Source organism: Nyctibius grandis, chromosome 22 (genome assembly GCF_013368605.1).
Source record: "Nyctibius grandis isolate bNycGra1 chromosome 22, bNycGra1.pri, whole genome shotgun sequence".
NCBI lineage: Eukaryota > Metazoa > Chordata > Aves > Nyctibiiformes > Nyctibiidae > Nyctibius > Nyctibius grandis.
Window position 1 is genome coordinate 6,942,191 of NC_090679.1, and position 242,357 is coordinate 7,184,547.

General features: G+C 58.0%; 6 protein-coding genes and 2 long non-coding RNA genes across 20 annotated transcripts; 6 read left to right on the forward strand and 2 right to left on the reverse strand.

Annotated features, from left to right (window-relative positions):
• The first annotated feature begins 112,905 nt into the window (after window positions 1-112,905).
• STARD10 (StAR related lipid transfer domain containing 10) lies at window positions 112,906-118,189 on the forward strand. Its single transcript, XM_068417265.1, has 6 exons — window positions 112,906-113,070; window positions 116,790-116,937; window positions 117,057-117,160; window positions 117,279-117,396; window positions 117,679-117,731; window positions 117,977-118,189. Exons 1-6 carry the CDS (start codon window positions 112,906-112,908, stop codon window positions 118,187-118,189), a joined length of 801 nt encoding a protein of 266 aa, XP_068273366.1.
• Window positions 118,190-123,825: 5,636 nt separating this feature from the next.
• Window positions 123,826-146,515, forward strand: ARAP3 (ArfGAP with RhoGAP domain, ankyrin repeat and PH domain 3). 5 transcript variants are annotated; one of them, XM_068417174.1, is made up of 34 exons: window positions 123,826-124,038; window positions 125,887-127,011; window positions 127,649-127,707; window positions 128,021-128,094; window positions 128,324-128,394; window positions 132,918-133,187; window positions 133,443-133,512; window positions 134,361-134,481; window positions 134,702-134,889; window positions 136,293-136,399; window positions 136,505-136,704; window positions 136,858-136,943; window positions 137,116-137,298; window positions 137,540-137,702; window positions 137,969-138,157; window positions 138,226-138,379; window positions 138,526-138,628; window positions 138,865-139,063; window positions 139,152-139,215; window positions 139,504-139,667; window positions 139,817-140,029; window positions 140,192-140,297; window positions 140,850-140,997; window positions 141,191-141,259; window positions 141,553-141,627; window positions 141,749-141,863; window positions 142,024-142,152; window positions 142,329-142,462; window positions 142,619-142,701; window positions 142,935-142,970; window positions 143,763-143,826; window positions 143,928-144,065; window positions 144,396-144,434; window positions 145,138-146,515. In XM_068417174.1, exons 2-34 carry the CDS (start codon window positions 125,927-125,929, stop codon window positions 145,702-145,704), a joined length of 5,466 nt encoding a protein of 1,821 aa, XP_068273275.1. In that variant the 5' UTR covers window positions 123,826-124,038; window positions 125,887-125,926; the 3' UTR covers window positions 145,705-146,515. The 5 variants fall into 5 exon arrangements, with proteins under 5 accessions (XP_068273275.1, XP_068273278.1, XP_068273277.1 ...); XM_068417177.1 differs by having other exon boundaries at window positions 138,026-138,157; XM_068417176.1 differs by having other exon boundaries at window positions 127,652-127,707.
• Window positions 146,516-146,861: 346 nt separating this feature from the next.
• Window positions 146,862-149,021, reverse strand: LOC137672710 (proteinase-activated receptor 3-like). Its single transcript, XM_068417109.1, has 2 exons — window positions 148,925-149,021; window positions 146,862-147,886 (listed from the first exon to the last, which is right to left on the reverse strand). Exons 1-2 carry the CDS (start codon window positions 149,019-149,021, stop codon window positions 146,862-146,864), a joined length of 1,122 nt encoding a protein of 373 aa, XP_068273210.1.
• Window positions 149,022-152,257: 3,236 nt separating this feature from the next.
• FCHSD1 (FCH and double SH3 domains 1) lies at window positions 152,258-157,851 on the forward strand. 3 transcript variants are annotated; one of them, XM_068417180.1, is made up of 19 exons: window positions 152,258-152,335; window positions 152,589-152,686; window positions 152,955-153,000; window positions 153,867-153,940; window positions 154,177-154,321; window positions 154,402-154,538; window positions 154,624-154,687; window positions 154,762-154,890; window positions 155,057-155,179; window positions 155,263-155,358; window positions 155,443-155,550; window positions 155,651-155,755; window positions 155,988-156,218; window positions 156,324-156,407; window positions 156,526-156,682; window positions 156,768-156,973; window positions 157,058-157,154; window positions 157,229-157,296; window positions 157,441-157,851. In XM_068417180.1, the coding sequence occupies exons 1-19, from the start codon at window positions 152,315-152,317 to the stop codon at window positions 157,504-157,506; spliced, it is 2,055 nt and encodes a 684-aa protein (XP_068273281.1). In that variant the 5' UTR covers window positions 152,258-152,314; the 3' UTR covers window positions 157,507-157,851. The 3 variants fall into 3 exon arrangements, with proteins under 3 accessions (XP_068273281.1, XP_068273282.1, XP_068273280.1); XM_068417181.1 differs by having other exon boundaries at window positions 155,278-155,358; XM_068417179.1 differs by having other exon boundaries at window positions 155,263-155,550.
• Window positions 157,852-157,862: 11 nt separating this feature from the next.
• On the reverse strand, window positions 157,863-171,499 carry RELL2 (RELT like 2). Of its 3 annotated transcripts, XM_068417184.1 has the most exons (8): window positions 171,000-171,499; window positions 167,716-167,929; window positions 165,967-166,032; window positions 165,823-165,889; window positions 165,311-165,499; window positions 160,641-161,211; window positions 158,818-158,863; window positions 158,431-158,514 (listed from the first exon to the last, which is right to left on the reverse strand). In XM_068417184.1, exons 1-7 carry the CDS (start codon window positions 171,234-171,236, stop codon window positions 158,819-158,821), a joined length of 1,389 nt encoding a protein of 462 aa, XP_068273285.1. In that variant the 5' UTR covers window positions 171,237-171,499; the 3' UTR covers window positions 158,431-158,514; window position 158,818. The 3 variants fall into 3 exon arrangements, with proteins under 3 accessions (XP_068273283.1, XP_068273285.1, XP_068273284.1); XM_068417182.1 differs by lacking the exon at window positions 158,818-158,863 and having other exon boundaries at window positions 157,863-158,514; XM_068417183.1 differs by lacking the exons at window positions 158,431-158,514; window positions 158,818-158,863 and having other exon boundaries at window positions 160,557-161,211.
• Window positions 171,500-173,763: 2,264 nt separating this feature from the next.
• Window positions 173,764-191,469, forward strand: HDAC3 (histone deacetylase 3). Of its 5 annotated transcripts, XR_011049640.1 has the most exons (17): window positions 173,764-173,858; window positions 174,073-174,155; window positions 179,340-179,482; window positions 182,058-182,139; window positions 182,910-182,966; window positions 183,059-183,114; window positions 185,536-185,669; window positions 185,942-186,022; window positions 186,112-186,185; window positions 186,398-186,462; window positions 187,504-187,593; window positions 187,710-187,768; window positions 188,185-188,264; window positions 188,634-188,791; window positions 189,082-189,903; window positions 190,945-191,045; window positions 191,382-191,429. XR_011049640.1 is itself a non-coding variant. In XM_068417188.1 (15 exons), the coding sequence occupies exons 1-15, from the start codon at window positions 173,804-173,806 to the stop codon at window positions 189,149-189,151; spliced, it is 1,287 nt and encodes a 428-aa protein (XP_068273289.1). In that variant the 5' UTR covers window positions 173,764-173,803; the 3' UTR covers window positions 189,152-190,290. The 5 variants fall into 5 exon arrangements, 2 of the variants coding, with proteins under 2 accessions (XP_068273289.1, XP_068273290.1); XR_011049639.1 differs by having other exon boundaries at window positions 190,945-191,469; XR_011049641.1 differs by lacking the exons at window positions 190,945-191,045; window positions 191,382-191,429 and adding an exon at window positions 190,344-190,373.
• A 352-nt stretch (window positions 191,470-191,821) lies between these two features.
• Window positions 191,822-197,102, forward strand: LOC137672786 (uncharacterized). The gene is made up of 5 exons (XR_011049642.1): window positions 191,822-192,173; window positions 192,822-192,966; window positions 193,065-193,181; window positions 195,324-195,422; window positions 197,009-197,102. It is a non-coding gene; the product is annotated as an uncharacterized lncRNA (long non-coding RNA).
• A 1,267-nt stretch (window positions 197,103-198,369) lies between these two features.
• On the forward strand, window positions 198,370-219,059 carry LOC137672787 (uncharacterized). The gene is made up of 4 exons (XR_011049643.1): window positions 198,370-198,506; window positions 199,098-199,266; window positions 201,113-201,436; window positions 218,590-219,059. It is a non-coding gene; the product is annotated as an uncharacterized lncRNA (long non-coding RNA).
• Window positions 219,060-242,357: the final 23,298 nt, after the last annotated feature.

Below are 242,357 nucleotides of genomic sequence, written 5' to 3' on the forward strand. Positions count from 1 at the left end.
GGCACCTGAGCCCTCTCCCCTCCGTGCCGGACAGCTCTTGGCAAGGGCCACACTGGGCTCCTGCCCACCCCATCGATTGTCTTCAGCAATATTTAAAGCTCCCGTTTAATTTCCAAATGGAGAGGAGTGGTTTCCACTTGTCTGGCTGGCTGTGAGCATTTCCAGGTCTGCTGGGCTCCAGCACACACGCCTGCATCAGCACTGATGGGGAGGTGGGCAGGAAGGGGGGACAGTGTGTGTGGTGGGGGTGACAGGGGTGTCAAGGTGCCCAAAACAAGGTCCCTGCTTTCGCAGTGCAGCCGGCTGTGCCTTTCTGGGACGAGGCTGCTCGGAGCAGCGCAGGGCGTCAGCGCTGCCGGAGCTGCAGAGCCCGAGCTGGCCAAGCCACGCATGCCTGGCAGCTGGCCCACGGGGCCATTTCAGTGCACAGGCAGCCAGGGAGGGCTCTGCAAGCAGTAATTGCCTCCCTCTCCCCACCACGCAGGAGGAAGATGATTCCCCTGGGGCTTCACGCCCTCCCCTGCTGCTGCTTAGCTCATTTCTGCAGCACCAGGGAGCACCATGGCAGCAGTGGGTCCTGGCCCTCCCAGTGCCTCAGCCCCCCATAGCAGCACCCAGGTCTCCCCATTGCTTGGCAGCAGGTCCCAAAGCAGCCTGCAGAGACATCAGTCACATCAGATATCCCAGAGCAAGGCAGCACGGGGGCTTGCACCCCATGTTGCTAATCCCCAGCTCAGCATCCTCCCCAGCGAGTGGTGTTCGCTGGCGTTTCAGGTCCCCTCCCTACCAGTTTGCAGGAGAAGTTACTTTATCCAAACTGGGCAGCAGCAAGAACAGCTCCCCTGGGAGCAGTCTTCATACCTCGGTCCATAATGTGCTCTGGCCAGTGTGATTCAGTGCCTGTTTGTATAAATCTGCTCCCCTAATAGCCTTTGAAGCCCGCGCATGCAGTTAAAATACCAGCTGAAATATTTATTGAGTCAATTTTCAACTAACATCAACTCTGTGCTTCCTAAGTGAAAAAAAAAAATTCACTCCCGTTTTCTGCAAACCCCAGAAATGCAAATACAGCAGTTGGTGCCAGGCGGGCTGGGTGGCCACCCGCCCCGGGACTGCTGCTGACCCCCAGCCAGCCCCCCACCCACCCCATCCCTCGGGCTGGGGGGGACCAAGGGGAGATGCTCTGAACTTCTGCGCTGCCTCTGCCAGCTCCTGGTGCCCGCCACTGCCCGTACTCTGCCCTGTCCCTGCTTTCTGCCCGGTTACATCTGCTCCTGGCACAAGGGAGCTTTGTTCACTCCCCCAGTGATGGTTTAGCAGCTGCTTTGGACCTTGTCTTTGCGAACATCCAGGCCATGTGGCTGCAGCCTGCTCCGCTGGGCTGGGGGTCAGGGGGAGCTGGGCTTCCTCAGCCAGCGCAGCTCTGCGGCGAGGAGCCTTTGTCCTCCTCATTGGGGGAGCAGGGAGGAGGGGGGGGGAAAGATTTGCAATGAAAATGGAGTGGTTGCTGTTTGAATATCCCCAGCAAAAGAGCCATTAGCGCTAATAACAGCTTTCAGCACAGTGCAGAGGGCACTTCCCATCCACAGCCTCAGAGCACTTTGCGCTGAGCCGGTTTCCCATCACATGAGATACGAGGAGCGCAGAAGCGCCTTTACCCGGGAGATGGTGTGGGGATGCCAAGGCTGCCCCTTCCACTGCTGAAATGGGAGGGCACAGGGGGCTGGGACCCAGCTCCCTGCCCCCCAGCCATGGCTCTGGGGCAGACAGTGCCCTGGCATAGGTGGCATTTCACTTGTTCTCTCCACCGGGGACTTTCTGTCACCCCTTGAAGGTTTTTCAGGGACTGTGGGGTTGGAGATGGGTTGCAGAGTTCATCCTGCAAGGGCTTCCCCCAGCTCCCAGAGGTGACCTGGCCTGTGGACAGAGAGGGTGTGATAGGCTGAGCAGAGGGACACCTGCCAGCCCAGAGGTGCCAACAGAACCTGGCAAGGGCCAGGACCTCATCCCACCCAGTGCCAAGGGATGGAAGGAGTGGGAGAGGGACAGGCAGGGAGCTGACGTGGTGTGAGCTTCCTTTGCCACAGTGCAAGCCGGGGGCAGGGGCTTGTGGGGAGATTTTCCAGCCAAAAACCGCAGGTCTGAAGCTGAGATCTTCCTGTAACGGAGCTGAGCTGAGAGCACGGCACTGAGAGGGGCCGGGGAGACAAGCTCCGACAGGCTCCAGCGATAAGCAGGAATTAGAAATGCATTAGAAGCCGCTTCAAAGCCCTCCAGATCGGAGCAGCACATCTGATGCTGCAAATGCTCTCCGCTGAAAGGCAGGCGGAGCAGGCAGTCACATGGGCACTCCCGGCTCTGTGTCCCCAGGGTGACTCGGGCTCGCTGGCCACCATGCTGCCAGCTGGCTGGTACCAGGACTGTGCATCCAGCCTGGCCCTGGGTACCCCAGCACAAGTGCCATGCCCTGGGAAAGAGCCACGCTGAGGGTGCCAGGGGATCGGACCTGCCTCTGCACCCAGCTCTTCACAGGTCCCAGCCCCTGGCGCGTTTGCTTGGATGCAGGTCTGGTGTGGATGCTCCTGGTAGGTCACCCCTGGGTGCTGGGGGCAGAGCCCATCTGGGGGCTGCACACAGGGTGTTTGACTTGAGGCTGCAGATAAGAGCAGGTCCATTCGCCTGGGGATGCTGCTGTCAGGGCAGTGGGACCTCAATGGGGAGGTGACAGATGATGCTATTGTCCTGCCCTGAGCAGCTTGTCCTGCCCTGAGCAGCTGGTGCTGGCCCCTCACGATGCACAGCCAGGCTTGCTCATGGTGTTGGGTTTCTCTCTGGCTTTCCAACTTGCAGAGTGCACAGAGCCCAGCTTTGCTGGGCTGGACTCTCCAGCCCCATTCTTCCAGCCAGAGGTTGAGTAGATGTTAGGCAACACTCCTTGTTGCATTGGCCCTGGGAGAGGGTGGATTCAGCTGGGATGTGGCTCCTCTCCAGAGCAGACATCCCCGTAGGAATCATGCTCCCCCTCACTCCTCAGAGCAGGACGCTTTCCCTGGCTCTATTTTCTATCTATAAACCTTGCCAGGGAAGCAAATACGCCAGCTTTGAGTCCCACGGGGCAATGCAGAGGCCCAGGCACCATGGTGGGATCCCAATCAAGGACGTTTCCACTGGAGAATCTCACAGAGGGGACATGTCAGCCTTCGGGCCCCATCCTGCACAGGGCTGAGCCCTCCTCTGTGTAAGGGGACTGAGGGTGCTCAGCCCTGTGAAGCACTGAGCCCCTGCCCGAGGGCAAAGGGAGGGTGCTGTGTCGGGGAGGGGGGTCAACGCCGAGTCCTGCTCCTCCCGCGAGCCCCAGGGCCCCTTTGCATGCTGGTTATTTTTATCCTGCGCTTGATGGATCGGTGCATGGCTTCGATGTTGCCAGTTGATTTTTCCACCAGTTCCATCACATAGCAATTTAAGGTTAGTCCTGACTGCCAGAATGAGTCAAAAGCTTTTAAAAAGCCTATAAAACAGGCATCTATCTTGCCCTGGTTTTATTCCACTTCTTTGTTTATAGCTGAGGTCACCAGCTCGTGTCTCAGGGAGGAATCCAGGTCTCCGGTGGTGGTGACGTGGGGCGAGGGAGGTGCTCACTGCCTGGCTCTTGGTGGAGCTGGGACCCCTTTGCCTTTGGCTACGAGCCCACGTGAAGGCTGCTCGCCTCTTGATGCCCGCAGTGCAGGGCTGCACACCTAGGAACGGACAGCGCGGGACACACGGACTGGAAGGGGGCCGTGTTTTCGGAGAGCAGCGATGCTGAAAGGCTGTGAGCAGCAGGAAACTGCAGGAGCCAGGCCTAAAAATATCTCCCGGAGAGGAGCTTTCTCCTTGCAGGGTTCAGCAGGCGGTGGCGAGACCCAAGCAGTGGCTGAGAAGGATTCAAGGCAGCAGGAGGCTTATCCCCACCAGGGCGGGGGGTAACCCAGGGGGTACAAGCTAGAAGATGCTGGAGATGCTCTGCTGTTGGATTTTGGGAGGCAGTGGGTGTCTTTTCTCCAAAACCACCCCTATCTCTGCTGTCAGGTCAGATGGTGGTGTGGCCCCCTGCTAAGCAGCAGCTGGATGCCCCTCTAGACCGCTGACGGGAGCACTCCAGAGGGCACACGGAGGCACAGGGTCACCCACCGCACTTCACAGACGTTCAGGCAATAGCTTAGGATCAGCATGGCCAAAACATATCCCTTAATCCCCCTCCCAGCCCTCCCTCCTCCAGCTCCAGCAGTTGCCATGGAGAGTGCCACAGAGCACTTCTTCTCACCCCCTGCCCTGGGTGAGACCCTCCTCCCAGCCCTCTCTCTCTCAATTTTCCCATTCCAGGTGTAAATCCTGCTGGTTTTCCCAATGCCCTCAGACTTTCCCAGCCTGGCTTTCATCATCCCCCTCCCTTCCTCCCTCCTGGGACAGCCCTCATCTCTCCATGCCCCCACCCAAACCTACTACAGCCATCCCCAAACAGCCAGCACCCTCAGCCAGCCCTCCCTGCACAGACACCCACCTCACTGCCCCCAAATCCCAACTCCTGCCCCGCTGGCACGTGTCCTTGCTGCGTCCCCCCTGCCTTTCCCCTAGGATGGGGAATGTGGTCCCTTGGGAGGTGTCACCCTGGCACCGATGTGGCTACGTGACATCAGTGCCAGCATTGTGGGGAGGAAACGGCAGCTCCAAAACTGTGGTGGTGAAGAAAGCCCAGGCTAGAGATAAGTGCATGGTTATCCAGGCGAGCGCACACACCCATCCGGGCAGCCGAGAGGGCACAAGGGCTCAGAGGCTGCCGCTCGCCGAGCCACGTCCCAGCTCCGGCTGTTCACTCCCAGCCCCGGGCTGTGCGTGTGCCAAGCCAGGCTGGGGTTTCGGGAGAGCTATTTTTAAGACAGTTGATTTTAGGATGTGGCCGGCAGTGAGGATCAGCAGGGTCAGTGCAATTTAAGGGATAGCAGACTGCAGTTTGGTGAGGAGAAGGAGCAGGCAGGTGAACAGGATCCTTTTATCTCGCATCTCCGATGTTGCCAGGGGATCCCAGCTCACTTCGCAGGCAGGGGAGGGCAGTAGGGAATAAGGGGGCACCCGGGCTATGTCAGGATGAGAGGACACATGCCCACACATCACCTCCCTTCTTGCCTCCAGTGACCCCCAGGCTGCAGGGTAGCTCTGCCTGTGCTTCGCTTGGTGGTCCCTGGGGAGGGTGCAGCGAAGTGGTGCCAGCAGCACGCTCAGTCCTGACAAGGAGGAGGAGGAGATGCCCCCTGAGGTCTGGGCTAGCTGCATGATGAATATGGCTGGTACCCTCAGCGGCTGGGGTGATGTGGGTGTTTAGGGGCGTGATGTGGGTGTTCAAGGGTGTGCCGTGGGGAAGCTGCTGTAACTCCCTCCTGGCCTTGCAGCTCATAGAGCTGGTGATCCGTGCCCTCATATAGAGCGTGGGCTCCTGAAATCCAGCCCAGCCCCAAGATTTTGGTCCCTCTGTGGCCTCCTGTTTGGCCCCTCCAAGGGAACAAGGGGAAGACGCAGCTGCCCCCATGCCATGTGACATGGAGATGCCCAAACTACGTGTGAATGAGCTGCTTCTTCCTTGCAATGCTGCACTGATCCCAGTCTGCACCCTGCACCCCACACCCCACACCCCACATCCCAGCCTGCATTAGCTGTCCAGGATGTCCTGGGATGGGAAGGCTTCCTGGAAGGCTGCTGGTTGCTTCCTGCTGCCCACCTCAGGAGGGGCATTTCGTGGCTGGGATGGTATTGCAGATAACTCCGGTAGCCAACAAATGGCTTTTGCTAAAAGCTTTACAGGAAGAATTACAACCTGCTGTTGCCCAGCTGCCTCCCTGGGGAGGCACCCGCCTGGGAGCAGCAGCCTGTGCGGGGAAGGGCCCTGGCACAGCTGCGGTCGCCGGTGCCAGCTGTCTGATGCACCCTGTGTCAGTGCACCTTACCCCTCAGCCTGAGCACCGCTTACCTCCCAAACACCCAAAGGTTGTGTGCAAAAACGCCTGCACGCCCCTCTCCGCCCTCCCTCAAGCACACAAGTGGCCCCAAGGGAAAGCAAGTGAAAAATCATCAGCCATTAGTTGCTTCAAAAGGAAACCTGTGTGAGATTGCTTTCCAAAAGTGTTGCTTGTGAGATTGCTTTCCAAAAGAGTTGCTCCAGAGCAGGCAGACCCTGCCTGAGCAGGGGCTGGGGAGCTGGCTGATGTCCCAGAGCTCAGAGGTGAACCTGGGAGGACAATAGCTGCTTTCTAAACCAGCCCAGCATCAGAAACCAGGCCTGGAGCTCTGACGGTTTCCTTCTGTGATGGAAAGAGCAATCAACACATCTGCCTGTGCCCCAGGCCAAACTGCTGCCATGGGAAGGCACTTGACACCAGGATCAGAGAAGGGAGGTCTGCGTGGGCTCCAGAAGCACCAGAGCAAAGCTGGGCTGTGCAGGAGGGGTCCCCGTCCGGCTGCCCCTCTGCTTTCCTCCCTGTCTAGCTGCAGAGCAGGCTGCAGGCTGGGGGTCAGCCTAGGGCTGCTGTCCCCACCATCCCTGGCACCTGCCTGCACACTGCTCCCTCCAAGGATGCAGATTTTACACCCCGCCGCCCTCTCCCTCCTGCTCCTCTGTGTGCAGCCAGCCGGCGGGACCTGGCTACCCATCTCACCGCAGATGGGCAGCTCTGGTCTCTGGAAATGCACAGGCACGGGGATGCTGGAGTGTCCAGTTTGGACCAACTCCTCTGATTTTAGATGAGCAGTGGCCATCTGTCTGCACAATGACCTTCAAGCCCATGTAGCTGCCTCCCCCTTGGCACACTGGGAAGAACAGGGTCCGTCCTGGGATCCTTTGGTTTGAGCCCAGCAAAGGGCTATTTTCTTGTCATGGAACAATAGAATCACAGACTGGTTTGGGTTGGAAGGGACCTTAAAGACCATCTAGTTCCAACCCCCCTGCCACGGGCAGGGACACCTTCCACTAGACCAGGTTGCTCCAAGCCCCATCCAACCTGGCCTTGAACACTGCCAGGGAGGGGGCAGCCACAGCTGCTCTGGGCACCCTGGGCCAGGGTCTCACCACCCTCACAGCAAAGAATTTCTTCCTAAGATCTAATCTAAATCTCCCCTCTTTCAGTTTAAAACTGTTCCCCCTTGTCCTGTCACTATGTGCCCTTGTAAAAAGTCCCTCTCCAGCTTTTCCTTGTCATCATGAGCCACAGGACCCCAAGGAGTCAAGGATGGTTGAGGTCCATGGCTGTGGTCCAGCAAGGATTTACAGAGGATAGGGATGCTTAAGTGCCTTGAAGCAGGATCTATGAGGCTCCAGGGGAAGGAGAGGGGTGTCCACCTATGTCTCCCCATGGGCTCACAAGTATATGGCCCACCCTGCCTTAAAAGTGGGCATGGGTCGCCCACACCCAGCTCCACACCGCGGCAAGCCAACGGTGCCAGGGCTGCACCTCTGCTGCTGGAAGGTCCCTGTTTACCCGCCAGGTGCCCACCACACCCAGCATCCAGCCCATGTCTGATGCCCTGGGACCCCCCTCAGCTCAGGCAGCTCCAGCCTGGCCACAGGTTCCTCTGGAGGTGAGGCAGAGCCGGACTGGCAGGAAGCACCGGGAGCTGGTAATGACAATGTGTCCACCCATTTGTCTGTAATTAAAAGTTGTGTGTAGAGATTTCCTGTGACATGTCCCGTGAGTCCAGCTGCAGACACAGCGCCGCTGAAACCAGGAGATGCTAATGAGTGCTTCTGCATATTAAATACCTTGTTTACACTAAGACAACAGCCGGTGTAGGGGAGGGAGGGAGAGGAGGTGGCTGTAATCTTCACTTATGCTTTCTGCCCCGGCAGTTTGCTGCCTGCCAGCCCCTTCAGAAGCTGCTGAACCTGGGTTTGGCCAGGGTCTGGCTGCTGGGATGGTCCAGGGCTCTCAGCAGTGATGCTGCCACCCTGTCTTAAGCCCTGTGTGTTGGCTTCATCCCGTCTCTGCTGTGGTCTTCCTCTCCGCTGTGGGCCAGTGAAGGCAGGATGCTCTGCAGCACTCAAGTCTACCCAGGGGTCTCCTGCATGGTGCTGAGGCTAGCGACCTCTGAGGGACAAGGGGCTCCACTGCCCACCCTGCCCGAAGCCTGCTGGTGTCCACGCTGCAAAAGAGCTGGTCTCAACTGCTCCCTGGGCATGGGATCCTAGAGGGAAGCAGCAAAGGAGAATCTCTACCCAGGAGAAGGATGCAGGATCAGGGCCACACAGGACTCACCATGCCTAAGACCTGGCCACAGCACTGTTCCGCTCTGCCCAGCAACTCCTCTTTACAAGAGGTTCAGGGAAGGTGCACAGCCCTTCGCTGCCCCACATCCCAGGGCTGGAGACCACTGCACCCTCGGCGCAAGACAAGCAGGATCTCACCGTGCCAAGAACGAGAGTGCTGGCACTGGGATCCAGTGGGGGATTTGCTAGCACAACTGACCCTTCCCCAACAGCATGGGTCCGGGAGGTGAGGAGCTGCAGGGTCTGTCCTGGCCGATGGTGGCCTCGGGCTGCTGTGGAGACACAGCCCCTGTCCCCTTCCCACCCGGGTGTCCCTCATTGCATTGCTGTGACAACAGGCACCCCAAGCCCACGGGCCCCTTCATGGCCCCAGGAGAGCCCCTCGTGTCCCTGCACAACAGCTGGCAGGGCAGGCACAAGGGAAACAGCTCCAGCCCTGGTGACCCCCAGGCTTGCCAGGTTGGGGGAAAGCTCTCGGCAGGGCAGGACACAGGCAGCTCCCTCCACCAGCATGCAAAGAGCTGGAGAATCCTGGAGGGAAACAGTTCCAAGGACATCAAACAGCCTCAGGACCACAGTCCTGTCCCTGGTCTGACCCCAAGGTCCCTGCCCAGGCTGTGGGTCACCCTTCCCCAAGCGGCTGCCACATCCCCTACCAGCAGCCACAGTCTCCATCCTGCACCCTGCAAGCTCCCGCACCCCATGACACCCCACCTACCAGGACATCTTGGGCTGGAGGAGCCCTGCCTCCTCCCCCATCACTGGGGCACCCTCGGGGGACTGCTGAGTCCCCATCACCCTGAAACCGCAGCTTCAGCTCTGCTGCTCATTTCTGCTGCCTTCGGAAGAGCGCCTCGGTGCCCTGCCACCGGGGCGGCACGCACGCGGGCCTCACATGTGCCGCTCCACATCCTTGCCCAGCGTTATTCCAGATCCTCCTGCTAAACACGTCCCGTGAGGCCAAGCTTGGCTGCATGATTGATGTGATCGCTGACGGGTTGCCTGAGCTGGGCACTGTGGAAGTGTTTCTTCCTCCAGCTTCCTCCAGGGACAGGCGAGCATCAGCACCAGGAGCTGCAGGAGCAGCCTGAGAAGGGCTCTGCTTTGCAAAGGCAGACCTAGTGTCGAAGGAAAGCTGAGCCCAGGATCCTAGGGGACACGCACCCCACGTCCCAACCGGACCAAAGCCTCATTATCTCTTCCCCTTGTTCCCTGTAGTGCCTGGAGCAACTTCTTGGAGTGTGGTCCCCCGCCACACATGCCTGAGCAAGCCAAGCAAGGGTAAAGCCTGCAAATGGGGCCACAGATGCCTCCAGTGGAGGAAAGACTGCAGGCAGATGCAAGAGCAGTGGGAATGCTGGGCTGCGTTATCTCATGTCAGGCTGCTGAGGAGTCAGGGCAAGCAGGCAGAGGAAAAGGCGAGGGGCCATGGGACCCCAGCATGTACAGGGTGACAGCAGCAGGTCTCCCCTGCAGCTGTATTTAACCCTGCTCCCAGCACCTCAGGAGCCCCAGACCTGTGCTGCCCACACTCCAGACACTGCACACACAGCCCCCCACCCCTCCCCCCGTTGGCTGCGGCTGTACCCTGGGTGAGAAGGACCCTTGGGGATGAGATGCACCATGGGGTGAGCTTGGAGGGGCTAGGTCAGAAAGGCTTGCTGGTCCGGGGAGCATTCCTCATGTGTGCCCACAGAAGATGGACGATCTGCACATAGACTGCACCAAGAGCCTGCCCAACTCTGCTCTGCACTCCAGGGCACTGTCTCTTTCCACCCCCATGAAAAAGCCCCTTCATCTACCTTCAGGACACCACCATTTCTTCCCCAGTCATTCTTACACATTACGTAAGAGAGGAGCACGTTTGCATCCATGCCTGGTCTCCTCCAAGGTCTTCCCCATCTTCTTCAGGGCTGCTGGGGCAGAGCTGTGCTGAGGCTGGACAGGTTTGCCTGGAGGGAGAGGCACCGGGGGCTGTTGTGGGGCAGGTGTAGGATGGAGACAGGCTTGACCCCAGTGCTCATGGTCTTCAGACACTGTGGCGCAGTGGGAAGACTGTATCAAAGCTTTTTGGGGGAGCAGAGGCTTTCTGGAGTTCAGAAGAGTCTTGGGGAAGTGGGGTGAGCCTCTGGCACATGTCCCCTTCTCCTGGTGCCCTGCATGTGCCCCATGGGGCACAGGGACCTGCTGTGCTAGGCACATAGGTGCCCCTGCCTGGGTGTGCGTCACTGTCTGGGTGATGGGTGGCCCTCATCATGAGTCTGCCTCCCCACGCAGGTCTCCAAAGGCTGCAGCTCACATGCCACTGCAAGCAGCCAAGGTGCCACCAAGTGCCAGGTCTCTGCCTGCACTCACCAAAGTGCCTGGATGATGCATTTCCCTGCCACCCACCCCCGCGATGGGCTGGGGGCTAGCTGGAGTGGAGCAGGACAGCTCAGGGCCACGGGGTGTGGGTGTCTCTCTGGCCTGGCCCCCTGTTAGTGGGTTCCCCATCCCCATCCCACCTGCACCCCTGAGCCTTGCCCGCCCCTCCCACAGCTCCCCCAGTCCACCCAGGCCTTCCTTTATAAAGAGTTGCCAGTCGCAAGTGTTTTAAATGTTAATGATGACGTTTCAGATTTGTAGTGGAAACTAATTAAAATTGTTATTGTTAGCGGGTTTGAATTGCCCAGGTGTGAATCATTATCCTCATTAAAATAATCAGGGAGACGGGGATGTGACAGGAGAGCAGATGGATGAGAAGCAGCCTGAGCCAGCGACCAGGGCGGCTGGGGAGCTCTGATGCCCGTGGGGAGCGGAGGCAACCCTGCCCAGGGTGGCATGGGCCCCTGGCTCTGGTCAAGCCCAGCATCCCCTGAACGGGGGATGCCCCATGGAAGGTGCCCCACTCCCACCCCCACGTGCCAGGGGCTGCAGGGTGCCACTAGTGGGGTGTTAGGATTTGTCAGAGCAGGAGTGCTGGCAGGGAGATGCTGCAGGACAGGGTGGGGTCATCACTACACCAGCCCCCCTCATCCCTCCTGCTTCCACCTGAGCCAGCCTGCAGCACGTCCTCACCCTGCCCGCCCAGCGCGGCTCGTGCGAGGGGAAGGGGACGGTCCCCTGGCTGCCTGGATCCAACAGGGCAGTGGGGTCTGATCCCTGCCATGTGCATCAGGAATGGGACTGGATGTCCCAGCACAGCCTGCCCCAGCCTGGGAAGATGAGTGGGTGCTGGAGGCTGTGCAGCCCTGCCTGCACCCCTGCCTGCGGCTGCCAGAAGTGGGAAACATCGCATGGCTCATCGGCCAGCCCTGATGGAGCCAGCCGGGCTGCGAAGCGCCCGGGGCTGCTCCTGCCCTGGGTGGACCCGTGCTGCCGCAGCTGGTCCGGCCCCTGCAGCCTGTCTGCAGGGAACAAGGGCCCCTTTCTGGTGGATGAATGGGTTCAGTGTGTGCGGCCCCCTGCGAGACCCCACAGTCCCAGACCGGCCGCTGCTGGGCGGCAGAGCTGGGGTCAGGGGTACCCCGCGGGCATGGTGCAGCAGGGCAGCTATTCAGGGAAAGAGCACGGCCCTCCCAGTGCTCAAGGTCGCCTTTGTGCCATGCATCCCAGAGCAAGGGCTCCCCTGGGGACGGCGGTGACACCAAACGGAGGAATGATGGCACATGGCCAGCACCGGGGCTCTTCACTCTCAGCCTCTCCCCCCTGCAGCTGGTTGTGTCCCATCCCTTGTCCCTTGTGGGGCCAGCTGTGTGGAGCAGCCCTGGAGATGCTCTTGCTTGTCCCCTGCCACTGGGTACCAGGACTCCAGCCCAGAAAGGTGGCACTGGGAGCTGTGGGGCAGCTGTTTTGCCGGGGCGAGTTGGAGCACATCTCTTGGGCGCTGGCCATGGATGACTGCGGGGATGTGCTGGCCAGGTGGCACTCAAGGCTAGCTTATCTGATGATATTTTCATCTATTGACAAATCTATTATTGATGATGCTCTTTCCTGGACTTGGCAGAGCTCTGTCCATGCTCCAATCAAATTCATCAAATAAATCTCAGCCGGGCTTTGCCATCGCTGCTGAATTAATTATCCCCAGATTGTTTTTTCATAAATATTTGACAAGCACTAACAATGGAAGGCGTGAAGCCCCCTGGTAATTCTGTGGCTCCAAATTACCCTTAAAAGGTAGCTGTCACCTCCAGCACTGCAGTGCTAGGGCTGCTTTCAGGGGTGATGTAAAGGCTGGGGCAGGACTTCTGAGGACCGGCTGCTCCCCCCGGGGGTTTTGAGATTTCACACAATTAGGTGTAAATGGGGCACTGCACTGAGACCCATCTAATTCATGTATCAAAGGCAACCTGAAGCAACAAGGACAGCAAACTGGTCCCAAATGGATGGATGTGCATCATACGGGACAAGGATCCTTCCTGCAAGGGTGCAGTGCACAGAGGTGATGCTCGACCCCCTCTGCACAGCCAGGCTGCTGAGCAGTGGGGCATGTGCTTGGGATGGTGGGAGGTTATTCAGCAGAAAGTCTTGGCATGACACTTGCTTGGTGCCTTTGAGCTGTGATTAGGCATGGAGTGGAGCCCCCAAAATAGGTAACTTGGTATGGGGTGATCCATGGGGCACGTGTGCCTCTGCTCCCCAAGTCTCTCTTCTCACTGATGCCTTCAAACTGTCCCTGCCCTTCCTGGAGGCCCCACAAGCTCTCTTCAGGGCACAGACACACAACCTCCATGCCAGGCCACTGTAAAAGCTGTGGGGCTCAGCCTTGGAGATGGGAGCTTCAGGCATCCAGCCTGCACAGCGCCTGGATGGAGGGCCTGCTGCAGGGTTTGGGGACGGGCACCTGAGAGCAGGACGCAACCCTGTCAGGAGGTGGGCACCCTGCCGAAGGAGGTCCAGGGCTGCACGGCTCAGGGGCTGTGCACCCCTCCACGTGCCCACCACGCACACCCACCCCAGCCATGGTTCGGCAGTGGTGCTGAGGTGCTGGAGGCAGTGGGCACCCGAAAGCAGTCACACGAGTTGACAGTGGCCAGAAGGCTGGCAGAACCGAAACAAAACCGAAGCAATAACTGGAGGCACTACAAGTCTGGCTAAAAATGGATCTAGGAGAAAAACTGGAAGCTTCCCAGAAAAGCTTGCAAAGCAGCCTGCAGTCAGGAGGGAAATCTTTGCTGGAGCAGAACCCACCACGAAGCAGCCTGAGCAGTCGGTCTGCAGAAGTCCCTGCTGCGCCAGACCCAGGACACAACCAGCAGCCAGGATGCTGTTGGCGCAGCAGTGTAGGACAGCAGATACCAAAAGAGTCATCAGAGACTTCTGAATAGCTCACAGAAATGAGCAAGCATGAGGACTTCAGGAGATAAAGTGAAAAATGATCTCATTGTGTTGCATTCAGGTTGGACATCAGGAAGCATTTTCTCTCAGAAAGGGTCATTAGCCATTGGAAGGGGCTGCCCAGGGAGGTGGTGGAGTCACCATCTCTGGAGGGGTTTAAGAAAAGACTGGACATGGCACTTAGTGCCATGGTCTAGTTGCCATGGTGGTGTCAGGGCAATGGTTGGACTCGATGATCCCAGAGGGCTCTTCCAACCTGAGTGATTCTGTGATTCTGTGTGTGATTCTGGTCCAAGACCAGTTGTCAGCCTTATAGCACAGGCTGGACCACTCTTCTGGAAGGACCAGGCTGTCTCAACACAACAGTATCCTTCCTCCTCTCTCTTGCTCACCTCACAGCCCAAATACAGGCAGGTAGCAGGTCCCATGGACCTACCCCTGCCAGAGGCTGTTCACACCTGGAGAAGTCCTGGTGTCTGCTTTGGGACAGGCATGAGCTGAGAAGGACAGAGTTCAGAGCAAACGTCTGTGGGATCACACTGCCTTCGCTGGCAGGAGGAAGACCTCCGGGCAGACTCACGCACACCGCAAGGACTCCCAGGATAAACTGGCAATGGACCAAAGTACGGATGCTGAGCTAGGACTGGACTGGCAAATTAAAATGAGAGAAAGGAGGCCAAAAACACCCGAGAGATGCTGAGACTGGCTCTCAGGCTGGAACCTTTGCAGATATGTTCTGGGAGGGGACAAAGACACATGCTGGGGACGGGAGCATGAAGCCTGCACATAGGGAACGGGGCCGGCACAGGGAAGGATGTCTCTAAGCTGGTTCCAGGAGTTATCAAACAATTAAAGACGCGATAAATTTAGTCTGTGGAACAGGAAATTGGCAATAACGCCGAAATGAAAGGAAGCAGTTGAGCTAACTGCTGGGCACTCTACAAAATTGGCTATAAAAAAGAAGGACTGCCATAAATATAAGGGCAGCCAGGAGAGGACATTGCTGGTAATGAAACCCCTGCTCCCCATGCGGGAACTGAGGGGACACAGAGTTGAAGCTCTGAAGATATCAACCATGGCTGTACTTGTTCAGGATGCAAAAAGCGTGTGTAGGGTTAGCTCACCCCTGCTCTGAATTGATGGTAGGAGACCAAGATACTTCAAAAACTAGAAAATAAACCCCCACCCCACCGTGCTAAGGGTGCTAAGCAGAGTGTTGGCCTGAGCTCCCAGGGAAAAAGTCCCCAAGGAAAGGTACCAGTGCACAAGCTGGGAGAGTGCCGCTCTGGTATGTGGACAGGCATCAGGATAGCGGGTGAGCTAATTGCCTTGGATTGCATCGCACCAAACGAGCACATAATAAACGCCAGGACTGGGGTCAGGCAAGTGCAGCCCGTGGAAATTGCCTTTGAAGCTAGAGCCCCAGCGAACAGCAGTCTGCAGGGAAGCTCTCGGCAGCAAACGCCATCACTGGAGCCATTCTCCTCCTGTGCAAGCAACAGCAACAACAGTTTCACGACAAAACCGAGCTAATGAATTGTTAAGATTGACTGGAGCTATTTTGAGCTGATCCAGGACAAAACATTCAGCAAAATTCCAGCTACAGGAGGAAAAAAACCCCAGCTGCTTTGTGTTTGAGGCAGGAAACAGACTCTGATGGGACACAGGCACACAAGGGCCCCTTGGGCTGGTGCCCACGACCCCTGCTTTCCTTCTGCCTTTGTATGGAGATGGCTGGGGGGGTTTGCTCTGCTCCGCTGCCACGCGCTGAGCCTGGGGGGGTTTGGGCCTCCTGGGCTGCCAACAGACAGCTCCTCCGGGCTGGAGCCATCCCTAGCAGGGCACAGCTAAGCATCTTCCGCAGCTTGGCGTTTGCTGATGGCTGGGAGCTTGAGACTGACCAAGATCTGCGCGGTGGAGGAACTTCACAGCAGAGGTCATGGCCTTGGTCACCATGGATGTCCTTGTGCATGACAAGTGTTTCATTAAGGCGTGGTGACTTCTTCAGAGGATGTGACCCAAGCAAAAAGCTGGTCTGGGGGAGTGCTTTGCAATGTCCACCACAGAGGGGTGGTCTCTCTCACCACAGCCACCTGGAGCTGCTGGGCTGTCCTACAGCCCCCTCCCCAATCCCTAAACAGAGGTGGTGGGGACACAAACGGGGCATGCGCATGGCAGATGAGGACTTTGGGGGGGTCTCTGGGAAACCATTGGGAGCTTAGGGGTCCCCAGACACAGTGGCTCTGGGTAGCTGGTGTAGCAGACCTGCTCAGGACCCTGCATGGTGGCCTCCACCCAGGGCACTCTCCAAGCCTGCTTTCAGCCCACTCCCAGCTCATCCCCTGGATGGTGGCATGTATGCCAGCCCGCACCCACAGCCTGGCCCTCCTGCTGCTCTGCAGCCATCCTTCAGCCCTTCCCTGCCCTGCAGCACCCAGGTGGGTCTGCCCACCTCCATGACCAAAAGAGCTTCTCATCTTCCATGCCAGGCTTCATTTCAAGAGAAATGAGGTTAGCTTCAGGCACAGAGACCTCACGGAGAGGCAAAACAGAGGACATACTGTTTTATAAATCTTCCCCCTGCTCCATCTGCTGTGGCCCTGTACCTCCATTTCAACAAAAATCACCTACCCTGCATCAAGGCAGCCCCCCCTCAGCTCCCTGCTGGCTCCCTGCCCCTCCAAGCAGCCCCCAGCCCCACCGTGCTGCAGGTTGCTCCAGGCTGAGCAATCCTGCCCCATCCCTTCCCTACACCCAGTCCACCACCACGATCTTGATGCTTAACAGAGACCATGGGCTGCTGCAGGCTGGATGGTTGCAGAGGTGTTGACACAACCCCAGCAATGCCCAAACCTCCCACAGCATCTCCGCAGCCACCTGCACCATGCCTTGCCCTGGGTGCCTGCAGGAAAGACCAGAGTGAGCATGGTGGGGGGTACAGACCTTGGGGCAAAGCCCTGGGCACCTGGGGAGCAGCAGCATGCAGGCTCCTGGTGGTTGCAGGGCTCCTGGCTCAGAAGGGGTGTTGCTTTGGGGACCTCTGCAGTCCTCAACACCCCGACACAGCCCCAACCGTGGGAGAGTGACCTGGTCCTACATGAGACACAGAGCATAGGCTGGTGCCTTTGCAGAAAATTGGTCCAAGGCTAAAAACACTCTCACCTTTCAGCGCAGACTCAGGCAGCAAAGCAACAGGCTCATCGTGTAGTATCAGCCAGAGCTGGGAAGGGAATTTGCATCAGGCACTCACCAGAGCGCGGTCCGCAGGGGAGCGGGCGGCTCTGCAGAGGTTCCCCAGGTGCAGGGGGGCGGCTGAGGCGAACGGAGCTACAGCAGAAAGTCTGCGGCGAAGAAGAGGGGAGGGATGAGTCAGCTCGTCTGCGGAGAGCTGGAGCTCACACTCACCCCATCTCCCACCACTAATTAATGCCAACACTAAATACAAACACATCCCCGTTACTCACTAATGGGACGTGGACAGGCTGAAATGCAGAGCCTTCACCAGCACTTGCTTTAAAAATGAAGCGAACTCCCACGTGGAAACCTCCAGCTCCACTTGAAGCTGTTAATTTATTCCCCTTCCTGCTGCTCAGCCTGCAGACATGCCCCAGCACGTGTGATGAGCCGCAGCCGCAGGCTCCAGATCTGCCCATGCCCACCCTTAACTCTACCATGTGCCGTGAAAAGAGCAGCCCTGATGCCAGGAGAGCATGGCAAGAAGGGGCAGGGAAAAAGAGGAGAGCATGGAAAGAGCTGAAGGCCTGTGAAGTGATAGGACAAGAGGACACAGCCTCAAGCTTCGCCAGGGGAGGTTCAGGTTGGACATTAGGAAGAATTTCTTCTCAGCAAGGGTCATTAGCCATTGGAAGGGGCTGCCCAGGGAGGTGGTGGAGTCACCATGTCTGGAGGGGTTTAAGAAAAGACTGGACATGGCACTTATTGCCATGGTCTAGTTGACATGGTGGTGTCAGGGCAATGGTTGGACTCGATGATCCCAGAGGGCTCTTCCAACCTCATTAATTCTGTGATTCTGTGATTCTGTGAAGAGACGCAGGGCAGGATGCAGCTCTAAGACACAGGGTCATCCGATGGAGAGGTAGCTGGAGAAGGTCCATGGAGGAAAGCTCCCTGGCTAAATCACACAGGGTTTGGGCGGGCACGTGGGACATGCTGCTCTACTGTGGCCCTTTCCTGGATCATGGACTTGGCCGTGGCACCCATGGGGGTTTTTATGGAGCGCAGCGCTCTGCTCTCACAGCAGGCAGCCAACTGGCCTCGTTTCGTTAGTGCACAGCACTTAATGCAGCTGGTGGCCGTGACCCCTGCAGTCTGCAGGAGATGGAAATCGATATCTTCTCACAAGGCACTGTATAATCTGTGTGATAGCATGTGCGCTGCTGACTTACTGGAAAGACCATCCTGCTCTGCTAGGGTCAGCCTGGGACAGGGCAGCACAAACCACTTGCCCCCGCTGTCCTCAAGGGGCTGGGTGTCAGCATCGGCTGGTGGCATGTGGTCATTTTGGGGGGAGCAATCAGTGTAGTTTAATTTAAATAATGAGGCTGAATCCCCACTTCGAACTCGAATGGGCTCTGTGAAGCCCCCAGACCTGCATCCTGGGATGAGTGGAGGTGTCTGGCCACTTGCCACTGAATACCACCCTGCTGCACCCAGGTGTGCAAGGGATGCCCGTGGACTGCTGCTCCTGGTCCCAGATGGGGCTCTTCCTGCCATCTCCAGGCTAAGCTCTGCCTTGTGCAGAAGCAAAGAAGGAAAAACTGCACTTTGGCATGGAGCCAGCTGGCCCAAGTGGAGTCACACTCATGGCACGGGGCAATGAAGCACAGCAAACCCCCACACCGTGACTCCCAGCAATGGGGAAGTCCATCTTCTACATTGAGCTGCCTGCTCATTCAACCACTAAGGGCTCAGGGGAGATACTGGTACCAGCATCACTGCACAGGCTGCCGCACTGGGTGCACCGGCAAGGACAGGGTGCCCCAGCAGCCCCTCTATCCCCGGGGTCCAGCAAAGCCCCTGCAGTACTGTGGGGCCTTGGGACACCAGGGAGCAGCGTGTGATGTGCCTGCCTTGCTGGCAGCCCCCACGCACCCCTCTGTGAGCTGGGCCCAGCTGCCTGGGCACCTATGGGTAATCCATCTGCTGAACATGCTACAGGCCATTAGCTTTAACTAGAGGGAGTTGCGGGGAGAATCATTAAATGAAAAGTTCACAATGCAATTAATAAAGCACCTCATTAGGTCTCCTTCCTATACGAGCATGCAGCTCCCGCTACCGGCTCTTGCAGGTCTGGTGCTCTTGCTCCCCGTAAGGAGACATTCGTTTTCTTCTCAGGAGGCAGCTGATGGCTGGAGATGGCCCTGATGGGGTGCTGCTCTGGGACTGTGACTTGTGGCTGGATTTATCCCACCACTGTCCTGCCCAAGTGCTCTACACCCCTGGCTCCTGCAGGACAGCTCTCCATGCCCAGGGCACAGAGAAGGGGCAAGCACGATGCAAACCCACCATTGTGCGGTGGGGATGCAGAAGGCATCTGCCCTGATGCAGGCACCAGGGCTAGCGCTAGTCCCTGCCCATCACCTCTCCTGCTTTGTGCACGCAGTCCCACTTGCTGCATGGGAACCAGTGACACATTCATGGCTGCTGGCACTTTGATCTTGCACTCCTGGGGCTTCATTGCAACTAAAACTGGTCTCTTTACCCCCTCTGTCTCTCTTTGTGCTCCTCCACACACTCATGAGAGCCCTACTGCCAGGCAGTGCCAGTGCACCAGGACAAGGGTGTTCACCACCCTCCAGAGGCCATGGAGAGTCCAAAAGGAAGCCAAGAGCTGCGCTCAGGGATTTGCCACCCAGAGCCTCCTATAGTGGCACATTGGGGTCTCCTGTGTCAGTTCCTGCCTCTCCAGAGAGTTTGCAAGGGTGAGTCCAGGAGCCAGGCTCTCTTCTGGCTGTGCTTGACTTTGGATGGTGGCCATGTGCAGGGCTGTGTTGCCACCCTTAGCCATTGCTGGGCATGGGGACTGCTTTCAGAGACCGATTCTGCATCTCCTTTCCAGGCTGCCTCTCACAGCTACAGAAGGTCCCTTTTGCTTTCCTCTCCCAGCACCCATGGGAAGCTGCTGTGTGCTCCTGGTGCCTGTGACCCACTCCCAGAAGTGACTGCACAGCAGCCTGGAGGGACACTCCTTGGATGTGCCATGGAAAGGAAAGTGCCAGGAGGTGTTGTCGTTACCAACTAATCTTTTTGCTTCCAGCAGCTGTTTCACATTACGGGTTCTTTTTAGGTTTCCTTCATCCTATCCTCATCCTTGAAAATCTCCAAGATATTGACACCCATTGGCATGGAGGGCACCCATCAGACCCATCTCTGCTCTGAAGCTGGCAGGGTGCCACACTGTGTCCCAGCAGCCAAATGCCAAGGCACAGAGGGGTGTGCAGCAGCACCCAGGTTCCAGCAGAGATCCCATGCCAGGGCAAGGTTAGTGCTGTGGGGCTGAGGGCTTCAGAAACAACTGCTGGCTTCCACCAGGGGAGGTTCAGGTTGGACATTAGGAAGCATTTCTTCTCAGCAAGGGTCATTAGCCATTGGAAGGGGCTGCCCAGGGAGGTGGTGGAGTCACCATCTCTGGAGGTGTTTAAGAAAAGACTGGACATGGCACTTAGTGCCCTGGTCTAGTTGACATGGTGGTTTCAGGGCAATGGTTGGACTCGATGATCCCAGAGGTCTCTTCCAACCTGACTGATTCTGTGATTCTGTGATTCTATGCAACCAGGCAAGAGGAGACCAGAGGTCCTGGAAAACAGTGACAACCCTGGACAGCAGAGCATCTCTATGGGACCCAAGGCTCACAGAAGGATTTGGTGGTGCCCATTCTTGCAGGCAGGCAGTACTTCAAGGCAAGAAGTGCATTGGACCCCATAAGAGCAGGGAAACATCTGGGGCAAGAGGGGAACAGGCATGGAGGTGACCTTTTCTTGGACAGGGATGGAGATGTAAAAAAGAAAGATGTGATGCTACTGGTGATGGGTCCCTGTGGGAAGGAGAAGCAGTAAATGCCAGTTATTTGTATCTTTCTCCATCTGCAGGCTTAGCAAGGGCCTTGTCCGGAAGGGAGAGAGGCAGGGCAGGGGGCAGGCAGGACCTGGTGGGTGGACATCAAGACTGATGCTGTATCAGAGAAGGGATCACTGAGGATGGCAGTACAGGCAGGGAACACTTCTAACCACTCATGGGAGCCCTGGAGAGGGCAAGAGTGAGTCTTGAGGTCCCACTCCTGCCTTTTGAGCTATGCTGTTTTCGGACAAGCTGTCACCCTCCTGCACCATGAGATACTGGAGTGCGTGGGTAGGGCTCAGAGGATGTGGGAGCAGATTTCATATCTAAATCAGACTCCTTCTCTGCCTAATCTCAGCCAGTACAAGTGGCTTAACCCATCGGACCAGCTCCAAATCCTCCTCTCTTCCTCCTGATCCCACCTAAGCCCTGAGTTTCCCCCCCTTGATAATCTCTGATTCACTGGGATCATGGGATTGCTCTGCCAACTGCACAAATCTGGATGCTTTGCTGCTGCGCAAGGACCCAAATGGGAATGGATGCAGGTGGTGAATCTTAATGACGTCTTCCTGCTCTCCACCACTGCCCCAGTCCTGCCACCCCCTTCCCATGGACCCTAGACCCCACCAAAGGGCCCAGCAAAGCAAAGCTGTGGCACTACACAGGCGGACATGCCCACATCCCATGAAGCCCCAGGCTCCCATGGCAGAGCATAGTGCCCAGACATCCCACTGGGCACCAGGATGGGATGCAGAGCCTCCTGGGCAGAGCTGGTCCTCGCTGATGTGTGCTTAGGGGATGGGGTACAGATGAACACAGGCTGTGTGTGGGCTCCAGGACATCCCCAGCTGTGGGGTGCTCTGTCTGTAGGATGGGAAACAGGGCCAGGCAGTTCCACCGAGCCCCAGCCCCAACATCAAGGGCAGGGGATGCTCTGCTCTGCCAGCCACATCCTTCATGGTCTGGGCAACACCCTGTCTTCACAGCATCTTGCTTCTCAGATGGCTTCAGCCATGCAGCTGTGGGCACCAGAGGGGCAGATAAGGCTGCAAGAAGCTGTACCCTATGGCACATGCCTTCTGCAGTGGGATGCCCTGACCCCAACCAACACACTAATCCCACTCCATCTTCTCTGCTCCTGCCCCAGGGCTTACGGGACGGGACACATCTTTGCACAAAAGCAGGTGAAAGGCTAGAAAGCCCCTGCCTAGCTCATAGCATGTCTGAATCACGTCTTCCCTCTCTGGACACTTTGTTCAAGGGGAAAATCCTGACATCGGGGGTCAGGCTGCTTGCCTCAGTCTCACGGGCCACATGGCACATGGGGAGCCAGCAGTGACCCACCACCCAGCACAGGTGGGTAGTTCCAGGACATGGCAGCAGCACACGTCCCCACACCACCCCTTCTTGTAGGAAAACATAGTTGTTGTTCCCACTCTCCCACACTTTTCTCTATAAAATCTCCTGTAAGCTGTGAAATCCCCGCCTGCCAGGAATTAGCCTTAGCGTTGCTATCTTGCAGCCATTTTGAAGGCATTTCCTTCATATCCTTCTATTTGCCTTTTTTTTTCTTTTTTTTAGCCTGGATTCCCTATTGATGAACATTCTTCATCCCCAGGAGTGGGCTCCGTGTGCTTTTTATCTTTGGAAATACGGGCAAAGTGCCCCATAGCATCGCATTTAAGGAGAGATGGAGGAATAAGCGCTTGCTGTTGGAGCACAGTGGGCTTGGCTCTGATTTCGCATAGGGGTTTCCTTCATCTCTCCTACGATAGCCTTATGTCTAATGATATTTGTCTAATTAGAAATAAGCCCAATTGTTTCACACAGTAGGAAAATGGGCTGTTTGGCAATGCTGATGTATATCACAGTGATGAGGGGTATGCAGAGCCCTGCAATAGATGGGATTTAGATGAGAGAGCAAGATTATATTCAGGTGCTCTGTTCTGTCAGCGAGCCTTTGATTTGGTGGATTGTGTAGCATGAAAGGCCAGGCTTGTTACAGCCTTTGTGTGACTAAGAGTAAGATATTAAAGTTTGATGCACTGCTCTGGGAGACGCTACGTGATGGATCGAGAAGACTTGCTAGGCGTTGTAGGAGCTGTGTAGGGCCTTTAGGATCTTTGGGGGCTGTTTGTTATATATTTCCTTGCCTAATGGTTTGCGCGTGAGCAGAGTGCTAAGGTCGGAGTCTGGGCTGCTTGTGTGACCTTGGCATATGATTTTCATACGCAGGAACATTTGGTTCTGCGCAGTGAGCAGCTTCTCATGAATTGCATGCAGTGACCCTGGGTGTCAGCGAGCAACTTCAGTTATTTCATTTCTTACACTTTAAAAAGAGTTATGGCTCGTATTACCGGGATGTTTTCTCTGCACAGAATCCTACAGCGGTTAGTGGGAAGGCTCCTTGGAGGTCCCTGGTCCTCTCTTGGGACTACATTCAATACTAGCTCAGGACATGGTTACATCTAGCTGAGCCTTGAAAGTCTCCAAGGACAGAGACACCTTCATATCTCCCAGTGAACCGCTATGTCTGGGAGGGAAGATGCAGAAGAGTTTGGGCTTGGGCTGGGTTTGCAGCAGCTCGTCTCACCCAGGAGCCCCCTGCCTATTTGGCACGTCTCCCCTTCCTTTCCCCAGACAGGACAGATAGAGCAGGACTGTGGCCAGCTGTGACAGGACCATGCTGTCACACACCCCAAGCCCTTGGTCCTGCAGAGCCATGCACAGCTGTGAGAAGGTCACTGGTCCCCATGGGGAAGCCAGTGAGCCCATGATGTCAAAGCCACCTGAAGCTTCCTGAATGATGGATCCTGGACACCTGCAAGTCAAACATGGCCAGAGAGGCTTCTTCAGGCAAACCTTGGGGTCTCAGAGCCTACTGGGTAGTGTGTCATTCCCAGGGCTGTCTGGGTCACATCTCTGGAGCATCCCAAGGGTGTAGTTGCAGGTACATGCTTGCATTTGGCTGCCAACGCAGGGGGCCAAGCCTTTTCCCCAGCCCCTCACCAGTACAAGGCAGAGGGAATAGGTGCAGCACAGCTGCTTTTGCTGGTGTGCCCACTGTGAGCATCACATCTGCATGGGGGAGTCTTTCCAACACCAAGCACTGCGTCAGGTCCATCCCAAGGATGCTCCAACGACTGCAGGCTCCAGGCTTGAAGCCAGCTGGGGTGCAGGGAGGAAGCAATCAGTCCGAGGACAGCTCAGCTGTGACACATTTCCCAGGACTAAGTCTTCCATTCTTACTTTAACCTTTTCTGGTGACTTGTGGTGGCTGTGTTAAACAATGATATGCCTGCAACATGACAGTGATTTGTTTAAAGAGCCCACACTTGTCCTTGTTAGCGCTCACTCGGTGCTCTGACAGTCCTGTCAAAAGCTTCTACACATTTTTCAGTTCTCTCCCTCATTTGCTCCTGTCACCATGGGGAAACATCCAGATAACAATGGCCCTGGTGGCATTTGAGCAGTTCAGGGGCCTTGGCTCGGCTGCATCATCCCTGCCTGGCATGCCGAGCGATCACTGGTGAGCCCAGGGATGCACGGCTGCCCCACTGCCCTAGCCTGGCTCCATGCAGCAGCAGCACCGATGAGTATGTGGGTATCAAAGGGCTGCCCAGCGCTCGAGACCAGAGCATGATGCTGGCCCTGTGCCCTGGTGCCACTTCACAGACTGGACTTTGCACGGCCGGATCCCAGGGATGTCCTGGGCAAGGAATGAGTTGCTGGTTCCTGTCCAGGTGTGGGCATTCGGTGGAGCTGGTAGGTTGGGCATTTGGCAGCTGTCCCAAAAAGAGGGTTTTCCAGCTAAAAAAGAAGGGCAAGGAGCTCAGGTCCCAGCTGCTCTCTCACCATCAGATGACAGTGCAGAAAGGGGATGCTGCTGTCACCATCTCTGGCTGCCAGGCTTCAGACAGAACGTAACCAGTGTAGGCAGAGCATTAGGCATGCAGAAACTGGTCCTCTCTGGGGACGTGGCTGGGAGCGAGGTGCCTTTCAGAGCGTTTAAGAGCTAATGCTTCAGTGTCCAGGGAACTCCCATACGGATGAACTTTGGGGCTGAGCCTGGCATCAGAGAGAGTAGGTAGATTTATGCTGAGGTTTGGGTGAATTGTAGTGAGCTTGAATGCTGTTTGACAGGGCTGGGAGCACCGAGCAGCAGACTCAGTATGCAAATGGAACAGCCTGCTCTGAGAGCTGAGCCCTGCCTGAGAGTTTCTAGCCTGGACCATGCAGTTAACTTTGGGCAATTCAAGCGGTTCCTCTGCTGTAACATCTGCAGATACCCTGGAGGAGGAAGCAGGCAGGGGGACAGTGGAAATCAGACTCAAAGACAGGTACCCATAACTATCTATCTGCAACCCTGCACTGGGCTGAGCAGCCCTTCCCAGCCCATGAAATCTCCTCCCTTGTGTATGAGCAACATGGCTTCTCCATCTCAGCCTCCTCACACACAGACAGCCCCTGCACCCTTCCCTGGGGCATCCTGTCCTGTCTGCTCTCCCTGTGCACCGATAAGGGTACATGGGTGCCATCTCCAACACCACTGCCTCACCTGGGACCCAGCCATCCCACCCTGCCCCTTTTGTGATGCCCGCCCACCCCGACACATCGGAGACTGGCTTGGTTCCACTGAGCCACAGGGAGATGACGAGCTCAGAGAAACCCATTTCCCAGAGATAATGTTATATTTTCAGAGTGCATGTAGACAAATACGGCCAAATGTTCCCCTCCCTGAAGCCATGAAAGCACCAATGACTCCGTAATATTTAATGGCTTGTTTTGCTCCCTAAATGATACAATGAAAAGGATTATTAATGTTAATAGTGTTCTTATCATATTTTAATAGCATCATGTATAACCGAAATGTCATCTCAGCACATATTTCTCTTGCTCTCACCCAGGGAGCGGAGTAATCATACTCCAGAGATGCGGTGAAGGAAGAGACGTTGGGCAACGGGGTGGAAAGGGGGGCTGGGGCCCGAGGCTGAGCTGGACTCAGCTAGCTGGACAGAAGAGATGCAAAGCCACTTGAAGAACCGCTCCCTTGCAGGCAGGGGAAGGAGGGGAAACCAAAGGGCCATGAGGGGTGATGGGCAGGGGAAGGGTGCATGAGATGGGCATGGGAAGGGTGTATGAGATGGGCAGGGGAAGGATGCATGAGATGGGCAGGGGAAGGGTGTATGAGATGGGCAGGGGAAGGATGCATGAGATGGGCAGCGGAAGGATGCACAAGGCAGCTCCAGCCAGGCCCCAGAAATCCTGGGCGTTGAAGTGGCCACTTGTATGGAGGGTGTGAAAATGTCACTCCCTGCAGTCACCAGGTCCAGGCCAGGAAAGGGCTGGATACCCCAGATGAGGGAGGTCAGGCCATCATTCCCCCAGGAACAGGGCAGGATCCCTGAGGATCCCCCAGGACCTGTCAAACACACTACTACTGCCACTTTTCTTGACACATTGGACTCCATCAAGAGCAACTGTCAGTGATATACTCTAATTTTCAGTGTATCATTTCACAGTCCAGTAAGCATTTTCCTTTTTTTTTTCCCCATCCAATCCATCTTATAGATTAGTCTAACTAGGCTGAAAACCTGCATTTTTCATGTGGGGTTTGGTTTCCCTTGCATTCAGCCCTCACCTCCTCACCATGTAGGGACTGCGGTGGCCAGAGGCTGGGTGCACAGGGGCCTTTCAGGTAGAGACGAGCTCAAGGACAGTGTCATTTCATTTTCCCAATCCCCAACACAAGTCATTGCATTTCCACAAAGGAATTGCAAGAAGACCCAGAAACTTGCAAGAAGCAGCCATGAGATGCTAAAGCTTCCAAAAAAGCTCTGCACCTCTGAAAGTTTGCGCTATGCTATGTATGAGTATGGGTCTTCCTCCTTGTCCTGTGGCCAAGTGTCATGCACAACCCAACCTCTGCACATGTCCATGTGCAGCATCCTGCCTTCACTGACACCTGCGCACCCACACTTACAGAATCACAGAATCAATCAGGTTGGAAGAGACCTCTGGGATCATCGCGTCCAACCATTGCCCTGACACCACCACGTCAACTAGACCATGGCAATAAGTGCCATGTCCAGTCTTTTCTTAAACCCCTCCAGAGATGGTGACTCCACCACCTCCCTGGGCAGCCCCTTCCAATGTCTGATGACCCTTTCTGAGAAGAAATTCTTCCTAATGTCCAACCTGAACCTCCCCAAACTTACTCCTCACCCTCTCCCACAGACACACGAGCACTGTTTCTGCACAATCACATATGCATCTGCCCTCAGGATCTGTGAACCTCCTCCACAGATGTGCGAGCACCCATGCACATGCGCAGACACCCCTCCCCAAGCCAGCCCGCTTTTGTGCTGTGAGATGAAAGGGGGCAGCTCGACTCTGACCTGCTCATATTTCACTAAAATGTTATTTTAACACTTAAAAGGGTAGAAAATACCATCGGCAGCTCTTCATTTATCAGATCGATGCATGAGGAGCAGGGCACGCATGCTCTCCACCATAATGAGCCCAGGAGCCGGCTTTCAGCTTCCCAGCACTGCCCTGACACTCAGGCTGCAGGGGTGAGGGGAAGCGGGGATGTGGGGCTGGCACCCCAGGGGATAGACCCCCCCTTTTCCCCTCTAGAGAAGGCCCTGGATGCTCAGCAACTGTGGTGGTGGCTGGAGGACCTGAGCAGGGAAGGGAGGGCAAACCTACCAGAAGGACCGCAATGGTGGAGACCTGATGGAGGTCCCCAGCCTCCAGCCCACAGCAAACGCTCCAGGAATGTGGAACAACAAGCACATCCTGGGTTTCCACTCCTGCTCCCAAGGTCACAGCTGATTGCTGGAGCCAGGGACTTGTGCAGAGAGCTGCTGCATGGGCTGGGAAGGTGCTGGCCCTCCTTCCCAGCTGGGAAGAGTCCTACCAGCCAGCCTAGCCAGGGACGGCGCCAGGGGACTGCAGTTGCGTTTATCTCCCAGGCTTCTGGTGCATCCTCGCAGCTGCTCAACTTCTCTCAGTGCCAGAGGACCCCAAGGTTGCTCCCTCTCTGCCCCAGAACTGCTGTAGAGATGTGCTTTCAGGATGGGACACCCTTTGCTCCTCCTCGCCTGCTTCCCTGCTCCATGTGGCACCACCTCCCCATGTCCTGCATGGATGCATGTGGAGCAAGAGCAGATGTAGGACTTGTCTTCCCACGGGACACAGCAATGTGATGACTCCACTCAGCAGAGAGATCCAGAAAGGTGCCACATGGACACTGTCCTACAGACAATGACAGTGCAGGGCGGTGCTCTCCTCCAGACAGCCCCAGGGATGGAGACACTGGTACGGGGATGGTCATCCTACCCAGCAAAGCCACAGTCACTGCAGGATCTTTGTCCACATTGTAGCAATAAAATCTGCATCTCCACTGGGAGGTCTTTGCTTGTGAACTTGTCAGTAGCTCTGTGTCGGCAAAGCACCTGAACCATCCTCAAAGCTGAGGACAAAGGACAACAATAAAGATCAGGCAGTGTCGGGGGAACTACAGGGACCAGCGCTATGTTTGTTTGTTTAACACCTTCGTTAATAATCTTGGCAGAGCAAGTAAACAGAAGAACCAGCTGTGAGGGATTCGCAGGTACTTTCCAGTGTGAAAGCAATATTTTGCTGGGGTTGAAATTTTCACAGCCCTCAGGGTACTTGCAGAAATCACTTTGAGTCCTAAAGGTCTCACAATTTTAGGACAACAATTTTACTCGTTACTTTTTCTTCTCTGACTTAGAAGATATCACCAGAAGGCTTCCTGAAGGGTCCTGGAGGCCCTGGACGCAGGCGAAGGTCAGGCCTCCCGTTCACGCAGGGAACAGCTCCCATTGCCAACAGAGTCCTTGCACAAAGAGCTGCTCTGCAGACACCCCGATGGGCACATCTGCACTGAGACCAACCTGCCTTAAACTGGACCTGCGCTGGGGATGGGATTATCTGCGTGTCTGCAGCGTCCTGCACCACCGAGCCCACCGCTGATATTTGCTGTGAAACTGTAAGAGGTGCCATGTCCTATCTGCTTTCATACAGGACATGGAGCGAGTCATATAATAAAGAAAAACCTTTTTACATGAGGAGTCCTGCAATGCTTTCAGAGTCTATTGGGTCTCGGGGTCATCCCATGTTGGGTCTTGAAGCATCCCATGTTGGAGCAAAGCAAAATCACCCCATGAGCTCCCTGTTCACATAGCATGCGCTATGACTAGTGTCATACGAAATGTTTTCTCCTAATTTAGCTGAAAAAATAATCAGAAAAAAATCAGGAGCTTTGCAGAAAGCTGAAGAGAATTATTTAAAAACAGAAACAAGATCAGTGTTACCAAGCGGTGTTCATCGAAATGAGTAAGACACGCAGCTCTCCTAAATAACACATTCCTGATGTTTGCAGATGAAACTAGATTGGAGAAGAGATCAAAATACCAAGAAGGACGCACGGAGTGGGTCCTGTTGGGCCCGCAGGCAGTCGGAGGCAGAATGCAATCCTCTTGGGAAAACACAGCCAGGCCATTGAGGAGAAAATGATCCGAATCACGGTCTGAGGCACTGGGAGGGGGAGCCCCGTGGTACAGTGAGGCTGAGCAGGACTTATCACTGCTATTGAGGGGGGTCTCGCAACACCACTGTTTTTTCACACCATCCATCTGATGTTTTCAGAGGATCAGAGGCCGGCTAGAAAATCCTTCTGCTGTTCGCAGAGTATTTTAAGCCAGTCTGGCCCCAGGTGGATGCTGCCACCCCAGGGGAGGGTGGCAACTGCTTGCAGGAAGATAAGCTAGGGTGAATGCCTAACCAGGAGCTTTATTAAGCACGCACAGCCCAAAATATAGCCCCTGTCCCATTGCCATGGGCTCTGAGCACCGTACCAGAGCTCTGGGTGCACATCAGCAGCCCCAGCTGCCCGGTCATTGCATGCCCAGGCTGGCAGCAGCCGGGATGCACACACCGCATGCATCCTCACCGTGCTGAGCCCACTCTCAGAACCGTGTACCCCGCTGCTGGACCATCCACCCACAGGTTGCTGCTCAGTCTTGGTCTCCCTGGAGAGTCTCTGGATGGCTCTTCTGCCTGCTCGGGCAGGGATTTCCTGCAGCAAACCACCATACCAGCCAGCAACAGGGGCTGAACAAGCTGGAGACCTGGCCAGGCGATGGGAGCTCTTCTTGATCAGCGGCTCTGACATGATCCTTGTTATAGCTGTATCACTCACTCAGTGGGCATATGGCAAGTCATTCACTAAATAAAAAAATTAAATTACCCACGACTGTAAAACAGTCCATTTAGAGCGATATCCTGGCTGTAATAAGGCAATAACATTTCATTTACTGCTCCAACAGCAATCTAGCAAAGGCACGGAGGTTTCCGGGGAATGGCATGGGGCACCCCAAACACGTGCATGTTTAGGAGGGGGGTGAGGCTGCCACAACCAAGGGGTGTCCTTGGGCTGCCAGCTGGCAGCCCATCAGCTCCTATCCATGCGCAAGGGCTGCAGTGGCAGTCGCTCCTCTCGGCCCCGCTGCTCTCAGGTTGCAGGCTCACCGCGGGCACTCCCGTCTCCGCGACGTGGAGCATTAGTGTCACATTAGCCTAATGGGCAGTTTTCTCATTTCCAGGTTCCTCATCCTCATTTTCCAGGCGCAGATAAGATGTTTACACCACAGACAGCGTTGCCTATCAGCATGAAATGCTGTTGCTCTTCCCTCTCCTTGTCAGAGTGTGGAAAATGGAAGAATACTTTGTAATCCGGTTGTATGTACCCTGCACATCTTACACCTCCCACTTTTTTTTGTAGCTGCTGTTGTTCATGGAAATGGGTTGAAGCCTGGCCTGGATGTCAGGGATGGGAGGACCAGCGTCTTTCACAACCCCTTTCTCCAGAAACATCGTTCCTTCATGGCCCTACCGCAGCATCCCTGCAGTAGCCACCTTTCTGGTGATGTGGAGGCAGCAAACACCAGGCTTGAGCATTTAGTGATGAACTCCCTGGAGTGAGTTGGATGGATTAAAAAGCTGTTTAAAAAGAGTTATGAAGGAGGGGGGCTGTGATCATCCCTGAGGCACCAAAACAAGCTGGGCAGGACAGAGACGGAGCAGAGAGGAGCTTAGGCCACCCTTTGGTGCTGCAAAGTCCTCAGCAGCCTGAACCGTCTCCAGACCAGATCAGCTCAGCTCAGCAGTTCAGCTGGCATCCCCATGGCAGGGCTGCAGGAACCACGCACCGGCGCTGGGGGTTGTCTGGGGAAGCTCTGTTAACAGCAGGCAGGAGAGCAGCCCCCCTCGGGCACAGCCCCGGAGCAGCCTTGCTGCCTGCATGCCGCCCTGCTGCTGTCCCTCCCCGTGCCGGTTGGACCTGCTTGCCCTGTCTCGCTTCACAATCCCGGCAGAGCAGGGCTGACTGCTCATCCGCGTCCCTTTCTTCACCCTTTGGGCTGCTTGTCTGCCCCGCTGCGTGGACGTGAGCCTCGCCAGGCGCTGGCAGAGCCGCAGGGACACCCCTGGGCTCCTCTCCTCAGCTGCTTGTATTGCAGGGTGCAGGCAGGAGTCAAGGGCAGCCTCTCTAGCAACTGGTTTATATGGCAGAGGACAAATGGAGGTTTTCTGCAGCACCCATGAATGCAGGTGTAACCTAGGACCTGTGAACCTAGTGTCCTACAATTCTGGTTGTTTCTGCCCTACATGTGCTGGCTTTCGAGTGCACTCTGCTGAGCAGGTGGCTTGGGGAGGGGACAGGAGAGAAGTGCTGGTTCTGCAGTGCTCCTGGGAGTAGGTTACCATGTGTTAAGTGATTTGGAAGCCGGCTGGCCTGGTCACACCGAATTTCTCCAAAGGAAGGAGGATTTTAAAACACACTAACTGAAGAGCCGCTTGCCACCCCACCCCTCTGACTGATTTCCCAGAGGGACGGCAGGCTTGGACAAAGCCAGTGAAATGGTCGCCTCTGACATCCTCCCTCCCTCCATGCTACTGCCTTGCTGCCCAAAGCTGATGGGTACAAGCTCCAGAGCTTTCCAGGAACCATGTGAGAGATGCTCCTGTTGGCTGCGGGGGATCTGCTTGACAGACTCAAGCAACACCATGTCCAGGTCTTCGTCCCACCAAGCTGATCGCATTTCGCCTCCACTGTCCCTTCACTGTGATTTTTACATATTTTGAATTTTCCAGCTGATGCTGGTTTTGTGACTCGCTTTACCCACCCTGCGGTCTCTACGCAAACACAACCAATATTTCATTACTGGCACAAGAGTGCTCACACTGTCCCTTCCCATGCACCCCCTCGCTTACGTCGGGCTGTGAAAATCCTCATGGAACACATTTAGCAATTGCTGTAGCTCTCTTTCAAGCTGCCAGCATCTTCCTGTGGAATAGGCTATGGGGTAGACTTCGCACACAAGTATTTTCTTGTCAACTAACTGACAGCAATAGCTGCTAACCGAGATGTCTTGCTGTCTCCTTCTGTACGCGAGGACTGGAAGACAGCGCTAATATTCCCTCTGCAGTGTATCCTTATGATTTTTCCGTATCGAAGAGCACTCTAGACGGAGCTCCTGTCCCCACATTAGATTTCCCTGAATGCTACTTAACTGGGACATTAAGGCCAGCTAAACCTGTAGACCATCAGCACACCGTGCTGCGGCGCTCAGCCTCGCAGGGGTGAAGGCGTAGGTCAGTGGGTTGTTATTGCTGTAAACCATGAAGGATGGCGTGCGGCAGAGGAAGTCGCTAACATTTATCAGTTACAGTCTGCTTCAGAGTGAGAAACCCCAGCTTCTCCAACGCTGGGTGTCATTCTCCTCAGCCACTGCTTGTGCTGCTGACCCATGGCCAATAACTTTTAGATTAGCTTCCTATCGTCCGTGCAAGACTCTCTTTTATCCTACAGTCCGTATCCGAGCTGAGCTCCCATCAACACCTGCACCTGGAGAGGAGCTGGTTTAACACTTCAGAGCCAGGGATATCCCCTATTTCTGCCTTGTCCCAGGACACACTTCACTGCCCCATCACTCTCTGCCAGCACCACCGCATGTGGGCTGTCCTGGCAGACATCCACCATGCACTCCCCTGGATGCTCCCTCCCTAAACCTGCTCCCTCATTTGGTCAAACACAACCAGAGCTCATTTTTGGCAGTGCTGTAGTGTGGCAAAGACCACGAGGGGGCTGGTCCACCTTCACCCTGCCTCCTACCCTTCCTAGAGAAGAGGATGGAGGGGGGCAAAGGTGTGGGTGTCTTTGGACATGCTCCACACACAGCCTTCGTCCTCTGGTTCTGGTCTGTGGGCTGGTGCTCTGGGGACCCTGCCCTTGCTGGTGGGACACAGGGACATGCCTCATCTCAGGAATGCACCCAGACAGCTTTCGCTGCATTGCTTTGTATGGACGCGCGTGTTAGCCTGGGGATGTCTGCAGGAGCGTTTCCTCTGCAAACTCTTCCAGGTGGCAGTTTGGGGCACTTCTGACGGCGGTCAAGCCCCAAGATGAAAGCCTTCAGATCCTGACTCATTGCGCCGGTTATGTAAACTTTGGGTTCCGAATTCACCCATCCTCTGGAGAAAGCTTTGTGTTGATTTGGGAGCACCTCCAGGGCTCTGCACGCTCCTTTGCATGGCAGATGAATGGCTGGGGCTCCCTGCAGGGCCAGGCAGATCCTTATCCTCCTGGGGACAAGTTGTCTCAGGACTTGATGTGCAGTCACTCAATGCTCCTGCAATGCTGATGCCACCTGCGGCAGTTTTATCTGCCAAATATCCCCTGGAATTTCAGGTTTAATCTGCTGTAAACTCCTTGGCATTATTTGTCCCTTCAAAATAGTGCTGTGTTTTGATGGGTTAGTGACAAGGACATTTAATCCTGCAAGATGATCCTTCTGTTCATTTGACTGGTGTCCCTTTCATGTCAAAATCTTTGAGCCACTGAGTAAGACCTCAAACACTGCTGTTAAACTGTCAGTCCGCCGCCCTCCGAAACAGGCCCAACGTGTTGCACTGGTGTTTTTCCCCAGGGGCTAATCCCATCCCTTTTCCCTTGCTTGCGCATGCACAGGGGGTTGGGATTGTTATTTCTGATGAACTTCAAGGAGCCTCTCACGAGAGAAATAACATTTCTGCTGGTTTATTTATTTATTGATCTGCTCCCTTCCAAAGTAAAGGGAGAAAAGAGAAAAGAAGAAAAGCCAGAAGAGAGGGAGATGAAGAAGTAAGAGGGGGTGGGAGGGCAGGGAGATGAGCACCAGCTCAATCCCACCTGCCACAGTTTAATCAAAGGTTTCTACAAAGGGAGACCAAATCTTTTAAAATTTGTCCTTAGCCCTTCCCTCTGAAGCTCTACTCCCCGTTTGCCAGGGGACCAGCCAAGCCGCAGTGCCGAAGCGTCTGTCCCCAGAGGCCAAGTACCATCCTGTCTAGTGACATAAGCTTTTTAGCTACAAGCACTGCGATGGAGAAACAAGCTTCCTGCGAGTGGAAGAGGATGCCTCATGGCTCGTGAGGTGAGGAGTGGGTGCTGCCCCAGGTGAACTGCAGCTGCCAGGTACGACAGCACAGCCGGCGATTGCACTCCGTGGCTTGCAAAGGCCAGCTGACCTGGGAGGAAATGCAGCAGCCCTGCCTTTGCTTAATTGCAAATGGATTTCAATTCACCCTCTGCAAAGGATCTGATTTCTCCTGGCAGCCTTAGGACCAAGCCATCTTCCAGTAATGCCTCGCGCTTTCCAAAGTGCAGGTCCCTCAGAGATCCCAGAACCTACTGGGGTGATGGGCTACCCCACCAGAACCCCCTCCAAGCTCCTGGATTTGCTCCAGCTTTTTCATTTGCTACCAAAGACCTTGAAGGCAAAGAGGGTCACCCCTTTCAGCATAGATTCAGAGCTCACAACTTTCTGCCTGCCCCCTCTCACTGCCCTGCATGATGCTGCGATGGACTTCAGGATGCGGAAGCTCTGCCAGTCGTGCTCATCTGTGCCAGCGGCACCTCCAATAGATCCCACAAGCCAATGGGATCCTCCGACACCTGCCATGCTCATGGCCCCATCATCCCCTGCCACACGGAACACAGTGGCCATACAATTCTGCCACATCAAGGGCTGGAACCATCTCCAAGGTGTGTGCCTTCAGTCCCGTGTCCCACGTTCCCCCAAGACTCGTGACCTCGCCACAGAGCAAAGCCCTCCCTACGGGATGACAAGGGCAATGAGCCCCACTTTTGGCCATGAATCGTGCACAGAAAGGCTGGCAGTGATCTCAGCCCGGGCTGCAGCCGCTCTGCATCCCGTTCCCTGCCAGCTGCCAGGCTGCCCGCCCTTTATCTCCAGCGAGCATCTATTGCTGCACTCCACAGACCGAGTGCCTTTGAGTGGAAGAGCTCTGATGTTTATTCATCCAGGGCAGACCCAAGATACCAATGGGCTGATAACAAACACAACGGGCTGCTTGAAAGAGCAGATAGGATCTCAAAGATTGCAGCACGCTCAAGGCATTAGCCACTACTTAAGGCGCTGCCTTCATGAATATGCAGCTCCATTGTGCAGCGCTGGCTAGGACAACAGGACATATTTTAATGCTGATCTCAACCCAGCCCCTGTCTGGAAAAACCCAGCCTGGGGGATAACTGCAGAGAAATGCACATACATACCACAGAAGAACTAGCCCTGAGACCCACTTGCTGCAGAACATGGGCCATGTCCCCTGCTGCTGGTCCAGGAGTGATGCTGGGGGGTTACCACAGGCATCAGGGGTCCTGAAGTGGCAGCCGGGGGGGACAGTGGTGGTGGCCACTGTACCAGGATCCAGCAGGAAGGGAATGGAGCAAGCTCTCACAAAGCTGGTCCTTTGCAGCCAGACTTCACTAGATTTTGCTGTGCATGGGCTGAATATCTCCGTGCCTGGGGGTTGACTCAGGAGGGGCTTGCAGGGCAGAAGAAAATGCCCCAGGCAAATATTAGGATACGGCAGATGCTAGAAGGTGGGGAGGACCTGAATTAAGCACTGGAGGGGGAGCAGCCCCACAGGCAGCAGTGGGAGATGGTGCACCCACGCACACGCCCGATGAGCCACCTCCTGCCTCGCCACATTGGATGAACCCACACCAGCATCAGTGCCCGGGGGATCCCACCCCACAGCTGAGCTCGGTGGCTTGGTGGCACGGGGGGCACAGCCGGGTGGATGTCTCTGCTGTGAAACCACACTGCCCGCAAGGTCAGCCCTGCCCCGAGCCCCACCGGAGGCACCCGCCTCGCCACTCGGCTGGTGATTTGCACCACCAAGCTTGTTGGCTGGGAGCTGGGAATGAAGTATTTGTGAAATTAATTAAGACAACAGAGGCCCGAAGAAAGGGAAAGTTAATTAGTCACGGCAATCAGTTAGATTTGATCCAAAAGAACAAACAAAGAGTTAGAAGCGTGTCACTGGCGGGCTGCTTCTCTGGAAAAGGGATTACGCGGAGATTTCCACCAAAGGGAATGGCTTTGTGCTGCTGCTCCTTATGTAATTGGGGATTTAGAAGCGGCACAAAGAGTCATTACCACAAAATTTCTTTGTCAGAGAAAAAAGTTGACATTTATGAAGCACAGGAGGGAGCAGCAAAACAAGACGCATCAATAGGCAGGCACATGGGAAGGGGGCTTCCCTGTGCGATGGGGCCAGGAGAGGGGAGGGCAGTGGGGGGCTGACAGCGGACACCCCGGTGAGGAGGAGGAGAAAGAGGAGGAAGGGCAGTGGTGGGCAGAAGGAGCAAGCTATGCCAGCACCAGAAGGCAACTACAGTGTGAAAGCCAGCAGCTGAGATGCAAAAACAAGTGGGAGATGGCAAAGCCACAGCGGGGGGACAAGGGGGATACAGCAGGGATGGCACCTGGGGACACTGGACACCGGGGGAGCAGGGCAATGGGGCGACTGTGCCCAGGAGAGCTGGCTGCAGTGAATCCCAGGTTTCTGCTTGAGCTCCCTCCGTTATCTTTGCTTTCTCCTCCACAGTTAACAACTTTAATTATTTACTCTGACTCTGGCAGCTCCATTTCCCTCTGTATGGGCACAAAGTTGCCTGCTTGTTGCTAAGGCCCCCCCCAGACCTACTGTGCCAGCGCTGAGCGCAGCCCCTGGGTCCCCGAGGAGGCTCCAGCAGGCTCCGAGCACAGCATCTCACCACTGCGGTGGCACCTCTTCACCGCGGGGCATGGCAAGGCACTGGCCTGGAAAGGGGCAGGAGAAGACTTCAGGCTCCTGGGACTCCTATCAGGATGGCCTCTGCAGCTGGAATGGGTGCCCACGGGGGTGTCACAGAGGCAGGGTGTCCCCAGTTTGTGCAAGACACACCCATGCACACACTGAGCTGCGTCCCAGCCCTGCGATGGCACCCAGCTGTGCTCCAGCATCCCCTGCCATGCCAGGCACATGGCCAGGGCACCTGCAACACTCCGTGCTCTGGCTGCTGTGCTCCACCCACCCATGGCCATGGGCACTCATCCACAGCTGCTGGTGCCCAAAACCATCCCCCAAAACCTCCTGCTGGTGCCCAAAAACATTGCAAACCTCCCCAGCCCAGCAGAGCCCTGAAAGTCTTTCTGCACGAAGAGCACAGTGCTGCTGCACGGGGGACAGCAGACTCAGAGGGATTGTCCCCTGGTAAGGAGGTGACAGCAGAGCAGCCCCAAATTTAGCAGCATCACAGCCTTTTGGGGAGGACTGGCTCATTGGGTATGCTTTGTTGGAAAGCCTTCCCACCCACCCACTCCTCAAGGGCTGCCAGCACAGCCCCTCGGATGAAGACAAGGCACCCAAGGATGGAGGTGCCCACGGGGGCTGTGACCTACCCCAGGGGTGCACCCTGGAGGTGCTGTCGGCTGGGGAAGTGCTGATTGTAACCTCTGGGGGCCTGGATCCAGCACCAGGGCTTGAGCCATTGCTGTTGCAGGTTTGGAGCAGTCACCCACCTGCCAGCATTGATTTTACATCTGAAAGGCTCTGCCTGGAAATAAATAAATAAATCAACCCCCACACCCAAGTTTAGCCAGGCTCTTTTCACTCCTTTAAATGGGTTGGGCGCTGGCAGGAGACCCGGCGACCGCACAGCAGCACCCAAGCCATGGTGGAGATGAGCCTGGTCTCCCCACAGTGATGCTGGTGATGCTGGGCACAGGACAGGTTGAGGTACCCCCGAACCTCCACAGTCTGGGTGGGAGAAAATCCGGCATGCTGGCTCCCAGGGCACCCTCCTGCCCTGGTTTTATGGACAGGCTCTTCTCCCGGGATGTACGACGGGCATATATAGGGGCTGGCACCATGCAGACGACGGACGGGGGCCCATCACTCACTGCTGGCTCTGCAGCCCTGTACCTATTTATCATTAAAATACTGATTCAGACATCACTTTCAATGAAGCAGGGGAGCGAGGCAGGGTGAAGTCACCCCACACTTTCTGCTGACCCCTCTGGACAGGCTGTAAAGTCAGACCACAGCCCAGTCCCTGTTTAATGACTACCAGCCATGCAGCGCATCCCACCCACCCCGTGTCCTACATCCCTGGGACACGTCATCCCATCCACCCAAGAGAACATCTCCATCATGTCCATGTTCCTGTGCTTAAAACCCCTCTTCTGCAGGGAAAAAATAACCCACCAGGTCCCTTCCCAGGCTCCCAGCACTCCACTTTGGGCTCTGGCAAAATTTCCAGAAGTCGTTAGGGAACCTGCTCATTAGTTTCTGAGTCAAAAGGCTTTTGACACCGGCTCTGGAAGAGCAGGGGGTGTGCTGCACGCTCTCTTCAGGTCCCTCTCGCAAATGCACTTGGCTTCTGTGCTTTGATATGTGCTCCTGTCTAGACGGCACCAAAATCAAAGACCTAGAGGCTTGTGGACGTGGTGGAGGCTTGGTTACTCACAGCCACTGGCCTTGCTGCACCGTGCTCAGCCGCTCCTGTGTCCCCCCACTTGCCGTCAGCTCCGGAGGGGTGGTCCTGGATGCTCAGTGCTGCTAGGAAAAGGCACAACTGGAGATTTCTGCAAAGCTCAGCTCATCTGGAGAGAGCCAGCCTGGGCTGGGGGTCAGCTCTGGGACACAGCAGGGATGGTCCCCGGCTGCGTTCTGCACCTGCTCTGGGAGGGTCTGTCTGTGCCGTGGCTAGCGATGCCCAAACCAGAGATGCGCACTGCAGCCCGTCTTCCCATGTCCCCTGGTGTAGTGAAACACAGAGGGGCATCCCTGAGCTGCCTGGCAGCCCAGCCACTCCTGGGTTTGTGCTTTTCCACTATGCCTTTTGGGAGACGATTGCTGGTTTTTAATTAATTGTGTTAAAAACAGAAAAAAAAAAAAAAAGGAAAAAAAACCCAGCAACAAGTAATGCAGCTCTTCCCCCGGGGCAGCCCAGCCTGGAGCTGGAGCTGGTTTGGGGGGCCTGGGCAGCGAGGCGAGGAGGGTGTCAAGCGGAGGGACACGTTGCTGGCTGTTGGTGTGCATGCCGGTGTCGGTGTCCCCGCTGCGCCCCGGGGAGCCCAGCGTGCCCGCCAATGGTGTGAAAAGCTGGCTGGAGGCTGGGGAGCGAGGGAGGACCCTGTCAGCAGACCGCAGGAACACGATGGCCTGTCAAATCTGCTCCTCGCTCATTTGCTTAGTGACCGTGACCGGCAGCGGCAGCCCAACACAGGCAGGACTATCCCCCCCCCCCGTTTGGAAACGACTTGTTTTGTTCGCAGGCATCTGGCTCATGAAAAATGCAGCCGCCCGTTGCCTTGTACATGGAATTTGTTTTAGCTCTGAATTCTCAGGTTTGGTGCCAGGAGAGGGACAGATCTGTCCCCAGCCGACTCCGTGTGAAGGCACGGGAGAGTTAAGCCCCCCCCTAGCCAATCCCTCTGCCCCATCTCCCATCCTCATGCCCTCCACCCTGCCCCAGCCCTGCCAGGGCTGCTGGGGGACACACAGAGCACGAGCCTTGTGCCTCATCCCATTTCCAGCCTCCTCCTGGGCAGAGGTGCAGCGCTGCCCGAGGAGACCTCATAAATAACAGAAAAGGCACGGGAAAGCACTTTCCAGAGCCACGCCAGCCCCGTCACACAGGGACATGCGTGCGCACACGGTGCCACCCCGTGCTGCCTGCCAGCCTGCCCTCCTCAGGGCAGTGAACAGCTTTTCTGGGGCCGCTGGAGTGAGGGCTGGGGAAACAGGAGCCCCAGCATGGTCCCAAGTGAGTGGCTGTGAGTGCGTGGATGGGTGACTGCCCTGTCCTCCCATGATGGCACGGTGTGTCCCTGGTCCTTCTCCTGGGGACGTGTTCCTGGGGCTGGTGCTGCTGCCAGACCCCCCAGACTGGGTCCAAAACCAGGTAACTCTCCTAGATCAGCACATTCTAGGGCTGGGAGTTCTGTGCATTGGCAGGACAGGCTGAGCCTCACACTGATGGAGCCACGTGGCACCCTGCATCCTCCAGGCCATTTCCAGACCTGGGTGGGGGCTCAGCGCTGGGGTCTTCCAAGGCACAAGTGCCTTGGGATGGGATGGGATGGGAGAAAGCAATGACCTGCTCTGTGCTTGGAGCAGAGAGGACAGCGGTGCAGTGTGAGATGCTCCCTATTCCCAGGTGCCCTGGGACTGTGCAGCCTTCGGTGCTGACCCATGGGGCAGACGAGCCAGTGCCACAGTCCCCAGGGCAAGGAGAGGTGGTGTCTGCTCCTGCTCAGCTCACCTGGCGCAGGGGCTGCAGCTCCCATCTGGATGCACGGACACATGTGCCCATTGCCAGCACCTCTGGGCATCAATAAAACATCAGTCTCAGGAGAAGCAGCCACTGCCAGCTGCAACATCACCTAGACACAGAATCACAGAATCCCAGACTGGTTAGGGTTAGAAGGGACCTCTGGAGATCATCCAGCCCAACTCCCTGACAAAGCAGGGTCACCCAGAGCATGTTGCACAGGGTCGTGTCCAGGCGGGTTTGAATATCTCCAGAGAAGGAGACTCCCCACCCTCCCTGGGCAGCTTGTGCCAGGGCTCTGACACCCTCACAGTGAAGAAGTTTTCCCTCATTTTCAGATGGAACTTTCCATGTTTCAGTTTGTGCCCGTTGCCCCTTGTCCTGTCACTGGGCACCACTGAGAAGAGTCTGACCCCATCCCCTTGACACCCCCCCCTAAGGTATTTGTGAGCATTGATAAGTTCTCCCCTCAGTCTGCTCTTCTCCAGCTGAACAGCCCCAGCTCCCTCAGCCTCTCCTCGCAGCAGAGATGCTCCAGCCCTCTGACCATCTCCGTACCCCTCCGCTGGACTCTCTCCAGTAGTTCCTTGTCTGTCTTGAACTGGGGGGCCCAGAACTGGACCCAGTTACTCCAGGTGTGGCCTCACCAGGGCAGTGTAGAGGGGGAGGAGAATCTCCCTTGACCTGCCGGCCAACACTTCCAAAGACACTTCCAAATGCCCAGCAGGGAAGGGCTGTGCGGGCACAACCCTCAGACACAGGGTTCAGGAGGTGGCACCGGCTGCCAGGTCCATCTCCCTGGGTTTTGGGGTGATCCTAACCTGCCAGACACCATCAGAGCTGTAGAACAGTCCCCCACCATCCCACAGCTGAACGCCCCCAGGGGCAGCACAGCAGGCAGGGCTGGTCAAGCCTCCCAGCAGCAACCTTCACAGGACTCGAGGGTGCAGGATGAAGCACTGTTCCCCAAGGTGTGGGCCACACCATGGGACCTCAGCCAGCCTATGCTCAGTCCCAGCTACGTGATGCCTCTTTCTTTCCCCCCTGTTTGTGTGGAGGGCAGAGCACTCGGGTGCACCAGGCTGCACCGGGCAGCAAAGCCTGGTGTGCTGGAAGCTGAACGACCCACTACTTCTTGCACAGTAGGGGAAGGACAGTGCGAGAGTATTTAAAATCTAGTGTCCTGCAACCATTTCACAGTTGCTGGTATCCAAAGGGGCTGTGGATTCATAAATCAATATCCTCAATAAAAAAAAAAAGTTCCATGCAGCACAGAGAGGTCTGTATGAGACCGATCTTGGCAGATAAAGAGGAATTGATCTCCGAGCTAAAAAGCAGTGGTTGCTTAGGTGCGAGAAACCACGGTGTGGCTCGAATCGAGCTCCCCCCGACGCTGAACGTGCCTGTGGCATCGAGTGGACGAGTTCCACAAAGCTGAGAACAATTATGAGCTGAATCAGCTGGAAGAGCACATTTAATCTGAAAAATTTGAATCATAATTCTGAGCTCTGAAGAATACTTTATCAGCTACCCGAAGAGACAATCCCTCAATCAGGAGAGCAGAGGCCTGTTAAGAAAAGCGGGCCGGCATTAGACAAAAGTGAAACCAGCTGTAGAGAATGAAAGCAGCAATACACAGTGACCGGGAGGACGGGAAGCCGATCATTTCCAACCTTGCAAAGTGACAAAACAACTGTGGGAGACAATGAGAAGTGGTGTTTGGACACCTGCAGCATCCCGCACAGCCAGCGTCAGCAGCGGGGCCCGGGGGGTTCGGCCGGCGTGGCTCAGGACCTGCCGTGCCCTCCCGTGGGGGTCCAGCTGGGTGAAGATTTGTTTTCTTCTCAGCAAGGGTCATTAGCCATTGGAAGGGGCTGCCCAGGGAGGTGGTGGAGTCACCATCTCTGGAGGGGTTTAAGAAAAGACTGGCCATGGCACTTAGTGCCACGGTCTAGTTGCCATGGTGGTGTCAGGGCAATGGTTGGACTCGATGATCCCAGAGGGCTCTTCCAACCCGATTGATTCTGTGATTCTGTGAAATGAGGAGGTGCTTTTGGCTGGTGGGGTTGACAGAGGTGGAGGAAACGGAGTGGGGAGGTTGGAAAGAGCTGGATACGGAGCTCTGCGTCCTGCCATGCCGCCGCTCCGTGAGTGGATGAGTAGCAGGGAGGTTTCAGGTGAGTGGAAGCAGGCTGGTATCACGCTGGTGTTTGAAAAGGTCAGCCTGACATCCATGCCGGGCAGTGTCACAGAGAGGCTTGTACAGGGCACGGTTACGGAGGAGCCAGAGGAAGGTGGCGTAACCAGCGCCAGTCAACACGGGTTTGTAGTGTCAGCTCGACAGGGTTGTTTTGGGGGTGTGGGACAGTTTTGACGGCCAAAGGGAATGGTGCAGACCTCTGGGCTTACTTCCCCTTGGTTATGAGCCAGAGAGCTTCCTCCACCCCACCATGCCCTCCAGCAACTGAGGCACAAACCTGGATCCTCGCTCCGTGGGGGGGACGTAGGGGCTTTGGGGAGAGCCCTCAGGCCATTGCAGCCACCCCAGGAGGTGCTGGAATCCCTGAGCCAAAGGGCTGATCCTGCCAGGGTCCACAGCCTGCTCTCACACAGGGATGGCTACTGCAACCCCAGCCAGCTCGGCATGGAGACACGTGGATCAAACCCCTGTGCTGGGGGCTGGGAGGGTGAGAACAGCGATGGATTTGGGGGCAGGATGCCCAGGAAGAGAGGTTGGATGATCGTGTGGAGAGAAAGGCTGACATCCTGGTCTGGATGACCCCGCTGGGCTGCAGCACGCCAGGCTCAGCCACATATTCTGTGGGGTCTGTGGGCAGAGAGCACCCTGCCCCAGCCAGGCTGTTCCCAAGTTCAAAGCAGCTCATAAGCTGCTCAGCTAATGCTGATTTATCGCCGCCCGGAGCTGTGGCACGTCCCACCTGCACAGCATCACTGGACCAGCTCCAGCTCGTCCCCAGCTCTGCCTGCGAGGAGGGTTGGTCCCCTGCCCTCTGCGGGGATGGGTTTCCCCGCCGGTGTCCTGCCTGCCTCCTCCTCTCGAGGCAGCTGGCTTTCGTCCTTGCAAATGGTATTAATAAATGCGCGGAGGGGCCGCTGGAATTGGCTGCAGCCGGATTGCGTCTCAAGGTCTGCTCTCCCCTCGCAGGCGAGGGGCTGCACGCACACCTTCCTGAGGAGCCGCTCCGGCCTCGTTAGCCAGACGGATGGAGCGGGGAGGGGAGGAGGAGGCGAGAGCAACCCGTGAATCGGAGCACCGAGACCTCGAAGAAACCTGCTTTGATTCTGAGAGAGGCTGGGGCGGTGGGGCCGTGGCCTTGGCAGGGCATTAAGGATGCAGGCGCGGAGCCGGCGAGGGGAGCGGGGTTGCAAACCAAGCAGGTGTTGACAAGCAAATCGCAGCTCCTCCGGGAGCGCGTTTTGGGACGACCTGCCCCATGGCCCACGGTGGCCCTGCCGCTGGTCACCCCTCGCACATGACAGGAAGGGCGATGGCACCGGAGCACCGCGGGCTTGTGCAGGGACTGAAAAACTGATGAGAGCCTCTAATCTGTGAACTCCTCTGGCAGAGGAGGGACGGCGGAGTGTTCGGCATGGGGAACGCTGGCGCTCCTGCTGCTGACACCCACCCTGCCCGCCGCGGGAGCCAAGGGGCACGTGCCAACAGCACCATGACTGCACGTGCATGGGAAGAGGCACCAGAAAACACCCCGGGGAGCAGAGCCGGGGAGGCAGGAGGCACCATGGGCAAACCCAGCCCGGCACTCGTTGGGCAACCCCGCGGCTCGCTGGCCTGTGGGCACGCAGCGAGCAGCGTGGCAGCACCAGGATGGGAGTGCATATCCCAGAGCTGCAGTCCCTGGCGTGTTTTTCTCTCTTCCCCTCATTTCTGTTCATAAAGGTCTGAGCTTAAGTAATGAGGTTTCTTTTTTCTTTTTTTTCTTCTGCAGGAAGATACACAAGTGTGCCAATGTAAATTGCTCCATTTGGAGGGCTAATTGCACTAAAAGGCAGCCTGATCTGTGGTTTTTCTCTATTTTACATTAGCAGCTGAGCTGTCAGATCTGAAATGGAAACTCATTTTTAAGGCTTTGCATTTACAGTGGCTTCAACAATGAAAAATGTTCCCTGACAGTAATAGAAGGCAAACCTCATTAGAGAAACTTAAACCAAAGCGGCGCAGTGCTAAAGCCCTCGGGCTGCTTCCGAGCATCTTAAGAGGGAACAAGAGCATTTTTCACATGACTCTCTCTGCCCGTGGAGTGCTCTGGCTCTTCTTGACTGCCGCTGTGCCCGCAGGAGCCGTACATCTGACACGCACAGCGTTTCAACAGAGATGGCAAATGGCTTTTTCTCAGGGGTGCAGGCTGCCGAGGCGTTTCAGGGCTGGAGAACCCGGCTGGCTGCTTTGCCCACTCCTGGGCTGGCATTTTTGGGGTGGTCGGATCGCCCCGGGGGCTGTGACAGTGGCAGCTGCAATGTGCAGCGCAGCGCGTGTGGCACCCAGAAGCACAACTCAGGGCTCTGTTATTTGCCCATCCCTGTGCTGGTTTCAGGCGTGCTGCCCGCCAGCACCACCAGGAATGGATGCTGAGAAGGGTGGTCAGCCCTCCCCAGCCCCAGCTCCTTCCCTTTGCCCCACGGGAGCTGCCCCAGCTGCCAGCCAAGCCCAGGGCAGTGGTGATCCATAGGGGATCTGCAGCCCCTCACTGCTCTCGCCCATCCCCTGGGGCTGTCCAAGCCTCTGCCACCCAGCCTAACAAATTACCCCCAGCAGCAGACGTTAAAAGCCTGCACGTTGCAAATTCAAGGTAAGAATGGCTGGGCAGGGCGTCTCTGCCAGCTTTACCAGGGCCTATTTGCATCCACATTAATATCCACGCAGTGATTTGCATGGCCATGAGCTATTTTTAACCTGGGAGCTCAGCTCATTCAGCACAGAGCTCAGCCTGCTCTGGGGTCAGGGATCAGCCCGTACTGTGGCATGCTGGGGATGCGCAGGGTTTACGGAGGAGGAGGCTCCTCGTGGCCACAGAGCTGCTGGGACAGCAATGGGAAGCGCAGCATGGGTGCAGAGGTCCCAAACCAGAGCCCACACCGGGCTCCGCGAGGCTGCAAACTGCCCCCAGCGCTTTCGTGCTGCCTCCTGGTCTGTGTTCGTCTCCCACAGGCTCCAGCCTGACTCTGACGAATGCTTTAACCCTGTTCAGCTGCCCTGTATTTCCTGGACATCCAAGATGAGGTCCAGCTGGAATGCCACAGCCCCGTGGCAGGGCAGCACAGGGTCCCAGGGCATGGCACAGCCCCATGGCAGGGTGACACAGGGTCTCCATGGCATGGCACAGCCCCATGGCAGGGTGGCACAGGGTCCCCAGGGCATGGCACAGCCCCATGGCAGGATGGCACAGGGTCCCAGGGCATGGCACAGCCCCATGGCAGGGCACCATAGGGTCCCCAGCGCATGGCACATCCCCATGGCAGGGTGCCACAGGGTCCCAGGGCATGGCACAGCCCCATGGCAGGATGGCACAGGGTCCCCAGGAAGGCACAGCCCCATGGCAGGGTGGCACAGGGTTTCCATGGCATGGCACAGCCCCATGGCAGGGCAGCACAGAGTCCCAGGGCATGGCACAGCCACCCAGCGTGACTGTGACAGGTTTCCCTGAGCACCAGCCCCAGCCGAAGCCCCAGTGACCACTCCAGGATCCAGGAGCAGGGAGTTGTCTGGCTTTTATTGTAAAAGGCTCCGGGTTTGGACGAGCCCTGTTTGCAGCCCCAGGGACAGCCCCAGCAGAGCTCCTGCCTGGAGAAGGTGCTGTCCTCTCCCTTTTCAGGGCACAAATCCGTCGGTGGAGCCTGGCAGCTAGAGAAAGGGCTCCAGTGTCTAAGCCAAAGGGTCAAGAGAAGGTGTGAACATAGAATCATAGAATCACAGGATGGTTTGGGTTGGAAGGGACCTTAAAGATCATCTAGTTCCAACCCCCTGCCACGGGCAGGGACACCTTCCACCAGACCAGGTTGCTCCAAGCCCCATCCAACCTGCCCTTGAACACTGCCAGGGAGGGGGCAGCCACAGCTTCTCTGGGCAACCTGGGCCAGGGTCTCACCACCCTCACAGCAAAGAATTTCTTCCTAATATCTCATCTCAATCTCCCCTCTTTCAGTTTAAAGCCATTCCCCCTCGTCCTGTCATTCCATACCCTTGTCAAAAGCCCCTCTCCAGCTTTCCTGTAGCCCCTTCAGGTACTGGAAGGTGCTAGAAGGTCTCCCTGGAGCCTTCTCTTCTCCAGGCTGAACAGCCCCAACTCTCTCAGCCTGTCTCCATAGCAGAGGGGCTCCAGCCCTCGGAGCATCTCCGTGGCTTCCTCTGGACTCGCCCCAACAGCTCCATGCCCTTCTTATGTTGGGGACAACATGTCTTCCCTGCCAGCAGCCTTCCCTGCCCATCCCTCCCCTTGGACTTCCTTAGGACTTTCATGGAGGGATCCCTTCAGCATCCTGGCTTCTGTAAATCCCCTTCCTAAGGCATCTCCTGAGCTTTCCTACAACATGAGCAGTGGGTCAGCCCAAGGGTGTCCTCACCACGTCCCCTCTGCCCGCTCCCCTGCCAGCCCCCGTGCATGGGAGACCACTTCTGCCAGACGCAACACACTCAGCCTGGAATCCTCCTCCCTTCACTGTGGCCTGAAGGTGACATTTTGGGGAAAATGTGAGTAAAATCTGTGCAGCCATTTTCCAATTAAGTGAGGGCAAAAGCAGGACCCACTGTACCTGGGCTGGCACCGTGCTCCCAGGACCCAGCACCCATGGGGTGGCCAGGACCTCTTCCCTGGGCTGCTCTCATGGGGTGATGCCTTCACATCCTTCCAGCAACGGTGTTAAGAAATTTATTTTCCCCGTAGCTGTTTTCTCTTGGAAAAAAACACGTTTTAATTTGCACTGCAAATTTTCTACAATAGTTTCTCTCCGCATTTTCTGGGGATTTTTACTGGAAACAATTTTGACCAGCCAAAATATTTCACTTATTTGGTTTCCAAAAATCTCCGGCTCTTTCAATTGCTTGATAAAAACCCTGACAAATGTAATCAGTCACAGTTATTCCCTGCAGAAATGTTTTCATTTGACCAAAAAAAAAAAAAAGAAGAGAAAAGAACAAATATTCATAGCAAAAAGACACTTGGCTTCTGCATCCTGCTGCCTCTCCATCCCAGACTGAAGGAGCCAGGGCTTGGATATGGGTATCCCACTCGGGGCATCGCAGCGAGGACCTGGCTGAGTTGAACACACCACATAGCAGCTCCAGGGACCTGGTGGGGTCCCTACCCCAGAGGCTGGGGACACATGGTTGGAGGGCAGTGCCCTGGAGCAAGTGATGCTGATGGAGGGCTGAGGTGTCCCAACATCCCCAAGGGGAAGCATCCTGCTTCTGCTGCAAGGTCCCCGCACTGCTGGGACCTGGCACGGCTCCTACGTGATCACTGCACCCAGGGGAAGCTTGGCTTTCTGTCAGACCTTAAAATAAACTCACTTGGCACCTTGGGGAAAAAGGAGGTGATTTCAGTGACAGCGCTGCCTAAACATCTCTCCCTGTGCTGGCTGCTTGTGGCCTGGGTGAGGTTGCTTCTGCCTGAGATTTCACACCAAAGGAGGTGTTTGCTGAGGGCATCAGTGATGCTTTTTACCTCGCTTGTCCCCAGACGCGGCTTGAGCTAAAGAGCAACTGCAGAGCCACAGCCTGCGGGCTGCAGGCATGGGAGGTCACCCAGACTGGAGGACCCTGCACTGTGGCCGTCACCGTGGCCTCTGCTGGGGTGCCCAGGTGGGAGATCTTCTCCCTGCCCTCACAGAAAAGTGCTGGGAGATGAAGGCTGAGGTCTGGCCATCACAGCCACCTCTCCCCTGCTCGTCCCGGCCACGGCAGGGTTAAATGCACCCTGAGCATCTGCATCTGCGCTCCCAGGATAGTCTGTTCTCTCCTCCACACTGCCGGGGAGAGCAGGGAGACGTCTGCCTTCCCTCCCACTCCCTTATTACTCACCAGAGCGGATCTGGACTCCAGATGGGCCGGAACCGTTTTTTCTCACAGGAGGTTTGGGGGAAGGTGGTGGGGGGCCAGGAGCCCAATCCAGCCCTCCACGCGACCGACACATCCCGGGAACTCCCAGACCGGCTCCCTCAGCTCCATCCTCATCTGCCAGGAGCTGGGGTGCTCCCCAGTGCCCAGGGTTTCTGGAGGGCAGCAGCTGAGGGTGGAGGAGGAGCAGTCCTGGTTAGGGAGAGTGGGGTGCAGGGCTGTGCACCCCATATGGCACCCACGCACCTGGGGTTTGGCTCAGAGGGGGCTCCAGGAGCAAGGTGGGTTGCAGCCGCCTCTCAGCTTTCTGGCTTTATTCAAATGGAGAATTTATCCAGGCAGGCATCTCCTATGGCTGTCCAGCTTTCTCTGCCTTTAGGAAAACCACTCAGACTCCGCTTTTGATGGCAGGTGCTGTATCTCGGAGACGTCTCCAATCTCTCAGCATCTCGGGTCTCCCTCCATTACGTCTTTCTTGCTCAGGCACCTGCTGCCATGACCATCTTCTGCTTCCCTGTGTCCATCCCATCAGCATCCCCTCCTGACACATCGGTGGCTGTCCAGGCTGCGCAGGAGCCCTCACCCTCTGTCTGAGCAGCCTCATGCCAGGATGGACAGCAGGAGCTGAGAGGTGCAGAAGTCCTGCCCAGGTCTGCCAGCACTGCCTGTGGCAGGTGATGCTGAGCCAGGCCTGGATGCGGCCACACCAGAGTAGGCCAATGGTTCCCCAAAACCTGGGAGCCTGCAAGCTCTGCTGTGCACGATGGGTACGTGCAGTCATAGCCTGGTTCCCCGGCTCGGCTTGGACAGGAGCTGGGGCTGTTTCCATTGCGGATTCCTGCTCTGGCTCAACACCTGACATGGCCTCTTCTTTTCATAGAACCATAGAATCACAGACTGGTTTGGGTTGGAAGGGACCTTAAAGCCCATCTAGTTCCAACCCCCCTGCCACGGGCAGGGACACCTTCCACCAGACCAGGTTGCTCCAAGCCCCATCCAGCCTGGCCTTGAACACTGCCAGGGAGGGGGCAGCCACAGCTTCTCTGGGCAACCTGGGCCAGGGTCTCACCACCCTCACAGCAAAGAATTTCTTCCTAATATCTCATCTCAATCTCCCCTCTTTCAGTTTAAAACCATTCCCCCTCGTCCTGTCACTCCATGCCCTTGTCAAAAGCCCCTCTCCTGCTTTCCTGTAGTCCCTTCAGGCGCTGGAAGGTGCTAGAAGGTCTCCCTGGAGCCTTCTCTTCTCCAGGCTGAACAGCCCCAACTCTCTCAGCCTGTCTCCAGAGCAGAGGGGCTCCAGCCCTCGGATCATCTCTGTGGCCTCCTCTGGACTCACTCCAACAGCTCCGTGTCCTTCTTCTGTTGGGGATTGTGGGCATTTCCACCCTGTGTGGCAGAGGTACTAGACAATTAAGGAGAGGCACTGGGCTCATCCCACCCCCTCCTGTAGTCCCCTCCATCCCTGTGGCAGACAGCTCCGAGTCACCGGAGCATCCCAGAAGGGACTTCCCAAGGCGCTCAGCAGAGACAAAGCAATATACATCCCAGCTGCCTTTGTGCCTTCATCACACTTCTGTGTGCACACACAGGCGACTGCTGGTGCATTGCAGAGGGCCTCGGTGGTGCAGGCTTGGGGCTGACACCCCAACAGAGAGCTGCTGCACTCCAGGACCCAGGCAGGAAGGAGGTGAAGCTTCAGCTGTATCTCAGATAAAGCCAAATGCAGGCACCAGGAGCTGTAAGGGATTTAGAGCTGCACCAGCCCCAGCATGTGCAAGTCCCAGGCTCTGTCCCAGGCTGGGAGAAGATTCCCTCAGCCCAGAGCAATTACTAAGACACCGGAGCACAGGACATCACTCCCAATGCCCTACCTCCCCGGTCTCTGGCCTCTCCCTTGCCATCTCCCCAGACTGGTTGCCATCTCTCCATGTAGGGGACAACATGCCGGGCGGTGCCGGGTTGCTCAGAGCTCCTGGGGAGCCGAATTCCTGGGCAGGTAGAGGGGCTGCTCGACCACCGCAGCCCATGGGGCACTGCCCGAGGTGGGTCCAGGGGGCAAGGAGCAGCCCCAGCAGTGTGCGTGCGGGCACTGCAGCTTGCGTGCGGGTCCGGGGGCCGGCAGCGCCTCGGCTCCCTCCGCAGCAACCCAGATGGTCTGTGGGTGGGAATCTCGGCAGGTTGGTGGTGGCAACTTGATGAATGGGCTGTAGAATTTGGTGAGATAATTAAAGAACCTGACTCTCACAGTGTACCTGATAACAAATGAGGTGTCTCTTTTCCTTTTCTGTTTCGCATGGTGAATTGTATTTCTAAAGATTAATGGATTTACCATTTCTAGTTCAACAATGGTCCCATTCCCCACCCCGTTACCGTGAGGTGCATCCCCCTGCCTCCATCCCCAAGGTGTCTCAGCCAACGGCACAGCCCTACTTTGCAGAGACATGGGGAGGCTTTGGGGTCTGACAAGCCTTGGCCTTGGGCCTAGGGCTAGAGCGGGGAGCAGTCATGGAGAAACCAGAAGTCCTGCTGTCCATGCACATGGCATCTGGCCCTCTGGGAGACAGGGCTGAGGGCTGCAAGGTGCTGCATAGACGTGTTCCCAGTCCGGTGGCATCAGGCCACTTGGGATGCCAAGGAATCTGTGTACAGACCTGTCCGCCTAGCAGACAATGCCTGGAGGTAGCACAGTCAGGGGGTGGGAAGGATGGATGATTTGGGGGAGATCAGGGATGCTCTGAGCCACACAAACCAGGAGGAAAGAGCCTGGCTGGCTCTGCTGTGCACACCGGTTAGTGACAACCAAAATATGTGTCCAGCTGAGGTGTGAGCACTGGTCCGAGCTGCAAAAGCCTCTGCCCAGCATCCTGGGGGCTGAGAGGCCAGTCTGGCAGCAGCTCCAGCCTGTGCTCTGCGGCTGCTCCTCCCTGGCTCAGGCACAGGGCACTTTGCCCAGGGGACAGCACCCTCCTCTGTCCTGACAGCTCCTTTCCATCTGGGTCACACCTTCCATGGTGAGAAGCGCTGGCAAGGAAGACACTTGGCGAGCACAGCTCTGGCCAGGGAGCAAGCATGGTGGGATCCTTGAGGCAAACAGCCCCCCCATGCTCCTAGAGCCAGCGGGAGGCACGAGATGCTCCTGCACGATGGTGGCATTGGCTCACCAAGGAGTGATCCCCCCAACGCTGTCTGCACGCATGTCCGAGCAGCAAGGGACTGAGCGAGCCATCGAAGCGTCTCCAAAATGTGCTTATATATTATATAGACATTTAAATTAGGTACCTGTGCAAATTAGCAGGTCATTAATCACCCATTCGTTTAATTGGTTTTCCTGCCAAATTGGTTACAGATAAATAATTAAAGCTAAAAAGTGGGTTTGGATGCATTCCTCTGGAAAGTCGGGTCAGTAGCTGGAAAGAAAACCTTTTAACTCCTCCGCTGGCACAGTCTGTCACCAGTGGGCAGGGACTGGGGAGGGCGGCAGGGCCAGGGGTGCCCATCTGAGGGGCAGGGAGGAGGTGCGGGGGGTCCCTGCCCGTGCTGGCACTGGGCTCATCTTTGCATGCTGTCCCCTGGGGAGGCTTTTCCAGGGAGAAGGTGCCTGCCTGAGGGTGCATCTCTGGAGCAAGGAACTGCAGGCAGACCAGGAGAGTGTCCCACTCCCGCGCGCTGCGAGTGTGGGTTTTTCAGTGCGCTTGGCTGCTAATCATGCATAATAATCGCATTTGCAGAACACAAATGTCACTTGGCTAAGTGCTTTAATTTACTGCCCTGTAAACACACCCTGGGGATGTCTGGGCCCATAAAACATTGACAAGGGCCCTCGTTTCCTGGACATTGTCCCCCATAGACCCCTTTATCAGATGGTATGTCCATGGGCCGCGTCCTCCCAGCTGGCCGAGGATGGGCCACGGTGCAGCCTGGGCTCTCGATGTGATGGGGAAAGAGACGGGTCACCATTCGCCCCTGAGCTTGCCCACCCTGTGCAGCCCTGGGGTGCTTGTACCAGCCCAGCATCTTGTCCCAGGCAGGGGCAGGAGGTGCTGAGTAGGGTTGTGCTGAGCACCTAGGTCTCAGGAGCGTGGGTCCTGCCCCACATCTCTGCCCAAGCCTGCTGAGGGACATGCCCCCATCCCATCCCATCCCATCCCATCCCATCCCATCCCTTCCCACAGGACCCAGCCTAGCCTCCCCAAGTGGACACTATACACCTTTCCCTGTCTGTGGGACATGAACCACATATATGGGGACACGTCCAGCCATCACTCAGGCTGCTGCTCCCCATCAGCAGGCGCAACCCAGGGCACTGAGTCGGGCTGGTTCCCGCAGAGCCCGGGGAATGCATGAGCAGGGGTTGATGCTGCCTTGATTCGATCCCGGGAGCCCAAGCAGCCCTTTCCAGCCAGCAGCAGCTGAGGGGTCTTTGGGGATTTCTCAGGCTTCCCAGAGGGACGGAATCTCCTTCCCAGAGCCTTTCCTCTCAGTGGAGGAGAGCTGGGCACAGGAGCGCCCTTGGGCTGAACAGGCACTGGTTGATTCACTGCAAATTAAATGGGAGGATAAACAGAGGCAGGTCAGTGGCAGAGGCTCTTATTTTACAAGGACAAACTTTAATGAACTAAGAGGGCTAAGGCCCGGGTAGCTGGACCTCTTCCCCTTCCTTTTTAAATACAGGCTCTGTACTTGCTGTTCCCTGGTGGCCCCCGAGCCTCCCAAGAGTTGCTGGATCCATGCAGCATGGGCTACACTCCCGAGCCTGGGCAGCACTGGGACTCTCAGGAGTCTCCCTTCCAGCTCCACCGTGGTCCCGTCCTGCTCCAAGACGAGGAGCCATGGTGCCCCCGGACCTCTTATTTGCTCTGGGCCTCTTGCCAAGCATCAGTCTGCTCCAGAAACTGCAGCTCTTTTGGATGGGGTGGGCTCCACTAAGCACTGCTTGACCCTGGGCACTTGCCATCCAGGGCTCGTAGCCCAGCAGTCCCTCTTGGTCCATCTAGGACAATTTCAGCATCCTTCGTTGCTTTCTGATTGTCTCAGCCCCTTTCCCTTGTTGTTCTCGTTAAAGGCAGATCTCAATAAGTAGTTCACTAACTCAGCCATTTGAGAATCATCATTAATTTAATATCCTTCCTCATTTATTAATGGGACCACTTTGTCTTGACTCTCCGGTATTTCCCTTTCCCCTTGATATATTTGTAAAAGCCCTTCCTATTCCCCTTAGCCGCATGGCTACCACTAATGTTTGCTTTTCCTGCTGTCTTTAACATTGCTCTTCAACCTTAAACGACTTGGGCTTCTCCGGCTTCTTTTGGCTTCGTGCAGGGCTTTTCTCCTCCACGCCAGAGCTGTCCTGCTGTGGGCAGCCCCTCGGAAAACAGCAGAACCCTGCCTGCAGCACACTCCTCTGGCAGCTCCTGGCTGGATCCTGAGGGAGCTCCAGGACTTGTTCTTGCCCTGGCAGAGGGTCCTGATGGAGTCGGCACAACAGGATATCTGGTCATTGCATTGTGAGAGCTTCCCAGAGAGACCATCCGAACTGGAACAGGGCAGGCATCTCCGAACCCCTCACCGGTCGCCCATCACCTCTCCCTGCCCTGGCCCACACTGCACCCCCACATGCGGCTCAGCCGGACCCCAGGATGGGTGTTACCCACCCCCCATTTGACCCACAGCACTGTGTGAACCCAGCTTTGGCTTTTGCAGCATGGCAGTAGGTCTGGCTGGCCCTTGCCATGATGCCTGTAGCCAGCGCTCATCCTCGCAGGCTGCATTCACCAGGTCTTGGACACACACTGGTCGGGGAGGATGGCAGCCAAGCCCAGTCCCCATCCCACTGCTGCTTCCACACTCCTTGCCTCAGCAGCTGCTGGAGATGGGGAGGTCCAGGATCCAACGCTGGGCAAGAAGATCCCAAAGACTTGATCATTCAAGCCCTGTGGGAGGAAAAGGTGTGGGAGCAAAGGGAGCAGGCAAGAAGTTACAGGCAGGGCTGCGGAGCGAGTGGGAGCCCAGAGCACAGCCTAAGAGGAGGGTCGGCTCGGCTGTGCTGTTGCCAGGGTGATGGGAAGCAGAGGGTTGGGGATGTGCCTGTTTACATAAGAATCATTGATTAATGAACATACAGGCGAGATAATGAACCAAGGGCCTGGAGATGCCAGAGTTATCTCTCCATTGCAAGGCGGGTAGTTTAGTGATTTGGCTGCAGAGCCTTCCTGGTGCACCCCACTCTGCACCCCAGCCTGTGTGTCCTGACCAAGCCAGGTCCGCAGCAGCATGCAGCAGTGTGGGGACCCAAATCTGTGGGAGAAGAGAGCCCCCACAAGATGGACTTCACCTCCCCGTGCCCCTCCAGAGCCACACGAAGGTGTCCAGGCAGCGACAGCACTGGGATGGTCCTGCTGGCAGCTGCTGGGAGAACAAATGCCTCCCAAGCTCCCTCCCCGCAAACTTGGGAGAGAATAGGCCTCCCCCCTTGCCACCAGTGCTGATAGAGCTGCCCAGTTTTTGGGTGCATAGTGGAGCCTGGGCATCTCCCAGGTGCCATGCAGAGATATTGAGTAGCCAGGTGGGAAGCCCAAGCAAGTCCTGCTGCCCACCACCCCTCCAGGTCATCATCTCCCCTGGGTTTGCCATGAGATGGCCTATATCCTACCCACCACCCTTCCAGGTCACTCTCTTCCTCCAGGACTGCCCAGGGACGGTTTGATCCCATAGCCTGCCATGAGCAAGATGTGTCAACCTCTGTTCACTCGGACGGCTGAATCAGTTGGTCACACCGCTGGTGTCTCCCAGGTCACAGCCACCAGAAACAACCCATGTGGAAAGGCTTCCCACAGACGTCTGGTGTTTGTTAGCACCTAGAAGGTGATTCTTGCACTCCCACCTTGATGACCATGTGTGGGGATACCCTGCAAGCGCCCAAGTCCCCTCTGTGGAGGGAAGGCAGGTGAGCTGCCTATAAGGATCCTCACACCCACAACAACTTCCTCCGAAGTTGCCAGACTCCACGCGGGGAAGACCATGGATCCAGCAGCTTCCAAGGCCATGGAAAAGCTGAGAAATGTCCCTAAAAGCTGCATGCTGGTAAGATAGTGCCTCGCTTTGCACAGAGCCCTGGCCCAGTGCAGCAGCATATGCTGGTTTGATCTCCCTCCCCAGCATCCCTTCACTGGACAAGGCAGGCAGTGAGGAGTTAGAAGGTGGCGGTCCCCAGGGTCCTCTGCCTGCCCTGCCCTCCCTGCCAGCACCCTCACCCCTGCCTGCAGCTCCAGGCAGGCACCTGGCTCCCATGTTCTCCACCTCAGCCCCGTGGGCTTCCTGTGGCATGGGGGAGAGTTGGGGCACCCAGCGGGGTATGCCATGTCTCACAGCACAGAGGTGAGCCTGCAGGAGTCAGCGATCACCCAGCACCCAGGTTGGCATCATGGGTGCCTGGTGCCCCCTGGGCGGTTTCCATGGCACTTTCTGGCTGCTGCTCTGCCTGCTCTGAAGGCTGTGATTAAGTGCAGGCAGACCCCCAATTACCGCGGGGCTGCTGCTGGTGGGCTCACCAGCTCTGCGGGAGAGCTCAGGGACGTGCCGCTCTGCACCTGCGTGCAGCGTGCCAAGGGCAATGTGAGCTGCTGCCTGTGCTGCCTGCACTGCCCCAGGCAGGGCACAGAGCAGAGTCCCCATGTTCCCAGGCAGGGCAGGGATCATGTCCCACATGCCCCAGGCAGGGCAGGGATCAGTGCCCCTGTATCTCCAGGCAGAGCAGGGATCACTGTCCCCATGTCCCCAGGAAGGACAGGGATCAGTGCCCCCATGTGCCCAGGCAGAGCAGGAATCGGTGTACTTGTGTCCCCAGGAAGGACAGGGATCAGTGCCCCCATGTCCCCAGGCAGGGCAGGGATCTGTGTCCCCATGTTCCCAGGAAGGACAAAGATCAGTGTCCCCATGTTCCCAGGAAGGACAAAGATCACTGTCCCCATGTCCCCAGGCAGGGCAGGGATCTGTGTTCCCATGGTCCCAGGCAGGGCAGGGATCAGCATTTCTCCATGTCCTCAGGCACGGCAGGGATCAGGGTCCCCATGGCCCCAGGAAGGACAGGGATTAGTGCCCCCATGTCCCCAGTCAGGACAGAGATCAGTGTCCCTGTGTCCCCAATCAAGTCAGGGATCAGTATACTCATGTCCCCAGGAAGAAGAGGGATCAATATCCCCATTGCCACTAGACAGGACAGGGATGTGTGTCCCCATACCCTTTGGCAGGGCAGAGATCAGTGTCCCCATGTCCCCAGACAGGGCAGGGATCAGTGTCCCCAGGGACCCTGTGACAGGGCAGGGAGGAGACAGGAGTGTCCATCCCCTCAGGAACCCCTCCTTGCTCAATCCCCACAGCCCCCCATGTCCCCCATCTTACCCTCCATGTGCCCCATCCCTGGTGGGGTGACCCCGCTCCGTGACACCCAGGCAGGTCCCCAAGGAGGGAGCACACTGGGGCGGCCGCCTGCACAACTGGAGCAGAGTAAATGCTGTAACTTTGAACACGGCCGGAAATAATGACTTTAAAAATGTATCGTTCTGCCAACTAATTAAGGCGGGCGCCTGCGTCCCCGGCAGGAGGGGAAGTAAGTTGTGAGTAACTCAGGGAGCCCGGGAAGCCCGCTTGATCTTTACAAAATGTGCCCAGCGAGCGCTCCTGAATATTTAACCTCGGTGGCTCCCCGGGTGCTGGGGAGGCTGCGGGAGGCACGGAGGGGATCCTGGAAAAGGGAATGCAAGGACCTTGGCAGAGGGGGGGAGGCCTCTTCTCCTCGCCCTCTTCCCCAGGTGGGCACCTGAACATGGGCAGTTGTGCTGGGCTGGCAGGATTGGTGCTGAGCTCCCTGACCCGGAGCCATGCCTGCATGGGGCAGGCTGGCTCCCACGCCTGGGTGACACTTTGGGTTGGGCTGGGATATCCCTTCCAAGCCTGTTTGGGTCCTGCTTTGGCAGCGCTGGGATGGGAGCAGGCACAGGAATGCCACTCCACCCCTGGTCATGCTGTGCCGGGAGCCAGGGCTCTGCCAAGTCCGTCTCTGGGCACAGGGAGGGGGTTTCTGGGTCCCTGGGGGAAATGGGGGCACCAGTGGCACTGCCACCCATCCAGTCAATGCTGTATTGGCTCATCTTTAATTCCCAGCTGCAGGCAAGCCCAGAGGGCAGGGCTGGGGTTTGGTACTGCCTGTGGCTGTACTTGTCCCACAGTACCCCATGGCACCACACCCCGTGGTACCCCACGACGCCACATCCCGTGGTACCCCATTGTGCCACATCCCATGGTACCCCATGGCACCACACCCCGTGGTACCCAATGGTGCCACATCCCATGATACCCCATGATGCCACATCCCATGGTACCCAATGGTGCTCCATCCCATGGTAACCCACAGTGCCCCATGGTCCCGCATGATGGCCCATGTGGTGCCCCACACCCCGGGGTGCCCTCAGCGCTGCACCCCACTGCCATGCCATGTCACAGCAGGTGCCCAGCGTGTGCCGGTGCCCTGTTTGCCTGCCCAGCCGCAACGTCTGCCTGCAGCAAGGCTCAGCCACTCGCACCCACCCCAGAGGGCTCGTCCCCAGCAACGCACCGGCCCATCATGAGATTAATTCTCGAGAAGGGGCTGTAATTACCTTCCATCTCCCCCTTCATAAATATGTAGAAATAAAAGCGGCGCACTCTGCTGAGCCCACCACCACTCAGCGCTGACCTTTCCGAAACAATATGTGCTGCGAGGCACATTCGCGCGCCAGGCAAGCGTTGCCATGGCAAAGCGGGAGCGCAGCAAACACACCGCAATTACGGGGGGAAAAGCTCCCCGGCAGCACCGCGACGTTCGCCACGGAGCCGCACCCCCGGCGTTATTGATACGGCCTTTTGCACGGTGCAAAGGTCGCCGGGGTCTCACCTGCCTCGTGCCGCCTGCTGGGTACCGTCACCTGCGGGGCCGGAGGAGGTGGGAGGGGGATGCTGAGCTGGGTGGTGGCCCTGGATGAGGGAGGACAGCATCCTTGTCCTGCCTGGCCGGGTCACCTGCAGCCCCTCTCCTGCATCGCTCAGCTCCATCCCCATCCTGCCCAGCCCACGGCTCCCAGACAGCTCCAGGAGCTGATCCCCATCCCCAGCTTCAGCTCATTCCCTGTCCCTTCTCCCTCCTCTCTGCTGGGGACACTTGCTTGTTCCACATATATGGGAAGCATCCATACCCCCATTCCCACTTATAAACCCTCCACCCCTCCTTCCCACCCCCTCTCCTCCATTCATCCCGGGGCACAACGGCTTTGCAGGGCACGCCAGCCTGCTCAGGTGCCAGCGCAGCGATGCCACCAGTCCCCATCCCCTGCCTGCCACCTCCCCAGGTGCCGGAGGGTTTTGCAGGCACAGCGGCGGGTGCGGGGTCCCTGCTCACGGAGCGCGGGGGCAGGTGGCTGCTGGCACAGTGCAGCACAAAATCAATCGACCGCGCTCGCTCCCGGAGACAGATTTATACAGAGAACAAAAGGTCTAAAAATGTGCCGGCGCTCCCAGCTTGATGGGAAAGCTCTTCTTGCACAGCCAGAGGAGATGCTTGCTGGCTCGGAGGTGCACCCCCTCCTCCTGCCCCCTCCAGCGCCCCACTGATGTGCCGCTGCACCAGCCTGGCTCTCTGCCCTGCACGCCCCCCCCGCTCAGGCTGGCACCTCCCCAGGGCACCTTCGCTCGCTTTGGGGCTGCCCCCATGGGTGCTTCAAGTCCCACCGACAAGCAGGTACGTGCTGGTGTCCCCCTGCCAGGGCTGGGGGCTGGCCAGAGCTGGCCAAGCTGAGTTGGGGAGGGGGGAATTCAAGCCCCCGGCGATGCTGCTGCAGGGCTGGGATGTAAACCCCTCACCGGGCAGGAAATTTCCCTTTCTCATAAAATCCTGCTGCTGCAGACCCGGGCATGGAGCATAACACCGGGCAGGGCTCTGAGCAGCCGATGACTTGTAGAGGCACAGGAACCCCGCATCCTTCCCTGCGCCCACCCACCCCGTCCCCACACGGACGGGCCAGCACCAGGGCCACCACCATGCCATCTGTGTCTGGAGCCGGGGGTAACCAGAGCCAGAGCTGGGAGCCGCTGCTGCCACGCACTGTGCCTCACCGCTGCTCCGCTCCCAGCCCCGGGGACACCAGCCGCTGTCTTGCCTCGGGCAGAACAGCTCCAGCGCGGCTCCACGTCCCCGACATTAGGCTCGACGCAGGATCTTTTCAGCTGCTTTTCAGCCACCCCAGAACATCTCCATCCTCTGCTGATCCAGGCGCTTACGGGGCTCTCACCAAAGCATCGCTGCTTGGCTTTTAAAAGAACCCAACGGCGAGCGCGCTGGGCTGGCGCTGCCTGCGTGCAGGTACGGGGCACCCTTGGCATCCTTTTCACCCGTGTGACCGCGGGTGTCACAGCACGTGTGGGCATCACCATGGCACTGGGTGCAGCCCTGCGCGTGCACATCACCGCGGGGGCGTGTGACACCGGCTGTGGCTGCGTGTGCCCCCATGTCACCGTGTGCGTGGCACGAGGCGTGTGCCGCCCTGTGCCCCCGTGTCACTGCGTGCGTGGCACGAGGCGTGTGCCGCCCTGTGCCCCCGTGTCACTGCGTGCATGGCACGAGGCGTGTGCCGCCCCGTGTGTGCGTGCTGCAGGATTCCCGAGTGCTCCTATCAGCTATTTATTTAACCTTGTTTTCGAGGCGGGTGAATTCCCTTCGCGGAGATGCGAAGCTTTATTGCTGCCAACCCATAAATCAGAGAGTTTCGCTTCCCTCAGATGCCAAACGACTGCAATTAGCAGCTCTCCCGCTCCGTGCCTGACCCTGCACAGGACACCCTCCCTGGGGGGGGCATCAGGGATGGCAGGAGCCTCCTGCACCCCAGGGGAGGCTGGAAGGAAGTACTGGGAGAGCCCGCCCGAAATCTAGAGCCTTGGGCTGGAGGGGTGAGGCTGGGAAGAGCCCCTTGTTGCAGCACACAGGAGGGTTAGTGAAGACACAGCCACCCATGGGGCACAGGGTGGGCATGGGGCAGCCCCGAGTGTTCCCACTGCCCTGCACCAGCACTGCTCCCCAGTACAGCCAATGCACCCCAAATAAATAGGGGGGGGTCTCCATTTCTGTTTTCTGACCTGAACTGACAGCAGGGGAGATTCCTCCGCATGAAGAACATCCCTGAGGCTCCCTCCCAGGGCAGAGGAGGCTGGTTTTCATGTTTGTAGGCAGCACCAGCCCCCCAGAGAAGGTGAGGGTCTTCATGGCAAGCTGGTGGGGAGGCAGCCCCCCTGTTGGGCACCTGCGTCTGCCAAATCCAGCTTCCCAACGAACTCAATTTTCCTTCTCGCTAATGAGGGACGCGGTGTTTCAGCAGAAAGACCCCTGTCAGGGAGATGGAGCTAAAGGGGAGCTTGGGGACGTGGCTGGCCAGCCAAAAAGGTGCCTTCAACAAAGCAGAGCCAAAGCCACAACAAGCTGGAGGACCTTGTCCCTACCGTGTCGGTGTGTGCTGGTGGCTCTGCAAAGACCATCAGGCTTTGCAAAGAGGGAGAGGAGGCTCATGGAGAGCATTCAGGCTCAGCAAAACCCTCCCTGCACCTCCACGAGAGGGAAGGTGGAGGATTTCCACTTCCACCATGCAAGGTCATGGCTTCCAGTCAGCCCTGCAGCAGGGAGGTTGCCCAACACATAGAATCACAGAATCATTTTGGTTGGAAAGGACCTTTAAGGTCATCGAGTCCAACCGTTAACCCAGCACTGCCAAGGCCACCACTAACCCATGTCCCTCAGCACCACATCTACACGGCTTTTAAGTCCCTCCAGGGATGGGGGCTCCACCACTGCCCTGGGCAGCCTGTGCCAGTGCTTGACAACCCTTTTGGTGAAGACATTTTCCCTGATCTCCAATCTAAACCTCCCCTGGCACAACTTGAGGCCGGTTCCTCTCATCCTGTCACTTGTTACCTGGGAGAAGTTACATGGTGGGGTGTGCGAGGCACAACCAGGGTCTGCTGCAGGGCTCCTGCACTGCCCCACAGCCAGTGCACCCAGCACTCGTCAGACCCCATCCCCGTGCTCAGAGGTGGGTGGCAGTGACAGGGGCACCCAAGGCAGCAAACCTGCTCTTTGTGGCATCCCAGGGACAAGGGTGGCCGCTGCCACACGGCACAGCCAGCAGCAAAGGGGCCACGGCCAGGACAGGGAGCTGCACACAGCAGGCAGGCAGCGGTGCCTCACTCGCTGCCCGGGGCTGCCCCCGCGCTGCCTTCGGAGCGAGCGGGAGGTGGCTCCGTTTCCAGCTCAGCAACCTCCAGCATTTCCCATTTTCCACTTTGTTAGCCTTGCTCTGGAGCGGCAGCCGGGCTGACAGCGTGGGGCACGGCTTCCCCAGCCAGCCAGGACGCGGCTGCGCGTTTCCCAGCTTCCACAGGATGAGGGCAGGAGGGGACCACGGCGTGGCCAGCCCTGGGATGTGGCAGGGATGCCCATCTGCGGATACGGGCACATCCAGCCAGGCATCACTCCAAAGATGGAAGACACCTCTGGGCTGCACCTCGGCACCCTCTTCGCCCCATGCCGGGAGGCTGAGTAGTGCGGGGGGGAAGGAGGAAGGCCAGTGGGCTCGGTGGGAGGTAGCGTGGCTCATCCTGGCCATGAGCCCTTCCCCACCGCAGGGATGGGTGTAGCAGGGATGGATGTAACAGGGCTGAGCTCGGTACCCGCAAAGCCTGGAGCGGAGAGGGGAGCAAGGTGCGGTTATCCGGGGCTGGCGATCACGTTGGACTTCAAAGGGCAGCGCAGTGTAAATATTTCACCAGGCCCTGAGAGCAAAGAGGCCGCAGCAATTAGAGCCGGGCACGTCTGCACGGAGCAGGCAGGGGAGGGAGATCAAAGCTGCCCAGCCAGGAGCTCACCTGGGCAGCGTACCCAGCTGCCCTCCCCAGGGAAGGCTGCGCTGAGCTGGGCACAGCCTGCGCCCTCCTTCAGCCCCTCTGTCCAGGGGCTGGCATCGTCTGCCCGCAGCTGGGGACACCCGGGAGCTGCAGCCCGTGTCCCCAGCCCTGCAGGGAGCTGCTGCCCAGCCGAGCACCCATGGGTGGGCACAGGGCTGCCTGCTTGAAGCCGCTCCCTTGCAGCACCCTGCTCCTCCCTGGAAAAGCTGGGCAAAAGGCTCCCCTCCACCTCCCAGCCTGCCCTGCTTTGCACCAATGCAGCCATCGTCACAGCCCGGAGGGGTGCCAGCACCCACGGACACGGACAGAGTCCTTGCAGCATGCACTGGCCCCGAGCCCTGCAAACGGGGAGCTGTGGGACACAGGATGGCACAGGGTGCTGTGGGGCACAGGGTAGCATGGGGCACTGCAGAGCACAGGGTGACACGGGGCTCTACGGGGCATAGGGTGGCACAGGGTGCTGCAGGGCACAAGGTGCTATGGTACCAGGAGCTGCTGTGCCAGGAGAGGCAGCACTGCAGCTTGTGCTGCTCTTCATGTCCCCAAATGAAATGGAATAATTCATTCACCTTGGCTTCAAAAAGGCGTCTGCAGCAAGTCCCGTGAAGCATGCCCGGGTCCTGCTGCCATGCTGCTTCCTGGCACGGCTGGCACGGACAAGAGGGGTGTCACCGGGAGATGGCATCTTGGCCTCGGGACCCTAAGAGACTGTCACCAGGAGGGCAGTGGGGCTCAGTAGGGCTGTGGGACTGCACCCCAACGCCCCGTCCCCAGGCCAGCTCAGGGTGGAGGGACAGGGGGGAGGCACCCTGTGTGCCAGCAGCTTGCTCTGCCCATCCCCATGATCACTCGGGGCTGGGAGGTGGCACCAGCCACCCGACGCTTCCATTTCAGTATTTCCAATGACACTGCAAAGCTCTTGGCTCCCTCACCTTCTTGGCCAGGAGGTCCCAGCAGTGCTCTGAGCCGTGCTGAGTCGCACTGGCACCTGGCACTGCTGCACGGTCCCACCAGCACTTCCACAAAGGTCTGTGGCTGGGATGTGCGGTCACATCCCCGGTGGCACCTTTGCCCAGTGGCCCTGATGTGCACGAGCTCCCCCTTGCACCAGGGACCCACTGCCACAGGGCAGTTGAGTGCCCTCAGCCCTTGGTGACACCACAGTCACCCCGTCCCGCTGCCCCTGTGCTTCTCATGTGGCCTGTGGGGTCTCACATGATGAAGTCGGGAGGTGGGTGGTACGGGGGGGACCAGGTGGGCATGGTGTGCTGGGGGCAGTGACGGGGTGACACGGGCTGTACAGGGGGGGGTGTGCAGTGGGGCTGTGTGTGCAGTGGGGGGGTGTGTGCAGTGGGGGGGTGTGTGCAGTGGGGGGGTGTGTAGTGGGGGGTGTGCAGTGGAGGGGTGTGCAGTGGAGGGGTGTGTGCAGTGGGGGCTGTGTGCAGTGGGGGCTGTGTGCAGTGGGGCTACATGTGCAGTGGGGAGGGTGCATGCAGTGGGGTGTGTGTCAGCACCAGGCAGGCAACAGCGCAGGGGACCGCAGCCCCCCATGGGCAGGGAGGGCTCTGCTGGGGACCCCGCTTGCTGGGGCCTTCCTCGCTCCAAGGGGCGGGTTACAGCAGCCCCCAGTAGCCAACTGCAACCCCCCAGCTCCAGCCCCCTCGGGTTTCGGCTCACTTGAAAGCTCTCCTTTAAAACATGCTCCAGAGATGGTCAGAGCAGAGCTGGGCTCCCCCCTGAGGCACTCAACCCCTCCTGGGGCACCCATCCTCCCCATCACCCATGCTCTGGGGGGGTCCTGTGCCACAGGGACCAGAAGCAAGCAGAGGAGGGTAGCGCTCTGCAATGTGCCATGGTCCCGGGGCAAAGGCTCCCCCCGCACCCACAGAACCAGCATGAGCACCCTCCCAGGGTGGTGGGTGCCTGAGGGGGAGCCACCAGCCCCCTGCCCCACGGCGCAGGGGAAGGGATGCTGCCTCCGGAGAACCAGCCAGCAAGCAGAGACCTGAAGCTGGAGGCAGGTTTCTCCTCACCAGCCCGGCAGCACACGCGGTGCCGCGCGATGGGGTCCCGCACCCTTCCCCCTCACCCCAAGCAGGTTTCGCTCACCGGCACAGCTGCCGCATCCAGATGTTGCGGGTGCTGAGGGAGGCAGGCTGCTCAGCCCACAGCTGCTCCCTGCTTCGCTTGCAATTGCTTCGGAAATATTGTGTGTGCTCAGCTCTTCCGAGCTAATCTCCCTCCTGCATCCCGCAGCCGGGGCTGGGGGAGCTGCCCACGCCAGCGGGGAGGCTGGGGGAGAGGAGGGGGGACCCGCCGGCAGCCCCCGTGCTGCTGCGGCGGGGAGTGGGCTGGGTACCACCCCAGCGATTCCCTCCTGCTTGATTGGGGCCATTAATCCTGCGCTCGCCGCCAACCTGACAGAGCCTGTGAGTGTCAGCGTGTGAGCGATCCGCTCGCTCGGCACCATCCATCAGGCCCCTGGCAAACGCCGGGTGACACCCCCCCTCCCTGATTTATCTGAGGCCGGTGGAGTCATGAAAAACAGCTGGTAAATCCTTCCCCATCAGCCGGCTGATTGATAATGCAGCCAAGTGTGGAGGCAGCGAACGGTTTGGAGAGACGGGCCCAGGCAGTGCTGGTGAAAGGCAGCATATGGCCCAGCCCGGCTGCCCCCGTGGCAAGCTCCTGCCTGCAGGATGCTGCCTGCGCCCTGCCGGGGTGGGACAGAGCCCTGCCTGCACCTCGTGCGATGCTGCGGCTGCAGAAGTGCCCCATGTTCCCGCAGGACACCTTCTGTCCCAGCATGCCCGGGCTGGGGTCTCAGCAGAATCAATCACAGAATCAGTCAGGTTGGAAGAGCCCTCTGGGATCATCGAGTCCAACCATTGCCCTGACACCACCATGGCAACTAGACCAGGGCACTAAGTGCCATGTCCAGTCTTGTCTTAAGCACCTCCAGAGATGGTGACTCCACCACCTCCCTGGGCAGCCCCTTTCAATGGCTAATGACCCTTGCTGAGAAGAAATGCTTCCTAAAACCCAGGACAAGGAAGTTGTGCTGCTCCTGCTGCGTAAAATAGTCCATGGATGGGGGCAACCAGCACAGGGGTACTTAGCAAAGGTACAGAGCCCTGGGTGGTGGCATGGGGACATGCCCCGGTCCCTGCCAACCCATGCAGCCCATTGCATGGTAGTCACCACCTCTGGAGGTGTTTAAGAAAGACTGGACATGGCACTTAGTGCCATGGTCTAGTTGCCATGGTGGTATCAGGGCAATGGTTGGACTCGATGATCCCAGAGGTCTCTTGCAACCTGATTGATTCTGTGATCCCCCTGCACTGCCCTACGGAGGCAACACGGTCTGGGGGCACCCAAGCCCGGTGGGTACCAGCACCACGGCCACCCCGAGGTGCAGCACCCGCATGCACATCCTACCCCACCCTCCCAGCCCTGCAAAAAAGCATTGGCCAGGGCCAGGCAAGCCTCCCGACAGCTTCTCCAGCCCTGGTCCCCATGTCACACCCCACACGCCGGGGTCTGGCATGCTTCTCGTGCCCTGCAAGGCTGCTGTGCCCTCTGCATTGACGTAACGACTCGAGGAAAATAAAATATAAATTACGTGAGTGGGCTGGAAGGAAGCTAGAAGCAGCATTTTTGTGGTTGTGCGCCGAGCAGGTGCAGCTGACAATTAGCTGTCTCTTCCCAGCCTCTTCATTTAGTTCTTCAAGGTTATTTTGAAAATTGAATATTCAATTAATGAAAGAGTGGCTTTGCAGGGCTCTCCATGCTCCCTTCCCCGGGGCAGAGGCACCCTCGGGGACAGCTGGGGAGGGGAACGAAGGAGGAAGGAGCTCATCCTCCTCCCCATCACGGCCTCCTCCCCTTAGCCCCCTCCCCAGACATGTTTTGAGCACTCCAAGCCCCAGATTTGTGCCGAGAAGATGAAGCAGCAGAAGTCCTCGTGGTGGAAATTAGGTGACGTTGAGTCACTTTCAAGCCTGTCGTAGAAGACGTCATGCTCCCACTGCTGGTGAGCCCCCCCTTCGAAACCCAGCCTGCAAGAAGTCCCACACCCCAGCCCCCCACTGGTACCACCCCAGCCCCGCACTGGTACCACCCCAGCTCCCCCACTGGTATCACCCCAGCCCCACACTGGTATCACCCCAGCCTCCCACTGGTATCACCCTGGCCCTGCACTGGTACCACCCCAGCCCCCTGAAGCCATGGGGCTGCACGGGAGGGAAGGGGGGGCAGCTCCTCCCCTCCCTCCAGCACATCCTCTCTCCCACCCTCTGTTGTCTGTTCTATTTTCTTTTCTGCCACTTAAAATATTCCGCAACGATGAGCCTGGATAGCTTGGAAACGCTGGTGCTGCTCCGCTGGTGCCTGTTCCCCAGCTCCTCGCTGGTGCCCGGAGCGATGCTCTCCTCCACCCACACCCAGCCACCAAACACCCTCCTGGCCAAAGTGCTCATGTGGGGTCACCTGGCGGCACCCTCACAACCTGCTGATGGAGCAGAAGGTCCCTTTTCTGCAGCTCCCCTTCCTGGGACAGCTCCTCCTGCTCCCACTGCAGGACCGGGGGCAGATTGCTCCCCAAAAAAAGCCTCAGATGAGACCCTGTGCCCCTCTGCAACTCAGAACCAAGCACCAACCGAACCTGAACCTGTCCTCCATGCCACGAATGTGTCACCACCAGGACGTGCTCACCATGCTGGGACAAAACCCCTTGGCTGTCACCTCAAGCACGGCTGGCTGGGGACAGATGTCCCCTGGCTGGGGGCAGCTCGGGGGTTGTCCTCTCACTGTAGGATCTGAAAGCCTTGACCCACTCCCACACCATCCCTGGCTTCCTTTATTTTAAATGAAGAGCCCGGCACTGCTAGCAAGTCATCAGCACTGGGCTCGGACGGGCGGTCCCCACTTTTGGTCCTCCTCATTGCTGGACTGGGAAAATCAGCCTCGAAGACCAACTGGGGAGGGGAGAAGCGAGCTCTCCCCCAGCCCAGGGTGGGCCAGAGGGGAAATTGAGTCATGGAGAGGAGCTGCGGCCCAGAGGCAGCGAACAGGCAATGTTTCCCCCAGGGAAGTGGCCGCAGCATATTGCCAAGGTGGCCAGAGCAGGTGGCAGCAGCATGGGGACACCTCTCCACGGTGATGGACGAGCGCTGGCTCAGACCTCTGCTTCCTCAGCTCTTCGCAGGGAACCGATGATGGGAGCGGGCTGAGAGATTTATAACGAAATATCACTTGGTGTGTGCCAGTTGGGTCCCAGAACTGCTGCGTGGACCCTTTGCAAGGAGGAAAGGTGTTCAGCAAGGGCAGGAGCCCCGATCCCCCATTCACTGGCCTGCAGGTGCTCTCCTGCAAGGTGCCCTCCAGCAAAGACCCCATAGCTGTGTGACACGTGGCCCTGGGGACAGCAGACGGCCCTGTGCTGAGAGCTGTAACCCTTCTGCGAGCAGAGCAGAGCTTGCTACGGCAGCATGGCAGCGCACAGCCCCTCCAGCGTGGCTTTCTCCGAGCCTCTCGGCTTATCCCAGCTCAGGAGACACTGCCGCAGGTCCCGACCTCTACCTACCCATTTTTCCACCCCTAACCATCCAGGGCCATAAATCCAGGATGGGACATTTTAGGTTAGCAAGGGGCATCTTGCCCGGATTAGGGATGACGTGTGCCATAGGGATGCTCTGGGCTGGGCCGGGTCAACCTCCCAGCTCAGGATTCACCCTGGAGCTCCTCTCCCTCCCGTCCCCCTCATTTCCCGTTCCCAAAGCCTCACTTACGTCTTCCTTATTATCCTCCTCCCCGCGCTATCTGGGTCACCCTCCCCTGCCATTACCCCAGATAATTGCGAGCTGAGTGGAGGCCACGGGCAGCAATCTGGCAGGCAGCACCTGCACCGCCGCCCCGGCACCAGGGAAAGCCCTGCCTCCACGGTCACCTCCCTGCCTTTCTCACCTCCTCCTCCTCGGGTCCCTCAAGCCGACCTGGTTCCTTGGCTCTTGTGGAACGCAGGCAAGCTGGTAGGGCTGCGGGAAGGCAGTGGGGAAGAACGAATCACCGGGCAAAATCACCCCAAAAGGGGCTGGGGTCACCACGCTCTCACTGCCTCATGCAGCGAGGGAGGAAAAGCCTTGGAAGATGCTTTGAGGAACGGTCCTGGCTGCTAAGCTCCTCTTTCTAGATGGGAAATAGCTGAGCCCAAAGGCAGGAGGGCTCTCCGCCCGGCGCTGCCTGCATCGGTCTCTCGGGGTCCTGCTCAAGAGCATGAACAGATTCAAGCCTCACCCAGAAAAAAAATAAATGGCACCATCTGGCACTCGGTGAGCTCTTTCCCCTCCCGTCACGGGGAGAGGGTAATCCAAGACGGGAACCAGGCCACACCGCAGGAGTGGGCCACCAGCCTTGTGCACGGCGGTCCCGGGCATCCCCCTGCCCACAGCCTGGAAAGATCCTCTGCCACGGCCAAGCCAGGGTCTGGGGTCCCCAAAGGCCGGTGTGGTCCTGGCAAGTCCCGAGCAGCAGAGCTGGACACAGCTCCTTCCCACAGGGACAAGGCCAAGCTTTTTTTATACATAATTATATCTCTGAAACTGGCCCAGCCTCCTCCCAGAGCTGGTTTTAGCTCAGCTAAACCCACATGGACATTCTGGGACCAGGGACCCCATCCCGCTCCCCTCTCCTGCCTGTCTGGGATGCCCCAAACCCTGGGCAAGGCAGGAGATGGAACAACCTGCGTCCCAACCCCTCCGAGCAGGGGACTGGCAGCACACTGGGATTTTTGTCACTCCTCTAAAGGTTTAGAAGAAATGAAGTTAAACAGAGGATGAGAGGAAAAGCATCGAGCCTTGACTGGACCCTGAGGCTTTTCCCCATCAGGGGCTGGTGGGTCCTGTGGAAGGTGGCTGCTGCTGCCCCTCTGCCTGGCTGTGCTGCACCCCAGCTCCCCACTCTGCCCCGAGCTGCCTACATTTCCCCTGCCTGCATTTCCCCTGCCTGCCTTTCCCCTGCCTGCATTTCCCCTGCCTGCTTTCCCCAGGGAAGCCGTGGGGCGGAGGTGGCTGCTCCCCGCCATGGCATCAGGGTGGCTGCGGTTCCAGCCTCCGCAGGAACGCAAAACCATCAATTAGGAAATAACTGCCTCCCTGTCCTTGTTAATCCCCTCCTCCCCGGGCTGTTATTTATTATTTACGGTGAAGGCGCCCCAGGATGCGCTGTCGGAGGGACGCCTGACAGGCTCAGTCTGTACCGTACAATTACATCCTCCTCGCCAGCTGGGGAAGCCCCTTCTCCGCTCCCACCACCCTGCATCCCCCACAAGGCCAGAGACAGGGCTACCAGACCCACCCCCCACCCTGCTGCTGACAACCAACCCCACCATCCCCACGGGCACACCCCGGGGATACCCCCTTGGCCCCATACTGTTGGTGTCCCCCCGTGTACATCAGACCTGGGGGCACACCAGCCCCTTGGGTGCCAGGCATGGGCGGCTCACCAACCTTCCTCCTTTTGCCCTCCATCCCGGGCACGGTGCTTTGCCATCGGCACAGCAACATCTTGGGGTGAGCCATGGGGTGAGGCTGCCCCACTCGTGCCCCCTCGCTTGCCTACCGACAAGCGCGGGCGGCAGCCAAGGGGGGAGCCCAGGCGAGCCGCTGCAGAGGCATTAGCTGAGCCGGGATTAACATTCACCAGTGAAAAAATAACTCCATCCAAGCTGCGTCTGTTCTGGAGGCCTCGTGTGCGGCACGAATCGAAGCGCGGGCTCCCCTGGGAGCCCCAGGGATGTGTGTGCTGCAGCCGCGTCAGCTCTTTGCAAGGGCTGCTAATGTCTTGGCTAACAAGCTCCCAGCTGAACGTGTCCTACGCACACCTGAGGATGGAGCTGGCCGCCTTCGCCTCCTCCCTGCCCTTCTCCCAGCTGCTGTCCTCTGCCCATCTCCTGGTGGTGCCACCACCTCCTCCAGCCACCCCACGTGGGGACCACTGCTGGGGCATGGGGTCTGTGTGGGCATCACTTGGGGACGTCTGGGCACGATGGGGATGTGCGCTGAGGCTTGGAGTGGGCATCCTGGGGCAATGCACTGGCACTCAGGGATGTGAGGTGACCTGTGTTGTTGTTAGGAGATTGGTAGGTTGGTATCTTATAGGGCCATGTGGGGCTTGGGGGCTGCAGGGGCCATGTTGGTGCTCAGAGTAGCCTGGAGAGCTGCGATAGGGCTTGGGGGCTCATTGCTGAGCTGTGTGATATACCCCCCCCCACAATCCCCTGTGGATGTGGGTGACTTGTGCCCTCCACATAGGGATGCCAGGACAGCTCTGGTGCAGGTGGCACGCACAGTGGGTGCTCAGGGGGACCCGCCTGTACCTGCGAGCCCTTCCCCTCCTCTGCAGCAGGTGGGTGTCCCCAGTGCGTGCAGGGTCCAGCCTGTCCCTGTGCCACGCACCGCTGTCGCATGGCGAGGTGGTGTGTAGGATCAGCTGGATGCTCTGCGCACACACGTGTGCAGGTGTGTCTTCCTGACCCATGTGCGCCGTCGCTGCCTTTCTCTTGGGAGACACGCTGGGGAGCTGCTGGCATCCCACGGCTGGGCAAATCCATGGGGTACCAGCTGCCTGCAGTAGCTCTGGTCCCCAGAGGGGCTGTGGGGTGTCTGTTGGGTACGTGTAGGGGTGTCTGGCACCCTCCCAGAGCCGCTAAGCTCCTACCCACCAGCCTCTTTGTACTCCCAGCGTTGGCCATCGGTGGGTTGTGCCTCCAGGAAAAGTGACCGTGGAGCGCAGGCCGTGTGCGTGGGCAGAGGCTGCAGCTCCAGCTGCAGTGGGCACTGCAGGCCAGCACTTTAATGACAGGCTGAGGACAAGAGGGATAAAAATAGCCCCCAGTATTGCCTCCCACTCTCCAGTCTTGCAGGGAAGTGGCACCTCGCCACCCCAGCCCAGGTGGTTATTTTTAGGCTGTCACCTCCTTGCTTCTCTCGTGGGTGGCTTTTATAAATAGCCGGTGCCTCTGAGAGGCTCCAGTGCCAGGCAGGAGCTCCATGTGCCTGGCAGAGCTGGGAAAGACGCTGCCTCACCTGCCCAGGGGCTGCCCAGCCCTGCCTCTGCCTCCTTCAGGCAGGGACAGCAGCCCGATCCCACCACCCACCCCTCCCTGCCAGCCCCCCAGGGCTCGGGCACAGCTTCCCCCATTGCCTGTGCTGGTCTGGGTGCTCCAGATGTTGTCCCCCCACCCTGGGCACCCCATCCTCTGGCTGCTGGCCCTGCACCCTTCTGGTTCCTGCCCCAACACCTTCCCCAGCCCTGATCCCCATCCTCTGCTCCTGGGCTCCCTGAACCCCATCACTGTGCTCCAGCTCCTCACAGGGTCCAGCCCTTGCTTACCTGCAGCTCTGCCCCTGAAGCATCCTCAGGACCCCCTGATCTTTCTCCTCTTGGTCTCCAAATTATTTTAGTAGCCATACCCCTCCAAGCGCCCCTTGCCTGGCAGCATCTCCCCAGCACCATTTTGCCCACTGTCAGCTCTCCGTGGCCATAAGTGCTGCAGAGTGGCGGCCACGGTGCCATAATTAGCCAGGTACCGCAGGAACACACTTGCAGCCTGACAGTTCTTCTCGAGTCGAATGGGAACCAATTAATCTAATTAAAGTGTCCTCTGGCTCATTATCCCTGCACAGTTCACAAGGCTACAAAGGCGCCCCGTCCTCGCCGCGCTCCTGCCCACGAGTTACGGGTGGGTGCCCACGAGTGGGTGCCGAAAGCCACGGTTCCATGGCTCCGATGTGCCCAGGGCACAGGTGAATAAGGGGGGACAAAAGCCAGGTGCCCATGGGGGAGTGACTCTGCACTGTGCACCGGGCACCCGGAGGTGCTGGCATGTGGCTGGGGTGCCGGTGGTACCCATGGGAGCGGGATGCAGGGGGTTGCCCCCTGAGGATGCCGTGGCCACAGGGTTTGCATGCCATGGGGTGCGGTGCCAGCAGCCCCGGCAGCGGTTAGTGGGGCCTGGCACTGTGCCACATCCCGGTGAGGAAGAGCTTTGTTTCCCAGTGCCAGAGCAGGTTCTGCCGGGCGGCGAGGCAGCATCCTGCACACTAATTACGAGGCAGGCCGAGGAGGAGGAGGTCTGTCTGCACAGGTGTCTGTCAGCAGGGCGCTGGCACTCACGCTGCCTAATTAGACACCCTGCCAGCCTTTAATGAGAACAAATGAGAGGCCAGCCAGTGCGGGGCTGGGCCGTGACATCCGGACCCTGTCCCACATGCTGGCCCTGGCCCAGTGCCCTCAGAGACCCAGTGACCTCTCTCACTGGGGCATGAGGAAGGGGATGCAGCAGCTCAGGCTCCCATGCCAGGGAGCCCTGGCATCAGGGCAGAGCTTGCCTGGCCCCGCCATGCCCCCCTGCAGCAGTCTGTGCCCCGTAGGGCACTGCATACTACCCCACATGCACCCTCCTGGCAGCCCCTGACCCATCCCCATCCCTTTGCCCCCTCGACAACTCCTTGTGGGAGCTGGGTCTTGGTGCTCCATCACCACAGGGTGCCTCTAAAGCAAGGTCCTGCCCTGCCATCTCCCCCATAGCCCGTCTCATTGCAAAGAGAGGAGCTAGATGCCAGGTTGATCTCCCTGTGTAGGCTGAGCCTCCAGTTATCCTCCCATCAGCTTGATAGCTGCCCCATGGGGCACCCCATGGCATGCGGATTGCCACCCCCATGCCCTCACCCTGGCAGCACCCACCCAGCTGCACCATGGGACTCAAAAGCACTCGCTTGGGTGCTTTAAAGTCTGCGTGCGGGCAGGGAGGGTGTTAGCAACCTCCTCAGGATCCCCATGTGGCACTTCCATGTGTCCCTGTCACCTAAAGACCAACAGAGCAGTGTCCTGGGTCAAGCACACAGCCATCTGCAGCAGCATGTCCCTGTGCCCTGAGCCCCTGGGCACCGAAAACCTCAGTGAGGCTTGAGGAAGGGGTGCAGGAGAAGGCTTCAGGGGTGCAGGAGAAGGCTTCAGGGGTGCAGGAGAAGGCTTTGGGACACGTGTGCCTCCAGAGAGGGAGGTTTAACCCAGCAGCAGGACCTCAGGCTTGACTGGAGGCTGCAGCGGGGCCGAGCAAGCTGGAAACAAGGCGCAGAAGAGCAGGCAGGAGGATGAGGTTGGTGCTGTTGGGACAGAGTGCTGGAGCCAGCCCAGCCCTGGTTATCAACTCCCTCCGCAAGGAGATTTGCACACCAGCAGGCACCGGGGCATCGCGGCAGGTGTGTGCCCAGCCTGGGAAGTGGGGAAGGGAGCCCAGCTGGTGTGGGGGTGCTGCGGACCCCCCCACGGCACGCCGGCTCTGCAGCAGCCCTATAAATACCCACACCCACACACCCATGCCGGGATGCTGCGGGGAGGCGATTGCGTGTGGCTCTCAGCGGGTAGCGAGGAGTAACGGGGCGAGACTGAGCACGGGGAAATGCCGTGCGGGTGTTAGGAACCGTCAGCTGCCGAAGGAGGGCTGGGGAGGGAGGCAGGTCTGTGGGGAGCAGGGCACAGGCAGGGCTGGGGTGGCCCCGGGGCCCCCAGGCAGGAGGGGGTCTGAACTGTCTGCACAGTCTGGAGAGGAGACGTTCCCTTAGGGGGCACGCACGCCTCCGTACGCCCACCCCATGGCACGCACCCCCCTGTACACACACACACGTGTGCACATACGTGCACACACGCATCTCCATCCCCGTGTGCAACCCTGCGTGATGCAAACTCCCCTTGCCCCTGCGTTCGCCCTGGGGCACGCACACCCCTTTGTCCCGGCGTGTCCCCCCCATGCACACACACCTTCGCTTCTCACGTGTCCCATGCACACACGCCTCCATCCCTCCTTCTGCGCACGTCTTACCCCTCATGCACCTCTGCACGCACGCATCTCCCTTCTCCCCTTGTTCATCCCCACCGAAAACCACCCCCACAGCGCCCAGGGCTCACAGCCCGCGTCCCCGGCGCCCTGCCTCCCCATCCATGCCACCGCAGCTCTGCCAGCCCAGCTTCTCCTCGCCATCATGCCACAGCTTAGAGAGGTTTAAGGGAAAGGCAGGGACGTGCTGGGCCGGAGGCCGAGGCCAACCCCACCACACCAGGCAGGGGGTGGTGGGATTTGCTGGAGTGCCAGGCAATTTCCCCAGTGCTCTGCTCTGGCCTCTTATTATTTTCACGGCGGGGTCTGAGCGGTTGATGGGCAGGTTGGTATCGCCGGTGCAGGCCCCCTCTGCTCCACCAGTGATGCTTGCCTTCATCCCAGCCCACCCAGCGCGTACCTGCTTGTTCGCAGGAGGAGGTGGACATGGAGCAAAGGGCTTCGCTGTGAATTTGCAAGCTTTCGGGGGGATGGGGGGCCACACAGCATCGCTGGCGGTCCTGGCTCCATCTGGACACAGCCCCGCTGCTCCCACAGCCCTGGCAGGCTGTGCCGGGGCTGTGCTGGGCATCCGGCAGCACTGGCCATTTTGGGAAGGGGCAGAGGCAGTTGGCAGAGGACGATGGAGGCAGCTGGGAACGGGGATGCTGCAGCCAGGCGGGTGCCCTCCAGCTGGCCACGGACCAGATGCCAGGGAGCCCCATGGGCTGGCAGTGCCAGGGAGGCAGAGGCGTGGGGCAGTCCCACAGCCTCAGGGCCCTTTCAGCCCCTTTCCAGGGAAGCGGGGCGCTGGCCTGCAGGGATGATGGAGCAAATGATGCTCTTGGTCTGAGGCGAAAGGCAGAGAAGGGTTGCCATGGAGACCAGCTATGTCATTTTAAGGAGGCATGGAGGCATTCACACCCATCCCTCTCGGATGAACCCAGCGGCGGGAGATAAGGGGAGTGGGGTGGGGGGGACTGGGATCCCCTTAAATCCCAGGTGGGTCAGCTGGTCCCCAGCAGTGCCACCCCATGTGGGAGCCAGCAGCCAGGCTGCAGGCAGGGCTACCTGTCTGGGGACCAGCCTGCCTCTGGGACAGCTGGGAGCAACTGGTGGCACTGGGACAGCGGTACTGTGCTGCCAGCCCATCCTGAGCAGGCAATAGGGAACAGGACCAGAGGTCAATATATGCCCCCCCCTCAGATTTTCCTGAGATGGCCCGGTGTGCTGGGGAGGGGCTGTGAGTGCCGACCAAGGGGCAGGGTGAAGGCAGTGATATCCTGGCTTTCTGGATAATTTAAGCTTTAATTAAAATGAGGCTTTATATATTAGCAGCCCCCCACTTTCCCCACAACCGGCGGGAGGGGATTACATGTAGCAGCACCTCCAACGGCAAAAAACAACCCCAAATATGGAGGCAAATAAAGGGATTCAAAGATCCCCCCCCTGCTCAGGAGGGCATTCAGGTGTGCTCTGGTCCCCCGGGGCAGCCCTAGGGCCAGGGCTCGCTGCTTGCTGGGTGTTTGCTGGAGCCCCCCTTGGCCAGCCAGCCCCTGGCCCTTCGCGGGGTGCCGGCACCCCGAGGCTGAGCAGCTCCATGATGCTGCCAGCTCTCCTCGGGGCTGTCGCGCTGCTCAGCGCTGTCACCGTTCAGATGGGACTGGAAGGAAACCGGTGTAGCTGCAGCGGTAAGTGGCTACCTGGATAGGATGGTGGGTGCCGAGGGGACTGCAGGCCAGGGTGCCCGGGGCAGGGGTCTGCAGCAACGGGGGGCACGGCAGCGCAGGCTGCCTGTGCGGGAGGCGGCCGAGCCTGCAAGCTGCGAGCAGAAGTGGTGCCTTGCTGGGGTGTGAGGAGGAGGGAGGGCGACCGGCTAAGGCACGGCTCGGAGGGAGGTGCTGGCACTGTCCTGGGCATCGAGGGCACACAGGCAGTGCTCAGGGGCACGCTCCCCTGGCAGATGCTTGCCCAGAGCAAGGGGACATGGCCCAGGGGCACGGGGCTGTGCGTTGTACGTGGTGTGAGGTGTGTACACGGCATGTGCAGGGTGAGATGTGTGTTTGTGCAGAGCAGGTGTGCAGTGAAGGTGTGGGGACGTGCAGAGTGTGTGGGAGATGTGAGCGCGCCAAGCGTGAGACGGGCACGCATTCGGGTACCAAGCGGGTGGCACACGGCCGCGCTGTGTGTGCAGTGTGAGATGTGTGTGCAGTCTGGGTGTGCGACGTGACATGTGTGTACACCGGCAGTGCGGTACACGGGCAGTGAGCTGCGAGTGTGCACTGCAGTGTGCGAAGTGGGTGTGCACAGTGCACGCTCGTTGTGAGTGTGAGCTGAGCAGGGAGGTGTGTGCACAGTGCACGCTCGTTGTGAGCTGTGCAGGGAGGTGCGCAGGGAGGGCACAGAGCAGGATTCACGCGCTGGCACCCCAGCATCCCTGGCTGGATCCAAACAGGCTCCAGCTGCTCTGCCCATCTCCCAAACCTTTGGGAGCTCTTCCTCCCGGAGCTCTTCCTCCTGGAGCTCTTCCTCCCGGTGCCCCTCAGCAGTGGCAGTGCCCAGGTGCCAGAGCCTGGCACGCTCCCTCAGCCGCCCGGCCGGGCGGGAGCATCTCCTCCTGCCATGCCTGCCAAGAGACTCTACGACAGGAGAAAAGGGAACAAAACCTCACGTTTTCACATTTAGCTTCCTTTGTACTCAGTTAATTAGCGCCTGAGTCTGGTGATGTCATTAAAGCAGCACTCAGTCTTTATTGGGGTAATTTAATTTTCCCTTTCATATCAGGATGATTTCCTTTGTTGGGGTAGGTGCTGGGGAGGGGGAAGGGCCCGTGCACACAATTGCTATTGTCAAGATAAATAATTCCCCAGTGGATTGACAAGGGGGGGAGGTGGGCTGGGGGGCTGGGAGCTGTCACTCACCCAGGTGGCAGCAGGAGCCAGCCAGCCCCCTGGGGAGCTGGGTGCTTTGGGGTGCCTCTCCCCGCACCGGCTGGGCTCCCCAGCCAGCGAGGCACCTGCATTGGCCCCTTTCCAACCACTGAAACGTGGCAGCCTCGACATTCAGGAGGCAGGTGGGTAAAGCTGGGGGTCTCCCGTATAGCTCCCATGCTTCCCCCACCCCATCACCCTCCCTGGTACCAGCGAGAGGAGGGGAGCAGATTGCACCAGGGTAAAAGGAGCATTTCTGAGCCACTGGAGACCCCATGTGTAGTAACTCGCTGGAGAAACACGGGGTTCTGCATACAGCTGGGACATGCAGGGAGCTGCCGGGGCTGGCAGAGACCAGGAGGAGCCCTCGCAGGGGTCTCCCACCTCAGAGGGGGTCCCAAGTGACATCCTTGCACTAGGAATGATTGGGACTGGGCTCAGAAATATCCCCCCTCCCCAGTCCCCCACTGGGCTCTGCGAGCCATGTGGTGATGCTTGAGCACTCGCTGCCACGGCAAACTGGGTACAAGGAGGGAGCGGCTGGCATGGGGACCCAGCGCCTGGGGCAACAAGAGGGGCTGTTCAGAGGGACCAGTGTTGCACCTCCCTGGGCCACTCACCCAAACAAACCTCCAGCCCCTCTCTCAACCCTGTATGCCCCCCTCCAGCGCCTCCCCCCAGCCCCTTGACTTACGTTGCCCCAGAAGGGATCCCAAACACAGGGTGGGAGGCAAAGGAGATACCCATGGGGTTGGAGCCCCTGAGGACTGGCTCACTCGGTCCCTGCAGAGCATTGCTGGCAGCAGGTCCCTGTCCCATCCCTGCCCCGCCATGCACACCATCCCCCAGCCCTCACAAGCATGGCAGAAAAAGATGGCCCATCCCTGGGAAGCAGCTGGGCAATGCGAGCTGCTCCAGCCTGCCAGAAGCTCGGCTAGAAAAGCCTTGCAAAGCCACCCAATGCTGCTGGGGCGTGGGCCACTGCTCAGATCCCTGTGTCCCTGGGAGCCTGGACACGACCCACGGTAAGACCCCAAAGGGGCGATGCGTGGGGCAAGCTGACACTGGCGCACGGGTGCACGTCCTGCCCTGGCAGAGGTGGTGGGAGTGGCATCCTGGTCTAGCAGAGCATCACCAGGGTGGGAGGAGGTAGCTGGTGTGGTCCCAAAGCCCTAACTCATCAAGTTCAACTCTCCAGACACTTCCAGAGGAATTGTCCTTCCCCAAAAATGGGAAGGGATGTGCTCTGGAGCAGAGAGCAACTGGAGGGAGCCGTTTTCCACCCACTCATGCGTTCAGCTCCAGAAGGAACCAGGTCCTTACAACCCTTCTGGAGCCCACCCTGCAAGTCCCACCTTCCCCGAAGCCCCCTGAGTGCTGCCGCCGGCTTGAGTGAGGGGAGAGGGGCTGGAGAGGGGAACACCACACCCGAAATTCAAACACAGGCTTGTTGGTAATTAGCAAACATTTCAAGGGGAATGATGAGGAGCCAGTGACAGGCGGGCGGGTTGCTATTAAAAGCTGCCACGTGTGATCCGTCTCCAAGCCTGCCGGCCCCTCCTTACCTGGCACGGGAGAAATCAGATGCAAACCTGACATTAATGCAACGTTCAGGGTGAACTTTAATTGCAGCTGTGGCAGGAGCTGGGGGACTGCGGCAGCACCCAGGTGGCAGGGTGATGGGCGCCCTAGCCTTCCGCCACCGGGAGGGGACCTGCCCGGTGCCTTTGGGTGCTCTCCTCCCACCATCCTCCTCTCCAACCTTCTCACAGAGGGTGTGAGTCACGAGGCGCGCTGAAGTGAGCACTCGGCACCCCGCGTGTCTCCACAAGCAGAGGCACTTGCTTAAATGTTAAGGGCTTGTTTGCATCCAGCAGAAGGGAAGCGGGAGCTGAGCCCCAGCTTGCCAATTGCTCCTCCGTGCCTTCCGGAGCCAAGGGGCCAGGGAAGTGCTCATCCGCTCAGGGAAGCATCCTCAAGTGATTCCTCCAGGCACTAAGTCCCCAAAATGCCTCTTTTCAGCCTCATGTGGCTTTTGTTTCTGGCTTAAAGACTTTCCAGAGCATCCCAGGCATTAGAGAAGGTGCATGTGTGGCCAGGGCAGCGTTTGCAAGGTGGTCCCGGGGCTGAGCTGGGGTTGTTTAGCCTGGAGAAGAGGAGGCTTAGAGGTGACCTTATTGCAGTCTACAACTACCTGAAGGGAGGTTGTAGTGGAGTGGGAGTCGGCCTCTTCTCCCGGGCAACCAGCCATAGGACAAGAGGACACAGCCTCAAGCTTCGCCAGGGGCGGGTCAGGTTGGACATTAGGAAGCATTTCTTCTCAGCAAGGGTCATTAGCCATTGGAAGGGGCTGCCCAGGGAAGTGGTGGAGTCACCATCTCTGGAGGGGTTGAAGAAAAGACTGGACATGGCACTTAGTGCCATGGTCTAGTTGCCATGGTGGTGTCAGGGCAATGGTTGGACTCGATGATCCCAGAGGGCTCTTCCAACCTCATTGATTCTGTGTGATTCTGTGATGCGTGGTGGTGGGGTGGATCCTTGTCTTGGACCTGAAAACCAAGCCCAGGAGGAGCCAGGGCACAAGGTCCTGGAGCAGGAGGACCTCGGGCAAGCAACCAGCAGCATCCAGGCAGGGATGCAGTGGCCTTGGGCCAGTGAAGCAGATATTACCAAAGAGCAGGGGCTGAGGGTGGATCTACTCAGCAATACATCCTGCAAGTGACGGGAGCTGGGAGAGTAACCTAGTTCTGGTTTTATGAGATCGGCTGCCCCGATCCCCACGCCGGGAGATGAAAGTGAGTAATTACTGTCTGACTCTGCAGAACGGCGAAGGAGAAGATCAGCTGGAGGGGCCAAGCCCACCAGCGGTTGGGGCCGTCGCTTTGCAGGCTGGCGAGCATCTCTTGCCCCTGCTCAAGGTGGGAGCAGCAGTGCCCACATCCCTTCCCAGCATCTCAAGGTGAGGGTTGTCCTTGCTTCATGGTTTCTGCATCACACCTCGCTCCCAACCTTTCTGCTGTCCAACAGGTCTACCCAAACAGTAACCAGTCTGGAGCTGGGTGTAACCACAAGAGCAGTGTGCTCATCCACCTCTCAGCAGGGTCCTCTTGCAGGTGGTTTGCTGAGCGACAGCAAGGTTTCAATTTTAAGGAGGGTTGGTTATGCTGAGCAGGGTTTTGCATGGTCTCCTGCTGCCCTGGGTTTGCTGAAGGAGGTAGGTCTCTCAGCTGAGCTCAAGACCTTCTGGAAGTGATGCAGGCTCTTCCTCAAGGCATCCTTGGGGCGTTTCTAGCTATGGTTCTACCTGGATCTAGCACTGAGGACAGAGCTGCTCTAAAACAGAGGTTGGATGAGAGGCTCCTTCCACCCAGTCCCCTCTGTCCTGGCGGTGCAGCCGTTGTCCTCGGTTAGCCAGGACCTCCTGCGATGTAGCTCAGGCAGAGGCAGTGCGGGGTGCGAGGGCTCTTCCTGCTCCAGGTGGATTCAGAGCAGCGGGATCCTTGCAGGGGAGATGTTGCAGAAAGGTAGAGAGGTGCCTGAGGACATCGGTGACACCTCTCTCCTGTCGCTGCTGCAGAAGGGACCAACCCTCAAAGGCACGTGTAGCTGCAGCAACCCCACCATAACCAAGAAAACCCCAGAGTGGGTGTGCTTCAGAGCAGCTGAGGACATCACAGGGAATTATTACCCAAAACAGTCAACCAGGGTCCCTGTGGGGAGACGGTCTGCAGGGGACCCCCATGTCCTAGCATGGAGCTGGGGACAGCAGGTATAGGACTGTCATGAGGCAGTATCAGCCCTCCTTGCTGTCAGCCTCTGCTAGCTGGATCTGCCCTGGCCTTTCTCCGTGGTCTTCCAGGGCTGACAGGGTGCCCAAGTGTCCCCCATGGGTGGTGACACCCTCTTTCCTTGCATCCAACTCCTGGCTGACAGACAACTCTTGGGATGCCCTCGCACCCTCCATCTGCTGCTGTTAACCAGCAGTCCACGTTGCCTTCACCACCATCCTGAGGTTTAAGAGCACATTTGTGTATTAGCTGGTACATGGGGACGGGTGTCCTGTGCCACAGGTTTGGCCAGGCTGTCTTATCCCCACTTTGGGGTGATCCTTGGGGCTGTGTCCCTGCCTGTCCCCGCTGCTGCTGCCCGTGATTGGCAGTGCTACGTGGGGCTGTGCCCTCCACATCATGCCTGGTTAGGGTGATTTGTGTCTTACGAACACTCTAGTCATCGTTTAAGGGCTCTTCTTTGGACTATGAATGTACAGGCAGCTGCCACACTTCCCCGCTCCTTAATGTATTGTCTGGCTTGGCTGGCTTCCTTTGAGGCTAAAAAAACCCTCTGCCCAGGCAGCATTTCCAAGCTCTCCTCCTGCCCGGGGTCACTGCTGCTATCAGACACGTTTGTGAGCTGCACTGGTGTTCTCGGCTTTGTTTCTGCAGGAAGAAAGCCTCACGCTTCTTTTCCCGTCTATGCTCAACCCACCAGTTTTTAGTGCTGGGGCACGTGCAGGGGCTCCCTTGGGTTCCCCCAGCTCCTGGTCCATGACCACCTCATCACCATGAACCCACCAAGCGCTGTTGCTGGTGCAGGAGGGCTATCCTAGCTCTGCTGCAGCATGGGATCATGCCATGGGAGCTGGAGCAGTGATCCCAAGGCTGTCTTGGGTTCCCCCAGCTCCTGGTCCATGACCACCTCACCACCATGAACCCACCAAGCACTGTTGCTGGTGCAGGAGGGCTATCCTAGCTCTGCTGCAGCATGGGACCATGCCAGGTGAGCTGGACCAGCAATCCAGGAGCACCCACGAGGGTTTCCCCAGCCCAGGAGATGCTGGGGTGGGTGACACCAGCGGCACGGAGGTGACTGCGGAGAGGCTGAGCTGGCGGTGATGCTGCTGGAATAGGCGGAGGGAACTGAGGGGGGATACAGAGGGGTCTTGCCATGGATAAAGGGATGAGGAAGATGGGGAGGGGTCCCCAGCCCGCCGCTGTGCGGGAGCGATGGATCACGCGACGACTCCTGCCCGGGCTGGTGGGCTCCCCCCCGACGCATCTCGCTGCAGAGGGGCCCTCGAGTGCATGTAGGCGAGGAAAGGCGGGGAAAGGAGGGGGGGGAAGATCTTTTCATCTAAAAGGTTACATTTGTCCTACTTCCTCCCATCTCCAGCAATTAACTTGAAGGGAGACATCACTGCTAATTGAGCAGTGAAGATCAGGAGCAACAATTACGCCTTTTGACAAGAGACAGCACAAGAGGGACTGCTCCGAGGCTGAGAATGGTAGGGAACGGTTTCTATGGCAATATAACTTTCCTCTCTTCCTCTCCAGCCATAGAAATGATAAAAATGTAGATTTCTCCCTGATTAATGATTTAATGAAAATAAAGAAAATTCTTTAAAAAAAAAAATAAAAAGGAAAAAGGGGCGGCGGGGCGGGAGGGGGGGAGAAAAAAATCAATAGGATGCAATGTTTAGCATGAGTCTGCCAGGAGAATCGATGTCCTTCTCCAGGCTGGACGAGGTAAAATCTATTACAGCAACGTGCCGAGGACTCCAAGCGGCCCCGCCGTTTGGTAATTAGGCAGCGGGCTCACACGGGGGAAACGTGAGGGCTATATTCAGATCTCTGATCAAAGGAGCTGCCCATCAAAGAGCTCCTCACACTGGTTTCTCCAGCAAACCTTCGTGCTCGCTCCGCGTCTCTCCTTTCTTCCCTTTCTCCTGCTTGCCTACCCCCAGCCTTCCACACCCCTTCCCTGAAATCATTATTTTTAATTTTAATTATTCAGCCCATTCCTTTTGTGAGGTGTCCAGGAAAGGGCTGCCGAGGTGGCTGCCAGCCCGGCAAATGGTGATGCCACCTTAGCTGCCGGCGAGGTGAAGGAACGACGTGCCGTGGAGGTGGCCCTGAATCGGTGGCAGGGTTACCACGGCTGGGAGCTGTCCGGCAGAGATGACAGCAGCCACCTTGGTGATGTGATGGGATGCACATCCCATCCTGCTGCAGGTATGGGGAGAGCAGCGAGGAGGAGGATGAGGAGGGTCGGGACTCCTTGGAGCTGTTGGAGCAAGTCCAGAGGCCACGAAGATGCTCAGGGGGCTGGAGCACCTCTGCTATGGAGACAGGCTGAGAGTTGGGGCTGTTCAGCCTGGAGAAGAGAAGGCTCCGGGGAGACCTTCTAGCACCTTCCAGTACCTGAAGGGGCTACAGGAAAGCTGGAGAGGGGCTTTTTACAAGGGCGTGGAGTGATAGGACGAGGGGGAACGGTTTCAAATTGAAAGAGGGGAGATTGAGATGAGATATGAGGAAGAAATTCTTTGCTGTGAGGGTGGTGAGACCCTGTCCCAGGTTGCCCAGAGAAGCTGTGGCTGCCCCCTCCCTGGTAGTGTTCAAGGCCAGGTTGGATGGGGCTTGGAGCAACCTGGTCTGGTGGAAGGTGTCCCTGCCCGTGGCAGGGGGGTTGGAACTAGATGGTCTTTAAGGTCCCTTCCAACCCAAACCAGTCTGTGATTCTATGACTCATCCTGCCCCCACGCACACCCTTGCACTGCTCCCATCCAGTGCAGGGCGTGCAGCAGCTCGGGGTGCTCATAGCCCATAGCTGAAGGCATCACGAGGGCCACGTCCACCTGCATCCCTCAGCAGCGGCTGCTGGCTGCCGTGCCGCCCTGCCTGGGCGGGGGAGCCTGCAGCAGAGCCCCAAGGGGCGAGTAAAGCCTTTCCGAAGCCCTCTCTTCCCCCGGCCTCATCAAGTCAGCACGAGCATCCTCTGTTTTGCAACACACTCTGCAGCCCATCTGCTCCCCCCTCAAACAAGCAAGTTTTGGGGTATTTTTTTTCCTTTGAGGGGATGCTGCTTTAGGATGCAGGGATGTGGGACTGGCTGGAGCTCCTCTGCCAACACAGGGGAACTGATGCAGCAGGTTTAGCCTGGAGAAGAGGAGGCTCAGAGGTGACCTTATTGCAGTCTACAACTACCCGAAGGGAGGTTGTAGTGGAGTGGGAGTCGGCCTCTTCTCCCAGGCAACCAGCCATAGGACAAGATGACACAGCCTCAGGCTTCGCCAGGGGAGGTTCCGGTTGGACATTAGGAAGCATTTCTTCTCAGCAAGGGTAATTAGCCATTGGAAGGGGCTGCCCAGGGAAGTGGTGGAGTCACCATCTCTGGAGGTGTTTAAGAAAAGCCTGGACATGGCACTCAGTGCCATGGTCTAGTTGACAGGGTGGTGTCAGGGCAATGGTTGGACTCGATGATCCCAGAGGGCTCTTCCAACCTGACTGATTCTGTGATTCTGTGAGGTTCAGGTCAGCGGCGTGCCCATTAATCAAAACAAAACACAACCTGCTTCGGGAAGCAGAACCCATTTCTGAAAAAGACCCCAGGCAGAGGGGGGAGCAAGTGGGGGGCTGCAACCCCTCAGCTCCTGCGGCCCCTTCCCTGAGCTCAGCCCAGGGCATGGGATGCCTTCTGCCACGGGGACCATCCTGGGTACCTCCATCTGCCCCCGTAGGGATGCGCCCTCGCCACAGCGGGCTGTTCCCCAGCAGCCCCCGAGGTGGCAGCCCTACCGCTGCCCATCCTGCCCATTCCTGCCCCACGCGAGGAGCCCTCAGAGCCCCCAGACACACATCTCCAGCCCAAGCTCTCTGTAGGGGCAGAGCAGGGGCACATGGAGGGACTTTTCCCACCTCTTCTGTTCCTATTTTATTGCCAAACTGAAGCATAAAACACACATAAACAAATCTAACGGAGAGAAATGGGTTGCTATCAAATCAACAAATTAATCTAATTATAGGGCTGATTAAATCGTATCAGATAAACCAGCGACTCCTTCCCAGCGCTCGGCAGCCGTGCAGGGAGGTGGGCAGCCCTGCTCAGCTCTGGTTTTGAGTCCGGCTGAGCCACGGGGTGGCCAGGGTCTGGCCCCCCAGGGCTGGCAGCACACCAGCAGCCCCAGCACGGCAGGGAGCCCCGAGTCCCCTCTCCCAGCACCACCCAGGCTGACCCAGCCTGCTGCCGTGCAGAACAAAATGGCGAATGCAGGTGCAAAGAACATGATTCCTCAGGATTAAAGATGCAGCTCGAGCCTGCAAAATGTATGCGGGAGCCGTTTTTGGAGCGAGATTGCTTAAACCTAAGCCTGCTTTAGGTATTTGAGGAGCAATTTCATCGGTGCTGTTTGCAGAGCTTTGCCGGGGCTGCTCCCACCTCTCCACGTGCCAGCACCCACGTGCACGCAGGCACGCACTTGTGCACCAGTGCCCACGGGTAATACCCTCCCTGCCAGGTGGCTGCTGGGGAGAAAATGTGTCCCATGTGAAAGGCAAAAGCTCTTTATCGAGTGCTGACACCCGCGTCGAGGGCTGTGGGGGCAGGTTTCACCCAGTGCTGGGTGGCTGCAGGGGTTCGCTGAAGGACCTGGTGGCTCTGAGGCTTCGCGCGATGGACTTGTTCCCTAGTTCCTGCGGCTGTTGAACTTCAGATCTTGCCTTTTGCGAGCCTCCAGGTGGGAAGGTGGAGGGAGCAGCGGGTGTACCTGCCTGGCCGGGGATGTGCAGGCTCCCCGCAGGCTCCCCCAGTGCTGCTGCACCTCCGTGAAGAAGGAAAATCCTATTAAACGTGGGTGTTGGCGCTGGTTTCACCTGGCTCTGGAGGGGAACAGAGGTTTCACTGCCGCTGGCAAGTTGTTTTCCTCTTCTCAGGGCACCCTTTGCTCCCAGCCATGGGTTATATCAACTCTTGATTCTCCTCCTCTTGTGCTTAGCCGAGTTGCTGTTCCAGGAACAAACACATCGAGCGAGGATCTTTTGTCTCCTAATGGCAGGTTGTACCAGAGCGCTGTCAAGCTCCTCAGAAGATGAGCCGAGCTCACGAGCCCCAGCTTGGCACAGAGCTCTTCCCCATCTCGGGGCTCCTGGCACGTCCCCCCTTGCCCCCCCAGCTCTGCAGGGGATGCAAACTCTTCTTTCATGTTCAAAGGCACCTCTCCATTGCCTGTCCCCAGCACTGCAAGGGCTGGGGGACCAGTGGGGAGCAGCTCAGGTGGACAGGGGGGTTCAAAGCGATGCCTTCCCTGGCATCGAGCTCAGCTCAGGACAGGCTCTCCCTACAATTTTTTATGACTCAATCCTTGATCAGTCCTTCCCCCTCGTCAATAATGCCAACACTGGCTCAAGGATGCTCAGCTGCAAGACCACCCCCCAGAGCCTTGGCAGGGTTGGGGGGCATGGACTGTACCAGGAGCCTGGGTGACGCAGCAATGGGGGTGCGGGGGACAGCCCCAGAGTGGTCCTGGAGTGGGGTCTAGGCTGCTGGTGCCAGGGTGGGCAGTGACGGGGGTGCTGCGGGCGGTGCTGGGCAGGGCACCCCCCTCAAACCTCACTAGGGTGAGGGGTTACAAACCAGCCACCTAAACATGTTCCCAGTGCCCCCCGCTGCTCCCAGTGCCCGCACCCACCGCTCGGGGAGTGTGTTCGCGTGCACCTTTCTGCGTGTGTGCATGCATGTGCACGTCCGTGTGTGCACACGTGTGTGCACGTGCATGTGGGCACGCGTGCCCGTGCACGCCCACGTGCGGGTCGGGGTGCGCAGGGCTGTGCACACAGGCAGGGGGGGGCTGTTTCCCAGCCTGTGCTGATGCAGTTCAGCAATCAGAATAACTTTGCTGATGAATATTTAAGCCGAGCGCTGAATATTTAAAGCATTCAATTATTTTAATGGCTTCTAAGTGTGACAGCGGGAGGGGACAGGGGGATGGCTGCCCCCCCGGGTCCAGCACAGGGCCCACAGTGGGCAGGGGTGCGGCGGGCAGCCTCCTGCTCAGGGTGGGCTGGGGGTAAGCGTGTTGTCCCCAGCAGGGTGGTGGCACTTTGGCGTGCTGCTGCCAGGCGGGCAGAGCCCCAGCAGGCAGGAGGAGAGCTGTGCCCCGCCATCCTGGCAGCCTGAGCTCTGTCCCAGTGCCCTAATTCCTACACGAGCAGCCTCGGCGCGTGCCAGCACCGCACGGTGCCAACCCCTCCTCTGTGCCACCAGCGCTGTGCCTGTCCCCGTCCCCGTGCCATCGCGCTGTCACGGCAGTGGAAGCACCCCTGCACCAGTGCCCCCACCAACACCGGGACACGCCAGCCCTGCAGACACCACCCTGGGCTGCAAGGGGCATGCAACTGGGACACCGCAGCATCCAGCACCCCCAAAGTCCCCCCCGAAGGTAGGGCAGTGGTGACGGGAGCGCGGCGTGTCCCAGCCCCACGGCTGGGTGCTGTCCCTGGGCCCTGCCCCAGGCCCACAGCAGGGAGCACAGAGGAGCACTTACCCAGTGCGTGCTCCTGCAGCCATAAATATTCATATTCTCATACTAATTTTGCGTGTACTTTTCTGTCACATCCAATTTTATTTTAATTTCCCTTTATAAACCTTCACAGCTAATGCACTCCCTGCTCCCGTGATTACCCCAATCAGCCGGCGCTTTAAACACAGTCCCTGCAGGCAGCGCCTCTTGGAAGCTATAGGATCACCGAGCATCCACGCATGAGGGGGGCACGGCTGGCAGCCCCGCTCGACGGGGATGCAGCAGAGCCCCTTTGCCACCCTGTGGCGGGCACAGCGGGCAGAGCTCGGCAGGGTCTGGGCACCCTCCTGCACCACAACCTCCTGCACCACACCCTGCTGGCACTGACACCCTGCTGGCACTGACACCCTGCCTGCTGGCAAGCCCTGCCTCCTGGAGCTCCTCGAGAAGAGGAAGGGTGCAGGATCACTGAGCTGGGGCTGTGCCATGGCTGTGCCATGCCAGCTGCCTGGGCTCAACAGTGCCTTCCCTGTAGGGATGTTCTGTGCCATGCCATGCCGTGCCATGCCGTGCTGTGCTGTACCATGCCAAGCAGGCTGCCCAGGCTCAGTGATGCCATCCCTGCAGTGTCATGCCATGCCATGCAGCCTGCTCGGGCTCAGCAGTGCCATCCCTGCAGCACTGTGCTCTGCCTCACTGTGCCACACTGTGCCACGCAGGCTGCCCAGGCTCAGCGGGAGCATACCTGCAGGGCTCTGCCATGCCATGTCGTGCCATGCCATGCCACACAGACTGTTCATGCTTAGTAGTGCCATCCCTGCAGCACTGTGCTCTGCCACGCTGTGCCACACTGTGCCAAGCAGGCTGCCCAGGCTCAGCAGTACCATACCTGCAGGGCTGTGCCATGCCATGCCATGCCGTGCCATGCCATGCCATGCCGTGCCATGCCATGCTGGCTGCGTACCCTCAGAGGTGAGGTCCCACATGTGTGTGTGTCAGTGCCAGGCCCTGTACCAGAGGGTGATGAAGCCGGTGTCTGAGCTGTGACCCATCTGTTGGCCACACAACTTGGGCAGCCCTTGCCAGATCCCACTCGCTGCACCCAACACGTCCCTGCCTACCTGCCACCTGCATCCTGGCATTGGCCTGGGGGACAGGACACGTCCCCAGCAGGACAGGACATAGCCCCAAGCTGAACAGGACATCTCCACAGCAGGGCAGGCCATGTACCCAGTGGGGCAGGACATGTCCCCAGCAGGGCAGGATGCGTCCCCAGCAGGACAGGACATGTCCCCAGCAGGACAAGCCATGTCCCCAGCAGGACAGGACATGTCCCCAGCAGGGCAGGACGCGTCCCCAGCAGTGCAGGCCATGTGTCCCAGCAAGGCAGGACGCATCCCCAGCAGGGCAAGCCATGTCCCCCAGCAAGGCAGGACATGTCCCCAGCAGGTCAGGACGCGTCCCCAGCAGGACAGACCACCTGCCCTTGCCCAGGGGCAACCCCAGAGCGGGGTCACACATTAAGGCAGGCGACGGGAAGGGTCAGGGCTGCCCGGGCATAGAGCACCGATGGCAGAAGAAGAGAGCACACGGATTGTAACTTGTTCCTCGCCATCCCCGGGGACATGAATTAAAGCGGCTGTGGGAGCCTGCGCCCATCCTGCTGGCAGTGCCACGAAAACCCCCCGCGGGCAGGGCCAGGGGGGCTGCCACGCTCCTGCCAGCCGGGGGAAGCCACTCCGGCTCCGCTCGCTCGCTTGCTGAAGACCTCTTGATAAACATTTATAAACATTTGTAGTATTTTAAATTTCCCCTCAATAATTTATGATTAGTTATTTTATATACTTTAAAGAGGGTAATAATGTAAAATTTATAAGGCGGGAGCGCTGAGAGTGGCAGCGCGGCGGCGCGGGGCTGGGAGCGGGAGGCGCAGCCCTCCCCGCCTCTCCCAGCCGAGAGCTGAGGGAAACTTTAAAGGCTGCGGCAGAGGGGTAAGATGGGGCGTCGTGGGGACGTGGGGAGGCCGAGGGGCACGTGAGCGAAGGGGACGCGCGCAGCCAGGCCGGGTGGTGGCACCGAGGCTGGGCTACAAGGAGGGAGGGGTGGAAAGCAGAGAGCTGGGGATGAGCGAGGGAGAGGCAGAGGGAGAAGGGGAGCGGGCGAGAGGGGCGAAAGGATGAGCAGAAGAAGGGAGGGAGGGAGGAGGGATGTGTGCGAGGGAGCGATAACCGCTGCGGGAGAGAGGGATGGGGAGAAGGAGGGATGGAGGGAACGGAGGGGAGGGGCTAGAAGCAGCTGGGAGCTGGAGATAACGAGGGAGGAGAAGGGTGCCCAGCACCGAGTGCGGGAAGGTGTCAGGCAGATGGACGGATGGGTGGATGAGGGGGTGGATGGATGGAGAGAGGGATGGGTGGAGGAAGGGATGGAGGGAGGGAGGGAGGGAGGGAGGGAGGGATGGAGAGAGGGATGGATGGAGGAGGGATGGATGGATGGATGGAGGGATGGATGGAAGGATGGATGGAGGAGGGATGAATGGAGAGAGGAATGGATGGAGGAGGGATGGATGGAGAGAGGGATGCATGGATGGATGGAGGGATGGATGGAGGGATGGATGGAGGGAGGGATGGAGGAGGGATGAGCAGAGCAGGGAACAGGCAGAGGTGTCTGCAGGGATGTGTGGGGGAGCACGCCAGTGTGCCCGGGTCCATAGCGTGCCCCTGTGGGTGAGGAGGCGTGAGCAAGGTTTGGGATCTGGGGTGCAGGAAGGGGTGAGGAAGTGCCTGGAGGCGCAGGGATGGGAAGAGGAGTGTTTGGGGGCTGTTGGAGTGTGGTCGTGCCAGGGAGGCACCCTTGAGCGTGCACCGGGTGTGTGTGTGTGCAAGGCACGAGCGGGAGCACGCGGGAGGGTGTGCAGGCAGGGTGTGAGCGCGCACAGTGGCTGAGCACGCGTGCAAGGTGTGAAAGTGCGGGGTGGGTGTGAGCACACGCGGGCCGTGAGAGGTGAGCGCGTGTGCAAGGCGTGAATGAGCGTGCAAAGCGTGCGGGGCCAGAGGGTGTGTGCACAGGGTGTGTGAGCAGGGTGGGCATGCTCTTGCAGGGGGTGAGTAGGGTGGGAGCACTTGTGCAGGGGATGAGTGTGAGTAGAGAGGGAGTGCTCATGTGGTGGGTAAGTGTGAGCAGGGTGGGTGTGCTCGTGCAAGGGGTGAGCGTGCACGTGCTGTGAGGCTGAACAGGGTGGGAGCGCACGTGCAGAGCGTTAGCGCACGTGAATCTGAAGGCAAGGAGGTGACTGTGTGCTACACAAAGGTGCCCCCCCCTTCTCCCAAGCTTCCAGGGGTCCCCAAGGCAGGACCCCCACCCTAAGGCACCCCCAGTGCCAGCCGTGCCCTCAGGGACAGCCCTTTCCTGGCTCCCCTAGGGGGTGCCGGGGCAGCACCCCTCGCTGGGCTCCCAGGGGCTGTCCTGAGCTCCACGAGGACACATGGCTGGTGGGCTTTCCCACGCAGGGCACACCAGCAGGACCCAGCTCAAAGGGAGAGCCCCCCAGATCCTGCCCGAGTTGCCAAGGCACCTTAAATGCCCAAGCGGGATCCGGCAGGAGCTGGCAGCCGCCAAGAGGGACCTGCCACAACGTGATAGCATCTTCCCTGCTATATATAGTACTGCCTTTACAGACATACACAGATGTATATTTATTGATGCTGCTCCAAGGAGGGTGTCAGGGAGAAGGGGAACACACAGGTAGGGCATGAGTAGGACTGCGGCGGTGAAGCGTGCAAGGCGTGCAAGGCGTGAGCATGTGCACAGGGCATGAGTGCATGTGTGAGTGTGTGCGGGGTGCAAGGGGTGAGTACCTGCGTGAGGTGTGAGTGTGTGCATAGAGCAGGAGGAGCGTGCAAGGGGCGAGTACCTGCGTGAGGTGTGAGCGTGTGCATAGAGCAGGAGGAGCGTGCAAGGTGTGAGCGCTCGTACGAGGTGTGCAAGCTGTCTGCACACTGGGCGTGAGTGTGCGTGGGCAAGGCAGGAACGTGCAAGGCAGGAGAGTGCAAGGAGTGTGTTTGCAGGCAACAAGCACAAATAAACACTAGAGGGTTCAGAGGGGGCTCAGGGGCACCGTGTACCCAGCTGGGATGGCGATGCCACCGCAGGGGACCCTTTGGGGCACAGGCAGCACCTGGGGTGCAAGGGGAGGAGGGGAAGGGGCACCCTGGGCTCCCTGCGGCCAGGAGGGGGGAAGGCGCCAAAGCACTGCCAGCAGAAGGAGGATTTCTGTATTTTGATGATAATTTCCTGGTGTTTGGGGCTGTCAGGTTCCTGGTTTAGCAGCTCCCCCTCTGCGGAGCTGCTCCGCGTAGTTGACACCACAATTGTTTTCTGAAGCGAACACGCGACTCTCTCCTTATGTATTCCCTTTCCCGGTGTTTGTATTTGCTTCAAAGTCTCCTCATCAGCCTGTTTGGTGACAAAAAACTCATGTCTGGAGATCAGGGTAATGTGTTGCTTTTCAAAGCCCGGGGAGGAGGGGGTTGGCAGACGTGGGGGTTGCTGCATTATTTACTTCCCTGTGACGCCCTGCCACCCCGGCAGCCCTGCCTGTCCCCCCCGTGCCAGGTGCTGGGGCACCCACCCTGCCAGCTGGGACCCCCCAGGCGCTCAGCATCCCACCCGGTGCTCCGGGATAGACACCCAGGCACAGCAGCACCCAGGAGGAGTGGGGGCATTGGGGACCAAGGGGACACCAGGGTGCAGGAGACCCCGGGTACGGATTTGGAGCATTTGCACCCTCCCAAGGAGCAGAGCGGGCACCCCCCAGCTTTGCAGACCGTGTCACAGTGTCACACGTCTCTGGCATACATGGCACAGTTGTGAGGTGCCAGCAGTGCCCTGACCTGTTCCTGGCATTGCCCCAGCCCTCGCCCACGCCCAGGCTGGGCTTGGGGGACAGCAGGGCAGTGGACCGGGATCCCCATTGCATGGCAGCGCTCACTAACCAACAGTGTCCCTGAGCCAGGGCAGGCAGACTGGCCATGGCCCGGCAAGTTGCCAGTGCCCTGTGGTCACCTCGGCTGGTGGCCTGTCGCCTCCACTGGGACCCCTGCAAATGTGCCCTTGCAGCTGGTGAGCAAATCAGGGCAGGAAGCGGGGCGCAGGAGATGCAGTGGTGTGTGTCACCCTGAGCTCAGCGTTGGTGCTCAGCACCCTCCAGACAGCAGCATGCAAGCATATAGTGTGTGGCTGGGTGTGCACGGCTGGGTGGAATCATAGGATCAGAGCACGGTTTGGGTTGGAAGGGACCTTAAAGATCATCTAGTTCCAACCCCTGCCACGGGAAGGGACACCTTCCACCAGACCAGGTTGCTCCAAGCCCCATCCAACCTGGCCTTGAACACTGCCAGGGAGGGGGCAGCCGCAGCTTCACTGGGCAACCTGGGCCAGGGTCTCACCACCCTCACAGCAAAGAATTTCCTCCCAATATTTCATCTCAATCTCCCCTCTTTCAGTTTAAAATCGTTCCCCCTCATCCCATCACTCCATGCCCTTGTCATAGGTACGAATTGCAGCACCCACTCGCACAGGCACGGGACGTGTGCTGGGGAATCGCGCTGGCAGGTGCGTTGGCACAGCCTCCCCCTCCACGTGTGTGCAATGCTACGAGCACAGGCAGTTCTCTATCTAATTGATCAATTAATTATCTCCGGCATTCAGCTGCATATTGGTTTTAGATGAAGGGATAGGCTAACAAGCGGATTAGGCACGTGTGTCTTCAAGGGAGTGAGCGAGCGGAGATGTGGGAGGAAGGAAGAGAGAGAGGAGATGGGTGAATGCGGAATAAGGGCCCCTTGCTATGGCAAAGGCTGGAGCCAGGAGCTGGAGCTGGCACCGGGGGCACGGCTGCAGCGATGCAGAGGTACTGCATGGAGGATGCTCCTGAAACGGTGATGCCGAGACAGAGGATGCTCCAGAAACAATGGGATGAGGCAGGAGGATGCTCCAGAAATTATGGGACTGAGGCAGTGGGATGCTCCAGAAATGGTGATGCCAGGCAGATGATGCTCCAGAAAAGATGGGATGAGGCAGGAGGGTGCTCCAGAAATACCAGTGCTGTGGCAGGAGGATGGTGCTGTGGCACAACCAGGATGCTCCAGAATCAGTGCTCAGTGCCCAGTGCCCACCATGGTCTGCAGGCTTGGCCAGGCTCAGCCTTACTCCATCCCTTTCTCCAGTCCTGCCCCAGATGTCTGGGGGCAGTCAGGGGAGGCTCCTGGGTGCCTTCGGTCCTCGTGGACCGTGGGTCTGGGCAGGCAGCGTGACCCTGCACTCTGGGGAGCATGGGCAGCGTGGCTGCATCTCCTGGAGCCTTTGTGTTTTCTAGGACAATCGGTGCCCCAAAATTGCTGGGGTTGGGCAAACCCAGGCAGTTCCCACTGGCCTTCAGGAGAAAGGATGGGATCAGTGTGAGCCCCCACTCGCCCCGAGCCTCCCCCAGCAGCGCCTGACGGTCGTGAGCCCCCAGGGACAGCCCGAGGAGGCGGCCGCGGGTGTCAGCCATCCCGCCAGGTATCGGGGCTCATTAACGTGACAGGCTGTCACTCAGGCTGCAGCCAGCCCTGGGGGCACCCCTGGGGCTGGAGGGACCCCCGCCGGCGTAGGGCGGCTGGCAGAGCCTTTGTGTGCATCCCTCCAGCTCACGGGGACAGCAACGGGGGGTTGCACGCCGTCACCGTGCCTCCCTGGGCACCCGGGCACAGCGTCACCCCGCAGAATGGGGGGGGGGGCGGAGGAGCAGAGCACAGGGGGAGGCAGCAGTCCCTGCCTGTCACCCCGAAACCACGGCCCCAGCGGCCGTGGCGGAGCAGGATGGAGGGGAGGGATAATTGTTTGACTTTCTTCACTTCCCACCCTGCTGTCACTTGCTCTCTTACAGCCCTGGCAACCACAAGGCATCCTCCAGCCCCCTCCCGCAGCACAAACAAGCACCTCACGGCTCAGCACACACACACACACACACATACTGTACCCTGCAAGCGCTGAGCAGTGGCACACAGGAGCTCAAACACATGAGTGCAGGGTGCACCGGCATCCCTTAGCCCCCGTGCATGCAGCAGTGAGGTATGTGCATGCCCTGTATCCTGCATGCGTGTCACTGGCACACATGTGTGCATGTATATACACACAAATCCCTTATTCTGGGGGCATTCAGCATGGAGAAACACACCTCTGTGCTCGAGCACGCTGCCTGTTCAGCGTGCACATGCACACACACACACATGCACACACACACATGTTTATTCAGCCCTGGGAGAAGTACACACATGCACGCACAGCCCATATTCAGCACCGAGGCTCACAAACACGCCCACACAGTGCTCATCACCTCCATCCTACAAGCATCTGCAGGCAGGGAGCACACACATGGCCTTGCCTGGGCACGCAAGGCACCAGCACGTCCCCGTGTTTTTGACAGCTGGGGACTCTGATTTGTCCCAGCCGAGCTCCAGCCACCACAGTCAGCCTGGCACAGGCACAGCTCTCCTCGCCCCATGGAGCTGTGGCCCCGAAACCTGCCTAGGGAGGGGGGGTGCCCCCAAGTCACAGAATCACACACTGGTTTGGGTTGGAAGGGACCTTAAAGACCATCCAGTTCCAACCCCCCTGCCACAGGCAGGGACACCTTCCACCAGACCAGGTTGCTCCAAGCCCCATCCAACCTGGCCTTGAACACTGCCAGGGCGGGGGCAGCCACAGCTTCTCTGGGCAACCTGGGCCAGTGTCTCACCACCCTCACAGCAAAGAATTTCTTCCTCATATCTCATCTCAATCTCCCCTCTTTCAGTTTAAAACCGTTCCCCCTCGTCCTGTCACTCCATGCCCTTGTAAAAAGTCCCTCTCCCGCTTTCCTGTAGCCCCTTCAGGTACTGGAAGGTGCTAGAAGGTCTCCCCGGAGCCTTCTCTTCTCCAGGCTGAACAGCCCCAGCTCTCTCAGCCTGTCTCCAGAGCAGAGGGGCTCCAGCCCTCTGAGCATCTCCGTGGCCTCCTCTGGACTCGCTCCAACAGCTCCGTGTCCTTCTTCTGTTGGGGGCCCCAGAGCTGGACGCAGCACTGCAGGGGGGGTCTCACGAGAGCGGGGCAGAGGGGCAGAATCCCCTCCCTGGCCCTGCTGGCCACACTGCTGGGGATGCAGCCCAGGACACGGTTGGCTTTCTGGGCTGCAAGCGCACGTTGCCGGCTCATGGTGAGCTTCTCGTCACCCATCACCCCCAAGTCCTTCTCCTCAGGGCTGCTCTCCATCCATTCTCCTCCCAGCCTGTATTTATGCTCAGGATTGCACATAAGTGTGCACAGGTGTGTGCCGAGCCACCTCCACGCACCCAAAACTGGGCTCCCATTGCATCCCAGAACACAGGAGGAGCGGGAAGGAGGTGAACAAAGTCAGGCTGGGGCTGTGGGGCAGGCGATGCACCAGCGAGGAGAAGGAGGAAGAAGAGGAGAAAGGGGTAATGCCAGCCAGGGTTGTGGTCACTGCACAGCCAGGATGGGCTGGCTGGCCGCGACAACACCGCACGGCGAAGGCTCGTTGTGCGTTGCCCTCGTTAGCTGGGACGCGCTTGCCGCTCTCGGGCTGCCTGCCCGCCGCCCGCAGCCATTCCTCCTCCCCGCTGCGCCCGCCGCTTGCCTCAGCGTAATTAAGGATCCAACGACCTTTGCCGGCTGCCTGAGATGCTGGAACAAATGAACGGTAAGCGCCAGATTACAGCCCGGCTCGGCAGCCCTGCAAATCCCTTTAATGAGACATTTAGGCAGGGCCAGCGGGGTGCCCGGCCGCCAGGGTGGGCTAGCACCCGTGCCTGGGTGTGACGGCAGCGGGGACAGTACAGGGTGTCTCGGCCAGCCTGGCCATCGCTTGGGGACAACGGCACTGATGGATATCAGTCCTGACCCCATCCCTGTCCTGCCCCCAACCCCATCTGGGCAAGGGTCCTCAGAGCACCGGCCCCATCGGGTATCCCAGTAGCAAGTTCTCATTGCAGGGGGCACCGTGGCCCCAACCCCCCCAGTTCCCCCTTTGCACCCACCTGTGTCCCGTGGGGGCAATGCTGCGAGTGGGGAGAGGGCTGATGGCACCAGGACCAGCTTCCCATGGGGTCCTCAGCCACCGGGCTCGGTGAAGGGCACGGCAAGCCCAACCCAGGGCTGCTGGGAGGTTTATCCCTTCCGATTGTAATATCAAAAAATGAAAAAGCCCGAATGACTGATGGGGCCTCAAGGATGCAAATCAATAGTCAGCACCACGAACGCCCATATTAGTGCCAAATTAAGCTGTTCACTCAAACTTTCCCCGCACAAGGAGAAGCCGGGGCCAGCGTGGGGAGCTGAAGATGGATGGCATGCTCAGAGGCCTAGAGGTGTGATTTTTCTTGCCATGACAGACAGTTTGCAACAACGATGGCCTTCCCCTCCTCGCGTTCAGCTTTGGAAGGTGGAGAAGCAGCGAGTGGACTCGGAGAGCACCTGGGCAGCAGGACCCCATCCAGCCATGCTGTCGGGACGGGGCTAGGGGCTCACCAGAGCATCCTCCTGGACAGAGAGAGCCCAATGCCCCTGTCCCCCTCCTGGGGACACCTGAGATGGTGGCAGGCGCCAAGATGGCCTCAGGCTCCTCCATGACATGTTGCAGGGACCAGGTGAATCAGGAAACAGAGAGACATCCCAGCTGGACTCCCTCCCTGACCACACTGAGCTGATTGGTGTCCCCAGCTTATCTCCAGTGTCCCAGCACGTCCCTGCCCCAGGGGTTATCTCCTGTCTCCCTAGGTGCCTCTGAATGAGGGAATTTATCCCTGGAGTCCCTGGATGCCCTCACCCTGGGACATTTATCCCTGGAGTCCCTGGATGCCCTCACCCTGGGACATTTATCCCTGGGGTCCCTGGATGCCCTTGCCCTGGGGCATTGATCGCTGGCGTCCCTGCCCAGGTGTTACTCTCCAGCGTCCCTGTGCTGGGTGTTTATCTCCAGTGTCTGTGGGGTGGCTTTAAGTGATTAACTTCCCCCATCTTGCTCTGGTTCATGGCTCCCACTCACCACGGTGACCATGGCATGCTCCACATCCCCCGGCCATTCAAGTCCCTCCCCATGGCCGTGACATCTTCCCCGCTCCCCACCAGCTGCTGAGTTGTTGGCCAAGAACACATTTCCAGCAAAATCTGAGGGAAGACCAAAACGATCAGCGAATTCAGGTCAAACTCGGCCAGTACAGAAATGAAAGCAGGGATGCAACGCAGGGGAGCAGCAATATTTTTCAACCTACTGATTCTGAAGCGAGTTTTTCCAAATTGACCTTAATCTCTGGCTAGCAGAGCAAAACCCACCAGCCAGAGCACACAGTGCCCTGCATCCCCTCTGTGCTCAGCATCACCCGAGCCCCAGGATGCTGGCGTTTGGGACACGGTGTGACGGCCGAGCGGCACGGAGACCTGAGGATGGTGGAGCCGGGGATGCTCCCTCCTCCCAGAGCCACACAGGCGGAGAGAGGGCAGCGGGCAGAGGCGGGGGCTGGCAGCATCCACCTCATGCCTTTTAATAAAACATGAATTAGGTGCCAACGCATATTAGATTCACTTCCCCGGTGACAGAAAATCAAAGGCTTCTCCCATCTTTTCTAGAGGCGCGTTCCTGATTGATCTGGAAGAAGAAGCTCAGTGCGAGGGAAGGAGTCTATACACACCGAAACAGCTCTTTAATTTCTTAATTTAATATCTGACACGTAAAGATTCTCATTAAGCCAGTCAATGAAGCCTGGAAATACAATTTTCGTGCAAACTGTCGCTATCATAACTTACACGAAACTTCAGATGGTGCCCTGTAAGCGGTGTGATTAAAACCATTCATCTTCCCTGTCAGTCGCCCGCTCCCGCACCCCCCCTGGCCAGCCCCCTGCCCCACATCGCCCATACCCACCACGGCACCGCCTGGGGCTGCTGGGTGCCACCACGGCGATGGGCATCTGGGTGATGCTCTACAGCTGCGTCCTGGGTCGGATCCTGCATAGGTGCGTGGGCACAGACCAGGCAGCGGCATACGGGTGGCATGCTGGGCAGCACCCCACCAGGCGTAGCCCTCGCAGAGGGTCCCCAAGCCCTGAAATCCCCCCGCCGGGGCATGCGCAGGAGGGAGAACTTCCCAAAGACGCTAATTAGGCAAATTAATTCCTATAGAGTCACAGCGCTTCTCTGCCTTAGAAGGAAAAAAAAAGCTACTTAGTTCAGTGCTGATTAAATCCCGAATACCGAGACAAGGATTAGAGCTGAGACTATTCCTTGGGGGGTGCCCCCCCACCATGCGGAGCGGGGCCAGGGCTGCTGCCAGCGAGCGCCTGCCTGGCACCATGCAGGCACGCCGAGGAATGGGCTGGCAGGCACAGGGACACAAGCCATTGCCATCCTCCATGGGCTGTTGTTCCTCACATCCCCCAGCACCGCCAGTGCTGGGTAGAGAATGTGTGAGCTGGGCTCGTTCCTCCTGTGGGGGCTGAGGAAGAGGATGGTAAAGCTGCGTGGATACAGGACAGCACCCGGGGAACAGGGCATTAGGATGCTCTGCCACGGTGAAGACTTGCAGAGACTCGGGGTGTCTCCTGGAACCCCCCATGAGAGGGAGCCGGGCAGGGGTCCCATCCTCGCCAGGGTGGATTAAATGATTTCTCAGGCTTTTCTTTCTCTCTCCACCCTTCAACCTCTCCCTGATCCAGCCCCGCTGAGACTTTCAGCTCCCAGAAACCTCCAGGAATTTCCCAGCAGCTGGAAACCCAGCACTGGACACCAAGCTGGGGAGCAAAAGCCACCCCGGGGGGCTCAGCAAACACTGTCCCCCCTAACCTGAAGCTGCCCCCCACCTGCCCTTCTGCTGGGGAAGGGGCACCTCCCTGCAGTGGGAGTGGGTCCCCCATCCCCGCTCTGCCCCAGGGACCTCAGCCAAGGTCCAGCTGCCATGCCCGGGCACTGAAGGATGCTTGGGCGAGGTGAAGGCTGGGAAAAACCTGCAGCATATTTTGGCGTTGTGATCGCCCTGGAGGCGTGTGCAGCTCCAGGGGGTGGAAGGCAGCTGGGTGGGCACCAGCGGGGTCACCCAGCTCTGCCCCTGCCCCCTGCGCTGCCAGCTTGGATGACTTTGACTCCAACCTTTCACTGGAGACAAAACCTGCCCTGAACAGCACATGCACCCACCTCAGCCCAGCCACGCCGGCTCCAGAGGCACCCCATGGCACCAGGGCATGCCAACAGAGAGATCCCATGGCCCCGAGGGGGCACCTTGTGGGTGGCCCCCAGGGAAGGGTGCGGGAGGACACGGCGCCTGGTGCCTGCTTGTCACGCTGGCAGAGCAGCTTTCCTTGTCTTTCTTCTGCGTGTTATCTCGAGACGTCGGAGCTGGCAGCTCCTGCCAGCGCTCGCGCAGCCTGACGTCGGTGCAGCTTGAAAGCGCGCGTGGCGTGTTTGATGTCAGGATTACCGGCTGGGTGTATTGTAAATGCGAAAATGAAATAAGAAGATTAGAGAAGAAAAGCGCCGCTCCGCAGCGTGCGCCTGCTGATTGCCTCCCGCTGGATCTTCTGCAGGTGACGGGGGTGCGCGGGGACCCAGCCCGGTGGCAATCGCGCAGTGGAGGCAGCAGTGCCATGGAAAGGGTTAAAAAGGACCAAGTGTCTTCCACGGCCTGACACCCAGGCATGAGCCCAGCTGGGCCGAGAGGCAGGACAGAGCCCTTCCCAGCTCCCCGATATTTTGGCTCATGTAAGTATTCACCAGCTGCTCCTGCCGTATCCCAACGGGGTCCTGGGGGTCAGCACGCAGCCCTACGTCTGTTCTGCCTTGGCCAGCACTGGGGCAGAGCACGGTGGGGCAGTGGGGTGGTGGTGGGGGTCGGTGGGAAGCTGGGTGAGCTCTGCATCCCTTCCCCGGGGATGGAGGCACGGCCACCTCCCAGCCCTGGGAGCTGGCTTTTAGGGAGGCGAAAAGGTTTGTACCACCTCAGAGGTGGGTGATGACCCTCTGCAGGTCTTGCCAGGGGAATTTGGGGGTCTCCAAAGGGCAGGTGGATGCTCTCTTCTCGCCCACCCGCGTGGCAGGACGTCCTTGCCCATCAGAGCCCAGCAGCGGGCAGCTCCGCACCCCTCCTGCACTCTGCTGCTCCCTGCACGAGCCTCGGCCAGGCAGGGAGGGACACCAGAAGCCCATGGCCCCACGGGCGAGCACGAGAGCCGGAGGGGATGGAGGGAGAGCTGGGGCAGGGATCAGGCCCTGCGGAGCTGCTCTCCACCTCCCGCTGACAGCAGCATGCCCCGAACATCTCTGCCAGCACCCCGGGACCCTGCCCCCCGCACACCAGCCTCTGTGCAGGCAGGAGGGCAGGGGGCACCGACTTTCAGTGGCAGCATGATTAGTCTTTATTTTCAGCTCTGCCCTTGGCCCCGGCCTGGCGGAGCTGTGGCTTGCCCTGCTGAGCCCTGCCGCCAGTGCTGGAGGAGGAGGAGGAGGAAGAGGAGGGGGAGGCCAAGCCATGCTCCCCACAGCACGTCTCGTGGAGCATGGGGCTCAGCCCCACAACCGCAGCCCCACAGCCTCCCTGGCAGGGTAAGTCCCAGGGCTGCAGCTCTCCAGCAGCGCTGTGAGCACTGTGCAGCACCCACCCTCCTCCCAAATCCCTGCTGCCCGTGACCCACACCCAGCCAGGGGACACCATATCACCCCAGGAGCGATGCAGGGTCCCCTGCCCACACCCAGTCCCCCCAGGGCTGTGCCCAGCACCCTGCATCCAGCGGCCAGGCGCAACCCTCATCCGGGTGCATCCTCTGCCCCATGCCATGCCCGGTGCTGGCACTGCTGCCCGCTGGGCAGACCCACGTGCATCCTGGTAGCCCTGGGGCAGGCAGGGCAGTGGGAAGACAAGCACCAGCCACCTCCGGGAACTCTTTTCTTCCCTGCAGCAAGGAACGTTGAGCAGGTTGGTGGCTGGCCCCGTGCTGTAACCGCCCGGGTACCTGCCTCCCCCGCTTCTCTCTCGCATCTGTTCCCAATCAAAGCATCATTTCAATCCATTCAGGAGAAGGTTTTTCTCCCCCTGCTACCAAATGCTATTGTTTTTCCGAGGCACAGCAGCTCGGGAGCAGCAGCTCAGCACCAGCCCGTGCCAGCTCTGCTCAGACACGTGCGGGCAAGAGCATCGAGCAAGCCCCAGCTTGGCTCCCCTCTGCCGAGAGCAGCACTGATTCCATTCCCATGGCGAAGCGCTGGGCTGTAGGGGGGGAAGATGGGGCTGGCACCCCCCCGAGGGAGGGGGCAGCTGGGGGATTGCTCCCCTTTCTGATGCTCAGAGGTTGGCAGTGCTTGGTACCTGGGTTAACGTGGGGCTGCTGAGGGGGTGACACCCATCGCAATGTCCACGCACGTCCCGCATCACCCAGGCTTTGCTGCCAGCTCCGGGATCCCTCCAGGCCAAGCTCAGCCCTGCATCACCCCAGGTGGGTGCAAACCCCCGCTTGCCCCCCATGCCACCCTGGATTTGCCGGGGACGGCCGGGTCTGGGTCTTTCCCCTGCAGGACTCATCCCCGCACATTGCCACGGGGCCTCTGTTGCTTCTGCACAATTAATGAGCTTTAATTGCCTGTAAACACATCCCCGGCAGCACCAGAGCTGCCACGGGAAGTCGCTGGAGTCGGGAAAAGGGAATGGGAAAAGGGAATCGTAGCAACTGTTGCTATGGCTGGACCAGCTGTCCCCAAAACGTGGCCGTGGCCGAGAAGGGCCAGCAGCATTGCCCGGCACTGGCCACAGCCCTGGGGGCAGCAGTGCGGGGACACGGGGGTCCTGACGCTGTCCATGTCCCCCTGCCCTCGGTGCCACGGTGCTGAGTCGCGTGGGGTTCAGGCATCCCCCTACAACCCCGCGCTGAGACGTGGCTGCATTTGGGGACCCACGGAGGGGCTGCGCTGGCAGCGGCCTGCGGGGCTGGGGGAGGTGGGGAGGGGTCCCTGCCCTCCCTCTCCACGTGCCCCCCAGGCTGGACGTGCACGTTTCTACGTGGCACTAATGAAGTTTGCAAAGGTCAGGGCTCGGGGTGGCAGGAGGCGGTTTGTGTAAATGCTATTTTCTAGCTCAGTGCCCTGTAACTCGCCCTGACGGTTGTGCTTAAATAAAACAAACGGCGCATTGTAATCACCCCTGCGCGCTGCTCCCTGCGCCCCTGCCCACCGCGGGCCCCCTGCCACCTCCTTGGGCCCCATTCCATGCCCTTCCCCGGGGTACAGGGCAGGATGGCTGGAGGACCACCCACCCAAGGCTGGCTGCAGTGCTCCTGGGGGCTGTCCCCACGTTGGCACTCTGACACAGGGACTAATGTCACGCCAGTGGCGGAGTGGGACACAACTCTGTCCTGAGTGGGCACGGCATCGGTGGCGCGATATGGGCTCAGTGTGGCATCTGTCCCCTGCTCACCGCTCAGCCAGCAATGGAAGAGGTCTTGAGACGCCCGTAGGTGGCACATACAGAATCACAGAATCAACCAGGTTGGAAGAGCCCTCTGGGATCATCGAGTCCAACCATTGCCCTGACACCACCATGGCAACTAGACCAGGGCACTAAGTGCCATGTCCAGGCTTTTCTTAAACCCCTCCAGAGATGGGGACTCCACCACCTCCCTGGGCAGCCCCTTCCAATGGCTAATGACCCTTGCTGAGAAGAAATGCTTCCTAATGTCCAGCCTGACCCTCCCCTGGTGCAGCTTGAGGCTGTGTCCTCTTGTCCTATTGCTGGTTGCCTGGGAGAAGAGGCCGACTCCCACTGCGCTACAACCTCCCTTCATAGACATACACGTGTATGTTCACGTGTGTAAGAGTGTGCATGTGCAGGTGCATGTGCGTGCAAGTCCATGCGTGTAAGTGCAAGTGGAAGCATCTGTGTGCACACAGGGGTGCACGTGCACATGTGCATATATACATGCACATGAATGCATGTGTGTGCGTGCACGTGCAGGAGTGTGGGCACGCCTGTGTGTAACCATGCGCTCACGTACAGAAACATCTGTGCCAAGCATGCACAGCTGGGTATACGTGTGTGTAAGACTGCCTGCGTTTAAGAAAAGCCTGGACATGGCACTTGGTGCCCTGGTCTAGTTGCCATGGTGGTGTCAGGGCAACAGTTGGACTCGATGATCCCAAAGGGCTCTTCCAACCTGGTTGATTCTGTGATTCTGTTTGCTCGTGCACGCAGGTGTGTTTGCGCACACGTGTTCTAGCACATGCATGTGTGTGTGTGTGTGCACCACCTCCTCATACCATGCACTTGCAGCAGGTTTTGACCCCACAATCACACGGGAGTTTTGCTTAAGCCCGGGTGAGGGCCAGGGCTGGGCGCAGTATCAGCAGCGGCAGCAGCCGGAGCGGTACGCACCCGCGCCGGAGATAAGTTCCTGCCACAAAGTTTTCCTTCCCTGCTAATTTTCTGATTAGCCCCTGTCTGATGCGGCGGCAGCAGCGCTTCACGGAGCTTATTCGAAGGCGGCGTAATCTTTCTGAGCAGCGAACAGGGGGCAGGGACGCCGCTCAGCTCCCAGCAGACAGAACCGTGCGTCGGGAACTAATAACTCTTCGGGGACTCGGAGCCGAGCGCTGACAAGCTGCCGGGGGGGATGTGGAAATCCTTTCTGCGGATGAGCCGAGAGGATTCTCCTGCTATCCCCTAAAGCCTGCGTGTCACCTAGTCCAATAAAAGGCATTATCGGGAAGGTGGCATTTCGTTCTGGCGTATCTCAGGCCTCCAGCCCAGCCCCGGCTCTGCTGGCTTTGCATGAGAACGGGAGGTTTAGGGCAGGGTGGGTGCTGGGTGCTACTGGGTGGGGGGGCTGCAACCCGCTTTCTGTGCTTCCCGGCAGAGGAGGGGTTTGGGGAGCACGGCGGTACCCGCTCTCCCTCCTGTGCCTTCGCTGACTGGCAGCCGCCCACCCTGCAGCACCCAGTCCTGCACCCATGGGCTGGGTATCTCCCGCCCCAGGGATGGCAGCAGCACCTGGCTCCAACCATGGTGGGGCTCAGTGCACACACCCACTCTCCTGTCTGCCTTCGAGGAGGTGTGGGGTGGAGGGTTGGGGAGTTTGGGTGGCTCAGAGCAGCTGGGTGGACCTGGCATCTTTGATGTGCAGATGCCTCAGTCCACCCTGGTCCAGCCCTCAGCCAGGCGTGAGACAGGGTGACCCCAAGGGGACCCTGTCAGCCATGGGGATGGGGGTGCTGGACACCCTGTAACTGCAGCCCTGGCTGCAGGGAGAGTGTCGCCAGGGCTGGGGAGAGCATCTGGAGGGGGTGCAGCAAGGCTATGCTCGGGGTACCATGCCACAGAGAGGAGGATGGACCTCATGGTGCAGGAGGTCACCCTGGGGTGGCCCTGGTTGTCCCGTATCCCCTGGATCCTGCCTGGTCTTGGACCCAACAGGAGCCGCCAGCCTGTGGCACTACCCACTGCAGCTAGGCCCCAGGGAAGGGACATGTACCAGGGCATGATGACCAGGTGGTGCCCATGCCTGGAGGGGACACCAGCCCTAACTCCTGAGCTAGTAGGGGCTTCCCGGCTGCCATCAGCCCTGGCACAGCCCCAGGGTGGGGAGGGCCAGCCGTGCACAGCGCAGGGGGGGGCACCCATGCCTGCTCCAACCAGCTAATTTACTGTGCCGCTGTGCACCACGCTAGCCAATAACTTTGAAATTATATGGAGATTTGCAGCCAAACCCTCTCATAAAGAGATTTAGGAGGGTGACGAAGATAATTAAACATCCTTCCCCGAGTATTGACTTGCAGCTGAAAGGGGGAAAAATAACTACATTTGTCACAGTCCTTTTAAATCACCCTGATGCCCAGCGGTAGCGTGCGAACAAGCCCTGGGCTGCCAGCCGTGGGGCACCACAGCCCCGTCTGCCAGGGTGGAAAAGCACCGTGGGGCAGAGCTGGGGGGTCTGGCGCAGGATCTCAGGCTGGCAGTGGGCAGCACAGGGAGGGAGGGAGGTGACACGAGGCTGGCTGCCACCCCAGCAGCTCTGAGCAGAAGAGTGAAGCTAAAAGGAGCAGCGTGAGGTGGTGGGAGAGCCGGGGAAGGGGGAACATGGGGCCACAGAACAGGGACAGCGGTAGGAGGCAAGTGGGGAGAAGGATGCAACAAGGAGGCTTAGGGGGGTGGGAGTGGGGGGTTAAGGAGAGGCCTTGGAGAGGCACCAAGATACCTGTCGGAGCAGCTGCAGTGTGTACGCACGTGTCTGCACACACATAAAGCATGTTGGCACCTCTCTGCGTGTGCATGCACATGTATGTGCGTGGGTGTGTGGGTGCTCAGCGCCCGTGGGCTGCCCCAGGGCCCCAGCTGGTGCACTGCCAGGCTGTGGGGTGCGTGTCTCACCAGCTGCATGTGCTGCCATGCGTGTGCTGGTGAGCTGGGCACGTGTGGGTGGCTGACATGCATGTCCAGATGTCATTGCCGTGTGGTCTCTGTGTCAGTGGTGAGTTCTGTGCCACCAGTTGGGTGGAGGAGTCGCAGGTGCCTGCTGGATGTCCATGCATGTAGCAGGATGCCATGAGCGTGTCGCTGCGGCCACACGTGCACTTGCCCCATGTGACTCTGCATCACACATGCAGCGTGCTGCCATTTCTGTGCTGTGCGTCACGCAGATGCGTGTCACTGCGCAGTGTCCTGTGTAGACGTGTTACATGGATATGCGGGATACATGTAGCTGGAGGAGCATCCTGGGGCAGGACCCTGCCCTGGCATGACCCCAGTTGTAGGAGGACACTGAAGAGTGGCAGAGAGGTACCCAGGAGACATGTGGAGTCACACCACCCAAGGGACCTTCTGACCCGTCTGAATGGGGCAGACCTGCTGTGGGACCTGCCTCCCTGGTCTCTGCACCCCAGGGAGCACACCCCACACATTGCCCTCCACATGGTTTCTTGACAGCAGAGCTGAGGCCAAAACTCACGGCATGGGTGAGGAGGGAACCCCCACCCCTCCACACCCCTGTTCTCTGTGCCAGCCCCAGAAACGTGCCTGGCAGCCTCCTCCCCACCACCAGCGCTCTGCCATCAGTGCCACCTGATTGTGTCAGCGGGGATGCTCTGAACCCTCTGCCCTGCCTTTGCCTGAGGGAGATGGTGCTGCTGTCTGCTCATCACCTTCTGAAATGGTGCCAGAGATGAGACCGTGTCCCTGCACTGGGTTCCAGCATCCAAGGGGGGCTGGGATGAGAAAGTCCCCCCCCGCATACACTGTTCCCTGACACCAGAAGCCCCCAGAGTGGCAGAAAAAGGTCTGAGCTAAAGCATAGAGGAGCTACTGGTCCCTAGATGCAGGGTGCCAATGCTGTCCCTGCCCTGTCCCCCTCTCTGGGAGGGCTCGGGGTGGCTGAGGAGGCTGCTGTGGATGGGGTCAGACCCTGCCAAGAACAGGAAGGATGCGAAGGGTAGGAACAAGCAGGAAGATGAAAGTTTCTGGGGCTCCATCCCGTCCTCTGCTTAATGGAAAAACTTATGGGGGTGTCCCCTCTCTGGGCTCCTTGGCACTGAGAGGAGTGTGTCCCCAGCATGCCCACTGTCCTGGGGACCTTTAACTGGGTCCAGTAACAGCGAGTGTCCTGAGAGGCTGAAACTGGGGTGCAAATCACCCTAAAACCCTCATCTTTGAGCTGGTAAGACTGGGCTGTTCCTGGGGTGCCACAAACCAGCTCAGAGCAGTGGGGGACACCAAACACGGGGTGGGGGCGAAGCCACCACCAATGCCACTCTGGGAGGGCACATGGGGGAGCAGCCAGCACCCCTCTGGCACCGGGGTGGGGAACCCAGCTCAGAAACAGCCCTAGCCATCACCTGCACCTCCGTGGATGAGCTGATGGCATCGGCGTGGAGCAGGGGGGACACATCTCCTCGGTGGCTGCAGGGGGGGTGCGACAGTCCCCTCCGCCAGCATGACCCTGCTCCTCTCTCTGTCCCTCGGCTTGTCCCTTCCCCTGGCCTCTCCCTGATGCTGGCCGTGTCCCTGTCGCTGTCGCTGTCGTCCGTGGAGCACTCGTGACACCCAGTGGGCGAGCACCAGACTGCACACGCCGGGCGAGCGGCACAGCCCGCAGCAGGGTCCCCGGGCACGGTGGCCCTGGCCCGGGGATGTCACCCACGTGGGGGACATGGTTTTCTAGGGGGGGATGGCGTGGCACTGCCCGAGGGAGCTGCAGCTGGGTTTTAACTTGGTTGGGTTGGATGGGCACATGGCTGGGGGGTCCCTGCAGCCCCAGGGCTCTGGGGTGTCTCCAGGACCTCGGGGGTCCCTGCAGCCCCGGGGCTCTGGGGTGTCTCCAGGACCTCAGGGGTCCCTGCAGCTCTGGGGTCTCTCCAGGACCTCAGGGGTCCCTGCAGCTCCGGGGCTCTGGGGTCTCTCCAGGACCCCAGGGGTCCCTGCAGCCCCAGGGCTCTGGGGTCTCTCCAGGACCTCAGGGGTCCCTGTAGCCCCGGGGCTCTGGGGTCCCTCCAGGACCTCAGGGGTCCCTGCAGCCTCGGGGCTCTGGGGTCCCTCCAGGACCTCAGGGGTCCCTGCAGTCCTGGGGCTCTGGGGTCTCTCCAGGACCTCAGAGGTCCCTGCAGCCCCAGGATTCTGCAGTCTCACCGGGGCCCCTGTGAGTCCCTGGAACCCTGGGGCTCTGGGCTCTCACTGGGGTTCTGGGGCTCTCACCAAGACCTTGGAGGTCCCTCCAGCTCTGGCGCTCTCACTGGGGCTCCGGAGCTCACTGCAGCCCCAGAGCTCTGGTGTCACAGGGCCGCTGGGGTCTCCCTGGCATTGCCCAAGGCGTCTCTGCAGCCCCAGGGCTCTGGGATCTCACTCAGTCCCCTGAGGGTCTCTGCAGCCCTGAGACTCTGGGGTTGTCCCTGCAGTCCTGGGACTCTGGGACCACACTTGGCATCTGGGTGTCCCTGCAAGCCTGAGGGTCTGGGAGTCTCCCCAGGCGCCCCCACAGCCCCAGGGTGTTTATGCCTTGCACCACTCCTGGGTCGGGATCTCGCTTTTTTCTGGCTTTCCTGCTTCTCACTGTGTCCCTCGAAGGGGAAGCAGCCTGACCAGAGCTAGCATGACCTGATGTCTTCCAGGGGCTTAACACCTTCCTGCTTTCATCCTGGGAAGAACTTCACTTCCCAGCAACCATCTCCTAATGCTGTGTGGCAGCTGTAACCCTTCCTCACTGCTCCAGTTGGGTTTCTCTGGGCCAAGAAACTCTCAGCCCGTCTCTAGCTTTTCCTCCTAACTCTCTTGTTCATTCTCAAGGAGATAAACCCTGGTGGAACGACGATCTGAGGGGAGCCAGCGCTGCGGTTCACATCAAGCCAAAGCACAAATATTTTCTGTAGGAAACACATTTTTCATTTCAATTTGCAAAGCCTTTCAAAGCCAGTCCTCAGAGGAGCAGGAGCAGTCGCTGCGGGGGGGATTGGATGCTCTTCTCCAGCTCTGGAGAGGCTGGAAGCTCATTCTGCTGAGGTGTCCGAGCTTGTTAAAGGAGCCATGAAAACCCACACACAAAGCTCTGCAACCCCACTGCCAGCGTGTACATCCCACATCCCGGCTCTAGAGGCTGTAAAGGCACCTGGAGAGTTTAGAAATTTGACCTGGAGATTGAAAAGAGAAGGAGGAAGGGACCAGAAAGTCCTTGTTTGGACACAGCTGGGGTGGGAGCTGGGTCCTCCTCACTGTACCCTCACCAGGACCCCCTGCATGCCCTGGCCTCAGGCTCTGGAAAGGACCCTGCTCATGAAGCCAGTGGCCGTGGGGCATGCAGGGATACTGGGGGCTGCTGGTGTGATGGTCCCCCATGTCATTCCCCGTTGCCCATGCACAGTGACAAAGTGTGGTCAAGAGCAAGACCCTACATGCTCACAACAGGTGGATCTCTCTCTCAGCAGTTCCCTGGAAGAGCATCCCAGAGACAAAGATGACCTTGTGGAGGGCAAACCTGTCACCTGCTGCTGCATTTCTCACCTGGGAAGACACAGACATGGAGCACAGGTATGCTGTCAGCCCAGGGAGTGTAACTCCATGCCAGCCATGGGGCCAGCATGTGCTGCCGGAGTCCCATGGCTAATGAAAACCAGTGTCCAACTAAATCAGGTGTGACAAGCCACCACCAACTGCTGGATGCTGCAGGACAGTGAAGTTACACCACTAACTTCAGGGTGTCGGTTCAGCCAGCCCTGGCAGCAGGGCCTGGAAGGCACCATGCAATGGGGACACACTCAGAGCCCAGCCAGCTCCTTGCTAACAGACAGTCTTGCAAAATGAGCCCATAAAGGCCATCTTCCTCTGGCTCAGGTCTTGCTAGAGTGGCAGCTCTGATGCCTCCAAAGAAGCACCCCTTGTTGCCTCCCTTCCCCGCCACTGAGCTCCTGCCACTTGTGGAGGATGGGACAGATGGGGCTGTCATACCTCAGGGTCACCCCACAAAATGAAGTTACTTTGCTCCTGAGATACCTACTGCCTGGCCGGGAACTCAAGGTGGCTCCTGACATGGGATGATTGACATTCAGTGCTCATGAAGAGAAGAAGTTAAACAAGATGTGGCAGAGACAAGGTCCCATTAACGTGTGGCTTTATATTCACTACACTCACCTTCATCTCCCTCCCTTGGTATGTGCAGGATCCCAGCAGCATCACCCAGATCCAGACCTCGGGTCCAAAAGAGCCAAGGGCAGTGGTAAATGGGGTTGGTTTGAGCCCCAAGTGCTTGCAAGGGCAAGTGGGTCATGGGAAGCCATCTCAGCTTAGCTGGTGTCTTGCAGGGGACATGTGATGGTGACCAGCAAGCTCTTGGGTGGCCACACTGTTGTCCAGCTTGAACACTGACCCCAGGGGCTGCTTCAGAAGAGAAGAAAGCACTTTCTGCTCAGCTCTCCAGCCTGAACCACTGGGCAGAGAAATGTTCCAGTCCTTCAGGTGCAGAGACAAATATGGCCAGGTAAGGCTGGTTCCTGCTTCAGTGGCACTAGGCAGGCAGTCTGCTCCTTCCCACACAGCTGGTCCGAGCTCCTCCATCCTCAGGACTGCGGTGTCCTCCCTTCCTTCACCCCATGGACACTCTTCAGAGCCACAAAGCCCCCAGGCTCAGGTCCCACCTTCCCCCATGCGCCCACACGTCACCTCTCCAGGCTGCGTCTGGCTCTTGCAGGGCCTGGGGTGACTGCACATTCTTGCACGTGGATACACAGGTGTGCACGTGCCACACACACGCTCCTGTGCACCCCAAGGGACACTACAGCAGTGGCGTTAGACAGCTCTACACCATAAATCCATCCAGCCTTGCTTGCTCCCTGTTCCACAGCCCCAAGGCCACCTCAAAGCCACCCCAAGGTCTTTCCTCTGCATCGTCCCCACTCGGGATCTTCCACTCCCTGCCCACTGCGGCAGCTCTTTAACCAAGCGTGGCGCTTGGCAGCTCTGCCTCACCAGCAGGCGGTCACGGCACCCAGAGCAGCCCGTGCTCTGGAACGCGCAGCTCCACAACAAGCCAGTTTGCATGAAGCAGCTCAACCCACCATGCTACAGCGCAGGCAGCTGCAGGCAGCCTTCCTCCTCAGGCAAGACTTTGCAAGTGGCTGCAGCTCTCCAGCTTTCTCCCTGCTCTCCCTTCCATGAGCTCTTGCCCATGCCTTGATTCCCAGCTGGCAGCAGGTCTCAAGTGGGGTGCCCCAGGGTCAGTACTGGGGCCGTGTTCTCCATCCTCATCAGCAGATCAGATGAGGAGACAACTGCTCCTTGCAGTGAGACTAAACTAGGGGGAATGGGTGCGCAGCAAATGGCAGAGTCTCAGGCCAGGTGGACCCCATGAAACTCAAAATTCGGGTCAACAGAAACCTTGTGGACATCAAGACGGGCCAGATAACCCCAGGTTTTGCCCAGGCTGGGGACTGAGGGGCTAAGCAAGGTCCCAGTGAAAAGGACCTGGGACAAGGTCCCAGACAAGTTCCCTGGATAAGAGGACAAATGAGGCAAGCTGCCTCCTAGGTGACGTGAGGAAGAGTGTGGCCAGCAACCTGAGAGAAGGGGTTGTCCCCTCTGTGCAGCACTAGGGAGGCCACGGCTGAGTGCTATGCCCAGACTGGCCCCCCAGTTCAGAGAGAGGTGGAGGAGCTGGAGAGGGGCCAGCAGATGCTGCTGGCAGGGCTGGGACCTGGGGCTGGGATCTGCCAGCCAGGAGGAGGCTTGGGGGAATCTACCAGAAGCCTGCAGCTAGCTGGAGGGTAGGTGCAAAGGCGACGGAGCCACGCTCTCTCGTTAGGGCACAAGGACAACGGACATTAATTGCAGCTTCATAGAATCATAGAATGGTTTGGGTTGGAAGGGGGCTTAAAGATCGTCTAGTTCCAACCCCTGAACTTCAAGCTGGACAGTAGGAATCATCATTTTTTTCCTGGGGAGGTGGTGCAGCTCTGGGACACGCCACCAGGGAGGTGGGGTGAGTGTGTCCTTCAAGACAGAGCTGGGCAAAGCCATGGCTGACCTTACCCTGTGGTGTTTCTGCTCCAAGCAGGAGGGTGAGCTAGAGACCCCCAGGGTTCCCTTCCCACCAGCATCACCAGGATCCTGCAAGCTCAGCGAGGGGCAGCCTCCCCTCCTGCAAATCCTTCCCCTTCCCCACGGAGCCCACCCTGCAGCCCCAGGACACCTTGACAGCCAAGGTCCTGTGCACTGGACCGTGGCCCCATCCCAGGCACGCCAGGACCCGCATCCTGCCGATGCTGAAGCCCATCGCTCCCAGCAGCGAGGCCTGGCCGCTGCTCCTGGCAGGTGATCAGGTGGTGCAGCATCAGCGAGCTGGTGCTGCAAAGTCAGGCACAGAGATTGCCGTGGAGGGGAGAGCAGAGCCGGCGGGGACAGGGGGCTCGGGGACCCAGGGGCACCGCTGCCCCTGAAAGCTGAGCCACCTGCACGCTGCTACCTGCTGAATTATAGAGGAGCTGACAGCCAGCGGGAGAGAAATGCGATCGGGGTTAGCCAGGCGGGGAAGACATCCGAGCTCCCAGCAGCTGCGATAGCAACTGCAGGGAAGGAGCCTTCCTCCCCCCTGCTCTGCGCAGCGCAGCGTGGCCAGGGGGGCTGGAGGGCTCTGGTGTGCCTAGGTGGCCGGTGCCCGCTCTGGGGGCACGGGCTCGGGGCTCGGAGGATGATGTGAGCTGCAGCAAGCACCCGACCAGGCAGAAGCTCAAGGGCAGAGCTGGATTTCCCAGGAGGTGAGGCAGGAGGAGCCTGCCCGCAGCCAGTGCCCGCGCCCTGGGTCCAGCAGCTCAGCCCCATGTCCAGAGAAGGGGAGATGGTTTATATCCCAGATGACTCCGACTTCAGCTCCTTCAGGGATCAGTGCGAGAGCCTGGAGGGCTGGCACTGCCGCTATAACAAGGCTGGCGTGACCGTGTGGAGCCAGGGCCAGGAGGAGAGCTGCACCGTGCAGAAAATCAAGGTAAGCAGACGCCGGCGGCTGCGGGACCGCCAGCCCTTCCCTACCCCAGCTGCATGCCCAGCTGCTCCCGAGGGTCCCCGGGGTGCTGGCCCATCCTGGGGGTGCACTGCACCCTCACCCAGCCTGCCTGGGGCTGTTTCTGCCCCGAATGCGGGGGCTGGTGGGGTTAGTCCCCCAGAGGTGCTTCCCCAGCTCCAAGCTGCTCTGCAGGCTCTCGCTGCCTGCCCCGGGGCTTTAGCCTCTCGACCTACCAGGGTGCCCGCTGCAGGACGGAAACGCAGCCCTGTGTGCTCACGTTGCAGCTGCCCCTGCTCCAGACACAGGCGGGAAGGCCCTGGGATCGATTACGTTATGGAGATGGCCTTGCTGGGAGCCCCCGGGCGTGAGACAGGCTGGCGGGAGGCCTCCCTGGTGCCTCTCCCCCGGCCACACCATCCTGGGGCACATCACCTCGTGTCCTGTGCTGGCTGAGTGTCACAAAGAGTTTAAGAGCCCCCATGTGCTATCTCAGGAGGCTTGCCTCTTGCCAGGGGCTGGATCTCTGATGCTGCAGCGGGACTAGCGAGGTTCAACCATCCCTCAGGCTGTTACACCTTGTTGTTCATCCACATGGCACTGCCAGGTGACCCTGAGTACATCAAGAGTGGTTAAGGGGTGCTGGGGGCGAGAGGCGTGCGAGCCCCATCATGGGGTAAGCCCTGCGTGGGAGCATCTTGTGGGACAACGCTTGGCTTTGTGGCTGGTGTCGCAGGCAGGGCTTTGGCTTTTCTGGCCACCAAGGATCAGGACTGCTGGACAGGGATGGGATCCACCTAAGCAAGCAAGGCCAGAACATCTTACCTACAGGACAGCCAACGTGATAAAGAGAGCTTTCAACTAGGAGTGTCAGGGAAGGGTTACTACAACCTGAGAGCAGTGAAGGCATGGGGAGGTGGTGAGGAGGCACCTGGGTACAGTACGCTGGAGGAGGCTCTTGCACCCCTCTCCTGAACACAGAGTAACTGGCAGCCTGTCGCAGGTGCCTGCACACCAGCGCATGCATCTGGGGAGACACGAGGAGGAGCTGGGCACACAATGATTGCAGTGCTGCCACGGATGGAGGCCCTTCAGGGCCATGGTGAGGAGGAGGGGTGGTGATTTCTGTGGAGGTGTAGCTGCAATAGATGCCACCTTGCTGCGGTGAGTCGGGGAAGAGCTTCTGGGCTAGGATCAGGGGGCACTTGAGCCAGTTGGGCATGCACAAGTCCACAGGACCAGGCAGGACGCACCCAGAGGTGCTAAGGGGGCTGACTGACATCTCTTTGAAAAGTCCCATTGGCTGCAGGAGGTCCCTGATAACTGGGAAGAGGCAAACATCACATCCATCTTCCAGAAGGGCAAGAAGGATGCTCCAGGGCACTATGGGCTGCTGTGTCACCTCCATCCCTGGGAAGGTGATGGAGACCATCCCCCTGGCAGCCAAGTCACACAGAATCACAGAATGGTCAGGGTTGGAAGGCACCTCTGGAGATCATCTAGTCCAACCCCCTGCCCCAGCAGGGTCACCCAGAGCAGGTTGCACAGGGTCGTGTCCAGGCGGATTTGAATATCTCCAGAGAAGGAGACTCCCCACCCTTCCTGGGCAGCCTGTGCCAGGGCTCTGGCACCCTCAAAGTAAAGAAGTTTTTCCTCATATTCAGATGGAACTTCCCATGTTTCAGTTTGTGCCCGTTGCCCCTTGTCCTGTCACTGGGCACCACTGTGAAGAGTCTGGCCCCATCCTCTTGACACCTGCCCTTAAGATATTTCATAGAATGGTTTGGGTTGAAAGGGCCTTGTCCTCCAGGAACAGCATCAACTTGGGAACAGCATCAGGGACCTATCAAGGACAAATCATGCTTGACCAGTCTGGTTGCCTCCTGCAATGAGAGGACTGGCTGTGTGGGTATGGGGAGAACAGTGAAAGCTGCTTATCTTGACTTGGGTAAAGCCTTTGACAGCATTTCCCATAGTCTCCTCATTGCCATATTGGTGAGATCTGGACTAGAGAAGTGGATGATGAGGTGGGTGGAGAACCAGCTCACCACCAGGCCCATGGCATGGTGGTCCACAGTGCAGAGCCCAGATGGTGGCCAGTTGCTGAGTCCCACCATTACTGAGATGATGGAATCAGGTGCTCTCTCAATGAGTCTGCAGGCAGCACTCACTTCATGTGGAGAGCATTTGAAGTGCTGGAGACAAGGCTGCTGCTCAGCGTGACCTGGACAGGCTGGAGGGACAGGCTGGCAGGAACCTCGTGAAGTCCAGCCAAGTTCAAACAAGCACAGCCTGGCAGAGGGGATGCAGTTGTATCCCCCTTTGCCACCATGAAGCCCCATAGAGAAGGGACCCCAGGCAGGTCCTGGGGGGTCTGATCACCGTCACCCAGCCTGGTTCGTTGAAGGAATACCTCCTTGATGTGGTTTTTCCCTGCTCTGGAGAGGGCCTGGGCATGGTGCAGGGGTTAGTGCTGCCCATGAACCCTTCCCAAAATGGGGAATGGAGGATGCCACCCAGTGTGGGTGGGAGAGCTGGGCTGCACAGGCTGGGGCTTGGGGGTCAGAAGAGCCCCAGTCTTTCCATTAATTCAGGTGTACCCTAGAGAGTCCCTGAGCAGTTGGAGCTTTGGATTTTTTCCACCTGAATTCACTGTGGATGGTGGTTTTGGGCTCTGTGCTTTCCCCTTCCCAGCTGAATGCCTGCTGTGCCTGGTGTGGCTGTTGCACAGCCTCTGTTCATCCATGGCTGGAGAGGAGTGGTGGAGAGGCTTTAGTGGGGGATTTTGGGGGTGCAAGGCTGTGATGGTCCTGCTGTGATAACTGGAGCTTTCAGGAGCCCAGGAGAACCATGAGGTCCACTACCGGCTGGAGGCATCCTTCACCCTGCAGCAGTAGCACCTCCAGACCCAGCTGGGAGGGGGTGGCTGGGGAGGGGGAGTAGGAGGAGGGGGCTGGGTGCTCCCACACTCTCTTTCATGGTGCCCCTGGAAGCACAGCACATCCCCAGGACTGTCCTGGGCATGAGTCCAGCACGCCGGGCAGAAACCATCACCCAGGCCATCAGGGAAAGCTTGCCTGAGATTGATGGGACCTGCCACGTTCAGAAGGCCATCTCCGATTACACGGCACAGCTGAACACCTCATCAAAGATGCAAGGCCTCTAATGAGGAGCAGATGACATCTCCTTCCCCCTGGCATTGAGAGGAGTGGGGCGTCCGGCTTCATCAATAATGCACTCACCAGCACGGTTGGGCAGCTCCACAGCTCCGGTTACAGCCGGGGCCCCGCCAACCTCCCCGGCCCAGACCCCGTGCCTGAAAGCATCATGCCAGGGCAGGAGCATCCCTTTGCTCACCCTGAAGCAACATGGGGTGAGGGAACAGGGCTGGGCTTGGGGTACCCAGGCACCAGAGCCTGGACCACCAGGCAGCTCCATTTGAGGGCAGAGGGTCCTTGTCCCAGCGTAGCCCTCCTGCCTTTGCACTGTGCTGCACACTGGTGGCTCTGCCCGGGCTGTCCTGAAGCAGGGACGTGCGCTGCACCATGTGTGCAGAGCATCCTCCATGGCATACGTGCACGCAGCTTTATAGCAGCATGGGGGCATGCCACCGCACACAGGGACAGCCTGAAGTCCTTGTCCACAGACGGGCACAGCTCCGTGCTCTGGGGGTGGGTACTGCCCCCCTGCCCATCTCCCCACAGACTCGCATCTCCTGCAAGGACGTCCCTGCCGAGACGCTCTACGACGTGCTGCACGACACCCGCTACCGCAAGAAATGGGACTCGAACATGATCGAGACCTACGACATCGGGCGCCTGACTGTCAATGCTGACGTGGGATACTACTCCTGTGAGCAGCCCTCACCCCCTGGGGACCCTCAGGGCCCCCCTTCCCGACCCCATAGCCCCGTGCATGGGTGTGGGGCTATGGGGGCAATGGGTTGGGCATGTAACAGGGTCTGTCCGCAGGGAAATGCCCGAGCCCCCTGAAGAACCGGGATTTCGTCACCCTGCGCTCCTGGCTGCCCCTGGGCAATGACTACATGATCATCAACTACAGCGTCAAGCACCCGGTGAGCCCCTGGCCGGCCCCAGCCCTGGCAGTGGGTGCTGACCCCATGGGCCAGCAGACACAGGCAGGGCTGGGCAGCGGCTCGGGCAGGCTCTGAGGTACACGGCATCTCTCTGCAGAAATACCCACCCCGGAAGGATTTCGTGAGGGCTGTGTCCCTGCAGACAGGTTACCTGATCAAGGCAAACGGTGCCGGCGCCTGCATCCTCTATTATCTCACCCAAGTGGACCCTCGCGGTGAGTGCCAGCAGCAGGGGAGGGTGCAGTGGGCCTCCTCGGGGATGGGTCCCATTGTACCCCCAGAGCTCACCCACTGTGGATTTCCATCACCCTGAGGTCCAAAGGGCACTGGGAAGTGGGGACAAGCCATGGAAGAAGGGGGTCCCCTCCCAGGGCACAGCGTGGGGTGGGTGCCATCAGCCCTGGGGGGGCTCAGTCTGGCAGGGCACTGCAGGCTCATGGTGCCTCCTCTGGGGCTGGCCCGGATTGGCTGAGTGACGGGGCTTTGGGCTCTTGCAGGGTCGCTGCCAAAGTGGGTGGTGAACCGTGTCTCCCAGTTTGTGGCACCGAAGGTAAGCAGGGTGCATGGTCAGCAGTGGGATGTGCGGGCGTCAGGGATGAGCTGCCCCAAAGCAGCCCCCTGGGTAAGGGCAGGATTGGTGCTGGGTGACCCAGGGCTCACAGGGTGTGCACTGGTCATGCTGCTGGGGCTGTGTGGTCCGATCCAGGCCCCCATCCCCTCCCAGCACCCCCAAAAAGCAAGCAATGGGGGAGCTGGGAGCTGCGCCCACAGGTTGGGGTGGCTCCATCCCCACAGGCGATGAAGAAGATCTACAAGGCTGGGCTGAAGTACCCAGAGTGGAAACGCAAGCACGACCCTGGGTACAAGCCCTGGGTGTACCCGGAGCAGAACACGCTGCCCAGCGTCAGCCTGGCCGAGCTCTCAGTGCAGCACGCCGACTCTCTGGAGAACATCGATGAGACAGGGCTATCCGAGGACCACCTGAGCACCAGTGACCACGAGGCCTGAGCCCTCACTGCAGCCTTCTCACAGGGGGACCCCCTTGTGACCGGGGCTTGGCAGCCAGGTGGCATGGGTGGGAATTCGGCCCCCTGTGCCCCAATAGTCACATCTGCTCTCCAACTCCTTCGTCATAGACCTCCCTACCCAGGCAGCAGGGTACTGTCCCATGGGAACCTACAGCACGGGTGCTGGAAAGAGGGAGGACAGGCACCCTGGTCCCCCCTGCACCCATGGTGGCCCATGGAGATGTCCCCAGACAGGAGGCAGAGCTGGCAGCGGGAGCGGGTGCCTCAAGGAGAGGCTGGGCAGGGCAAGGGAGGGGGAACCCTTCATGGGGTGGGTAGGAGCTTTCCTGGCAGCAGGATATCCCTTTGCTGCTGTAAGACCTTCCAGGGATGTCCCTCAAAGGTCCAGAAGTCGGGGGGGGTCTATGGGGGTCCTGACTAGGCTTTGCAGCAGCACAGGGCTTGGACCGACCTTCTCTGGCCCGAGATCTGGCTCTGCCAGCCCCACAATCAGGCTGGACCCACTCCAGCCCACCAAACCCCCCAAGCTTTGTGTGACCCCCTCATCTCAGGGAGCCCTCCCAGGTCCTCTCCTGGGCATCAGGCTCACCTCCACAAGCTGGCTGTGGCCCAACTGGCTCTGGGGGCCCCTTCCCCAGGTTGTGTTTGGAGGGGCTTGTCCTGGCAGTGGGGTCTTGGGCAGCCTCTGTCCCCACTCCTTTGGTGTTTACCGCTGCTGTGGTTTCTGGCACAACAATAAAGGGGTTGGTGTGTGTGCGAGAGCGCTTCGGGCTGGCACAGGACAGCGAGGACGCTGGCACTGAGCCCACCCCGAGGCTGTCCAGGCACCAGATCCTGGGTCAGCTGGGAGGGCCAGTCCAGCCGTGCAGTCCCAGCACCCAAGGGTGTCCCTCAGCAAGGAGCGAGCTGGCCGGTGGTGGGGCAGGAGGGGCAGATGCTGGGCTCTGCACACCCACGTGCACGGGGGTGAGCGTGCGTGGGCACGGGGCAGCTCCCAGCGGGCTGCAGGAAATTAGTCTAGACAGACGCTGCTGGGGGAATACACTGCCAAACGCTGGATTTTCCATCTAGCCACTCGCCCCCACGCTCCGCAGCTGCCTGTGGCTGCTGGGCTTCTGCCCCGGGTGGGTGTAAGCCTGATCTGCGCCAGGCCAAGGCAAACAGGGCTGTCACTGCTGCCGGTGCTGGGGTGCCCAGCTCTGGCCATGTCCCAGCAAGGTAAAGACTAGGGGACACGGCCAGGACGTGGCAGCCGCTCTCACAGCCAGAGCTCTGCCCAGGCAGTGGTGGGGGACAATCCCCTGGTAGCACCCAGGGCTTGCAGCCTGCCCAGAGCCACGTGCCACTGTGGCTTTTGGGGTCCCTCTGACCCACCCAGCCTCACCCTCCCTGGTCACCCCGACCCGCTGTGGTCCCACCCTGAGCTGGGGGTGCTGCTGCCCTGTGCTGACTTCTCCCACACCTTGTGCTTCACCTCCCCAGTTCATCCAGATGCCCACCCCAGCATCCCGGGCACGGATGCTCACTGTCCCCCTTTAGCCACCCCATTAGGTCACGTATGTCCCCTGCACTGCTCCAGGGGGATGTCACACGTGCGTATCTCACTGCAGACAGTGCTGGGGAGGGGAGGTCCTGGCCATGGGGATGGCCAGCTCCCAGTTTGCAGCTGGGCTGGCCACACCAGCAGAGCAGGGGCAAGAAGCTGCTCCTGCGGGGAAAATACAGAAAACCCAAGGGCAGGAGATGTGCAGGCTCCCCCCTCGCAGCGCACGGGGCTCTTGGCACGGGGAACAGTCCCCCCCCACCCTGCCCCACGCTGCTCCCACCATGTCAGCAGGCAGAGGGCACCCGCAACAGGGAGGCTTTGACCTGGGAGAAGGCACATCTCAGTCCCAAATTGCCCCAAAAAACAATTTGCCATGATGGTGGCAGAGCTGGGCAGGGAATCGTGGCCAGAGCAATGGATAGAAACACCCCTGGGTGCTGCCCTGGTGGGCCAGAGCCCACTGGCTCCCCGAGCCCACAGGGTGCTGGGGTGAAGAGCACCCTGCACAGCCTGGGTGCTGCGGGCAGCAGCACCGTCTCCTCTCGTCGCCCGGATGTTTCTCTGCGGCAGCGGGCGCAGCTCTGCTGCAGGGCTATATTTAGCCAGCCCTAAGGAGGTGTGAGAAGCCGCTGTCTGAGCACCGAGAGGCCAGCGGGGAGTCCCCACTGCCCAGCCAGCCCTGGGGGGAAGGTTGTGCTGGGGTGGGTGACATCTCAGCCCAGGATGCTGCCCAAAATAACCAGGACATCAAGTGCATGGTGAGGACAAGGGCCACTGGGGTGGCAGGGACACTGGTCCACATCCAGCACTGAGCTGGGGCAGAGATCCCGGCCCCCAGCATCACCCTGGCCAGGGAGCAGGGGTGTGGGGCTGGGGAGGGGGGCTGCCCCAGATGCCATGGGGTGCCAGGAGGCCCAGCATGGTGATTTCTTACTGAACAATGTGTCACTGCTGGCTTTCCTGTGGCACAAACAAGAAGGGGGCCATGCGCTGGCATCCCCCAAGCAAGGGGGGGCGCAGGCAGGGTGCAGGGGGACCGGAGCCCCCCCGGGTGCCCTCTCCGGGATGCTGGGGGAGCGGGTGGCTCACAGCCAGACACGCGGGGGCTGTCCCCCACACAGCTGGATGGCTTTTCCTGCCTGGCCCCGAGAAGAGAGGAGCCGCCCCAGGAGCACAGATTGGAAAGGAAACGGGAAGCTGCTGCTGGAGGAGAGATTAGCCCGGAGGCAGTGATGTCAGCCAGCCCCCCATGGATGGGGAGGGGGGGGGAGTGCGGCGTGAGCCCCCCTGTCCTGCCTGCACACGCTGCTACAGCCCACTGCAGTGCCCCCGGCATCAAACGTGCCCCGGCTGGGGGACGAGGTGACCCCGTTCCCAGGCTCTCATGCTTTGCATCTCCTGAGCTCATGGATATGTCTTGGGCAGCTCTCGCCCCCCACCACCCACACCAGGACCCTGAGCCCAGAGGGAGCCCCTCATCTTATCTCATGGACTGGCCTTCAGCAGGGTTCTTGTCTGGAGAGGTCCAGAAGATTTCCAAGCCCAACAGTCTCCAGCTTCCCCCTTCCCACCCCCCACCAAGCCCTCACAGGGGCTCAGCTTTCTGCTGTGCCCCAGCAAACCCGCCAGGCTCAGTCCCAACCCCACATTTCAGCTGTCCTACATGCCATTTGCCCTCTAGGTACGAGTCCTGAGTGTCCCTCACCCAGTCCTCCTCCTAAGAGTTGCTCCCACCATCACTGCACACATCCCCCAGCATAATCCAGTGTGGGTAGGGCTGAAGGGAGAGTAAAGGCTGCCTTGGGGTGCAGAACATGCTGATGGCTGGGGAGGGAGGGAGGGAGGGAGGGAAGAAGGGAGGCAGGGAGGGAGGAAGGGGGTGAATGGAGATGTGAATGGAGGGATGAAGGGAGGAATGGGTGGATGGATAGATGGATGGATGGATGGATGGATGGATGGACAGCTGAACACATGGACCTTGGGGGACAGTGTCACCATGTGTGCTACCTGGAAAGGGGAAGGACTGCACAGGTCAATATTTTGGAAGGATCCAACCTGCACTTTGATCTTCACTTCCTCCAGCCCTTGCCAGCATCTTCACAAAGCCCAATCCCCCAGCCCAAGGGGTGTTTTCTGATCCTGCCCATCTGTCTCCTTCAGGGAGCTACCCAGACCCTCCTGCTGTGCAAACCCATGGTCACGACAGGGCTCTCTGCCTCGGCCCGAAGAGGCTAGCCTCTAAATATAAATTGCATCAGCAGGTTGGCAGACACCAAGGAGATCAAGCAGAGGCTTTGAAACCTGTGCTGCAGAAAGTGGGCTGATGGGAAGCCCTCAGGAAACAACCCAGCCACAGAACACACGTTGTGGCTGCCAGTGTCCTGCCAGTGCCCCGCTGCTCTGCTGTGCCCTGCTCCCCTCTGACATGGCCCCAAGCCAGCTGTCTGGCTCCAGGGGAGTCCCATGGCTGGGGGATGCCCCAGCTCGGGCTGTCCTCCCAGCTGGGCTCTGGGAAGGGATAGCCCCCATCAGGAACCTGGTGCTGGGGCTCACCAGAGGTGCTTGAGCAGGGTTTTAACCCCTGGCAGGGGAACTGAACCCCAATCCTGGCACTTTGGTGGCTGTTGATGGAGAAGGCAGCTGGGGAGAACGTTTTCTGCACCAAAGTGTCCTGTCAGCAGCCACCAGGATGTGGGCTGTGGGGGCTGGGCACTGCTCTTGGTCACGCCAGGCCACCAGAAGGGACTATGATTTGTCACTCTGGGGATGTCCCAGGGTGTACCTGATGCCCTTGGACAACATTTCCTTCCCCCACAGCCCATCCCTGCCCTCCCGGCACGCAGGGAGGAGCACTGCTCCTGGCAGCAGGTTATGAGGGGTGTCCAGAAATGGGTGAGCAAACAGTGGTGAGCCAGGATCTGGCCCCACGCAGGAGCGTGCTTCACGAGTGCTAATGCCTCCAGCACAGCGGGATGGAAACATTGGCACGCTGGCTGCCACCGGTGCTACCGGCACCCTTCGCTCTGCCCCTCCAGCCGCTCACGCTGCAGAGCTCACAACCTTCCCATGAGTGGCGGGGCTTATATTTAGCCAAACAGCTTCCTCTAACAGGCAGAGACAGGAGCCCAGCAGGATGGCACGGTCCACGGTGCAGGTCCAGAGGGTCTCTGTGCACCTTGAGGGTCCCCGTGCACCCTGTCTCCACGCCCCATCCACAGGGTGGTCCAAGGGGCCAGTCGCACCATCCGCAGCCCCAGGGAGATGTCACCCCCCACTGAAGCAGCTAGCAGGGAAGGGGGAGGAAGGGGAAAGGTGTGCTGGGCTCATGCTGAGTTCTGCTTCTGCTTTGTTGGAGCGAGCCTGCGATAAGGAGAAGCTGCCTTTCCACACCTAGCTGCACGCCCAGAGACATGTACAGGGTGGGCTTCCCACATCAGGGGTCCCCGTCACACCCAGCCCCCCGCAATGGCTTTTGGGGACATAGTTAGGGCAGGGGAGGACCAGTCTGAGCTGGAGCAAGGGGGTCCCCAGGGAGCTGGACCCTCGCACAGCAGGGAGCAGTTATCAGCCCTGCCAGCAGGAGCAGAGAAGGGCTGAAGGGTGTTATGAGATATCAGTCTTGGACATCCTCCATGTGCAAGGTTGGGTAACAGCGGAGCCGGACTAACTGCCAGCCCGACAGGGGCCCTTGCGGAAAGTGTTGCATTAAAAGCAGCCAGGTCGGCCAGAGGTGAAAGCACAAGGGAGAAACCCTCCTGACATTGCCCTGCCACCCCAGATCCCACTGCCTTCCTACCCCCCCGGCTCACTCCACATCCATGGCAGCGCATGTCCGAGGGCTTGTCATGGGGAGCAGGACCCTTGCTGGGAAGGTGAGAGAAGGATCACAATGGGGTGAGCAGGGAGGGTGGGGGGCAGTCCTGAAGGATGGCAGAGCCTGGCCGAGGGGCAGGACACAGGGCAGCCAGGCCAGGGGCCAGGCACAGGGCAGGGTCACGCCTGGGAAGAGGTGGGACAGAGATGGGGACCAGAGGGTTGATCTGGAGGAGGGACCGGCAGTGGGAGGTGCGGGCTGGGTGCTGCGAAGCCTGCCTGCACCCACAGCTGTTCCTGCAGGGCTGCCTGCCCGTGCCCGTGGGCTGAGCCCTCTGCCCAGTGCGGACGCCTTGGCATCACCCTGGAGCCCAGAGCGGGGCAACCGTGGAGCCCAGAGCAGCACTGCCACCGTGCTGCTCCACCGGAGCCAGCCCTGGGGGGCTGTGGACGACACCGCAGGGCGAGAGGTGAGGGAACACCCTGAGGGGATGGATGGACAGGACAGACTTGGGGATGGGGGGGAAGGGCCAGGACTGGGGCAGCCCATGCCCACTGCCAGCCCGCTGCACCGGCTGGTCCGCGTGGGTTTGCAGGGACAGGGACAGTGTCCACCTGCCCGTAGAGCACCACTGCCCGCAGGCACAGCCGGGCTGCCCCAAAGAGCCACAGCACAGCCCAGCACCCAGCACAGCCCTGGTGCCCACTGCCCGGGCATGGGGAGGTCTCGGGAGCCAGCTCCCCACCAGAGGCTGCCTGCTGGAGCCCCAGGCAGCACAGGCAGCAGGCAGACGTGGCCACAGATCCCTTGGGGTGATACAGGCACAAGAAAGGGGGAAATTGCCCCATTTCAGCACCAGGCTGCTGGGCAGAAGTGGGTAGAGCTCTTTAACCCTGTGATAGAGACACCCAGCCCACACCAGTACGGGACATCACCCTCCACACCCTGCTGCCTTGACTTTTGTGTAGGTCCTACTTCAACAGGCAGCCTTCCAGCTGTGATGTCCCCATGCCTGCTCCCCACACCCTGCTCTCTCAGCCACCTCCTGCCATGACTGTCCCTCTGCAATGCACACCGGTGCGCAGCCACCTACCCCACGACGAGCCCCCTGCGCGCACGCACGTGGGGTTGGGCCTACACACCACGCACACCCCACACGTGAGCAGAGACCCAGGCTGTTCACTTGTGCTTGTTGACAGCATCCCCCACCCCACGTGCTCCTCCCAGCCTGCCTGCACTTCCCCATGCCGCTGGTGCAACCCTCGCCCGTGCAGGCAGCAGCAGGGAACAGGCAGATGCCTGCGGCGGGGCGCGGGGGCTCGTACAGGGGGTACCTTGGCCCCGCTACCCCTCGGCCGGTCGGGATGTGGCTCCCGCGGGAGGGGGCAGGGGATGCGTGGGAGCGCACAGGCAGCAGGAAGGAAGCCTGCGCCGAACAATAGAGGGAAATGGAGGAACTGGAAAAAGACCCAGTGGCAGCAGAGTCAGCACAGATGGCTGAGTGCGGAGCAGCATGATTCATGGGAAAAAGGCCCTCAGCACTCCACAGAGAGCCCGCAGCTCTGTCCCGGGGCTGTGCCAGCAAATAATTTGGGGATGGGGAGAGCGGGAGCGGGATCTGGCGGGTGGGCACCGTGCTGAGCGTGAGCCCCAGGCTGTGTCCCTCCGCCTCGAGTCATGGGTGCTAGCGGCAGGGCCCGTCCTGGCTGGGGGTGGGTGGGAGGCTGTCCCCCCTCCGCCTGCCCGTGAGTCATGCTGACCTCTCTCATGCCCTCGCCAGCAGCGAGAGAGAGAGAGAGAGATTATGGTCTGGCCCTTCCGGCCGCAGAGCCCTCCCCGAGCTGGCCGGCACAGGAGCTCATCCCCTGGGAGGGGCCCAGTTGCTCCCCCCGTTACCCGCCTCGGGCAGCCCCCTCCGTCCGGACACCTCCCGGCTGTCCCGGCTCTTGTTCTCCTGCCACCCAGCCCTGCGTGTGGTGGAGCCCGGGGTGCCCCAGCGCCCAGCATCTGCTCACCCACCCGCTCCCCCGTGAGCCCCTGGCCGCTCGGTTCCTGTCCGGGCTCAGGTCACGGCCTCGCCGACAAAGCGGGGACAGGATCTGGCAGCGCCGGGGAGGGGCTGAGAAGCTCAGGGCTGAGGAACAACAGGATGCCGGCTTCTTGAGCTGGGAGGTGAGCAGCTGCGGGGAGAGTGGCGAGGCGGGGGGACCTTTGGGAGCATCCTGAGCTCCCACCCACGGGGTCTGTGCCTTTCGTGGCAGCTGAACCCCCTCCCTCCCTGCTGCCCCCTCACTCACTTTCCCTCCTCCTTCCACAGATGATGGGCTGAGCATCCATTGCAGAGGCACCCCAGGGCCATGAGCTCCCCGTGCGGTCCTGACTCCGATATTGCAGACTGGCTGGCCACCATCCACTTGGAGAGGTACAGGGATGTCTTCAAGCAGCATGGGTACCACGTTACCAGAGATACCACCTCGCTGGACGGCGACCACCTGCAGCAGATGGGCATCACCGCCACCGGGCACCGCAAAAGGATCCTGAACTTGGCACAGCAGACACGGATGCTCAGTCAGTCCCAGGGGGAACCTGCAGCAGGAGACACCCATCTCCGAGCCACCGAGGTCCTGGACGCCTCCCAGGTGGGCGAGGATGCCAAGAAAGCGGAGCCAGGAGGGGTTACTGACACCTTGGGGACACAGCAGTGTGTCACTGCGCCTGCCCAGGCATTGCCTCTAGAGAAGGACCCTGCTCCTCCCCTTGTGAAGCCGGTTCCTAAGCCAAGGACAGTTTTTCCTCGCTCAAAGCCGGAGCAGGGCTTGGCACCCACGCCATCGGCACGCACCACGGTGCCAGCACACGGCACGGGCAGTGACGGGGCACCTGCAGCCTTTGTGGTACTGGAGGGGTTTGTGCCGGGGGAGAGCTCCACGGATTTGGAGAGCCCAGAGCCCAGGCCAGCACCGCCGGGTGGCCCAGGGGCAGCTGTGATCATGGGCATGGGAGCATCCCGGCTGCGAGTGAGGGAGAGCACCCGGGAGGAGACACGGCCCTCCCCAGCTCCGGATCATGGACAAACCCTGGAGGCATCGGACAAATCCCCCCCATCTCTCCCGTCTGTCCCACCACGGCACAGCCACAGGGTCCTGGCAGCTGAGCCCAGCCCTGGGAGCATGCTGGAGGGTCATCCCGCATCCAACCCTTCCCTGCCCGCCACAGCCACCCCAGCCAGGAGAGATCCCTCGCCGTGCCCCAGGACAGCCTCGGAGCCAGGCTCAGGGCAGGGCAGGCTGGAGATGGTGTCCAACGTCATCTATGAAGGACTTGAGCCCCTGTCAGCACCCGCTGAGGACTCAGGAGAGGAGGATGGTCCCCAGGGTCAGGCTCTCGCTCAGCCCCCAGCTCTGTCCCCGCAGGAGCTGACCCAGCCGGACGACAAGCCTGAGTAAGCAGCTGCTTTCCCTTGCCCCAGGGAGTGGAGGGGGGTGGGGGGAGAGCAGCCAGAGTCAAGGATCCAGAGACACCCCCACCCCTGGGACCCCATCCCCAGCCTGGCCTTGCCTGCCTCCGGGTGCTGACAAACCCCTTTCCCACCCTCCTCGTGCTTTCCCCAGGCTCTGCTAGGAGCAGTCCTGCAGGGCAGCTGGGATCCCTCCGAGCTGACAGGGTGGCCCTGGGCCCCCGGATGGCTTGTTCTGGTTGGGGACTGCCTGGTCCCGCAGGCAGCAGGGCTGGGGCTCCCCAGCACGGTGAGGGGGGGTGGCTGAGTGAGGGCTCTGGGGCTGGCTCATGCTGGGAGCAAGGCGGGAGATGTTAGAGGGGGGCGAGCTGGGATGGGAAATGCCCAGCAGCCCCAGGAGACACAACCCAGAAGGTCCCAGGGTGGGGAGGAGAAGGGAGCAAGGAGGGTGCTGGGAGCAGGGAGGAAATGCTGCACATTCAGAGGGACAAAGCCGGGCTCAGCCCTGGTCAGGCACAGCCTTCAGCCCATCTAAGCCAGGTGGGAAAACAAGGTGGAAAAACCCCACAGGCTCCTACCCCATCCCGACCACAGCAGCAGTAACCCCTCTCCTGTTTTCCAGCAGTCCCAGCTGCCCCGGCGGGGGGCCCCCCCTCCCGCAGAGACCCACCGGCAAGTCAGGTGAGAGTCCCCAGGGCACTGGTGTCCCCAGGGAAGGGGGCTGAGGGGGACACCCACACACCCTGCCTTTCCCCCACGTCCTGCCCCATGCTCCTGCCTTGCTCAGGGACCGAGGTGGCCCTGGGCAAAGGCAGGGCCCAGCCCCACATGTGTTTGGGCTGGCATCTCTGTTGTGCCACATGCCCTGGATGTTGGGGCATGCTGTGGTGGGCTTGGTGGCAAGGGGACCCTTCCAGAGGTGGCAGCCCTGGCTGGTCACTGCCCTGCAGCAGGCACTGCTGACTGCCTTTCTTCCCCGTGTCTCTGCCCACAGACGTCGGCGAGCAGCCCCTCAGCCCCTACAGCGAGACCATCTTTGGGCACGTGGCCCCATCCCAGGAGCAGAAGGTGAGAGGAGACTGTGGGGATGGTGACTGTCCCCTGCTATCACTCTGCATCCCACAAGTTGCTGCAAAGTAGGGAGCTGCAGCTGGTGAGACTGTGGTGCCCAGCAGTACCTGGCTGAGCATCACTGCTGGGGTGGGGGGGTCACTGAGCAGTGGGCCAAGCAGGTTGAAGAGGTCTGGGATGGGAGAGGGCAGAGGGAAGAGGAGATGTGACCAATCTCTCCTCCCAGGGTGTTGGCATCTCCTCCGATCAGAGCTATGAAGCAGTGTCCGAGCTGGACCTGGAGCGAGAAGCGTGCAGGTAGGCATCACCTCCTCTGGGTTTGGGGTCTGGGGTTTACATGCCAGGGGGACAGGGGACACCCCTGGGGACAGCTGAGGGGCAGTGGGGGCTTTTCCCCCACCGTAGAGCCAGTCAGGAGCATCTGGCATCAGGTCAGCTTTCTCAAGAAGGGCACAGAGATAAGAAGGTGCTGTGCTGGTTGGTGGCTCTTGGGGGGACAGTGCTTGCCAACAGATGCTCTGGGTGCACAGCTGGGGCAGTGCCAGTGGCACTGGGTACCTGCACACTGGGCAGAGCCTGAATTTGGCCTCTGGGAGCAGGGAAACACCACTGGGGACAAGGATTGCTCAGAAACGGGTTGGCTCTGAGGTCCAGGTGAAGGGATGTGCCCCCTCCAAAGGCTCCAGCATCATCAGATCAGCATTTGCTGATCTGTCACACTGTGGCAGACAGTGACATTGTGAAGGGGACCTTTAAAATAATTTTGAAATGTACTTTCCATAACTCCTGATAGCATCTCAGAAAGAGGAAGGAAAGCTGCTCTTCCCATTTCGGACGGGGAGGGTTCCTTTTCCTGTGTTGCTTAGGGAGGAGGAGCTGAGCTGCAGCTCTGTGTCCTTCGGCTCTACCCATGGCCTTGGCGGCCAGTGCCCTCCTGCCTTTCTGGTCCCAGTGCTGGTCAGTCCAGCCCTGGGTGCACTGCAGTGCAGCCTGATCCAGTGTCACGGTCAGCCAGACGTTGCAGCCAGATGAGACCCAACAGAGGCCATGGGTGGGGACCTGCAAACACCTGGGAACAGTAGTTTTCCAAACAGAAATGCTGAAATCTGCCATGGAGCCTCTGAAGCAGCAGTTCAGAGCAGGGCTGGGTGCTGGCCTGCGGGTGTCCATGCAGTGGCTTCCAGGGAGCTGAGATCCAGAGCATCCCGAGGGCATCGGCCAGTCCCTTGCAGCCCCAGATCCACCAGGGACTTTGCAGCCTGTCTTGCTGAGAAGAGACAGGACGCGACCATCAGCAGAGTGTCAGAGGCAGCAGTTCACAGGTTTTTTTCTCCCAGTCTGAACGCTAAGGTGGTTGGGGTGTGGGGAGTTGAACAAGAGACAGAAAAGCCTTTGAAGACCCTTTGCGTTGTGCTCATGGACCCATCAGCCAGCTGCTCCAACGCTTTCCTCCCCAGACCAGCCCCCCCAGGTCTGGCCACAATCCCCCTGGCGCAGAGCTATGGGGTCCTGCTCCGCTGCTGAGCCACTGCCGGCCAGCCCTGTCCCCTGCCCCTGCCTCTGTGGGACCTTCCCATCCTCCTCTTCAACACTGGTGTTTCTCCAGTTCAGCCAGTTCCTCATCCTGCTGACCGGCACCTGGTCACTGGGGACAACACGAGCATCTCCTGCAGTCCACCAACCCACTCAATATGGGAAATATTTTCCACCCCCAAACTTCAGAGAGACCATCCCGCCCCTGTGGCACAATATTTTCCTCCTACCTGAGATACCTCCTGTTCTGGGGGAGTTTCGTCTGGACCACACTGCTCTCTGGCTTGGGGTCCGGGCACTGAGCTATCCTCAGCAAAGAGGAAGAGGAATGTGAAATTCCTCTTAAAACTGGGAGTTGGGCCTCTGAGGGTCCAGCAGAGCCTGGAGCGTAGGGTGGGATTCGTCTGCTCTGACACTGAGCACCTTTATCCAGCCCGGTGATGCTCAGCCCCCTGAAATGCTGGTGCAGAGGACAGCATCTGCCCTGCTTCAGACATCAGTCTCAGGAGGAGAGAGATGGTTGCTCGTGTCAACCCGTGGAGCTCAGGGGTCTGGGTCAGACAGCAACTCATCAGGCATCATGGTGAGGATGGTGGACCCTGCCCTGGCGTGCATTGAGACCTGCAAGATGATCCTCAGGCAAATACTTACCTGGACCACTTCTCCCCACACCTCAAGGCAACTTCCCTGCAGGAAAAGAAACTGGGAATGGTGTGTCCTTGACAGCTTATTCCTTATCTTCCAACCTACCTCCAGGTGACCACTCACAGGTTGATTTTCTGGCCCATGACCCCCAGTTGAAGTACCCAGATCCATCAGCAGGTCCTTGGTCCCCTCTCCACCAGCAGATCCCTTTGTTCCATTACCCAACCTCCATCCTCCACCAGCTCTCCCATGTGAGCACTGACAGGCTGAGACTGCCCTAACTCGGTTCACCTCAGGCATCACCCTCCAGGCTCAGCTGACCTGGACATACCCTCTCCTTGCCCTGGGCACTCATCTGGCCCTAAGGTTAGTTGTCTTCACTGCCTGACACTAGCTGAAAGGGAGGTGACTTGGCCTTTGCAGACTTGTTGCTTGGAGGCTTCCTCCACCAACCCTGTCCTCAAGGGCAGGACTGGGAGTTGGCCTGGGTCTTGGCATGCTTCTGGGATGCTGAGACCCACTCCAGCCGGGCCGTGGGCTCTACTTGTCTCTGCCAGATGCTGCTTGTCCTCCAGCTCTTCGTGGTTTCAGTGGCTGTAAATCATGGCTCAGGAAGGGGCTGTCATGGATTTTTCCCCTTTTTCTCTTGCTCTGACCCATTCAGCAGATCTGTCTCCCACTCAGCTCCGACACTCAAGGCTGACATCTGCCTATGACACAGGGTCCTCCAACCACCCCGCTCCCTGGCCAGTCCCTCCTGAAGAAGCTGGACACTGGGCTGGGAATCCAGACAGATGAATCACCCTGCCAAGGCTCTGTTATGCTAATTAAACAGCATTTTTCTTTGTGCTCTGAGCCTCCAAGCTGCCCACAGCCATTTCTTGTCTTTCTTGCAGACACTGGAGCCAAACAGGCCTTCTTCCCTCTCCATCCACCTCCTCAGCCCCATGCACCATCCCACTTCTCCAGAGCTGATCCCTAGCCTTGGTGGCTCTAGCCCAACATCCTCCCAGGCAGACTTCAGGTCTTGCTTCTGTCCCACACAGTTCAGGGACACCTGACGTCCAATGGCCTCATGAGGTGCCTGTCCAGGGTCAAAGCACACGTCCATGCATTGCCTCAGCTCCTACTTGCTCAAAACCAGGTGTCTGGAGAATTTATGATGAGGGGAGGTGTTTGGGGTCATTCTCATGGTCCAAAAGCATTTCTAGGACATAGACTTGTGCTGGAGGTAGTTTCCCATATTCAGTCACCCCCAGTGAGTTTCTCCTCCATAAATTTCTCCTTCTACAACATCCCATTCCTGGGATCCCATCTAACATCCCATCTCCCTGTGGGAGAGGAGTCCCACAGGTCAGGCGCTCCTTTCCCATGTGGTTCTTCACCTTGCTCCTGCTGGCTTTATCTGATGTCACACAGCTCCTCTGACTCAAGCAGTGGTGGCCTGGAAACACCTTTCTGCCCGCTTTATGCTTCTCATGACTTCAGAAACCTGCCCCCATCACTCACCCTTTCCCCACTGAAGGTGACCAGCTTGTTCAGGTGCTCCTCAGACAGAAGCTGTGACAGGGCTTGGACCATCCTCGTTGCCTTTATTGGAGCCTTTTCTTCATCCTGGCACTGGATGCCATGAGCGCCCCAGTGTCACGGGTGCTCTCCTGCTGGTGCTGGAGTGTCCCGGCTGCTGTGACTCTCTTCCTGCCCATCACCATTGCACCTGGGCAGCTCCCCTGTGACCTCCTGGGACTGTCAGACATTTTCCAGCACGTTTCCTTTTCAGGGAAGGGAAAACATCTGACTGAGAGGGCTGAGGGGAAGGGGCAGGCTTAGTGGTTTATTTTTATAATTTCCTTTTATTGTTACGGCTGGACAGTCTCAGCAGGCCTGGCTGGGGGTTTTAGTACGGCTTCCCAAGAGGAGGAGATGTTTGCAGGAGCTCCACCAGCCCATCTGTCCATCCCCATCCCTTTGCAAAGCATTTTGTCTGGACACAAGAGCAGGCTGGGAGGGTGCCATGGCAGAAGGACCTTCCTGGTGCCATGAACTCTGGAGGGGTAGAGGGAGAGGGCAGGCTGGTGAGGAGGTACCTGGGGTGAGTGTAGAGCAGGATGTGGGACGGGGGAGCTACCTGGCTTTGGTTTGCTGCCTGTGGTGTGAAGAGGGGAAGGAGGTGATGCCAGGGGTTTGGAGAGGAGTGGTGGCCTGTGTGGTATTACCCAAGGTGGGGAAGCCCATTTTGCCAGCTACCCCCAGCCTTGCCATCATGTAGGACTGGCTGAGCCTCGGGCTTCTGGTGGCCACAAAGCCCATTGAAGAGGGGAAGGAGGTGATGCCAGGGGTTTGGAGAAGAGTGGTGGCCTGTGTGGTATCACCCAAGGTGGGGAAGCCCATTTTGCCAGCTACCCCCAGCCTTGCCATCATGTAGGACTGGCTGAGCCTCGGGCTGCTGGTGGCCACAGGGCCCATAATCGTTAAGTCCTTGTCCCACCCTGCTCATGGAGATGCAAACGCCCGCGTCACTGGGTGCCCCAAGGAGCTCAGGATGGGGCCAGGAGCAGTGTGAGACATCCCCAGATGGGATGGCACTGACCAGGACCCTGCACGGTGAGCAGCCAGCCCCCTCACAGCCCCGTTTCTCACAGGACAAGCAGCGAGTGCAGCAGTGAGGGGAGGAACGAGGACGAGGAGACCCGGTCGCGGCTCATCGACCGCATAGTCCAGAACGACACGGAGGGATACTCCACTGTGGAGGCACCGCGGGATGAGGGCACCCCATTCAACCTGCCAGCCCATCTCTACCCAGATGAGGTCCTGGATGACCTCACCATCTCCCCTTATGCCAGCTTCACGTCACTCTCCGAGCCCCGACCCACCATGCTCAGCGGCTGGCTGGACAAGCTCTCCCCACAGGGGTACGTGACCACTTGTGGGACAGTCCCCATAGGTAAAGCCCCCTTGGGCAAGGCTGGCAAGGTGGGCATGCTGGTCACCACGCTACTGGGTCAACCAGACCTCTCCACAGGAGAAAGACCCTCTTGGGTGCCCTAGCTGTGCTGCAAGTGTCTCTGTGCAGCCATCCTTGGGGGAAGGGGATCTGTGAGCAGATGTAGGGTCCTCGGGGGAATCGTCACCTTCCCAACAGCCCCGTTTTTCTGCCGTCCCAACAGGAACTACGTCTTCCAGAGGCGCTACGTCCGTTTCGACGGGAAGAACCTGATGTATTTCAGCAGTGAGAAGGTACGCAGGGGCAGGATGTGGGCAGGGTGGGGAGGCTGCACTGTGCCACAAGTAGGGTGCCTTGACACCACATGAGCTGCCATATCCCCTTTGCCTCCCCTTGTCCTTCTGTAAGGAGCTAGCACCTCTTCTCCATCGCCAGGGTGGAGCAGCCGTGGCCCCTGTGCCTGGGGGGCTCTGAACGCTGCCTCACGCCATAGGAAGCCCAGGGTAGCAAGGGTCCCTCTGCCAACAGGGAGCAGGCAAGGGGCGTCCTGCTGGCTCACAAGCCCCCGGGCAGACTGCAAATGGGAGATCTGTGGGTCCCAGCCACAGACTCATCCCTACCCGAATCCTCAGCTCCTGCCCGTCTGCCAGTGTCCCCCAGGCTGCACTACAAGGCAGCACCCAGCCGAGCACCTGGGGGACGTGGAGGATGTGCTGCATGGAGGAGATTTTCTCGCTGTGGGCGCTGGCATTGTGGGTTATGTGCGTGTGTTGAGTCAACAAGCCTTTCCTGTCCCACATCCTCTCGTCCTTCTGTGGTCCTTCTGCATGACCCCGTTAGGCCTGCTGCAGGGTGCTGGTGGCTGCCACACCACCTGGGGTGACAGGCACTCTTGCCCCAATCCCACAGCACAGCAAGCCGGGCTGGCCCCACATCAGTGGCACCCATGCAGAAGCAGCTACCACGCATGGCCCCGGAGCAGCCACTATGGCAGGAGCTTGCAGGCATCCCTGCCACCTCCCCTTGCCCCTATGGTTATGACAACAGCGTGCCTGGCAAGGCAGGTGCTGGGGTGGCCGGGTTATGGAGGTGCCCCACAGGAAGGGTGAAGAGGGATAACCCTGCCTGGGCCTTGTTCCAGGAGCCCTACTCCAAGGGGGTGATCCCGCTGTCTGTGATTGAGATGGCTCGCTCCATGAAGGACAACAAGTTCCAGGTCTTCACCAGCCACCGGATCTTCGTCTTCCGCGCTGAGAATGAGGGTAAGCAGAGACCTGGACGAGGGCCCACCAGTCCCCAAGGAACCATCCCTGCCTCCCTCCTCCAGCCAGAGCATCCCAGGGGCAGATCTTACCCCATCCCCAAAACATCCAGCCATGATGAGGGAGGAGACCTCTTCCCTGCCATGCCTGCTGGGTCCTCTACTCCATGCCAGGGCTGTTGGGAAGGGCTCAGACCCGCTCCCTCATGCCTGGTCCCCAGCCCAGAGGAATGAGTGGTGCTGCACGCTGCAGAAGAAGGTGACGGACCAGCGCCTGATGGGGTCCCAGCCCCGGCCCGCCAACACCGCTCACTGCCAGAAGTCAGGCACCCTGGAGCTGAAGGGCCAGAAGTCCAAGGTGTTCGCAGTCCTGAGCCTGCCTGAGATGTGGCTGTACAAGAGCGAGCAGGTTCGTGGCCAGAGCAGGCACCCCGCTGGCACAGAGGGCAGTGCTAGTTGTGGACGGGGGTGAGAGTGGTGGAGGGTTGGAGGGAACTTAGCCAGGGTTGGTGCCAAAGGGAGAGCAGAGAGGGAAAGGACGGGCAGGAGAAAGGAATGGTGGAGTGGGAAGCTGGAGATCCTGCACAGGGTAGCTGTGGTGGGAGTCTGGGCTTGGAGATGCAGGGACTGCCAGGAGCGGATCCCCATCCCAGTCTCCTCGCTGTCACCAAATTATCTTCACCTCTACCTGGCACTTGGGTCTTAGTCTCACCAAAGCGTCGCAATCCATCCCAGGACAGGTGGATCGATGACCACGAAACCACCAGCAAACATACCCACTGCAACACGGGCTTGCCCCACGGGAGGCAGCATTGCTGACCCATCGCACCCTGCCCGCTGCCCATGGACATCCCCACCTCGCTGAATTTTCTCAGCACCCCTGTTTTTTTTTTCTGGTCACCTCCTTTCCAGTTTGCCCTTTGGTGTGTGCTGAGCAGCACCAAACCTCTGTGGGTTGTGCTCAAGTTGGTATTTGCTTTATGAGTGTGTCTGACTCAACGTGGCCTCAAACCCCCAAACCAGAGGGGTTTGAGAGGTCGGGGTTCAGGGGCTGTGGGCAGAACTTGCCTTTCATTTTAAGGCATAACACATGCTGAACACTTTGTGTCAGCCCACGTGGGATGGTTGAGAGATATGGCAGGGTACTGGGTCTGACTGGTCCAAGCAAAGCAGCAATGGGAGTGGAGGTACCAGGCGCAGCTCCCAGGCCCCAGCCCCAGTATCACAGGCAAGGCCGGGGTGATGTGTCCAGTTCTGGGCCCCGCACTTCAAGAAAGATGTTGAGGTGTTGGAGCGAGTCCAGAGGAGGGCGACCAAGCTGGTGAACGGTCTGGAGGGTCTGACCTAGGAGGAATGGCTGAGGGAGCTGGGGATGTTTAGCCTGGAGAAGAGGAGGCTCAGAGGTGACCTTATTGCAGTCTACAACTACCTGAAGGGAGGTTGGAGCGGGGTGGGAGTCGGCCTCTTCTCCCAGGCAACCAGCGATAGGACAAGAGGACACAGCCTCAAGCTTCGCCAGGGGAGGGTCAGGTTGGACATTAGGAAGCATTTCTTCTCTGCAAGGGTCATTAGCCATTGGAAGGGGCTGCCCAGGGAGGTGGTGGAGTCACCATCTCTGGATGTGTTTAAGAAAAGACTGGACATGGCACTTAGTGCCGTGGTCTAGTTGACAGGGTGGTGTCAGGGCAACGGTTGGACTCGATGATCCCTGAGGTCTCTTCCAACCTGGTTGATTCTGTGATTCTCTGATTCTATGTGTCTGCTGCGGCCATGGTGCTGCAGAACCAAAACCAGTGTCACTCTGAATTGCAGTTCTTCAAAATGGGCATTGGCATCTGCTTGATTGAGATGCGCGGCTCCACCATACGCGAAGCCAAGAACCGCAGCTTCGAGCTCATCACCCCCTTCAAAATATTCAGGTATCCGAGGTGTCCGGGTGGGGTGAGGTTGGGGAGCAGCTGGGTGCTGGACCCTGGTGCTGGTTGCTCCAGGCTCCTGAGTTTCGGCTATGCTGGTGCTCATAGCTTCGTGGCGGAGTCGGAGCGGGAGAAGCGGGAGTGGATGGAGGCCCTGCAGGAGGCCATAGCCGAGATGCTCTATGACTACGAGGTGGCAGAGAAGATCTGGTCCAACAAAGCCAACAAATACTGTGCCGACTGCCGGGCTCAGAGTCCTGACTGGGCATCCATCAACCTGTGCGTGGTCATCTGCAAGCAGTGCGCAGGCCAGTACACCTCCCTGGGGGGCAAATGGGGGTCCTGGAGGGTGTGGGCTGGACCTGCCTGAGCAGGCAGGGTGCTGGCTGCGGTATGGGTGCGACTTCAGTGCCGGTTCCCCTGGTAAGATCAAGGGGTGCTCACTCTCCTGCTCCCCACAGGGCAGCACCGCAGCCTGGGCTCCAACATTTCCAAGGTGCAAAGTCTGAAGCTTGACACCAGCGTCTGGTCCAACGAAATCGTACAGGTAGAGGCACTGAGGGCAGGGTGCTGGGGCTGGCACAGCATGCTCAGGGCTCAGGGTCCTTCCCCGGGCAGGGCAGCAGCCCCACCATCTCCCCTGGGATGCAGGAACACCAGGCATCCTGCTCTTCCCAGCTAGCCCTGGTGCTCGCTGTGACCATGGGACTCTCCTGCAGCTCTTCATCATGCTGGGAAACGACCGAGCCAACCGGTTTTGGGCCGGTCGCCTCCCCGTCGCTGAGGCCCTCCACCCAGATGCCACTGCCGAGCAGAGACGGGACTTCATCTCCCGCAAGTACCGAGAGGGTCGGTACCGTCTGCCCCATCCCCACTACGCCACTCAGGAGGACGTGCTCCAGGTAGGGGCCACCTCGAGGTGCAAGCAGGATGCTGGGGTGCTGGAAACCACCCCAGAGCTCTGGGGCTGAGATGCCAACACTCCTGCTTGGCTGTGGGCACCTGCACCCCTATGTCAGGCAGTTCCAGGGGCTCAGGTGGGAGGTTGTGTCCCACTTTGCCTGCCTTCGAGCACCCCTGGCAGCAGGCTGGGGGTCTCCATGAGCCAGGACATCGTCCCTAAAGGCTCCTGCCTCGTCCCAGGCACTGTGTGCTGCAGTGGCAGGACCAGCCCTGCTGAAGACCATCCTGCAGTTCTTCTCATCCTCGGAGGCTGGGCTGGTGGCTGACCCTGCTGCCTGCAAGGTGGCCTCTGGGGCCGACCTTTGGTGGGGACCGGAGAGCAAAAGGCCCAGGAACCATTCAGGTAATGAGGACGCTCAAGGCCCATCTGGCTGTGATGAGGCGGGGGGGCGGCTTCCTCCTTGCCTCTGCCCTCCACAGTGTGCCAAGCCTGGGGACAGACAGGGCACCAGGCACTGTGGCTCTCTGGGGGACTTGCCTGCCCCACTGCACCCCTCTTTTGGGATGGGGCAAGACAGGGGGTTCCTCTGAAGCCCCTTTTCAGGGAGCCCCATGCCTGGTGCATCCCCTTGCCTACACCTACATGGGTGGGGTCTCCCTGCCTCCCAGTACCCACATTTTGGTGGGGACCTGCTCCTGCCCCGCTCTCAGCACCGTCCCCCGCAGGGAGCCCCCACGCACAGGAACCAGGTCCAGAGGGTGTCTACAACGAGATCACACAGCCAGTGACACACAGCGGGTACCTGTACCGGGCCACAGCCCCCACCAAGCTCCCAAGTGCCAGGAAGAGCAAAGAGGGTAAGTACGGGGTGTGGGGAGGGGCAGCCAGCTGCCCACCTCGGTGCTGCTGACCCCTGGTCCTACAGATTTCCAGCGCACCTGGTGCTCCCTGGAGAGAGCCCTGCTCTTCTTTGAGACAGAGAAATGCACCGAGCCCTTGGGCCACATCGAGAGCGGGGACCTCATCTCCCTGGGCGTGAGCCGATCCCAGGCGCTCGCCAGCCCCGGCCCCACCGAAAGGTAGCCCCAGCATTGCCCCCACTGGTTGCCCAGAGAGCCCGTGGGCATGCAGAGGGCAGGGATGGGCATTGCTCCCTGCTTGGTGCGATGGTCTGGTCTGGCTCTGAGGTAGGGGCTGCCCTGATGGGCTGGTTTGTCCTCTGCAGGTTTCGCTTCACTCTTGAGCTCTTCCTCACCGGGGAAAAAGTGCAGCAGCTGGGAACTGACAGGCCTGAGACGCTGCAAGCCTGGGCCAGTGCCATCGGCAAGGTGAGCCAGTCCCAGCCCTGGCCCCCTGTGCCACTGGTGGGTCGCTGGTCTCCGTCCCTGCTTCCCCGTTGTGATTCCTCTCAGTTCCCCATGTTCTTCTTCCTCTGTGGCAAGACCCTTCTTCCCTTTGCAGAGTCTCCCATCCTCCCTGGCCACCTGCCCCCATCCTCATGGGGGTCTGTGCTTGAGGGCCAAGCCCTGTCTTTACCTGTCTCATCTCTTGCTCCATCCTGCAGTGGTTCACGCCCGTGAGCTGTCACTGTCTGCTGGGCTATGAGTTCCAGCGCGTGGGTCAGCTGCGCTACAAGTGTATGCTCAACCCCGAGCGGTGGCAGCAGGCCTTCTTCATCCTGCAGAAAGCCCACCTCTTCATCTGCCCTGCTGAGGACGACGGGGCTGAGGACAGCATCAACCTCCGGCGGCTGCAGGAGCTCAGTGAGTGCCGTGCCGCAGCCCAGGACAGGCACCATGTGGTAGGTGGCCATGCATGGCTCTGACCCATCTACTTCTTGCCCCAATGCAGGTCTTGTTCCCCCCACGGAGACCCCAGAGAAGAAGGAAATGCTGATCCTGGTGGAGATGGGGAGGTGAGTCCTGGCCATGGGAATGACGGGGAACGAGCCAAGCGATCTCAGCAGGCAGCCCGGGGCAAAGGCACTCGTGCTAATCCTAAAGCCACGGTGGGGATGTTACTGGGAGAGCAAGGCTGTGGCCAAGGGGCTTACAGAGGTCACCCCAGCCCAGGGTCTCTTGCCAGGGTAGGGTGTCCCTCGGCTCAGACCGGCTGTGCCTTGCTGCCTGCCCTGGAGCCAGATCGTGTGTGCAGGCGGGAGGGGCAACCTTCATTCCCTCTTCTCTGCCCTTGTTGTTCTCAGGACGTTTTACCTGCAGGGCTTGTCACGGGCGGACTCGGCGGCTTGGTACACCGACATCCAGGCGTCGGCGGGGGGCCGAGGTAACGCGCTGCGGGACCAGCAGCTGAGCCGGGGGGACATCCCCATCATTGTGGACAGCTGCATCGCCTTCATCACGCAATACGGTGAGGCCAGCACGGTGGTGGCACAGCCGGAGCATCCTCCTGCACACATGGGGCAACTGAGGGGTTGCTCAGAAGGCAAGAGGCACTGCTCTTGGGGCACCAACCTCTGGGCAGGTTCCAGCCCCTGTGACCCCATGTCCCTGCCCCAGGGCTGCGGCATGAGGGAATTTACCGCAAGAACGGAGCCAAGTCCCGGATCAAGGTACTGATGGAGGAGTTCCGGCGGGATGCCCGCAACGTCAAGCTGCGCATCAGCGACAACTTCATCGAGGACGTCACCGATGTGCTGAAGAGGTTCTTCCGGGAGCTGGAAGACCCTGTCTTCACCCTGGAGCTGCACCCACAGTGGAAGGAGGCTGCAGGTACCTCCTTCACCCGACCCCTGCTCCCACACTGGGCTGCCTGCCAGGGACCCCTGCAGCCGATGTCCCTTGGGGCGGGGTCCTGGTGCCAGCCCTGGTGCCACGTCAGTTCTGGATCTGCTGGGTTCAGCAATGTTCCATGACTCGTTCTCCTCCCTCCAGAAATCTCCTCAAAGCCCCAGCGCCTGGAGAGGTACAAGGAGCTCATTCATCGCCTGCCTCGCCTCAACCACAAGACCCTGGCTGCACTCATCGGGCACCTCTACCGGTCAGTGGGCCACCTCCCTGCAGGGTCCCCTGGTCCAACTGGGGTTCCCAAGGCCAGCCAGCAGTGTGGGGTCTCCCCACTGCCCAGGGAATGCTGGCTGCCATCACTGTGAGGCACAAAGAGCCCAGTGCCCATGTCCTGCCCCACCAGCCCCCCAGGAAGTGCTGGGGTGTGCTGGACCACACCGCTCTGGGACACCTCAAATGTTCCCAAAGTCATCCTGCAGCAGGAGAGACTAGGAGGATGTTCCGGAGTAGGTGACACCCCACCATAGGATGTAAACTTCACGAGTGCCAAAAAAAAGAGGGGAAAAAAACAAATTCCCATCCCTGACTCAGAGCATGAGGCGGGGCTGTTGTCTGGTTTGGTGGCAGCTGGAAGTCCTGGAAACAGGAACTGCCTGGCTTGAAGTTCCCACTCCTGAGGAGCTGGGGAGTAGGGTAAAAACAGGCTGTTTTTCATGCGAGTTTGTATGAGGCAGAGGAGGGTGGCTGGGGCTGAAACCCCATCCAGAGTGGGGCCAGGCCCTCACCCCTGTGCTCCTTGCCCCAGGGTGCAGAAGTGTGCAGACCTCAACCAGATGAGCACCAAGAACCTGTCGCTGCTCTTCGCACCCAGCCTCTTCCAGACCGATGGCAAAGGGGAGCACGAGGTCAAGGTGATGGAAGACCTCATTGACAACTATGTCAGCATCTTCAATGTAAGATCCCCGCAGGGGCTTTGTCAGCCCCCTCCACAATGACTCTGTCCATCTCCCCTTGTATCCACCCATACTGTCCACCTCTGCCTCCTTCTGCATCTCTCTGTCCTGGCCATGTGTCCTCAAGCCATATCTCGCTCTGTGTTGACCCCATGAGGTTCCCCTCTCACCCCACACGCCCTTCATCCGGCAGATTGACGAGGACCAGGTATCCCAGATGGATCTGGAGAACAGTCTGATCACCACCTGGAAGGACACCCAGGTACTAGAGATGTGCTTGCCAACCCCCACCACAGCAGGGACCCCTGGGCTGGTGGGACTGCCTGGAGGATGGGGGTACTCCCAGCTGCCCACCCTGGGTCCCCACTGTCCCACACCAGATATTTGGGGAAGGACCTTCCCCTACTTGTATCCCTTTCACCCATCACCTTGAGAGTCCTGCCCAGGGGAGAAGCAGCCCCAGCTCCCTGGGACACCATCACCAGCCCCTGGGGAGAAGGGATGTGCACAGCACCCATGTCAGTGTGGCACCAATGCCACCCACTCTTCCTCCAGCTCTCACAGGCAGGGGACCTCATCATCGAGGTTTATCTGGAACAGAAGCTGCCCGACTGCTGTGTCACCCTGAAGGTGAGTCCCAAAGGAGGGCCATACCAGAGGAAGCGAGGAGGGATGCAGGCTCCTGGCACAGCCTGTCCCTGGGACCCATCCTGCCACTACCCACGACAGCTCTCACTGTGTCCTGCCCCAGGTGTCCCCCACGATGACAGCAGAGGAGCTCACCAACCAGGTGCTGGAGATGCGCAACGTGGCGGCCAGCCTGGACATCTGGCTGACCTTCGAGGCCCTGGAGAACGGGGAGCTGGGTGAGTGTGGTGGGGACAGCATGGGGGGATGCTCTTGGTACAACCAGCTTGGTGAGGAGGAGATGTGGGTTACAGGGCTCTGCTCGCTGCTGGTAGCAGTGGGGACAGGGACCAGCACAGTGGAGGAGACACAGTGGTGAGAGTGTCCCTGCCTCCCCAGAGCGGCCCCTGCACCCCAAGGAGAAGGTGCTGGAGCAGGCTTTGCAGTGGTGCAAGCTCCCTGAGCCCAGTGCTGCGTACCTGCTGGTGAGGAAGGTCCCCATTGGCGAGGGCAGCTGTCTCTTCACAGGTAAGGCAATCACAGAGGGTCCCCGTCCCTAGGGGTACCCCCAGGGGGGGACAGCTCTGCCCCAGCTTCCCCTTGCCCCAGCCACTGCCCTGCAGCCATCAGGGGCACATCCAAGACCCACAGCCACCCTCACGTGCCCCCAGCCCTCCTGACCCCCATCTCCTCTCCCTGGGCAGGCGTCAAGCGTGAGACCCCCAAGTGTGGGCTGCTGAAGTGCCGCGAGGAGCCCCCCAAGCTGCTGGGGAACAAGTTTCAGGAGCGCTACTTCGTCATCCGGGACCGGAGGCTGCTGCTGCTCAAGGAGAAGAGGGTACCCAGGGGATGCTGCAGGGCTGGACCTGCACCCCGAGGGCAGGAGGAGAGGCGGGGAGAGGGAGCCTGGGGACAGTGGTGGCACGGTGGTGGTGTCCTTCTGGCAGGGAGGCTGGCACCAAGCTGGGCTGACCTGATGGATCTCCTTCCCCAGAGCGTCAAGCCGGAGCGTGAGTGGCCCCTGGACGCAGCCAAGGTTTACATGGGCATTAGGAAGAAGCTGAAGCCACCAGCCCAGTGAGTGGGACCTTCCCTGGCCATAGCCCTGGGGCATGCATCCCTTGGTCCCTGCTCCCAGCACGGCACACAAACCCAGCCGCTGGGAGCATGCCAAGCCCCACTGGGACCCAAAGCCATGGCAAGCCTGGGCTCATGGGGTGAGCTCAGCCCCCCGCCCCACTGCCCACAGACCCCAGGCTGTGTCTGAGCCTGGCGGTGCTGCCCCATAGCCTGTCTCTTCCTTTCCCCAGGTGGGGTTTCACATTGATCCTGGACAAGCAGCAGCTGTGAGTATCTATCCCCATCTTCCTGGGGCTGGGGGGATGTTGAGACCTGTCCCCAGTTTAAGTGGGACTGGGACAGCCGGGGGCATGGCTACAGGGCCCTGGGGGTCAGGGCAGCAGTGGTGCCTGGCTGGGGCACTCAAGGGTCAGAGTGGTGGGGCCACATGCTCCCTGGCACAAGGTGGGGGCCAGGAGCCAGGGGCAATCCATCTCCGTACCACACACCCTTCCTACCTCACCACCCACACCAGCACCCCTGGGAGATGTACCCAGCGCCAGGCTCCTGAGGGACCTGCCCACCCTGCCCAGGTGTGTGTGTCACCTGCATGGCTGTGCTGCCTGCCAGCCTTTACCCAACCCTGCTCTGTGTGCCCACACACCAACACCAGGTGCTCCTGCACCCTGTGCCCTGCCCTGAGCTGGGCTCCCTGCCCCAGCCTCCCTGGCACCCCTGGGTACCCAGGCACACCTGGAGAGCATCCTGCTGATCCTGTCCCCATTTCCCTGACACTGCCGATGCTGAGGCAGCAGATGAGCACGTCATCTGCCCCTGACACGGGGCTGAGGTGTTCTTCTAAGGGCAACAAGGACAGCTGAGCCCAGGTGTCTCATGGGTGCCCAGCAAGCTCTCGCCTTGCCCTGAAGCAGCAATTTGGGCATATAAAGAGTTTTGGAGGTGCAGCCTCTGTGGGTGTAGTTGTGCCTGACAGCCCCAGGCTCACAGGCAAGGTGACAAGGGGACGTTGGCCCCCCTGGCCCTGCTCCCTGGCAGCTTCTCAGCTGACTCCTCTGCAGGTACCTGGTGTGCTCGGGGCAGGCTGAGCTGTGGGACTGGACCACCAGCATCCTCAAGGCTCAGGTGGGTGCAGGCTGGCCACGCCACCCAGATGGGCTGGGAAGGGAGGGGGCTGGCAGAACAGCCCAGCATGACCCCTCTCCCTGCCCTGTCCTTGTGCACAGCACGATGACCTGCGCCCTGTGGTCATGCGCCGGCGCTCCTCCTCTGACCTCGCCAAGCAGAAGTTTGGCACCATGCCTCTGGTGCCCCTGCACGGGGACAGCACCGACGCCACCATGCTCTCCGCCAACCAGACACTGGTAAAGCCCCCGCAGCTCCCCCTGCCCACGGGTGCTCCTGCACCCACCCAGTTCCACGCACCCCTCCCGAGACCATGCGCCCACCCCAGAGCCCCAGCGGTGGGTGCCTGCCGCCTGGCATCGATGGGTGCTGCGGGTGCGTGTCCCCGTGCTCGGCGGTGTGTGCGTGCTGCGTGCTGTGCTCGTGTCCGTGGCAGCTCTCCGTGTACGCAGGGCCGTGTGGGCACACAGGGTGCTGCGCCCCGCTGCCTGTCCTCTGCCCGCCGAGACATCGGTGACCCCGCTCCGCGCTATCCCATGCTTACCTCTGCCCATCTCCTCTGTTTCTAGCGCCGCCTGCACACGCGAAGGACTTTGTCCATGTTCTTTGTAAGTACCCGCGCTCACGGAGCGTGTCCGTTGCTGGCTTTGCACCGCGCCTTCCGGTTACAGCGGTGAGGGCTCGCCTGCAGCGTCCCACCTGCACTCAGAGGTGTGCCCAGGCCACCCTGCTCACACCGTGTGGCAGAGGAGGGGGTGCCCTGTGTGTCCCCTACCCAGGGCTGGCGGTCCCTATATGGTCCCAGTGTGTGCAAGCAAGACCACAACAGTCCAGCCCAGCTCCCAACACCTCTCCCGTTGGCCCCCATATTGCCCAGAGGGGCTGAACGTAAGAAATGTGAGGAAATAGGTTTGGGTCCTCCTCACCATCAGGTTATTATCATGGGAGGGTCATCTGGTTGGACCTCATCTCACCTGGCTTTGTGCTCTGCATGGGCACCCATCTGCCCTCCCCACCCCAGACCCCCCCTGCCAAAGGATGCTGGGCTGGTGCCCCAGGCTGGTGGCATGGACCGTGCCTCGGCAGGAACCAAAACACCCACCATCGGCGATGGGGGAAGAAAGGGCAGTAGTGCCCAAGAAAAGAGACCTGACGGAGGGTGGATGCCCTGCAGGCATCGGCCCCACAGAGAGGGGGCAAGGCTTCCCGGGCAGTGCCCAAGTGCAGGGAGGGCAAGGTGAGGAGGGATGGAGGTGTACGGCTGAGCAGTGTGGCCAGTGCCCCTCACCCTGACCCCTCGCCCTCTCCCAGCCCATGAAGATGCACCAGGACTCCCTGGAGGAGCAGCAAGAGAAGGAGGTGGATGCCGATCCTGTCTACGAGGAGGTGGGCAACTTCCCTGAGCTGGCCGCACTGGAGCTGGGGCAGGGGCTGCTGGCAGACCTGTCGGCCATGCCCACTGTGGACAGGTCCAAGAAGCCAGCCCCATTCCCCGAGCAGCCCCAGGCCACGGCACTGCGCTCGTCACTGCCCACCAGCCCGGCCCAGAGGGTGACTGGTCCCTCTGTCACCAAAGCCCTGTCCCTCGAAAGGGGCTTGAACCTGGAGAGCGACAAAGCTCCAGCCCAGGGGCTCAGACCCACCAAAACGGCCTCTCTGGAGAGGAATGTGGAGCCTTCCCTGGTGCTGGCCAGGGACGGGGACCAGGCAGCCACGCCAGGGAGCAGTCCCAGCGCAGAGACCTCCCTGGAGACCTCCAGGAAGAGGAACGTGCAGCCTCCCTCCCCCATCAACAACAAACTCATCCAGGAGCTCAGCACAGTCATTCTCAGGAAGAACGAGGGCCAGCCGCCGGGGCCAGGCCAGCCAGTGACATGACCCGTTGTGCCAAAGGGATGGCCACCAACCTGGGGGTCAAGTCGTGCCCGGTGGCAGCGATGATGGGTACCCCACACTCCCACACCATGGAGCCCCTGCCCTCCTCCTCCTCCTGACCCTGGACCTGGGCTCAGAGAGGGGACTAGTGGGGACTGGTGGGGACCAGGGCGTCAGTGGGAACTGGGATGCTGAGAGGTGGTACCCACTCTTGGGAGGGCTGGGGATGCTGCCACACGTACTCTCGCTCATAGGTAGCACATCTGCTGTCAGACCCAGCGCCGATGATGGGTACCCCACACTCCCACACCATGGAGCCCCTGCCCTCCTCCTGACCCTGGACCTGGGCTCAGAGAGGGGACTAGTGGGGACTGGTGGGGACCAGGACGTCAGTGGGAACTGGGATGCTGAGAGGTGGTACCCTCTCTTGGGAGGGCTGGGGATGCTGCCACACGTACTCTCGCTCATAGGTGGCACATCTGCTGTCAGACCCAGCGCCAAGGGAAGCATGGAAAGGGAAAATAAAAGCCTGCCTACACGTTTCAGGGGGTCAGGCAGGGGGTGATGCGGTGCCTGCCAGCAGAGGAGAACACAGCACGATGTCCTCTCCCCAGTGCTGGGCCTGTGAGGCATGGTCAGGACACCCAAGCCATCCCCCACTTCCCCTCTTGCATCTACCAGGGCATATTTCGGTAGGGGGATGGTCAACAGGAGCAGGGCTGACCGTGTGTGCCCAGCGCGTAGTCCCGGCGATGGAGGACGGCTCCTGCCCACCTGGGGTATTTATGCCTGTTCCTTCCACCAGTGGGGAGAAATAAAGGTTTATTTGTACTCTGGAGGGTTTGGTTACTGCAGGAGGAGCGGTGAGGGATGCCGCGGTCCGGCAGGCAGGGAGCCAGGGATGCCAGGGCCAGGCACCCCGTTGGGGCATCCATGGGATGGGGGTAGCACCAATGGCATCAGACCAGCAGCACGCTGGGAACAGATCATGCCTGGAAAACCTGCAGAGGAACTGCAAAACTGGGGGTGAAGCCCCAGCAAACCTCAGGGAGGGATTTTCTGCCAGCCTGGGGTGGCACGGGCTGAGCAGCGCACCCCTTCATACTGGACCCCCCCTTTCTGGGCTGGGGGGACACAGCCTGGTGCCCCCCCAGCCCTGCCTACAGCTGCCTCTGCTCACTGGACCTCAGGGGCAAGGCTGTCTTCTCCGAGGCCCTCCCCACTGAGGTCTTCAGACCCCCTGGGCAGCAGCTGCCTGCATCCCGGACCCAGCCCCGAAAATCCCGGGAGACATAGAAGTAGACGAAGGGATCGAAGCAGTTGTTGAAGGCACTAAGCGGCAGGGCCAGGGTGTACCAGATGTAGGTGACATTGTGGCACCCCGTGGCCTCCAGCATGTAGTGGATGAAAAGCAACACGTTGCTGGGGGTGAAGCAGAGGATGAAGACCAGAAGGACCAGGGCCAAGACACGCACCACCTGCCTATAGCGTCTCCCCTTGGCCAGCAGCCGCGCCAGGATGCAGCTATAGGAGATGGTCATGAGCACGAAGGGCAAGCCAAAGCCCAGCCCCACCAGGAAGAGGAAATAGTAGGCGAGGAACTCGTGCTCTTTCTTCCCTTGGACATCATGACACGTTGTGATGTTCAGGCTCGAGATGTCATTTGTCTGGCGGTGCAAAAGTAGAGGGCTCATGCCCAGCCCAACCACCAGCCAGATGCCCACACAGATGCCCACCTTGCCCCACATCCAACTGGAGCCCTTCCACAGGAACGGGTGCACTACAGAGATGTAGCGCTCCAGACCTATGCAAGTGAGGAAAAGGATGGAGCTGTACATGTTCCCGTAGAAGAAGGCCACCATGGTGCGGCACAGGTAGTCCCCAAAGAGCCAGTGATTGCCCAAGAGATGGTAGGAGATCTTGAAGGGCAGCAGGAGGACAAAGAGCAAGTCGGCAGTGGCCAGGTTGAGCAGGAAGAGGGTGCTGGAACATCTCCTGAAGTTGGTCACCAGGACCCAGCAGGCCAGAGCGTTGGCTGGCAGGCCCACGAGCAGGACCACAGAGTAGAGGGCAGGGAGGAGGCGAGTGGTGAAGGTGCTGTTGAGAAAAGCTTCCACAGAGGCCCTGGGGCACGTGGCTTCTTCTTGAGGAGTGAGGGGGATCAAGACTCGCCCTTTCTGACGCACTGCAGAGGACACAAGGCATCAGACTTGTCCAAGAGCCCCCTCCCACTGCCCCTTCCCACTGGGGACCACGCAGGAGCTGCCACCCCTCCCTGCAGAGCCGCCAGCAAAGGCAGGAACTGGCATCTCCTGTCCCATGGCAGGGGCAGCTTCGGACACAGGAGCCCATAACACCCTGCCACCCTCGCCACGCAGAGCCGTGCCACATCCTGCACCATCCCTGCCACTCGCCCAGCAGTGCCACCGCGGCAGTGCCAGCCCAGCCGGGTGCCTTGGCCACAGCCCAGCCGGGCTCTGCTCCCGCGCGCTGCTGCGGGGACACGCGGCTCTGCCGACGGCCCTTTCCCTACCGAGCCAAGCACAACGGGTCCCCTGCCACCCAACGGGATCGAAAGGGCAGATGGGAAACCCACTCCAGGACAGGGTCGGGATACGGCCACCCATGCCAGGATGGGAGATGTTCTCCCACCAGGGCTCCTCCTCCTCCTCCTGGCTGGCCCCCAGCTCAGCCCCCCGCCGTGGTGGAGGCTGCGCACGCCTCCCCATCCTCCTGCGGTCGGAGGCTTCTCGCTGCACACTCAGAACAAAAGTGAAGAACAGGAAGGTCCCCAGACACCAGACAAACAACTCTGCATCAAATCCCTTTTCTGGCTCGCTCAAAAAACGCAGCCAGGCTCTGCTCCCTTGAGCGTCACCCCCAGCTCCAAAAGCTCCATCCAGCTGGTCAATGCCCAGCCCCGGGGGGCCCCAGTTCCACCCAACAGGTTTCCCACAACCTCTGCCACCTCTCCGCATCCAGGGGATGGAGGAAATTTAGGTCACCAGCGCAGTAACCTGATTTTTGCTGCTGGAAGGGGAAGGGGTGGCAGGGTTTCAGGTCTTCACTTAGGTTTTCAACGTGGACACCCAGGGAAGGCAGCAGAGCTCTCACCGTGACACCCAGCTACCCCCTCCAAGTGTCACGGGACGCGGTGTCAGGGTGTCCCAGTGCAGCCTCCCTGCCCTGCCCCATCACCCCCCAGACCCACCAAGGCACTCACTTGGAGACAATTGGGTGGCCGAGCTGAGCCAGGCGCAGCCGAGCAGGAGGGTGACGCAGGCAGCAGCAGAGCCGGGCGAAGCCACCAGCCGGGACATCTCTGTGGGGTGGCCTCGGCACAACTGTCCCACGCAGGGCTGGCCCCGCCGTGCGTCACCGCAGCAGGACAGCCGCCAGCCCCCTCCCCGCTGGCACCCTTCCTCTTTTTCCTCCACTTCGCGCCCACGTCCTGCCCACGTCCTCGTGGTCCGAGCGGCCAGACGGGAGGTGGGGAGCACGAGATGACCACCAGCTGCCCCAGCCGCCGAGCCCCCAGGGGATGTCACGGGGGCTGGGGTGATTTCCACCCGCCGGCACGCAATGGCACAGTGCGGGGAGGAGGAAGGAGACGTGAGGCGGCCGTCGAAAGCCGGTTGTGAACCGCAGGAACCAGGAGGAGCTGTATGTGCCCCAGGCGTGGGGCAGGAAGGAGACAGCCACCTCCCAGCCCGGTGACATGTGCCCCTGCCCCATTGCAGCATCCCAAATCACGGGCATCCCACCTGCCCAGCCCTACCAGGACCAGACAACCCCAGGGACTGATTGTCCAGGTCAGGCTGACAAGCCAATGTCACTCTGTAGATCGTAGAATCATGGAATCGTTTTGGTTGGAAAGGACCTTTAAGATCATCGAGTCCAACCGTTAACCCAGCACTGCCCAGCCCACCACTAACCCATGTCCCTCAGCACCACATCTACACGGCTTTTAAATCCCTCCAGGGATGGTGACTCCACCACTGCCCTGGGCAGCCTGTGCCAGTGCTTGACAACCCTTTCGGTGAAGACATTTTCCCTGATCTCCAATCTAAACCTCCCCTGGTGCAACTTGAGTCCGTTTCCTCTTGTCCTATCACTTGTTACCTGGGAGAAGAGACTGACCCCCACCTCACTACACCCTCCTTTCAGGCAGTTGTAGACAGCAAGAAGGTCTCCCCTCAGCCTCCTTTTCTCCAGGCTAAACACCCCCAGGTCCCTCAGCCGCTCCTCATCACACTTGTGCTCCAGACCCTTCACCAGCTCCGTTGCCCTTCTCTGGACTTGCTCCAGCACCTCAAGGTCTTTCCTGTAGTGAGGGGCCCAGAACTGAACACAGGATTTGAGGTGCAGCCTCAGCAGTGCCGAGTCCAGGGGGACGATCCCTGCCCTAGTCCTGCTGGCCACACTAGTGCTGATACAAGCCAGGATGCTGGTGGCCTTCTTGGCCACCTGGGCACAGTGCTGGCTCATATTCAGCCGCCATCGACCAACACCCCCAGGTCCTTTCCCACCAGGCACTTTCCAGCCACTAAATGGTCTGGGGGGTGATGGGGCAGGGCAGGGAGGCTGCACTGGGACACCCTGTCACTGCGTCCCGTGACACTTGGAGGGGACAGTTGGGTGTTACGGTGAGAGCTCAGGCCCCTGGTTAGATGGGGCCGCCCTGCATTGTCCCACTCTGCCATCCCCTTCCTGCCACCCAGGTGGGTGCTGGGTGGCCCCCGCTCCGTTTTCCCGGCTCCCCCCTGCAGCAGAGGGGCTGTGGAGGGGGATAGCAGACCCGGTGACAGCCCCGGCCCAGCCTCGTGCGTCGACACCCGTCAGGGAAACCAGGACACGTGTAACTGACCACAGAAATGTCAGGGAGAGAGCGAGAAGGGGACAAAAGGGACAGCGGGGAGAGCCACGAGCTCTGCAGGAACCACGGACAGAAAGAGCAGGACAGAAAGAGAAGTGAGAGCTGTAGGGGATGGGAGGGAGAAGGAGGGGGACAGGGGGACAGAGGGGCTGGGGGACAGGCAGGGCCAGGGCTGGCTGGGGAGCCCTCATGGTGCCAGGTGCCCCACACCAAATGTCACTGCTCAGCACCACTTCTGTGTCCCCACGGCAGGGTCCTGCCAAGCTGTCAAGGGTCACTGTGCACCCTCCATGCGATGTGGGACCCCACGTGGCCCTGTGGCGAGGGGCTGAGGTCTCAGTGCCCCACAAGTCCCCGTGCCCTAGGACCAGTGTCCCAGCACCCCATGTATCACCACGTCCCAGGACCAGAGCCTTGTGTGTCCCCACGAACCAGGATTGGGCCCAAGTGTTCCCAGTGTCCCCATGCCCCAGTGCTCCCAGTGTCCCCACATCCCCCTGCCCAGGACATGGGTCCCAGTGCTACCCATGTCCCCATCTCCCTGTGTCCCCGTCTCCCTTTCCCCCTGTGTCCCTGTCCCCCCATGTCCCTCTCTCCCCATTTCCCTGCACCCCCATCTCCACATCTCCCATTTCCCCATGTCCCCGTCTATCTGTGTCCCCATCTCCCCATGTCCCTGTGTCCCCACATCCCTGCCTCCTTATCTCCCTGTGTCCCCATGTTCCCATCTCACCGTGTCCCTGTGTCCCTGTACCCCCACATGCCTCTCTCCCTGTTTCCCTGTGACCCCATCTGCCTGTCTCCCATGTCACCATCTCCCCATCTCCCTGTGTCCCCGTGTCCCTCTGTCCACATGTCCCCGTGTCCTCATGTCGCTCTGTCCCCACATCCCCACGTCCCTGTGTCCCCATGTCCGCATCTCCCCGTGTCCCTGTCCCACTGTCCTCCCGTGTCCCTGTCCCCCTGTCCCCCCATGTCCCTCTCTCCCCATTTCACTGTGTCCCCATCTCCCTGTCTCCCATGTCCCCATCTCCCCATCTGTCTCTGTCCCCATGTCCCTATGTTCCTCTGTCCCCATGTCCCCGTGTACCCACGCCCCCACATCCCCGTGTCCCCATGTCCCCACATCCCCATGTCCCCATGTCCCCATGTCCCCACATCCCCACATCCCCACATCCCCACGCCCCCATGCCCCCTGTCCCCATGTCCCCCTGTCTCCACGTCCCCCTGTCCCCATGTCCCCCTGTCCCCATGTTCCCATGTCCCCGTGTCCCCCTGTCTCCATGTCCCCATGTCTCCCTGTCCCCGTGTCCCCATGTCCCCATGTCCCCCTGTCTCCATGTCCCCATGTCTCCCTGTCCCCGTGTCCCCATGCCCCATGTTCCCATGTGCCTGTCCCCATGTCCCCATGTCCCCATGTCCTCATGTCCCCCTGTCCCCATGCCCCTGTCCCCCTGTCCCCCTGTCCCCACGTCCCCGTGTCCCCGCGCTCCGTCTGCACGTGCACCACCCACCACTAGGCGGCGCGCGGGGCCCCGCGGTGGGCGGTGCTCGTCTGGGAAAGGGGCGGGCGGGGGGCGGTGCGTGACGAGGAGCGGGGCTTGAGGGGGCGGGGCCGGGGCGGGCCGGTCCCGGCAGTTCCGGGCTCGGCACACGCGGGGCGGCGGCGGCGGCGGGGGGGGGACCGGGGCGGGGACCGGGGCGGGGAGCGGGAGCGGTGCCGGGGGGAGCGCAGCGATGCAGCCGCCGCCGCGCAAGGTGAGCGCGGGGCCGCGAGGGCACCGGGGCCGGTCCCGGCACCGGGGCGGGCTGATCGGGACCGGGTCCTCCACCGGTGCCGGCGGACCGGGACCCTGCAGCGGGGATCGGGAGTCTCCCCCGGCGGAGCCTCCCCGGGGCTGGGCGGTGGCCGGCGGCACCTGCGGTGGCACCCGGGGGGGAGGGGGGACAGCGGGGCCCGGTACCGGGGCGTCACAGCGGGGCCCGGGCGCTGAGCGGTGCCGTCCCGCAGGTGAAGCTCACGCAGGAGGTGCGGGTCCACCTCCTGGAGCAGCTCTCGGGGCTGCAGGGCAAGCAGCAGCGGGACGCCGAGCTGCTGGAGGACATCAGGTAGGGTCCCAAGCGTGTCCCACCCCCCCCGAGCTGAGCCCGGCCAGCTCATGGCACGCGTGGGGCCGGGGCCAGCCTGCCCGGCACGGCTCACCTTGAACCTGCCGCCTCGAGGTCGTGGGCTCCATCACCCGCTGGAGCAGCCCGGTGGGGACATCCCGATGTGGGGTGGTGGCAGAGGGGTGGTGGCAGTGGGGTGGCAGTGGGGTGGCCCGTTGCTGTCCCCCCTGCGTGTGTCCTCGCCTGCCCCCGTGCCCTCTCCCCGCAGGTCCTACAGCAAGCAGCGGGCCGCCATCGACAGGGAGTACGGGCAGGTAAGGGGGTGCCACCGGCCTGGGGATGGGTGGCCCCGGGAGGCACAAGCACCGAGCCCCGTCCTTCCCGCGCGGGGTGGTCGGGAGCAGGACACGGCCCCGCGCAGGCGATGGGCAGCGTCGGGAATTACCCGAGCAGATGGGGCTTGGCCGCTCCATGCTGGCCACGGAGGCCAGTGGCCCATGGGCTCGGCGTTTTCCATGCCAGGGGGGGACCGACCGCATTAGGGGACCCGCTGGGTGCTTTGCTGAGCACAGCGTGGGCCGAACCTCGGGTGTTTTGGGGATCTGGAGGGAAAACCTTACAGGGGAGAGGAAACCGCCCGGCGCTGCTGTGTGCTGGGTCATCCCCGGGCTCTGCTCTGCAATGTCGGAGCCTGGGTTTGCTCTGTGAGACGTCCCTGCAGCGTCCTTTGGGGACACCACGCAGCAGAGATGCCCTCCCTGCTCACCTCTCCCCTTCCTGCGGCCGTGCTACCCCGCTCCCCCCTTGCCCCCCAGGCTGAGGGGGAACTGTCCCCCCAGGGTTGGGGTCCTGCTGTGCTTGGCTTTGCTGGGGGCTCCTCTGCCTCTGCAGCCGGTGTCCCTCACTCGTGTCCCCTTCCCGGTCCTCTGTCCCAAAAACTGCAGTGACGGGGTCTTCTTGTGGTGGGGGCTGCTCCTCAAAAAGGTTTTCCCATGGGAAGCATGATGGGGTCCCTGCTAACACCAAGCCACCGTGGGGTGTGTGTGTCCCCTGCTCTGGGGACACCCATGGTGGGCAGCCAGTGTGGGGGAGCCCAGTTGCAGCCCTGGAGTGGGACAGCGGGGTGCTGGGGTGCCCGGCAGGGTTGGGGAGGTGCCGGTGGTGACGGGTCTGTCCGCAGGCGCTGCAGAGGCTGGCGAGCCAGTTCGTGAAGAGAGACTGGCAGCGGGGCCGCGGCGAGGCCGGTGACTCCAGGTGGGCTGGGGACAGCGATGGGGACGAGGGGTTGGGGCTGGCTGCGCCCATCCATGGCCCTCCCAGCTGCCCTAAAGCCAACCAGGATTTGGGTGTCCCCGGGTGGGATGTCCCCAAGGGGGTGGTATGTGACTCGGAGGGGACCGCAGGGGCTGGGGGTGCTGGCTGTCCACCTGGGCATCCCTGGAAGCTGGCAGGAGAGTCCCCTGCCCTGTCTTAACCCCCCCCACCCGCAGGAGCGCAGTCACTGTCTGGAAGGGCGTCATCGAGGGGACCGCGCACGCCGGGCAGGGCCGTGTCACAGCCTCCGAGAGCTACCGCGCCCTGGCCACCGAGGCCGCCCGCACCGCCCGCCTCTCCAAGGAGAGGACGCTCAAGAAGGTAGCGGGGCGAGGATGTGTCCCCCGTGCCCGGGCGGTGGGGACGCCTGTGTCCCCCCACAAAGATGATGCTCCCCGCAGGGCATCGAGCGGCTGCAGAAGGCGCAGGCGGAGCTGCTGGAGACGGTGAAGGAGCTGGACAAGGCGAAGAAGCAGTTCACCCACCTCCAGCGCAGCAGCGAGGTGGCCAAGGACAAGGCGGCCGACGTGGAGGCTCGGTGAGCGGAGGGGACCACGGTGAGGGGGCTGCCGTGGCCGTGGGGTGGTCTCACATCCCCCCTCCCCACCCCACATCCTCCCCAGGCTCCGCAAGAGCGACCGGAGGATATTTCACACCAAGGCCAGCCTGCAAAAACTCAGCGCCAAGGTCAGCAGCGCAGGGGGGACATGGGGTGATGGCCCCCACGTTGTCCCCAAGCCCCGCTCTCCGCGTCCCCGCAGTTCTCGGCGCGGCTGGCCGAGCACTCGAGGCAGCTGGCGGGGGTGCAGAACGAGTACGGCTTCGCCCTGGTCTCTGCCAGTGCCCACCTGGAGCATTACCGGCGCGTGGAGCTGCCCGCCGCCATGCAGGTAGGGACCCCCCCGCGGCCCCTCCAGGGAGCATCCCCCTGCGAGGGGGTGCAGCAGGCAGGGTCCTGTGGGTGCGGGGACAGGGCTGGCTGCCCTGAGGGGTCAGGGTGTTCCCGGGGGGATGCAGGCAGTGCCGGGGGGGGGGTTGCCACCCGCTTCCCCCCAGGCGCTGGACGGTGACCTCTACGAGCGGCTGCGGGAGCACTTGGCGGCGGCCAGCCAGACCGAGGTGGAGACCTGCCGGGCCACGCAGGACTGGTTCCAGGGCGTCGCGGAGGCGTCCGTGCGGGTAACGGCACCCACCCAAGGGTGAAGGGGGGGACAGGAGGGGATGGGTGAGCCCGCCCGGCCCCACGCTGCTCCCTGCTGCAGGTGTGCCGGGAGCAGGACCTGCTCCTCTTCCTGCAGGACCACCCCGCCTTCGCCCCGGCCCCCGAGCAGCGCTTCCAGCTCACCGGGGTGGAGGAGGTAGGTGGGGAGGGGGATGTTACGGCACAGGGTGGGGGGGGTCCGCACATCCAACCCCTTCTCAGCCGCCCTGTCCTCGCCCAGGTGTCCCTGCTGCCGTCGGGGGACGGCGGGGCCAGCCTGGAGAAGGAGGCACGGCGCTGGGCCACACGGGTGGCTCGGGACCGCAAAAACAAGGCGCACAGCGAGGAGGTGGGGGCTGTCCTGACCCACGGGGGGCTCAAGGAGGGGCTTTCCCTGCCCCCCACCTGCCAGCTCCCACCACCCCACGGATGTGCGGGTGCCCACCCAGGTGCTGCAGCGGCTGGAGGCCAGGCGGCAGCAGGGCCCCGAGACGGAGGCGGCCGCCGTGGAGCGGCGGATGGAAGAAGCGAGGGAAAACATCCGGAAGGCAGAGGTGAGACCCTCAGGTGGGAGGTTTGGGGTGGCCTCGAGGTTTGTCACCCCCGGGAAGGGGGACACACAGGGATGGGGAGGTGCGGCGGCCGGGAATGCGGCACCGGGGATGCTCTGCCACTGTGGGAACCACTCTGGGGACTGGGAGCGATGGGGATCACTGGGCTGTCCCCCACCCCGTAGGTGTCCCCTTAGGCCTTGACGATGTCCCCTCCCTGCCCCGGCTCCCCCAGGTCAGCCGGGTGAAGGCAGAGGCACGGCTGGCGCTGCTGCGGGCAGCAGGGCTGGACGTGGACACTTGGCTGGCGGGGGCCATGGTGGGGGTGGGCGAGGAGGCGCCCACGGGGCTGGATCTGGCCGAGTTCGATGACTACGAGGACAGTGATGAGCCGGACGAGGATGATGAGCCCGGTCCTGCTGCCCGCACCTACCCCTACACCTGCCGGGTGATCTTCGGGTACCAGGTACGACCGCGGCTGCCTGCCCCCCGCCCTGCCTGCCCCCCGCCCTGCCTGCCCAGGGCCAGCACCCCCAGCCTCCCTGCCACCTTGTCCCCTTGTCCCCTGCAGGGCTGCCAGGCGGACGAGCTCTCCATCACCCAGGGCGAGGAGCTGGAGGTCATCGAGGACGGTGACGCGGAGGAGTGGGTGAAGGTGGGAGCAGGCTGAGCACACCCCCCCACCCCAAGCAGCGGGGGACACATTTCAGAGGTCCCCAGGGCTGTCCCCACCTTGGGGGCTGGGACAGTCACACCTTTTCCTGCCCCTTCAGGCTCGGAACAAGGCAGGCCAGGTCGGCTACGTCCCCGAAAAGTACCTGCTGTCCCTGGGTGGCGAGCAGGGGGCTGGGGCTGGCCCCCCGGGCCCCTCCGCGCTGCACCGCCAGCTCTCCAGCATCATGGCCGCAGAGCTGGTGCTGGAGCCCGGAGGTGGGTGCTGGGGCATCACCCCCACCCCGGGGAGGGGGACAGGTCCCCCGAGGGTGCTGAGCCCCCCGCCCCATCCTCTCCGCAGCCTGGCTGGTGCGAGCCCTGTACGACTACGAGGGGCAGAGCCCTGAGGAGCTGAGTTTCCCCGAGGGGGCCATCATCCGCGTGCTGCCCCGCGCCCCCGGCGAGGTGGACGACGGCTTCTGGACGGGCGACTTCGACGGCCGCGTCGGCGTCTTCCCCTCGCTGGTGGTAGAGGAGCTCACCGGGGCCCAGGGGGCGGCTGGGCAGGTGGGTGGCGGTGGCAGGAGGGTGGCCGTGTCCCCTCGGTGTGGGGCAGCGCCCCAGCTTGGGCTGTTCCCACCTCTTTTGCAGGAGCTGCCATCGCCGTCCCCGCCACCCTTCTCCCCCCCAGGCCTCACGCCCGGGGCCAGCCTGGCCCCCAGCCCCTCTCCCGAAGTGCCGCTGGGCGGTGAGTGCTGGGGAGGGCTGGGGAAGGGGCTGGGGGGGTGTGGGGAGCGGGGCTGAGCTGCCGGCCCCTCGCAGGTTGCAGGCAGGATGGCACAGGCAGCGGGCAGAGCTCCCCGGACCTGGCAGCCACCCGCCTCCGCCCGGTAAGCCCCGTCACAGCGATGCTGTGCCCCCCAAACCTGCCCCCAGCCCTCCTGGAGCGGGGGCCGGTGCCACCCGTGTGCTTCAGGGGGGTCTGAAGGGGGGTGAGCGGCCTCGGCGTGTCGACACCGCTTCTCCCTCCGCAGCTCCGCGCGCCCCCTCCGCCGCCCGGCAGAGCCCCGGAGCCCGACCCGGAGCTGCACTTCAGCTGACCCTGCGGGTCCCCCCGTCCCTCCCTGCGCCCCAAAAAGCTTCGCCCGAGCGAGCCGCCGCACCCCCACGGGCTGCCCCGTGCCCCGAGCTGGTCTCTCCGGGGGCCGCATCCTGCCCGGTCCTGCAGCCCTCCACCGCGGAGCGTCCCGGCGGCCCCTGTGTCGGGGGGCTCAGTGCCACGGCCCTGCCCCATCTCACCCAGCTCTTGCCTCGGCCCCTTTCTGCCTGGCATCGCCCGTGCAGCCCCGGTTCCCCCGCGGGGCTCAGTCCTGCGCCCAGGGCATCTCCCCGCAGGCAGGAGCAGGCAGGTGGGTGCTGCGCCCCAATAAAACCAGTTGCCTCTGCCGAGGGGTTCAGCAGCTTTAATGGTTTTAGCTTGTCTATGTACAGTGCGGTTACACACCAGAGCTCGCCCCGGGCACTGGGGCTCTGCCCGCTGGCCCGACCAGGGGGCGATCCTGCCCCTGGGGCTGGGCTCCGGCCCCCTCCTCTGCTGGGATCTCCCAGGGTCCCTCGCCGGTGCAGGGTTTGTGCCCGTCACCGCTCTGCGGGGCGGGGGTGCCGGGGGGGCTGTGCTCTGCGGTGAAGGTGCCGCGTGGGTGAGGGGGTGCTGCCCCCCATCCCGGGGGGGCTCGAGCCACTGCCTCCATCCCTGCCCATCGCCGCAGCCCCATCTGATGCATCCTTCCCCCAGCGCTGGGGTGCTGCGGGGATCCGGTGGGCAGCGGGGACTAGGTGCTGTCCTGCCCCTGCCAGGCCCGAGGGTCCCCACGGCGGGTGTCTCGGGGCGGGTGCGGTGAGTGGGAGTCGGGTACCTATTGCCAATGGGATGAGGTCTGGTGCCCAGTGCGGTCATCTGTAATGTCGGTGCGTCGCTCCGGCCATGCCAAGCGCGTAGCTGCTCACCCGGGGCCGTCTGCCCCGCGGTCCCCCCACGGCAGAGTCCCCAGCCCGGTGCGGGGGGCCGCACGCTGCCAGTCCACGCTCCAGCCGGGAGCAGAGAGGAGCTGAGGGAAGAGAGGGGCAAGATGAGGCTCGTCCCCGTGGCCATGGCGTCCCCCACCAGCCATGACCGGGCTGTCCTGGCCCCGTGCCTGCCCGGAGCCGGCACAGCTGCCCACGGGTGACGCTGCCACGTGGGCAAGAGGAACCTGCCTGTGCAGGACCCAGTGCACTGGGAACCAACCCTCCTGGAGAAGGGGTTCACCCTCTCTCCATCACCAGGCTGTCACCCACCAGGGCAGGGACACTGCCAGTGCCTTCCCACCCCACCCCAGCCATGGCCCCAGGGGCTGAGGACGAGCACTCACGTCACAAGGTTGCTCGTCGTCGCTCCTGCAGCGCGGCGCTGGGCTCCTGTGGGAGGGAGGAGGGATGTGGATGTCAGCGCTCCCACGGGAGCAGGGTGCTGGGGTGGGGGGCCAGGGCTCTGTTGGTGACAGCAGTGACCCACGGGCAGGTGAGCACAACCCCACTGAGGGGTTTAGGAGCTGACTACAGCCCAAGCCCCATCGCCTGCAGGACATGGTGACCAGCAGCCAACAACCCTCGTGGTGGCCCCAGCTGGGACCTAAGGGACGAGAGAACATCCGAGCAGTGCCAGGGCTCAGTGACAAACATCCCAGTGAGGTCCCATCACCATTCTCCTGGGACCCCGTGTCCTGGAACGCGCTGAAGCGACACCCCAAAGCCTGGAGCAGGGTCTGAGGCAAGAGCCTGGCACCACAGAGGAGACAGAGGAAGAGGAGAAAAATCAGTGTCCCTGGATTTGTCCTGCATGCAAGTCTGGAGATCAGAGGGGCCGTGGCCATCTCCTGAGGCATGGTGGGCCATGGGAGGAAGGAGGACCTGTCACCACCTCTCCAGGTCTCCAGAGAAGGGCTGCAGCTCATCAGCTCTGTCTGGCGTGGGTGCCTTGGGCTGCCCTTCTTCATGAAACGGCTCAAACCTCCGGCTTGGCGGCGCCCAGACCCTTCCAGCCCAGCCACCAAAAAGCAGAGGGACACAATAAATGCAGCAGGTTCCTGCTTTTTCCTTAGCCTACGTTCAGCTAGGCACCTTTCCCCGGGCTCTCCCACGCTGACCCAGTCCTGTCGCATCCCACCTCCCCTGCCAAGGGCTGCTGGCACGTGCCAACCCCAGGGAATGTCCCTGGCTTTGAAGAATGCCAGGACTTTTACCCAGATCGGTTTGGTTCCTTTTTTTCTTCCAGGGGCTTTGCCACGTGTGCCCTGGTGCTGGTTTTGTGGGGCAAGCCCAGGCGAGCTCTTGGGGCTGCTGACCTGGGCAGCGCCGGTGGGGTGACATCGCACCAGGTGCTTTCCCCCAGCTCACTTCCACCAAAACCATCTTTCCCCAACTGCAGAACCACAGGTGAGCATGGACGTGAGTGAACATGTTGGGTGTCTGCTACTACCACCTCATCTGTTCAGTGGTAACAGCCCAGAGGCAGTGGCAGGGAGCAAATCCCCCAAATCGGGGGCCATCGACAGCCAAGCAGATGGTGTCCTCACCAGTGCTGCCCTGGAGCAAGGTGGTCAAGTGGAAAGGTTGGGAGACAGCAGGGTGCTGGGAGCTCCAGCCAGGGTGGGCTGTCCTCCTCTCTGAGCACAGCCAGCACCAGCCCCTTCAGGGCAGGGAGGAACAACCAAGAAACGACCACTTGACTTCACCATTTCCTAGACTTCAAGGCAAGAAAAGCTCCAGGAAACATCTGCCCCTGCAGGTCAAGAAGAAGTGATCCCAACGGATGTTCCCCAGGAGCCCAACCACAAAGGAAAATGCATCCCATCTCCTATGCAAGTCAACCAGTGACCTCTCTTTTCCCCCGTGGTGTGGGTACCAGCAGGGTGGGAACTGTCACGGTGACTCTGCATGCCCCAGACATTGGAAAATGGGTGGGAAAATGCAACCAAAAAAGGTAAGCAGAAACAGGGTGGGCAGGACAGGGCAGGTCCCACGCTACAGGCAGCCCAGCGCAAGCCCCGGCTCGCCTGTCCCTGCTGCGCAGCTCACCCCACCGCGCTTGCGCTGGTTGATCTTGTTGGCAGCAGGACTTGGGGTGCTGTGCCACAACCTTTCAAGCCCTCCAGCCCGAGGGACCGTATGGGGACAAGGAAGAGGAGGAACCTACCTGCTGCTCCATGTCCTCTGCTCCGGGCTGTTCTGTGCTTCTGTCGTCTCTTCCCAAGTCCTCAGCCTGTTCGTGGAGACTCAGGCTCCCATGAATATCCGACACTTCATCTGCTGATGCCAGTCCGGTTTCCTCCAGGCAGATGCTGGCTCCTTCCTGCACCAGCTCTCCTGGGATGCTGGGACTCGACCTTCCCAGCGCCTGATGGCTCAGGAACTTCTGCTGGTGGCTCGTGCTCCCGGGAGCAGCGCCAGCATCCTGCAGCGAACCTGCCACACCAGACCCCTCGCCCGTCTGTCTGCTGTCACGAGTGCTGGAGCTGGCTGGTGTGCTCGGGGCTGGGGTGGTGGAGTGGCTCTGCTCCCCACCTTTGCCACTCTGGGCACCCTTCTGGAGGGCTCCATTCTGCAGGCCACCCGCGGGGACAGTCCCGTTAAGAGCCCGCTTCCACTGGAGCCCGTTGCTGCTGTGCTCCCGCTCCTCCGTGCTCGGCTCCCTGCTGCCGGCAGGCACGGGACCGTCCTGCTGCGCGTGGAAAGGAGGTTTCTTCCCGATGTGTGTGACACGAAACCTGGAACGGGGGCAGGATGGATCAAAATCCTTTCCTTCCTCCCCCCGAGCTGTATTTCCAGCTTGCCTGCACCTCCAGCCTCGGATCTCCTCTCTTTGTCATCAACCAGTGCTGATCTCCAAACCTCCAGACCCATTCAACACCACCAACCCCCTCTCTAGCCATGCCCCCGCTGACTTAACCCAATTTTTTTTCTTCGTTTTTGGCAAAACAAATAGAAAGAGAAGGATGAAAAGGTCAATCCAGATGTTGGCCGGTGCAGCCCCTGCCAGCCTGTCCTCCCTGCAGCAAGATGGATCGCAGCTCTTGGAAACGCTTCAAGATGCAACCTGGATGAGTGGGATCTTGTACAGGAACTCAGATGTTGATTCAGAAGGTGAAATGCAAACTGGCTGAGCCTGGTGGGAAGGGGTGGCCATGAAGAGCTGCATGGACATTTCACACAGTGACTGACTGCCATCAGGGCAACAAGAGCCAGACAGTGCACCCTAAGTGAGGGCAGGGGCAGGGTGTCGGCAGAGCGAGCCCTATTGGGTACAGGAATCAAAGGCAGGAGTTGTTGGGCTAAAATCTGCCAAAGCACATTGTGCACCATCCCCTGGAGCCATGGATGGTACCGAGGTGGTTCACCAAGGTTCCACCATGTACCAGGTAACAGCTCAGACCTCCAGGGTAGGCAGGAGAACAGCTGCAGAAGTTGGTCTGATACCCACAAAGGGTGCATTTATAATCAGAGGGGATGCAATATTGCCCGTGGGGAGAAGAGAGAAGTTAGGCACCTACCAGAGCTTTGGGATTTGAGAGGGGTAACACACAGGCAAATTCTAAAAGTCTGAATTGCAAGTGAGCTGGTTGTGACTAATGCTGTGGTTCCTCTTCGGAAGCAATGCAAGCCACTGCTGGACCAGCAGATGGGAGGTCTCTTCCATGGTGAACTGGTGTCCACCAGCCAAAGAACGCTGATCCCACCACAGAGACTTCACGCAGCCCATGACTCAACCAGCAACCGCTCTCCCTGCACTTGAGTCACACACAGAGAAGCTGCAGATGGCCCTGGCTCTGCTGAGGTTCAGCTGCGAGTCAGCATCAGGGGAAAACACAATTTCAGCAGCAAAGTTCAAGCACTGCTGGGGTTGAAAGAAGAACAAGACCTAAAGGTCAAGCACATGGCAGTACGGCCATTCTGAAGGAAGAAGCTGAGAAGAAAGGTCTGAGAGATAAGAACAGATGCCGGATGAGGTGCCAGAGATGGAGGAGACCACCACCAGACTGAGGACCAGTCAGCAGTCTGTGGACAGTACAGACCCCTCAGCCTTGCAGTCAGAAATGCTGTTCATGATTGGAAGGATCAAGAAGAGAAATGTTCCAGCTCTGGACAAGGTACCCATAGGACTGCTTGGGTCAGGCCGAGCAGCAGCAAATGTGACCTTTCAGGTCTAGCCAGATATTTGGAGACAAGACACCAGCAGCGTGATTTGGGAAGACCATAGAACATCCCAGTCCCAAAGAGCGATGTGGAGGAGGCACGAGTGGCAGGATCATTTCGTGGTAACGCCATTGAACAAAGTCAGCCTGGAAGAGCTGGGGATGGATTCAAAGGAGCAGGCGGGGTTCAGTTGGAGGGGGCACATCGCTGAGGCGTTTGATTCAGTAGGACGTGACACGCTGTGGCTGATCAGGCTAAGGTGGAGGGTCACACACAGGTGCCTTGGTGGATGAGCTCTGCCACTGACAACAACTGGCTTAGGGAAAGCCCTAAGACAAATGGTCAGTCATTCAATACTATGAGAGTACAGTTCATGCAACCCTGATTACCTCAGCAGTGTAGAATAATTTAGATGGGAAAAGCCCTCAGGAGGTCTCCAGTCCAACCTTCTGATCAAAACTGGGCCACCTCCCACCTGCAGTGAGGCTGCTCAGGACCCTGTCCAGTCAGGTTTTGGAAATCTTCAAGGATGGAGATCCCTCCACTCCTCTGGGCCCTGTCCCAGGGCTGCACCATTTCTGGGTGAAACAGTTTTCCCTTACGTCTTTTCTGGATTTCTCTTGTTGCAACTTGTGGCCGTTGCCTCTTGCCCTTCCCTGTGCATCTGTGAGAAGAGTCCAGCTCCATCTTCATTTAAACTCCCCCCACCCCTCTGAGTAGTTTTAGAGAGCAATTAGATCCCTCCTTTAGACTTCTTCAAGCTAAACAAACCCCGTTCCCTCAGCAGCTCCTCACATGCCACGTTCTCCAGACCCTGATGGTCTTGGTGAACCTCCACTAAATTCGCTCCTTTCCACTCCTTTCCTTTCTTCAGTGATGAGCTTGTGCCCACCAGCCGGGGCCCAGACTCAGTCAATGAGCTGTAGGTAACAGGGAAGGGGCTGGACTCTCAACCACTGTTTTCAAAACAAAAGCGACAGCAAAAAAAGAGTGGAAGACCCAAGGACTGCAACAGAAGAAGTGGGTTAAAGGAGCTTGTGTATGTAGGATCAGTCATGAATCAAGGTACTTTGTGCAATCAGGATATTCACAGTAAATAAGACACAGCAAGGGCAGTCCCAGAAAAGTCATCCAGGATCTGAAAGAGCAAATGGGCCAGTGTGGAAATGAGAACCAGAATTTGGAGGTAGTTCTGTACCTCATGGGCATGTAGGCCCCTTAGATGTTGGACCTCACACCAAGGAGATTCAGGAAGCAGAAACTTTTAAATTATAACCTTGGAGAAATGTAATTACTGTCCCATGGAGAAGGCTGATGTGACACGGGATATTAAGTACAAAGAGAGGAAACCAAGATTTGAGGGAAGGTGCCTCTAGGAAAGAAGATCACCTTCTCCAGCACTCAGAGGTAAGTGAGAGGAGACTGAGAAGAGCATGGGCAAAGGACACAGAGGAGTGGATGGACCTGGGCACCAGCCAGGGAATGAGCTTAGCTGAGAATATGAAACTCTGCGGAGATCTGGCTTACCAAACACCACCCCTCAAACCAAGGACAGCTGACAGCACTGGGCAAAGAGGAAGCCAGAAACTGTCAGCCTCCGGAAGGTGTGATCTTAGCTGGAGTTCAGCATGGGGAGGTCTGGCATGTCTCTCCCCTGTACCAGATCTCCATAAAGCCCCCAATTCACCACCCTACTGAGACTCCTAGCTCTGATGGTAGAAAACCCACACTCCCTGACAGCCACTCTGTCTCAACATCACCATGAAAGGACTCTGGACCACAACATGGTGCTTCATCAAGTCTTAGGCCCTGAATGAAGACCTGCTGCAGGATCAGAGCAGAGCAGAGCTTTGTGTCTCACTGAGGTGGCCACCCAGGGACTAGCAGTTGCTTGTCACTCTGCCCTGGTCACCACGGCAGTAGGGAGCTGAGCCCTGGAAGACCTTGCTAAAGGTCTTGCGCATGCTAAACCTTGCTGCTGGGGAATGGCGCAACCTGGGCAAGACTGCAGATTGTACTGAAGGTCACTGACTGCATGGGCCACAGGCAGCTCAGGAAGTCCCCTGAGGTGAGAACAGGTGGGGACTGGAAGAGCATTTATGGGAAGTATCAGGTGTGCTCCCCTATTCTTATATTCCTCCCGTGGCATCTAATTACAGTCATCATTGCAGGCAACCATGATGGATGACCATAGCCACTCTTTCATTCTGATGGTGGTTGCTGGTAACTTGCACCAGGGACCTGCTGTCACCTCCTCCCCTTCCTAATGAGGTCCCTAAACCTGGGATCACTGCCCCTGTTGCGCAGCAAGAGCCCTGTGTGCACCTAGCTGGGACAGCAGGCTTTGAAAGGATGTGGATTTGGGCTCTGCCCGCACTGAGTCAGCAGAACAACCCAGGCTTGAGTCACCTTCCAGGAGAAGGAGGAGAGAAGCCACTGGTGCGTCATGGCCTGCCACATACCACAGGCATTTCCAGGTGCAGGAGGCACCTGGGTCCTCAGGACTCCCATCTGCAGAGCTACTACTGGGGCATCTAAATGGGGAAGAGCAAGAGGGTGCCTGGTGTGGGGCAAGTGGGGAAGGGGAGAGTTATAGGGGAACTGAGAAGACTCTCCATGATGCTAGGTCCATCAGAGGAGATAGGCCATGTCTGGCAAGGTTCATTTAAGTACCTGCCCACTGAGAAGACGGTGATCTCTCCAGGATGCATCCTGCCTTTGACAGTCTTGGTCCGTCCTTGCCGATACAGTGAGTGCATCTTCGTCTTGCTGCAGCGGATGCAGGGGGCCTGCGTGGAGCTCAGATGCACCGTGTGGTGATGTGGTGGGCCCCCATCTTGGGTGTCACGTTGAGGACAAAGGCTGCAATAGGAGAAGGATACGACAGGTCGTGTTATCTGGAGGGGACTTCCCAACCTTGGCGCAGCCTCACTGCAGCAAACCCTGAGAAGCAGCAGCTCTGGAGGGGACCTCCTGTGAGGACAGGAATGAAGAAGGACTATTCCACTTGACAGTGGGGTGAAGCGCTCATTGCAGCCCTCAGGGGAGCAAGACTTCTTGTTGGAAAGATGCTTTGTAACAAGCTAGGAAAGGGCTAGCTGCAAAGTCTTCAGAGCAAGGTGATACCCAGAAGCTGCTTCTCCCTTGCTCTGCAAGAGTCACAAGCTGGTATAGGCCTTCCTCACCTGGGCACTGGCACTGGGACGTCCCCTTCATTGGCCCCCAGCATCTCCTCGAGGGCCTCTGCATTTGCTGAAGAGAGAGGAAAAAGGGAATGCGTCAACCAAAGCGGTCAGCATGTCTCCAGGCCAGCCCTGAGAAATGCTCACCTTCATTTTGGATGATGCATCTCACAATCTTCTCCACAGTATCCTCGTTCGGCTCCTCCTCTTCAACTGAAAAGAGAAAATGTGGCACTGAGGGCTGGGATTCAGACTCCCAGCTCACCCGTCCCTCCCTAGGAGCAGCTATGTCAACAGAGTGGTTGGAGAAGCCTTGTGTCCCCAGTCATGCTGGGAAGCCCTCAGGGAACACCAGATCCCTCACCCTGGAGAAGAAATGGCTAAAACAGCAGCCATATGTGCCGGGAGAGGGGGGTTGTGTTGCTCCTTCAGAACTGGGGAGCATCACGTGAAACGAGTGGGAAGCAGGTTTGAAACAAGCTGAAAGAGGCTCCTCGAGGAGACAGTCCAGCCCTGGAGCCCCTGGGTGCAGGATGCTGAGGGTGCTAAAAGTGTCCAAGGGTAAACGGGACAAGTTCACAGAAAAGAAACCCACTGGGGCCTGTTAAATATGGAGAAACTGTCTCTGATGGAGAAAGCCCTGGAGCTACACACTGTTAGAAGCTTAAAAGGGTGTGCTGGGGAAACGTGGCTCGGTGTCTGCTCCGTTGTGGTGTTCATCCCCAGCATTCATCGCAGCCTGCTTCTGGCCACTGTTGGATGCAGGAGGCTCGGGTGGCTGGACCTTCAGCCCAGTCTGCAGTGTTATATGTCCCTGTGAGCAGGTCAGAGCTGTGGTCTGGTAGGCAGATGCCTCAAAGAGCATTGTCAGGGGCTGCTGCTGAGCTCCTGGAAGCCCACAGAGATGTTTTCCTGGGCTGTGGCAACACCAGCGGGCAAAGCCAATCCTGGAAGGTTCAGACACTGACTAGAGTGTCATAGGCAGCCAAGTCATTGAAGCCAGAGGAGCATATCCAAGGCTGCCTGGAAGCTCCCACTGCATCCACAGAGGAGCTGGAGAAGCCACATTTCCCTCCCATGCACAAGAAGTGGCAGCAGTAGGTGTTGACCCTCCCGAGCGCTGACGGTGGCACAGAGGAGCCAGGGGACTTATTTGGCCGGTTTCAGGTAAAGAAGCAGCCGGAGGAACGTTTCTTCTCCATTTCAGCAGAGCCTCATAAACCCACCAAACGACAGAGCTTGCTTGGACTGAGCTTTGGCTTGCACCCACGCTTGAGGCTTCCCAATCCTACTACCCGAGAGCTGGTTATGGTAGCCCGAAACGATGGAAAAATCCCTAAATGTCCCCTTCCAGTCTGGGGCAGAGATCCCCAGGAAACATCCCTATTCCTCTGGGCTGCATGAGCACAAGAGGGACTAGAAGAGGACACGACCTTTAGCAGCCACCAAGCTGGCCCCATGCCGGGCCTCCTAACGCCAAAGGGGCAGAGGGACAGCTTGTGCCATGGCTGGAGGATGCTTTCTTCATAGGGGACAGGGGTTACAACTCAGGCACTGGGGATTCAGCAAGTCCTGGCTGTTCATCAGAATTATCTTTTGGTGATAACGCCACTTTTGAAGGGCCAGATGTTGGTTCCCACCTCCCTGGCACCACCAGCCTTTGCCAGCCTGCAGACCCAGCAGATCAGAGGGCTCTCTGGGTCATACACTCCCAATCCCCGGGGAACACCACGCTGCTCTCGACACCCCATCCCTTTTTCCCAACCCAGCAGCATGTGACAAGTAACCCTCCCACCCCAGCCCACGTCCCAGAAGCATGTTTAAGGAGCATCGGTCCACACCGGGTGAAAGGCAGCCCCCAAGTCCCCACTGAGCCCCCATCACCCCAGCACTCACGGGCCTGGAGCTCCGCCAGCACATCATCGTTATCTGAGCCGAGCTCGTCCCGGAAAATCCGGCATCGGTAACCCTTCTTCTTCAGGACATGGCAGATCAGGAAACCCAGCAGCCCCATGATGAAGAAGACGAGGACGAGGAGGATGACCATAGACAGGCTCTGCTCGGAGTCTGACTCCCCATCGTCAGTGCTGTTCTGGTTTGACATGCGGATCTAGGAGAAGGGGGAACGTGAATCAGAGACCCTGGTGCTCGCCCTCTGCCAGGCTCCCCGTGTCCACCCTTCTCCTCCTCCTCTTCCTCCCATCTGCCCACCCTAGCTCGGGGTGGGCTGCCAAGGGCTCATCTCTTGCCTCACAAAGTCCATTGTGACGGGGGACCCCCACGGAGGAGAGGGCGGGCTGGGGGCGGCTCGGTGCGGTCTCCCAAGGACACGGCCACCCTGCACACACCCACCAAGAGGCATCCCAAGGGCAGCGGCCGTGGCAGCAGCATCCCCGCAGGCCTGTGCCGCTCCCCCGTCCCTTCCAGACGGCTTCCCAAGGGCACCGGTGTCCCGGCCTCCCACGGGCTCCGCGGCGGGCGGCATCTCCCCGCTCGCCCTTGCAGGGGAACGAGCATCCCCACCTCATCACACCGACCTGCTCTCCCCCGCGCATCCCTCGCTCCTCAGGCCGGGGGCCTCTGTTGGGCAGGCAGGGAGCTGGCGGAGGGCCGAGCCGGCTCCCGCATCGTCCGCTCGCAGAACCGAGCTCGCTCCCCCCAACCCCAGCTCCCCTGGGCTTTCCCGTCTCCCTCCCCGGGGGGCTCAGGGCTTTGCTCCCCGGCGCAGGCAGGGTGTCCCCCCGGCCATCCCTGTCCCCGCTGCTGCTGCGGCGGTACCTGGGCCTGCGGTCCTCCGCAGCGCTCTCCTCTTCACCTTCACCTGCCTCCTAGCAACCCCGCATCCCCGCGGCTGGGCACCGCGGCGAGCATCCTCCAGCCCCCCGGCTGCCCGCCTGCCTTCCTCGGGAAGGAGCCGAGCTGCTGCTGCCTGCCGCTCTCTGCCAGCCAGAGCACCCAGCCCTGGGAAAAAAAAATCTCTCCGAGGCGGTTTCAGCGGATAAAGGCGCAGAGAGAAGCTCAGGGAAGCGCCGGCAGCTGCAGCGGGGAGCGAACAGGAGCACGGCGCAGGGCAGCCGGCGCTGGCAAGCTGCTGCCCGCCCCGGGGCCAATAACCTCACCCGCACGCACGCCAGCCCCAGTTTCCTCTGGCACTCTGCTTTCCGAAGCTCTCAGCAATTTTTAGAGCCGTCAGCTGTGGCGGTGGGAGGGCAGAGGGGTGGAAGTGGGGCTCAGCGAGACCAGGACCGGTCCCACACTGGCGTGTGCAGGGGGAAAGGGGTGCAGATACCCACAGCACCAAGGAGGTGGTGGAAAAGGAGCTCTGAGAGACCCCCCCAGCCCAACACCCTGCCCCAGGCCAAATGTCTCTCCCTCCTTCCTAAAAAAGGGATGGCTAAGCCATTTGAGATCTCCAGCCGTGGTGGTCCCATGACCTCCTCATCTCCACCACATTATCCTCACTCTGGGAGGCTTCACCCAAATCTCCTTTGCTACTACAAATGAAGCTTGCTCCTCTCAGTCCTTCACCCACCTACCAGTTCTCCACCCAGACCCTGAAAAGCACAGGCAACCCCTAAAATCCCTCCCACCCCATCTCTACTGAACTAAGTGTCTATGTAAATACTCATTTGTTGGATTCACCCCACCACACTCTGTGGTGTTGTGAGGCAACCTGCAACTCCTCCAGGCTTTCAGCTATGCGATGATGAGTGCTCCTGCCCCTCTCCACAACTGGCCAAGAGTCAACTCTCAGAAGCCCAGGAGCCTCATCCATCCCTGTGGACCAACTACAGCAAGAAAAGACCACGGGCAGCAAGACTTACTGCTCCTGCCACGCATTGCTAAGGCTGCAGGAGAGGAGAGGGCTCCTGACGCCGGACCAACAAGCTGCAACATCTTGTGAGGCTCTGCTGATCAAGACCTTAAAGGCAGTTTATTCCTTGCCCTTGTTTCTTCGAAGTGGGGGACCTCACAGCTCTGGGTTTCTGCGGAGCCCCGAGGGGATACAGTCATGGTGAGCTTATTCCCATTTCCCCCGTGCCCACGCACACTCTGCTGCACAATAAATCCCTCTTTCTCCTCCCGGGCATTCCCGCCCACCCGACGCATCGCTGCACCCTGCCCCCTTTCCACCCTTCGGCCATGCCAGGCAAAAACGAGCCCAGATAGCTCAGCCCTTCCCTCTTCAAAGGAAGATTCCCATTTTCCCACAGCCTCCGGTGTCGAAGCATTTCCACAGCCCTTGAGGTGCAGGACGAGGAGAGGGGGCACAGCGCAGCAGCCTGCCTGGGGACAAATCCTGGCCCTGCATGGGGTGAACAAGGACGAGGAAGGGGCTCTGCTGCCGTCGAGCTGCTCCCGGCCGGCTCCACAGCTGGGTTATCCCAGCCGAACATGTTTCTCCTCCTGGGCGTCACGTGCCCCAGGTCTCCATCCTGCTTCCGCCGCCCTGGCCTCAGCATTCCTCCAGGCTGCTCAGTCCTCGTCCAGCTATGGAACCCCGTTAGCACGTTTATGGCCAAACCATGAGCCTTGTCCCATGCAGCACCTCGCAGGTGACCAAAAAAGACACCACAGCTCCCCTCTGCCCTGAGGCCAGCCAGCACGGCAGGCCTGAATCCATGTGCCTGAGCTCTCCCTCCCAAACAGGCTGGCCGTGTCCATCCCAGCCGGTGGGGACAATCCCCGCGTGGGACTAAGCCCCACACCGTGCTGGGGAGGCACGAACACGGCTGTGGGCTGGATGCTCATGGCATGTCCAGAGGCTGGGCTCTGCGTGCCCTGTCCCCTCCTGACCCCGTCCCAGCGCCTGTCCCCATCCTGTGCGACCCCACCAGCCAAGGCAGCGCAAGCTGAGACACAATGACAGTCTGGCAGAGCTCTGGGGCAGGCAGCTGCCTGCTTGCTGCCTGCTGCACTCACCGCCATCGTCCCCCTGCCCTCCCACTCCAGGTCACCCACCCAGGGCTCCCTGACAGGTGAGTGAATCCTGGAGGGACCTTGGAGGCTTCGGTCCCTCTCATGACGTTGCCTGGAAACCCTTAAATTTTAAGCTGCTGGGCCAAGAGGTGTCTGGGGAGGGAGGGGACAGAGTAACAGAGCAGAGGGTGGAGGGACAGCACCGTCCCCCATCACCCCGTCCCGCGGCCGGCTCCGGTCCCGGCATACCGCCACGTTACCTCTCGTCGGCTCTCTTCCCGCGCCTCCTCCGCAGCCATTCTGGCAGACGTCACCCCACGAACAATGCGAACGCGCCCGCTCGGGGGATCGGCCGCCCCGGCCCCGCTGCTTGTCCACGTGGCAGCTAAACGGGACAGCTTGCCCAGCTCCGGCAACCCCCCAGGCAGGCTCCTCCTGGGGTCTCCACTAGGATGCTCAACCCAAAAATTGCCATCATCTCTGCAGAGATGCTGCATCCCCTCATGGCAAACATCTCCCTAAATCTTAAGCCCTTATTTAAGCTTTTCAACCATCCCCAGCGAGCTAATGGCCTTTAAACCACAGCGTGGTTCTGCTCTCTGAGCACAAAAAGCATCTAAAAATATCCCTCTCCAACGCTTTCTTTGCGCTGCTCCAAGACCCACGAAGATGCCCGGAGCAGCAAACCGGCTTCCAGAGAGCAAGCTCAGCCGGCAAACCCTCCGCACAAGCGAACCCCGCTGGAGGCAAGGACGCCTTTGTCCCCTCTCCACTCCTTTCCCCCAGCCAGGCGCCGGTGGCCCCGGCGGGACGTTATCTGGTGGCAGCACCTTGCGGAGCGGCGGCCGGGCGCCCGTCATGCCGAGTGAGCAGCCCTCGCCCAGACGTCAGCGCGCTCCACGCGTTTGCTGCTGCGCCCTTGTTGTTCAGCACCTTAAAAGTCTATTTATTTAAGCTGAGGGGGGTGCTGGGCTCGAGGCTCACTGTGCTAGGGATCGCAGCTCTGAGTGTCCCCAGCCACAGAGGGTCCCAGTGTCCCCCAGAGCATCCTTGCTGCGCGCTTGGGTGCCGGCATCCCGAAGGGAGACACCTCCGGAGGGCACGAGGAGCAGCGCGGAGGGAACAGCGTCCCCGCAGTAAGTCACAGACCCAGCCAGAAGCATCATTTAATAATCTCCCAATTTAATCATGCCTTGACAAAAGTTCTCTCGCCTGGTTGCGCCCTGCCACAGCACCCAAAATCCCACCCCACCCCACTAGCCCCATCCCACGCACCTCAGGCCATGCACACCCAGGGGTTTCCCTCCCGTAATAAAAATCCCATCCCCAAGAAGCCGGGGGATGTCCCGGTGCCAACCTGCCGTGCTCTCCATCCTCAGCCGCTCTCGGCGTGCCCCTCGGGGGTCCTTGCCCTCTGCCTGCTCCTCTCTGAGACCCCCCTCTCTCGCAGGGGGTTTGGGCAGCCTGCCTCCAGCGCAGCATCCTTCGCCCCCAGTCTCCTGCCCGCGGGAAGCGATGGGGCAGGAGAACAGGCTCTTGCCAAACACCGATTTCAGCTCATTTGTCTTCCGAGCCTTTGGGCCGGTCTACCTGCTCCTTTCATCCTTTCTTCTTTCCAGCTCACAGGGAACAGATTTTTGCCGCCGGCGTCACCCGCGGCACCGCCCCGGCCCCGTCCCTCGCCAGCTCTGGGTGAGGTTCAGGTTTTTCCCCAGTTCCCCATGGCTGGTTTTTGTACACAGCAATTTTCCACCCGCCTTTTGTTCTCCACCTGCCTGGCACTGCCTCCCTGCCCCCGATCCCTGCCAACCCCAGCGGGTCATTTTCGAAGGCTGCCAGCAGTCAGGAGGACCTGGTGGGGTTGGGACCTGGGGGGCTGCTCCCAGGAAGAGAGTTCCATCAAGGTGTGGGTGCCCCACGGGGACCCCACTGCCCCGTCCCCTGTGCCCTCGGTGGGTGGGCTGCGGGATGGGGAAGGGGAGCCATGGCTGGCGCCCGTGCCTGCGCCCTCATGCTCGCTGCACCCCAATCCTGCCAGCGCCCACAGCTGGGATGTGGGGCAGGGGGGGAAAGAGGGCTGCACCCACATTGTGGGGATGGGAGGTGAGGGGCGGCTGGAGAGTGGCTAGAGGCAGCTGGGGGTCATTGGGGGCAAGTGAGGGTAACTGGTGAGCAGCTGGGGGTGACTGGTGAGCAGCTGGGGGTATCTAGGGGGCAGTTGGGGGTGCCTGGAGGCAGCTATAGAGTTACAGGAGAGAATCCAGTGGGCAGCTGGGAGCAGCTGGGAGTAACTGGGATCAGCTGGAAGTAACTTGGGACAGCTGGGGGTGACTGGGGGACAGTGGGGGGGCAGCAAGGAGTGACTGGGATGAATCTCAAAGTAACTGGGGAGAAGTTGGGGGTGACTGGGGGCAGCTACAAGGTTACAGGAGAGAATCCACTGGGCAGCTGGGATCAGCCGGGAGTAACTGGGGACAGCTGGTGGTGCCTGGGGGGCATCTGGGGGACAGCAAGGAGTGACTGGGGTGTGACTTGAAGTAACTGGGGAGAAGTTGGGGGTGACTGGGGGCAGCTGGGGGGCAGTAAGGACTGACTGGGGTGTGACTCGAAGTAACTGGGGAGAAGCTGGGGGTGACTGGGGGCAGCTACAGAGTAACAGGAGAGAATCCAGTGGGCAGCTGGGATCAGCCGGGAGTAACTGGGGACAGCTGGGGGTGACTGGGAACAGCTGGGAGTAACTGGGGACAGCTGGGGGTGCCTGGGGGCAGCTACAAGGTTACAGCAGAGAATCCAGTGGGCAGCTGGAATCAGCTGGGAGTAACTGGGGACAGCTGGGGGTGACTGGGGACAGCTGGAGGTGACTGGGGACAGCTGGGGGTGCCTGGGGCGGGCGGTAGGACCGCGGGGCCGCCGCAGCCACGATGGCCCCGCCCCCGGGCCCGCCCCCGACGCCGTGCGTCGCGCGCTCTCGGCGGCGCTCTGGTAGACGTGAGCGCACGGCGCCGTCGCGGCGTGATGACGTCAGCGGGAGCGCGCGGCGGCGGCGGGTGGCGGCGTCTCCGCCATGTCGAAGACCGTGGCCTATTTCTACGACCCGGACGTGGGCAACTTCCACTACGGTGCGGGCTGGGGCGGCGGCGGGGCCCCGGGAGAGGCGGGGGGGGGGCACGGCCCGGCCCGGCCCGGCCCGGCCCTGGCTCGCCGGCGCGGCCTGGGGCCGGTCCCTCCTCACGCCGGGCCTGGCGGGGGGTGGCTCGGCGGGGCCCGGCCCCGGGGGTGGGGGGCGGCTGGTGTTCCCCCCCGCAATGACTCCCGGTGTCGTTTCCCTTCCAGGAGCGGGGCACCCCATGAAGCCGCATCGCCTGGCGCTGACCCACAGCCTGGTCCTGCACTACGGGCTCTACAAGAAGATGATCGTAAGCGACGCTTCTCCTGGGGTTCTAACGGGGAAGGGGGGGAAGGGGCGGGGGAAGAGGGAGCTGCGGGTGGCAGCTTTGGGCAGGCAGCCCTCAGAGGGGGGGGGTTTAGGCTTCTACACATTGGAAAGGCGCTGCAGACCTGTGCGCTGTCCTGCTGGCTCCGGTCGTGGCCTCCATGTTAAGGCTTGGCCCACGTTAGTAGGTTCTTTGCAGCTTTCTTGTGTCGTTGCTTGTCCTTCAACTCCGCTTTTGGCTCAGTGGGTAGCAGGGCTGTTGCAGATACGGCTTTCAGTACACTCTGGCATTCTCATCAACCTGAGCCCCCACCATACTGCCCAGAGCTGATTCAAACTCAAAGGGAAGGGCGTCATCGTTGGTTGTCACACTGGTGTGTACAGTGCCGTGCCTGCAGCTGCAGCAGTGACCCTGGGGACCACACATGAATTTTGTGTTTGTAGCAGCTTCTTAGGATGGACCCAGTCACCCCTGTGGACTGCAGGATTGTAGAATAGTAAAGCTGAAAAAAAAAAAACCCTCAAGAGGTTCACTAACACCTTGATCCCTTCACGGGGTTCACTAATCCCATCTCGTACCTCATCAGAGATTGTCCAACTTGCTCTTCAAAGCCTGATGCCCAACGGGCTCAAAGAGTCTAGTCCAGTACGCTCCAGTTGTTACTGTTAGATTTTTCTCTTCCTGAAATCTGTGTAAACCTGCTAAAACATGATCAGCATGTAGCGATAATCAAGAAGAAAAGGTAAATCATTTGAGAAATGAGCTAGTTTGGGGATAATGCAATATCACTGTGACGGTGTGGTGCCCGTCTTTTGGAGTATTGTATTTCACCTGGTGCAGGCAGGTTTCAGCCGTGCTCTTTTCCCTGGAATCCTTCACTTTTCTGCCTGTTTTCACGGTGCAGAACAAATGAAAAGCTCTCAGGAGTGCAGGGCGTGTAACTTAACGCCTCCCAATACAAGATCGAGGCAGGAATGGTAAAAGTCTTCTGCCATCCTGCCCCTTTTGAGATGGCTTTTGCCCGTTTTGACGTGCAGAACGTGCCACCTGCAGCCGCTGATCGTTTGGGAGCAACTTCTCTTGTCTCCTGTTGGCTTGTTCTTGCTTTCAGCGTGGTGGGATTGCTTCTGAGCTGTTTTGGACCGTTGAGCGATTTAATTCCCGGGCTGACTGGTGTGGTTCCAGGTCCTGATATCTGATCCAGAGGCCAGGTGTAGCTGCAGCCTATTGTCTCTGCAGCCTGTGATCTGTTTGCTGTGCCCTGGGGAAAGGCCCCTACCCAGAATGTTATTCTGAAGGTTGTAGGCTACAGCTCCAGGTGCTTCTGGTTTTATGTACATGTATGTATGGATTTATATGTGTACATATATGGACATATGTGCATTTACAATGTCTTTTCATGGGAATTACCTCATTAGAAGAGGTGAAGAGCACTTCTGTCGTAGTCATCATTGTGCATCGCTAGCAAACAGGGAGGGGAGGGGAGAGAGGGCACAAAACTCATTGCTCTGATCTACGAGGGATGTTGTGACCGGTAGTCTACAACTACCTGAAGGGAGGTTGTAGTGAAGTGGGAGTCGGCCTCTTCTCCCAGGCAACCAGCCATAGGACAAGAGGACACAGCCTCAAGCTTCGCCAGGGGAGGTTCAGGTTGGACATTAGGAAGCATTTCTTCTCAGCAAGGGTCATTAGCCATTGGAAGGGGCTGCCCAGGGAGGTGGTGGAGTCACCATCTCTGGAGGGGTTTAAGAAAAGCCTGGACATGGCCCTTCGTGCCCTGGTCTAGTTGCCATGGTGGTGTCAGGGCAATGGTTGGACTCGATGATCCCAGGGGGCTCTTCCAGCCTGGTTGATTCTGTGATTCTGTGACTTTCCCCTGTCCTTCCTCTTTATGCTTGTGCAGCCCATGTGTGTTCCTCACCCTTCTGTAACCGGGCTCTGCTCTGTGTGACCCTTGGCAGACCACCTGCTTCCCCTGTGAGCCTGAACTGGATGATTCTGGAGGTTACTCGAAGGCACATGCTCTCAAAATGGTTTTAGAACTCAACTGTAGGTTGTTGCTTGCAATTGTAGATGGCTGCAAGTAACTGGTGGTAGGGTCGGGCTTCTTGTGAGGCTGCGGAGAAGAAAGTGGGATCAGCTTGTCTCAGTGATGTGTTTTCACATCTGCAGCGTGCTTTAGGGGTAAATTGTGAGGTGTTGTGAAAACACGGGGATCGTGCAAAGCTGTCAGACAGAAACGTGCAAATTCCAGCCCCTTTCCAGCTAGACCAGGCCCTTCTCCAGCCTGTGATGAGCTTCTCCAGGCTCCTTCATCCCCACTGTTAAACGTTAAGCAGAACTATAACCAACTCTGACTGCGCCCTTAAAGACCTGACTAAATATTTAGTTATTGTGATACCAAAAAAAAACAAAGCCTGTCCTTAAAGCTCAGTTCTCAGGCACTTGAGAATCGGGCGATGTTGAAATTAAAGTTGTGTCACTGTGAGCACAAAAGAGCAGGATTAGACCAGTGGCTTTAATTCTGGTGTGTTTACAGTGTCTTCATAGAACCATAGAATGGTTTGGGTTGGAAGGGACCTCAAAGCCCATCCAGTTCCAACCCCCTGTCACGGGCAGGGACACCTTCCACCAGCCCAGGTTGCTCCAAGCCCCATCCAACCTGGCCTTGAACACTGCCAGGGAGGGGGCAGCCACAGCTTCTCTGGGCAACCTGGGCCAGGGTCTCACCACCCTCACAGGAAAGAATCTTTTCCTGTGAAGAAATTCTTCTCCACTCTGTGGGCAGGACAAGGTGCAAAATTCTTGCGAGCGTGCTGGCAATACGGTTTTCCTGCTCTTTATTTTTTAGGGCAAAGTCTGAACAGCCCAAACCGATGCAAGTGGGGCAGAGGGAGAAGGTAGATCTGGGCTGCTTTGTGCCTGCCCATCCATGCTGCACAGCTTTGTCATTATCTCTAGCGCTCTACGAGCGCCTGGTGTTTGACACGGGCTCAAGTTCAAGCTCTTCCACTGCTGGTGTATCTGCTTCTGTGGTGAGAGACTTGCAGGTTGGGCAAAAGCAAACAGAAAATAAGCTGTCCCAAAACTAAAGCACAATATCAGTTTTTGAAGGATGGGGCTCAAATGGACCAGTGGAACGGTTTCTTGATGCAATATATAAAATTAATTTGGTGTGTTTAAACATTAGAAAAGCTTCCCTGTGTAATTAATATGATTCCCTACTAAAATCGCATCCAGCTGTGGTGACCTGCTGTGTGCTCGCAGGGGGATGCAGCTGGGGTACACTCAGGGCACGTGGAATCTTTGCAGAATTTATTTTTCAGATTTTTACTGTAAATGTGTGAATTTCAGTGAATAACTGACCTAGAGTTGGGATCTTTCTTGCAGAAAGAGCAAAAAGCACATTCTGACATAACAGTTCTAAATGTCAAATGCACATCTGAGGGAGGCAGCAGGCAGAGCTGTACACCTTGCCACACTTTTAGTCTTGAAAGCCCTTTTTGGGGGGTTATATTTGCCACAAGATGCCATCGTGAAGCTGAAAACTGCTGAAGGAAACTTCATCCTGAGCACTCAGTGACTGGCAAAGTTACGAGCAAATAAAAGTGAGGATTATGGTCAGTTGTGACTAGAAAAGGTCCCGTTGACTTTGTGGTGTGGTTACACTGTTATCCCTCTCTGCCTCCCCCAAAGAACAGGCCGCTGTCCTGCCAAGCTGGGTTCACCTCTTCGCACCTTCCCCAGCTCATCTGTGCCTGCGGTGCACAAGAACACGGTGAACCGAGGACCAGCGTTGCTGAAAGAGGGGGGGGGTTGTCCTGCTGCTCACCTTCCCCACTCCTCTGCTGCATCTTCCTGCAGTGATTGGACTCGATGATCCCAGAGGTCTCTTCCAACCTGATTGATTCTGTGATTCCTGCTGCCTTTCTCGTGCTGCGTCTGGAAGCTCTTGGATCCCTGCGCAGACTGAGGCAACTCAGTAACTGGGAGAGTTTTTGTAGAATCACAGACTGGTTTGGGTGGGAAGGGACCTTAAAGATCATCTAGTTCCAACCCCCTGCCACGGGCAGGGACACCTTCCACCAGACCAGGTTGCTCCAAGCCCCATCCAACCTGGCCTTGAACACTGCCAGGGAGGGGGAGCTATTTCTTCTCTGTGACAATGCCTTAGCGTTGATTTTGGTCGTGTTTGATTTAATCGGCCGTCTGGGTTCCTGGCCAGGTACCTGTGCAGAGCCCTCGCGGGGAATGGGTCTTGCCTTCACCCTTAGCTGCTGCGCTAACGGCTGGTGCTTGTGAGTCGCCTCATCCTCCTTGTTTGAGTTGTCAGAGGCAGCAGCCTCCAAGAAACACCAAACCCCACAGATCCGTGTGGAAACCACCGTCCTACGTGCAGATCAGTTCAGGACAGGGGACGGTACATCTGTTAGGGTATATTCTGTCTGAAAATTCACGTGTTTCCCGCGTGGAATGAGTGCCTTGGTGCAGTTGCCCTGATAAATTTTCCCTTTGGAGACAACCTCGTGCATCTTACTATTTTTGTCCTGTTCCATTTTTTTCTATAAAGTGTATGCCTTAATTAAGAGAAATTGGGAAACACAAAAAAGATCTTGTATTGATTTCAGTGCAACATTAATTTCCTCTCACCAGGTACGTGGCGTTAATTTTTAACTCCCTGTTACGTTGAGGTGCCAAACTGGCAAGCCTGTATTATCACGAGATCTTTTGATTTGGATCCATCCAGTTCCTTGACCATTTTTCGCCGGCTTTCCAAAGGAAACAAAGCTTTTGCAACTCTTCTGTCTGTGAGCTTTCTCCAAACAACTTTTGAACCTATCAGCCCATTACAGGCAAATCTGACAGCGGGACCAAAGCCACCCCTATATCAAGGTCTTAAAATTGTATGAGGTGGCTGAGGTGGTGGCCAAGGTGGTGGCTGAGCAGGGAGGAAAAAGCTGTAGTTTGAACTCGGCTCTTTTGTTCTGTCGCCTTGCCCAAGACGGTGGGGGTGTGCAGCGGGGGTGGAGGGGATCAGAGCGTAGGTGGCAAGAGCTGCAGTTCTCATGAGAGGGAGGAGATGGGTTTATGGCTGAAGGAGGTTTCTTACAGCCAAAGCAAACGCGAGTGTGGATGGGAAATAAGCCTTGCCTTTCTCTCTTGAAGGTTTTCAAACCATACCAGGCGTCCCAGCATGACATGTGCCGGTTCCACTCCGAGGACTACATAGACTTCCTGCAGAGAGTGAGTCCCAACAACATGCAGGGCTTCACCAAGAGCCTCAACGCCTTCAACGTGGGCGATGACTGGTGAGTGGTGATTCTGACCTACGAGGAATGGCTCTGACCTACGAGGAATGGCTGAGGGAGCTGGGGGTGTTTAGCCTGGAGAAGAGGAGGCTCAGAGGTGACCTTATTGCAGTCTACAACTACCTGAAGGGAGGTTGTAGTGAAGTGGGAGTCGGCCTCTTCTCCCGGGCAGCTAGCGATAGGACAAGAGGACACAGCCTCAAGCTTTGCCAGGGGAGGTTCAGGTTGGACATTAGGAAGCATTTCTTCTCAGCAAGGGTCATTAGCCATTGGAAGGGGCTGCCCAGGGAGGTGGTGGAGTCACCATCTCTGGAGGTGTTTAAGAAAAGCCTGGACATGGCACTTAGTGCCCTGGTCTAGTTGCCATGGTGGTGTCAGGGCAATGGTTGGACTCGATGATCCCAGAGGGCTCTTCCAACCTGGTTGATTCTCTGAGTGCTCTGCGCCTCCTGAGAACCCACAGTCGGAAGGGGGGAGCCTGCATTGCTCGTGGCCAGAGAGCTCTGTCAGGATGTCCCATTTCTTATTTGTTTTTAAACAGAATGAGGTGCCTCTCCCTCCTGTTTGTATTACTGGAACCTCCTTGATTCCTTTCCCTTCTTAGATCTTGCAATCCTTTTTAGAGCTGTGTTTAGGCTGTAAGCTTGTTGGGTTAGAGATTGTATCTCTGCTTATTCTTGCAGAGCCTCCAGTTCTTTGTGAAAGTGCCAACTATTTTTTTAAATAATTGCCTGTCATTTTAGCTACCTTAATATGTGCATGTTTGTCACGGTTTAAAGCTGGGCTGGCTATTAAACTGGTGGCAGACACTCTCTGTTAACCCTCCTACCCCACCCAGAAGGGGAAGGTAAAGAGAAAAGGGAGAGAGACTTGTGGGTTGGAAAGTTAAAACAGTTCTGATAAACTATAATAATGAAAAGAGTATAAGAATAATAATGGAAATAATTAAATATATATAAATATATACAAAACCAAGATGGAGCTCCCCTGCTGACAGTCATGTCACACCCAGTGCTGCAGGGCAGGCTCTGGGAAGGCCCAGGCTGGGCCCAGCAGTGGACGGGAACTGGATTCAGGGATGCACAGATTGGGGGCAGCAGGAAAACGGACAGAGTCCTCTTGGGACACTGGCCATGGCAGGAAGAGAGCGAGACCCTCGTGATCCCCCTGCTTTGTACTGGGGATGACGTGTATGGGATGGAATACCCTCGTTGGTCAATTTTGGGTCACCTGCCCTGTCCGGTCCTCCCTGCAGGTGCGACCTGCGGCTCTTCACTCGTAAGCAGTGAGGAATTCAGCAGTGACCTTGGTTTTTCTAAGAATAAGCACAGCAAGAGCCTTTCTGCATAACCTCCCTACCGCTGCCTCAGTGATAACTACAAACTTCGAGCGTTATCAGTCGTGGAAGCAGACACTGTCTGCAAAACATGCAGTTAGTGTCAGAAAGTGCAGTTACTTAGAAGAGACTGAGCTGAAAGTAAAAATCACTGCAAGGGAAATTGGTCTGTTTTAGACCAAACCAGGACAATGTTAAATTCAAGACAGCTTTGAGAGCCTGATTTTCACGTAGAGCTAAGGAGATGCTCGTGCTTCTGCACAAAACTACATGAGATCTTGTTGAGAATATTCAATTCCAGTCTTTAATGCTCGTGAGAGATGCAACTTGAAAGAAACGTGTGGAAGGGCTCTGTGGGTGACAGTAGCAGGACGTCTTGGCTGGTTCAGGATTATAAGGGCTGTCAGAGTAAGAATGTTCTTATGTATTCTATGGAGGGGAAAGCTGTACTAGCACGAGAGGAGCAGTGTTATCCCAAGCAGCTATTAGTATAGCCTGGTTTTTAATATTTAGGCTGAGAATCAGATGACTGTTCTGTGACCTTGCTGCTCTGATGATCAGAAACCATCTTCTTACCAGAAATGAAAGGGGGAAAAAATGCCCACGGTCTTTAAGCCATTGCTTGTCTACGTATGTGATTTGTGACATGATGCCAGCGAGCTGGTGACGCAGGGGCTCCATGTTCCATGTTTCTGTACTCTCCTGGTGCCTGATCTGGCTCTGCGTGGTGGGATGGATCAGACCTTAGTGCTGTCTGAAGAGCGGCGTTCATCTCTGGGTGCAGTACACCACACGCTGGGCTCCGTGCTGGGATTCAGAGACAGGGCAGGATCTTCCAGGTACAGCCAGGGAGGAGCCAGCGCAGGAGCGGACCAGTCCCCCCCTCTCCTGGTGCAGTGTCTCACATCACATCCTAACTCTGAGTACACAGCAGGACTGTGGGGCAGATGCTGGCACGTGTTGTGAGCTGGGGAGCCTTTTCAGGACTAGCTTGGAAGCTTTGGTGATCATTATCAAATTCCCTGAGTTTCCCATTGTGTTTGTAGCCTGGTTGCGTGCCTGCTGGTACGTAGTGTGTGATAAGCAGGGTCAGAGTGATCCCAAATTAACTCTTTCCCAGAGAATGAGTTTTGGCCTTGCTCAGGTAATGTCCCTGGACGGTTTTATTCCTGGCTTTGCTCTGGAGAAATGGAGAGGACGAGAAGATGTTCTGTGTTTCAATCATGGTTTCTTTTTCAGCCCAGTGTTTCCAGGCCTCTTTGAATTTTGCTCTCGCTATACTGGGGCCTCTCTGCAGGGAGCAACACAGCTGAACAACAAGGTAACTGAGCTGATGTGCTTATCTTTTGAAACAGGGGTGTAAGCCAACCGGTTTTCAGTTCAGGGAGAACCTCATGGATTTGTTTTGTAAAACAACAGCACTGCTGTGCTGCACTGTAAATTCATAGTGCTATAGGACTGCTCAGCATGAGGCCATTCCTCCTACTGTCAGAGGCAACCATTTACTAGATGTTTAATCCAGAGGGAGCCAGAGGATAGTGATGCTGCACGTACTAAAGTCACAAAGTACTCTCGGCGCTGTAGAACAAACCTGGTGTCTTCAGTGAAACTGGCTGCTGGGACACCTTGAGAGTGCTGCTGGGTCTCTGCTATGGCGATGCACTGGATGAGATCCTGCAGAAGGTCTGAAGAAGAGGGTCCCTCAGGAGGGTTTCAAATAAAACCACAGAGGTTTGAGTCTTCTAGAGACCTGGGAAAGGTCTAGAGTGTAAAGGCCAAGTGCAGGAACAAACTGTATGTGCTGGGTGCTCTGCCTGGTGCTGGCTGGAGGGTAGGTGGGACATGGTCTTTTCTGGTCTAGTGGGGAATGTAGAGCACAGGACTAATCCAGTAAGGACACGATGTAACCAAAACTCTGGGCTGTGCTAAAGAGCAAGATGGAGCTGTGGAAAGCCCTCTGTAGGAGGAGGAAAGGACAGAAAGGTGTTTGTGGGCCACAGGGCTGGGCAGGTTGAAGTGGGTGTGCTGGGGAAGTGGGTGCGAGGTTGTTGTTGCCATGTTATCACCTTAAACTAACGTGTCTTTACTTAGATCTGTGATATTGCGATAAACTGGGCAGGGGGCCTGCATCACGCCAAAAAGTTCGAGGTAATGAGGCAAATCTGTGAACTCCTCTGTCTTTTCTGAGGCCCAGGCTCTGTGTTGATCCCGTTCTAATGCTGTTTGGTTTTCTCTTGCAGGCTTCCGGGTTCTGTTACGTTAACGACATAGTTATTGGCATCCTGGAGCTGCTCAAGTAAGGACGTGGGGCAAGCGCGGTGCTGTCCTGGCTGGCGCATGGCTTCCGTCTGCTGCTTCACTGCGCTCTGTTTCCCTCAGTCGTTTGCCTTTCTAGGGTCCAGGAAGGCCAATAACTTGACTTTTGGCCTGGCTTCTTCTTTGGGCACAAGGAGGGCTTGAGAATTGGAATATCTGACTCCAGTTGTGTTGCATGCAGCTGAAGTGATACAGAAAAGTTCTTCAATTCCTTTTCTGTGAAATACTCATTTCAGGCTCTCCTGAGTCTCAGCATTTTTGCCACCCTGAGCCTTTTGTAGGTAAATGCAAATTATGGCTGACTGAAAACAGTTAAATTACTGGAATCTTTCTTGATTTGCTTGAGTGGCTTAAGAACGGGACTTGAGCAACCCATGGATGATCAAAGGACACTCACTTTGAGTAGAAAAGAGTCAGGTTGTTTTCTTTTCTTTTTTTTTTTTCAAAACGAAAAACAAATTCAGAATGGGAGGAAGAGTTACAGAAACGCCTTCCATTTCTTGGATTAATCTGTGATTTTTTTTTCCCTACTCTCAGATGCCCTCCTTGTCACTGAATCTGAGACAAGATGTTATGGCATTAAAAAAGATTTGGGGTTGACCAGACGATAGTTACATGGGTGGTGGCAAGCTTACTTGCTCTCAAAGTCAGATTTACAGGATGTACTGGGGTTTCTTGTACCTCCTTCCTCTCTGCCTGTCTTCCCTGCTCTGTGTTCGGAACCTCAGGTCTTCACTGTGTATCTCTGGGGGTCTCGTGAGACACCCCCTGCAGAGCTGCATCCAGCTCTGGGGACCCCAACAGAAGAAGGACACGGAGCTGTTGGAGCGAGTCCAGAGGAGGCCACGGAGCTGCTCAGAGGGCTGGAGCCCCTCTGCTCTGGAGACAGGCTGAGAGAGTTGGGGCTGTTCAGCCTGGAGAAGAGAAGGCTCCGGGGAGACCTTCTAGCACCTTCCAGTGCCTGAAGGGGCTACAGGAAAGCTGGAGAGGGGCTTTTTACAAGGGCATGGAGTGACAGGACGAGGGGGAACGGTTTTAAACTGAAAGAGGGGAGATTGAGATTAGATCTTAGGAAGAAATTCTTTGCTGTGAGGGTGGTGAGACCCTGGCCCAGGCTGCCCAGAGCAGCTGTGGCTGCCCCCTCCCTGGCAGTGTTCAAGGGCAGGTTGGATGGGGCTTGGAGCAACCTGGTCTGGTGGAAGGTGTCCCTGCCTGTGGCAGGGGGTTGGAACTGGATGATCTTTAAGGTCCCTTCCAACCCAAACCAGTCTGTGATTCTGTGACTCTGCCCACCCATTTTCTAGTCTCACGTGAGTCCCATGTGCCAGAGGCTTTGAATACAGCCCAGTTACCCCTCACAGGAGATCATAATATGTCCCTATTCTTTTGTTCCCTGTTCTCAGGAGCCATTTCTGCAGCAGGTGGCTGCATGCTTGAGTTTTCTTCCCACCATGGGAGTACTGCGGTGCCTCTGCTCTTCGAAGGTCCCTTTCTCCCTTTAGCAGTGTGTATGCATCCCCTTTTTCTCCTTGCTGTCATTTGTCTACAGGATGAATAATCTGTGCTGTCTTAAATAGTTTATGTCTGTCTTGGGAGGCTGAGGCAAGGCACTGGTCTGCTAATCAGCACGGATCAGCACCATCAACCGGTTTGAGCAGATCACTGCAGACGTGCTTAAAGCCGCGGTTCCAACGCAGATGGCACAAACCACATGCTCCTCCTCTCTGCTTCGATGTTGTCTCGTTTTTTCAGGTCCCTCCCCAGTCCCCTAGGGTTTGGGCACGGATGCTCGTTGGGGACTGACCAGATGCAGTATTTCCTTGTGAAAAGTTGAAGTTCTCTCCAGCTGAGCGGGCAGTTCTAGAGCTGACAGGCAGGGATGGCTTCGGGCTGTGTCTGCAGTGCTCGACAGCACATCAGCTTTGACCATTACACCAAGGCATTTACTTGTGATGATCTCCCTTCTTCACCCTCTCTCTGTGACCCAGCAGGCTGCTTCTCCAGTAAATTTAGTCCAGCCTGGTGTTCTTGGTGCTGGCTAGCTGGGACATAGGGCTGCCAGCAGAGGAAACAAAACCCCACCATCTTCTAACCCCCATGTGGTTAAAATAGGTTCTCTTTATCATATACTTCACAAGATATTTCTGGCCCAATATAAAAACCTTTTATTCTAGTATCTATTTCCAAGCACCTCAGAAGATGTTTTAGTGATGAGTGACTGTATACAATGTCTCGTACCTAAACCATTTGATAAGCCTCAGGTGGGGCAGGCAAGTTGTTTGGGCAAGTGGACTCACAGGTAGATGGTGTTTTCAGAGTACTAGGGGATGCTGAGGCCTGTGGGGAACAGCGAGGTTGGCTGCAGTGCAGACAGCAATGCTGTTTTTCCTCTCTTCAATAGATACCACCCACGTGTTCTGTACATTGATATCGATATCCATCACGGAGACGGCGTGCAGGAGGCTTTCTACTTGACGGACCGTGTCATGACAGTGTCGTTTCATAAATACGGGAACTATTTCTTTCCGGGTACAGGTATGTATTTCCCCTTGTAGTGTGAACCTGGCCTGGCTTCAGAATCCTGTGAAAGCTCTGCTATGAAAGTATAAAAGCACGAAATCAGAGCTGCACGGAGAAGTGATGGAAGAAAGGGTGTGTAAAAGCAATTAGAGAGGAACAGAAGTATAGTTATTTGTAAGAAAGAGGGATCCTGTCTAGGGTAAGAGATCTCAACCCAGACCAGATCTGGCCTTTCCCCACCCCTGAGTCTCAGAGCTGTTGTGACTGTCCTGTCTTTCCCTGGCCAGGTGACATGTATGAAGTTGGCGCAGAGAGCGGTCGTTACTACTGTCTCAACGTGCCTCTACGAGATGGCATCGATGACCAAAGTAGGTGTTCCCTGCCCTTTCCCCTTGCCCAGGCGTCTGCTCATCCTTCTGCTCCAGAGCCATGACAAATCTTCTCTTCCTCCCCAAAGGTTACAAACATCTCTTCCAGCCAGTCATTAACCAGGTGGTAGATTACTATCAGCCCACCTGCATTGTACTACAGGTAAGAAAATAAGCCTGTGTGCACATGTCCATCCCTTTCAGAGGCTGCATTGCTATTGATGTGTTACCTTCTGTTCGGTTGGTGTGGTCTAGCTGAGCTGCTGTCTGCACCCTCTGGTGAATGAGGGTGGCCAAGGGGTGGGGGTGCTGGTGTGTGACTGGAAAGCAATGCCTCCAGAGCCAAAATTCAGTTATTCTCTTTCTGTTCCCCAGTGCGGTGCTGATTCTCTGGGTTGCGACCGTTTGGGTTGTTTTAACCTCAGTATAAGAGGACATGGGTGAGTACAGCGGGGCTGGGGCAGAGCAGGTAGTTAAAACACTGTCCTTTAGTCCGAAGGGCTCTAAGGAGTCCTCTGCTGGGAGGCTTGAGCTTTGACTTTGGCCTTCCAGCAGCACTAGCAGGTTTTGGGGTGTTTTTAACTCTTGTGTGACAGGAGGGAGTCTCAGATTGAGGCTTTGTACAAGGCCCTGCAGAGCGGTGATTCAGACGGTGACACATGGTTCGGGCTCCCTGGGTGGACGCCCTGAACTCCAGGTGTATCACACCAGCTGTGGTGGTGCTCAAACGCACGGTGGCATTTCTGGCGCGTGAAGAGACCTGGGGGTGCTGATCGACAACCGGCTAAACGTGAGCCAGCAGTGTGCCCAGGTGGCCAAGAAGGCCAATGGCATCCTGGCCTCTATTAGGAATAGTGTAGCCAGCTGGTCTGGGGAAGTGATCGTCCCTCTGTACTGGGCACTGGTGAGGCCGCACCTTGAATCCTGTGTCCAGTTCTGGGCCCCGCACTTCAAGAGAGATGTTGAGGTGTTGGAGCGAGTCCAGAGGAGGGCGACCAAGCTGGTGAAGGGTCTGGAGGGTCTGACCCACGAGGAATGGCTGAGGGAGCTGGCGATGTTTAGCCTGGAGAAGAGGAGGCTCAGAGGTGACCTTATTGCAGTCTACAACTACCTGAAGGGAGGTTGTAGTGAAGTGGCAGTCGGCCTCTTCTCCCAGGCAACCAGCGCTAGGACAAGAGGACACAGCCTCAAGCTTCGCCAGGGGAGGTTCAGGTTGGACATTAGGAAGCATTTCTTCTCAGCAAGGGTCATTAGCCATTGGAAGGGGCTGCCCAGGGAGGTGGTGGAGTCCCCATCTCTGGAGGGGTTTAAGACAAGACTGGACATGGCACTTGGTGCCATGGTCTGGTTGCCATGGTGGTGTCAGGGCAATGGTTGGACTCGATGATCCCAGAGGGCTCTTCCAACCTCATTGATTCTGTGAGTCTGTGTAATGTGAGCTGCAGTTAACAGCTCTGACGTTTTTTGTTTGGGGTTTCTAGGGAGTGCGTCGAGTACGTAAAGAGCTTCAACATCCCCTTGCTGGTACTGGGAGGAGGTGGTTACACAGTCCGCAACGTGGCACGGTGCTGGTGAGTCTCTTCTGTGCTTGTTGAAGGTCCCTGGTTAAGCAGTTGCTGTGGGCTTTGTCCCTGCACGCGCCATGTAGGTTTTCCTGGACTGAGCTCATCTTACTCCATGTTTTCAGGACTTACGAAACGTCGTTACTTGTAGATGAAGCAATCAGTGAAGAGCTCCCATACAGTGGTAAGTTGGAGTTCCTTTTTTTTCCTCATTAGCTGAGCTAATTTGTTATATCAACTGCAGAATTAACACTTCTATTCTGCATTGACCAGATAAGACCAGGGGCCAAAGTGACAGCACTTTCTGATCTTACAGATGGCCTTGGTCTCCTTCTACCTCCCACTTGTAGGCTTTGCTGGGCAGACACGCCGTTACTGTGCCATGTATCATTTAATTTCCTAGTCAGTGACCTGAGAGTTAATTTTGCTCACTATGTTTCATACAATTCCTTGTGGTTGCAGAGCTGGACATCACTGTGCTTTTTAGGGTCTGGTCACCCCTAGCGCGGTGGGACGGTGAGCTCCTCTTCTCTGCGGAGCAGAGCAGCTGGTGGCTGGGCTCCCTGGCCTCTGTGCTGTAACTCTCTTGTTCCATCACAGAGTACTTTGAATACTTTGCGCCAGACTTCACCCTTCATCCTGACGTCAGTACAAGGATTGAAAATCAGAACTCCAGGCAGGTGAGTGCTTGCAGCCCCACTGCAGTGTTCAGCTGTGTGCCCCCAAAACCCTGTGGTTGATACTCTGTCCTATGAAACCAGATGGAGTCCAGGAAAGGAACCCTTGCAGGGCAGAAAGCTGACTAAGAACAAGCAGAGCCTTTCCTCTGGGATGTGAGAAAGTCTCATGGGTTTTCTCACTGTTTTCTATGACTCAGTGATTAAATTAACTCCCACCTCCTCTGCTCAGATAAATAGCTTTTTGCACAAGTTTGTTTCTCATGGCCCCACACAGAAGATGCAGGCAGGTAGCAGTGCTGACAGTTGTGGCTCTGTCACAGATCAGCCTGCCAGATCCCACTGGTGATCCCTCTCTGTTTTCCTATGTAGTACTTGGATCAGATCAGGCAGACGATATTTGAGAATCTGAAAATGTTGAACCATGCTCCCAGCGTGCAGATCCACGACGTCCCTTCAGACTTGCTCAGCTACGATCGCACAGATGAGCCTGATCCAGAGGAAAGAGGCTCTGAGGAAAACTACAGCAGGTACCAGCTCTTGTTCTGGAGAACCAGGCTTCCCTTTCCATCCCTACTAGGGTGGGCAGGTGATATACTGGAGACCGTTTGTTTCCTATAACAGTTACTAAGCCACTTTGGAGTCCCTGGTTTTATCCAGGGAGCCCCTCTCTAGAAATGTGTGGTCTCCTCACATAACATTTCATGGGGTATTAGGGCACAGGGCATCTTCTGACCCGGGCCAGTGTGACCTAGGCATTCTTCTCTGGCCCCAAGGGTGTCAGGGCTCTCCTCGCTGACAGTGATTGTCTTTCCTCCAGGCCTGAAGCTGCCAACGAGTTCTATGACGGTGACCACGATAACGACAAAGAGAGTGACGTTGAGATCTGAGGGCTCTGGTGTGGGGCTCTGGACAATGGGGGGCCCAACACTGGACGTTGGTGCTTGGTGCAGTTAACTGGACTGTGTAGGAGCCAGTTAGCACTTCCTTCGTGTTTGATTGCATGTGGTGGCAGCGGAACCAGCACCACAGCAGGCCTCTGCTACCCGGAGAGGCCGAGAGCAGTGAAATGTGTTCCTTGCTTGCCACCACGTGTCACGGTTCCAGCTGTCACTGCTCTGGGAAATGGAAATCCAAGTAGCTCGTGATTCTCTGCTGTGTACTGCCTGGCGGCCACGGCACTGCCATCAGAGCCTGTCCCGCGCTGGTTTGGTCACCCCCGTAACTCTGCCAGCAAGGTGGGAGCTGGAGCGGTTGTGCCTACAATCTGCCTCTCTTCAGCAGCAACACCTGGTACACCCTGCTCTCCCCAGCCCTCCACTTCGGTACCCAGTCGATCTAAAGCCTGAGTTGCTTCCTGACACCCCTTCTAACCATCTGATGCTCCAGAGCTCAAGGAAAACCATTTGAGAAGTCAAGGCCAGTTGTGGGATGGGGATCAGGAGTGTCCCTGGAGCAGGGAGCAGCTTGATGGAGCAGGTTGAAGAATGTATGCAGAGCACAGTCTTGTTTGTTCCCCCCACACTCAGTTTTGCGTTCACAAACGAGTCCTGCAACACTTGCCAACTTGGACCTAACTTCCCTGTTATCTTTGTTCTTCAAGAGGCTCAAATCACTGTGGAACAGAGGTTTGGCCGCCAAGGTCAGTACATAGTGTGTCTTGCACCTCTAATGTAGCTTCCAGCTGTGTTTTCCAAGTTCGCACTTGTGTGTTGGCAAGAGATTTGGGCTCCTTGCTCGGAGTGGAAACCATTCCCTCTTGATTGTACCCAGGAGATGTTGCTCTGCTCGTGAGTGAGGGAAGCTGCTTCCTCCAAGTCCTGTCTTCTTGCCCTCACACAGCAGAGATTTCTCTTGGCCGTCCCTCAAATCCTAAAATCTGCTGCTCCTTCTGAGTCGTCACCTGGTACCTGTCGTGGTTTGGAGGGCGCTGTTCGGGGAGGCGGGAGGGGTTTAGCCTCTGTACTGTTCTGGTTGTTTACTAATGTCTGTAAACATTAAATGAAGAGGCAGTATTTTTCTTACCTGACCTGTTGTTCGTCTCTTTAATGCTCACACCTTCTTGGCTCCTGTCCTCCCCAGGATTGAGAACATGCCTATCACCCCTGGCAGGGCAGTGTCCTCTGCCGTCAGCCCTGTCTGAATGAACAGAGGGCCTTCAGCTCCTCAAAGTGTGCGCTGGTGAGTTCTCAGCCTCGGTGCACGGTGAGGAGAGACCCCCGAGTTCCCTTACAAGAGGACATGTGGGCTGGTGGATACTGCTGCATGTGCCTCTGATTCCAGTAAAATCTTTGCAGGAAGCTGCAGGGCTGATTCCAGAACCCTTCATGCAGTTGTTTTAAGTATCGTGGTTTCTCTGAGTTGCAGTTTTCATAAGTGGCTGCTCTTTGCAGTCACACTTTCCTAAAGCCCTTGTTGGTGACTATTTTTCTTCATTTTTAGACCTGCCGCTGTCTCCCTCTTCATTCCCCCTCCCCAGGTCCAGGACGCTTGCCCTTTATCAAATAAGCTTGTGCAGGCCTGTGTGGATTGATGTTCCTCTTGGGTCTAGTCTTGGCCCATAAACCTGTGGAAAAATGAGAGAGAGAGAAGAAAAAGAAGCCTTGAACCGAAGGTATCTGCCCTGGGAGGTGAGGGCCAGAGGGAGACCCCGACTTGACCAGCTCTGTTGATGTCTTCACAGGCGATGCCTATTCCTGTGAGGACGTTTACACAACCGCCAGCCCAAGGCTTCAGCTTTGTGGGGAGGAGGAGAAGCTTGGCCACCAGTGAGCTACGGTTCATGTAACTACAGTGTGAAGCAGGCACTAAGTCAGTGTTACTCCCACTAGGTGCCCAGAGAAGTAAGGTAGAAGTAGAGGAGGTGTGGAGGATATAGCACAGCTCCTGTGTGAGGAATGACTTGATGGATGAGGATTATTCAGCTATGGAGTGGGCACTGGGTGAGGTGGACCCTGCTCTGACACCTCTTTGGTCAGCTGGATTTGTTTCTAGTATTCTGTAGCTGAGAAAATGTTCTTTGCAAATCAGAAGACACAAAATGCTGCTCCAGTGACTAGCCAGACTTGGGGAAAAAGACAAGCTTGTATCTGAATAGAAAATAAACTTGGTTTATTCCAGCTTGGCATCTCACCTGGTGTCAGAGAGCTGGCGTGTTCCCTCCCCTGCTGTCATCACCCCCTGGAGCAAAACTGATTTACAGGAGGAATCCAGGCTCCCGCCTTGGGTAGTGTTTGCTTTTGGGGGGAAAAAAGGGGGAATTCCTCCACCTATAATTCTCTCTTACCTGGGAAAATGGCCATGAACTTACCTTGCAACCCTCCCAGCCAATTCTTCCCTCCAGCACTGTCCTGTTTTTTTTCTTTTCATAGAATCACAGAATCCCAGACTGGTTTGGGTTGGAAGGGACCTTAAAGATCATCTAGTTCCAACCCCCTGCCACGGGCAGGGACACCTTCCACCAGCCCAGGTTGCTCCAAGCCCCATCCAACCTGGCCTTGAACACTGCCAGGGAGGGGGCAGCCACAGCTTCTCTGGGCAACCTGGGCCAGGGTCTCACCCCCCTCACAGGGAAGAATTTCAGAGCCCTGCTCTGTCCTGTGTTTTGAAACAGGGCTGGAAATTTGGAGTATTGTCTCCCCTGGGTTTCTAAAAGTCAGTTTGTTATTTTGGGAAATGGCTGGGGGACACAAGTGCGGTCTGTGGAGATTTTTTTTCCTTATGCTTGTATTTCCCACCGCAGCAGAGCTGGCAAAGACAGAAAGTGCACACTCCACTCGCTGTCTGATATTGACAGGGCTACTGGAGCCACGCTAGAACATTTATTCCTGGTCTCACCCCATCACGGATGCCCGGTGCTGGGGTAAGACTGGGGCGAGCCTGAACCCCCCCGCACCAGCCTGGGGATCCCAGGTAAGGCTGGATCCCAATAACCGGGAAGCTGCTCCCTCAACCCCAGGCTGGGCTGGCAACAGCTGAAACTAAATGAGCCCTGATTTAATTAACGTTGGTGAACAGGCGCTCGCACAACTCAACAGGAGTTTCTAGGGTGCAGGATGGCGCTGAGGGGCAGGGCTGGGTGGGCAGCTGGGCTGGGGGAGGGTGAAAGCCATCTTGGGTGCTAGAGGGGGGGTTTTTTCCTCTTTTACTCTTTTTTTCTTGCTATTTTCCTTGTCCCCCAGCCCCTCCTGCCTGCTGGGGCTAGCGGAGGTGAGTGGGGGGGGGTCCCGGGGCCACGGTTCCTCCGCCACCGGCTCCCGGCTGGGCGTTCAGGGGAGGGAGAGGGCAGAGCTGGGCGGGCCCTTGGCCCCTCTGGTGCTTCCAGCTTGTCGAGCAGCTGCCAAAAACTCGGATTTTTGTCTTTTTTTTCCCCCTAAACGAGCGCTGGTCGCTATAAAAACACTGATTGTGCTGTTTGCGGGGGTTAGTTTAGGTTTAGTCGCTGCTTGGGTGCTTGATGCGGGCTTGGCAAACTGCAGCACTGCTTTCCTTTATGCAAAAAAAAAAAGTGTATTTCCATTCTATGTTTTCTTTCATACTCTAATTTTGCATTTTTTTCAGGAGACTCCAGAAATCCTGAGTTTAGCCCTTGATGTTGCTTGGTCTGGGTTAACCTTGGGTCCCAAGCCCCTCTGCACATCAGCTCGGAGGTTTTGGGGATCCTGTTACAGCACCCGGCTGATGGATGGGGTGAAACTGTGTCCCTGTGAGTTAATCAAACCCCAAAATGATGCTGGGAGTGTGTGTAGTGCGTGAAGTTGTGCTTGTGTGTTTTGATAAACAAGTAATGCTGTTTATTTTCAGGTTTTAGTGGATGGATGCCGGAGTGTGTAATCCAAAGCCTTTCAGGAGCTCCTCTGTCGTGGAAAGCAGAGAGGCAAAGCCTGGCTTAGAGGGGACGAAGCAGGGTCCTGATTACAGGTCTGTGGTTTCTTTGTGCTTCTCACTGTCCCGGAGGTGCTGGGCTTCTGGAGTTCATGAGCGTGCTTTGAAGCTGCTGGTTTGCTGAGCAGTGGTGACTGTTAAACCCTTGTTCCCTCTAAGGAGGGGAAAAAATGTTGATGTCTTACCTCCTTCTCTAGTCTCCTGTTTGGCCTGTTAATTAGTGAGAAAATCCCTCTCTCTTACATGAGTTTTCTCTTTGCTACTGATATTATTATTGCTATTATTATTTATTTCCCTCCCCCGAGAGTTTCTTTCCCCCTGCACTCCTGAACTAGGTGTGCAGGATTTGGGGAGTGCTGCAGCTTTTACTGATTCCAGAGTGTGTGACTGAGGTGGTAAAATCTCTTTCCCAGTCCCTGATCCTGTTGGGTTGGACAAAGGCTGACAATTACAGAGTAAACTATAATTGATGTGAGCCACGACTCCTACCTTGGGGAGGGTTTTTCTGTTTCTGCACTCTGCAGCCTCACACGGTCTGGAAGGCAGCTTTCCCTCTGCTTTTCTCGTTTTGTTTTTTCAGGATGTGTAAAACAAACTCAGGCTCTTCCAGCCAAGATGTAGCCCTGTTAGGTCAGGTCAGTGATGGGAGGAGGTACATTGGAAGCGTGTTTGGCCAAGAGGTGCTCAGGATGCACCTTTTCCTATTGCAGACCCTTCCATTCTGGCTGCACAAGCAGAGGTGAGAGGGGCTGGGATGCTTGGAGGGGCTGTGCAAGCCTGAAGCAATGCAGTGATGCCAGGCGAGCTTTGATCCTCTGGCTTTGTTTGGCCCCAGCAGCCCTTCCTGGCCCTGGCGTCGCCCTATCTCATCCTTCTTGTCCCTTTCATTGAGCTTGGACTGAAGGGAGACCTTTTGTTCCTTTTTAGTGCCTCAGGGGTTCACCTGGGGTATTTTGTCTTTGTTTAATTGCTTTTTATTTGCTGTGCTCTTTTTAGAAAGCTTATTGGATTTCTGTCAATAAATTAGGTAGCATTTTATAGATGAAAATAAAGGAAATCTCTAGGATTTCTACCCAGGAGTTAGATGTCCAGAAAAGACTGTCCTTGTACCCTGTCATCAGCCTTCAGCCTAGTGAAACGTTTAGCACATGTTTAATGGTAATGTAACTGAAATGCCTCTTAAATATACAAGCTCTGCCCTTGTTCCTGCTCTGCCTGGGGGATAACTCCCAGCAGGTCATAACCAGTACGCTCTGCTGTGCTTTACTAAAGAAAAATAACCAGAAATGTATTCCTCAGTGCCCACACAGGGCAAGAACCTGCAGCAGCGAGGGCAGGGGTGCTTTTGGGCAGCTCCAGAGTCGTGGGTAGTTGTATACAGGTCACCGAGCTGATCCCCTTGGTTAGTCTGAGTCCACAAGACTCCACACTTACTCAGCGTGTCAAGGCTTTTTCTGGATGGAGGCGATGAAGTCAGTGTCCTGTCTAAGCAGGTGTTGTAGCTGGCTGGGCAGCTTATCTAAAGAAATCAAAAATCGCCTTCAACTGGAGCTATATGCCTTTGACTGCAGAGGAGTGTTGCTTTTTCCTTCCATGACCTCAGCACGGGCTACTGAGAGGTGTCTGGGGCAGGGAAACTCATTTACCAGCCGTCACCAGCCTCAGGGTTTGTGGTCCTTGGTGGAGGCTGAACTGCTGAGGACAATTTTGCTGGTATGGCCTTTCTAATCCTGCTCCTAGGTTTTCCTATTAATGTTTGTTATTTGGTTAATTTGCCTTTATAGTGTTTTGTAAATATTTTCCCTTCATAGCTCTTGACTACCTTTGTGGGTTTGGGTTTTTTAATGGCACACGAACTGAGTGTTCCTTTCTTTGAAACCTCGTGAACAGCTTTGGAGGAGCAATTTACTTAGGATGGGGCTTAGGGAAAAGAGAAAAATTAACTTGCCTCAGTGGGCTGAAAGCAGGTTTGGGGTAGAGCTGCATCTCTGTTTTCTGTCGGGGTGGATTTTATCTTTCTAATGAGACTGAAATTTGATGAGTATTTGATAAGCTTAATAGTAGTTGTATTTGCACCCCCACTTGCGTAATAGCTTGTGTTGGAGATGGTGCTCTGCTTGCTGAACTTGCTCACTCCAAGTGTAGGTGTTTGAAAAACGTCATGTTTTTCTTCAACAGCTGGAGATGAACCTGAGGAAGGAGAAGCAGCAGCAGCCTCTGACGAGAAGGACCTGATGATCTGGGCGAGATGGTGTCCTGTACCCTGCATCCAGTGGTGTGAGTATTGCTGACCCTCGCTGCTACCTCTGCGCTGGGGTCACCAGGAGGAGCAGCTCCAGGCTCTGCAGTGGCTGCAACACAAAAGCTCCAACCTGGCTTCTAAATACACAGTTCAGAAGCTTCTTAAATTAAAAGGGGACCTAAAACAGAGTCTTTTAAATAAGGTGAAAAAAATGTACGTACCCAGACAGTGTTAAATCTTCCTGGCAGTAGTATATGCTCTTTGCTATTTGGCTAGAGTTTTTCCTACAAAGAAAACCTGGATGCATACTGAATGTTTCAGGTATCTCTTGGTATGTTTAAAATGTCTCTTTGCAAGAGAGACTGAAAATATTATATTACATATTTCAGAAATATGTAGCTTTTATTTATTAAAAAAGTAGTCCAATGACAGGCCCACTTGCACATGTTTAATTTGGGGTGAAGCCCCAAAACCAGGTGTCTTGGAGCAGGATTTCCAGTGGAATTTCCCAGTAGTTTCTGAGGCTGGGGACTAAGCTGTGTGGCCATGTTCTGTCTGAAGTTCACTTGATGCTTTTTTTTTGACAGTCCCTCTGAGCAGTTTGCACTAAGACAGAATCACAGAATCAATCAGGTTGGAAGAGCCCTCTGGGCTCATCCAGTCCAACCATTGCCCTGACACCACCATGGCAACTAGACCAGGGCACTAAGTGCCATGTCCAGTCTTTTCTTCAACCCCTCCAGAGATGGTGACTCCACCACCTCCCTGGGCAGCCCCTTCCAATGGCTAATGACCCTTGCTGGGAAGAAATGCTTCCTAATGTCCAACCTGAACCTCCCCTGGCGAAGGAGACATTGCATTTGAGAGCTGAGTGCTTCTCTGCCTGCTTTCTTGACCCTCTCCACTTGACTGTCTTCAACTCTTGTGCTCCCTCATTTTACCCCATCTCTCCTCTTCCGTAAACACTGTCTGAACAGGTTGAGCTCAGCCCTTTCTCCCTACCCTCGTGCCTGGCAGTGCCTGCCCTCGGTTTCCTCTTGCTCCTGCCACCCCGGCACTTGGGCTTTGCTTCTTCGTGGCAGCTGAAAACATTCACACATCTCTCCTGCAGTTCTTGGGGTTGACTTGCTGTCTTGGGATCCCCTCATTTTTTTTTTTCTCCACAGGATTTCTGGAAAGGGCCAGGATTCATGATGCCAATGTGGTGCTCTGTTAATAGGGGAAAAAAAATAGTACCCTTTATATTTTTTTTTCTTCCCACCGTGTCTTTTTGTGGCATTTCAGCTGCTTAAATCTCTGCTGAGATCCATGTTTGGGATGGAGCTGAGGGATTCCTGTGTGCAGGGGCAGGCAGTTCATAGTAGTGTGAATACTGGCTGTATCAGAGCTCAGCCTGGTGGTTTCCTGCGTAAATGACCTTTTCTTCTGTCTTTTCTTGGTAAGATGCAGCAACTTGTAGCAGGATGGATTTGATAAGGATAAAGTGTCTTTGGCTTTGCTGCTTTTTTTCTGCAGCAGCTTTGTGCATGGTCTTCTGGCCTACTCCTAAGCCCTGAATCACTGACTTCCAGCTCATGTCAGAAGTTTTCTCTCTTCATTTTTTTTGTTTCATTGTTTTTAGGTGACCTGTGTGCAGCTGATCAATGCCACAATCAGCCCTTCTGATGAGCTGGACTTCAGAGTTGAGCTGATGCACCCTGGATTTCAACACCTCCCTAAGGTGAGGAGCAGCTCACTTGTCGGCTCGATCTGGAAAGTGGAGGGAGGCAGCATGTGGTTCAGGGATGGCCTTGGGATGGGGTGGGCAAGAGTAAAGAAGTGAGTCAAGACCCTACTGTTGCCCCACTAACTCTTGAACCCTCCTTGTAGGTGAGAGACTCAGCCAAAACTTTTCCAGGCTGTGTTGCTTTGTCATCTGCTGCTGCAGGCTTCACTGTTACAAGCTGGTTGATGAATGTGACTCCCAAATCCTACTGTACAAGAATGGAGCTGATCACGACTTCAAGTGCGAGCACCTTGACACAAACCCTGAGCAGCTGACAGGTAAGTCCTTTTGCTGATTATAGCTCAGCTGAAACCAGCCCTGGTAGATCCAGAGCAAACCCTGTTGCTTCACCCCTGTACTTACTGGAGCTGGTGCGAATCGGAGCTGCTTGGGTTTTCTCTCTATGCATTTTCCTTGAGCTGAGCTCCAGAACTTCTCCTGTTAACCTGAAGGGAGGTTGTAGTGAAGTGGGAGTCGGCCTCTTCTCCCGGGCAACTAGCGATAGGACAAGAGGACACAGCCTCAAGCTTCACCAGGGAAGGTTCAGGTTGGACATTAGGAAGAATTTCTTTTCAACAAGGGTCATTAGCCATTGGAAGGGGCTGCCCAGGGAGGTGGTGGAGTCACCATCTCTGGAGGGGTTTAAGAAAAGCCTGGACATGGCACTTAGTGCCCTGGTCTAGTTGCCATGGTGGTGTCAGGGCAATGGTTGGACTCAATGACCCCAGAGAGCTCTTCCAACCTGGTTGATTCTTTGATTCTGCGATTCTGTCTTATGGTGTTCGATTTCAGCTCACCCGCTCCCATCCCCACCTCCACATGGGATGGGGATCAAGGCCAATCTTCCCTACTTCATCTGGGCCACGTCTCCCATTGCTTGGGGCACAGTGATCCCACCCGTATCAAACCCAGAACACTGCTGTGTTTGGGCAGGGAGTGCTGCCAGGACTCAGGGTATTTATTGACAGCAGCTTCCAGAAGAAACCCATTATCCTGTGGTGTCCTCCTGAAGAGAAGAGCGTGTCAGTCTTCAGGCAGAGGTTCTGCAGTAGCAGATGGTGGGCAGATGAGGTTTCTCCAGCAAGGGCAGAGCACAGCCCTGCAGTGAGGGGGTGTGGAGCATCGTGATGCTTGTGGCACATATTGGGGAAAGGAAAGGGGAGTGTGTTTAATTTTCTTAATTGTTTTTCCCTTCCTTTTCTTTTTAGATAACTCAATTGATAAAACCAAGGTGGAGAAAATTGAAGCCAGAGTGGTGGAACTGGAGAAAAAGGGGTTTGCCTGACGTGCGTGGGTAACTGATAGGTTAGCAGGGATCAAACTAAAGCCTCTTCTACCTGGTGCTGGACCACAGGTGCTGCCACTCACTCCTGCCTAATTGATGATCAATGTACATGTTGTGCTTGATTTTTCTAGCAGAGGAAGAGCATGTGTTTACATCTTAATTAGAAAAAAAAACCAGGTTGTACCTGTCACAGTGGGGGAAAACGTTTGAGCTGTGGGCATGGGGCTCCGTTACCTCTTGAACTTGCAAGCAGATAGTCCCCTGCACTGGTAGGAAATAATTGAAGCTATGATGGGGTGGAATTGAAACGTGCAGTTCCCACCACCCCGGTGTGAGCAGCTGCCTCCGGGCTGTGCCCAATGTACAGCAAATCCTTCCCAGCAAGACCAGTGTCGCTGTGTGTGTTTCACTGTGAATCTGTGCACTGGGAAACTTGGGGCTGATGCTGCTGGCCTGGAGATGGGCTGTTTGGGGGGTTTTTTGCCTCTTGGGTTAGACAGAGGTGTGAATTTTCACCTCTAGTTTTGTGACTGGAGTAGTGCGTGAGGTGGTCGAGGTTTTGAGAGGTTTTTAGGACAAGAAAAGAAGCCCCCCCCATCCCTATATATACACATTCTCCTTGTGTGTCCTTGCTCAGCCCATATGTTTGTTGCCCTGCAGCTGGACTCAGAACTGACAGCACGGAAGAGCTGCAGATTGAAATGAAGACGACGAAAAGGGTCCGTGAGGAGAAACTACTTGATGCACATAACGGGAAGGAGATGATGGAGGTGGAGAAGCAGCAGATGACTGCGGAGAAGCTGGAGCCGGCAAGCGGTCTCGCGTCTGAGTGAGGGGGTCCTCCTTGGGCTGAGACGCGGGCAGATGAGTTGGGGATGGGTTACAGCAGGTCGGAGGCTGTGTTCTCCTCAAAGAGCTCTGTCCCTCTCTGAGGAAAGGTGACATTGGAAGGAGGAGAAACAATGATGAGATGCTCCCCTGGTCAGAGATTTGGGGAGTGCCCTCAGGAGGCCCTGAGCCACCTTTGCTTAAACAAGTAGACAGGAGAAAGACAAAGAAGCTGAATGACACTGGTGCTGCTCTGGTTGCTCCTGCTTTCTTCATCTTGTGGCAGTAGCCCTAGACTTGAGGCCAGCAGGATCAGTCCACAGATAACTCTTAATTTCTACCTAGCCCAGAAATGGCCTCTGGGTTGGCTTTCCTTGAGCTGAATGTCACCCTGCTCTTCTGCTCCATGGGCAGCTCTGGTGTTCTGTTGTGCTCTAAAGAGGTTTGAATCTTAGATTTAACATGAATAGAGTTGTCTGTCTCGAATCTTTCCTGCTGTGCTTCGTCCAGCGTTCCCCTCACATGCTTCTTTCAGCTCAGCATCCCCCAGATCTGCCCTGCAGAGTCCTGGCTTGTGTGGGACTGACCCTGGAGTGTCTTGGCTTTTCCCTGGATGCAGAGACTTCCCCTAGAAGTTGCTAAGCATATTCTCTATCATTTTCTCTGATAGAATAGAAAATGCACACTGGTGTTTGGGGTTTTTTTTTCTTAAAGTATTGAGACTTTACCCCTGAGAAAAATAACAGAAAGCGAGATAAAGCTGCTTGCAATTGTTTATCCAAAACAAATGGTCTTGAAATGGAAGTTCTGTAGAACTCCCTTTCTTGGTGACTACATACTTTTGTAAGCAGCTCCTCTGATGGAGGAGAGGAAGAAAAATGTTTGTGTTACGGAGCCTTCTCCCTCTGGCTGTTTATCTCGGACAGGATGAGAAAGCACAGATTGGAGGGAGGGAAACATTCAACTAATTTTTCTGCAGTCCTTGGGCTGCTTGGGACTGGCCAGTTGGTTGTGGCAGCTCCTGCTCTGCCTCTCCTCCATCACGAGGCAGGAGTGAGCCGACCAGGGGACATTGCTCCTTTCTGAGATACTGGATACTGCAGGCAAGAGGCTTCAGCTCACCAGGCTTGTCCTGCCTGATGCCAGGGTCGGGTCAAAAGCTGAGACAGGAGAGAAGGGCACAAGGTGAAAAGGACTGTCAGGGTCTCTGAGGTGTCAAACAGGGAGAGCTATGGGCTGCCCATGGTGTGGACCCACCACCGTAAGAGCACAGGCTCTAGCTGTCCTGCAGATCCACAGACTTTCTGCCCTGTTTGTCCTCACTGACACAGGACAGTGCAAACAGGGTTGGGGTTTTCTTTCTGTGCCACACGGTGCACCTCTAGCACCATGTTTGATCTTCATGGACATAGATCGCTGGGACACTTATGTGTGTTTGCCAGCTTCCTAACAGTCGAGAGGGACCTAATAAACCACCACACGTCTCTGAGGCCTGTTTCAACTACTGACACTTGGGGTTGGGAGCAGACTCTACTTCACTGTTGTGCTTCCAGCTCTAGTTTGCTCATCAGACCTCTTCTGAGGTCGCCCTGCTATAGGAATGCATCTTTCCCTCTATCAGCTCATGGGAGGAGGATGTCAGGTCCCCAGGTGATGGTACAGGTCACCTGTTATACCGCCTTCTGCTCGTTTTTCATTGACAAGGGAAGTTGGCAGCATCTTATGAGGAGAAGGATGGGGATTTGAGATAGACCTGATCATTTGGGACACACTTCAGGTTGGTACCCTGTTTGCTCTGGGCAACTGAGCATGAGCTTACCACTGGCATGTTCTTGTTTCTGCTTCAGATGGAGAGGCTGAAAGAAGATCCTGAAGGCACCAAGAGAGAAAAGGCTTCAGGCTCTTCTTCTCTGCCTGCAGCTTCACTTCCAGGCACTGCAGGGAACGTCCAGCCACCACCACCCATCACTACCAGGGACTATTTCTGGAGACTTTCCGCCAGCTCCTCCGCTCCTAGACATCCCACCGCCTCCATGAGGAATGGGTATTCCCCCTCCTGCCCTTGGCTTTGGATTCGGGGGAGCCTGTGCACCTCAACTGCTTCTGTGAGGATCATCTCCAAAGAAGATTCTCAGCCAGCTGTACAATGGCAAAGACCACACTGAACTAAGGTAGGACCTACATTTTAAAAGCCACTTCACACCTTGTTCTTTCACCCCAGCAAGCTTGTCCTTTCCCTGTATCTCATCTCACATCACCCTGGGTGAAGGGTTTCATGGCCATGCTTTCTGTACTCTCTAGAAAAGCCAACTGTCTGGAGAAGGAGGTGATTCCTTCTTTGCCTCTGTGTGCAGAGAGGGCAGGGCAGAGCACACAGGGACCTGAAGTGCTGGGTCCTCCTGAAACCCTCCAGGAGGCCTGCCTTGCAGCATGCTGGCACGTGCTTTCCTCTGCCACCTTTGAAGGCTCTGGTGAACTGGAAGGTCCTCTTCGTTGACCTGAGATGTCTCTCCTGTGTAAGGTGGCTTAATAAGCTGACAGTCCTTAGTAAGATCTCATGAAGGGCTGAAGGCCCTTCCAGATGATGAGGTCCTCTTTAACTCTGTTAAGAGCAGGCTCCCTGGCAGAGATGTCTGCTTGGCACCACGTACAGCCACTTACGGCTTTTCTCACTGGTTTTATCCCCTCTCCTTCATCCTGCGTTACCAGGTAGGCGTTGGGGCTCTCGTCCCCCATCTCTGAGCGCTCTCTGTAACATCTCTCTCAGGGTTAAACATTTATGGAGCTATTTCCCCACCTTTGTGCTTGAGACAGGAGAGCAGCAGGACCTGGGCGCTGTGTGTGTGCATGAGCTGGGGAGAGGGAGCGCTCCTGCCCGCGTTCTTGCCCGTTTACTCTGTCTGCCCTTTGGAGGGGACTTGCCCCTGCCCTGAGGACAGGGTTTGGGGCTGTGCTATGTCCTAGTGCTCAGGGCAAGCCCTGTGGCTGTGCAACAGAGGGGATGTATGAATAGGAGGGCTTGAAAGGCGATGAACACAGCCACCCCCAGCCTTATGTTCCCAAAAAAGGTGGAAGGGGAGAAAAGGCTCATGACTCTGAGCTTTTCTTCTTGGTCAGGGAAGAGAATGGCGTGTTCATCAGAGAAATCTGAAAGTGGGCAGGACAGGCTGCCCTGCAGTGGCCAGCAGGTGATGCTTGTGGTCTGGATGCGGCCCTCATGCTTGCTTCACTGAATTCATTCCTTCCCCGGCCCATCTCTCTGCCTCAGCCTCTGGGTGTTTGCTCTAATCTCCAAAAACTTGTAAGATGAAATCCTGAGCACCACAAATGCACTGCAAGGCCTTAGCACAGCAATTCACCTGTTCAGGTCCACACATGCACACAGGACTAACGTGGCCAAAGGGCTTGGGAGGACAAGGAAGCGGGAGGATTGCCAGCTGCATCTGCAGGCACTGGCACAGCCCGGGCTGGCTGTCCCCCTCCTGGGCTAAGGTGCAGCACAGCCATGGTGCTGTCATCTTCTCCTCTTCTTTGATCTTTTAGGGACTGAGAGTTTGGGGAGCAGAAAAGTGGTTTGAAGTCATCTCCGAAGTTTCATAGTTTGAGAGGGGAGTGCTTGTCCCCATGGTGACATTAGATGTGAGACAGGTTCAGGTCCCCATCTCTGGGTAATCCGGGTCACGGTGCAGAGCTGCTGCTGGGCACCAGGTGGCACATGGATCTCTGGGCTTTGCAGGGAGGCTTTGTGGCCCTGCTGCAGCCTGTGCTTACAGCCCTGCTTCAGCGACTGTCACAGGGAACTGCCAGTCCGGGGTGGGGGTTTTTCAGGGAGCAGAGTCGTGGCTGAGCTGTGGGAGAGGGGTGGAGGTGCCAGAGCACCGCAGAGCCCGTCCCAGGCAGGTTTGTGGCACGGCTGTCAGAGGCTGCAGAGGAGCAGCGTTTGCTCCCTGCTGCTCCTCTGTGCCTCTGCTGCGGGAGCTTCCACCCTGGCCCAGCAAATCCTCTGCCACCCAGAGTGTGGCCAGCTGGGTGCCCAGAGCTGTGGCCAGGGTGGCACTGCCCTTTCTCTGCACTGACTCCAGTGGCAGAACAGCCCTGTCACCCTGAGCTTCCCTCCTTGGGAGCAATTCATTTGCTTCCTTAATTGCTCATAAAGAATCCCATAGAATAATTGCCTTTCTTGTTTTTTATGTGATTCTTTACACGCTGCAGAGCTGGGCTGTGCCCTGGGGCAAGGCTGGCCCTGGCTGTGTGGAGCACACGGTGCAGCCTGCGTGCTTCAGCCTCACGTGTGCTGCTCCAAATCACTCACTCAAGAGCGTGCAGTCATGCTCTGTGGTGGGTTGTTTCCCATGTTAAACAGCCTGTGGATCAAGTTCTTTCCGTATTTATCTGTTTTCTGTTCTGGTAGGTGCAATCTAGCGAGGCAGGAGGTAGTGCTGTTGAGAGTCCATCGAATGTTTTGGGTTGGAGGGACCTTCAAAGATCATCTAGTCCAACCCCCACCACCATGGGCAGGGACACCTTCCACCAGACCAGGTTGCTCCAATCCCCATCCAACCTGGCCTTGAACACTGCCAGGGAGGGAACAGCCACAGCTTCTCTGGGCCACCTGGGCCAGTGTCTCACCACCCTCATTGTAAAACATCTTCCTTGTGTCCAACCTAACCCTGCCCTCATTCAGTTTAAAACCATTGCCCCTTGTCCTGTCATGACAGGCCCCGGTGAAAAGTCTTTCTCTCACTCTCTTATAAGCCCTCTCCCTGGAGCCTTCTCTTCTCCAGGCTGAACACCCCCAGCTCTCTCAGCCTCTCTCCATAGCAGAGCTGTTCCAGCCCTCAGACCATTTCCATGGTCTTCTCTGAAACCTGCTCTAACAGGTCCGTGTCTGTCTTGTGCTGGGGACCCCAGAGCTGGACGCAGTGCCAGGCTGGTCTCACAAGTGCAGAGCAAAGGGGGAGAATTTCCTCCTTTGACCTTCGGGCCATGCTGCTGGTGATGCAGCTCAGGAGACTCTTGGCTTTCTGGGCAGCAAGCACACATGACTGTCTTGTGTCCCATTTGTCACCCACCTGTACCCCCAAGTCCTTCTCCACAGGGCTGCTCCCCATTCCCTCATCCCCCCAGTCTGTATTGAATCTGGGGATTGCCCTGACCCACCTGCAGGACTTTGCACTTGGCCTTGTTGAACTTCATGAAGTTCACATGGGCCCATTGCTCCAACCTGTCCAGGTCCCTCTGGATGGCATCCCTTCCCTCCAGCATGTCACCACACGACACAGCTCTTATCCTCTGCAAACTGTCTGAGGGTTCACTCAATCCCACTGTCTATGAAGATACTAGATAGCACTGGTCCCAGTACAGACCATTGAGGGACACCACTCGTTACTGGTTTCCTTTTGGACGTTGAGCCGTTGACTGTAACCCTTTTGATGCAGCCATCCAGCCAATTTCTTATCCTTCTAATAAGTTCCAGAGCTTTGCTGGAGATTAGTGACTCCTTAGACCCAGAAAGCCAGATCCAGGAAGGTCCTTAGCTCCTAGGGCATGGAAACGTAAGGTACCATTGCAGACCGTGGGCCTTCATACCCCAGGTAGGGGTCAGGGCCCTGAACACCTTGTGTGCACTCAAACTAAAGTTTTTGAGAATGGAACTTTGGGGTTTTTTCTGAAAATGCTGCCCAGCACTGTGGGCTAGCTTGCAAAATGTCTGTGGCTGGTTAGCTGGGTTCTCCAGGAGCTCACCAATGCATTTAGAGCTTCCCTGCGTGCTCTTCACGTGTCCGCAGATTTCAAGGCTGCTGGGAGGCGTTGCTTCCTCTTGCTCACAGATGTCTTGCTGCAGGGATCCTTGGCACAAGAGTCTCCTCTGTCCAGTACCTGCCTCCCTTTTCCAGCCCAGCATCCTCAGCTCTTTCACCTCTCTCAAGTGAGAATCCCAGAATCCCAGCCTGGTCGGGGTTGGAAGGCACCTCTGGAGATCATCCAGTCCAACGCCCTGCCAGAGCACATTGCACAGGGTTGTGTCCAGGCGGGTTTGAATATCTCCAGAGAAGGAGACTCCCCCCATCCCTGGGCAGCCTGTGCCAGGGCTCTGGCACCCTCACAGCAAAGAAGTTTTTCCTCATTTTCAGATGAAACTTTCCATGTTTCAGTTTGTGCCCGTTGCCCCTTGTCCTGGCGCTGGGCACCACCGAGAAGAGTCTGGCCCCATCCCCTTGACACCCCCCTGAGGTCTCTGTGAGCATTGATAAGATCCCCCTCAGTCTGCTCTTCTCCAGCTGAACAGCCCCAGCTCCCTCAGCCTCTCCTCGTAGCAGAGATGCTCCAGCCCTCTGACCATCTCCATACCCCTCCGCTGGACTCTCTCCAGTAGTTCCTGGTCTGTCTTGAACTGGGGGCCCAGAACTGCCTACAGTTACTTCAGGTGTGGCCTCACCAGGGCAGTGCAGAGGGGGAGGAGAACCTCCCTCGACCTGCTGCCCACACTCTTCCTCACGCACCCCAGGTACCATCAATCTTCCTGGCCCCAAGGGCACATTGTTGGCTCACGGGGAACTTGGTGTCCCCCAGAACACCCAGGCCCTTCTCTGCAGAGCTGCTTTCCAGCAGGTCAGCCCCAGCCTGTACTGGTGCATGGGGTTATTCCTTCCGAGGTGCAGAACCCTGCACTTGCTGTTATTGAACTTCATGAGGTTCCTCTCCGCCCAGCTCTCCAGCCTGTCCAGGTCACACTGAATGGCAGCGCAGCTTTCTGGGGTATCGGCCACCCCTCCCAGTTTGGTGTCATCCTGAGGCAGAGGCCTTCAGGATTCCGCAGCTGTAGCTTCTCCCTTCCTCGAGCATCCATGTGTGTTGTGCCAATGTTGGCTGAGAAGCAGCCGTGAGCAGGGACAGAAGGTTCTCTCTTCCTCTGTTTCTCAGGAACATTCTTGGAAAAACAGGAAAGTCCATCCAGAAACCTGGGAGCTGGTAAATCCTGGCTCAGTCTCCTGAGGAGAACGAATGGGGGAAGTCACCAGGTGTCCTTCCAGCATCGCAGAACAATTCAGATTCAAAGGATCCTCTTGAGGTCTCTGGTCCATCCGTCCTGCTCCAAGCAGGGCTAACCTGAAAGTTGGAGATTCCTCAGGGCCTTTTGTATTCATGTTTTCGAGTCTTTTCAAGCACACAAACTCCCCCAGCTCTGTAAACATAACTGGGCTCCCTTCTCCTTGTGAAAATAATTCTCCTTATATCAAGTCAGGATTTCCCTTGTTGGAGCTGGTGGCTTTTATCTCTTACCCTTCTCCCTCCTCGTTTCTCCTGGTGTGGTGCTGGGGAACGCACACTAACAGCAGCAGGGTACTTTGGTGGGGCTCTGGGGGCAGTGCTGGGGGGGAACTGAACGTTCATTTGCTTTTGGAGGGAGGCAGAACCTCTTTGGAGAGCTTCTCCCTCCAGCTTGTGTTTCAACTCTGCAGAATCGTGGGGTATCCATTCCCTGGATGAACGCTAGGAGAGGGTTTTGTGCCTGTTCCCTGGAGTTTCTGGGAGCTGAGGTCGCTCCTCATCACACGTGTGCAATCTGTCAGTGCAGGTACCGTGTGGCTGCTCTGGGGGGTGTTTGTCCATTCCTGCTGCTTCCTACCTGCGTGTATCGGAGTCAGGAAGGAAGAACCACCACCAGGTCAGGAACTTTGTGGAGCACGGTTGTGTGTTTTAGCAGTTGATGTTTTCATCTCACAGTGATGGCATTGCCTGTATGGCTTGGGCTGGCCTTTCCTTACACTTTCAGGCAAACAGCACGTTGTGGCACCCCCAGGGCTCCCGGCCGGCGCCTGGGTGCTGGTTCAGCTGCAGCAGACATCCTGGTGGGGATGTTTGGCCAGGTGGAGGTGGCATTTCTAATAGTGGACATGTAGGAAAGTCAGTGGGAGTGCGGACGGGCCGTGAGCCAGGGCTGCCTCCTTGGCAGGGAGGAGCTGCTGCTGTCCCCGCCGGTGCTGGCACTGCCGGTGGGGCAGTCGGCTGCGGGTGCTCGCTTTTGGGGGTGCTGCAGGTGATGGGTGAGCCCAGCTCTGGGGTGCAGCTCCTGCCCAGCCTGGGCTGCTGCCACTGCGGGAAGCACTTGGGATGCTACTGGTGGGTTGCGTGCAGGTGTCTGGTGCTTACTGGGAGACACTGGGAGACACTGGGAGCTGGACTGCACCTGTAGTGCCCGCTACGCTCATTCATCGTGTTCACATTGGGGCATCAGCGCTGGGCAGTGATTTTATTTGCGATTTGAGCTTCAAGAGGCCCCTGGGTGAACCCCACGTTAGAGCCAGGGGTTCTCTAGGGTTTGTTTGGCCTCACGTGGGTGTTGGGGCTGTTCTGGCTTTGAAACCTGGGGGGTTTCTCCGTGCCCCCCTCGCTGGGTGTTGATGTCCCCAGGTCCCTTGCAGTGCTGTTTTCATCCGCCAGATGCGCGCAGTTGAGCCGCCTTGGCTCCGTTCCTGGGGATGAGGTCAGAGGATGGGGATTGGGGGACAGGATCAGCTGCTTTAGTGACGAGGGGCTGACGCAGCCTTCATCCTCCCCTGCAGCCCCCCCTGTCCCCCCCCCGTGACCTCCTTTTGCAGACAAAGAGGGGAAGTGCCGGCTGCGCGCGCATCCTCTGCACCGCTGGCACCCCCAGCCTCCCCCCTCCTTCTGTGCCCCCCTTCTTCCGTCCCCGCTCTGAACCTGGAAAAAACAGCTCAGCTCCCATTTCAAGGAGCCTTTGTCCTGCCAGACAGCTTTCTTTGGGAGATTTGTCTTTCTTTTTTCTGCCTGTGACAAGGCCATAATTGGGAGGGGGTCTCCATCTGCTGCTGGGGGGGAAGAGGGGGGGTTTGCAGAGAGAAATCACCTGCCCTGGCACACAAAGGCAGCACTCGCCCCCCCAGCCAGCACCACCAGCCTTTTGGGTGCTTGGTTATTAGGCAATTTGAGAGCAGGAGCAGTGATGAGCAGTGTTTTGTGCCAGTAAATGAAACAGGGATCTCTGGAGCATGGTGTAAGCCCCTCTCTGCACCCCACCCCTCTCCAGTGCCCCCCATTTCTGCGCCGTGGCTGTTGTGCTGCTGTAGTGCCCTCCTGCTCCTATGCCCCCCCAAGCCCCCTTCCCTGCTGGAATTACAGGCTCAGGTGCTGCCAGGCAGTGCCAGTGTACCCCTGTCCTGGGCTCCCCCAGAGCTCTGCCCGTCTCCATCACTCCTGCCCCGTGGCACCATCTCACCAGGCTGGGGTCCACCCTCATGTCTTGCTTTCCCAGCACTCCCAGACTGAGTCACCCAGGGTGTGCTGGGAAAACACCCATGTTGAGTAGCCCCAAAGCTATGTTTTGCAATTTTTTTCAGTCCCCCATTGCTCACGGTGTCCTGGCACTTCATCTTTTGGTGCCCTTTCATACATGGTGACACTGCAAAAACACCCGCTCATCTGCGTACCCCAGATGCTGATCCCCCTGCCCTGGCAGCCAGTTCCGACCTGCTGAGCTCCCTGCTGTCCCAGTGCCACCCTCCCTTCTCTCCTGCCACGCAGGGGGACATGCCCGTAGTTTTTGCAGCTGCAGAAATTACAGTGATAAAATCAAGCCTTCCTGGATGTCCCGCACCCAGGCGTGCTGCTGCGGCAGGAGCATCACCACAGAGCTCCAGCTTCAGGTCACCTTCCCCCTGATCCCACAAAAAGGACTGTTCTCTCCTAGAAAACACCCTTAAAGGTATTTTTGCAGGTAGTTATAAAGCCAGTGGGACTTTCTGTGTGCAGCTTTATGGCATGTAAGTGCTGGTACCCCAGAGCTTGCCAGGCTCTGTCCTTGCAGGCCAGATGGGTGCAGCTGTTGTGCTGAAATATGTGCTGGGCAGCCTATTTCTTGCTGAGTTTAGTCTCAGTTTTAGGATATTACCTGCTGTCACCTATATACGGGCTTTCTCTCTGTCTATTGTAGAATCACAGACTGGTTTGGGTTGGAAGGGACCTTAAAGACCATCTAGTTCCAACCCCCCTGCCACGGGCAGGGACACCTTCCACCAGACCAGGTTGCTCCAAGCCCCATCCAACCTGGCCTTGAACACTGCCAGGGAGGGGGCAGCCACAGCTTCTCTGGGCAACCTGGGCCAGGGTCTCACCACCCTCACAGCAAAGAATTTCTTCCCAATATCTCATCTCAGTCTCCCCTCTTTCAGTTTTTAACCGTTCCCCCTCGTCCTGTCACTCCATGCCCTTGTCAAAAGTCCCTCTCCAGCTTTCCTGTAGCCCCTTCAGGTGCTGGAAGGTGCTAGAAGGTCTCCCTGGAGCCTTCTCTTCTCCAGGCTGAACAGCCCCAGCTCTCTCAGCCTGTCTCCAGAGCAGAGGGGCTTCAGCCCTCTGAGCATCTTCTTGGCCTCCTCTGGACTCGCTCCAACAGCTCCGTGTCCTCCTTCTGATGGGGGCCCCAGAGCTGGATGCAGCACTGCAGGGGAGGTGTCTTTTCCTTTCATTTTTTTAAAAACTCCTCGCTTTTCTTCCTCATTCTCCTCAGTGTTTAAGTTACCACAAAGTCTTGGGATCCTGGATCTATTTGTGCTTTTTGTCTCATAGCTGAGTGATGCTTTTTGGTCCTTTACGAACCGATCCTGGGAAAACCTCCTGTGAATTTCACATGGGAATTTAAGCCTCTGATTGAGCTGGATTTGGCCCTGTGCTTACATATTCCTGGATGCTCAGGGAGCGGCGTGTAAGGTATCCTTGCATGTACCTTTTGGTCCCTGAACCTGTCCTAGGGACAGCATCTGGTCACCCCGCTTCAGGTGGATGCTGGTTCTTCCCCCCATGTCTGTCTTCAGCCCCTTGCTCCCATCCCTGGGCCTGGGCGTGTTCCCATGAGAGGTAACACCAGGTGTCGGGTGCTTACCCTGATGTGGAGCTAAATACAGATGAAATTTGGTGTTTTTTCTCAAACCTGGAAAAATATGTAAATGTGGAGTGTGGCAGCATTAGTTGTTGGGATTTGTATGCGTGAAACCTGCTGGTTTTAATACAAAATACTGTCCTTTTCCTAAGGATTGTGAATGTGATACAGTGAGGAAAAGCAGAGTGTAAATGGGGTGGTGGGGAGAGCTCAGGAGGTGACAAGGCTGCTGAAGGTTTTTTAAGCAAATATTGTGGCTATAACGACGATTTAACTGACCCAGTGAGGGCTGGTTGGGGTCTCTCTTTGGGGCTGGAGCAGGGCTGCAGAGCTGCTCCCCACCCCGAGCGGCTCGTCCAGCGGCAGAGGGTGCTCGTGCACCGCCGTGCAAATCCTTCTTTTCCCTCAGCCATCTTAGGCAAAGTGTTTTCCATCCCTGCAGTCTCCATTTTATGGTTCTGACGCAGAAAATAAAAAGCTCTGCAAAGGAGGCGGGGAGGAGAGGGGGGAGCCGGGACATGCCGAGGCAGAGCTTGGCGGCGGCTTTCTCGGCGCCGGGGCTGGGGGGAGGCAGCGAGCCCCGACTGGTACCCAGGGGGATGCAGAGCGAGGGGCTCTCTGAGGGGGGATGCCAGAATTGAGGAGGGGGAGGTCTGCAGAGAGAGGGGGTATTTCAGATTAAATGCTGCTTGGAGACCTCCCCCACCTGGCCCTGCCAAGCCCCCGAGGCTGGATGCTGCCCACCCACCCCCCCTCCCTCACTGCCACAGGATGCTCTAGCTCCAACAATGCTTTTTTTACCCCCCAGCTCTGTAGGAGGCTGAGCAGACCCCCCAGACTGCCTGGAAGCAGGATGGAGCTGTGGTTTCACTGCAGAGCTGCTCTTGTCCGGGCTCCCCACACGAGAGGGACTTTCCTGTTTTCATTGTTCAGCACTCTCAGATCTATTCTTGCTCATTTTTTCCTTCCTGCCTGTGCACGTTGAGGGGTGGGTTGTTGCCCCAGGTTTGTTACCAACAGCTCCAGGCAGTAGCACCTTTCCCAGCTGTGTGCAGAGCCCCAGGAGAGCTGCCCCCATGTGATATTGAGTAACTATTGTCAGCGTCTCTATTTGTAGTAACCATTTTTGTGTTATTCGTCACTGGGCAGCCTTTGTGCTGTGCAGCGGAGCGCTTCGGGGCGAGCAGGCATTGCCCAATCCAGGATATGAAGCAAGCCAACAATAAAACTGCTGGAGGCTCCTCCAACAGTGAAATTCACTGAACCAACCAAACAAGGATGCTGCGGGCTCGGAGATGGACTCACAAATCTGTGGTCCGCTCCTGGTCGCTGCCTCTTTGCTCTGCAGTGAACACAGCCCATCTCTCCCTTCCATGGTGGTTGGCAGGAGGCAGTTTTATGAACCTCTGTAGGGCTCCTGGGTTGGTTTGGGGTTTTTTTTCAGACTAAGGAGTACAGTTTAAGGGTTTACTTTTGTAAAAGTACCTGAGAACCAAATTGCAAGGTCCTCACCCTCACAGGTATGTGCACAGACATAGTAGCTGGCATAAATACATCCAACTAACTTCAAACCAGCTGAAGCTGCCAGCTCCAAAACCTGCTGGAGGTGCCCATTAAATACTTCACAATTTGGTCCAAGTCCATGAGCAAACTCGAACAAAAACCCCTGGGAAAGCTGACTTGTTTAAAGCCTGTTTAGATGAGTCTGCACAAGCAGCTCATCCATCAGTGAGAGGGAGGCGGGGGACATCCCTGCAGGGCTGCTCAGTGACTCCTTGTTACAGGAATTTATTCCTTCCACGTAGGTGAGTCCTGGTCACTCTTGTGCTTATCAAGTCCTAGGCCCGGTTTATTCTCAAGTTTTTACATCCCCTTTTGTTGCTTCCTTAGAAATGTGATTTTGCAGCTTGATGAAGCTCTTTGTTTTGCTCTTACCCAACTGCTCTGTGCCTTTTTTGTTTTCCTTCCCACAGCCAGGCACAAGGATGATTCTCAGGAAGATAATAAATGTCATAGGAGCCGCTGTGGTTTCTGGGGATAGTTAGATGAGTGTCTTTTCCTTTAAATATCCTAAGCTAAAGCTCCCTTTGTTTGTGATCTTGTGCATGCCCACATATACGAAAATAGGTCAGCGACTCTGTGCTGTCTGCTCGCTGGCCCGGGGCGTCAGCGCGTCTGCGGGAGGGGGCACGGAGGAGCGGCGCAGCCATAGGTCAGCTCCGAGGGAGGGATGCTCGGCCTCCCCTGCCTTGTTACCGGGCAGCGTGCTGCTTCGGGGGCTGGTGAGCAGGGGTGGGGGTGCTCCTGCAGCCCCTCACCCAGGGTGTGGAAGGATGAGCACCCGGTGGAGCTGCTTAGGTTGGGTTTTGGTGCTGCTTCTCCCCCTTCCCGCGGCTGGGGTATGGCAAGAAGGGGTGTTGTGGCTTTCATGGGCAGCCGAGGATGGGCACAGACCCCCCTGCTTATTCCAGCAATGATTTTTTTAGGCATCCAGGCTGTGGGATGCCTCAGTTAAAGGTGCAGGACAGGGTGCAAACCCTTCCCACACTCCTCTGTGCGAGTCCCAGGAGTGTTGGTGGGACTGTTGATGCTCCTGAAGAAGGGGGTGTCCGTGACAGCCTGGCTGGTGCAATGCAGAGGAGGGGGCCGTTAACAAGGGGCAAGACAGCCTAAGGACTGCGATGGTGCTGGGCATCTTTCAGTCACTCTTCCAGCACCAAACCCGCTGACACGTCTGCTGGAACACTTCCCCTCGTGCTGCTCCACAAATCCTTTGGCGTTCAGTGTCTCACCCCGAGCTTTGACGTGCGGGTGGATATAGGGGATAATGTCAGGCCTGAAGTCTCTGCATTAATTTAAGGCAATAGACGTCTTTAGTGAGGTTATCTCGCTCTTTTGGGGAGAGTCCCTTGTGTCCCTGTCTGTGAACACCCGGGAGAGCAGCGGTCTGACCTTGCCCTACCCCTTTGTAAAGAGATTTGCTGCATGGAGCAGCCAGAGCTTTGGTACTTATTAGGAGGGCAGTTCTGGTCAGCTATTGCATGAAGAAAAGGGATAACTCCTTCAACAGCTCATGGCTTAACCTGGGTTTGCTGTACTCAGAAGAGAAAGACCAAGAGGGTGAGAGAAGAGAGAACCTGCAAAGAAAAAAGGGGCAGGAGCTGCACTTGTTGGGTTTGAACAACCCTCTGCCTGTAGAACCAAGTCAGAAACCCCTTCCCTTTGGTGCTCATCAGGGAGTTGTTCCTAAAGTTTGACCTGTGCTGCTTCTTGAACCCTGGCAGATGTTTTCCTGAGGTTTCTCCACTTGCTTTATGAAAAGATCCAGACTGCTGCCCTGGAGCTGGCCGAGGCTGTGCTGAGCACTCGTGTGGTGCAGGTGAGTTTCTGTGCCAGCCCTTTAGTGTAAGGATGGGAGAGGCACATAGTCAGGGAGCTGTTTGTGCTCTGCATCTCTTGAGCTTCGCCCTGGTGCAGGTCCAGGCAGCTCTGGCCCACTGCTTTGTGCACTTCTCTTGCAGAACTTGCTCAAGCCGCTGCCACAGCTGCTGAAGCTCAGAAAAATGCAGGTCTGGCAGAGCATGAGCACTTTGGGATTCTGGTAGTGGCTTTTCCTCTAGTCAGACAAACAGAAAAATTGCATTTTTCCCTGTTCTGTTCCTTGTGTGATGCCCCACTCCACCTCCTGCTTCATGCTCCTCGCAGTGTCTCTGCCTTTCCCCTGTCTAGTGTTGCACAAAAGGTGACCAGACAGGCTAACACGCACCCCGGTCTGTTCTCAGGATCTGCTGCTAGTTGTAAACACCAAGTACAGCAGCAGAAGTTCCTATTTAGGGTGTGGGGAGGGGGCATAAATGAGAGAAAAGAGAGAAAAGGGAAAGGGAAAACTCTCCCCCGTGACCACCTGGGATGAGAAGCAGCAGGAGTCTCCCTGAACAAGCACTTTCTCCAGTGCAGCAAGGAGCCCCCCAACTACCTTTCCTAGTGACTCTTTAGGTCTTGCTCAGTCTCCCCATTGTCCCTCCTTAAGCTGAGAGTGTTAATTGGAGCAGGTTTGATGAGGTGCAGACGTTGCAGCGCTAATTGCCCATTAAGCTTAGTGCTGCCCATCCTGAGGTGAGGTTTAGTGGTTGCTTTAATGACCCTTGTCCCCTATTGTTGTTTACTGGGGGCCCTGGGGTGAGGTTTACAGATCCCAGCCCAAAGCCAGGGCAGGAAAAGGAAGATCAGCCCTGCCATCAGTGGTAATTAACTCTTCTATTCTAATTGCTTCCCACTGCAACACACACCCTACAGACCTGGGCTGCGGGGCTGTAAGTGAAAAGGGGCCTTGGGGCAGATAAGGGAGAGGCTTGAGCTTTACAGCTTATGGCACTGTGTAGGCTCAGGGTTAGTCTCAGGTCTAGGTCTTGTTTTTTAAGCCCCTACACGCTCTCAAGGTGACTGGAGAGTCTCTTCTGCCCGGTCTATCTGCTACACACTCTGCCTTGCAGCAGGAGTTTTATTTCTGTAGTCTCCTTTTCTTCCTCATCCTGCTTCCTGATAATATTTTTTTAGCATCCTTTTGACCAAACAGTGATGAATTTAAATTCTGTGCTTAATTTGTCAAGGAAAAAAAAGGCTGTGAATGTCTTTAACCTGCTTGGACAGCAGGAATTCTCTTTGGGCTGCTTTATACCAGCTTTATTACCTCAGTTTCCAAATAGGCTCACTCTGTTCCTTAGAGAAGGCGGCTTTATCATCTCACTTTGGTTTGGGGAGAGTCTTGATGAGTAAATTTTGGACTTGATGGATTTTTAAGATCCAAATTATATCTGTCCTTATATCTGTGTTCTGGAAAATCTGTGCTCCTTGTTCCGTATATATAAGCTTTTATAAAGTGTGTGGTTACTTGCGTTCACACCCCCCCCCCCCATCCCTGCTTTTTTTTAAAGGCAAGAAAAAAAAAAAAGAAGAGTTAAGAGCTCCCTATTTCTCTTCCCCAAGCACTTTGGGAAGATCTCAGTTGTCCTGTTTTTGAGACAAAAAACTCTGGGTTGTCCACATAGGAGAAATCTGATGTTTGAAATGCAAAAGCATCTGGTAAAACTCCAACAGAATAAGTCATTTTCTCCTGCCACGTTTAATTCCAAAAAAATAAAAATTTGGCTGTGCGATGCCAGGAGGAAAAAGTCCCATCAGGATTTTTTTCCCCCTTCAGTGCAAGACGTCTTCAAATTGTCAGATCTAAAAAGCCTCCTTTAGCAGAACCATTAAGTTTTCACAGTCCCTAGCCACCCTCACCACCCTTGCTGTGAGGGTGGTGAGACCCTGGCCCAGGTTGCCCAGAGAAGCTGTGGCTGCCCCCTCCCTGGCAGTGTTCAAGGCCAGGTTGGATGGGGCTTGGAGCAACCTGGTCTGGTGGAAGGTGTCCCTGCCTGTGGTGGGGGGTTGGAACTAGATGGTCTTTAAGGTCCCTTCCAACCCAAACCATTCTGTGATTCTGTGATTCTCCTTCCCAGTAGCTTGCCCGAGGATGGGATCTGAATGCAAAACTGCTCTGGAGACAAAACCTGCCTGTTACAGAATCCCAGACTGGTTGGGGTTAGAAGGCACCTCTGGAGATCACCCAGTCCAACCCCTGCCCAAGCAGGGTCACCCAGAGCACGTTGCACAGGGTTGCATCCAGGTGGCTTTTGAATATCTCCAGAGAAGAAGACTCCCTACCCTCCCTGGGCAGCCTGTGCCAGGGCTCTGGCACCCTCACAGCAAAGAAGTTTTTCCCCATATTGAACTTCCATCACAACAGTTCAGAACATCACAAACGTTCAGAAAACCCTTCAGGTTGCTGTAACAAGTTGGGAAGCAGCTCAAGTACCGAGCAGTTATTTTTCAGTAACTGCCTGTATTCACTCCTGTGGGAGCCCAAAAAGCAAAGGTCTCACCTAGCCAGCTTCTTCAGGGCCGTGCCCGTGCTGCTGCAGGACCCCGTGGCACGGAGGTGGTGACGGTCCCTTGACACTCGGTCAGTTGGTGCTCATCTCGGGAAGCATCTCTTCATCTCTAAACCCATCTTTACCCTCCCACTGATTTCTGTGCTTCTCGCTGTGTTGGACTCTAGCTCAGGACAGCAGGAAAAAAGTGCTTGATAAGTCTGGAGGCTGTGGGACCACAGGCCTCACTTCAATACTTTCTGCATTTGATCTTACGAGTGGGAGCTGGCAATGGCAAAGAAAAAGGATGCTGCCTGCCAGTCCTGGCGCCTGCACCATCCTGCACCGACTCCTTACCTGCTGCCTCTGCCATTAAGGCTTAATTTGGTTTATTTTTCTTGGTAGAGTGGGCCTGAGCGTGGTACAGTGTGTGGGCTCCCTCTGTTCAGCTAAAAGCAGGACCTAACAAGTGGGTCTCTGAGGGGGGGGTTGCTCTGGGATAGCCTGGGGACTCTGGAGCGGGTCTGTATGGAACTAGAGAAATCAGCTCTCTCAGGGAGCTGGTTGGTACCCCCTGGGTTTATTTCCCAGCCACCTGCATGGGGGTGGCTAGGAAAGACAGCCAGAGGATTTCCAGCACCTGGAAATACCTGCTGATCTTCTGGACAGTCCTGTTTTCCTGCCCGGTTTTGCTCACGACCAGCTCTGAAACACAAAGTCCTGGGAGCAGAAGTGCTCCCAGTGAAGGCGAGGTGTTTGCTGTGGCTTGGGGACAGGGGTTTGGATCCCGGCTGCTCTGAACAAAGACACTTTGGGCTCGTTGCTGTGCCTGCGGCTGCATCCCAAAGGTGCCTTATTTGTGGTGGTATCGTAGAAGCCTTTTCCCTGTTAGCGCTGTGGCCGTGCTGTACTGCGTGGGGTGGCAAAGGAAAGAAACACCAATGAAACGAGCGGATGTGATGCCTGGGAGGAAGGATACCTATTGTTCTGTCCTGTGATAAAAGGCTGATAGTGCTGAGTCAGTGTCCAGGGAGGAAGGAAAGCAGGAGGCAGCAGCAGGATGCGGAGTGCAGATGTATCCGTGTATCCATCCCCCAGACAGAGGATGAAAGCCCCCACACACCCACCTGGGGCTCTGCTCTTTGTCTTACCTGCTCTGATATTTACCTTCAGCTGAGAAGCCTCCTTCTAACATACAGTGACATCTCCAGTATGACTCTGTCCCACCCCTTGTCCCAGGCTGCTGAGCCAGCCCCACTGTGCTGCACTAGTCGGGCAGGTCGCTTCACAGGGTCTTTGCACGCATCTCTGGGTCTGTCTGTCTCTAAACAGCTTTAAATGACAGGTCCAAAGTCATAGAAGCACAGGACAGTTTGGGTTGGAAGGGACCTTAAAGCCCATCCAGTCCCAACCCCCTGCCATGGGCAGGGACACCTTCCACCAGACCAGGCTGCTCCCAGCCCCATCCAACCTGGCCTTGAACACTGCCAGGGAGGGGGCAGCCACAGCTTCTCTGGGCAACCTGGGCCAGGGTCTCACCACCCTCACAGCAAAGAATTTCTCCCTAAGATCTCATCTCAATCTCCCCTCTTTCAGTTTAAAACTGTTCCCCCTCGTCCCATCACTCCATGCCCTTGTCAAAAGCCCCTCTCCTGCTTTCCTGTAGTCCCTTCAGGCACTGGAAGGTGCTAGAAGGTCTCCCCGGAGCCTTTACTTCTCCAGGCTGAACAGCCCCAGCTCTCTCAGCCTGTCTCCAGAGCAGAGGTGCTCCAGCCCTCTGAGCATCTCCCTGGCCTCCTCTGGACTCACTCCAACAGCTCCGTGTCCTTCTTCTGTTGGTGCCCCCAGAGCTGGACGCAGCACTGCAGGGGGGGTCTCACGAGAGCGGAGCAGAGGGGCAGAATCCCCTCCCTCGCCCTGCTGGCCACGCTGCTGGGGATGCAGCCCAGGATGCGGTTGGCTTTCTGGGCTGCAAGTGCACATTGCCGGCTCATGGTGAGCTTCTCGTGAGCCACCTGAGAAAAAGTCACCATTTTATCTCATTTTAGAGACTGGAGGTTGTTGAAGCACGCAGACCTTTCCTGTCGTGTCCCACCCCTTACCAAACTACTGCAAAAAAAAAAACCAACAGAGGGGAGAACCTTGGTGCTGGCTTGGTGTAACTTGGTTTGTATTTACCCCGCAGAGCTCTCCCATCTGCCTGTGAAATACAAGTGCTCTCACTGAGTATGAGTGAGCTTTGCCCTTGCTCTGAGCACACAGCATCCAGGAGCAGAAAGGACCATGTTTCCTGGGAGATCTGCTGCCTGAAGCAGTTAATTGTCAGTGCATGGGGGTGACTGGCCTGGATCTAAACTGGGGGTGAGCCACGCTGCTGGCAGCGAGGACAGAGGCATCTTCAGGGGGTATGTCTGGAGTCCTGATGACAGTTGGAGGGTAGAAACTGTGCTCCTGCTTAAAGCAAATATTTTAGGAATGTCCTTCTCTATTTTTGTTGTCTTTTTTTTTTTTTTAGTGTCTGCTGAGAAACTGAAGAGAGGCTTAAACATGACAAAAGGACAAATCTTGAATGTGCAATGGAATATTCAGAACTTTCCAGCCAGCACAGATGAGAGTGACAAATTTGGGGGAAAAAATGACAATATCCTTTTGCTTTTAGGATGAAAAATGTTTCAAAGCGCGTGTGAGCTGTGGCAGAAGGGATCCATGGGTCTCGGTGAAGTTTGGAGAGGGAGAGGACAGAAGGTTCAACAAAGGCAAGTGTAGGGTCCTGCACCTCGGCAGGAATAACCCCACGCACCAGACCTGGGAGTTCTGGGGGACAACAAGTTCCCCACGAGCCAACAACGTGCCCTTGGGGCCAGGAAGGCCAGTGGTGTCCTGGGGTGCGTGAGGAAGAGTGTGGCCAGCAGGTCAAGGGAGGTTCTCCTGCCCCTCTACACGGCCCGGGTGAGGCCACATCTGGAGTAACTGTGTGCAGTGCTGGGCCCCCCCAGTTCAAGACAGACAAGGAGCTACTGGAGAGAGTCCAGCGGAGGGGTACGGAGATGGTCAGAGGGCTGGAGCATCTCTGCTGCAAGGAGAAGCTGAGGGAGCTGGGGCTGTTCAGCTGGAGAAGAGCAGACTGAGGGGGGATCTGATCAGTGCTTACAGATACCTCAGGGAGGGGTCAAGGGGATGGGGCCAGACTCTTCTCAGTGGTGCCCAGTGCCGGGACAAGGGGCAACGGGCACAAACTGAACCATGGGAAGTTCCATCTGAATATGAGGAAAATCTTCTTTGCTGTGAGGGTGCCAGAGCCCTGGCACAGGCTGCCCAGGGAGGGGGGGGAGGCTTTTAAATCTGTCCAGGGTTGGTGACTCCACCACTGCCCTGGGCAGCCTGTGCCAGCGCTTGACAGGCCTTTCAGTGAAGACATTGTCCCTGATCTCCAATCTAAACCTCCCCTGGCACAACTTGAGGCCGTTTCCTCTCATCCTGTCACTTGTTACCTGGGAGAAGAGACCGATCCCCCCCTCGCTACACCCTCCTTTCAGGCAGTTGTAGAGAGCGAGAAGGTCTCCCCTCAGCCTCCTTTTCTCCAGACTAAACCCCCCCAGGTCCCTCAGCCGCTCCTCATCACACTTGTGCTCCAGACCCTTCACCACCTTTGTTGCCCTTCTCTGGACTCGCTCCAGCACCTCAAGGTCTGTCTTGTAGTGAGGGGCCCAAAACTGCACCCAGGATTCGAGGTGCGGCCTCAGCAGTGCCGAGTCCAGGGGGATGATCCCTGCCCTAGTCCTGCTGGCCACACTAGTGCTGATACAAGCCAGGATGCTGGTGGCCTTCTTGGCCACCTGGGCACACTGCTGGCTCATATTCAGCCGCCATCGACCAACACCCCCAGGTCCTTTCCCACCAGGCACTTTCCAGCCACTCTTCCCCCAGCCTGTAGCGGTGCGGGGGGTTGTTGTGCCCCAAGTGCAGGACCCGACACTTGCCCTTGTTGACCCTCACACAGTGGCCTCGGCCCATGGATCCAGCCTGTCCAGACCCCTCTGCAGAGCCTCCTGCCCTCCAGCACATCAACACTCCTGCCCAGCTTGGTGTCATCTGCGAGCTGACTGAGGGGATTAGCGTCAGAGCTCTTCTCCCCCCTTCCCAAACCGTGCTGCCGTGCTCTGTTAGCGCAGGAGTCTGGCATTCACTCCTCTCTTCCAACCACACACGTTTCAGATTTCTTTGCAAATGTGTTTTAAAAGGGGGGAGGGAGAGAGGCCATAAAGTGTCTTACGAGCTTTCCCAGCGCTGTAGCCTGAAGCTGGGAGCACCTAAAGCAGGCACAGCTCTGGGGGATGCCTTGCCCTGACTCTGCAGACTCCAGTTCCTCATTCATCGCCCCCTCTGTGTCCCCACCTCTGAGTAAATGAATCCTCCAGCAGCAGGTACTCCTGCACCAGAGCTCTACTGCATTCTGAGAGCAGCGTGGACCTGACATCCCTCCCTTTGCCAGATGAATGGCAAAATCATGTTCTGGTGTTGCTGTTGTCCACTTTCTTTCCTAGCTCCATCCAATGCTCAGCTGTGACCCTGTCACTGTGTAATAAACAGCCATTTCCTTCACCTTGTTGCAACTTTACTATTAGGAAGTTAACGAGTTTAAGGTTGGAAGCCTCCTGACCTGCAGCTACTACAGGCACAGACCTGAAAACCCACGCAAGTGACAAGTGACCCGTCTCAGCAGTTGGGGTTAGTTTGGATTCAGCCTCCTGCTTGGTCCAGGAGGTTAACGTGACTCTGCGAGCGCCCCGTGCTGTCCCCACAGCGTGGGCTTTCTCCCTTACCCTGCTCCCCGCTACCAGCTGCATTCTTTGCTTCCAACATCTGGACTCAATTACTGTCCCTCTCTCTTGATTTCCTGCCTCTTTGGGTTTCCTGAAACGCATCCCCTCCTCCTGGCAGCTTGAACTCCCGCAGTGAGATGCTTTGCAAGCTCTCACATTCCTCCCTCCCTCCCTCCCTCCTGCTGCTTTGCTGCCTCTAACAAAGTGGTCCTGATCCAGAGCACGCACAGCTCAGGCTGCAGACCCACGCTGTCCCTAGAGCTGAGCCCAGGAACCTCAAGGGCTCAGCTTGCCACAGCCAAACTAGCCAGCCCACTAAATGCATGGTCAGTGACTGGCAGGGCTGTGTCCCAGCTCTTCTGGACGGAGGTCCCCACCCTGTCTCAGCATCATTCCTAGATCACCCCGTAGTTTTCAGCCAACTGCTCCATTTCCAAGGCTTTAGGCTTTTTTCCTATTCCCTTCTGAGACCGTGGGCTTTCTGAGCCTCTGCGCTTTGAAAGGAGCATCAAACTGCTCTGGGTTTCTCCTGGGTGCTGTTTGGCTTCTTTCCCAGACATCTTCTCCTGCAGAAAAGCCGTGTGCCCAGGGCTTCTGCCTTTAAAAGCGTCTGAGGAGGAGGGGAGAGGGAGCCTTGGCTTCTGCCTTAGTGGTTCTTTCACCCCCTGCCTGCTGCTCTGGGGGGGCCCCCGGCACTGCAGCATCGGGGTGCTGGAAATCTTAAGCAATCTGAGCTCATTCAAGGGGCAGGAGGAGATGGAAACGGTTAAATCACGCAAACGAACAAGTTAATGATTTCCATCCCCTTGCTGGCGTGTTTGGGGTTGCGGAAGGGGGTCTGGCCAGCAGCTGTGCCAGCAATTGTAGCTCAAAAAAAGAGTATTTTCTTTCTGTGTCAGCTTTCATCCGTGGCCCCTTTGCATTCCCCTGACTCCCACAGATGCCAGAGTTTCCAGGGCTCCTGCTGCTGCCAGTCCCTGTGACTTTTCCCTCCCGTCCCCGGCGATGGAGTTAGATGATGGGGGGGATGAAGATGAAGGTGACACTGTTTGCATCCTGCCCCATCCTTCCCCGAGCAGAGGAGAGGCTTTTTCCTAGGATACAAGTGACTCAGCAGCACTTGCAAATGGAAGGAGAAGCTGCAGCTTCTGCACCTCTGACCCCAGGAGCGCAGGGGAGCAACGTAGGGTGCAAGACCCAACAAATAGCTGTGGCTGAGCTGTCCTGCAGTCAGGACATAAGGCTTACATATTGGTTTATGTATATATGGCTTATATATTGTTATATATTGTATAATAATCTGGATTATAATAAGCCTGGATGCTGTTCTGGCATCTAAGGTCACTGCACCCCAGCAACAGGAGCACAGGAATGGGGTGTCCCTGTGGCTCTTTGAGTTTCTGCTCGAGGGATGGTGCCCGTTCTCTCCCAGACCATTTCACTCACGAGGAGTAGTAACTCCTGAGGATCCCCTGGGTGCCAGAGCTCTGTTTACCCACTACCCAGAGAGCCCTTAGCATGATACCAGAGTAAACTCAGCGCTGCTTTTCTTCCCCGCAGCAGGAACACATCGGTTGAGCTCTGCCATCAGGAGCATCACCTTAAATGTGTAGCACTTCCCTGCTCGCCTTCTCCTGATGCCTTTTCCTACTGCAGGCAGTGGTGGAAGCAGGGAGAGGGAAAAGCCCAAACTTCTGGAATCAGGTAAAATATAAAGGGTGTTTAGAAGTCCTTGAGTACGCTAAAGTAAATGAAGCACAGAGATGAGGCAGGGACCCCAACTACCAGTGTCCCAACATCCTTCCTCAGCCTTCCAGTCCCGTTGTCTGGCTTGGGCTGAGTTCAGTCTGAAGTCCCTGTTGGGCCACCGGCCTGTCCCATCCACAGAGACCCTTCGTAGCAGCCCAAACCCTCCACCTGGGCTTGGCACAATTGGATGGGTGGGTGTAAGGAACTGGAAAGCCCTCATAGATGCCAATGGCTTAGTACTGTCACTCAAAACTTCTAGCCCCCATGTGTGAATTTGGACTGGTTGGATCTGAGAGGAGCATCTCTGCCAGCCAAAGTGTCCTGGTTTGGCCTAAAACAGACCAATTTTCCTTTCAGTGATTTTTACTTTCAGCTAAGCTACTTCTAAGTAACTGCACTTTCTGAAACCAGCTGCATGTGAGAAACCAAGGTCACTGCTAAATTCCTCACTGATCATGAGTGAAGAGCTGTAGGGGGGTCGCACCTGCAGGGAGGAGCGGACAGGGCAGGTGACCCAATATTGACCAACGAAGGTATTCCACCCCATACCCGTCATTCTCAGTACAAAGCGGGGGGATCACGAGGGTCTCGCTCTCTTTCTGCTATGGCCGGTGTCCAAAGAGGACTCTGTCCGTTTTCCTGCTGCCCCCAATCCCAATCCGGGCATCCCTGAATCAGTTCCTGTCCGTCGCTGGGCCCAGCCTGGACCTTCCCAGAGCCTGCCCTGCAGTGCCAGTGGGGTCGTGACCGTGATCGGGGGAGCTCGATCTTAGTTTTGTAGATATTTATATATATTTAATTATTTCCATTATTATTCTTATACTCTTTTTCATTATTATAGTTTATTAGAACTGTTTTAACTTTCCAACCCATAAGCTCTCTTCCTTTTCTCTTTTTCTTCCTCTTCTGATGGGGGGGAAGGAGGGGTAATAGAGAGCGTCGGCCATCAGTTTAATAGCCAGCCCACAGAATCCCAGCCTGGCTGGGGTGGGAAGGCACCTCTGGAGATCGCCCACTCCAACCCCTGCCCAAGCAGGGTCACCCAGAGCATGTTGCACGGGGTCGTGTCCAGGCGGGTTTGAATATCTCCAGAGAAGGAGACTCCCCCCTCCCTGGGCAGCCTGTCCCAGGGCTCTGGCACCCTCACAGCAAAGAAGTTTTTCCTCATATTCAGATGGAACTTCCCATGTTTCAGTTTGTGCCCGTTACCCCTTGTCCTGTCACTGGGCACGACTGAGAAGAGTCTGGCCCCATCCCCTTGACACCCGCCCCTGAGGTATCTGTGAGCATTAATAAGATCCCCCCTCAGTCTGCTCTTCTCCAGCTGAACAGCCCCAGCTCCCTCAGCCTCTCCTCGTAGCAGAGATGCTCCAGCCCTCTGACCCTCTCCGTACCCTCCGCTGGACTCTCTCCAGTAGCTCCTAGCCCAGCCTTAAACTGAGACACAAAGCCACAGTGATGGGTGTTGTGTCCCTCCTTGGAGCCCCCCAAACCTCTGGTGACTTGTAGGGTGTATACCTGCACCCTCAGTCCTCACAAGCTCCCTTCACTAGCCCAAAAGTCAGGTCTGGTAGCCAGGTTTTGTGCCCCAGGCTTCCCCCAACATGCTGGTGCTGCCCCTGCTCCCCTGAGCCGCGTTTCTGGGGTGCCGGGTGCCGCCAGCTCTGCCCGGCGTGGGCGATGCGGGTGAGGCTGGCGGGGGGGTGCCGGCAGGCGGCAGCCGTGCAGGCAGCACAGGCAGCTCCCGCAGATGGTTAATGGGATTTTATAGCTCTGGGATTCATCGGGAGCTGTTGCCACAGAAACAGAGATCCGCAGCGAGCCCGTGCAGTCGGCGTTAACCGCCTCGGCGCCGACGGCCGAGGGAGGACACACAGCCCCTGGAGGCTCCGCTTCAAGGCTGGTTGGGGGTGAGTTGTGCCTGGAGCTGGCAGCCCCCGCCTGGCTTTGCAGAGGCAGAGGGGATGAGCTGCTTGGTTTAGGGCTGGGAGTTTAGTGACCTCCTAAAATCTGTTCCTGTGCTGTTGGAGCACAAGGCTGTGCCCTGGGGGGGTGATGCAAGGGGGCTCCGTCTTCTGCCTGGGTGTCCTGGACCTCTCGTTTTCAAGCCTGGGAGATTCCTACACAAACAAGAGGGGACAGCAGGTGGGGACGGGTGCAGGTCTCCCATGGTTCCCAGCCAGGGAGGGGGGAGATGTCCTAGGGTGCCTGGTCCCAGCTCATCTCATCCTATGCTGCAGCTTGGACACCTCCTCTGGGTCTGTGGCTGGACAGGAGAGGGCACCGGTGCTGCGCTGCCACTGGGGTGGTGGCAGCACTTGTGTCACCCCTGCATATGGCTCCGGGAGGGGTGACATCCCTGTTGCTAGGGAGGGCGAGCAGCTGAGGCTGGGCTAATCTCCTTAGTGGCCTGAGCACCATCAGGAGAGTAAAAGGGAGATTAGAGGGCAGGGTGGCATTAGCAACCCTGGGGATGCTCATTGGAGAGGAGCAAGGAGACAACTGAGCTACGCAGAGAAGGAGGAAGACCCTGGGGGGAGATCAGCAGAGGAGCCAGAGGGGCCTCTGTCGCCAGCAGCAAATAACCCAACAACTGGGACCTCAGAGGAAGGGAAAGGCTTTAGCCAACATGCCCTAAAATCCTGGTGGAGCCATCCCCACCTCCTCCTCCCCCGAGAGGAAGGTGTTGCTGGGCAGTCTGGGTCCTCATCCATTCCCTCCCATGCAGAGCGGGGGAGGTGGATGCCTTCCCACCCCCCATCATACCCTTCCTTTGTCTTTTTGAAGGATTTTTGGATGCTTTTTTTCTTTTCCTTTTGCAGTTTGATGGTGCATTTGAAATTATTTTTATTAGAGAAAAAAGAAAGCAAATGGTATCTATGTAAAATTAATCTGAACAGGACAGACCCTGAAAAGAAGCATAATTTTAGCATTAAATTTTATTGAAGTTCTTAGCTATAAACCACGTGTGGTGAAGCAATGGGGAAAAGGACCTCACTTCCCATTTTTTGGAAACACAGAATCCCAGACTGGTTTGGGTGGGAAGGGACCTTAAAGACCATCCTGTTCCAACCCCCCTGCCACGGGCAGGGACACCTTCCACCGGACGAGGTTGCTCCAAGCCCCATCCAACCTGGCCTTGAACACTACCAGGGAGGGGGCAGCCACAGCTTCTCTGGGCAACCTGGGCCAGGGTCTCACCACCCTCAAAGCAAAGAATTTCTTCCTAATATCTCATCTCAATCTCCCTCTTTCACTTTAAAACCATTCCCCCTCGTCCTGTCACTCCATGCCCTCGTAAAAAGCCCCTCTCCTGCTTTCCTGTAGCCCCTTCAGGTACTGGAAGGTGCTAGAAGGTCTCCCAAACATGATCAATAATATTATAAAGAGATACGTAATTGTTCACTTTACATTTTAGCTTGTGTAGGAACCTCAGGAGAAACCTTAACTTTGACATGCAGAAGCATTGGTTAAACACTATCTGCATGAAAACATTCCCTCAAAGCATATAGAGAGTGAAGAGAAAACCACTGGATCTCACCCCACACCCAAGAGACATGGAGGAACAGGCCATGGAATATTTATTGTCCCTTTCCATGATACAAGTGGCAAAAGAGGTTATTTTCTGTAGCAGAGTAGGGCGTGAGGCTGCTGCTCACAAACCCTCCGTGAAGGAGTCCAGGTGCTGGGCTCCATTCCCTGTTCCTGCTACATGGGTGTCACAGGGTCCTGTGGTTTCTCTTGCAGGTGGCTGACAGGACCGGAGTGATGGGTGTTTTACAGGAAACCTTTCAGCTGGAGCAGGGCAGGGTAGGTGCTGCTCACCAGGCTCTGCCACCTCAGCATTTCTTCCCCCAGGAAGCTCCAGGGCTGGTAAGGAAAGGACAAAAAATGGTGCCTACTATCACTACTTGGTGTTTGTTCCTTCCTCTCAGCTGCCAAGGAAACCATGGCGTGGTTCACATACCCGGCTGGTATTGCTGCAGTTGCTGATGTGTTATGTCCTTTTAATCCATATCCAAAAAAGCTTCTCCACCCCTCTGTTCATGCTGGCTCACACAGCACCTTTTTCCCTGTGCCCTCCCGCCTGCCGTCGTCTGTTCTCCCACCCAGGGATGTGGACCAGGGCTCCAGACTTCTTAGAATCACAGAATGGTTTGGGTTGGAAGGGACCTTAAAGACCATCTAGTCCAACCCCCTGCAGTAAGCAGGGACATCTTCAACTAGATCAGGTTGCTCAGAGCCCTGTCCAACCTGATCTTGAATGTTTCCAGGGATAGGGCATCTACCACCTCTCTGGGCAACCTCTGCCAGTGTCTCACCACCCTCATCGTAAAAAATTTCTTTCTTGTATCCAGTCTGAATCTCCCCTCTTTTAGTTTAAGACCATTGCCTCTTGTCCTACCTCAACAGGCCCTGCTAAAAAGGTGGTCTTCCAGGCTGAGGAAGCAGCATCGTACCTTTTATGTGCGTGAGTGTGGTTGAGAGAGGACTGTTACACTTCTGCCAGAAAGACTTGCAAAGAGATGGAGAGAGTCGAGGTGGTAGTGGGATATATGGAGATACCTCCAGGTGCCAGCAGCTGCAGGAAAAGATAGAGAGAAGGGGCTTGTGCCATGTTAGGGGCAGAAGGAAGAGAGATCAAGAGGGTTTGGAAAAGGAGACAGCTTGGAAACAGGTTCAGGAATGACGTGGTTTGAGGAGAACAGTGTGAAGGACATGAAGGGGGCCTACAGGAAAGCAGGACAGGGGCTTTTTACAAGGGCATGGAGTGGCAGGACAAGGGGGAACGGTTTTAAACTGAAAGAGGGGAGATTGAGATGAGATATGAGGAAGAAATTCTTTGGTGTGAGGGTGGTGAGACCCTGGCCCAGGTTGCCCAGAGAAGCTGTGGCTGCCCCCTCCCTGGCAGTGTTCAAGGCCAGGTTGGATGGGGCTTGGAGCAACCTGGTCTGGTGGAAGGTGTCCCTGCCCATGGCAGGGGACTGGAACGAGATGGGCTTTAAGGTCCCTTCCCACCCAAACCATTCTGTGATTCTATGAAGGGGGTGTTAGAGGAGCTTCTGTGCTGTTGGAAGTGGTCCCTGTATGGGAGATTCTGGGTACAGGGGATGTGATGGGCTCAGGGTGGAAGAGCAAGCAGAGGAAAACAGGACCCAAAGTGGGAGTGAGGACACGTGGTGCTAATTCTGTGCCACAGAAGTGGCTGCAAGCCAGTGACCAGACCAGAGGAGTGAGGGAGGAAGATCTCTCAGCCAAAGCAGAGATGTAGATGAGATGAAGCTACAACTTTTCTGTCTCAAATATAGGAGGAGGAGGGTCAGGAGAAGCATGGAGAGAAATCTCCAATTCAGTTTCAGCAGCCTGCAGTGGGATGTTTGCTCATCTTTTACCTGCAGCAAGGGGCAGGGATCTGAAGTAACGGGCTCTTCTGCCTTTTGGCCTCAGCTGGGTCCAAGGCTGATTCGTGGTTAGCGTAGCCTTGCTGCCCCGTCAGCCCCTGACCAGCTTGGTGTCTGTGTGGCCAACATGTCCTGGTGCTGTAGGACATGCAGGGCCCTGTGGTCCTCCACCGGTGACGGGACCGTAGCTGTGAGCAGCAGCAGCCCAGAACCTGTAGGTACGTCTGACCACGGCCCGGCGTATGCTCCCGTACGCCACCTCGACTGTTGGTGACAGTGCGCCCTGTGGCCCGTTGACATCTCCCCGACTTGGTTTCACCCCTCTGGCCCTTCCCCAGAGCAGCACTGTCTGCTCTGATTGCAGGAAGCTCTTCTGATGCAATCAAAACCCCAGAGGGGACACTTGCCGTTTCAGACCCAGCTTCCCTTGGAGGAGGAGAAGGAGGAGGATTTCCCTTCCCACACTTGCAAAAACAAGGGGCCTGACTCACTGCCTAGAGGTTACAAGGACCAGGAGGGCCTTAGGCCACGCTCATGGGGTAGGAGCAGGCAGGGGGTCCTGGGCACTCTGCCTGTCACCGTGGGATCTCTGTCCCCTGCCCTCTGGGTTTTCCCATTTTTTGCCCTTTTTTTGCCCCTTTTCTGAGGTGATTTCAGTATCTGTGTGCTCCTGTCATGGTTCAACCCCGGCAGGCAGCTGGACACCACCAGCCTCTAAACAGCCGAACACCTGCCTGCCCATGGGAAGGGGGGAATAAATTCCCTATTTTGCTTTGCTTGCGCACTTTTACCTGTTAATCCTTTATTTCAACCCTCACCCTTCCGCTTCTGCCCCCATCCCGCTGCAGGGGAGCGACTGAGCAGCTGCGTGGGGCTGAGCTGCCCACCGAGGTGAACCCCCAGCAGGTCCCAAGCCTGGGCTGGTTTTGGCGTTGCCACGCGGCGCTCCAGGAGCCCGTGTTTGCAGAGGAGCCGGTGCTTCTCTGAGTCCTCCTCCCTGTGAGCCTCCTGCCTGGTGCTTTGTGGTCCCCAGGAGCTCTCCCAGGGGGACACATTGTGCTTCTCCATCACCCCACTACCAGTTGTCAGGACGTTTCTCCGTGCCCCGTCACGGCTGCCGAGGAAGACAAGGAGCTCAGCGTGTGAGCCTTGTCAGCTCTGATCTCCGACTCCCGGCCTGCCTGGGCAGCTGTGGCTATTCAGTCACCAGCAGCTCCATCCCTAGACTGGAAAGGAATGGGAAAAGCCACCGGGCTTCTGCTTAATACCTTAAAGGACCCGTTGTGGGGGAGCGAGGTCAGAGAAAGGGGAGTGCTGCAGCCAGCTCATTGAGAACGGCATGTGGACCATGGCAGGACACACACACAATAGCTCAGTGTCCTCCTCCAGTCTGGCTCGGCCCTTGTCCTACCCTCAGAGCTTCAGCTGGATGATTCAGAATTGGTTTGTGGTCGAAGTGACTCAACCGGTGTCCTTTGCTGTCGCCTCGACGTCATGCCTGTGCCATCTGCTCGCACAAAGCGAAGGCAGAAAATCAGTTGTGAATCCATCCCTCCCCCCATGAGCTCACTGCTGGCCTGGGTATCCGAAGGAAAGAGAGCAGGGGTTGAGCTGGACTGGATGCAAGGGGACCCTCCCAGGCAACCAGCAATAGGACAAGAGGACACAGCCTCAAGCTTCACCAGGGGAGGGTCAGGTTGGACATTAGGAAGCATTTCTTCTCAGCAAGGGTCATTAGCCATTGGAAGGGGCATGGTTTTCCAGCCTGGTGATCCCTTGGTGAAGCCATAAATACTCATTGCCCAAAATAATATGAGTCCAGAGGAGGCCATGGAGATGCTCAGAGGGCTGGAGCACCTCTGCTATGGAGACAGGCTGAGAGAGTTGGGGCTGTTCAGCCTGGAGAAGAGAAGGCTCCAGGGAGACCTTCTAGCACCTTCCAGTACCTGAAGGGGCTACAGGAAAGCGGGAGAGGGACTTTTTACAAGGGCATGGAGTGACAGGACGAGGGGGAACGGTTTTAGACTGAAAGAGGGGAGATTTAGATGAGATATGAGGAAGAAATTCTTTGCTGTGAGGGTGGTGAGACCCTGGCCCAGGTTGCCCAGAGAAGCTGTGGCTGCCCCCTCCCTGGCAGTGTTCAAGGCCAGGTTGGATGGGGCTTGGAACAACCTGGTCTGGTGGAAGGTGTCCCTGCCCGTGGTAGGGGGGTTGGAACGAGATGGTCTTTAAGGTCCCTTCCAACTCAAACCAGTCTGTGATTCTATTAATGTTCAGTAGCTCCAGTGTTTTCCTGTTGTCCGGCTACTGATGACAGTGACATGAGAAGTCAGTCGATAAAGCCCACCTGGATTTCCAGAGGGGTCTTTTGCAGTGTCCTAAAGAAGCCAAGCTCCCGTGGGATGAGCGGGGAGGTTCCTACATGACTGCTAACGCATTATTTAAGAGGCTAAAAGGCAGGAAACAAAATCCATCAGGAATACTGTGAATAATAGGAGTATTTCTGACATTATTTCAGTAGGAAAAAAACAAAAGACTGACTGTGAAGGGCTGCAGAAGGAGCTCACCTGGGTGCTCGGTGGCTTGTAGCATCTCAAAGGTGTTGTCTTGCCCTCGGTGCCTTTCCCTTTTAACTCCGTGAGCAGGGAGGATGCTCCAAGCTGCCCATTGCCCCTTGGAGTGAAACACGGGGTTTACGAGATGTCTGTGGCAACGTCAGTGGTAGTTAAAACCCAAAGTCTCCATCTGAGAACTAGGAATCGCTGGGAAAGGAAGGAGAGGAAGGAAAAGCAACCCCAGCAGTGGCTTGTTTGTGCTCTATTTTGTGCTGCCTGCAGTTGTGGTTCCCCTGCCCGAGGAGGGACGTGCTAAGCTAGCAAAGGCGCAGAGGGAGATGGCTGGGTAGACCTGAGGCTGCTTAACCCAGAAAAGGGGCACGAAGGAGGCATGAAATTACAAACCTGGAGATGTTTGTCTCTTCCACAAGAGCTTGAATGAAGCTGGGAGGGGCAGGCTGAAATGCCAAGCTGTGGTTTCGCAGCCCTCCTCGTTACAGGATGTTGCGGATGCTCATGGTTTATGCGGGTTAAAAAAAGCACCCGAATACATTTATGGAGGAAAAAGGTGGGAGGATGTGAGAAAATTCACTGGGTGAGCAAGGTGAGAGGGTGTCAGTGGGGGTGGGAGGGATATTTGGGACCTGCAAGGAGCGGAGGTGGAGGGAGGGAGGGAGCAGTCTGCTGGGGTCGTGCAGGGTGTTTGAGCTGGGCTGCGGGAGGAGGAGGGCTCTGCCCGGAGCAGCGAGAAGCTGCTGCTGTGGGTTAGGGCTCAGAGAGGGGCTGGGGGCTGTGGGAGAGGCAGGGTGCAGGGTGAGGGCCTGGGGGGAGACAGGGCTGCAGGATCAGAGGAGGGTTTGCAGAGGAAGGAGGACAAGAAGCGCATTGAGTACAGCCTCCTGCTTGCTTTCAGCTCGCTCCAGCTATGCTACGGTCCAGCTGGCAGCTGGGGGGACATCTCCCCCCCTCCTCTCTGCTGTAGCCCCAAGGGGATCAGTGCACAAAGCCGGCCAGCTCTGAATGCGCCCTGTGTTGTCTGTGCAAACCACATGCTTCATCCCCGCTCGCTGCCCGACCGAGATGGGAGAACAGCTCTCACACAACCCTGAGACCACCCAAAGGGGCTGTGACCCACTAGCACCCACACAGGGTCCACACAGCAGGGTCCAGCTCCAAAAAACGCCCACCCTGCACAAGGGACATCTTGCCAGCAGACCTGGAAGGGGAAGGGAGATGGTCGATGGCTGGAGGCTGTCGGTCCCTACTCAGCCAGGCTCTGCGCGTGATCTGCGTGCGTCAGACCTGCTGTGCACAAGGCAGAAGCGCTGTCCTGGCCCTATCTGGGACACAGCCCGTGTTCCTCTCGCTTTTCTGGTTTATGGGGTGAGGGACAGACCCGTCAGTGATGTCTCCTGCCGGCTGCGCTGCTGGTGAAAGGGACTCTGTGTGGGGCTGCGGTGCAGGGCAGGGAGAGGCAGACGTGACAAGGAGAAGTGAGGGGTAGTCCCAGGGGTGCTCCAGGGCATGGAGGAGGTGGGTGCTGGGTTGATGATAGTTAGTAGAGTCTCCAAAAGGCCTTTAAATCCTACACCAGAGCCTATAGCTCGTCTCCTCCACACCGTTTCGCGTGCCTTGCCCTGGGTGTTTCACAAGCGAGGATGGCAGCGGGAAGGGTTTTCAGTCCTGAAAGAGTTAATTGCTCATGCCTGCAGCGTCTGGGCTGTAATTCAGCTGCTGCTTTATACTCCTGAGCGGGTCCCCTCCCTTCTGCCGTCCCCTCCCAGTCATAAAAAATACATCTTCGGAGGCACTGAAGGCAGGAGGGTGTGCGTGGCCGTGCCGGTGCCTGCGGCCGTGCCGGTGGCCACGCTGGCCACGCTCGCCCCGTGCCCTCTTCCACTGGTGCTTGATGGCTGCTCTGGTTCGGGGCTGCCGAGCTGGAGGAGCTCAGGCTTTGGGCTCTAAAGGCTTCTCAAGGGTGGGCGCTGTCTGGGCCGCGTTATGGGGACGCCAGCGCTCGGCTGTGTCTAGAGGGCGATGCCGGGCTCATATGGAGGAGGCCAAAGCACGGTGGGGGGACACAGGGGCTGTGATCCCCTGCCGGCACAACCCCACAAGAGCCTGGCAGGAGCACCTCCATTACACCACCACTGTCCTCTCCAGTGGGGTGCACGGGGACCTCCTAAGGAGGTTGTGTCCTGAGGTGCTGAGTCCCATTTGGGTCACAGTGTTGCCCATCAGGGAGTTACACCTGCTGCCTGGAGCTGGGGTGAAGGCAGGTGGAGGCCTGAACCCTTAACCCTGGACTCCATGGTGGTAACCTCTCGGTTGCCCAGTGTCCTGAGGTCAGGTAGCTCCTCCAGCCCAGCCGGCCACTGCCCCAGAGGAACGTGGTCTGGGTCAGAGCTGACCTGGAGGTGCTTCCCCCCTGTATTTAACAACGCCTTGTTTTCAGAACCAAGCAAGACCCCCCAAAGCTGGGGAGAAGGCAAGAGATGGAGGAATCCTGGAGGAGACCATGGAGATCATCAGCTGCTTGAGCTAGACGTTGACCCTGGACAACGGCAGAAAACTGCTGGACCTGCGAGAGCTTTCAGTAAGTAAAATGAACTTTCACTCTGGGGTCTGTGCATGGCTGTGAAGGGTAATTTATTCTTCTTCTTGCTCTTGGGGCTGTTTGTGCCGGTTTTGTGTCATTTCAGCTCTCCTGTCCAGTCTTTGGTCTGCCCCTGCCTGAAGGGTCAAAGGCTTCAGCCAAGGGGAGGGACATCACCTGCAGTTCTCGTGCTGGAGCAGACTGGGCAGAAAGGCAGGGACAGAGAGTAAAGCCACAGCCCTCCCTACACAGAGCTCAGTGCTGGGGTGCCAAAGGAGGGACCCCAGGGCTTGTCTTGCAGGGTGCTGGCTCTTGGTGGGACCAGCTCTGCCCCAGATTGTGGCTTCCAGGTGTTGAGTTGATTCCTTGTTCTAAAGTAATGTATTTGTAACATTGAATTAATGGCATGATCCATAACAGCCCAGCACCATCTGGGACCAGCACAGAGCTCGGCTACTGTCGTGTCCCTGCAGGGGGAGGCAGGCTGATCCCAGCCCAAGTAGGAGCTGGGGGCACCAGGAGGGTGGAGAAGGCAATAGGGTGGCTGGGAATGCTCTTGGAGAGAAGGCAGGTTGGCACCCTCTGATCTGGGAGAGCTATCCAGGGAGGGGGAAGCCAGCACAGGGGGTGCAGCAGGGTCTGGGGGCCTTTCAGCATGGCTGGGGTCACCTAGGACAGGGCAGGCTCTTTCCTACGGGAGCCTGTGCCCACCCCAGCGCTACTGGGAGCACTGGTCCCTCCTGGGGTCATGCCAAGCCTTTGCAGCTTTTAGTTTTAATGTACTTTTACGCTCAATAATAACACAGCTCTATTTTCTGTAGCGTTTCAAGCATTCCTGGGGCTTGTTATCAAGTGTTCCTCGGGCGAGCCGAGGAGAGCCTGTGCCAGGTCAGCCTGGCAGTCCCCACGGCACGTGGCACGGCCACTGGTCCCCTCAGGGTGGTGGCTGCGCTCACGGGGCTCTGTGCAGGGCACGGTGCCTGCTCCCTGCTTTGAATGAACTTCCAGTCTATTATCTCGCTCCCACCCCAGGTGCCCAGCTCCGGTGTGCCAACCCAGCGGTGCACAAACCGGGGGTAATGACAGCGAGTGAGCGGCTGCGGAGGGGCCCTCAGGAGAGGTAGGTGCGTGCCTGTACGCAAGGGTTGGTGCTTCAAGGAGGAAAACACTGCTTGAGGAGAGGAGAGGAGAGGAGAGGAGAGGAGAGGAGAGGAGAGGAGAGGAGAGGAGAGGAGAGGAGAGGAGAGGAGAGGAGAGGAGAGGAGAGGAGAGGAGTTACCCTGGTTCAGCCTCAAGCGGCTGGGTGGGCAGGATGGTGCTGGCTGTGGTCCAGGGACTCCCCATAACCCAGGAGCCCACAAGGAGCAAGGCTTGACCCCTTCCGCTGGCACCCACCCGCCCCTTGTCCCCAGGAAGGGATGAGGGAAGCAGAAAGGGCAGGTGAGACAGTTCAGGTGTTGCTCCCTCTGCCTTCTCGCCACCTGGGGCATCGCAGGGCTCCCTGCAGGGCTGAGCCCCCTGTCACCCTGCATCGGGGGGTGAGGGGCTCTGCCAGGCTGACGGCTGCGTGCCCAGGGAGGAGAAAGCTGCAAAATGAAAGAGAAATCGGGATATGGGAGCTGCACCCGGGCCAGCCTGGAGCTTTGCCTGAGAGCTTTTATTTTCCTGTAACGGTTCCCTTAATACAGAGCCTTTTGTCCTGGCTTTGCAGCTGTGAGAGTGATGCTCTGGCAGCGCTGCGTTATCGTGACAGTTTGTAGGTACAAAAGATGGAGAAATAAACATTAATTTGGGTACAAAAATGTTATCTTGACTTCCTTTGCCTCCAGATCGTAACTTTGGTGGTGTGGAGACGAACCTGGAGCCTTGTGGCGCTGAGCAGGGACCTCGTTCAGGCTGGGGTGGGCTGCTGGGGAGCTGGAGCAGCGTCGTGGTGGGCTGGGGGCTGCCACCATGTCCCAGGAGGAGGCGGCAAGTCCTGTTCCCTGCACAGAAAATCACAGGGTCTGGTGCCTGAAAGCCCAGATGGGGAGTGGGCTCCAGGGGAATGGACGTGTCCCTCCTGCCCAAATGTCACCTGGGCTGGAAGCCAGGTGGGTGGGAAGCTGCTGAGGACAGGAGCCACCCTCGCTGTCTGGACTTGCCACGATGGGTATTCCCCGGGGATAAAACAGTAAGCAGAGCTCTGGTCACACCACTGGAGCTTTTCTTGTCCCCAAAGGTGTACCGTACCCGTGTGGCAGCTCTGTGAGAGCAGTGTCCCTCCTGGTGACCCCACAAAGGGGTCCTCCAGCCCTTGCTCTCATGTGAGCAGCACCAGCCTGGCCACCAGCTGATTTTAGAGGTCGAGCCAGCCAGAAATCGGCCGGGCTGCAGCTCCCTGCTGCTCTGCTGGGATGAAGGATGCTTTCTCCCAGATGGCCACTTCAGAAGGACAAATGCTTTGCCACGTGCTGGTGGCCCTGGCTTGGTGGCACAGGAGGAGTTTGTCCTTGTGACTGGTTCTGTGGGTGGGACTGGAGCCGAGGGCGAAAGGCTGCATCCTTCGCCCATGGATAACCAAGCCCAGGCTGGGTTCCTCCTCCTGGGGCCAAGTGCACGTTGCAGCAGCTGTTCTGGTACTGAAGTCCTGATGGCTTCTCATGGTAGGTGCCCCACAGGGCCTCCAAATCCCCACTGCGGTCAGCCCCATCCCCTCCCACCCAGGGCAGCGCTGCCTTTACCCCATGCTCGCAGCAGGGAGCAGCCCCTGCTCCCCTCCCTGCCACTTTGGGTTTAGAAAGGTGGTGCTGGGACATCACCAAGGGGGTTCCTCAGCATCCCCTGGAGCTGCTCCAGCCCTTCCTGCCACCAGCATCTCCTCCTCATTCTCAATCCTCTCCCATGTCTTCCCCATCCCCCCCACAGGCACAATCTTGGGGGGACACGGCCACCAGCCAGGCCTGTGTCCCAAAACATCCCTACCTCTTCCCCAGCCCTCTTCTCTCTTCGAGGTGTCTCCGTTGCTGCAGAGGGTGTGGGATGGGGCCAGCGCCGCCGCTGGCTCCACGGGGCTTTCGGGAGCTGGTCCCTGTGGTCATGGACACACAGGGGGCTGCGGGGATAAAAATGAGGGCAGAGACCTGATTATTGCCCTAGTTTGTGTCAAATCTCTGGTTTGGGTTTTTTTTTAGCAGCCTTTTGATGAGCTTGTCAATGACAAGTTGCTAACTGGGGAGCGGGAGACCCTCAACTGGGGCAGTGGGGTGGGGAGCGGGGTCTCCCGGGGCACCCCACAGCTCAACGCACTTGAGTTGTTCTGCAAAAATGTGAAAAAAAAGAACTGTGATAAAATAATTGTCTAAACCTGGGACTGGGCGTGAGCAGAGGGACCAGGGGATGGAGGAAAGCCGGGCTGGGGGGGCCTCAGAGAGGGCTGATGCTGGGTGAGGGGGTGGGGACAACCCAAAGCTCTGCAGGGGCCAGCAGCCACCCCGGGAGCTGCAGTGGGGAGAAGGGCCTCATCGCCCTGGGGGGCTGGAGCGGGGGGTGGGATAGCTGGTTCCCAACAGCGTGAGGCACCCGCCAGCACTGTGTGGAGCAGCGGGCTCCAGATTTTTCTATTGCTTCCCCCCAATATATTTATTGAATTATAAATCACCTACACGTATGACTGGGCTGAAACATTGTGAAGCACAAACTAAAACAGAAATCAAAAAGGATGGAGCAGAGATGAAAAAAGCGTTATTTTTAAAGTATTTTTTTTATTTATTAACGGTATAACAAATATTTTCTTCCCACATCCCAGTGGACTATCTCATGCACCCCACTCTGGGGACCACGGGCTGGGAGGGGGCCAGCCCAACGCCCCCCATCTGGCACCTACCAGCTCCTTCCCGCCTCCCCGGATGCTTCCTCCGTACAAAGCAGCTTTGTCTGCCTCTTCCTCTTCCTCTCCTCCCGTCTGGCCGCTCTCCCTCCCTGGCGCCCGTCCCCTCTCCCTCTGCAGCGCAAGGACCCTCCTTCTCTATTTATCTCTGGGGAGGGGGTCCAAGCCCCCCGTTGCCCCATTGCACCTCAGGGGGACCCACCCTGGCTCTGCCCTGGTCCCGAGGTGATGGGGGGGTGTCAGGGTCCCCACCCCGCCGGCCCTGGCACCCATCCACATCCTGGGGACCAGTCGTGCAGCTGCCGCCAGACGAGCTGTGGGTTCACCCAGGAGGGGCCCCCCCCAAATCCCACATGTCGTGAGCCCTGTGGCAGAGGAGAGCAGGTCCTCGGGACACGTCTCTGCTCCCCAGCCTGAAACTGGCAGCAGCTTCCCAACCCTGGCCAGTGGGATGTGCCTGGCACCATGCCACCCGTGTCCCTGTCCCCTGCGAGGGGGACATACCCCATCACGGTTGTCTCCAGTCCCCTTCCTGCTCCCAGCCACACACCGGCAAAGCCCTGGGTGGTTTGGCTCAGCCCAGCTGCCCATTCTCATGGAGAGGTTGCCAAAACCCCTCTCCCCACGCTGGCCATGGCCACTCTGGGAGAAGGGCCAGCAGCGCTGGGCACAGGCAGCCCCTGCCCATTGCTGTGTGCTGCCAGAGGAACATTTTGGCCGGGAGTGGCTTTTCTTGACTTTTTTCCCTTTGGCTGGTGGTTTCCCAAAGCGCTGCCTTTGCCCAAGCTCCCTGGGAGCTGGGGCATCCAGGAGGGAATTAGCCCTGCCTGGCTGTGTGCCACCAAGGACTCCCCAGGGATGGGCTTGGGGGGGGCCAGCACTGGGCTCTGGGGTGTTCCTGACTGCAGGGGCAGCGTCAGACCCAGGGACCAAGCGCATGGGCTGGCTCCTCCACCAGCACCTCGGTGATGGTGACCCTGGCAGGTCCCACCCACAGCATCACAGGGGCCCCAGCAAGTTCCAGCAGAGCAGACATCATGGCCTGGCAGCAGTGCCCACAGCATCTCCCCCCTCCACCCGGTTTGCCTTCATCCCACCTGGCATCCTTCCCCTTCCTCCCCCTCCCATCTCCCAGCTCCATGACTTCAGCTCTTGGCTGCAGCCAGTGTTGGCTCCCCACGGCCGAGCTCTTCTGTCACCTGGCCACCAGTGCTGCTGGGACAAGGGCTCTGCCCTGCGGCGGGGGAGGATGGACAGGCCGAGTAGGCTCCAAGCAGCTCATGCCACCGCATGGCAGAGGCCACCACGAGGTCACGTAGGCTGTGAAAGGGCAAAAGTCCCACCACATCCTATTTCCCCTGGTCTCCTGCAGCCCGGAGGGCGGCTGAGGGCTGGTCCTGCTCCTCTGCGTGATGGATGAGCTCTTGGCAGCCAGCGAGGCCCAGCAGGGCCGGCAAAGGGCAGGCAGGGCCCTCCCTTCACCCCCTCCTTCACCGCAGTCACAAGGTTTCAGACACCTAAAGGCAATTTTTATTCCGTCTCCACACGCTGGGCTTAAGCTGTTAAAAGAAAAAAAAGTCAAATAAATCAAAGTGTCGGGAAGTGGATTTATGGAGCAGGAGGACAGCAAAACACCTCTCATTCCCACATGGGAATGTGAGGCTGGGAGAGGATTTGGCTGCAACAGGGGGAACTAAAATCCCTGGGGGACGTTATGGTGAGGGGCTGTGGAAGGGCTTTCCCCCCACACCACCCTGCTGTGGGCACCTCACTGGTCCCTTTGCACCCGCTGCCCCAGCGAGTCCCTTTTAGGCCTCACCTACCCCAAGCATCGTGATTTTTAAGCGCTTTTTGACGCCGTCGGCTGCCCTGCCCGCTGATGCATTTATGGGAGGAGAAGCCCCCCACTGCCACCAGCTCCCATGGGGTTTCTCCTGCTCGGGGCAGGCTGAAAATCCACCATCAGGCTCTTGTCAGGGGATGCACAAAGCCCCGTTTAACCCTGCAGCTCCCAGTGTCTGTCAGACCCGAGGTGACCTTTGGGGACGCCAAAGGAGCAGGAGAGAGGGAGCTGCGTGAAAACTCAGCTTTTTTAGTGATTTTTTTTTTTCCCCCCCCACTCTTATTGGGTGAGGTCACGGCTGGAGGAGCTGCCTGGTGGGGCTCAGCCTATGGCTGCAGGCTGATGCCAAGGAACACGTCAGCGGGCAGGATGCCACCTCCCCACCCAGCCCTCCCTGGGGCCGAGTGACCACGGTCAGCTCACAAATCCAGTGGAAAACTGGGTTTGCTCAATTCTGTATTTTTTTCCCTATTGTTTTGGTTGGATTTTCAGGGTCAACTGGCCAAAAAAAAAGTGACAGCCATGAATAAGGGCCTTGCAAAGCTGGTGACATGGGGCCATCACTGCCTGGGGCATCTGCAGGCTCCAGCCCCGCCAGGAGCCAGCAGTGAGGTGAGAACCATCCTTGGGGGAGCAACAAAGGGAGCTCCAGCCCCAGTGTGACCTGTTCCTGTGCCACCAAGAGCTTCCAGCTCAACTACCTGCGGAGAAGCACGTGGGTGTACCCGGGAGGGTGACAAGGGACAGCAGGAGGGGAGGAAGAGGTGCTGAGCTGCTCTCAATGGTGAGGAGAAAGAAGGAGATGGAGGAGGAGGAGAAGCAGAGCAAAGCAGCAGCAGAAGGGGACCAGGGTGGAGGAGGATAGTCCTTCTGGCTGGTGAGGGATGTTCAGAGCATCCCAGCATGGACCTTCACCCACCTGATACCCCAGCCTGGAGCCAAAGCCCCCCTCTGCTCGCCAGCTGGGCCACCTCAAAGTTTGCTGGTGAGTACACACGTACACTCCACTCACACCTGGTCTGGTGGGGGGGGGGTACAGCCACCCACCCCCTCCCAGCAGCTGGCACCAGGCACACGGGCTGTAACCCTTAGTCCCCCTCAGTGGCTGGAGGTGAAAGACACCCCCCCACACTCGCTCGCTCGCTCCCATCCCGCATCCAGGCTCATCCCCTCTTTTCCAAGGTCAGGTCACCTTCCCAGCAGCAATGCCCTGGGATTATTATTCCCTTATTGCAGTCTGCAACTACCTGAAGGGAGGTTGTAGTGGAGTGGGAGTCGGCCTCTTCTCCCGGGCAACCAGCGATAGGACAAGAGGACACAGCCTCAAGCTTGGTCAGGGGAGGGTCAAGTTGGACATTAGGAAGCATTTCTTCTCAGCAAGGGTCATTAGCCATTGGAAGGGGCTGCCCAGGGAGGTGGTGGAGTCACCATCTCTGGAGGGGTTTAAGAAAAGCCTGGACATGGCACTTAGTGCCCTGGTCTAGTTGCCATGGTGGTGTCAGGCAATGGTTGGACTCGATGATCCCTGAGGTCTCTTCCAACCTCATTGATTCGGTGATTCTGTGTAATGTCTCTGACCCCCCCCGATGGTCACTCAGCCCGAGCGGCTGCCGAGGGCTCACTCCTGTCCCCCTCTTTGCGTCCCTTTTGGCAGGGCTGTGAGTCGGGCTCTGTTTCTGTTGACCTCCCTTTTCTCATCACCTCAGCTCAGCAAGTCCAGCCATGGCACAACGAACATGTTCCCACTCCCGCGTGTCACTGTTAATTAGCGCGGCTGACCGGGTTCCCTTCATCAGTGCTAATTGGCCAGCTTTGTGTCTCTGTGCCTGTCCCTCCCTGGTTTTCGCAGTGCCCTGGAGTGATTTTAGTGCAACAGAGAGGAGAGATAAACTGAAACTAAATACGCGTCCTCCCCCCGTACACATCCTTACACTGTCACCAGCAGCTGGGGACACCACAGGGCGCAGGACACCGGGGAGGCTGCGGGCTCCTGAAGCCAGACCCACACCCGCAGCCTCTTTGCTCCCCACCAGCGGTGACCGTCACCTGGCCAGGGACCCACCAGCTTGACCATGCCCTCCTGCTCCACCCACAGCCCCCATCACCTGACTCCAGATGCCCAGTGGCATCACTGGCAAAAGGGCTGGTGATGCCCAGTGCCCTGGGACGAGGTCACCCCGGCTAGGGCACGTGCTGGGGACCACCCGTGGGTGGCACCTGGAAGTGCTCAGTCCTGCTCCCCGTTAGCGGTGGGTTAACGTGATTGACCCCCATCATCATCCCCCTGGAGCTGCCCCTAATGCGCTCCAAGTGCTCCAGCGTGGGAGGGCTGGTGGCCCCAGGGCTGGGGACAGCGGGCATGGCATGACATGACATGGGCCCCACAGCACCAGGTCCCTGCCCTGTCACCACCCTGACCCCTGTGCCCTCCCCTGTGCTCTGGGACCGCCTGTCCCAAAGGAGGATGCTCTGGTTGGAGCCCCCTTGTGTCTGTGTTTGTGGGGGTGTGGGTGTGCACGTGTGTGACCAGGGCTGTCCCCATGTGCACAGGGAGGGGAGGAGGGTTGGCTCTGCGGGGTGCAGGGGAATTTGGGGTGGGGGGGTTCTCCCTGTGAGAGGTGCATGGGGATTTCCAGGGGTGTCTGTGGGAGTGCAGCAGGATTTGGGGGGGGGGGGGGCTGTCTCTGTGGGGTGCAGGGGGACTTGGGAAGTGTCTGTTGGGCTGCAAGGAGGTTTTGGGGGGGGGATCTTTGCACATGAGGACAGGCTCAGGGTGCTGGGGGGCAGGGGGTGGAGGCCACGGAGCTGCAGCCCAGATGGAAGCACTTGGGGGGGGATAGGATGGGAATAAGGGGAGGGGGGGCTGTGCCCTGCTCTCCTGGATCCTCCTGTGCTCTGCAAACAAGGGGGGACCAGACCCGCCCCCCCCACCCCGGGTTGTGTATGTGTCTGTCTGTCTCCTGGGGCTGCTCTGCCTCTGCCCCCTCCACCCTCCCCCTCACATCTGGGCAGCAGCTGCTTATTTTTCCCTCTGCGGTTGCGACATCCCAAGTCACGGGATGTTTCTCCCCAGCCTGTGTCAGACACCCGCTGCAGGAAGAGGCGGGGGGCTCGTCCTGACCGGGGGGCCCCTGGCACAGCACCTGACCCCCCTTCCCATCTTCCCCCCCTCCCCCAAGCTCAGAGAGGGGATCCCAGGCACCACGACAAGCAAATCACCCCGGGGTTGGAGAAGGGAGAGTGGATCCCTGCCAGCGATGGGGAAGGGTGACCAGATCCTTGCTGGTGATGGGGAAGGGAGAACGGATCCCTGCCGGTGATGGGGAGGGGTTACTGGATCCCCACTGGGTCTGGGGAAGGGGGACCAGATCCCTGCCAGTGATGGGGGGGGTGAACAGATCCCCACTGGGTCTGGGGAAGGGTGACCAGATACCCCCAGGATTGGGG

Bases quoted from the DNA above. Each gene is read 5' to 3' on its own strand.
- RELL2 (XM_068417182.1), bottom strand. From the start codon at position 171,236: ATGCAGCATCTCTGCAGAGATGATGGCAATTTTTGGGTTGAGCATCCT. The intron at 166,033-167,715 runs GTGAGTGCTGGG...TTCTCTTTTCAG, and splicing joins GCTGGCGGAGCTCCAGGCCC to TTGAAGAGGAGGAGCCGAAC. The intron at 165,500-165,822 runs GTGAGGAAGGCC...CTCCTATTGCAG, and splicing joins GTCCCAGTGCCAGTGCCCAG to CCTTTGTCCTCAACGTGACA.
- HDAC3 (XM_068417188.1), top strand. From the start codon at position 173,804: ATGTCGAAGACCGTGGCCTATTTCTACGACCCGGACGTGGGCAACTTC. The intron at 183,115-185,535 runs GTAAGGACGTGG...TCTCTTCAATAG, and splicing joins GGCATCCTGGAGCTGCTCAA to ATACCACCCACGTGTTCTGT. The intron at 188,792-189,081 runs GTACCAGCTCTT...TCTTTCCTCCAG, and splicing joins TCTGAGGAAAACTACAGCAG to GCCTGAAGCTGCCAACGAGT.
- FCHSD1 (XM_068417179.1), top strand. From the start codon at position 152,315: ATGCAGCCGCCGCCGCGCAAG. The intron at 154,891-155,056 runs GTAGGGACCCCC...GCTTCCCCCCAG, and splicing joins AGCTGCCCGCCGCCATGCAG to GCGCTGGACGGTGACCTCTA. The intron at 156,974-157,057 runs GTGGGTGGCGGT...CCTCTTTTGCAG, and splicing joins CCCAGGGGGCGGCTGGGCAG to GAGCTGCCATCGCCGTCCCC.
- STARD10 (XM_068417265.1), top strand. From the start codon at position 112,906: ATGTCCAGAGAAGGGGAGATGGTTTATATCCCAGATGACTCCGACTTC. The intron at 113,071-116,789 runs GTAAGCAGACGC...ATCTCCCCACAG, and splicing joins GCACCGTGCAGAAAATCAAG to ACTCGCATCTCCTGCAAGGA. The intron at 117,397-117,678 runs GTGAGTGCCAGC...GGGCTCTTGCAG, and splicing joins CACCCAAGTGGACCCTCGCG to GGTCGCTGCCAAAGTGGGTG.
- ARAP3 (XM_068417174.1), top strand. From the start codon at position 125,927: ATGAGCTCCCCGTGCGGTCCTGACTCCGATATTGCAGACTGGCTGGCC. The intron at 138,158-138,225 runs GTAAGTACGGGG...CTGGTCCTACAG, and splicing joins TGCCAGGAAGAGCAAAGAGG to ATTTCCAGCGCACCTGGTGC. The intron at 141,628-141,748 runs GTGAGTCCCAAA...GTCCTGCCCCAG, and splicing joins ACTGCTGTGTCACCCTGAAG to GTGTCCCCCACGATGACAGC.
- LOC137672710 (XM_068417109.1), bottom strand. From the start codon at position 149,021: ATGTCCCGGCTGGTGGCTTCGCCCGGCTCTGCTGCTGCCTGCGTCACC. The intron at 147,887-148,924 runs GTGAGTGCCTTG...TGTCCTCTGCAG, and splicing joins GGCCACCCAATTGTCTCCAA to TGCGTCAGAAAGGGCGAGTC.